Source organism: Podarcis liolepis, assembly GCF_965112155.1.
Source record: "Podarcis liolepis genome assembly, chromosome: 16".
NCBI lineage: Eukaryota > Metazoa > Chordata > Lepidosauria > Squamata > Lacertidae > Podarcis > Podarcis liolepis.
Window position 1 is genome coordinate 36,441,286 of NC_139567.1, and position 285,861 is coordinate 36,727,146.

At 47.5% G+C, this 285,861-nt stretch overlaps 6 protein-coding genes and 2 long non-coding RNA genes across 24 annotated transcripts in view; 3 read left to right on the top strand and 5 right to left on the bottom strand.

Moving 5' to 3' along the window:
- The first annotated feature begins 17,050 nt into the window (after positions 1–17,050).
- MNT (MAX network transcriptional repressor) lies at positions 17,051–82,028 on the top strand. 2 transcript variants are annotated; one of them, XM_083479638.1, is made up of 6 exons: positions 17,051–17,432; positions 39,850–40,432; positions 42,680–42,721; positions 44,064–44,175; positions 76,454–76,646; positions 80,336–82,028. In XM_083479638.1, the coding sequence occupies exons 1-6, from the start codon at positions 17,360–17,362 to the stop codon at positions 81,052–81,054; spliced, it is 1,722 nt and encodes a 573-aa protein (XP_083335764.1). In that variant the 5' UTR covers positions 17,051–17,359; the 3' UTR covers positions 81,055–82,028. The 2 variants fall into 2 exon arrangements, with proteins under 2 accessions (XP_083335764.1, XP_083335765.1); XM_083479639.1 differs by lacking the exon at positions 17,051–17,432 and adding an exon at positions 18,066–18,184.
- Positions 82,029–87,592: 5,564 nt separating this feature from the next.
- SGSM2 (small G protein signaling modulator 2) lies at positions 87,593–168,277 on the bottom strand. 14 transcript variants are annotated; one of them, XM_083479540.1, is made up of 25 exons: positions 167,902–168,277; positions 152,285–152,360; positions 127,836–127,998; positions 126,382–126,453; positions 125,376–125,537; positions 122,971–123,038; positions 121,926–122,071; positions 120,731–120,865; positions 118,497–118,621; positions 117,219–117,286; positions 116,442–116,605; positions 115,108–115,243; positions 113,956–114,090; positions 109,428–109,578; positions 107,645–107,709; positions 105,837–105,982; positions 103,212–103,340; positions 98,989–99,165; positions 97,772–98,176; positions 96,289–96,413; positions 95,865–95,947; positions 94,545–94,654; positions 92,255–92,351; positions 91,552–91,719; positions 87,593–89,516 (listed from the first exon to the last, which is right to left on the bottom strand). In XM_083479540.1, exons 1-25 carry the CDS (start codon positions 167,956–167,958, stop codon positions 89,428–89,430), a joined length of 3,252 nt encoding a protein of 1,083 aa, XP_083335666.1. In that variant the 5' UTR covers positions 167,959–168,277; the 3' UTR covers positions 87,593–89,427. The 14 variants fall into 14 exon arrangements, with proteins under 14 accessions (XP_083335666.1, XP_083335667.1, XP_083335670.1 ...); XM_083479541.1 differs by having other exon boundaries at positions 113,956–114,066; positions 125,376–125,540; XM_083479544.1 differs by having other exon boundaries at positions 91,552–91,626; positions 125,376–125,540.
- Positions 168,278–179,233: 10,956 nt separating this feature from the next.
- Positions 179,234–198,453, bottom strand: TNFAIP1 (TNF alpha induced protein 1). Of its 2 annotated transcripts, none has more exons than XM_083479657.1 (7): positions 198,238–198,453; positions 193,420–193,778; positions 192,329–192,498; positions 191,239–191,328; positions 190,012–190,064; positions 188,686–188,881; positions 179,234–181,521 (listed from the first exon to the last, which is right to left on the bottom strand). In XM_083479657.1, the coding sequence occupies exons 2-7, from the start codon at positions 193,631–193,633 to the stop codon at positions 181,300–181,302; spliced, it is 945 nt and encodes a 314-aa protein (XP_083335783.1). In that variant the 5' UTR covers positions 193,634–193,778; positions 198,238–198,453; the 3' UTR covers positions 179,234–181,299. The 2 variants fall into 2 exon arrangements, with proteins under 2 accessions (XP_083335783.1, XP_083335784.1); XM_083479658.1 differs by lacking the exon at positions 198,238–198,453 and adding an exon at positions 196,633–197,270.
- An 823-nt stretch (positions 198,454–199,276) lies between these two features.
- On the top strand, positions 199,277–208,186 carry IFT20 (intraflagellar transport 20). The gene is made up of 5 exons (XM_083479680.1): positions 199,277–199,405; positions 201,884–202,030; positions 202,289–202,374; positions 204,040–204,143; positions 207,693–208,186. The coding sequence occupies exons 2-5, from the start codon at positions 201,904–201,906 to the stop codon at positions 207,772–207,774; spliced, it is 399 nt and encodes a 132-aa protein (XP_083335806.1). The 5' UTR covers positions 199,277–199,405; positions 201,884–201,903; the 3' UTR covers positions 207,775–208,186.
- Positions 204,150–206,089, top strand: LOC310695397. Its single transcript, XR_014520054.1, has 2 exons — positions 204,150–205,181; positions 205,993–206,089. It is a non-coding gene; the product is annotated as an uncharacterized lncRNA (long non-coding RNA).
- Positions 208,187–210,157: 1,971 nt separating the features above from the next.
- TMEM97 (transmembrane protein 97) lies at positions 210,158–215,200 on the bottom strand. The gene is made up of 3 exons (XM_083479676.1): positions 214,803–215,200; positions 212,062–212,206; positions 210,158–210,506 (listed from the first exon to the last, which is right to left on the bottom strand). The coding sequence occupies exons 1-3, from the start codon at positions 214,926–214,928 to the stop codon at positions 210,256–210,258; spliced, it is 522 nt and encodes a 173-aa protein (XP_083335802.1). The 5' UTR covers positions 214,929–215,200; the 3' UTR covers positions 210,158–210,255.
- Positions 215,201–218,352: 3,152 nt separating this feature from the next.
- NLK (nemo like kinase) overlaps positions 218,353–285,861 on the bottom strand; it is a 100,989-nt gene continuing 33,480 nt past the window's right edge. Inside the window, exons 2-11 of one of the 2 annotated variants that reach the window (XM_083479646.1) lie at positions 265,050–265,179; positions 261,601–261,656; positions 245,624–245,730; positions 244,270–244,355; positions 242,760–242,969; positions 238,446–238,547; positions 225,293–225,379; positions 222,356–222,554; positions 221,410–221,509; positions 218,353–220,330 (exon numbers count right to left, since the gene is read on the bottom strand). In XM_083479646.1, the coding sequence (XP_083335772.1) occupies positions 221,412–221,509; positions 222,356–222,554; positions 225,293–225,379; positions 238,446–238,547; positions 242,760–242,969; positions 244,270–244,355; positions 245,624–245,730; positions 261,601–261,656; positions 265,050–265,179 (1,075 nt within the window). In that variant the 3' untranslated portion in view covers positions 218,353–220,330; positions 221,410–221,411. The remainder of the gene's footprint in view (positions 220,331–221,409; positions 221,510–222,355; positions 222,555–225,292; positions 225,380–238,445; positions 238,548–242,759; positions 242,970–244,269; positions 244,356–245,623; positions 245,731–261,600; positions 261,657–265,049; positions 265,180–285,861) is intronic. The other variant, XM_083479645.1, reaches the window with a different exon arrangement.
- On the bottom strand, positions 259,711–261,547 carry LOC310695400. The gene is made up of 2 exons (XR_014520057.1): positions 260,280–261,547; positions 259,711–260,108 (listed from the first exon to the last, which is right to left on the bottom strand). It is a non-coding gene; the product is annotated as an uncharacterized lncRNA (long non-coding RNA).

Here is a 285,861-nt window from a genome sequence, read left to right on the forward strand (position 1 = left end):
GTGCAAGCCTGGGCAGTGTGTATGGAGGTCCTGGGCTGCTCAGATGACAAGACGCCCATCTCGACCTCACTGATGTGGTCCAAAGGAAAGCAGAGCAATATGTTTGGCACCGGCTTGGCTGCAGGACTTGCCAGAAGGAGGCACCATCCAACCATCTTAGGGATTCCACTCTGGATTTGTGTAGGGTTTATTCTTTAGCCTTTTCTTCTCCTGAAGATGTCCCTCAAGGCAGCGGAGTTTTAGAATCAGTGTTTTCCTTCTCCTGGATGGGCTCCCTTTCCAGGTGGACGAGCCCCATCTGCCTCTGACTTCCCTCTACAGAACATGCAAAAACTGCCTCCTTGTCATGTGTGGAGAGTCCTCTTCTCCCTTCGGTAACTTCACAGATAAGAATTAACGAGCAGCTGATATATTTGTAGTCCTTTTATTACAGCATGATGTTGCAAGCACAAATAGACAGCTTCCGGCAAGGAGGGCAGTTGGCTATTCTAAATCCAACTTCCGCAGCATTTTAGGTGCCAACGGGAAGTTCCTCCCTCCCTCTGACTCTGATATGTTCGGACCTCTGAGTCCATGGTAAGAGGGGGTCCCCCACAATCTCAAGTGTTGTCTCGACTAGCTGCCCCCTCCCTTCTGGTTCTCTTGCCATTATCTCCTAACTGGGTAACTCCTCCCTAAGCTGTTCAGCTCCTGTCTCTCTCTCTCTCTGCTTCTGAACACGCAGTGGACAAGGGGAGCGACTCTTCCCTCTCCAGCTCTCCATCAGAGAGAAATTGGTCTGCCATGCAATGCATCCCCCAGTCCTTCTCTTCAGACCCTTCCATGACACTTCTTGATCATTGGACCCACAATTGGTCTCATCCGCTCAATGTGCCAGATCCTGTTTTCGCACGCAGGGGAAGCCACGTCAATGAATGCAGCTCCCGAAAAGAACACAGGTCAGCATTTTTAAGCAGCAGCTTTAATCAACGTTCACATCAGAAGCAGAACGACGCCGATTCCCCCAGTGCAGAAAGCCACAGCGCATGTTGCCAAACCATGGCGAAAGGATTTCCCGGATATATTAACATTCTGAGCAGCGACACAGGAAAGGTGGGTCTTATTCGGAGGACCTGTTTCCAGAAGCACCTCTCCGCATCATCCGAAAGCGCTGACTCGTTGGCTCTCTCCCAGCCCTTGCATTAAGCTGGATTAGCCGCTGTCAGGCATCAATGTGGAAACATCGCAAAATGCTGAATAATGTATGTTTGCTCCTTGCCTGCAAAGCTCAAGCGTGGCTCTTTGTGTACGCTCTTGAAAAACACCTGGGTGCTTTGTTTTTCCTCAAATAGCCATTAGAAATATAAAAATGAATCTCTCAGGCTGCTTAACCCCTTTTCAGATTTGTTTTTAAAGCCCAGTTTTATCAGAATGCCATGTTTGTATCCGATGCTGATAGAACTCAATATCCCGTCCCCCCTGCACTGAATGAATCTGACAATTATGGTTTCTCGTTTTTCTAATCTTCAATGCATTTTGCCCTGTTCCGGCATTAGTTTGTGGTGTGGTGTTGTTGTCTTTTACAAGTCCACACAAAAACCCTCCATAGTTTCCCCTAATATGCCAATTTTTAATGCAATGCTACCTTATAAAAGAACAATGAAGGTAGAACATAGCCATTGTGGCAAGTAACCACTCATACCCTTATCATAGAATCATAGAATTGTAGAGTTGGAAGGGACCCCAAGCGTCATCTAGTCCCTGGCAGATGGCACATCCAAACTCTGCTTAAAATCCTCCAAGGAAGGAGAGTCCAAGCCCTGGGTTCAAGTCCTACCCTCCAGAGTCCTATCCTCCATGCATTTGTCTGATCCTCTTTTAAAGGATTGTTCGAATCCGTGCAACGGGGTGAGCTCCCGTTGCTTGGTCCCTGCTCCTGCCAACCTAGCAGTTCGAAAGCATGTCAAAGTGAAAGTAGATACAGTGGTACCTCAGGTTAATTTGATCCAGAGGTCCATTCTTAACCTGAAGCACCACTTTAGCTAATGGGACCTCCCGCTGCTGCCGTGCCGCCGGAGCCCGATTTCTGTTCTCATCCTGAAGCAAAGTTCTTAACCTGAAGCACTATTTCTGGGTTAGCGGAGTCTGTAACCTGAAGTGTATGTAACCCGAGGTACCACTGTAAATAGGTACCGCTCCAGCGGGAAGGTAAACAGCGTTTCCGTGCGCTGCTCTGGTTCGCCAGAAGCGGCTTAGTCATGCTGGCCACATGACCTGGAAGCTGTACGCCGGCTCCCTCAGTCAATAAAGCGAGATGAGCGCCGCAACCCCAGAGTTGGCCACGACTGGACCTAATGGTCAGGCGTCCCTTTACCTTTACCGCATATAGGATTGCACTAGCGGAGATTTAAAGCTCCGGTTTCTTTGGAAAGCTGCCCATCACTATTCTCCTTCGCAAAAACTGGATCTGGAGGCTGGCTTAGTATAATAATATTTAGGGAAAGAGTGGAGTTTGATGTTATTGTGTGGTGGGAACAGGGCACCACCTTGTGGCCAGATAAAAGAACGGGCCGCATTTTGGTTAGAAGATACTGCTCGCAACCTCTCTGGTGCAGATACCTGTGTTCATTTCCAAGCAATCTGTTTATTTCAACTCTTGCTTTATTTGCACGAAGTTTGTGGGGCCGTTAGATGACGTTGGCTATTCATGGAGCATTCTGATTTGTTTGCAGGGATGTTGTGCCCAGCAGATGTTAGCTAGTGCATTCCAGAAAGTTGTCTTGCCTCTTTCCATATTGCAAAAGTCTGGTTCATTTCCCATTGCATGTGCCTGAATTTAGCTGAAAAACGGAGGTGTGTGTGTCCAATTGAGAATATATCTGTGTAAAATGCTGATTGGTCCCCCAACAGCAGATCAAGTTCTTTGTTATTGTGCTTCCTCTTGTGCCCAGTAGATGGCAGAGTTGGCATTAGAATCCATGTGCTTTTTAATATTATTGTACAGAAACTTTTGACAGTCTTTTCTTTTACTGTATAATGATCATTTTTTTCTGTTTTGGTTTCGTTTTATTTCCTCTTTGCTCCCTTTCAAGCTTTGGAGCAACACACAATTTTAAGGCTGCAGTCCTCTGCACATTTACCTGGGAGTATGCCCCACTGAATTCCATGGTGCTTACTTTGGAGTAAGCATGTGTAGGGTTGCACTGTAAAGAATAATAGGGAAGAAACAAATTTGGTTTGAATTGCCACATTTGCACACCCTGGGCTAATATGCAAACCGGAATTCGGCTCTCCTCTGAAATTCACACTTCTTAGAATTTTGCGGTTCTGTCCTCAAACCAAAGAGAGTGTGCAAAAATGTGTCTCGCAGTGAGAAGTGCAAGGCATGAACTTGAATCTGCACTTGTTACAGCTGCGGCTGAAGGTCTCAAATGCCAAAACTGACAATATGTTGTGGGATCAGTTTCGGCTGATGCATATTAGGAGCAATGAGCATGCAAATGCATACATGTGTTCATGTGAACAAAACAAAAAATGGAATCACATGCAGAAATTAGGCGGACTGAGTTTGAGATTGGAAAAATGAGAAATCAAAACTGGGAGATTCACACACACACACACTCCATGACATCAACAAGCAAATTGGAAGAGGGGCAGAGGAGAGAGAAGGCACTAGAATATCATATTCAAAAAGTTTAAGCCAAGTCCTTGGCCTAACAGGGATGGGTGAATCTATCAGTTTTGCTTCTTCTCTGATTCTAATTTCTCCCCCAATCTTGAGTCTGATTTTCCACATCAGTTTGTGATTATTATTTTTAGGGTTCCTCATGAAAATTAATAAGCTTTACTGTATTGTGTGATTTTCTTCAAAGCAGTTTTGTCATGGTTTTTTTTATGCTGATATTTGCATTTTTAGGCACACTTTACTCTAGGCACATGCATTTTTGTAGACATTACTTGGCTAGCGAACCACATTGCAAAATTCGGCTCTGTTTTGGAACGTTTTTGGAAAAGCATCTTAGTGCAAACTTCTCTTGATACGTTTCAATTCCTAGTACACTTTTCCACAACAGACATCCTTCTGCAAGTAATTTCCCCAAGCGCGATGCAATTTTGCATATTGCTTGCATGCGATGTTTGCATTTAATTCAGGGAAATTTTCCTTTGGTCTGCAAATTTCGGGAAGTGCGAATTGGGTAGGTTTCTAGAAAACAATGGAGGCTGGTCCCAGAGGGGAAATGGGTCACTGCCCCACCAACCTCAAGTCTGCTGTCAGCGAGGTGCCTCCTGCCTGCTTTTTTCTTTTTTTACTAGCAACCAGTCCAGAGAATGGTCTTGCCTCTCAGTTTCCTCCACCTCCTTCTTCTCAGTGTTGCCCTTGTACAGTGGTACCTTGGGTTAAGTAGTTAATTCGTTTCCGGAGGTCCGTACTTAACCTGAAGCACCACTTTAGCTAATGGGGCCTCCTGCTGCCGCTGCACGATTTCTGTTCTCATCCTGAAGCAAAGTTCTTAACCCGAGGTAATATTTCTGGGTTAGCAGAGTCTGTAACCTGAAGCTTCTGTAACCTGAAGCATCTGTAACCCAAGGTACCGCTGTAGAACTTGGCAGGGAGGAGGCGAACAGGGACAAAACTAGATGGGAGTTTCCCAATCCTAGTCTGCCTCCACTTGCCTGTCTTCTGCATACAGGTGTCATGGAAGCCAAGGGATGATGGGAGGCCCCGGAGGGAACCCCCAGGGGAAGGAGTCATCACTGAGGGGGGTGACATTCGGTGCGCCACCTGCCCGTGACTCCCAAGCCTACCCCAAGCCATTGGGGGAAGGAGCAGAGCTGTGCCGCCTTGCCGGTGGCCTTCCTCCCTTCCCCCTTCGTTTTGACAGCTGGGGGAGGCTTGGGAATCGCAGGTAGGTGGCACACCATTGCCCCCCCACTCCCGGGCTGCTTCCTGGGGGGGAAGTCTCCCCCAAGCTATCAAAAGGAAGAGGGAAGGGAAGGAGGCTGCTGGCAAAGCGGCGCAGCTCCCTCCCCACTCCCTGCCCCGGAAGCAGCCCTCCATGGGCGTCTCACTCCTCCCCCAGGTGGCTCACTCTGTCGTCGTTGTCCCCCGGACACTTGCCCCGCCCCCATTGTCCCACCCCTGGGTGCCGGAGCAGCTAGCTCTGCCTCTGGGCTCAGAGCCCGGGGATTGGGGGTGGGATGATGATGAATGGTCAGAGGGAGAAGAGGGAGCAGGCTGGAAGGAGGAGGCATCGGAAGCTGAAGAGGCAACAGGCTTTAGTGAGCAGGAAGAGACTGTGACAGAGAGCAGTCCAGACTCAGAGGCTGGAGAGGAAGAGGACCAGGGATGAGGCGGGCTGCTGAAGAAGTCAGGGAGTCTTCCCTTCCTGCTGCAACCCGCTCCCTGGTACCCCAGAACCAGAAGAGGTATGAAGAGGACAGAGCAATGACAGGCAAGACAATTGAACCTTTGGCTGCTGGGAAAGGACCTGAGGAAGGAGTCTTAGACAGCTGTTGGAAGGCGGGGACCTTCAGTCCTTGCAACTGCCTCCTTGGGTCTGCAAGAGCTACTGGGAATAATTGCTGGGATCACTAGGCCTCCACTGTTTTGCTTTATTTGAATGAAGAATTCACTAGCACTTGGTGTGTTTTTTACTGGTGACCTGCTCCTGACTCTGGCTCCTGTGACACCAGGGGGCATTTCTGGCGCCACCTACTGCTAGGCTCCCTGCTTTTTGCCCCATCAGTCCCAATGGGCACTAAGCAGCACTGGTATTAAAAGTGTGAACCAAACAGACTCCCTCCCACCCCTGGCTTCAAGCAGTCCTCACGGCCATAAGATCCAGCCTAATTGTTCTACTTCTTAAACTGTTTTTCCTCATACAATATCTTGAAGAATTCTAGACAACCTGAAAGTTTCCCACTTTTCAAAAAACAAACAAACAATAAATTCAGGCCTAATAAAAGTCTTACACTATGATGGGCTTTAGGATTTTATTATCATTATTATTATTTTTACTTTCAGCACGTAATCTAACTGTTCCCAAGGATGGGGTTATCGAAGGACAAGAGATTTGCTGTTGTGTTTTTTTTTTAAAAAAGCTATTTAAAAAAACCTCTGTATTTTTAGAAATTTCTCCTTCATCCAGGGTTCAAAAAAAGCCCAGAGGCTTTTTCTCCTCCTCCTTCCCCCTCCTGGAACCATTGCTGGGTTGAAAGTGCTGCTTGATAAATCATCCCCTTCATGGTTTGTTTTTTTTCAGTGAGGGAAGAAGGAGGAGGGAAAGGACCCTAACTTGGTTAAGTGATTTGCAAAGCCAAACAAACAGGCTATTGTATGGCAGAAGCCAGCGAAGCACACACAACCATTTGCAGAGACCTCTTAGTATGGCAGCTGGGAGTGGGAAACGAGGCCTTTGGAAATCATATTCCCTTTTCTGCTAAATCTCTAGGGGTTTTTTTATTCCCTCCCCACTTTCCCTACCCATTGGAAAAGAACCGGCATTCCTTCCTTGTCGTTATAAGAAGAGCCCTGCTTGATCGGATCAAAAGTCTCTCTCATCCAGCATCCCAAATGAATCACAGAATTGTAGAGTTGAAAAGGGACCCTAAGGGTCATCTAGTCCAGCCCCCTGCAATGCAGGAAACTTGCCCAATGTGGGACTCGAACCCACGACTCTGAGATTAAAAGTCTCATGCTCTACCGACTAAGCTATCCTGGGAAGTAGCCCACAAGAAGCCCTCCTCAGTTGAATGTCCCCTGCAATGGGTGCTATCTGAGGCAGGTTGTTTATGAAGGTTGGAGCTCCCATTCCTAAATCTTCACCATCATGCAGATCTGAGCCTGGGGACTCAGCTAGATTGGTAAAGAAAAAGCATTTATATGCGATATAACACTGTGACACCAGATGGCGCTGTGGAGTTCCATCTTTCCCTACCAGATTTCCCTGTATGAGTGTACGTGTTTAACTGAATCGCTTCTTTGACATGTTTAGATCCAGCCTTGGCGTGCATTTGGCCAGCTTGGTCTGGTTCACCAGCTACAGCTGTTCCTGTAGTCCACGAGTTGGTAACCTGGAAGCTGGATTACTGCAATGCACTCTATGTGGGGCTGCCCTTGGGCCTGGTTCAGAAGCTCCTTGTTGTTGCTGGCACCCGTCTGTCTCGGGAGACAATGGAGGAGTGCACCTTTGGGGGTGAAGTCAAACTGTTGGAAGGTCGCAGCGCCAGCTGTGGCTGTAGATACAGGAGAGACATGTTTTGTTGCAGCTGGGGCAGATGAAGGCCTCTGGTTGCTCTGCTGAAGATGCGCCACTGCATTTCTTCTCCCTTCGCTCCTCCCAGCAATCATTCCAGCTGGTGCAGAACATGGTAGTCAGACTGCTGATGGGGGCATCGGCCCGCCTATCTATCTATCTATCTATCTATCTATCTATCTATCATACTTATTAAGCACCTAGCATTTTAAAAGCACTGTACAGAACAAGATACAAAAGGAAAAAGGTATGGGGAGGGCAGAGGAAAGCAAGCACCGGAAAAACTGCTGCTTTGTTGGCCAATGGATGGGGACAGCTTGGTCTCCCCCTTGCTGCAGCTAGCGATGTGCAGACTTTTGAATTCTCCAGCACTCTTTATATCAGGTTAGATCAGGGGTTGTCAACCCGGTCCCTACCGCCCACTAGTGGGCGTTTCAGGATTCTAGGTGGACGGTAGGGGGTTCTACGGCACAAGCTGAATCCTCCTTCCATCGAGCACTGGTGAGTAGTAAGGAAATTTTACCATCAAGAAAGATGCATTGATTAGTGGGTGGTAGGTACAAAAAGGTTGACTACCCCTGGGTTAGATGGTAAACAGAGCAATGAGTATGAGAGAAAAGGAGTGCTTGGTTGATGTTGAAGTCACCAGGTGCAAACTTCTTCAGGGGTCAGCAAACTTTTTCAGTAGGGGGTCAGTCCACTGTCCCTTGTGGGGTGCCGGACTATATTTTTTTGGGGGGGAATGAACCTATGCCTCACAAATAACCCAGAGATGCATTTTAAATAAAAGGGCACATTCTACTCATGTAAAAACACGCTGATTCCTGGACCGCCTGTGGGCCGGATTTAGAAGGTGATTGGGCCGGATCCGGCCCCTGGGCCTTAGTTTGCCTACCCATGCTCTAGAACAGTGTTTCCCAACCACTGTTCCGCGGCACACTAGTGTGCCGCGAGATGTTGCCTGGTGTGCCGCGGGAAAAATTAAAAAATTCGAAAGATTTTTATTTTTTTTTAAAGTCAAATTTTCGATTGGGGCGCCGTCACTAGATGACCCCTGGGGTTCCCTCCCTCCCTCCCTGCGCCTCCCTCCTCCTCCTCCGGGGAGGCCCTTCCTGGCTCTCGGCCAAGGCTTGGCGGCTGCCACTCACTCACTCGCTCGCCCACCCGTCCCTCCATCCCTGCACCCGGCCTCCCCCCCTCCGTCCCCGGCGTGGGGGCTGCCGGGATCCGTAGTCCCCTCGCCCTTGGGCTCCGCGCCCGCGCGGGGTGCGCGAACTACGTTTCCCAGCGTGGCCTGGCGGGCCGGGCGTTTTGTTTGAAGCGCTCTTCTCCCGGCCATGGAATGAGCGCGGCGGCGGCGGCCGGGCGGGCAGGGGCTCTTCCGCGCAGACCCCGCGCAGCCTGCCTGCGCCCCCGCGGAGATCGGGCGGCAGGATGGAGCCCGGGGATCCCCGCGGAGGCGGAGCGGCGGAGGCGGAGGCTGCCCCCCAGGTAGGGCTGCGTCGGGGGGTTTTTATTTTTGCAATGCTGCATCCGCGCCGGAGGGGACGCATCGGACCGCGGGGAGATCCCTTGGCGGGCGTGCAAGGCAATGCATGCGTGCAGGCGTTGCATGGAGTGCAGTGCAATGCAATGGCAACGCGGCGCCCTGCATGCATGCATGAAACTTCCACCGGCGCTCCGGACTTGGCAGGTGAGGGGGGTCCGCAGTGGGCGGCAGAGAGAGCCGGGAGGGTGAAGAGGAGCCGGGGGGAGCAGCGCTGCTCCCTGAGCCGAGCCCGGGGGGAAACTTCGGTGTCGTTGCGCCGGGTGTTGGAAGCGGAGGCTGGCGGGGGCCCCTCACCTGCAAAACCTGGTCGCCTCTCATATATTTTGTGCATTGCATTCATCGCCCGCTTTCTCCTCCAAGGAGCTCCCGGGGGCGCGCGTGGTTCTTCCCGTGTTATCCTCGCAACAACAGCCCTGCGAGGTGGGTCAGGCGAGTGGCCCAAGGGAGCACCCAGGGATTGTCCTGGCCAGGTGGGGTGATTTGAACCCTGCTCTCTGCCCGGTCTTCGTCCTCATTTAGCCCCCACATGTGCATGACTGTGGTTTTCCCCCCTCGTCTTGGTTATGGTGTGAGTCTGTGCTGTTAATTAATGGGGTTCTGCCTTCAGAGAAGATGAGCCAGCCCTCAAGGAGGTGATTATGTAATTTGCTAGCAATTCATGTCCCTCCCGGCGTGACGCTGCGCACTGACGTCACGGGGCTGTAATGGTGGTGTGCCTCGAGATTTTTTTCATGAAACAAGTGTGCCTTTGCCCAAAAAAGGTTGGGAAACACTGCTCTAGAGCTTCAACATCAGCTATTTTTTTCTCCTCTATCTCCCCCCCCCCCCAAGAATCCTGGCAACTGAGACTTGTTGTTAGTGTCGCTCTGTCTCAGGATACAATGGAGTGCGTCTCCGGGGGTGAAGTCAAACCACTGCATTAGCAGCACTGAAGTGACCTCTCCAGGGTGCAAGCCTAGGCAGTGTGTCTGGAGGTCCTGAGCTGCCCAGATGACAAGACCCCTCTCGTGGTCTCACTGATGTGGTCCAAAGGAAAGCAGAGCAATATTTTTGGCCCTGGCTTGGCTGCAGGAGTTGCCAGAAGGAGGCGTACAAGGCGCCACCCAACCACCTTAGGGATTGCACTTCAGATTTGTGTAAGGTTTACTCCTGAGCCTTTTCTTCTCTGAAGATATCTCACAAGGCAGAGGAGGTTTAGGATCAGATTTTTCCTTCTCCTAGATGGGCTCTCTTCCCAGTTTGATGAGCCCCATCCGCCCCTCACTTCCCTCTACAGCACATGCAGAAACTACCGTCGTGTTTGCTGGACCCACTATTGATCTTGTCTTCGCAGGCAGGAGATGTCCCTAACTCACCAAGGGTTTGAGACCATCGGCTCCTCTCATTTGGTAGTTAGGGAAGCTTTTAATGTTTAATAGGTTATTGTATTTTAGTGTTCTGTTGGAAGCCGCCCAGAGTGGCTGGGGAAACCCAGCCAGATGGGTGGGATATAAATATATTATTATTATTATTATTATTATTATTATTATTATTATTATTATGGTGTAGCCAGTCAGTCAAAGCCATTTCCCAAGGCGTGGCTGCTGTCGCATCCTGACAGCTTCCAGGAGGCACAGAGGAGAGCCGAGTGCAGGGCGGGGGCCAAAGGTGGAAAAACACCCCTAGAATGAGCACAATGTGTCCCCCACCAGAAGCACTGCCCCTTCCCTGGCACACCATACATTGAACCCTAAGAATGCTGAGAATTGATCTGTGAGTGGCAAACAGGACTTCGCAGGACACTCTGGGGGAAGCCGTGTGTTTTAATTATATGGTGTGGATGTGCCATGCGTGAATTACAGGGGAGGCTGGTCCATGAGGGCAAATGGGACAGTGTCCCACCAATTTCAGTCTACCCCCAACCTGCCTGTCTTCTGCTTCCAGCCAGCAGGGGGCAATTCTCCCTATCATTGGCTCTGGCGCCACCTACTGTTCCTCTCCCTACCTTCCACCCTACCAGTGTCATCAGGCCCATCCGCCAAAACAATTTATTTGCTCAATCCTACAATTCTGATTCTGTTATTGTTCTGCTGTTTGCTGACAGGGGCTCCCTTGGGATGAAGGATAGGCTAGAAATGTTGTAACAGCAATAATAATAATAATAATAATAATAATAATAATAATAATCACAATTAATTATGGAATTTACTTTCAAGATCGGACCTTATGCAATCGTTTATGGGGGTGGGGTACATTGTATAGGCATTTTCGTCGGGGGTGGAGGCGGTCAAAAGATTTAATTCCAGAGATGCTTCGCTTTCGCTGTACTTGCCACATTCATTCCATTCTTGCACCTTCACTGCAGGACCCTATTATGAATTTGGCTGGGAGTTTGTTTTTAATTCTGTTGCGTCCCGATCGGGACGTTCGCATTTATTCCTTGTGACTGCTTGCATCTTGTCGGGCAATAATGACTCACGGGGAGCGAAACATTCCTCACGGAGAGGAAAGCCAGAAACTCCAGCCAGCGAGGTCAGCTTCGCTCGGCGCGGGGGCGGGGTGCGATTTCTGCAGCCTGACTTCCGGCTGTCATTCATCCTTGCAAAACACGCGCGCGCTGCTGCCCCCCTCCCTCGCCTCCTCCAGGCTCGCTCCCGCCCGGGGCTGCCTCGCATGCCTGCATGTGATCTCATCTGACACCATCGGAGGGAGGCGCAAACCAGGCGGTGCCTCGCTCCCTCCCTCTGCCCGGCTGCGAAGCGCCTCCCCAGCCGCCTTTCCTGTTTTGCTGCACAAATAATTCCTCCTCCTCCTTATCACGCATCCCGGGTTCACGTGCTTCCTCCCTCCCCCTCCCCCTCCCATTTCGGGGTGGAAATAGGGCGAGGCTCCTTTAAGAATGCAACGCGCCATGCTCCCGACCAGCCATGACTAGACAGATTGTCCCAGATAGGTCCCGGGGTTGGGCGAAGCGCCGCCTCCCGCAGAGTCAGCCACGTGGGTGGGATTGGGGCAAGCCACGCCTCCTGTCTCTCCCCCCCCCCCCCGCCCGGTCCTCCAAGTATTGCAAAAGGAGGAAGGCGGAGGGCTTTCCGTAACTGTGCAGCTTCCCATGCCCGCCCTTGCAACCCTGGCCGTATAGAATCGTGGAGTTAAAGGGATCCCCAGAGGCCATCTAGTCCAACCCCTACAAGGCAGGCCTCTCAACACTCGGTCTCTTGTCCCAATGTGAAACCATAAAAACAAGGATGAAATATAGAGATTGCCGCGAAAGGTCGGAGATCTGCTGCTGGTCGGTGTGGACAATGCTAAACTACATAGACCAATGGTCTGAAGTACCGACCTAGGCTCATCAGGTGCAGCAGAAGGAACAAATTCAGTGTGGAAGATCCTACTCATAAGCAAACGCCGTTAAGTTCGCTTGAGACCTTCTGTACAGGGCTGCAGCCTTAAAGATAAGACCTGGAGGAATCCACTTACCCAATACCAGTGTGGGGAAAATACCTCTCTCACATTAATACATTATTATTTTTGATGATTTTGTTGTTGCATATAAGTAAAGTACACACACAGAGAGAGAGCGCAGCATTGGACTGATCAGGTCCCTGCCCGCAGGAGCTTACAATCTACCTTACACGGCATGCATTCAACGAAAGGCGCAATCCTACACCCGTCTCCAGCTTTCCTGGGAGCAAATTCCCTTGCACTCCGTGGGGTTTACTTACTACACGTGCTCATTATATATATAAAAGCTCATTATATATATAGAAGCTCATGATTTGGCCCCATACGCATCCAATGCGCAAGTCCTGGGTTTCAAGAACAGAAGCGGATTTCTTGCAACAAAACGAAACGTGCGTGGCATATCCTGCAGCGCTGCGATGAGCTGCGGCGCTGGCAAGGAGGGGACGCATCACCTCCACAGCCTCCTATCACTGGGCGCTCCAGCTCCCTCTTGCCGCCTGTAGCAGCGGCAGCGTGGGAAGGAAAAACCCTCTCTCTCTCTCTCTCCCTTTGGCACGCAGATGGAAGCGCAGCCTCCTCCGCCAGAGTTCACCGGGGGTGACCACGTGCCCCTCTCCTCCCCGCGCGCCGGAGGGGTGGGAGGACGCCCGAGAAGGAGCGCCGGGAGAGACTCCGGGCGAAAGGGGCGCCTGTCCCTTTAAAGAGGACGCCGTCGGAGACACACGCAGCAGAGTGCCCATGTGGAGCTGCTCCATGCCTTGTTGTTCTGCGAGCCGATTGGCCGGAGCCCGGGTGACGTCTTCCAGCAGCATGCGAACGCACTGCGGGGGGGAGGATCGCCCGGAAAACCCGGCGGCGGAGTCGGGAAGCAGCGCCGGGGCCAGAGTCTAAACGGGGAGGGGGGAGGCGGAGTCGGGATGGTGGTGGAAGGGAAGGAGGCGGCGAAGAGGAAGAGGAACCGCAGGAGGAGATGTAGGATCACCTCGTTTGCGACAGAGCGGGGAGGAAGTCGAGCTTGCAAAAGTGCTGGCAATTGCACAAGGCCCCCCACTGCAGTCCTGTGCAACTGTACGGGACTCATCCTGAGTCAGAACATAGGTTCCCCTAGCTCAGTAGTGCACATGTCGTTGTTTAGTCGTTTAGGACTCTTCGTGACCCCCTGGACCAGAGCACGCCAGGCACTCCTGTCTTCCACTGACTCCCACAGTTTGGTCAAACTCATGTTAGTAGCTTCAAGAACACTGTCCACCCATCTCGTCCTCTGTCCCCTTCTCCTTGTGCCCTCCATCTTTCCCAACACCAGGGTCTTTTCCAGGGAGTCTTCTCTTCTCATGAGGTGGCCAGAGTATTGGAGCCTCAGCTTCACGATCTGTCCTTCCAGTGAGCACTCAGGGCTGATTATCTTAAGAATGGAGAGGTTTGATCTTCTTGCAGCCCATGGGACTCTCCTCCAGCACCAGAATTCAAAAGCATCAATTCTGCAACGATCAGCCTTCTTTATGGTCCAGGTCTCACTATGTACTCTTCATAGAATCATAGAAATGTAGAGTTGGAAGGGACCCCAAGGGTCAAGGGCAATGTTAGCCGCTTTGAGACTCCTTCAGGTAGTGATAAGGTGGGATATCAAATCCAAACTCTTCTTCATCCTCATCATCTAGTCCAACCCCATGCAATGTAGGAAACTCAAAGCATTCATGACAGATGGCCATCCAACCTCTGCTTAAAAACCTCCAAGGAAGGAGAGTCCACCACCACTTGTGGGAATCTGTTCCACTGCTGAACAGCTCTTACTGTCAGAAAGTTTTTCCAAATGTTTAGTCAGAATCTCCTTCCTTGCAACTTGAAGCCATTGGTTCGAGTCCTACCCTCCAGAGCAGGAGAAAGCAAGCTTGTTCCCTCCTCCATGTGACACCCCTTCAGATATTTGAAGATGGCTATCATATCTCCTCTCAGTCTCCTCTTTCCCAGGCTAAACATAACAATTTCCTGCAACCATTCCTCATAAGGCTTCGTTTCCAAACCCTTGATCATCTTGGTTGCCCTCCTTGGCACACATTACAGCTTGTCAACATCCTTCTTAAATAGTGGTGCCCAGAATTAGACACAGTATTCCAGGTGTGGTCTCACCAAAGCAGAATGGAGTGGTCCTATTTCTTGCCTTGATCTGGACACTATACTTCTATTGATGCAGCCTAGAATAGCATTCGCTTTTTTTGCTGTTGACTCATTAAGCTTGTGGTCCACCAAGACCCCCAGATCATTTTCACATGTACTGCTAGTAAGCCAGGTGTCCCCCCATCTTATATTTGTGCATTTGGTTCTTCCTGCCTAAGTGCAGAACCTTACATTTCCAGGGATCGTGCCAAAAGCCAAAATCAGGTGTTGTCAAACCATGTTGGGGTCAATGGCAGGTAGGATTGCCAAAGTCATTTATCCTAGAATGCGGCCTCCTTTATGACCCCACTTCCTAATTGTTGTAATTTTTTATTTTGCCCCGTGCATAAAGCTGAATATGCACAAAAATGCATGTAAATTGCAGGCTTACTGCATTGTCTACTCTAAACTGACCCAAAGCAGCTCTCTGGAATTTAAGGAGGGGATTGTTATTTGACCTGCCTGGAGATGGCGGGGATTGAAGGTGGCACCTTCCCCAGGAGAAGAATGAGATGAACCCTGATGAATCAGTTCAGATCCACCGCTCCCTATCAGGCCGAGGGAGTCGGTGTTTGTGCACACACAGCTTTCCGGGTCATGTGGCCAGCATGACTAGACCGCTTCTGTCGCATCAGGACACCGTGATGACATACCAGAGCGCACAGAAATGCCGCTTACCTTCCCGCTGCAGCGCTACCTATTTATCTTGGGGAGGAGGTGGCGCTGTGGTCTAAAACACTGAGCCTCTTGGGCTTGCTGATTGGAAGGTCAGTGGTTTGAATCCGCACAATGGGGTGAGTTCCCATTGTTCAGCACCTGCTCCTGCCAATCTAGCAGTTCAAAAGCACACTGGCACAAGTAGATAAATAGGTACCACTATGGCAGGAAGGTAAACAGCATTTCCGTGCACTCTGGTTTCCGTCACGGTGTTCCGTTGTGCCAGAAGCGTTTTAGTCATGCTGGCCACATGACCCGGAAAGCTGTCTGTGCACAAGTGCCGGCTTACTCGGCCTGAAAAGCAAGATGAGGGCCGCACCCCATAGTCGCCTTTGACTGAACTTAACCATCCAGGGGTCCTTTACCTACTTTATCTACTTACCGGTATATACTTACATTGGTATGCATGGCCCACACAAAGTTGTTATCACCAGCTGCAAGGAGTCTGGTTTGGGTAAGATTTCCATGATGAGTTGAGACCGCTGAGCCAGCTCAGTGATCTGGGGCAAAATCTAGCAGAATTTGCGATCAAGGGACATACACAAAAAGATAGTTAGAAGGGTTTATTGATACCTATTAATAGGTCAAATTGCCCAAGCATTATGAAACAGCACCTAACGGATTAATAATTAGCATTGCAATTATGTGGATACAACAAAACCCATCACGGGAACCTGTCTTCCATGTTGACCCATAAATCATTGCTTCCTGCCAAGGCTATTTAGCAGACAAGGAGTAAAAAAAAAAATTATCACGTTGCCTAGCCAGCTTTATACGTGGCTTAATCCAAACAAACACACATCTATCAATATTCATGAGAAAAATGCCAATAAGATCAGCAGTCTTTAAAAATAAGGAGACATAACAGAGTTGTCAAAATATGGATACAGTCAACAGTATTTAAAAGCTATATGCATTAATAAAATAAAGATGTCTACTGGGGAGGTTGCCGGCTTCAAATTTTGGGGAAAGTGGCAAGTTCCATTGTGCCCCCTCTTGCTGACTACTGACTTTCAGGCCCCATTTGAACTATACATTTCAAGTACAGTGGTACCTCAGGTTAAGTACTTAATTCGTTCCGGAGCTCCCTTCTTAACCTGAAACTGTTCTTAATCTGAAGCACCACTTTAGCTAATGGGGCCTCCTGCTGCTGCCACGCCACCAGAGCACGATTTCTGTTCTCATCCTGAAGCAAAGTTCTTAACCCAAAGTACTAATTCTGGGTTAGTGGAGTCTGTAACCTGAAGCGTATGTAACCCGAGGTACCACTGTAGTAACATACCACTTGAAACAACCATGGCTTTCCCCAAGGAATTCTGGGAGGTTTCGTTTGCGAAGGGTGCTGAGAGCTGTTACGAGACCCTCGTTCCCCTCACAGGATGGTTTAACATTCATATCCTCTTCCCAGGGAACTCTGGGAATTGTAGCTCTCTAGGGGGAATTGTGGATCCCCTACAGCCCCCAGCATTCTTGGGCATGTGTTTCAAATGTACTTTCCATATATGGTGTGTATGCACCCCAATAGGCCAAATTTATAAACGCAGCCTGATGGAAGAAATGTGTGTATCTGTGTATTGCAGTTAACGCTTCAGGGTGCAGGCTGCGCCCCTGAAAGAAATAATTGGAGCCCAGCGTTAGGCTGAACCCGACACCCTAGTTTTCTGCGTGCAAAGAACGCCTGCAGGAAAGCACCCGAGCATGCCCGCCTCCACGTGCAGCCTGGAACGGCACCGCCCAGGAAGAGGGCTTTGTGTTTGTTTCTTTTCACAATCGTGCCATGCTGCGCTGAGACGTCTAAGCGGAAACTCCCGTCCTGTCAAAAAAAAAAACAAAAAAAAAAACCCAAAAGGAAAAGCAAGCAGGCGCGCTCCCGTCCGGCGAAGCGCTGCGATCCAGTCCGGGCTTTGCCTGCAATTCTCCCTATAGTAGCTGAGGGCAGTGTCAGTCCCTTTTTTTCTTGTTGTGTTTCTGTTACACATCGCCATCTTGTTACAAAGCCCTTTCCTTGTCTGGAAGGTTCGCAGAGGGGCTCGGGGCGGAGGGGGCGATCGCCTGGCTGGCTCCGGCTTCTTTATTTTTTTTTTCCTCCTCCCCCCTCCCTCTTCCCCCTTTGCAAAAGAACCAAACCCCGACATTAAAATTAAAGAATCCTGCCGCGGGGGTGGCAGCGTGGAGTTTCCCTTCTCCACTTTTTTATTTTATTTTTTTAAATAAGTCTCCCCAAGACTTTGGATCCTCCGCCGAAACGCAGCCCCGAGAAATGAGCATTGAGACATTGTTAGAAGCGGCCAGGTATCTAGAATGGCAAGCTCAGCAACAACAGAAAACACGTGGTAAGCCAGGGGTGGTGGTGGTGGTGGGAATTAAGATCTCGTGTCTCTCCTTTTTGAAAGAAACGCAGAATAATTAAAAAATAATAATGCACGCGGTGGGATTTATTTTATCCCCCCCCCGGTTTTTTGATTGTTGGAAGAGAAACCAACTTTGCAGCGCGAGGCGAGTCGCCTTTTCGTCGGAAGCCCGGGGATTTCACTCCCCCTTGTCACAGGCTTGCAGCGCTTTCGCCTCGGGTTGCAAAACCTGGCGCGTGCATTTGACACGGGAGTAAGTCCCCTCGGATTCGCCGCCGAGCAAACAGCGCCTCGGGTTTGGGGCCCGTCGGTTCCCCCAGCCGAAGCCGTAGTATTTATTTTGGCGGGTTAGGAGGTGAGTTTTTCCTCCCCGCTTTGCTTCCAAAAAAGATTGCACTGCGTTACGATTGCTTTCTCCTCTGTAGCGCAGATTTTGCAATGATGATCAGGTCTTCTGATTTCTCTCGGGTTCCCTCAGTGGGGGTTTCTAGTCGGGTTCTTCCTCCTTTCCCCCCCCCTCCTCCCGTTTTTGTAAAATGTCCCTTTTTTGTTTCGTTTTAATGAACATTTGGGCGGGGTGAGCGGAAATATTTTTGCACCGGGTTAAGAAAAATATGAGATTGCCTAACGAGGCGGCGGTTGTGAGGATAGTAGGTTGCCTCGCTTAACAAGCGCGTTGTGGACCTGCCTACTTAGAAGCAAGCCCCATTGTGTTAGATTGGACTTACTCCCAGGTAAATGCGTCCAGGATTACAGCCGGGGGCGGGAGCAGCCTGTCAACGTGGTCTAAATGCTTCATTCTGCGTTTACTCTGAATTTGCTGACACATGCTAGCCGAGATATGTATGTATGTATGCATGCATGTATATATACTAAAAAAATAATAATTCAGCCCATTCATTTCCTGCGGATGGGCAGATTCTCCCCATTCCCGTGCTCGCGTTTATTGCCACCCCCAAAAAATAAACTACCTGACCCCTTTCCGCCCTGCAGTGTAAGGAGGGCTGGGAAGGAAAAACAAGCCTTTGCAACACGGACGTAGTTAACCGATGCAGCCCACGTAATAGCCATAATTAATTATGCTTGGGTCTCTGCCTGCTCTTGCGGTTCTTCATTCATGCATCCGGCAGCGATCCGTCCTTTTCACACGGTTTTAATTATTTCCTTCTTAAACTTTCTAAGGCGCATAGTGAATGCAAGGAGGCGCGCGCAGGCTTTTTAAGAGGCGGGCTGGATCAGAGGGTGGGTTACGATGTCATGTAGTTATGCGCCAAAAAGGGGGGGGGGAACCGTAATAGAAAAAAGATAGGAACCTTTCCTCCCTGCTGCCTCCCCGTTCTGTTTTTTTTGACGATGCCTCCTGATTTATCATCAGGAGCAGTTATTCATTAGGCAGCAACTGTGGGGGGGGGGGGGTTGAATCTGTTGGGTTTCCTTTTGGGGAGGGGAAGCGTTTCCTTCTCGTTCTCGACGGAGGCTTTTCCAGGGCGGTGGCGGGGCTGTTGGCGCTCCTGATCTTAAGGCGAGAGAGAGAGAGGGAGGGGGGTGTCATATGATGCACTTTTAAAAAAACTATTTCCGCCTCTTTCGTCTGATGATGCGCCGCTCCCCTAATTGGGAAATCTGCTGGGAGAGATCCAGAAAGGGCTGTTGCTGCATGCGGGAGGAACCGACCCCCTCCGCCCCGCATACACACGCTACACACACACACACACACACACACACACACACACACACACATGCACGCATTAAAATTCCGGAGAGATGTTGCGTTAGCGCGTGGTCGAGATCTAAGCGCACAATGGAACGTTGGCGTCGCTTGTATCTTTTTTTTTCCTTTTCATTTTCTTCCCCCTCCCCCAGGTTTGGAACGTTGCGTGTTTGCTCTGCGTTCCAGGCCCGTTCCATTGGTTAGCGGGGAACGGGTGACGTGTCAAGGCCCTGCCCTCGACCACGTGCGCTGGGGACACTCCCTCTCTGCTGCTGCTGCTGCTGCTGCTGTTGCTGCTGTTTGGATGCGCGCTTTCATTCTTGCAACTATGCGCGTGTGCGCGCTCTCTCGTTCGCGCGCTTGTGCGTACACGAGGGTGGTGGGGAGGGCCTGCCCTCACTTGTTTGTGCTGCAGGAACGTTGGTGGTGATGATGACGAGGGTGGTGTGAAATGGCATGCAGGAAAGATCTGAAAACCAGCATGCCGGTTTTTTTATTTTATTTATTTGCTGTAATACAGATTTTAAAACTCCAGACCTCTTTGTTGGTATTCGGGGCTCGTGGTAAAAACCTGCTGTATTGACTATGCAGGCAGCTCGGAGCGTGGGGCTGTGTTCTGTGGAATGACAACATAGAATTTGGGAATATTAACAATGAAAATTAATTTGGTGAAGATCTTTTGCACGCTGCTTTCTACTGCATTCTGAAAGAAGGAGAGCTCCAGATTAAAAATGGTTGTGGTGAAGGATGCTGAGTCTGGGATCTTCCAGACCTACATCCTATTAATCATCATTATTCTTTATAGCACTGCGTACACTCTGAACTGCTTGGATATAGCTTTGTACTGTTAGGGGTCATAAATAGACTTTTAATCCAGATCTCCTTCAACTATCTGTTTATGGCTTGTAGCAAACAACAGCCATGTCCCTGCAATCAGCCCCAGGCGTGTGGACTGTGCTGTAGAATAATTTAAATATTGTTTGATAAATAAAAGTTTGGTGCATTTGGGGGGGAATCTCGCCTTACTTTTTTGAACCCAGATCTCTTACCTGTCTCTGATTGGCTTGAAGTAACAACAGCTTCAGACATGCAGGCAAACAAGAATTTGTACTTTGCTAGAGAGTCATCATACTATATTAGTACTGCTGCTGTGTAAAAAGGTAAAGGACCGCTGGACGGTTAAGTCCAGTCAAAGGTGACTATGGGGTGCAGTGCTCATCTTGCCTTTCAGGTCAAGGGAACCAGCATTTGTCCACAGACAGCTTTCCGGGTCATGTGGCCAGCATGACTAAACCGTGTCTGGCGCAATGGAACACCGTGACGGAAGCCAGAGTGCACGGAAACTGCTGCTATGTATGTAGGGCAGATCTGAGACCTATCGTGTAGCTACTCTCCCATCTCCTTCCTCCTCACCCTGTCCCGTTTTAATCCACAGCTTTCATTTTGAAAATTTACATACGGCTCATAGCTCAGTAAGCAACATTGTGGAGGCAGGTTGGCCTGTGGGTGTGTGACTGCAGTTGTACCTGTTTCCTTATGAAATCGGTTCCTGGCTTGGAACACAGTTTGCCATGCTTTTCTCTTAAGAACTCAATGATATATCTTGCAATTATAAAAACAGCTGCTTGTTGGCATTTGTCTGTCTCGAGAGACAATGGAGTGCGCCTCCGGGGGTGAAGTCAAACTGCTTTGTTAGCAGCACTGAAGTGACCTCCCCGGGGTGCAAGCCTGGTTGGTGTGTATGGAGGTCCTGGGCTGCCCAGATGAAAATACTTCCCTCTTGGCCTTGCTGATGTGGTCCAAAAAAGCCAGAGCAAAGCGTTTGGCACCAGCTTGGCTGCACGAGTTGCTGGAAGGAGGCCTTCAAGGCACCATTAAACCATCTTAGGGACTCCACTCCAGATTTGTGTAGCCTTTTCTCCTCCCGAAGATTTCCTGCAAGGCAACGGAGATTTAAGACCAGTTTTCCTTCTCCTGGATGGGCTACCTTTCCAGGTGGACAAGCCTCACCTGCCTCTTACTTCCCTCTACAGCACATGCAGAAACCGTCTTCTTGGACCCACAATTGGTCTCCTCCGCTCAATCTTCCTGTCTTCACATGCAGGGGAAGTCCTTAACTCACACTGGGTTTGAGACCCATCACCTACCCTGATTAACCAATAGTCGTAATATTGAGGGCAATATCTGAGATTTAGTATGCTATGCTGAAGTCTGGTTTTCAGTCCACATTTCATGGGTGGGCAGGGGAAGTGTGAGAGCTAGGGACAGAGGAACAGTGGCCAGGCAGGAAGGCAGCCATTGTCTTGGAGACAATTCCGTGGATAAGCCTAGGTGAGCTGTGGGGAACCTCCACGTGTTCCTGGACTACAATTCCCATCATCCCTGGCCATGCTGGACGGTCAAAGGTTGCCTGCACCTGGGCATGTGCACCCTCCGTGGTTAGGCGTTGCGCTTCTGGAAACCATAAAGCAGCATCGTTTGAGTCCCTGCCCTGTTTTTGTGGATTACCCAAAGCAGCGAACAACGTTATAGTTAATTGTTGCAGCTTGCCTTCACTTATCCCACCTCACAGGTGTGGAGAACATTCTTTCGTTGTGAATGGTCTGTGTTGCCGTTAAGAAAAAGAAGTCGGAATTGGCCAATATATATGTGGATTGTGTGACGTTTCTCCTCTATGTTCTCTAACTTCTTAAGCCACTCAAGGTTGCCATCTGAGCTGGCCAGACGTTTAACTGAGAATCAGTCACAGGCCAATAAGACTTTTAGAACCGTCTCGCCCCCAAATGGCAACTAGGTGTTCCTTTTTTGGTGACCGCAACCTTGGTTTAAGGAGCCATTTAGTGCCTAGCTGAGTTTCTAACGCTGCTACCTGGCTGCTGCATGTGGCAGGTAAGACTCTGGGTTAGAAGAGGCCCTTAAATCTTTGGGCTGGCTCCAGGTTTGGTGGGAGGGAGCTAGGCAAAATGTTCTCTGGTTGGCCCCACTCCTCTGAGTGGCGCCTGAAGCAGTAGACGGCTGTGTCTAGGTCCCCCCTTGGTTTCCCACAATGCCCTTGAGCAACACTTAACATCAGGGGCATTGTGGGAAATCAAAACGCAGACTGGATCTGGCTGATAAGCACTGCTTGGCATCCTGGACCAGGAAAATAATTAAGGTGGGGCAGAATGGAAGAAAAGGCACCCACCCCTTAGAGTCCCTAGCAGGGTGTTGGGGCCTGAGCAACTGGCAGGATAGGAGATGGGTGTTCTCCAACCTGACCTACAATAATTTCATAAGAGTCCTAGAATTGTAGAGTTTAAAGGGGCCATGAGGGTCATCTAGTCCAACCCCCTGCAATGAAGGAATCTTTCACCCAGTGTGAGACTCGAACCCAGGCCCCTGACTGAGCCAGTTGCCACTTAAGTGCAGTTGTATTTCTGGGGCTTTTTGTGTCTGGCTTAGCATGATTAAAGGGACGCAGGTGGCGCTGTGGGTTAAACCACAGAGCCTAGGACTTGCCGATCAGAAGGTCGGCGGTTCGAATCCCCACCACGGGGTGAGCTCCCATTGCTCGGTCCCTGTTCCTGCCAACCTAGCAGTTTGAAAGCATGTAAAACTGCAAGTAGATAAATAGGTACCACTCCAGCGGGAAGGTAAACGGCGTTTCCGTGTGCTCCTCTGGTTTGTCAGAAGCGGTTCAGTCATGCCGGCCACATGACCGGCTCCCTCAGCCAATAAAGTGAGATGAGCGCCGCAACCCCAGAGTCGGTCACGACTGGACCTAATGGTCAGGGGTACCTTTACCTTTTACCTAGCATGATTAAACCACGTTCTGAATCTGTTTCAGTTCTCTTGACCGTTATTGCTTATATGGTCGAAGCAGCGACACCTGTTCGTAATAGGGAGGACCCCCTTGTCCCCCTCCCAGGCCTACTGGGCTAGGCTCAAGGTGCTGGTTTTGGCGTATAAAGTCCCTAGAGCTTGGGATCCAGATAGAAGTGGTACCTTGGGTTACATACGTTTCAGGTTGCAGACTCCGCTAACCCAGAAATATTACCTCGGGTTAAGAACTTTGCTTTAGGATGAGAACAGAAATCATGCAGCGGCAGCAGGAGGCCCCATTAGCTAAAGTAGTGCTTCAGGTTAAGAACAGTTTCAGGTTAAGAACAGACCTCTGGAACGAATTAAGTTCTTAACCCGAGGTACCACTGTACCTGAAATATGGTCTCACCCGCTGTTGTATCCAGTTGATCCCTGTGCTTTGCAGACGGGGCCTCTGGCAGTTACCATCTTAATCAGGTGCATTCCACACAATATTGCAATCGGGTCTTCGGTGTCCTGGCACCTTCCCCTCTGGAATGCACTCCCATTAAATATTAAACAGGCACCCTGTTAGCTGTCTTTTCGGCACCTGCAGAAGACGTTCCTCTTTCAACAAGCCTTTTGCATGGAGAGCTTTCTCAATCTGCATGTGTACTGGGATTGTTTTTTTACGGTGTGTGCTTTTTTGTTTTTTTAAAAATAGTCGTTGTTTTCACTGCCTTGTGGTTCATGAGGAAGAAGTGTGGGACAGAAGCTTAACTATTACCGTATTTTTCGTCCCATAGGACGCTCCGTCCCATAGGACGCACCTAGTTTTTTTGGGGGGGGGGAATAAAGGGGGGGGAAAATTCCCTTTATTTCCCCCCCCAAAAGCAGGTCGGGGAAACAGAACCAGGTCGAGGAACAACGGAATGGCGGCGCTGCGCCTCCCTGCTGTCCCCCGAGCTTGTGGGGCTGGCCGATGTCTGCCCCGCTCGCCGGGCGGCAGGCTGCTATCCGCAGCGTGGGGAGCCTTGCGGGGAACTCCTGCAAGGCTCCCCACGCTGCGGATGTCTGCCTGGCGCGGGGGGCGCTCTGCTTCAGGGCGCCCCTCGCGCTGGGCGGCAGGCTGCTATCCACAGCGTGGGGAGCCTTGCGGAGAACTCCCTCAAGGCTCCCCACGCTGCGGATGTCTGCCCGGCGCGGGGGGCGCTCTGCTTCAGGGCGCCCCTCGCGCTGGGCAGCAGGCTGCTATCTGCAGCCTAGACATCCCTGCGGGACCTCCCGTGGGGCTGCCTAGGCTGCGGATGTCTTCCTGAAGCCTGGAGAGCGAGAGGGGTCGGTGCGCACCGACCCCTCTCGCTCTCCAAGCTTCAGCAAAAGCCTGCATTCACCCCATAGGACGCACCCAGATTTCCCCTTCATTTTTGGAGGGGAAAAAGTGTGTCCTATAGGGCGAAAAATACGGCAAGTAATGATGATAATAATAAACAATACTGGTCCATGGGCACAGAATGTCTGGGGGTTTTTTGTGTGTGTGGAGGGTGAGGATTAGAAAACTTGGTGGGAGAGCAACTGGAGTATCCTGGAAGTGGACATTTCTGAGTCCAACTAGAATCCTGAGAGGGAGGAATTCCACGCTGCAACATTTTGTCGCAGATCCCACTTATCATTTGCCTAATGAGCAAACAGTTTCTCTTGGGTGGATGAAAGGCTTATCACTGTTTTGATTCAGGGCCCCAAGGTGCCCCTGCTTCCACCGGGTCTACTTCTTCATCCCCTTTAGAAAAAGGTAAAGGGAACCCTGACCATTAGGTCCAGTCAAGGACAACTGTGGGGTAGCGGTTCTCATCTCACTTTACTGGCCGAGGGAGCCGGCGTACAGCTTCCGGGTCATGTGGCCAGCATGACTAAGCCGCTTCTGGCGAACCAGAGCAGCGCACGGAAACGCCGTTTACCTTCCCACCGGAGCAGTACCTATTTATCTACTTGCACTCTGATGTGCTTTCAAACTGCTAGGTTGGCAGGAACAGGGACCGAGCAACAGGAGCTCACCCCGTCGCAGGGATTCGAACCACTGACCTTCTGATCGGCAAGTCCTAGGCTCTGGTTTGACCCACAGCGCCACCCGCATTCCCCCCCCCCCTTTAGATAAGTAGCAGCAAAAAGCTGCTTGGAGGCCCTATGTGCAGTGCCCCGGCACCCCACAATACCATCTACCAATGTCTCTGTCCATGGTTCCCCTCTGTCTGACACACACTTGGGTGATTTCTAGTTTGCAAGCTCCTTGGGGCAGGGAGCTGATATGGCTTCACTGCAGAGTGGCCTGCACATCGATGGGACAGAACGCCAGCACCTTACCTGTGTCGACAGCTCTTGTGTTCGCTTTTCTGAAATTTGGATTGTTTTTTTCTGTGACGTGGGGTTAGGGGCGGTTCAAGGTCTCCTGCTTTTAATCTTTGAGCCATTCCTTTAGGCCTGCTCACCCTGTGAAATCCCTTGCCAAAAGAGTGGGGGGAATTCCCTCTTTTGTGTGTTTTCTTCCCTTGCCTTCCTGTTCCTTGCCATGGGTGGCAAGCCTCTCCAATGCAAGGGGGGGGGCACACCTTTTGCAACCACAGTGGAGGATCAAATGTCTGTGTTTTGTGTGTGTGTGTGATATCTGATGGGAGGTAGCCTGAAACGTATTGTCTCAGCAATGAGTCACTCCAGGAAAGGTGGATGAGAAGGAAATTAAAATTCAACCACAACAGCAAAAAGAAAGAAGCCTTAGAGCTGCAGGATAGATTCCTCTTTTTCCACCCACCTTGTGTTGTCGTCGTCATTGTTTTATTACCTCTCCTGTTGCATCACCATCATTAAAATCCAGCCTTTCCTCCCAGGAGCTGGAGCTGGTGGTCATTGTTTTCCTCCTTTCCTCCTTTTATCTTTACAACACTCCTGTGAGGTAGGCTAGGCTGAGAGACAGCGACTGGCCCAAGTTCACCCAGTGAGCTGATGCAGGTGAGGAATATAGTACGTGGGGTGCTGACACAAATCCCTTTTAAATCTACTACATCACACTGGAAGACGGTCACGCAACAGAAGGCTCTCAGCACATGGGGGAAGGTCGCAGCTGTAAAACCTGCAAATTCTTGGAATAAATCAATGGAATGGAGGGGTAACATTGGGATCAACGATCGTTAGAGACATCCTACCTGGAGCCTGCAAGAAAATGTTGCAATGTGGAGTGCATGCCAGTTCAGGGTGGCACTCAGCCAGCCATGCCCTCTTTCAAGAACTCCATTCCGTTACTCAATCCCTTGGTGTTCTCTTCATCCCCATAAACACGCACTGTGTTTGTTGAGCATGCTTAGTCCTCATTAGGCTGTTTTCGGGTGTTTTCCCTCAAGGGCCAGTGTTCCCCCCAATTTATTTTTCTTTTTTAGTCCTCCTGCATATTTTGCCATTTCTCTGAGTCTGCCAGTAGCTGTGTCTTATGCAGAGGAAGGATGGTGGAGTTATGGATGGTGCTGTTTGGGTTACACAAGGCCTGGGAGAATTGAGATGGCAGTATTCAGGTGGAACCTGCAACAAATTCTTGCAGTATGTGAGTGAAGCTTCTGCTCAGGCTCAGCACTGCACAACTGAGAACACTCAGTCATCATTGTGCTGTGTTTTTTGGGGGGTGGGTTTCCTAAAGCTTTTTTTTGTACAGTGGTACCTTGGGTTACAGACGCTTCAGGTTACAGATGCTTCAGGTTACAGACTCTGCTAACCCAGAAATAGTACCTTGGGTTAAGAACTTTGCTTCAGGATGAGAACAGAAATCATTCAGCGGCAGCGGGAGGCCCCATTAGCTAAAGTGGTACCTCAGGTTAAGAACAGTTTCAGGTTCAGAATGGACCTCCAGAACGAATTAAGTTCTTAACCCGAGGTACCACTGTACTTCTGCAAACCTTGGAGGACGCCTAACTCTGCCATCTTGGAAATAATAATAATAATAATAATAATAATAATATACCGTATTTTTCGCTCTATAAGACGCACCAGACCACAAGACGCACCTAGTTTTTGGAGGAGGAAAACAAGAAAGAAAATATTCTGAATCTCAGAAGCCAGAACAACAAGAGGGATCGCTGCTTAGTGAAAGCAGCAATCCCGCTTGCTGTTCTGGCTTCTGGGATAGCTGTGCAGCCTGCATTCGTTCCATAAGATGCACACACATTTCCCCTTACTTTTTAGGAGGGAAAAAGTGAGTCTTATAGAGCAAAAAATACGGTATTTACTTTCAAGTGCCTTCCCCCACTCCAAAAAAAAAAATCACTTCTGATTCATTCTGCTCACTACTTGAGCAGACTGCCAGGGTCTAGGAACAATGTTCGTAGCCATTGCTCTTCACTGACACTCTGGACCACCTGAATAAATCTTGCAGACCATTCTATTTAGGATGATGCAGTTTTTCCTTTCAGTGCAGCTACAGGTGTTGTTGTCATCCATCTGTCCCAAGAGAGAATGGAATGCGCCTCCAGGGGTGAAGTCAAATATCTGCGTTAGCTGCACCGAAATGATCTCCCCGGGGTGCAAGCCTGGTTGGTGTGTATGGAAGTCCTGGGCTGCCCGGACGACAAGACCCCCCTCTCGTCTTGGCTGATGTGGTCCAAAGGAAAGCAGAGCAATACGTTTGGCACCAGCTTGGCTGCAGAAGTTGCCGGAAAGAGGTGCCATCCTTAGGGACTCCACTCTGGCTTTCCATAGTAATAATATAATAATGTAATAATTATTTATTATTTATACCCTGCCCATCTGGCTGGGTTTCCCCAGCCACTCTGTGCGGCTTCCAACAGAATACAGTGGTACCTCGGGTTACAGACGCTTCAGGTTACAGACTCTGCTAACTCAGAAATAATTACCTCGGGTTAAGAACTTTGCTTCAGGATGAGAACAGAAATCGTGTTACGGCGGCAGCAGGAGGCCCCATTAGCTAAAGTGGTGCTTCAGCTTAAGAACAGTTTCAGGTTAAGAACAGACCTCCAGAACGAATTAAGTTCTTAACCCGAGGTAACACTGTAATAAAATACAATAGTAAGGTAAAGGGGCCCCTGACCAGGTCCAGTCATGACCGACTCTGGGGTTGTGGTGCTCATCTCGCTTTATTGGCCGAGGGAGCCAGCGTACAGCTTCCGGGTCATGTGGCCAGCATGACTAAGCTGCTTCTGGCGAACCAGAGCAGCACACGGAAACACCGTTTACATTCCTGCCGGATCGGTACCTATTTGTCTACTTGCACTTTGACGTGCTTTTGAACTGCTAGGTTGGCAGGAGCAGGGACCGAGCAACGGGAGCTCACCCGTCGCGGGGATTCGAACCGCTGACCTTCTGATCGGCAAGTCCTAGGCTCTGTGGTTTAACCCACAAGCGCCACCCGTGTCCCATAAAATACAATAGTCTGTATTAAAATACAATTTTAATAAACATTAAAACTTCCCTAAACAGGGCTGCCTTCAGATGTCTTCTAAAAGTCTGGTAGTTGTTGTTCTCTTTGACATCTGGTGGGAGGGCGTTCCACAGGGAGGGCGCCACTACCGAGAAGGCCCTCTGCCTGGTTCCCTGTAACTTGGTTTCTCACAGCGAGGGAACCGCCAGAAGGCCCTCAGCGCTGGACCTCAGAACGATGGCAGAACGATGGGGGTGGAAACACTCCTTCAGGTATATTGGACCAAGGCCGTTTAGGGCTTGAAAGGTCAGCACCAACACTAAGAAATGTTTACTCCTTAGCCTTTTCTTCTCCTGAAGATTTCCCACAAGGCAGTGGAGGTTTTAAGGGCAGAGTTTTCCTTCTCCTCGATGGGGTACCTAGAGTCTAGGTAGAAGAACCTGTCTTTGCACGCAGGGGAAGTCCCTAACTCTCCGAGGGTTTGACACCCATCGGCTACCTTCATCTGGTTTAGTCGGCTAGTCTAAGCCGTTTCCCGTGTGGCCGCTGTCACATGCTGACATCTTCTAGGAGCCACAGGTGAGAGCTGAGTGCAGGGTGGGGGACCAAAAGCAGACAAACTACCCCAGAAGGAGTGTGACACGTCCCTTGTTAGAGGCACTGTCCCTCCCTTAACACCCCCCATACCCCCAGCTTCAGATGACCTACAATTAGGTCTTGCCACTCGTGTCCCAGTTACCTGAATTTATCTATCTATATAAATGTTAAAATAAAAAAAATCCTTCCAGTAGCACCTTAAAGACCAACTAAGTTAGTTATTGGTATGAGCTTTCGTGTGCATGCACACTTCTTCAGATACACGCAATACTTCTTCAGATACACTTCAGATACAGATATATGTGTGTATCTGAAGAAGTGTGCATGCACACGAAAGCTCATACCAATAACTAACTTAGTTGGTCTTTAAGGTGCTACTGGAAGGATTTTTTTTATTTTGACTATGGCAGACCAACACGACTACCTACCTGTAACTGGAACTATATAAATGTTGTCTTTGTTGCATCATCAACTTAGGGAATTTTCTGCCACAGTTGCGGCTATTTCCTTAAATGGCATTAGGTTAAGGAGCTGGGCAGATTCGTGGAAGAGGATGGCTGGAGGCAAAAGTCTCAGCTCTGTTGGCTGAGCTGCTTCCGTAGCCGTGGCCATCAAGTGATAATGTAGGCGGCGCATGTGACTCTTCTGCTGCAGTTATCACAATGACTCCCTTGGAAAACAATGGTTTAAATAAGGTCTCAACTGTAGAATGAGCTCTTTTCCTTTGGTAACTACTTCCTTGAGTACTTTGTGTCCTCTCAGCTTGACTTACCTCCTAGGGTGGTTCTGAGGCAACGCCGGCCTACCTTTCAAGGTAGTTGGGAAAGAATACAACAACCTTTCATTGGCAAGGATTACAGGGAAGCAAGTCACCTACTTAGGAAAACCAGTCACACCTGAGGTCACCTTTGTGTGTGGTTGTGTGTGCTTTTCTGTTTCCCTTTTTGATGGTTGGAGGCCAATGTCCCAACTACGCTTCTGGGTTCAAGGGCTTCTCCCTTGAAATCTGTTTCAAAGCAGAGATTGTTCCTCAGTTCTGGGGCACCCGCCTACTGTAGCTGAGGCAAAACCCAGACAAACCGGCTGGCAGAGATGGAGGCCGCTCAATCAGTGGGAAACGAAGCGGGAAAAATGGTGGCGTGAATGCTGTTCAGCCATGGTTTTGCTGTCAGTCTTCCATCTCCCCTATCTGTAAAATGGGAATAATGGTTATCTATGTTGTACACCCCTGATTCGAGGATGAACCTGTGCTCTGAGGTTCCAGAGCAGTGTTTGAAATTTGCATTTTGCACCTGGCGTCCAACCAAGTGGAGATATCTGGGTGCCAGGATGGCACCTGACATTTCCACCATCTGGGGATCATTGGATCTGGACACTGTTTTCACACCCTAATATCCCGTCCTGTAGAATTCTATCAGTTACATTTTATCTGCACAATCGGAATGAATTTCTGGAACCAAATTGCTATTTCTGTGCAGCCTGAGCAGGAGCAGTCACCCTTAAAAAAAAAGAAAAAAGAGGTAGGAATAGGCCGAAATAGATGTGGACTGGATTAAGGGACTTTACTTTTTTAAGTTGTCAAAGTTCTTAATTTAACTCAAGGTTATAATCTGAACTAGTCAGATATTTAACTGAGGATCAATCACAGTCAGTCCATCATTTGAAAAATAAGAGCTGTCTTGCCACCAAAGGGCAACTAGATACAGTGGTAAAAGGTAAAGGTAAAGGACCCCTGGATAGTTAAGTCCAGTCACTAATGACTCAGGGGTTGTGGAGCCGGAGTTTGTCCACAGACAGTTTTTCCGGGTCATGTGGCCAGCATGACTAAGCCGCTTCTGGCGAAACCAGAGCAGCTCATGGAAACGCCGTTTATCTTCCCGCCAGAGCGGTACCTATTTATCTACTTGCACTGGCGTGCTTTCAAACTGCTAGGTTGGCAGGAGCTGGGACTGAGCAACGGGAGCTTACCTTGTCACGGGGATTCGAACTGCCGACCTTCCACAATGCTACCCGCGTCCCAGATACAGTGGTACCTCAGGTTAACAACAGCTCGGGTTACAGACACTTCGGGTTAGACTCCGCTGACCCGGAAGTAGTACCTCTGGTTGAGAACTTTACCTCAGGATGGGAACAGAAATCGCATGGCAGTGGCAGCGGGAGGCCCCATTAGCTAAAGTGGTACCTCAGGTTAAGAACGGTTTCAGGATAAGAACAGACCTCTGGAACGAATTAAGTACGTAACCAGAGGTACCACTGGCGACTGCGACCTTGATTTAAGGAGCCATTTGGTGCTTAACTTATATATCTGAGTTTCTAACACTTTTCCTGAGAAGATATTCATGGGGGTGTGGTGGGAAAGGGCAGTGAGACACTGCAAAGTTCTTTGCCCTGGGGTTATTGAGCAAAATTGCAGTTGTAGTGTGATCAGAGGTGATGGAGATGCTTCAGCAGTCCCTAGGCCCGGGGAGACAGGACGGTGCCCTCCAGGTTGTTGCTGAACTACAACTCCCATCATCCCTGGCCATTGGCCGTGCCAATGGGTGTTGATGGGAGTTGTAGTCTAGCAACACCTGGAGGGCCACAGGCTCCCCATTCCTGCTGCAGGAGGACTGACTTCTGGGAAAATGCAAATTGCACTTTAGGAAATATTTCTCTTTGGCTATGATGACAGGTAGTTTTAGACATCTGGAAGGGACGCCTAGCTTAGGCCTTCAGGGATAGTAAGGGGGTGCCTCACGGCAGTGTTTTATAGCCTCCCTTGGGATTCATCCTTCCATTGTGGATAAGCAATACTGACCAGCATACCCATTTGGCAGAAAGGGGATATGGAAGACTGATGCACAAGGCTGTGAAACCTGTAGCTAAAGAGGGTGCTGAAACCAGCTCCATATCCCAAGCGCTAGCTTCTGGGTTGTCTTGCTTTTCTAATTTTAAGAGCATGTGCATCTGTATACTGGAATTTTTATTTATTTTTCTAGCCTGAGACTAGCAATTGGATTACGTACCTGAGTTTCTAGCACTGCTTTGGCCTCATATGTTCTGACCAGGTGAGAGGGCGATTCTGTCTTTTACAGGTGTGTGTTTCTTCCCTCGCTTCCACATGTGCTAAGGCAGCCTGGCTGCATTGCGGGGCTCCCATGCTCAGTTCTGTCGAGGGGACCCCTAGACTTCTTCCCCATAAGTGGCGCCATTGCCCGTAGGTTGACCCATGGTAGCCACCTGTTGAGCTGGCCACGGAATGTGACTTTGTGACGTCTTTGGGTATGTTTATGTAACAGGAAGTGGGAAGAATGTTTTGGGATAGGAGCTGACTCAGTGGGTACGAGCCTCCATCTAGGTCAGGTGACACTTACCTGAACTCCCCACCCAGCTGGGCAGGCGTGAGTCACTCCTGTGGCTAAGAGAGATAGATCCCTAGAGCCACAGGTAGAAGACGTATTGCGGTGGTCAACCTCCAAAAACTTTCCTTCCTGTCTGTATTTCCTCGAGGAAGGGAACCCTCCACTGTGACCTGAGCTGCGTACACATCATACTTTTAAAGCACCCCCTCAAAAAAATATATCATGGGAATTATAGTTTCTTAAGGGTGCTACGATAAACTACAGTTCCCACAATTGTTTTTTGGCAGGTGGGTGGTGTGCTTTAAATGTATGGTATGCATACAGCCCTTGTTTCATTCTTGGCCAGGTTAAAATTGTCACTCCCTAGCACTATGAAGTGTTAGAAACTTAGATATATACCGTAAGCTAATCGCCAAATAGCACCTTAAACCGAGGTTACCGTCACCACAGTGGAATGTCCAGGTGCCATTCCCCCCACCCCATAAGATTTATTGTTATTATTCTTCATTTAAATTCTGTGCCACTTTATATTTTAAAGAAAAAATCTCAAAGTGCTTTGCAACACTTTAAAACATCAAACAAAACAATCCAGGAGAAAACAAATTTAAGCTTCAAGGGAAGTATTTCAGAGCCTTCTCTAAGTGGCATTTTGCTTTCCCCCATATTTATTAACCTACTTAATTTATAGAGCTGCCCCATGGCAGAAGTACTCTGGGAAGCCAGTGGGGTGTAGTGGTTAAGAGTGTCAGACTAGGACCTGGGAGATCGGGGTTCGATCCCCACTCAGCCATGAAGCTTGGAGTCAGTCCCAGCCTCTTAACCTACCTCACAGGGTTGTTGTAGAAATTAACTGAGGAGGCATGGGGCTCAAGATTTCTGGGAATTTTGCTTAGCTTCAAAGAACCCTTCCACCAGCGCCACCTCCTACCCTGAGGGCTGACGCTCCTAGTCCTTAAGGCGACAGAGGAAGGTCTGGATAATTTTATACAGTGGTACCTCGGGTTACATACGCTTCAGGTTACATACGCTTCAGGTTACAGACTCCGCTAACCCAGAAATAGTGCTTCAGGTTAAGAACTTTGCTTCAGGGTGAGAACAGAAATCGTGCTCCGGCGGCATGGCAGCAGGAGGAGGCCCCATTAACTAAAGTGGTCCTTCAGGTTAAAAATAGTTTCAGGTTAAGTACGGACCTCCGGAACGAATTAAGTACGTAACCCGAGGTACCACTGTATGTCAGAGACGTCTGTTGGAGCAGGATTCGCATCTGTGTATGTGTGTGAAGGGGATGGTGCTTGGCTACAACACAATAGCAGTCAACATTTCCCTTTCTTTAAGGGAAATTACCTTATTCCGAATAGGATTCCTTGCAAGAGAAGGGAAAAGTTGACAGCTATGCACAACACCCAGTTCAGGGCTCCTTGGATCCGTCTCAGATACAGAACAAACCAGGCATCTGTTGAGCCAAAAAGCACCCGAGGCTTGTGTAACGCCCGTGAGCAAAGCGTGCAACATTGCAGAATCCGAGCTTTGGCTCAGTTTTGCTGCGTGCTTCCCGACTCGCCGATGCAGTTGCGTGATCCTGCAAACGGCGCAAGGGACTTAAAGAGTTCGGCCGCTGGAGTCCGCCCCCCTTTTCTCTCTCCCCGCCCCAGAAGCTGGCATCCCGTACTGCAGATGCTGCATGCGACTTCATCATGAGTCTTTTGGCCGTTCCCGGTGGTGACGTGCGTCATGGGCGAGGGAGGTTCTCTCTGCCGCTTGGCTGCCGCCCAGCTGACCTGCCGTGTTGTCTTCTAAAGTGCACAGCAGGCAGACACGTGCTTGGGGGCTGGTCCCCCCCCCTTCCCGGTGTTTTCGAGGGAGAGGGAGCTTTTTCCGCAGCCTCTTGCGGTTGAGTAATTCTCTCGGCTCACCTGCTCCAGAACTCTGGCCCGTTTTCTCCTAGGTGGTGTGTGTGGTTTTAGTTTTTTAGCTGCTGCGTAAATATTCCTGGGGCCAGCGAAGGGAGACGATGGCCGTCCTCTATGCAAAGGCATTGAGAACCTTGAGCTTGGGGTGGGGGCATTAACTGCCCCCCCCATAAGCCTCTCTCTCTGGCTTCCTGGAGGCATCTTGCTTGGAAATGGGGTTGATCCTGCACTGCTTGGTTCTTGTCCACCACAAAATCACCCAGCAATAAGAATTGGCCGCAGAAGGAAGAGCAGGGTGGTTGGGTGGGTCTAGCCATTTTGAATGTTTGTGTTTACATACCATGCCATCTGCGCTTCATCGCGGCTTCATATCAGGGCTCCCCCTCAAAAAACCATAATCCTGGGAACTGTAGTTTACTAAGGGTGCTGAGAGGAGTTAGGAAGACAACCTGTTCTCCTCACAGAGCTGCAATTCCCCAAGTGGTTTTTAACAGCCCCTCTGCCAAGGGATCTCTTGGAATTGTAGCTCTCTTGAGGGATTAGCTGGCTCCCCTAACAACTCTCAGCGCCCTATACAAACTACAGGTCGCAGGCTTCTTCGTTAACCGCTTAAACTGGTATAATACTGCTTCAAATGTATAATGCAGATGGGGCCTAAGACTCTTAAATCAGAGGGTTTTTGGGGACAGCCGATAACCCCCTGCCCTTGTCTTCTGTCTGCTTTTGGTGTGTATTTTTTAACTGCTGTTTGCGTTTTTATGCTTTAGCTGTTAAGTATTTAATTGTACTGCTTTATATTGTTTAAAGCTGTCTCGTGGGTGCGCAGAGATGGGAAAGGTGGGGTTATAAATCTCTTCAAATGTATGCTTTTATTGGGCAAGGTGAGGCCGAGGCCTAGACGATATATTGGCGGGGGACTCGGGGCTGGCTCTGCCGGGGGCAGGAGCCTTTCGCCCCCCCCCCCGGCTGAGCAGCAGGCTGGGGTCAGCTGTTTTGGCCACAGCCCCTGAAGCGCTGGGGTAAAAGTGCCTCCTCTCCCATGATGAGAGCTGTGGCAGTTTGCCCAGGCATCGTGCTGACTGGGCTTTTTTCAGCTTCTGTGGTATATCGCCAAACCGCGATGTTGAAAACCCGACATTGCCCAGCCCTAGCGAGGACACCCATATCTCATTTATCGAGTTCAAGCAGTGCATTGTCAAAACACATGGCAGGCCAGTGGAGGCTGCCGAGAAAGCCACCAGGCTGAACTGGATTCCGCGGCAGCAAGGGGAACTGGTTTCACTGGTCTGTTTTCCCTGTCAGGAGAACAAAAAAGAAAGAAACGAAATGACTGTGAGGCAGAGCCTGGCTGACGTCCACCAGGCTTCGGGTCTAAAGGAGTCACAATGAATACCTCTGAGCTTATGCAGAGTGTTCTTGCTGCTCTAGGATAATTGAGTCAGACTATTGGTCCATGTAGCTCAGTGTTGTCTGCACTGACCAGCAGCAGCTCTCCAGGGCTTCAGGCAGGGGTTAGAGAAAAGGGGAATGATCTCTCTCCTCAGAGGGATAGGGTGGGGGTGGGGAGCCAGGGCGATGTGGGGAGTTATGCAGATGGTGCCTGGGTGGTTTTTCAGCCTGAGGGCCACATTCACTTCTGGGCAGCCTCTTGGAGGCCACATGGCTGAGGGTGGAGCATGAAATGCACATTTTACCTTCCTCAAATAGGCCGTTTTCTTAGCACATGTCATGTATCCCTATCTATACACTCCACCCAAGGGTGCAAAGCAGGCCCGGGAGAGGGTGCGTCTGGAAAGGGTGTGTGGGCTGGGGAGAGCCTCGGGGGCCAGGGAAAGGAGCGTGGAGGGCCACATTTGTTCCTTATACCTGGTATAAGGTATTGCGTATTTCTTATGTAGAGACAGAAATGTGATTGGCTGGATTGGATAGGCGGGGGCGGAGTCGTGTGGAAGAAGGAAGGCCAGAGGGCCAATTGCAGCAGATGTCGGGTTGGTTAGAATGGGCGGAACCAGAAATGGGTGTAAAGGGGGCGGGAATACAGATTTAATAATGAGCACTAGATGCTAGAAGTTAATGCATATTTTACTAAAAAGCCTCCCAGAGTGGCTGGGACAACCCAGTCAGATGGGCATATAAATAATAACATTCTTCTTTTTCTTCTTGCTGTTGTTGTTGTTATTATTATTAGGCTGCCAAAGGTGAGAAATGGTGTGGGGACTATTTCCAAGACCATTGGTTGCTTAATCAGTTTGAATCTTGAGTGTATTTTTTAAAAACGTGGTTAAATGGGGGTGGGGTGGGGTGGATAAGTTTCATTCTTATGGTTTTGCTTCGTCGCCTTACGTTGGAGTTGTTAATTTGTTGTTTATTGGGGCTGTTTTAATCATTTGTGTATATTATAGTATCTTCGCGCCCCCTCCCCTTTAAATCTTTATTGCTTTGGTGGCCACTCTGGGATTTAAAAGAAATTGAAGAGCAGGCTACAAATGCTGTAAATAGGCAAATAAATAAAGTATCGGAGTGTCGTCATAAAGATTTGAGGAGCTGGGTATACCAATAAAGTCGAAATAATGGGCAGGAAAGATGCCTTTAGGAGAGGAAAAGAGCAGCCACTGTCTGCCTCTGGCCGCAACATTTGACTCCTACCCTTAGTCAAGTTTATTGCATTTGTTTTTCTTCAGGGTGAGGCAGCTCTGATTTGTTTTATAAGTGTAAGCTCTTTGCGGTCTGTGACCTATGGGTCCTCCCCTCACTTGTGAGTGTTACTCTGTTAAAAAAACTGCCCCCTCGTGTATGTATAGCACTCCATAAATAATATTCAGCCTTTGAAATCTTCAATCTTTTAAGACCCACTTTTAACCCATTTGGAGACTCATTTCTTAACGTTCCTGGCAGTCACGTTCCTGGGGATGCGGGTGGCGCTGTAGTCTAAACCACTGAGCCTTGGGCTTGCTGGTCGGGAGGTCGGCGGTTCGAATCCCCGCAACGGGGTGAGCTCCTGTTGCTCGGTCCCTGCTCCTGCCAACCTAGCAGTTCGAAAGCACGTCAAAGTGCAAGTAGATAAATAGGTACCGCTCCGGTGAGAAGGTAAACGGCGTTTCCATGCGCTGTTCTGGTTTCGCCAGAAGCGGCTTTTACACATGACCCGGAAAAACTGCGGACAAACGGCAGCTCCCTCGGCCAATAAAGTGAGATGAGCGCCGCAACCCCAGAGTCATTTGTGACTGGACTTAACTGTCAGGGGTCCTTTACCTTTACCACGTTCCTGTCACAACCCACTTTGGATTAGGCCATGACCCACTGGTGCGTACTGACCCACCAGTTGAGGACCAGTGCAGTAAACATTTTTTTCAGCCAGGGGGGGGGCGCAGTTTGGGGTAAGCAAGCTTCCAGGGGCCGGGTGCAGGGGGGCAAACTTGAATAACATATTTGGGGGGGGGCAAGTAAGCCCTGCACTGCATAATTGATCACAATACCCAGCACAGAATATCCTAATGAATGACAGGATAGAGATGATATAAATATGGTAAAGGGCCTAATGGGTATTTTTTCCCCCTCTTTCTCCCCCCCCCCATTTTTATTTTTGGGTTTTTTTAATTGTTCTTATTATTCTTGTTCGGTAGACCAGTTTGATTCTTACTGTATTTTATGTCGAAAATTCACATTATTAAAAATAACAAGGTGCAGCATGCTCACATCATTTGAATTACAATGCCTATCCACTTGGGGGGGGGCTGGCCCCCTCAAATGTTGTGGAAGCCGAAGGGACCTCAGCCCCTAGGAGTTGACTCCTATGCCCGGGCACCAGTAGGCCTAGTGGTGGGAGGAACAAGAGGTGTCGGCCATGTTTTCCTGTGGCACAAAGGTCTGAGGGTTGTTTTTTTTAACGCCCCCCCCCCTTAAAAAAACACACCTCTCTATCCTCATCCAGGCTAGCAAGAGGCACCATCGCAGTTTGGGGACACATTCCCAGACAGGCAGAAGTGCCTGAGGAGAGCGCAGAGCAGGGCCACAGAGTGGTGTGAACTTGGGGAAAGGAAGCAATGAGGGATCTCAGGGCCTGGAGGGGGGGCCATTTTGTGCCCTGGGCCCAAGACCCTCCACCTTCGCGATGAACAAACCTCGGAGAGAAACACTCTAGTTCCTATTAATCGTAAGAGTCGGAAAGGGTCCGCAGGGGTCATCAGCCAGGTCACAAGGTGGTTAGATTGGTCTCAACTAGGGCCAGAGTCTTTTCAGTACTGGCCCCGACTTGGTGAAACGCTCTGTCACAAGAGACTAGGGCCCTGCGGGACTTGACATCTTTCCGCAGGGCCTGCAAGATGGAGCTGTTCCACCTGGCCTTTGGTTTGGACTCAGTCTGACCCTTATGATTCCCTCCCCTTATGGTTTTGATCTATGGGCTACTTTTAAAATGAGGCTGCATTTTAAATTGCATTTTAACTTGTATTTTAAATTGGTCCCGGTCCCCCCCAATTACGTTTTTACTGTAATTTTACTGGTGTCAGCCCCCTGAGCCCGGCTCTGGCCGGGGAGGGCGGGGTATAAATAAAATTTATTATTATTGTTGTCGTTAGAAATTAGCCAGGTGTGTTTTGCAACTGGCGCGGGTCCAATGGCGACCCCATGGAGATCTCTGGGTACCAAGTTGGCGGATTACATCTCCATCTGGCCGTCCTCTCCAGCTTTCTTGAGCCAGTAAGCAGAAGAGATGACTGTGTTTATATACCACTTCCCTTCCCACCCCAGGAGTACGTGGTTCCCTCCTCAGTTATAACCCCTACAACGGTCCTGTGAGGTAGATTACGAGGCTGTGACTGACGGCAAGCATCATGATGGGAGTGGGGATTCGAACCCGGACCTCCCGGGTCCCAGTCTGACACTCTAACCCAGAGCTTTCAAAACATTTGACACCGCTGACACCCTTTTTAGACCTGCGTCATTTCGTGACACAGTCGTTCAGTTTAACTAGCAAACTGGAGGTTAAACTAATGCCTTTCCAGCCCCGGGAGGAGCATTTGCCCAGCCAATACACAGTTTGGAAAGCTCTGCTCTAACCACTGCACCACACTGCCTTCCTAGAGTCCTTCTTCTACGGGGCAGCTATGTAAATTAAGTAGGTAAATAAATAAATAAGTAGGGAAAGCAAAATGTCCATTAGAGAAGGATGTGAAGTATTTTCTTTGAAGCTTGACTTGGTTTGATTCTGGGTTTTTTTAATTAAATGCGCTGTAAACCACTTTGAGATTTTTCTTTTTCTTTTAAAATCTAAAGCGGTATAGAAATGAAACGCAATAACAACAAATCCCAGTGGGAGTGGGGGGAAAGGCGTCTAGACATTTGGTTGTGGTGACCGCAGCCTAGGCTTTAAGGTGCCATTTGGCGATTAGTGCATATACCGTATTTTTCCTTGTATAGGACTAGTGTGTTGTTTTTTGAAAAATTAATCTTAAAAATTGGGGTGGTCCTGGATACAATTTCCCCTCGTTTTCTCTATTTGGAGTCCCAAAAAAGAGGGGGCGTCTTATACATGGAAAAATACAGTATCTTATAACACGGAGACCCTCGCTCTGTAGGAACAAATGTCTGTCGATAATGACCATGGTTCTTTCTCTCTCTTTCCCCCCCTTCCCTTCCCGAACAGAGGAGAACGAGAAGCACGAAAAGCTACGCTTGGAGCGCGAACAGGAGCAGAAGAAGGCCAGCGTGCCTAGGGTTAACCATGTCACTCGCCCCGAGGAGCCCCGCCTCGAAATGGCGGCCGTGCCCTTGTCTCCGCCCGCCCCGCCTCCGCCCCCTCCCCCGCCGCTGGCGGCCCCCATCTCCGTCATCCCCATCCCCGTGGTCACAAGCCCCGCCCCTCCGGTGGCGCACAACGCCTTGTCCCCGCCTCTCATCCACCGCCACCAGCCGCTCGTGAGCGCTCCCGGCCTGGGCAAGGAGCCCCCCCTGGCGGCCCCCGTCATCCAGAAGACCGGCCCCTCGCTTCTTCCGGACATCAAGGCCCCCACGCCCCCTTGCAGCAGCCCGAAGCAGCAGCAGCAGCAGCTGCCTCACTATGCCACGCCGGTGCTGGCTATCTCGCAGCACCACATGGTCCAGCAGCCGATCCAGCCCCAGCCTCCCCCTCTGCAGCCCCACCAGCCCCACCACCAGCCCCTCGGCGTCAAGCTGGCTCCCTCGTCGGAGGATGTAAAGCCCAACGAGCAGAAGAAAAGGCCCGGAGGGTGAGTGCGGGGTCGCTGGGGAGCAGCTCTGGTGGAAAGGGACCCACTCAGGAACCATTAAGTCCAACCATCTGCAATGCCCGGGATCTTGCCTTGTTTTGTGTAGAACATTCCCATCCACCACAAAAATAAAATAAAATAATAAAAAATAAAGATAAAATTAAATTAAATTAAAAATAAAATTAGAAATCCACTGGGCCATTTGCAACGGCTCCAAATCTGAAGTGGGGGGAATGAGGGGCGCTTGGCTCAGAAAGGCTCTCATCTGTGCAGCTTGTTTCAAGTTGCATCTTGCTATCTTTCCAGCATCAGGCAAAGACTTCAAAATACCATATTTTTTGCCCTATAAGATGCACTTCCCCCTCCTAAAAAGTAAGGGGAAATGTGTGTGCATCTTACGGAGCAAATGCAGGCTCCATGGCTTCAGCGAAAGCAACACGAAGCCTCCGGAGTGTAGCAGGAGCTCCCGCTGTGCGCCGGAGGCTTCGCGCAGCTTTCGCTGAAGCCAGGAGAGCAAGAGGGATCGGTGCGCACTGATCCCTCTTGCTCTCCTGGCTTTGCTTCACTGGAGAGGCGCTGCGCAGAGAGGGAGAGAATATTTTTTTTTTCTTGTTCTCCTCTAAAACTAGGTGCGTCTTATGGTCGGGTGCATCTTATAGAGCAAAAAATACGGTAATAATAATAATTCTCCCCTGGTCCTTCTGAGGGCCGTTCTTCTGGTTTTCATGCTGTGAGGTTTTTCTTTCGCTTTGCTAATTATTTAAATAAATAAAAAGGAATGCTATTTGAGACCCTGTAGATCTGCTGCAGGTGGGCATAGATAGCCAGTGAAGCGGGTGGACCAGTGGTTTGGCTTGACCAAAGGCAAGCGTTTGTGTGTGGTAGACCACATGCTTTGCATTCAGTCGCTCCCAGGTTCAAGTTTGCACATCCCCAGTGGAAATCGGGAACTGTGGACCAGTTGCCAAGAAGCGACTACCAACTATGATGGCAACGTTCTGCCTCTGCTGTTGGAAGCAATATACTTCTGAATGCAGGAAACTGCAGGAAGGGACAGCGATGTTGTGCATGTCTGCTTCCCCTAATTGGCCACCGTGAGGACAGGATTCTGGGATACCTGTGATACCTGGGCCATCAGCTTGATGCAACTAGGCTCTTCTTACGTTCCTGGGGAAATACCTCCAGTAGAATGCTTGGAAGAGCCGAATACACTTTTCTGCAGGCCAATGGAAAGAGGGATGGCTTGTTAAACTACTCTGGGAATTGTAGCTCTGTGAAGGGGATAGGAGCCTCCTCACGACCCTCTGCGCCCTTAGCAAACTACATTTCCCAGGATTCCTTGGGGGGAAGCCATGCCTGTTTAAAGTGGCTTCCTTGTGCTTTAAATGTATTGTGAGGGCAGATCCATTGAAATGGAGGATTTAAGTTAGTTGGATCCCAGCAATTTCTTCTCTGAGGAGGAGGAATATTGGGTACATCCAGTATCTGTAAAATAGAAGAAGACCAAGCCATTCAATTGAAGACTGTATCACCTACAGCGCGAGACGATGCTGTTTGCCTCGTTCGTCTGAATGCAAACTGTTGCATTAGGGAACTTCTCTTCATGCCTGCCCCCCCCCCAGTAAAAATGACCCAAAATTGTGCAGCAAGTGGGTCGTGTTGCTACTTTTCTGTGCTGCAGACAAAGCCCAGCCCTTCGGATTCAGTGTGGAGATTTGTTAAGCAGCATGTGTTTCCCTCAGCAGGTTGACTGCAAACAGATGCATTTGTTGCCACGACAACAGGGGATGTGACAATCGGGGTGCCACGCAAGCCTTGTGTGCCTGTGAAAACATGGGCTGTGGGACTGGGAGGGTGTCTTCTGCTCCAAAGGACCCTGGGTTCAAGGATCAGAAGGAATAATTTGAGTGAAGCGCATTAGCTTGTTACACATAGGAATGTGTAAAATTGTTTTTGTGCGAGAGAGATGGCGTGTGAGAGAGAAAGAGAGAGAGAAAGAGAGAGAGTTTTATCCTTATTCCAAAGAATTCCTTCCATGTCTATGTTCTGGCTTTGTTCCAGCCCCTAACAGCAAGTCAGCATGCCTAAATTGATCTGCAAAGCCTTTGCAACAGCTGGCTCTCTTAAACCCCCCCCCCCCAAAAATCTCCATTTGGAAACTTTTAGGTTTAAGTGCAGAGCTCTTCTGAAACCTGGTGCTGATGGTGAATTTTTATATATTTTTCTTCTTCTTCTTTTGGACTTTAGGGTTGGCACCAGGGAAGTCCATAATAAATTGGAGAAAAACAGGTATGTAGCTTTTGAAAAAAAAAAAGAATGCAAAATGATAACCGGTTTTGCACGTAACCAGTGGACTGTTTGGGTCGGCTGGAGGTTAGACCAGGGTGGGGGCATCCCAGCTGTTGTTCCAGGGGACACAGAGGTTTCCCAGGGAGGTCGGTTATGGTAGGCGAGATTCTCTGATTTTTAAAAAGGGGAGGAAATCAATTCAGACACTGTGCCAAACCACTGGTTTCACTAACCATAGTTCAGAACCCAAACAATGGTTTGTTTTTTCCCAGGTGGGCAGCAGGCAAACCAGGGTGCCAAAACTGCCTGGTACTGCTTTTGCTATTCCACCTGCTCAGCATTCCAGGTTGTAGCTGGTTTGTCAGTAGCAGTGCTACACCAAACCGTCATGAGCACACAATATGATTTATTAACAGCGGCTTCCTGCAATTCTAGTTTGCTGTATGATTTCCAGGCATGGTTTAATCATGTCACATCCCAGGACAAACCACGGTTTGCAAACCCACTTTGAACCACGCTTTCTGGTGCTGGTTGCTGGCTTGTCAGTTTGGGCGTCACACCCAACCATAATTATGGGGGGGGCATGTGTTTCTGCAGAATTTAGCGGGGGGGGCAGGCAAAATTAAATACTGAAAGGTGGGAGTAGGCTAGTTTCTCACCAAAATAAACAAAAGTGCCTCATATCTCAGGCTCTACAAATGCTCCTTTAAAAAAACTATTAAAACTGGAGATTATGGTTTGTTCTCAGACGGTGGGAAACTGCCCCTTTCTCCCTCTGCGGATGCCCATTAAACACTGACTTCTTATGTTTTTCAATTTTTCATGGAGAAAGCACTTGCTAATGCACTTTTTTATATATATCTTACCTAGGTAAGACCTGTGGAGACAAAAGTAATTTGTATGGGTGAGGGTATTTTGCAGTGCCATTTTTCTAGAAAAAGAGGTTCCAGAACTCACCATGAACACCTTGTTCTCTTATAATGGTGATGGCGCCCACCTGAGAGGTGCTGGAACTGAGTTCTGGCTGAAAAAAAGCCCTGGTGTTTTATACCTGTTCTGGCACTGCAGTTTCACTGCACCGCACTGCGGGCCACTGGGGAGACCTGCTGCCCAGAGCAGGTACAAAAATCTTAGTTGCTGTACACATGCTATCCCTTGGCCAATCGCTCCCTGGAATTGGTTAAACTTCGGTTTCCAGCATCTGTCTGGTGGGTGCCATGTTGGAAAAGCCTGCCTTAGGCTTGCGTCAGTGGGTTTCCTTGATCCACTGCTCGGTGCACCCTCCCGCCTTGCTCATAGTGTCCTTTGACCGAGGGGGTGACTTTGGGATTTGTTTCTGTAGACGTGCCCATTTGAAAGAATGCTTTGAAACCCTTAAGCGGAACATCCCCAACGTCGACGACAAGAAAACCTCAAACCTCAGCGTCCTAAGGAGTGCCTTGAGATATATCCAGGTAGGGGCCAGAAAAAGATATGTGTATGTATGTGTGCTTATTTCATTCATGGCTAGTTCTTTTCATATATGCCTTCCTGAACCTTCAGATTACCATTGCAGGCTGTTCTCCACATTTCCCCACCCATTGAGGTGAGGCTGGGGATTATTAAGGACGGGGTCTTCTCTGTGGTGGCACCCTGATTGTGCATGGTTTTCACCAGTGAGGCCCACATGGTGCCTTTGTTAGAATCCTTTGGGCATCAGGTGCCCAATTCTCCCAGGCCTTTTAGGGCATTTCAGTTCTTGGAAATATTTTAATTCCTTCCTTCCTCCTCCTCAACCCCCCCCCCCCCAGTCTCTGTGCTGGATTTTGTCCTGAAATTGCTGTTTTCCTTCATCTTATGCTGCTTTGTGATAGTTTGGTGCTGGTTTATGTGTTTTTGATCTGGTTATTTTCCTCAGTTACACTTGTATTACTGTTGGTGTTCCAATCTGGGGGGGGGGGGGTTGCTTTGCTTGTCCCTGCTCTTACATGTGGGGAACAAACCACAATTCCAGTTGTGAACACAATGCTGAGCCAAGGCCTGTGATTTATGTCCTCGGGTGGCGCTGTGGGTTAAACCACAGAGCCTAGGATTTGCCAATCAGAAGGTCGGCGGTTTGAACCCCGCGACGGGGTGAGCTCCCGTTGCTCGGTCCCTGCTCCTGCCAACCTAGCAGTTTGAAAGCACGTCAAAGTGCAAGTAGATAAATAGGTACCACTCTGGCGGGAAGGTAGACAGCGTTTCTGTGCGCTGCTCTGGTTTGTCAGAAGCGGCTTAGTCATGCTGGCCACATGACCTGGAAGCTGTACGCTGGCTCCCTCGGCCAATAAAGCGAGATGAGTGCCGCAACCCTAGAGTCGGTCACAACTGGACCTAATGGTCATGGGTCTTACCCCCCACCCCACTCAATAACGGAGAAGCAAAACAGCCCAGGTTGGCATATTTGCAGCAAGCCATTAACTGTGGTTTACCGTAACGTGGAAACTGAGTCTCTGAGATGCCTCTTAACTATGGTTTATCCATTTAGACACTGCTAAACGGTATATGGTATAAACCATTGGTTTGCAAATCCTGCTTCAAACCATTGCTGCTGATCAAGAAAGATGGTTTAAGCTTTCTTCACCATCGTCTGGGGGTGATGCCTAAATTCTGCCACATCTATGCACATGCAGACATGCATGTTTTTGTTAACGTTGCCAGGTTGCTGTTCTGCTTTCTGATACATTGAGTTGGATTTAACCACGGACAAACCCACCGAGAGATTCCGTGGAGGTGAATCCTCCTAAAAGTTTGAAGTGGTGTTGTTTTCTTGCAGGGGGCAGTGTGTTTGGAGAGGGTAGGTGGCTGGTGGCTGAGTCTGTGCTGTGGTCTAGCTGATGAAGTCCTACGGGAATGAGTCAGAGGGCAGACGAGGGTCCCAGCTCATGCTTGATGGAAAAAGCCGAGCATTGGGATTGTACTATAGTAGGCAGCACTGTTGGTGTTGGGGAACATGCCCATTTCATTCTTGGAGCAAGGATATGCAGTGCTCATCTACTGCAGCGGTTCATTGCAGCTTGTGCATGGTCTTAGAAACTGCTGTCAATGCTACCTGTCCTAGGAGAGCTGCTAGAGGTGACTGCAGGACCAGCAAGGTGTTTCCTGCCTCTCTGGCCAACTTCATGCTGTTGACAGCATCTTCCTGTTTCTTGGGGGGTGGGCAGCTTCCTGTCTGCTTTGGTTTGGACGCTCCATTTTCTAACTGGGAGCACAGGGAGCTGACATGAGAACCTTCAAAAATTGGGGGTTGTTTCCATGCAGTTGCAGATGGTAAGGCTGTGTTTTATTCCACTTTCCGGGGCAGTAATACTTCTGGATTCCAGTTGCTAGAAACTCACAGGTGAGCAGAGTGCTGTTGTTGCTTGCAGGATTTCTCTAGGCATCCGGTTGGCTGCTATCACGACTGGATGGTCCATTGGCCTCATCTGGCAGCTCTCTTCTTATGTTCTTACGTATTAGCAAATGGAGAAACGTCTGTGGTTGGCAAGCAGGCATCCTGCACTGAAGTGTTGGTGTGGGAGTGGACATCCGAAAAGGAAGATATGGGAATGACATCTCTTCCATTGGCCCAGCGTGGCAGCAAACATTTGTGAACCCCAGATGTTGTCGGGAGCCCCAAATCCTATCCATCCTAGCCAGCATGGCTGATGGCCGAGGATTATTGGTGATTAATATCTTTTGAGTTTTTATAGACTTTACCTTTATCACCTTTAATACTTGGGATAAATGCCTTAATCTGCTTTTGTTTTAAATGATTGGACATTTTTTTTCCTGGTCTTTCACCACTCTCCCAGTATTTCTGTCTTACACAGGCGAGCATAAATTCTTATTTGCTGGGACAGTGTATTATTTAGTTCAAATATCCTTTTTGTATTTCCTTATCTATCGTGGTGGTTGGATTCTTGACCATTTGAGCCGCAAGATCTTTAAGTTCTTCTTTCAACAGTTCCCCCCTCCCTTTAATTCTTTATTTTTATACGACGGGTATGCAGTTATTTGACCACAGATATATGCTTTTAGATGCTTCCCATTCAACTATTCAGGCAGAGGTTTATGGGGCTTGTAGTCCAGCCACAGGTTCTGCTCTCACCAAAGGTTGACCTAAAAGAGAAGTTGCTGTGCTAGGTGGTCTTTTTCTTGCTGCGATCCTGCAGGACTCTTCTCCCATTGTGGGGTCAAGCAAGGGGGGCTGCACTGCAGTAGAGGCAGACCATTATCGTTCTGGCTTGATACCCAGCTGCTTCTTATAACCAGGGGAAACTCCAGGTGGGAAGTGGAGGTCCATAAACCCCAATGGAAAGCAGAGGATGCAATCTGTTCCTCTCCCTGTTGCACTAGGGAGCAGAACTCACAGTTTTGACGTCATAGGCCTGGATGCTGCAGGCAATGCAAACCAGCACGTTCCATGAATGTAGATTTCCATCACTGGGCAACTGCCAGTCCCTCATAGGGCTCTTTTAGACTATGTGAATCCCCTTGTGAATGTATATTTTGGTCTCTCTCCCTGCCCCAGCTAGCTGGCTGTTCCAAAATGTTGGTGCCGTCCTTTGCTGTGCTTGCGTCTCATCCTCCTTTCCCAGCTGTGACAATCAGCATCTTACTTTTCCCCCAACGGCGACGGAGCTCTCTCTCTCTGCTGGAGATGAGCAGCAGAGAAAATCGGAGCCGGTGTCCTCAGATGCCTAGCAGACGTAATCCACGTGTTCAGCAAGCCAAAATATAATCCTTGCAGCAGCAAAAGCCATTTTCCATTCCCCCCGCCTCCTCCAACCCCCTTTGCTTTTCCATCATCCAGTTTTGGCTCGTTTCCGCATCGCAGGGGATGAAGCCAAATTCCTTGCGATGTGCAGCCTGGTAATTTTAGGTTGTGAGCCCCAAGTATTCCTCAAGGAACTGGGGGCAGGGGACACACGACAAGAGCTTTGTTTGGGAGTTCATCCCTTGGTCACGGAGATAGCAATCGCTAGTCAAATCTTCTAGACAGCTACCGTTCCCTGTAGCTGAAGGGAGGGGCGGCCCCTTTTAGCACTGGTTTCTTCCTGCTCACTGGGCACTGGGCTTTGGAAAGAGAGGGGGAAAGGCAGCAGTTTCTGCCTGTGCTTTAGAGGGAAGTGAGGGGCAGATGGGGCACATCCACCTGGAAAGGTAGCCCACCTAGGAGAAGGAAAACTCTGATCCTAAACCTCCACTGCCTTACGGCGATACTCATTTGTGAGAAAGCCTTCGGGAGCAAACTCCGAGGAAAAACCCATACCTTCTGTCTTGTGGGGAGAAGAAAAGGCTAAGGAAACCCTACACCAATCTGAAGAGGAGTCCCTAAGACAGTTGGATTCCTTCCAGCAATTCCTGCAGCCAAGCCGGTGCCAAACATACTGCTCTGCTTTCCTTTGGACCACGTCAGCGAGTCTGAGAGGGGTGTCTTGTTGTCTGGACAGCCCAGGACCTATATATGCACTGCCCAGGCTTGCACCCTGGAGAGGTCACTTTGCTGCTGCTAATGCAGCAGAAACAACACGGGAGCAGTTAATGTTTTACCGGTTTCTGCAGCCACAGCAGGCGCTGTGATTCTCCGGCGGTTTGACTTCACCCCCAGAGGCGCACCCCATTGTCTCTTGTGACAGATGGAGGCCAATCACATGTGCACAGGCTGTGGTGCTGCTGGGTGAATTCTGCTTTCTGAGAATCCCGAGCTTTCCATAGAGCTTCAGAAGTTCCTAGCCCTTATGGCTGTGACAGTATTGCGGTGGCTGCTAACTGACCATCCTTCTGTTAAACGGATGACTGTGTTAGATTAATGGTGATTCATCAGCAGGCACTCTTAGCGGGAGATGGTCTCTCATGATAGCAAGGAATATTTTCTCTCTCACTTTTGGAATGTGCTACCCATCAGAGCTTGGGGAAAAGGTGTGTCCTCATTCTCATGATATAGTCAGCATGAGTGAACGCACGTCTTGTACACATTTGCTTGATCATGTGCGCTTTGCTCTTACACATGTTTGTGCAGAGCTCCTTTTAGACTGGGAACTCTTTTTTCCAGGGTTTCCAGTTGCAGTTTATTTATTTTCCAAAATTAATATTAAATTTTCTGTTTTACATTTTAGAATATTCATTTAAACAACCTTAAAATATCAATGGCTTCATTTCTCCTCTTTCCATGGTTCATTTTGCATAACATAAATCCAGGCATATTCTGTATAAAATAAACCATTCAGTATTCCATTACTACATCCATAAAAACTTATTTACACTGTTGAATTTATCTTAATGCTGCCCACGTTTTCAAAAATACACAATTTCCTCCCATATATTCATAAACATTTTCCAATTTTCTTTTAACAAATGTTCTTCTTGTTCTCTTATTCTATATGTTAGGTCCGCAAACTGCACATATCCCATCAGTTTAAGTTGCCATTCTTCCTTAGTTGGGACTTTGCTCGTTTTCCATATTTGGGCTAATGAAACGCCAGTTGCAGTTTAGAGATCCCTAGGCGCTCACAGTTGTAGACTTGGAAACAGCAGCTTGTTTGTGTGTTTGTGTGGTTCACTGGGATCAGGACCCACAGGGAAAGGGTTTACCCCCCACCCCCAATGTGCCCCAGTTCTAACTCATCTCCTCCCAATTCCACGGCTGTTGTTTTCAAGGTTTTAAAAATTGTGTTAGATGCCTATATAACTTCAACACATTGTCTAGTTTGGCCCTCAGAATTCCAAAGAGATCGCTAAAGAAGATTCCCCCAACAATCAAAGGTAGCACTTCACTAACCTGCTACCCTTTATCCCTTTTACAGCTAGCAAAACACCAAAGAACTTACACAAAATAATACAAAATAAAAGATGCAAAAAGAGAGAGCGCTCGTGTGCAAATGTGCAAACTGCTTGGCTTTTCTGGAGAAGCGCTTTGAATGTGCCTGGAATGAGCACAGTAGGCTTAGTTTTATTTTTGTTTAGCCCCGCACCTGCATCATCTCTACCTAATGCCAAAAGCACATCGTTGTTCTTTACGTGGTGTTAGGAGGACACCCCACATCCTGTAAAGAAAAGCTGTCCCCAAAGCACAACTAAGTCAGGGCTTCCAAAACTGTGGCCTGCGACATTCACTCAGGTGGTCCGTGGCGGGTCTGCGAGGAGCAGCAGGAGCTGTGCACAAAAACGGGTGCTGTGGCAGCCCCCCCCCCATAGGCGAGCAGGATGAACCAGGAGTGACCGGAGGAGGCAGAGGCACTGGGAAGGAGTGGAGAGGATCGGCGGCGAAGTTAATGGGAGGCTAGAATTAAGACGTTAAATGTTGATTTAACGCAGCATTTAGCACAGTGCCTTGCGGTTGCCCAAACAGGCAGAAATGTTACTGAGAGGGCCTTCAAAACAGGAATTTTAAAGTAGAAGGTTTGGGAGCCACTGTACTAAGATAATCTCTGGGTGAAGGATAAAATGTTCCCGCTGCCTCTTGTTTTGTTTTGGGTTCTGGCTAAATTGCTGCCCGCCTTGCCGTTTGGAGGTGCCCGTCTGAGATTTCGCTAGCATGTGAGCAGAGACGACCAAGTTCCAAGGCTGTTTGTGAGCTTCCTGGAATCATCTGGGCTGACCACTGCCGGAAACTTGTATACAGGCATAGGCAGACCTTTGGTCTGATAACAGCTGGGCTCCTAACTGTGTGTGTGTGTGTGTGTGTGTGTGTGTGTGTGTGTGTAGAGATGCGTAAATGTGGGGAGAAGTCCGGCCAGCCAGCCAAGTTGAAGATCAGGTACAAAAACCAGATTCTCTGTGGACTGCAGGTGGGGTGTTTGTGTTTGCCTTTGTGCTTGGTCTTGCACATAGAAACCAGCATGGAAGCTCATGCTTCCTGGCCTGCTAGTTTTCTTGTATGCAAAGAGGTGCCCACCACCAGAAGGGATCCGCTCCAGGAACAGACTCCCCCCTCCCGCCCCGACTCAGTCTAAGACTGGTTTGTCAGCAAAATCTTCTGAGTCAGAGTTTAGCAGCTGGAAGCGAGGACTTTGGATCTCTCTTTCTCCCTACGAAGGCGGGGTCCAGAGAGCAGGAGCACGGAATGCAGTTGCATTTTCAAACCACAACCCACTTTTCCTCTCTTGCCCCTGTTATAGTGAGACGGAGCCCCAGGGCTGGGAAATTCAGCCAAATGATACCTCCCCTCTGCCCGTGAAAGATCCAGCAGCATGCAGCCATTGGTTCTCTCATCCCACATCTTTGCATGTGTCAGCCTGATAGAAGAACATATGGAGAGCCCTGCTGGATGAGCCATAGAGCCTAGTCTAGTCTAGCATCCTGTCTCCGCAGTGGTCAGCCAGATGACCAAAGGGGAGACCTGCGAGCAGGACCTGAGCGCAACAGCATTCTCCCTCTGGTATTCAGAAGCGCACTGCCTCCAACGATGGAGGTAAAACAGAGATATCAGGGTTAGCGGCCATGAGCAGCCTCATTCTCTGACCCTCTTTTGAAGCCCACCTGAGTGGGTGCCCTTCAGTGCCTCTGGCGGGAGCAGATTCCATAGTTTCAATATGCACTGAGATGGCGTGCTTTCTCTGTGTGTCTTGAGCCTCTCAGTCTGTGGTTATGAACCGTGTGTGTGTGTGTGTGCGTGTGCGTGTGCCGATTAGACATGTGATGTGGACTCCTTTTGACACTTGGATAGAAGTGGCTGGACCACATTGAGGGCAAGTTGCCCCGTTGTTCTCCCTGTGTCTCGTTCTCGCTGCGTTTTGAGTCGAAATCTCCCCACTGGGCCTCTTTTTTTTTTACAAGCGCTTTAAACCTTTCCGTTTGCCAAGCTTTTTGCGAAAGGCCAGGCTGTCCCTCACTGTGAGCGCGTGTCGTAAATAAATACCACTGACTGCACCTGGTTGGGGAAAATTCCCCCTCCCGGTTGCTTAGGCGTTCACTTTGCAAGCTTTACTCTGGTTCCTAACATTGGAACTGAGAAAACGGGGGCTTCCTTTGCATTCGGTTCTGCTGCCGTTTGTTGTGTACGCTGCGTCTGGGCCCAGGAGCCCCCCCAGGACTGATGTCCGGAGCCCCCCAAGGAGTGGGTCTGCAGCTTTGCACTCTCTCTCCCCTCCACCCTTTCCAGAATTGGCGATTAAGTGGTACCCCTGGCACTTTGCCGTGTGCTTCTTCTCTGCATGCGCTCAGGATTCCTGGTTCTGATCTAAGCTGCATTCTGCTCTTGGAAAGGGATAGGGAGATGCCCAGAGAACGGGAGGTGCGTGTGCATGTCATCATCCCCCCCCTGCCTTGAGGCCAAAGGTCACTGCAACTGTGTGGCTTTCCCCCCCCCCCCCCCGGTCTTCCTCCTCCTCTGCTCCTCCTCTGCTCTGTTCCCGCCAGCTCGTCCACGTGTACAGAGAGCACATGGCCGGCCCCAGCCGAGTGACGTCACCAGGGCTGCCCGCCCAGACAGGAATGCGAGCTGGAACAAGCCAAGCTGGAACAAGCCGCGCGAGGTTACCCGTGCAGCTGCGGCCTGCAGGAAGGAGGGAGGGAGCAATGCCTGCCTGTTCCCCTGGCCGATGGGTGGGGTGCCTAGCCAGGGATTGCAGCTTGTGCAACCAGCTGCTGCTGCTGCTGCTGCCGCTGCTGCTGTGGCTGAATGCTGCCAGCAGCCTCCTGATTTCCACCCCCTCCCTTTTCAATGCGCCTGCCTGGAAAACCGCAAACAGCAGGGAAGGTAGGAAGCGGCCTTCTACTGCCTGCGGAGCTCAGTATGGCCTGCCCTACACTGGCTGGCAGCCGCTCTCCAGGGTAATCAGGCGGGGGTTTTGCCCGGAGGGGAGAAGCAAGAACCGCACCCAGGTTCCCTCAAGGGAGGCTTGCTCTTTTAAAAAATAAAACACAATCCGTCCCAGTTTCCTTGGAATAGAGCAGGGAGTACAATCCAGCTCCCATGTTGACCTCTTAATTCCAGCATAGGGTTTTACAACATGTGTGTCCAAGGGTGCAGTCCAGTGCATGTTTACTTGGGAGTAGGGCATACTGAATGGAAGGGGCTTACTCCCTTCCAAATGGGCATGCGTAGTTAGGAGCAGTTTGCAAAACTCTCTGTGTGGGTTTGGAAAGTTTTGGTTCAGGCCCATAGCCTTTTCTTCCCCTTTGATTTCATCTTTTTATGTACATAGATAAGTCAGAGAACCATTCCTCATCCAATATATTCCCCCTGCAAAACCCTTGGCTTCATTTTTCTCCCCTTCATTTATTCTCTCCTCCCGCCCAAAAAATTTGCAATAAATTTTTTGAGAGCAACAATTACCCTTTATATCCTCCAACTTTTCTCCAAGGTGCTGCAGGTGCTCTCCTAGTTCTCTGACTTGTCTCTGTCAGGTAGGCTAGGCTTGAGAGGCAATGAGTGGACCAAAGATCAGTTAGTGAGGCTCATGGCTGGATTTGAACTCAGGTCTCCCAGGTCCTGGTCTTTCAGACTAACCGCTACTTAAATCTTGTTGAATGAAAGCATCAATATTACAGAGAGAGAGGGGGGGGGGAGAGAGAAAGACGCACACGTCTTTTAATTAAGACTGCTTTTCAGGCAAAATGGTATAAAAAAGCTGGCCTGCTTATTTTCAACCCTAAACCACCACTAAATAGCTGCTGTGGTTTATACATGTCTAGACGCTTTAGTCTGCGATTTGGGGGCTCAGTTCCCGCCCCCTCGCACACTCGGGTTTTGGACTTTGCTTTCTGAGCGGTGAAAAAAGAGCACTCTGCGTGTGTTCAGAAATTTCTCATCCTCCAACACTGAGCCCTGGTGTTTAGTTTTGACTCTGCACCTCTGTTCTGCCTAATGGCCTTTAGTGGTTCTTAAAAGGATTAGTACTGTTTTAATACAACCATTAAAAAAAAAAGTTCCTGGCCGACTTGGGACTGCCAAATACATATTTTTCAAAGTCTGGGTTTTAAAACCAAAACCATCTTCATGTACATACTCTCTCTGGGTTCATTTTGCTGCTCTTTTTATTTTATCCCCGATGTTTTAGTTATTCTGAACCTAAAGTCTTGAGGATTTGGAGAGCAATAGACCAAGGATGGGGAACATCTGTAGCCCTCCAGATGTTGTTGGACTCCAACTCCCATCAGCCCCTGCCAGCCCGGCCAGAGTCCAGGGATGATGGGAGCTGGAGTCCAGGACTGGCCACAGGCCCCTCACCTCTGCAATAGAAGAAGTGAAAGGGGTGAGATGGGAGTTATTTTTGCTGTCACTTATACTTGTTCCTTTTTTGTGAATCAAATCCCACATGCTCTAGTGTCTAGCTTTGCTTTGAAAGCTTATACAGTGGTACCTCAGGTTAAGAACTTAATTTGTTCCAGAGATCCGTTCTTAACCTGAAACGGTTCTTAACCTGAGGCGCGCTTTCGCTAATGGGGCCTCCTGCTGCCGCTGCGCCGCTGGCGCGCAATTTCCGTTCTTATCCTGGGGCAAAGTTCTTAACCTGGAGCAACCACTTCTGGGTTAGCGGAGTTTGTAACCCGAAGCTTCTGTAACCTGAGGTACCACTGTATAAGGGCTTTTATTACTTCCCTTCCTTGCCGCACGTTTTAATTTTGAAAGCCGTTGGATTATTTCTTTTAGCTATAATGGTAAGTGTAGCTCATTATACTAATGACTCCCAACAACTGCAGTTGCGCCATGTGCGTAGGAACGAAAATAAGTAATAAAGCAACAGTAACAATATTGATAGCAATCGAAAAAGCTTTTTCTCTGAAAGGGAAGACTGGTGATTACTACAGTGGAAACCTTTGCAAAATCATGTGGTTGAGCAGAAATCTCTCGATTGTGCAGTTTTAAGTACCCTACCCCCTTCCTCCCACCCCCAAGTGCCTGGGTGCAATCAGCAGTGTGACCTGTACAAGCGTCTGCTGGTAAATGGACTTTATGCAGCCCTTTGGAATGTCTGCTATGAGGAGTATGAGCTTAGCTTGGTTAATTTGCAAGAGGTAGCACACACTGCCCTGGGGGAGGGGGGGTGGGCAGAGGGGCTGTGCAAGGCACTGAAGTCAAATCAAAATAGTTTCTCCCCCCCCTCCCCTGTGTGTTTTCCCCGCTTTCTACACCTGAGTAGACCGATTGCAGCTGGCAGACCGCATATTGCACCCAAAGCTTTAGTTACGCGGCTTGCAGCTTCTTGTTAGAATCCTAGCTTTGAGTTATTTTTTTTAAGCTTCTAGTCCTTATTGCCCAAGAAAGAATTTTGAAAACGTAGTGTCGTATTGTTTCCACTGAGCCATTGAAACTTGAACCACATGGCGCTTTTCTACTATTTTCCTCCCTTTCCCTTTCTTCTAAAAAAAAATCTGTGTCTAACATTGTTGCTTTGTGCATTACATTGCTCCTACATTACTCAGTACCTTAATATCCTAAGGACCGCCTCTCCCCATACAAACTGACCCAGATCCTGCACTTGTCATCTCTGTGTCCCCTCTCCCAGAGAGGTTCGGAGGTGGCAACAAGAGAACAGGCCTTTTCTGTGGTGGCTCCCTGATTGTGGCATGCTCTCCCCAGAGAGGCCCACCTGGCACCATCATGTCTTTAGGCACCAGGCAAAAACATTACTCTTTGCCCAGGCCTATGGCTGTTAAATAGTCTATGGCCTGTAAAAATGTGGGGGAGAGGAGTGTTATTATGAGTATTATGATGATTACAGTGGTTTATTATTAGGCTGCCTGTCTGGAGTATTTTCAGGATTTCCCCATCTATCCCACCTCTGCACTGAAGAATTCTTTTGGCTTTTCAACGTCACAAGGACTAGAAACATGGTGGCCTTTCTGTGAACACACATGAAAGCTGTGGTCATTGGAAGTCTCCAGAACCTTTTTGTTTCCCATGCCCTAGCCTTATGTCGGCACCTTTTTAGCTTACGGTTGGTGACTGGGCAGCAGAATTCTTGTCCCGCGAAAAGCTTTGTTCTAAGAACAGCTCTTTGAGCAAGGAGGGGGAGAGAGCTGATTAAGGTCACAGGCAAAACCAAACGCCTGCTTTCTTTAAATAGCTCGGTTACGGAATAGGGATCCTTCATGAGCTTAATAATGAATGCCTGTATTCTAGGCCTTATCTCCACAGTACAGTCATGCCATGGGTTGAAGTAGCTTCAGGTTGAGCGTTTTCAGGTTGCGCTCCGTGGCGACCCAGAAGTAACGGAGCGCGTTACTTCCGAGTTTCGGCGCATGCGCAGATGCTCAAAATGACATGCGTGGAAGCAGCGAATCGCGACCTGCGCAGACGCGGGTTGCGTTCGCTTCAGGATACGAATAGGGCTCCGGAACGGATCCCGTTCGCATCCTGAGGTACCACTGTACATTTAAAGCACAGTTCTTTCACTTTAAACAGTCATGGCTTCCCCCTAAGAGTTCTGGGAAATGCTGAGATTTGTTAGAAGACCCCTTTCCCCCCTACCAGAGTTCCCTAGGGAGAGTTGAGGAGTTGAGTTTATTTAATTTGCATTCCACTTACCCAACGACAATCATTGCGCTCAAAACGGCTCGCAATAATCCCAAATCATAGTGTTAAAAGACAACAAACATGGCCGTAACTTTAACAATTAATGCAATTCAGTAAAGTCAGTAGTACCCCAGCACTGCCATGAGTGGAAGCCTCATTCACTGTACCTGAATTATCGACACCTACATGAAACTATAAATTTAAAAAGCATTTTAAATGGGTGGGCAAGGCCATTGAGTTAGTGGTGGTTGGAGGAAAAGAATTATCTAGACCCATTTCAGTCTGGCTTCAGACCTAGATTCAAAACCTAAAGAGCCTTGATGCCCTGGCTTGGTGACCTTTGCATCACTTCTGCCCTTCCATGTCTTTGGAATCCAGCATCTTATTGTAGAATTGAAAGGGACACCAGGGGGTCATCTAGTCCAACCCCCTGCAGTGCAGGAATCTCAGCGAAAGCGTCCCAAGACAGTTGGCCATCCAAGCTCTGCTTAAGAAACCTCCAAGGAAGGAGGGGAGTCCACAGCCTCCTAAGGGAGACCGTTAGTCAGAATCCCCTTCCTTGTAACTTGAAACCATTGGCTCAAGTCCTACCCTCCAGAGCAGGAGAAAACAAGCTGCTTCTGAAACTGCAGTCCCCAGGACTCTTCTTTTTGGGGGGTGCTGAAGCCAGTGAGCGGTACCGGTTAGGGCATGGGTAGGCAAACTAAGGCGCGGGGGCCAGATGTGGCCCAATCGCCTTCTAAATCCAGCCCGCGGACGGTCCGGGAATCAGGTCCTATTATTTGAAACGCATCTCTGGGTTATTTGTGGGGCATAGGAATTGTTCATTTCCTCCCCAAAATATAGTCCAGCCTCACAAGGTCTGTGGGACAGTGGACTGTCCCCCTGCTGAAAGAGTTTGCTGACCCCTGGGTCAGGGCGTTGGACTAGGCCCCGGGAGACCAGCGTTCGAATCCTTACTCAACCATGAAGCTCATGGGGTGACCATGAGTCAGTTGAAGTCTCTCAGCCTTAAAACCAACCACACAGGATTGTCATAAGGTGGGGCGGGGACTGTCTTAACCACTTTACGTGACCCCCTTGGAGGAAAGATAGAAAAGAAATCAACAAGTCCAGGGCTGTCTAAAGGGGCATCGCCGTGCTTTAGATGTATGGGGCAGCTGCGGCCATGATCGAAGGAAGATTTGGAGGGTCATAATTAGCGCCCCCCTTCTACCACTGAGCTCTGCAAGGGGAAATGCTGAGACTAAATGTGGGGGGGGAGCTGACAGCATCACCCTCTGGGCTGGCTGCAAGGAAGGAGACAGGCAGGTGGATGATATTGCATGCTGGAAGCAAACGAAGGCTGGTGCAGAGGCTCCCCATTTCTCTCTCTCTCCACTTCTCGTGTTTCAGAAAACTCCGATTCTAGACCATACTCTATGCTTTCCAGCCTTTTAACTGGCCGGCACACTTAATAGCCCGGGAAAGTAGGTCAAGAGGACACTAGCAGTTTAGATTTCCATAAGCCTCTAAAGGGTGCCCTTGTGGACATTTCGTGGCAGGAGGAGGAAGGAAGGAAGAGGAGGAGGTTCCCAAGTACTGTGGTGGTGCTGCTATGTTAGTGGTTTGCTGGGAAAGAGGTTCTGGAAAATGGCCCGCCCCACCAGCATGGCTGAAAGCAAAAGAGGGGATTTTTTAGCCAGTATATAGCTTTGCTGGCCTTTCTCAAAATGCACCCAAGCCACATATTTGGACAGTGGACGCCATGGAAGTCAGTGGGGTGGAGTGGTTAGGGCTTCAGGCTAGAAGCAAGGATGGCCCGGGTTTGAACTGCCACAAAGCTCACTGGCTGACTTGGGGTTAGTCATTTATCCCTTGGCTTGTGGTGAGGTTCACGTGAGAATGGGGGAAGAGAAATGTATTTTTATTTACTGTCTTTTTCAAAAGTAGCTACAAGACGCTGAAATGAATGCAATTGCTTTGGCCCCTCTCTGGTTTTGGCTGTTTGTGAGGAGCCGGTTAAAAACCAGAAAGCAGAAACCATCAACATTCTTGCAACAGTTCCCCTTCTACACTTTCGGAAATGATTGTGGGGGAGCAAACATATCGTCAAACATTTTGTTCATCATTGTGAAAACAAACAAAGTTCTTAATCCAAAAATATTTTAGTTTTTCAGGGGGATTGGAAAGTTTTGGGGGGGGTTTCCTTGGTTTTTTTGGGTGGGGCTTTAAATCTCAACCCAAAAATTTATCTCCATTCCTGACCTTAAAAAACCCCATGAGTGGTATCTAATACACTTGTTCCATTGGCATAAGGATTTGCGCAACAGGACTCCCATTTCCTCTGCATAAGTCCCGCACCCTCCCTGAATCCTCTCTGGGGGTTTGGGGGAATCCCCCATATCAGTTTTAGGGAGGGAGGAGGAGAGGGGAGAATTCTTTCAACTTTTATTCTTTTTAGACTCTTGTTTATTTGTGTGTTGTTTTGTTTCCGCGTTCATCTGTGTGCATGTGGCTTCGCCCAGAGGAGCTTACAATCAGAAGTGTGACCTGGGAAGCAGAGGGAGGAATAAACGGGGGAAAGTAGTGTGTAGTCATTTTAATAGCAAGCACCACAAAAAATGGGCCAGGGGGTTCTTTATCCCTACGTGGGAAAGTGTAATCCTGTCTTGAGGCACAGAGGAGAGTAGACTTGTAGATCCCATGAGCATCACCTCGTCCAAATGCGGGAACCTCTGGGTCTCCAGCTGTTGCTGAACTACAACTCCCATCATACCCAGCAAGCATGGCCAGTGGCCGGGGATTATGGGAGGTGTAGTTCAGTGACATCAGGACGGCCAAAGGCCACACCTGACATAGCAGGGGGACATCTGGTCGGCCACTGTGGAGAAAATGTCAGACTTTGGTCTGACCCAAGCAGGGCCCTTTGTAGCATGGTTTTTTTATATAGAGAGAGCAGTATGACATCATTGCTGAGGCAGCTTCAGAAATGGAATTCCTTTGCAGATTTTCATTTCGTTTTGTTAAATCGTCAAAAGCTTTTGTTGACGGATCAGCCAATCAAAGCTTGTGACCTTTTGCGTGCAAGCATCTTCCATCTCCCTTAAGGTGCTGGTGTTATTTTAAAGCTCTGGCAAAATGCAGCACAATTGAGGTCCGATAATAGAGATATATAAGAGAGAGAGGAACTGGAATAGGCCGTGGCAGGTTGCCATGGAGATCACAGTCCTGACACTTTCTCTGTCACGGAAGCATTTCTAAGTGTGCTCCCCCCCCCCCCCCGGCCCTGGCCAGCCAAATGCATCAGCTACAAATCTCTTCTAACTCTGCTATGTTTATATTCCGTCAGTGTCTAGTGGAGGCGCAGGATTTTTTCACTTGCTTTCGGGGGTCAAGTGTGCAGAGAATATCACCTACCTCCCCTTCTCAAAAGAGAAGAGAAAACTTCTAGCCCGCTGCTGTTTTGTTTACATCCTGCTCTTTGACGGCGGTGATAACCAAATGTGCCGGCAGGCAAAACGAAAAATAAAATGCGATAAGCAACAATTACAGATCGTTAAAGGAGAATAACGAAGGCATTGATTGGAAAAAGCTGCTAGAGGCAGTGGCGCTACTTAACTAAGCCAGTTAAGAAACGCTTGAAAATATGTGGACATTGTTGTGAGAACTCTGAAACTGGGAGTGGCAGAAGGAAATAGGATTTCTGGTTGTTTTGAATCCAAAATGCTCTATGTGTGTGTGTGTCTCAGAGATAGCATTCTTCTTGGAATCTTTGCTGCAGAATAATATTTAATAAATACGTACATCTCTGGTGGTGCGTATGTTCAGCTGCAGCCTAGATCTCTACACACTGACGTTGTGATCCCTGCATTGCAGCGGGTTAAACTAGATGAGCTCTGAGGTCCTTTTCCAGGTGTACGGTTCTGTGATGCGGCAGAATGGGGTGGCTGCAGATGAAGGGGAAGGAAATCGTGTTCCTACCCCACCCCCAGAGCTCTCTGTAAGCGGAAAACCTTTCTCCCTGGTGTGCTGGCTTTCTACTCTTGCACTCCTCATGGGAGCATAAAAAAATAAGTACAGGCAACTCCCCATTTAAGTGCTTTCAGTACATGTGCAACCTCACACACATGCATCACTGTGAACCCGGAAGCCGCGTGAAAAGCCCCCCAGGAGCATGGAAATGATGCAGAAACAGCGCCTAGCAATCCCACAAGCCTTTGCAAGTGTCCTCCCAGGAGCCCTTGTGCAGACCGCCACATAACTTAGGAGTTGCCTGTGAAAAATCCACGGCTCGTAGCTTCACCTCCAGTCGGCCGCGTGAGCAGGTCCCAGTTTGCTCTTTCGTGGGGGTGTCTCAGAAGAGAACACGCGACCTGTGGCTGGAGAGCCCATCCTGCAATCTTAGCTTGGAAGGGCCTGCGCAGTCCCAACCCCCCAGCCATTCAAACCTTCACCAGCCACCCCGGTGTTGTCTAGCCTGGGTTCCCCCATCTCCGGCTTCTTTGCATGCTAATGACATTGTAGTGCAGAGATTCCCCCCCCCACCTACCCACCCCCCCCAATCGTATTTTCCAGTCTGTGGCTGGAGAATCAAGAGAAGGCACCTCTCTGCCATCGGCGCCACTGTCTGAAAGAGCCGCACGAAACGGTTGCTATGGCAACTCTAGCTTTCGTTACCTAGGAGACCGGCAGGGTTCCCCCCCCCCTCTTTATTTTACACATGCAGAATATGGAATGCAGGATATGCGCCTCTTTGCAGGCACTGGGGCTCAATCCTGCGATGTTCTTGCGGCGGTGTTGCATTGTGGGACATGGCAATTCTAACCTGGGCTGCTGTGTTTTATCTGTCTTTATTTACTGTGTTATCATTTTATATCTATAAATAGATAGATAGATGATAGATAGATAGATAGATAGATAGATAGATAGATAGATAGATTATTGTCTGCTTTCCTTTATGTATTGTAGCCCACCTTGGTGTCTGTGTAGATGGAGGGCAGGTCATAAATATTTGAAATAACTAGATCATAATATATGGGGTTGGAGGACTTGACCTTATTGGTGGTGGGCCATCCCCCCCCCCCAAGCAATAGCCCTCTTGTATAATTCCTTTCTCGATTCCAATAGCAGCCTTTATTTATTTCGTTGACTTATAGCTGAGTTTGTGTGCTTCGTGACTGTGATTTTTTGCTTCATAAACAGAAGACTAGTCATGTTGCTAGACCTTATGAGGACTGTGGGATGGTGAAACCTCAGCAAATGATGCAGGTTGTGTGTGTCAGTGTTAGAATCTCAGATATATAAGCCAGGCACCAAATGGCTCCTTAAATCAGGGTTTTTTGTTGTTGTTTAGTCGTGTCTGACTCTTTGTGACCCCATGGACCAGAGCATGCCATGCTTCCACTGCCTCCCATAGCTTGGTCAAACTCATGTTGGTAGCTTCAAGAACACTGTCCAACCATCTCGTCCTCTGTCGTCCCCTTCTCCTTGTGCCCTCCATCTTTCCCAACATCAGGGTCTTTTCCAGGGAGTCTTCTCTTCTCATGCGGTGGCCAAAGTATTGGAGCCTCAGCTTCACGATCTGTCCTTCCAGTGAGCACTCAGGGCTGATTTCCTTCAGAATGGAGAGGTTTGATCTTCTTGCAGCCCATGGGACTCTCAAGAGTCTCCTCCAGCACCATAATTCAAAAGCATCAATTCTTCAGCGATCAGCCTTCTTTATGGTCCAGCTCTCACTTCCATACATCAAAATCAGGAAAATCAGGGTTACAGTCACCAAAATAGAATGCCTAGTTGCCATTTTTGGGCCAGGCGACTCAAAATTCATATTTGTGATGTGATCTTTTGGTTCCTGAAATTCATTCTGATTGTGCAGATTACAATGGATAGAGTTCTACAGGATGTGGTATTATTCAAGATCCCAAGGATCCCCAAACATGCACCTCCAGAGACATCAGGTGCCAAGATGGCACCCAGCATTTTCACTTGGTTGTAAAATGCGCCTGGTGGATTTTGAACATGGGTGTGGGTGGGTGTCAGGGAGAAAGAGAGAGAAATCTGACCAGATGTCTCGTTGCAGTTTACAGAGAGAATAAAACAAGAAAAGCCTCAGCAAAAAACCCCGTTAAAAACAACTACAGTGGTACCTTGGGTTACATATGCTTCAGGTTATATACGCTTCAGGTTATAGACTCCGCTAACCCAGGAATAGTACCTCGGGTTAAGAACTTTGCTTCAGGATGAGAACAGATATCATGCTCCAGCGGCGTGGCGGCAGCAGGAGGCCCCATTAGCTAAAGTGGTGCTTCAGGTTAAGAACCGTTTCAGGTTAAGAGCGGACCTCCGGAACGAATTACCGTATTTTTTGCACCATAACACTCACTTTTTTCCTCCTAAAAAGTAAGGGGAAATGTCTGTGCGTGTTATGGAGGGAATGCCTACGGGTGGCATGCCTACAGATTTTCCTCCTCTAAAAACTACGTGCGTGTTATGGTCGGGTGCGTGTTATAGAGCGAAAAATACGGTAGGTACTTAACCCAAGGTACCACTGTATTTACAACATTTAAAAAGTTAAAAGCAATAAACTAAACACAGATTAAAGCATACATCAGCATTCTACATGTCTGGGTGGGCTTGTCTAATCAAAAATGTTTTTAGCAGGCACCAAGGACTGCAGTGAAAGTGCCCACTTCAATAGGCAGGGAGTTCCACAGTATATAGGTGCTGGAACACTAAAAGATTGAGTTCTTACAAATGTAGAACAGGTATTCTGTGGCATCTGTAATGGTTCCAGTTCTGGCCGAGTGGGCATAATGTGAAATAAGGCGATCTTGCAGGTAAATTGGTCCCAATATGGCTGTGTGATGGGTTTCTCCCTGAGGCGCTGATTTTCTATCTGCAGAGAGGTCTTTATTTTCAAGCGAATGGATTCTTCTCGGTTACCGCCTGCAGCCTGAGATGACCCGGCCCTTTTATTCGGCCACCTTGGTCTCTGCAGCCCATGGAACGATTTGGCGGCTCGCGCCGCATGCTTCTACTCGAACGCTTATGAGCAAATTGCTGCTCCTTTTCTCCTCTTAAATAAGGCCTATTTTTTTAACCTCCCATTTGCAAATTGCACAGCGCAGCACTCTTCCAGAGGCGAGGCGCAGAGAGAAATTGCCCCCGGAGCTTTGTTTTCTTTACTCGGATGCAAGAACGAGCGACTTAATTACAGTCGGCTGTAAAATCTGGGAAATATTTGTACAGCGACAAATGTAGGCTGCTGTGTCCTAAATGCGGGCACGCGGTGGAGTACTGACAGGGCGGGCCTTGCCTCAAATGCGCTGCTTGCAAGGGCGTTTAAACAAAGCGAGTCTTTCCAGGCGTCTGGTACTTTTAAACACACTCCTTGTGCGTCAAGGCCCCGGATTCAAATCCTTACTCGGCCCATAAAACTCACTGGGTCACCCTGGGGATGATAGTCACTGTCTCTGAGCTTCACCCACCTCGCAGAGGTGCTGTGAATATTTATTTATATTTCATAAAGTTTATACAGTGTTTGGTCGTTAAAAAATAAAATAAAATCCTCAAAGCGATTTACAAAAGATAAAACAGTAAAATCAAGAACAGTTCACAACCCATACCTTAAGACACATGAAAGTTTTTTGTTGTTGTTTTTAAATGGATTAAAATTACCATATTTTTTGCTCTATAAGACTCACTGTTTCCCTCCTAAAAAGTAAGGGGAAATGTGTGTGCGTCTTATGGAGCGAATGCAGGCTGCGCAGCTATCCCAGAAGCCAGAACAGCAAGAGGGATCACTGCTTTCGCTGCGCAGCAATCCCTCTTGTTGTTCTGACTTCTGAGATTCAAAATATTTTTTTCCTTGTTTTCCTCCTCCAAAAACTAGGTGCGTCTTATGGTCTGGTGCGTCTTATGGAGCGAAAAATGTGGTGCCTCTGTTTTCTAAGCACTTGGGTAGGTTTGTCTGAACAGGAATGTTTTTAACAGAGTACACTGATCTCAACAGGCAAGGAGTTCCAAAGTTTTGGCCATGCCAAATTAAATAGTCAAATTCTCACAGATTTGGAACAGGTGTTAATGTGGCACCTGCCATAGTGCCAGTTTTGCCGACTGACGTGGCCAAATGGGGACATGAGGGGTAAGGCGATCTCATAGGTCACTTGGTCCCAAGTTGTCAGGGGCTTTCTATCTAGCAACACCTTGAACTTGGCCCAGTAGTAAATCGGCAACCTGCACAGATTTCTGAGCACAGGCGTTGTATGCTGATGAGGCCTCGCTCCTGTCAGCAATCGTGCTGCAGCATTCTGCGCTAACTGCAGCTTCCGGGTCAAGCGTGAGGGAAGCCCCACATAGAGCGCATTGCAGTAATCCAGATTAAAGTGGGGGGGAGGGGAAGAACCATCTAGATCTGCCATTGGCAAGCTGGTCCCCTGCACCTGTTTTTGGACTATGTCCCATCAGCTCCAGCTGTCTGATGCTGATGGGAGTTGTATTCCCCCCCCCAAAAAAAGCTGGTGGGCACCGGGTTGGCGAAGGCTGACTCATGTCACCTTGAGCTCCTTTGGAGGAAAGGTGGGGTGACAATTTAATAAATAACTAGGGAGCCGGTGTGGTGTAGCTATTAGGGAACCATCAGCATATAATCTGAGAGAGCAGGGTTCGAATCCCCACTCAGCCAGGAAGCTCACTCAGTGACCTTCAGCCTAGTCACTGCCTCTCAGTCGAACCTGCCTCGCAGGGTTGTCACAAAGATTAAATGAGTGGTTCAACCATGTACACTGCCTGCTCACCATGCATTTAAAGTACTATAATACAGCTTTAAACAGCCATGGCTTCCCCTGAAGGATTCTGGGAACTGTAGTTTGTTGAGGATGCTGGGAGTTCTTAGGAGTCCCCTATTTCCCACCCAGAGCGAGGGATTGCTAAACCGCTCTGGGAATTGTAGCTCTTGTAGGGACTTGGGGGTCTCCTAAGAAATCTGAGCACCCTTAAAAAGCTACAGCTGTGTTCGAAATTCCTGTTGTTCTAGGCGCATTTTGGGACACGGAATTTCATTAGTGTGAGCCGTTTCTGAGCTCTGGGCGCAGTGCTGCACCTAAGATTTCAGATTAAAACTGCAGAGTGGAAGGAAAGGAGGGCTTTTTTCTGCCTCCCCACTTCCAGCTACTCTCTGTAGACTGGAGAACATACCCTCTTAAGAATATTAGGGGGGTGGGCAGAGGAAGGACTAGACCATGTGAAAAATGAACATAATATTTTAACTGCAGTTCATTCATTTTCAGCTTCCGTGTTCTTGTTATATATATATAAAGTGTGCCTAGACTTGCTGTGCCCATAACCTAGGTCTCAGGTGCCATTGAGCTCCTAGCTTTCATATCTCAGTTTCTCACGCTGGCTCCCAGGATTCATTTGGGTGTGTGGGTAGGGGGAAACCATGACTCACAGATCCAGAGACTTCCCCACCCACAGAGGCTGGCCCAGGCGCAACCATATGCCAGAGAGGAATCCCAACCCCTCTCTCGCTGCTGCTGCTGCCTCCTCCTCCTCCTCCTCCTCCGTCTCCTGACAGATGGTAACTGAGGCATAAATGGTGCCCCTGAATTGATCATTGTTCGGGGAGAGGGTTCATTATTTATCACATTCCGCTCCTGCTTTTCCTCCCAAAGGAGCCTGAGGCGGCAAATGCACAAAAAGAGAAAGCGTTTAAATCGGATAAATGCAATTCCAACATGTAGTATTATTATTGCTGGTGCCAAATGTTTTGCTCTGCTTTCCTTGGGACGACGTCAGTGAGTCTTGGCGTCTGGGCACCGCAGAGAAGAGGCGCACTCCATTGTCTCTTGAGACAGACGGGTGCTTCCGCCACCACCACCAACAGTTAGCTTTTTCTCCTAGGGGCTCAAGGTGCTTAAGCACTCCCCCCCCCCACTCCATTAAAACTCCCACAACAACCCTTTGAGGTAGGTTAGGCTGAGAAGGCAGTGAGTGGCCCCAAGGTCACACAATACGAGCTTCAGTGGCTGAGTGGGGATTCGAACCCAGGTCGAAGTGCAGAACCCAAACCACCACACCACACTAACACTTGGACTTCATCAGTAGCTTACTTGCCATGATGCCTAAACAGAGCTTCCATGATCAGAGGATGAAGACCTGCCACTGGATGGCAGCTAACAGATTGAGGTTGAATCCTGACAAGACAGAAGTACTGTTCTTGGGGGACAGGGGGCTGGTGCGTGTGGGGGACTCGCTGGTCCTGAATGGGGTAACTGTGCCCCTGAAGGACCAGGTGCGTAGCCTGGGAGTCATTCTGGACTCACAACTGTCCATGGAGGTGCAGGTCAATTCTGTGTCTACCAGCTCCATCTGGTACGCAGGCTGAGACCCTGCCTGCCCACAGACTGTCTCGCCAGAGTGGTGCATGTTCTGGTTATCTCCTGCTTGGATTACTGCAATCCGCTCTGTGTGGGGCTACCTTTGAAGGTGACCCGGAAACTACCTTCTTGTAGGGCCAGCTGGTGGGGGAGTGCTGCGGAGGCCACCAGTGGTTCTGGTACTGGCCACACTGGCTGGGGCTAATGGAAACTGGAGACCCCAGCAACCTGAGGGGTTCACATTGGCTACTCCTGATGTTGCTGAGACACACCATTCATTTAAAGCAGGCATAGGCAAACTCGGCCCTCCAGATGTTTTGGGACTACAACTCCCATCATCCCTAGCTAACAGGACCAGTGGTCAGGGACGGTGGGAACTGTAGTCCCAAAACATTTGCCTATGCCTGATTGAAAGCCCATGGCTCCTCCCATGGAATCCTGGGGGCTGTAGTTTGTTTGGCTTCTGGAAACTGGACCTGTGCAAAGGGCACAGGGGGAAGCCATGTGCTTTGGAAGTCTGGTGGCGCAGCTGCTTTGCTTCCCTTGGAGAGGAGCAGTGGATCCCCTCCTCGAGCCACTGGTTGGCTCATTTCAACCTCCTCCTCCTTCCCAGTGTTGGTGCGGGGCCAAGCATTGGGGCCATTGCCAAACTCCAGCCCCCATCATGCATGCCACTCTAGTCAAGGGGCAGAGGGGAATTGGCTGCCCCAATATCTGGAGGGGCCGCAGATATCGCCCACTCTGGCGGGCAAGTGAAATCACACAGAGCTTTGGGGGGGGGGGCGGGGAGGTCAGTATGATACCCAGGGGTTCAGCAGCAACCCCCCCCCCATGAATAAAGTGTGCAAAATATGCTCTAGCTGGACTTCCTTGGCACAATTGAGGCCAGTAGCAGAATTTGGTTGTGGAAACGAAAAGGAAGCATTTCTTCTTCTTTTTTATCCTCGCTGCCCACCTGCTGGAAGAGCAAGCAAAAAATGGTCACGATTTAAGCGGTTCAGCTTTGGAATTCCAGCACAGAATTCCATCAGGATCCTTGTTGATGCTGTGTGTGTGTGTGTGCGCGCGTGTGTGTGTGTGTGTGTGTGTGTGTGTGTGTGTACGCGCGCGCACACACACAAACACAAACACACATATCTCCCTCATTTATTTGGTGAAAGGAGGCTTTCCCCACCCACCTGTCTCCACCTGCAAGCGACACAAAATCGGGGTGCCGGTCATTCGGGCCAGGATCAGCTCTTTGGGGCCCTGTTATCAAAGAGAAAACAAAATGAAAACAGCCCAGGTTCAAAATGCAGTTGAGAGATGTGGCTACCCGAGCAACGGCCAAGTCTCCCAGAACCGGAGCCTGTAGGTGCCTTGTTGCTATAGCAACCCAATCCCATGTGATAGCTTGCCTCGTGGTGTATTCCCCCCCCCCCCGTGTATTTGCTGTTTTGTTTTTTAAAAAAACTAAAAATTGCCACCGTTCTCATGACAAATGCTTGATGGGATTCTTCCCTCCAGGGAAGTGCTGCACTTAGCAAACACCTGATGTGTTTTGTGTGTGTGTGTGTGTGTGTGAACCCCCTGATGAAGAGTTCTGGGGGACTCTAAAGCTTGCTCACGGTTTTGTCACACTTTGGTAGCAGACTTTATAAAGGTGTTTTCGCTGTACTGTGTATTTTGGATTCCCTCCCGTTTGAGCCAGCATAGCAGTTATTGTCTTAAATATTCCTTCAGGGGTTATCCAGGAGAGAGTGCAACTGGCTCAGCGTTTGAAATTCACCAGGCGCATTTTGCACCTGGCTATGGCCACTTGTGACCAGGTGAAGATGCCCGGGCACTAGGATAACTCCTGACATCTCCGCCATCTGGAGGTGCATCCCTGAGGATCCCTGGATCTCGACTGGTTTTCACACACTTAATGCCACATCCTGTCGAATTCTTTCTGTTCTATTTCATCTGCTCAATTGGAACGAATCTCAGAAACCAAAAAGTTGGTATTGAAGAAAGCGATCCCCTTTGTCCACAAGACTATTAAACCCCCTTGAGTCAAAATGCTGGGCCTGTAAAAAGGTAAAGGGACCCCTGACCATTAGGTCCAGTCGTGACCGACTCTGGGGTTGTGGCGCTCATCTTGCTTTATTGGCCGCGGGAGCCGGCTTGCAGCTTCCGGGTCATGTGGCCAGCATGACTAAGCTGCTCCTGGCGAACCAGAGCAGCGCACGGAAACGCTGTCTACCTTTCCGCCGGAGCGGTACCTATTTATCTACTTGCACTTTGACGTGCTTTCGAACTGCTAGGTTGGCAGGAGCAGGGACCGAGCAACTGGAGCTCACCCCGTCGCGGGGATTCGAACTGCCGACCTTCTGATCAGCAAGCCCTAGGCTCTGTGGTTTAACCCACAGCGCCACCTGCGTCCCTGCTGGGCCTGTAATACCCATTAAAAGTGGCATTTGCCGCCGCACTGTGCCAGCCACGATCTGGGAATGTCACCGTGACTGGAGTGCTCCCCTCCAGCCCCCTCTTTCCCTGCCTTTTGACCCACTTTCCCTATTTGTCAGACTAATAGAAATGAGAGGCGGGGGGTTAGGAAGGTTTAGGCTCCGATAAAGAGTTTTGCAAGCCGCTGGTACCAGGATAAAGATTAAGCTGCCGTCTGCAGCCGCCAGGAGGAGGAGGCTCTCCGCAGATAGTCCCCCACATGGTTTCCCCGGGTGAAGGAGGAGGAGGCCACAGCTGACTCGAACCTTTGTCTTTCCTTAGAGAGAGCAGGAGAGGGGGGGGCCATGGGGGGGGAAGCTTCCTTAGTCTGGCTGCTTTGAGGATTCCACCAGTTGCGGACCCAGCCACCCTGTCCTGCTACGGCACGTACGTGTTTGCCGTGTCCGTCGTTTCCTTTAGGGAGCTTTCCGGATCAGCCAAGCCGGAAAGGGAACCTTGGCAGGGAGGCTGGTTCGCTCGGATCCTGGGAACGTCTGCATGCAAAGTGTGTGCTGCCCCAGCTGAGCTGCCACGAGGTCCTGGGTTCAATCTCTGCCACCTCCCAGCATTTTAGTATTTTTATCTCTCTCTCTCTATCCCTGGCATCCTGGGGGACACATAATAAGACCAGGGGTGGGGACTGAAGGCCGTACTCTTCTCTGTGCAAGCATCCAGGGGCCAAGTGGCAATATTGGGGGGAACAGCAAATGCACCTTGTGCCTCAGAAGAGCACAGTGGGTAAAAGTGGCTGTAGGTGGGGATCCAGAGTCTCTGAGTTTGAATCCCCGGTTGTGCTTTCGGAGAGCCACTGTGGTACAGTGGTTAGAGTGTTGGGCTTGGACCTTGGGCCAGCCAGCGTCTCTCAGCCTGGCCTGTCTCGCGGGGTAGTTGTGAGGATAAAGCAAGGTTGGGAAGAGCCACATGCACAGTTGCCAGCCTGCAAAATACAGTGGTACCTCCGTTTATGAACTTGATTTATTCCGGAGGTCTGTTCTTAACCCGAAACTGTTCTTTTAAAAAATAAAAATAAAAATTATTAACAATTTCAACATAACAAATTATCAAAACAAATAATCTTCATTATTTCTCCCCCTTTCCCCCCTCCCCAACAAACCCTTCGTCCCTCTCGCCCAAGACTTCCCTCAGCTCCTCAATCTGATTTCTCAACTCATGTTGTTCTCTGCATATTATAAAATTGTATACATCCTTATATTTTCTATCTACTATGTTATCCCTCACTAAATTTGTGTGTGTTAATTCAAAACCTGCCAAAGAGTCCAGTTCATTTTGTTGTCTTTTTAAGTAATTTGTAAAAAGTTCCCATTTTTCTTTAAAGTCGCAATTGTCCTTATCTCGCAATTTGTATGTCAATTTCGCCAGTTCTGCATAGTTCATCAATTTCTCTTGCCACTGTTCTTTTGTCGGGGTTTAACCCGAAACCGTTCTTAACCTGAGGCGCGCTTTCGCTAATGGGGCCTCCTGCTGCCGCCGCGCGACTTGCGCTCACATCCCGGGGCAAAGTTCGCTAGCCGGAACACCTACTTCCGGGTTAGTGGAGCTTGTTACCCGAAGCGTTCGTTAGGAGGATGGTTCGTAACCCGAGGTTCCATTGTATTGCACTGCTCTGCTAAAGCCAAGTGGAGAATATTCATCCTGCGAGGCCATTTCCCTAGAACCCATATAAGGAGAGGGACATGATTCCCTCCTGCTGGGGTCTGTATCACAGAATCATAGAATTGTAGAGCTGGAAGGGACCTTGGGGATCATCTAGTCTGACCCCCTGCAATGCAGGACTATGCAGCCGTCCCATATGGGGATTGATCCTGCGACCTTGGTGTTCATCTGCACCACACTCTAACCACTTGAGCTATCCAGTATTGCCAGCACAACCCCTGCAAGGAATGCACTGGCAAAGCAGACCCCCGCAGAGAGAGCAGGGTTGAAGTCTCCGCTCATCAGCCGGTGGGTGGAGAGTCCAATCCTGACCGGTGCTGCTTTGCCAGCGTATTTCTCAATTGGTGCTGGTAAAGCAGACCCCTCCACCCCCACTCAGTGGTTCACCTTCCCACCCATTGGTCACATTGATGTCATGCAACGCTTTGCAAGCCCCAACAACCGGCTGCTTGTCTGGGGCCTGCAAAGCACTTTCCCTGCTTCGATTCCAAACCATTCGGGCACAGGCGGCTCCAGCCAATGCTGTATCCTCTTCCCCAAAACGACAACAAATCTATGGTTATGTGAAACATACTTAATAAACACACACGATGTAACCGGCTGTACTTTGAATAAATAAGGTATACTATTCATTGTATCAAATTGTAGATTTCAATGGAAGTCTCATAAAGTTCAATGAAAAAAGCAGAAGACCCAGTGGATCAGTTCATGCGCTAGTCAATTCATGCATAAGGTCTGTTAAGTCGTGGGTGAACATATCAGACGACACAGCGGTTCTTCAATCAGCTCTTGTTTATTCACAGGCCAGAACAGAACTGAACTGAAGGGTTCAGCCAGCCTGCTTATATAGAGCTCCACTACAACACAACTGTAACAACTTTCTGTAACTATCCAATCACTGAACGTCACTTTCAATCCCTTATTTGCATATGTGGACCTGAGTGACAACTATCTACAGTATCCCCCTGCTGGCCCAGGGTGAGAACTTCAGTACATAACAAGGTCCATACATCTATAAGTGTCTGTTTCACCTGTCGGTTCATAGAGTCCAATAATCCACATGAAGGGTTGTTACAGTTCCACAGAATCCTTTCACAGAGTCTAAGATGAGGATTTCCAGAATATTAGTCTTGTTTCGCCATCCTAGGCTTCATCAGTAGAACAGGCTCGTATGTAGTATTACAGGATAGTGGATCTTATAGCATAGTAGCGGTTGCAACGCTTTGCAAGCCCCAACAACCACCTGCTTGTCTGGGGCCCGCAAAGCACTTTCCCTGCTTTGATTCCAAACCGTTTGGGCAGCTCCAGCCAGTTCTGTATCCACTTCCCCGCCACTTACCCACTGAGGATCAGCCCTCGAGAGCGGAGGAGAGTTTCCTGGGCAGAGTGCTCATGCGTTCAGCTCGCTTGTGTTTAGTAAGCACAACCCTCATGGGCAGGCAACCCTCTCTCTGATTTGGCGGCAGAATCAATGTGCCGGTTGGAGTCTGCTGTGTGAGGAAGGCAGCTGTGGGGAAATAGCACGTGGTCAAGTTGTTTTTCCCGGGAGGGAGAGGGGCGAGGCTGAGGCTGGTGACAGAGTTTAGCTGGAGGGAAGGTCAGGGTTTCTGACTCTCTTCCTGCGGGGCGTCTGTCCCGGAGCCTCCTGGGAATGCATGACTCAGCAAAAACCAGGATCGGGTGCCTGTCCATTGGCAGAGTGTAAAGGGGACATTGCTTGTATTTGGGGGTCGTTCAGGATGACGGGCAATTAAAGCTAAAAGTCCACTTTTCCAGCACTTTGCAGACACTGGCAGGAAAGTGTTTTTTTTAGGTGTGTGTTTTGAAAGCATCTTTCTCGCTCTTGCTAATTGTGCACCGCTGCCGTTCCCTCGCGAGGGTTTTCTGCACAATGCCTGTAGGCTTAGATTTCGCGAAGTGTTTTTGTTTTTTGTTTTTTGTTTTTTTTTTTTTTTGAAAAGCATTTTTGCAACCCTGCGAGAGGGCACCTCCCCAGGGTGGAGGGAAAAACCCTCTGCTTCAGCCTGCTGGTGCAAAACCAGTCCATGCATGTGCCCTGATCTGGTGCAGCAAAGCGTATAGCGTTGGGCGATCTCGGTAAACAAGCCAAGTTGTAAGTGCCGCCATCCCTGCCCAATCCGTTACTCCCTCCCTTCAAGGGCCTAGTTCTTACTGAGGCTGCAAGCCACATGTGTCTTGGCTTGTATCGCCTCAGCCTACGGGCAGCATGCTGGAACGCTTCTTCCCCATATGCAAAATAAGAAAATAAAAAGAAGGCAAGCATCCCAGAGAATGTGTGTGCATCCTTTTCCCTGACATGCTGGCTTTCTTTATTCAAGGATATTTGTATAATGTTTGCGTACAGGAGCATTCGGTCAAGCGAGCAGAGTCTGAAAAAAGCACAATCCAAATTTGAAGGCTGGCTAGTTTGAGCAAGGGCTGGGCCAGTATTGAATCTGTTGTTGTTGTTTAGTTGTTTAGTCGTGTCCGACTCTTTGTGACCCCCTGGACCAGAGCACGCCAGGCACTCCTGTCTTCCACTGCCTCCTGCAGTTTGGTCAAACTCATGCTGGTAGCTTCGAGAACACTATCCAACCATCTCGTCCTCTGTCGTCCCCTTCTCCTTGTGCCTTCCATCTTTCCCAACATCAGGGTCTTTTCCAGGGAGTCTTCTCTTCTCATGAGGTGGCCAAAGTATTGGAGCCTCAGCTTCACGATCTGTCCTTCCAGTGAGCACTCAGGGCTGATTTCCTTAAGAATGGAGAGGTTTGATCTTCTTGCAGTCCATGGGACTCTCAAGAGACTCCTCCAGCACCATAATTCAAAAGCATCAATTCTTCAGCGATCAGCCGCCTTTATGGTCCAGCTCTTACTTCCATACATCACTACTGGGAAAACCATAGCTTTAAGTATACGGACCTTTGTTGGCAAGGTGATGTCTCTGCTTTTTAAGATGCTGTCTAGTATTGAATCTACCCTGCACCAATTTGATTCACAAATAAAAGCCTCCTTTAATTCTCTCTCCCTGCCCCCTTGTTTCCCAAGCATATGGACAGTTTCTGTTTTCAAATTGCCTTCGTTTAGAAGCTCAGGAAAATGGGCACAGTGGGGAGGGGGAACTCGCGCACAAACACATTCTGTCTTTTCATTTTGGGGGTGCTTGTCCAGGCAGGGGGCAGAAGGCGCTGAGCTCCCTTTCACTGGAGGTGCCGTAGCAGAATCTGGACTGCACCCTGTATGAAGCAGGGGTTGAGCTAGATGACCTTTGGGTTCCTTCCCAGCTCTGAGAAACCCTGGCAGTACAGCATTAACAATGGGAGGAAGGGAGGAGGGGACACCAGTGGCCTGACTCTGCACCAGGAAGCTTCCCACGGACACCTTCAACACTTTATTTTTTGGAAGCGGTTTTATTATTGTTTTCAAATAACATGAGTTTCCTCTCCCCACCCCAGATGGGGAGCGCGAAGGGTGCTCTTTCTGGTTCCCCTTCCCGCAAACCTCTCCACAGTATAAACGCACCTCCCACTTCATTAGCCGGGCTCCTGGAGTTGCCGCTTAGACCGCAGTGGCGGAGAAGCAGAATCTTCTGGTCACGTGCAACTAGAGGTCTGATCTCATCCTTTTCTGGCTGCTTTGCCCAGCAGCGCCGCCAACCCCCTTCCCTCCGCCACCTTCCAAGGCCGTGGCTGCCAGAGAGAGCCCCACGCAGCCCTTCCGAAGCGAGGCTTTCCTGCTTTTAGGAATTTGCCTCCTTGATCTTTCTGTGCTTTATAGGGTGCAGGTTTGAGCTGGGGGAAATTCTGCATTCTCAGTGTGTGAAGAGCGTTGCAGAAGGGGGAGAATTCAGAGGATTGCCCCAAGATGGAGGGGGAATCTGGGAACAGCCTCCCCAAAGCATCCCTGAGAGCTAGTACTGTATTTATCTTTCTCCCACCCCAATTATCAGCTAATTGTGTGTCATTGGGACGATTAGGCATCCTTTGTTGTGCCTTTGTGCTAAAACACACTGGCTTGTATCCAAAGTTTGTCTCCTGCTCAGCGGGTCTGTTGATTTCAGCGGGTCTTTTCTGTGTATAAATTGTGTCTTTATTTAGTCCCGTTGCTTTCAATGGCTCTCCTGCATCCCTTCTCACTTTGTTCTCACAACAGCCCTGTGAGATAGAGAAGGCTGAGAGGCAGTGACTGGCCCAAGCTCACCCAGTGAGCATCGTGGCTGAGCAGGGATTCGAACCCAGTCCTCACATGTCCTAGCCCAGCGCTCTAACCACGACACCACACTGCCCCTCATGGTAACCACGCTGCCTCTCGGCACCCTTCCTCTACATTTGTGCAATATAGGAAGCTGTGATTTGGCGAGGCTTCCTTGCCGCATGTCCCATCACCCATGTGATGGCGATTAACATACGCGGACCTTCATTTCCACATGTGGCATGTTCTTTCCCAGGCATCCCCAAACTCAGCCCTCCAGCTGTTCTGGGACTACAGTTCCCATCATCCCTGACCATTGCTCCTGTTAGCTAGGGATGATGGGAGTTGTAGTCCCAAAACAGCTGGAGGGCCAAGTTTGGGGATGCCTGTTCTTTCCTATGCAGAAGCGCTGGTGTGTTTGCAGCGTTTAAAACATGGGTAGGCAAACTAAGGCCTGGGGGCTGGATCCAGTCCAATCGCCTTCTCAGTCCCACCGACGGTCTGGGAATCAGCGTGTTTTTACATGAGTAGAATGTGTGCTTTTATTTAAAATGCATCTCTGGGTTATTTGTTGGGCATATTAATTCGTTCATTATTTTTTTCCAAAATATAGTCTGCCCCCCCCCCCAAGGTCTGAGGGACAATGGACCGGCCCGTTCTGAAAATGTTTGCTGACCCCTGATTGATTGATTGATGATTGATTGATTAATTGATTTTAAATATTTTTTATTGGTTTTCTGTGTATACATCCTCTAACAATATTTCTCTAACAGTTTTCCGTATTTTCCTACCCCCTCCCCTGGACTTCCCTCATACTCCCATTTTGTTTTATTTCCATATTGTTCACCCTGTGTATTGTTTCCCCAAAATTTCCCCAATACATATAATCTTATTATTATTATTATTATTATTATTATTATTATTATTATACACAATTGTGATTGTTTACTCAAATCCTGCCAATGAGTCCAGTTCTTTATGTTGTCTCCTCATATATTGCTGACCCCTGATTTAAAAACCTCCTCCCTTTCTTCCCCTCCTGTTGTTTGCGTTTCTGTTACTAGTATTGATCGATTGGCTTTCGTTTCCATACGGTACCGTCAGTGTTTATAGTACTTTTGCAATGCACAAACAGGGCAGATCTCTGCCCCGAGACGCTTTGTAAAACTCAACACAGGAGAAACAACAGGCGAAGCGGGTGGGAAGGGGGTTAAGCAGCGAAGGAATACGCTGCTTATTTTAGTTACGCATGCTTCGGATTGGGTTGCAGGCTTAGTTGCAGCAGAAAATTTTCTGAGCGATTTAAAAAAGATTTCCAGACTCTTCCTCTGCTGCGTCTAGGGTTTTGCAGCCCAAAGATTTCCACTTCCTCCACGGAAAGAGAAGCAGTGCTGAGTGCGAAACCTTTGCTGTTTTCCCAGCGTGCTCAGGCACAAGCTTTGGCGAATCCCCTAGGGGTATAGTGAGTTCCAGAGATGTTGCCCCCAACCCCGGTTTTTTGGGGGGTTTAAATCTGTCATTCTGCCTTTGTGGCCCTCCTTTCCTCCTGCGGGTCTCCTTACTTTATCCGGGTCCTTTTTGCAGACTTTGAAGCGCAAGGAGAAGGAGTACGAGCACGAGATGGAGCGGCTGGCGAGGGAGAAGATCGCCACGCAGCAGCGGCTGGCGGACCTGAAGCACGAGCTCAGCCAGTGGATGGATATCCTGGAGATCGACCGGATTATCCGGCAGACGGTTCAGCCGGAGGACGATCAAGCGTCTACCTCGACTGCGTCAGGTGCGTCCGAAATGCTGCCCAGCGGGGCCCGGTGGTGTGGCGGGTTGATTTTTGTTGTGTTTTTTTTTATAAATTTTTTATTGAATTTTCCAAATTTACACACACAGAGACAATACACAACACAAACATACAAACACAAAAACAAACACATATAATTTCGAATCCCTGATTTCTTAACCACTTTCCTTGACTTCCCCACACCTCCCCCTCCTGCATCCCAACTCCAATAGTTTAGTCAGCAAGTTCTTATCTCCCACCTTTACCTTATTAATATTTTTTTAATTCTTCTTAGTTAACCAAATTTAACTTATAAACCTCAATTTAAACCAAAATACCCCTTCTTTGCATATCTTTCTAAGGACGACCCCAGTTCCCTTCCACAAATTTCCCAATTTTTATATTATTTACAAAACAGAATAACAAAAATCAACATAATAGTTATACACCCTTTGGATTCCCAAATTCTCGCCCCCCCCCCCCCGTTCCCGGTCTCGATCCTCAAAAGATATCCATCAATCCGTCAACTCTCAGCCCGGATCCCTCACGTCCGAGTGGCGGGTTGATTTTTGGGGGTGGCGGGGCACACAGAGATGCGCTCACCGCTGTAGCTCATTGGTAGAGCACCTGCTTTGTAGAATCGTAGAGATGGAAGGGACCAACCTGGGATTCGAACCCACAACCTTGAGATGAAGAGTCTCATGCTCTGCCAGCTTGAGTCCTCCTGGACAACTGAGCTATCTTTCGCGTGCAGAAGGTCCCAGGTTCCAGTCCTTAGGATCTCCAGTTGAAATCCTGTCTGAAATCCTGCAGAGGCACCGCCAGGCAGCATAGCCAGCTCCCAAGCTAGATTGGTCTTTGGTGTGTCTGTAGAAGACGGCTTCCTATGTTCTTCTGCGCAGTTGGCTGCATTCTGAACCATGTACTAAACTCCCATCCAGGGCCAGCCCACTATGGTATGCAAGCAGCTCTGCACATGCCCCAAAAGCAGTTCCAGATCCGCACCATCCAGGAAAACTCCCCTCCTCTGGCCCCCTCCCCAGCTGGCATGTCTGAGGCTATACCGTTTCAGGCTCGCATGATTTAAATGCTCCTCCCTGCAAACAAATTCCCTGGAGGTAGAAAACTAGCTTCTCAGGGTGACAGAATACTTTCCCCTTGTATAATAATAATAACAACAACAACAATAATAATAATAATTTAGAATAATAATTTATTATTTATATCCCACCCATCTGGCTGGGTTTCCCCAGCCACTCTGGGCGGCTTCCAACAAAACACTAAAATACAATAACCTATTAAACATTAAAAGCTTCCCTAAACAGGGCTGCCTTCAGATGTCTTCTAAAAGTTTGGTAGTTATTTTTCTCTTTGACATCTGGTGGGAGGGCGTTCCACAGGGCGGGTGCCACTACCGAGAAGCCCCTCTGCCTGGTTTCCTGTAACTTGGCTTCTCGCAGCGAGGGAACCGCCAGAAGGCCCTTGGCACTGGACCTCAGTGTATATTAGCTTTCTGTGAGCAGGAATGAAATACATTTTTTAGATTTGTTTTTTTATATGGAGTCTGAAGTGGTGCAGCCCAAACACACATTTCCCATCTCATGACGGGGGTGGTGCAGTCTCTGTTGACTACGCCAGGAAGTGACTGTCTGTAACTTTCGGACACGATGAAGTTCATATGTTCATGTTCCATTGTGCCAGAGAAGCAGTGGTACCAGTAGTTGCCAATTAGCTACTGCGCTAAGATCAGGGTGCTGGTTTTAGTGTGGAAACTTGGTGCCAGAATACCTGAAAAATTATCTCACCCCTTGTAATATACCTTACAGATCACTGTGCTTGGCAGGTGAACATCTGCAGATGCCATCATTAGACAGGCACCATCTCTGTTGTCTGTTTCTGATGTCTTCTGAAGACCTTCACCCTCTAACAAGCCTTTTAAGTAGAGGCTGAGGCTGGGATAGAGCATGAGACTTAATCACAGGGTCAAGGGTTCGATTCTGACATTGGGCAAAAGGTTCCTGCATTGCAGGAGGTTGGACTAGATAACCCTCAGGGTCCTTTCCCACCTCTACAATTCTGTGATTCCAGACCTTCCCACCCTGCATCTACAGTGGTGCCCCGCAAGACGAATGCCTCGCAAGACGGAAAACCCGCTAGACGAAAGGGTTTTCCGTTTTTGAGCTGCTTCACAAGACAATTTTCCCTATGGGCTTGCTTTGCAAGACGAAAACGTCTTGCAAGTGTTCCGATTTTTTTCCGCTTTCCCCCCCTTTTTCTAAGCCGCTAAGCCACTAATAGCCTTTTGGCCGCTAATCCACTAAGCCTTTAATAGCCGCTAAACTGCTAATTAGCGCTAAGCCGCTAATAGGGTTGCTTCGCAAGACGAAAAAACTGCTAGACGAAGAGACTCGTAGAACGGATTAATTTCGTCTTGCGAGGCACCACTGTACATTGGAATTCTTTTTTTAAAAAAAAGCAACTTCAGGAATTTTCACTGTGTGCCACATCTGAGCTCCTTTGGCAGAAAGAGTGAGGATACACACCAGTGTTAGAAACTCAGATATATAAGCTAGGTGACCAGAACGGAATGCCTAGTTGCCATTTTTGGTGAATTACCTTTCAAATGATGGGCTGACTGTGATTGATTCTCAGTTAAACATCTGGCTAGTTCAGTGGCCAGCCTAGAGCTAGGTTATGAAAGATGAGAAAAGTCTCTCTATCCACGGACAGTCCATCCACACACACACACACTCACGCTGGCCTATTCCGACCTCTTTTTCTTAATGGTGACACGGACCATTCATAACGTAAAAGTATTCTTTGCAGCTGTCAGCAGGGCAGTGGGGTGGGGTATGTGAAGAGAAGCTGCAACAATGAACTGTAAAGCTTTTCACTGCTCCTGCTCAGGCTGCAGAGAAAAAAAACATGGTGGTTCCTGAAATCCATTCCGATTTTACAGATAAAAAAGAACTGATATAATTCTACAGGATGTGGCATTAGTGTGTGAAAACAGTCGCGATTCAGTGATCCTCAGGCACGCACCTCCAGAGGGTGGAGACGCCAGGCATCTTCGCTTGGTCCCAAGCGGTCGATAGCCTTGCGCAAAATGTGCCTCTTTTCAAACACAGAGCAAGTACTATGGAGATAACGGAGTTATACAAAATACGGACTATTGAAAAAGATGCAGTAGAAAAGGTTTGATAATAGGACCCATGTGAAAGGGAAGGTGGGAAGTCCAGAGATTCGGAGGAATCTTTAAATGTGGGTGGGTGTGGTTGCATTGTTAGAATTTTATATTTGTAAAATCAAAAATTATTTCAAAAAAAAAATAAAAATTTCAAACATGTACAGTGGACGCTCAGGTTGTGAACGTGATCTGTGCGGGATGCACGTTCGCAACCCACAGCGGCACATCTGCACATGCGTAGGTTGCCATTCGGCGCTTCTGCACATGCGGAAAGCGTGATTTAGTGCTTCTGCGCACGCGAGGGTTGCCATTCAGCACTTCTGCGCACGCGCAAAGGATGATTTAGCGCGTCTGCACATGCGCGACCGCCGAAACCCAGAAGTAATCCATTCCGGTACTTCTGGGTTTGGGCAGTCCGTAACCCGAAAAAACACAACCCAAAGCATCTGTAACCCAAGGTATGACTGTAATAAATACATTTGTCCCCGTTTTGTCCTCTCCACAGAGGGTGAAGACAACATGGACGAAGACATGGAAGACGACCGACCGGCGAACTCCTTGCCGAAGCTGTCCCACCGCCAGCACCCCGAGCTCTTGAAGGCAGTGCCCCCCATCGCCGCCTCGCACCACCCGTCCGTCCTGCCTCTGGCCCAGAAGCACGCCCCTCCTCCTCCGCCGCCGCACGCGCAGCCCCCCCTTCCGCCCCAAGCGCTGGTGCCTCCCCAGGCCATCGTCCCCGCACAGACTCACCTGGTGGCGGCCTCCACCGTTCAATCGACTGTTATCGCCCACACGGCCACCACGCATGCCTCCGTCATCCAGACTGTCAACCACGTCCTGCAGGGGCCACCGGGCAAGCACATTGCGCACATTGCCCCTTCCTCCGCCTCCAGCCCAGTCCAGCTCACGGCCGCCGCCCAGCCCATCGGCCACATCACGGTGCACCCGGCCGCCCTCAACCACGTGGCGCACCTGGGCCAGCAGCTCCCCCTCTACCCACAGCCCGTGGCGGTCAGCCAGCCGGTGGTCAGCCACATCGCCCACACCATCTCTCACCAGCAAGTGAACGGGACGGCCGGCCTGGGGCAGCCGGCCGTAATGGCCAAGCCGGCCGTCGGGACTCAGGTGGTGCACCACCCGCAGCTGGTGGGGCAGACGGTCTTGAACCCCGTCACCATGGTCACCATGCCTTCGTTCCCAGTGAGCACCTTGAAGCTGGCTTAGGGACCGCCGGGCGCCCGGCCGAAACTCCATACATTCCAAACTGCGTGCCCCCCCCCCCCGTTGTGAAGTGAGGAGGGAGGAGGAAGAAGAGGAGGGAGGAGGAAGAGGGGAGGGTGCAACAGGTCTGGGGAGGAGGGGGGTGGGGAACAGAAAAAAAAAGATTAAAAGACACACACGACACACGCGCTGTTCTTTTCTTCTTTCTCCTCCCGCTTTCCCCTTTCTTGATTTCTATTCGGCAACCTGGTAATTGAGAAAAACCAGGTCCTGCTACTGCACTTGAATTTCCCCCAATCAGAACATTTAATGAACAGTCCTACTTAGTGATTATTAATCCCCCCTTTTTTCCCATGTAATCAACGAAGTATGACTATAATAATGTTCTTAAGACATTTTTTCCCCTTCCCTCCCCCTACCCTGTTTTATTTTTATTTTTATTTTTTTTAATGTGTTGCTTCTTTGTAGGTTTGTTTTTTTAAAAAAAAAATGGCTGATCTCTTTATGGAGAGACTTTGCATAGATTAAGAAGAGGAAGAAGAGAATCATAGAAATATATATATTATATATTTATATATATATCTACCTGCCTATAGCTACATATATATATAAATATTGTTATCAAATGAAGGCCGTTGAGAAGGCTGATTGCTTTTTTTTCCCCCCTTGCAGGAATATTAGACACGTTAACAGAAAATTTGAAAAAAAACAACAAAACAAACAATAATCTCTTCCTTTTGGAAAGAGAAGACAGAGTTATCCTTTTTAAATGAGCATCTTTCAAAGACAGATGGTTTGGTGGACCAGGGTAAAACCATATTTAAAATTAAAAAAAAACATATGCGACATGTTGCAGTATTTTTTCCTTTCCGTATATTTGCATTTCAGTTCAACCATCAATAATCACTGTGACTTGTTACTGGCATTTTAAGGAAACCCTCTGTCTAATAAAAGGAGAGAGAAAAAATTGCACACAACTGGATTTTTTGTTGTTGTAATTCCTAAAGGGTCTCGTTTTATAAATTACTCGCTGTGTTCGCCTTTGTTCCTTTTCCGCTTTTTATTATTATTTTTAAACATGCACGATTTGCAATAACGTTACTTTCTCTCTGCATGGATTGAGGGTGGGGGGCAGTCGAATTCTGCTGCTGTGTATTCAACCCGGCTGAGGTTGCCATGGCCCCATTCAGATTACTGGAAGAGATAATCAAGTCATGCCCAGCAAGCGGACATTGGGATGTGAGAGACTTCAGTGGGGTTTACGGTGCCTCGATTTCCCCTCTGAGATGACAACCTCATAAGTTGCTGCATTTTTCAATGTGTTTTTCAAAGCCTAGGGCCTAAACAGGTTGAAAGCGAAAATAAAGAGCCGCTGGATAGTAGAAAGGGACACCTGGTTGGACCACATTCCCTCTGAAGATGAGGACCATGCTGTGCCTTACTCTCGGATCTGTGGCTGCAGGGAAAGTTGAGAATTCCCTGCCAAGTACCCAGTGGCCTCGATGTGTGGCTTTTGTTGTTGTTCTTCCAGGGTTTTTTTTTGGGGGGGGGACACGGGATGCTTCCTCGTTCAACTTTGATCTGCCAGGCATATTAACCTTAGAAGAGTGGAGCTTTTTAGGGAAGGAGCACAGCCCAGTGGGGCCCAAGGCTCTTCAACGTTTCTGCGGGGAGAGAGAGAGAGGCTTTGGCTAGTTGCCTCCGAGGCGGAGCCTCAAGAACGCGGAAGGCGGAGCTATGAGCAGCTGATAACAAGCTCCTCCCACTCTTGCTTTTGGCTCCTCCCCTAGATAGGATAGTACAGTGGTGCCTCGCAAGACGAAAAGAATCCGTTCTGTGATTCTCTTCGTCTAGCGGTTTTTTCGTCTTGCGAAGCAAGCCCATTGACGGATTAGCGCTATTAGCGGCTTTTAGCGGCTTATCGGATCAGCTGATAAGCGGCTTAACGGCTTAGAAAAAGGGGGGGAAGGAAAAAAACACCCGCAGGAACTCGCAAGACATTTTCATCTTGCGAAGCAAGCCCATAGGAGATTCGTTTTGCGAAGCACCTCCAAAACGGAAAACTCTTTCGTCTAGCGAGTTTTCTGTCTTGCGGGGCATTCGTCTTGCGGGGCACCACTGTACTAATTTCCTTGGAGATTCTGAGCATTTCCCTTTTCTTGCAAGGGATCCTATTTGGAATAAGGGAATTTCCCTTAAAAAAAGGGAAACGTTGGCAGCTATGATTCTGAGTAGTCAAATTTTCAGGTCAAACCCTAAGACAGAATTTTGAAATGCCAGGCTTGGTTTCCTTCCCAGACACCGCTGAACGGTTCAAATGGCATGTGTAGTCTTTGTTCTTTCAAATTACTTCTTTCTTTTTCTTTTGAGGGGGCTGTAACATTGTTGTTCCAGATTTTGGAGGTGGTGGGGAGGGGAACATGATAGAATTGTATGAAGTTAATGTGCAGCATGTAGAAAACGGATCAGGAAATGTTTTTCTCCAATTATCATAGTGCCGGAATTCGTGGACATTCATGAAACTCAGTGCTGACAGATTCGGGACGGGCCAAAAGGACTACGCACAGTGTGTAGTTGAACTAGTGGTTTGATTCCCACAAGAGGCAGTGATGGCTACCAAAAAAAGGATTCGTGGAGGATAACACTGTCAGTGACTACTAGCTGCGATGGCTGCTTCAGTATGCTTGTGAATACCTGTTTGTGGAAACCATGGGAGGAGAGAGATCTCTGTTGTACTCAGGTTTTGTTTTTCCCAGATACCTGGTTTGCCACTGAACAGGAGGCTGTGCTAGATAGACCAATGGCCTGATCCAACAGGTCTCCTGGGTTCTTACAAAGTAAGAGATGCTTCCTTTCTCCCCCCTCTCAAATGAGAGTAGAGCCTGGGAGTCATGCAGTGAAATTGGCAGTAGATTCAGAAAGCCACACTCAATGAAGAAATCACTTAAAGGGACCCCTGACCATTAGGTCCAGTCGTGGCCGACTCTGGAGTTGCGGTGTTCATCTTGCTTTACTGGCCGAGGGAGCCGGCATTTGTCCGCAGACAGCTTCCGGGTCATGTGGCCAGCATGACTAAGCCGCTTCTGGCAAACCAGAGCAGCACACGGAAACGCCGTTTACCTTCCCGCCAGAGCAGTACCTATTTATCTACTTGCACATTTGACGTGCTTTCGAACTGCTAGGTTGGCAGGAGCAGGGACCGAACAATGGGCGCTCACCCCGTCATGGGGATTCGAACCGCCGACCTTCCAATCAGCAAGTTCTAGGCTCAGTGGTTTAACCCACAGCGCCACCTGCGTCCCTAGAAATCACTTGGGGCACTGGAATGCCATGAGTGTTGGGTTTAAAATGAGATAAGATTAATTTGTGGAGGTTAGATCTAGTGGCCGAAAGCCATGAAAGCGGAGTGGGGGGGGGTGATTCTGATTCAGGACAGAAAGTTTGAATACCAGTTGCTGAGGGGGGACAGGCAACAACAGCCCCTTATAGTCCCCTCTGTGGTTACCTGTTCCGTTGCAGAGGATCTGTCATAATGCGTTCAGAGTGGCTCCGTCGCGAGAGCTCGAGACTCTTGAATCTCAGGGTTGTGGGTTCGAGGCCGACGTTGGGCAAAAGATTCCTGCGTTGCAGACGGTTGGACTACATAGCCCTCGGGGTCCCTTCGAACTCTGCAATTCTATGTGCCCCTTCTCAGTGCCACTGATTACCACCCATTCAAGGATACAGTCCAAGGATACAGTGGTGCCTCGCAAGACGAAAATAATTCGTTCCCTGAGTCTTTTCGTCTTGCGATGTTTTTCGTCTTGCGAAGCACGGTCCGTCGCAACTGCGCCTCTTCAAGCGGCTTTAAGAAAAAAGCGCAAGACGTTTTCGTCTTGCGAAGCAAGCCCATAGGGAAATTCGTCTAGCGAAGCAACGCAAAACCGAAAAACCCTTTCGTCTAGTGAGTTTTTCGTCTTGCGAGGCATTCGTCTTGCGGGGCACTACTGTATAGAAAAGGACCTGAATATGGTAAGTCCAAAGTTCTGTTCTATCTATTTTGGGGAGATGCATCCAGGCATGTGACACACTTATGGGGTACCTACTGGTCATATGTCATTGGCAGCTGGTGGGGCCAAAGGCAAGCAGACGGACAGTAGGTGGCGTTGGAGCCAACCAATTCTAATACTGCCCCCATCCTCCCCTCTGCTGAGTTCTAGGGCGACCCAGAGACTTCAGAAGGAAACTGACGGGCAATGCCAGCCCCTGGACAGGTTGTAAGTAAGGTAGCCAGGTGAGGACAAACCAATTGGTAAAGGTAAAGGGACCCCTGACCATTTAGGTCCAGTCATGGACAGCTCTGGGGTTGCAGCGCTCATCTCGCTTTATTGGCTGAGGGAGCCGGTGTACAGCTTCCGGGTCATGTGGCCAGCATGACTAAGCCGCTTCTGGCGAACCAGAGCAGCGCACGGAAACGCCGTTTACCTTCCCGCCGGACCAGTACCTATTTATCCACTTGCACTTTGATGTGCTTTCAAACTGCTAGATTGGCAGGAGCAGGAACTGAGCAACGGGAGCTCACCCTGTCGCGGGGATTTGAACCGCTGACCTTCTGATCGGCAAGTCCTAGGCTCTGTGGTTTAACCCACAGCGCCACCCGTGTCCCTCCAATTGGTACATTTGCCCAAATAGACCATCCTCCATGGTCAGATGTTGCTTTCTTGCTTTAGTTAGAGCAGAGCCGCATTGAAGGAGGCAAGGATGAGATTCAGGCTGCAAGGTTGTCCACTTTAACCTGGGAATAAACATCTGCTTCACTGCTAGTTTGGGCTGCATGAACAATGGTGCACTGAATGGAGATCCTTCTAACATTTCGCAGGATGCTAGTATGTGAATGTACCATGTTTGGTTGGGGACGGGGACGGGAACCTGGACAGAGAAGAGGTGGGTGTATCCTGGCAGAGAGTGCATGTCTGGCTGGGACCCTGAAACAGAGCGCTGTGCAAACCGTAACATTTTGTTGCAGAGACGCCTGCTCTTTCCTAAGCATCTATTGCAACGGGGATGGTCTGCCACCTAGTGCCAGCGTCTGTGATTGCATGACTGCATTAAGGCTGCACAGAAATAGTAACATGCTCCGAGCCTGTGTTGCAATGAGATGTTGCAATCTATGAGGAGCGCTTCTGGCTAGGCTGCCAGCCATACTTGCCTCCTGACAGTCCATTCTACCCCTCTCCTTATTTTCCTTTCCAAATGACTGCTGTGCATGTTTAGTCCTCGTTAAGCTGTTCAGAAAATTGAAGAGACTTTTTTGTTGCTACTTGGGTGCATTTCAGTACAGTGGTGCCTCGCAAGACGAAAATAATTCGTTCCGCGAGTCTTTTCGCCTTGCGATGTTTTTCGTCTTGCGAAGCACGGTCCGTCGCAACTGCGCTTCTTCAAGCAGCTTTAAGAAAAAAGCGCAAGACGTTTTCGTCTTGCGAAGCAAGCCCATAGGGGAATTCGTCTAGCGAAGCAACGCAAAACCGAAAAACCCTTTCGTCTAGCGAGTTTTTCGTCTTGCAAGTTTTTCATCTTGCGGGGCACCACTGTATTCCCTTGAACATGCTAGCCTCTCCTGTTTGTGGCTCTGCTTTAGGGATGTGATGTCTATTTTGAACAGCATGCTGCATCAGTTGAAGTCGCCTGGCAAAGCTCTTTTTCCTCCTCCTGTACGTCCAGCTCAAGGTTTTCAGACAAGTGGGATGGGGGCTGTTCGGTCACTGCCAAGAACAGTATGCTGGCCTAGATAAGCCAGTTTGCTTTGGTTGGCTCAAGCAAGAGTCTGGTATGATGACCTCAGGGTTGGACTACTGCACTGCGCTCCGCATGGGGCTGCCTTTGAAAGCAGCCTTCGAGGAGCGCAGAACATGGCCATCCTGGCGGCTGACACAATTCGAGTCAAGCAGATCACAGAACCACCAGTGCTGTCAAAACTGATTGACAATTCAGAATGCTGCTATTGAGCAATAAAGCTCATTGCAGCTCAGGACCACGATATATTCTGGAACGCGCCTCAAGATATGAACCTGCCCAGATGTTTAGACCTCCTTATGAGGCACTTTTCTAGGTCTCCCTCTGAGGGAGGCATGGGGGGTGGTGACACAGAAGAAGGGCCTTTTCAGTGGTGGCTCCCTGTCTCTGGAATGCTCGCCTCAGCGAGATGTTGTTTGTGGCTACCAGTGTGGGGGCCAAACCTTCCTGTGGCTGCTTATTACGAGGGTTGTTTTGTTACATTTTTATAGTACGACCCATTTATATTAATATATTTAAATGTGCTGGAGTCTCGCTGGAGACTTTTGGTAACAAGCAACAAACAAGAAGAATAAGAAACTACAATAATTTGAATGGAGTCTCCATTGTTAGAGGTTATGACCCTTGTTACCAAAGGAGGCAGTTGCTTGTTCACTGTAGGAAGATGTAACTTTTGGTCTGAGGTGGCAAAGTCACACTTCCATTCTCACAGGGTCATTGTTGTCGTTTTATGAGCGACAAAGAAATATTTTTACTCATTAGAAAAAGCTTTGACAATATGTATTTTCTTTTAATCCATTGGTTGCACTTAAAAGATAAATAAACTCTTGAGCAATAAAGAAAATATTCTGCTCCTGACAAAAATAAGGCAGTACACAATATTCATAAAATACTATTATGCAGAAACATTATAATAAACAGGTACAACAAAGTTTGCACAGTTAAATTCGTTAATTTTTTTGTTGTTTTTGGTTGTGTTTCCTTTTTCTCTCTCTGTGTGTTTTTTTTACATAGTAAAGTGTCGTATATAATACATTCTCCAAAAATGTAGTGCACTGTGTTTTCATTTTTAAAACATGGATGAACCCATCAGGTTTTAAAGGGGGTTTGGGGGATTTTAAAGACTTCTTCACCTTTCAACTGAATGAAAATGCACACAAAATCGGAAAAGCGGTTTCCTCGCCTGCGACACTGTCTGGCAGAACCATGCATGTTTCGAACACTTAACTTGGCACAAGGAAGAAAGAGAAAAAACCGACAGGACTAAGGGACAAACCGTGTGAGCATGCCAGCATTAGCCAAAAAAAGAGAAAGAGTCAGTTTCCTGATTTAAGACACTCCCCTCTATTGCATTCCAAGGGAAAAGGAACAAAATAAACCCAACTAGCTGGAAGTCAGCGATGCTTTGGGGGCTAGCTGCCCCACCTCCCATGTCTGTTTCTCCAGCAGTTAAGAGTACTGGGTTAAATCCTGCAACGGTCTATATAACAGAAAAAGCTGAAGAACAACGAGGCAGCATAAAAACTGAAAGATCCTCAAACAGGCAACGGAGAAGGAAACCAGGGCAATTATACATAATTATTTCATGCATTTGTAGAATTCAGCACCTCGTTGGGCTCCACAGTTTGGCTGGTTGGTTGGTTGTTCTCTTTTTTAAAATAAAAATAAAAATCAAGATTCTTAGCCCTCATTGTTGTGCAGAAAAAACCAGGACTACTGGCCTGCTGCCCTCCTTTCCCCACTATTTTTCGGTGAGCTTTCTCTGTCCGTGGCTGGTTATCATGGTTTCCCCGTTCAGGGCCAAACACTTCAGGATAAAATGCTTCATAGGGGTGACATAAGTAGAGGGAAGCCTGTTTTTTGGCGCTTAACTTCCACAGAGCTTCTGCCGTGCCGCAAACGCTGGGAGGAGATGGGGCCCTCCAGTTTGCAGACGAGCTTCAGAGAACTACAGGCTCATTTCCCGGCATAAAGTCCTTGGTCTATGCGCAACCTCAGAAGGATGCCCCACCTCGGTCTATGCCCGATCTCATCACAGAATTTGGCGCAGCTGGTCATAGATGCTGCTCGCTTAGAACAGGGAGGTGCTCTTGAAATACTGGCAAGAAGGTGGGGCGTTGGGAAGGGTGTCCTGCAGGTGGGTAGGTGGGTTCGAAGACGGACAAGGCTTTGCACAAATTACAGTGGGGGGCACACACATCAAGTCTTCCTTCTGCCCATGCTCGCCACCCTTTGACCATCCCAGTGCTGGGAAACTCAATTAACACAACAAACTGGAGAAACGAAAGACACACAAATATTTTTTGGCCCTGAAATACAGAGTCTGCAGTGAAGACTCTCGTGTGTGTGCGCACACAACCTCAACTCCTGGTGGGAAGCCACCTTGTTTTTCCTGTGTGCTTTTTCTTCTCCTGGAAAGAACACTCTCAGGTATTTACAAACATTATTACATGGAAGAAGATGCCAGTAAACCATTAATTGAAGTGACAAGTGCAGGCAAATTCTCGTTCCCCCTTCCTCCCCCTAAAAGGGTGCAAGCCAGGTTGCAGTTGCTGCTGCTGCTGCCGTCGCCTCAGGCAAACCCTCTCGGTTCCTCCTCCTCGCTCACTTGTTCTCGATCAGCGTTTGCACTTTGCAGACCAGATCTCTCGCGATCTTCAGGATCTCCTGCGCGTTGTGGTGCTCTGCCATTTCTGCACAAAACACACAACAGAAGTAAGAGGAAGGGGAGGACCAGTAGTGCGAGGAGCCAGAGGGAAAAGTGAGTGGAGGAAGCTGAGATTGCCTGGGAGCATACACTATTGGCCAAAATTGTGGAAACCATTTGGGAAAAGTGCATTTCTGAGGTTTGTTGGCTCATAGCACCATTATTATTATTATTATTATTATTATTATTATTATTATTATTATTATTATTAGAAATACCATAAAATTATATATCAATGGAAAGATAATTTAATGAAGAATGTAATGCAACAAAGTTTGTTCACTTATCTGTATTCTATCAAAAGTTATAGCCATTTAACCCGAAAAAGGAAGCACAACTAAGTGTTTGCTGTGCAGCTTTTTTTGAGTTGATATGCAGTTGTGCTTCCTTTTTCAAACCTCAGAAATACACTTTTTCCAAAAGGTTTCCACAGTTTTGGCCACTAGTGTATATATCAGCTCCTTGTTTTTGTTGTTGTTGTTTCGTCATTTAGTCGTGTCCAACTCTTTGTGACTCCAGAGCACGCCAGGCACTCCTGTCTTCCACTGCCTCCCGCAGTTTGGTCATGTTTGTAGCTTCCAGAACACTGTCCAACCATCTCATCCTCTGTCATCCCCTTCTCCTTGTGCCCTCAATTTTTATGTCAACTCCTAACGAGCTCAATTGACCAGTTAGCTAAGCTTTCACTAGAGAAATATGCAGCAAAACCTTATTTGGGATAAGGCTATTCCAGCCCCATTACTTGCACACTTGCAACTTAGAGGACCAGAGCTGTACATGTAAGATAGATTAATTTCTTCTTGCCGCAGTCAAGTTGCAGTCACCCGGCCCACCTTGCCGAGTCACAATAGTCCATAGCACAGTTTTCTGGACTAAATTTGACAATGGAGTTCTGGATGCTTTAACTGAAGCACTATGTGCTCATGTCATGGCCACGTTAAAGCTGCAGAGCACCCTTGGGTCGAGATGGCCTTCTAAGTGTTTCTTATCAGTTAAAAACGCTGAGCCAAAACAGCTGCTCTTCCAGCTCCTGTTCCCCAATTAAAGATATGGCTGTTAAGCCCACGCAGAAAACAGATAAAACAGATACGCTCCTTGCCTGCATGTACCGATTCACATTAACCGCTGAGCTATCTTCACCTGGAAACTACAAAGAAAAACCCAACAGCCCCATTTTCGGAAAAGTTCCATGTCAAGGAAAATGCTAGACTAGGATGCTGACCCTGCTGAGATGCAGAGTGTGCCTTTTTCTTGTTGCACAGCAACACTCCCATCACAGGAGCCCCTTCTGTACTCTGTTGCACTTCATCTGAGAAACAAGTTCACAGCTTTCAGCTTGAGATGAGAATAATCAGAAAGGAAAGCATCGCTTTATTTCCAAGTGGAAGCCTCGTACCTGCCGTTGCTCGGGCATTTTAAGAAACAAAACAAGTAATTTCGTTGTAAGTAATTTCGTTGTCCCCGAGAGGGGGCAATGACAATAAAGATATTATTATTATTATTATTATTATTATTATTATTATTATTATTATTATTATTATTAAACAACCAAAAAATGATTAGAAGAAGCACAGTTTTGAAAGTTGCAGCCTGCTCTCTTGATCCAAGGTGGCAATGGGTTGTATCCAAAAACAGACAAATGTTTGCTCCTGGATCTCAGAAACCATCACACCAAATTTGGTGACAATCTCGAGTTGTTCTGAAAGGTTTGGTCTGCCACCTTGATTCAAAATGGTGTGTGGTGGTATCTGAACGCAGACAAAAACCTGCTCCTCTGTCTCAGGAACTATCATGCCCAACCACAGAGAACAGGTGGAAAAATAGGCAGCTTTCCAAAATACAGATGATCAGGACTGAATTCTGATCTGCTCCTGTCCTCCCTCTGCCCAAATCCCTTGCTTCCTAAACAAACAAATGAAAAGCTTTTCCTAAACGCCTGCAATCTTAAACTGAACACATCGAAGTCCTTGAAAAAAGAATGGAAAAAGAGAGTGAAATTGAATTGAGCTCGGCTCCCTTACCATTAAAAAACTTGATGATATCAGTAAAGTCCATGTTGTTATCGCGGATAATCTCTCGGTAGGCCTCTACCAGTGCTAAGGCAATGAAAAGGACAAAATGTTCTGAAGAGATGTGCTTTGCTGCCCAAATAACTTCCCACACTGTAAAAACATCCTCGTACAACAATTCTGAAGGGAAGGAACAAACATTGCAGAGAGCATCCAGTTACTCAAGCGCGTCATGGTCACAACAGTTTTCTTGACGACATTAATCCCCCCCCACTGCCCTCCCCCTGGGGGAAAAATTAAGACTACACTGGTACCTCGGGTTACATACGCTTCAGGTTACAGACTCCTCTAACCCAGAAATAGTACCTTGGGTTAAGAACTTTGCTTCAGGATGAGAACAGAAATCGTGCTCCGGGGGGGCGCGGCAGCAGCGGGAGGCCCCATTAGCTAAAGTGGTGCTTCAGGTTAAGAACAGTTTCAGGTTTAGAACAGACCTCCAGAACGAATTAAGTTTTTAACCCGAGGTACCACTATAATAAAAATAATCTCTAATGGCATCTTTAGACTTGGAGGGGTCACCTGCCGGGGATGCTGTTGCTGCATTCTGAAATGGCAGAATCTGCACTAAGCGCATGTTGGGGTCAGACTAGATGACCCCCAAGATGCCACCCAACCCTTTTGGTTCCATGATCAATATGTGGCTCAAGCATCTTACCTCTCTTAAAATCCAGCAGGAACCAGCGGTAGCAAAAGTAGAAGTGAGTGTAATCCCCGTTCTGGTGCATCAGTTCAAAGAGTTCAGAATCCAGAATCTTTGGGGGGAAATTTGAAAACACCAACAACAACACAGAGACAAAAATGAGTTCCAGTTTTAAATATCTGACAACACAGATATCCGAGCGACAATACAGCTGTGCAATCAGGGGCTTGCAAGGTCTCAGGATTTTGAACCGTGAAGATTTGGGAGCAGGCCACACCTACCATGGCCTGACCATCAGGTGAGATTATTGGGCCTCCAACCCAGAGGGGGGAAGAGGTGGGGAGTTCAAGGCAGGAGGAGGTAGGACACTTGATTCCTAAGGTGCCACAAGGTTTTTTTCGGTGAAGGGGCTGCAGCTCAGGGTCTGCGTCAGAACCTGGCGACCTTTGGCAGGTGATGGGCTCCCAGCTGGCCACCACATTGAAACAGAATCCCAGCCAGGTGCTCTGACTGGCACTGGGGACCATCTTAATTTCCCACAATGCCCTTCTTCACACGTTCTTCTCTCTCTCTCTCTCTCTCTCTCTCTCTCTCTCTCTCTCTCCCTCTCTCCCTCCCTCTCTCTCTCTCTCTCTCTCTGTGCCACTCTCCTTTACAATCTCCTCTCTTTCCACCCTTTGGCATCCATTCTTCCCCTCACACGAACCCCAGTCAACCATCGTTCATTATCTCTTCCAGCCAAGCGCATTATCTCTTCCAGATTTAAGTTTGCAGACACCTCCCTGCCCTAACGTTCCCTTCTTCCAGACCTGCCGGCCTGATCTCATGCATGTGTCTACTCAGAAGTAACGTCCCAAGGAGGCGTTTGAGCTGCCTTCACAACCCTGCTGCGGAGCTTTCCCCCTTTTAGGGAGATGCGCTGAGAAGTCAGAAGGATTGCACGGTTCCCATAGGAACTGGCCCCCTGCCCAGAGACAGCAGAGGTGGGGAGCTGCTCCAGCTCTTCCCTCCCCACCGTCCTCAGCTATGGGCTGCCAGGTGTCCAGAGAGGAAACTGAGCAGAGGGTGCGCATCTGCACTCAGACGCCTGACCACGGAGTGTGCCGGCTAGAGCATCTTTCCAAAGGATTCTAGGCCACTCTAGCTGCCGCGCTCCGTGGCTGAACCTCCTCTGTGCAGGGATAATGGGAAGAAATGGGAGACGCTGCACTTGTGAGCTGGGAATCAGATACAGTACAGTGGTGCCCCGCAAGACGAATGCCTCGCAAGACGGAAAACTTGCTAGACGAAAGAGTTTTCCGTTTTGGAGGTGCTTCGCAAAACAAATTTCCTATGGGCTTGCTTCGCAAGACGACAATGTCTTGCGAGTTCCTGCTGGTTTTTTCCCCTCCCCCCCTTTTTCTATGCCGCTAAGCCGCTTATCAGCTGATCCGATCAGCAGATAAGCCGCTAAAAGCCGCTAATAGTGCTAATAGCGCTAATCCCCAAACCGTCAATGAGCTTGCTTCGCAAGACGAAAAAACCGCTAGACGAAGAGAATCACAGAACGGATTCTTTTCGTCTTGCGAGGCACCACTGTATGTCTGAGAGCCACGCAAAGCTTGCGTACCTCTGGATTTTTACCCATGTGCTGATGGGGCCCAGAGGGAGTGCAAATGGGTAGCAGTGATGCCATCCTGCCCAACGGCCCAAAATCTGCAGCCAGCACCACTACAAGATCAACAGCAGGGCCATTGGACAAATGGGATGTCTGTCCCAGCATTCTTCCAGGAGACTGAAGGAGGGATCAAGCCTCGTTTGGCCTTTAAGTGCCAGGCAAATTCTGTGCCATTGACTAAGTCTGCCAACCTGGCGCCCGACAAATGTTTGAGACTACAACTCCCATTAGCCAGAGCTTGCTGGGGGTGATGGGAACACAGGAAACTGTCTTATATCGGTGGCTGGGTATTGATCCATGTAGCTCAGGATTGTCTACAATGATTGGGAGCAGGATTTCAGAGAAGCGTCTCCCGTTTCTACAGAAGATGCTGGGGATCACTCCCGAGGCCTTCTGCACATGCTCTATGGCCCCTGTAGTCAAAAACATCTGGAGAGCACCAGCTGCACTAAAGTTTTGGGGGGTGGGCTTTAATTGTGGGCAGCAAATCATTGGTTTAGCGCTGCTGTTTGGGTGGATTGTATTTAATTTGGTTTCAGTCTTTAGTTTTGTGCCCATTTTAATTTTGCTAAACTGCCTTCAGCTTCAAACGAACGGAACAGGACAGCTAAACATTATTTTTTTTAACATAGGCATGCAAAGCCCCACCTGGATCAGGGACCTCATGTTTGCAAAATGTGTGTCCATGGCGCCTCCGTTAGGGAAATTTTGACTCATTCTCTTCATGAGATGGGTGAAGCAACTGTAAGCCAACTCGTCTGAAATCAAACGCAGACAGATGTTAATTTAAAACAAGAAGAGTGAAGCAATGCTTTTTAAAGAGTAAATCTGCTTTTTAATCAAGAAACAGTGCAATCCTATTATACATGTTTACTCAGACGTAAGCCCTACTGTGTTCAATGGGGATTATTCCCAAGTGTTTAAGGTTGCAATCTAAGGCTGAAATCCTAACCCCACTTGCCTAGAAGGAAGCCCCATTTAATTCAATAGGACTTACTTCCGAGTAGACATGCTTAGGCTTGAACTATGAACCAGCACATCCATCAGTTGTATTCAAAAAAATACTTATTGATACTTGCCCATAGATATACAAAAATTCATACTCCATGCAAAGTATCTATTATATAATACACAGAAAATAAATGCTTGATGTAAAAAGGAATGGAGGCAGAAAGAAGAAGAAATAAATAAATAAAGGAAGACCGAAAAAAGGGAAAGGAGAGAGAAAAGAGTAAAGAAAGATAAAAGACTTTCAGTTCTCTGTCCTGCAGCTAAATATAGTATTCACTCATTAACAACATCCAACCATGCTGCCTTCTGTATACCAATATTTCTTCAAACTTCAATTCCAGATATTACAAGTTCATTTTCTCTCTCACGCAAAAAAAGTCCATCAATCAGTTGTATTTAGAATAAAATTGTGTCAGGGCCAGGGGCCAAGTCCAGCCAACTGGTGTCTCCATAACTGGGCAACTGCAGGGCATGGGCCAAAATCAGCAGAGTAATGGAAGTTCACCTTTGTGTAGAGTACAAAGGAGTAAAACACACAGGCAGAGTTCTTCAGTAAAAGTTTACTGAGGTTTTTAAAAGCATACAGAAACTTGCTGGAATCCCCAACAAGGCAAAAACCTCGCTTTTGCAGAAGCAAAAACACATGGTATATACAGAAACCAAAAGAGAGAGAGAAAAAGAAGACGATGAACAATTCAGGCAGCGCTCAGTGGCAGGTTTATATCTCTGTCTCTAAGTACTGACCTTGAGTTCTTACAGGACTCTATGAATAACAACAGCTGTCCAGAAAGCACGAGAATATTCTAGTAACTTCTAGTAAATCCAGGAAGATTCTGCATCCACCCCTGATAAATTGTAAGCTAAGGTAAACTATGGATTAGCATGAACGTGCAACTGTGATATAAATGAATATATATTTTTATATGGGGCTGCACAGATACCATGAAGACTTCTAACCTTTGTCGAGTATAACCATGAGTGGAGCCAGGAGGTCACACATTCCTTGGACGTAGCCAACGTCTAAATGTTCCCAAACGTAACTGCAACAGAGGGAAGAGAAATGGAGTCATACGCCTGAAACGTCTCTTAAATGAAATGCTTCCGGTTAAAGGGCAAATTTGCAAAATGCAGCTTGGTTCAGCCAAAACAAACTAGGATCTGGAGGAAGGATCTCAAGAAGCTTCTCTGAGCTTGGAACATCCTCCTGAAAATTTGAATTCTTATTCTCCTAACCGGGTTCTCGAACCATATTATCGTTATTCGCTTCTGTAGCTCTCCCAAGCTCCGCCCCTTGCTCCAACAGGCTCCGCCCTCAAACTGTCAGGCTCCACCCCTGCTGAATCCCAGACTCCGCGCCTGGGAGCCTCCCGGATCCACTGACCTGCACATAATGTTCCGTAGTTTCTCCAGGTTCTCAGCGGTGAAATACCAATAATTCCGATCACACCTCTGTACGTCTTTATCGATTCTGTGCAGGTTTAAGGCAACAGTGTCCAACATTTCTATCTAGAAGATACAAGCACACGTCACAGAGGTGTTGCTGAATAAAACACGACTTCTCTGTTGCAATCTGAAATTTTGGAAAGTGGCGTGTGTTTTAAACACACACACACACACACACACACACACACACACACACACACACCACTACTAATTTTTATTTATTCTAATCATCATTGATTTATTAATTGCCTTCTGTAATGGGGGGAAGAGAGCAAAAAAAGGCTTTTAACCGCCACCACCCAAAAAAACCCAAGAGGTTCAAATGCATTTTCCATTGCATTTCATTCTTTCTCTACAGCCAACATGAGGACTAGTATCTTAGAATTCCTTTGGGAATTCTGTGTGGGACCTACTCAATTCTGCAATTCAGTGTGATTGATGCAGATCTGTCAAAACATAGCCTATGGAGGTCCCCCTGGACCAGGTCTAAGGTTCCCCAACTTTGAGCTAATGCAGGGGTTGTCAATCTGGTCCCTATCGCCCACTAGTGGGCGTTTCAGGATTCTAGGTGGGCAGTTGGGGGTTCTACGGCACAAGCTGAATCCTCCTTCCATCAAGCACTGGTGGGCGGTAAGGAAATTTTACCATCAAGAAAGATGCATTACTGGGCGGTAGGTACAAAAAGGTTGACTCATCTAATGTATCCTAGTCCTTCATTTACATCAGGAACATGGCTTATTTCATTCTGTGTTCAAGTGCAAGAGCAACCCTTTGAGGAGGCAGCAAATCAACTGGATCCTTTTCTCCCATAAAAACACCCATTTGCTGAGCTCTTCAGCGGAGGCCCTGCTTCAGGCACCCTCGCTTATTGAGGCCACTGGGCGCAGGGCCTTCTCTGCAACAGCACCCCAGTTATGGGCACATACTCCTCAACCTGCAGAACTTACAGAGTCATTCCTCTAAGCAACACTATATTGCTTTAGATGCCTGCTGAGAATTCCTCCGTTGAGGACTGTCTATCCAGACTCAAGATTGAGATGCTTATATTTCTTTTCGAAAGTTTTGTTGATTTTTAACTTTGTTAAAATATGTTCAGCTTTGTTTAACTTTGCAATATGCCCTGCCAAAAAAGAGGGCATTGTTTTAAGTTCGGGGGGGAAAGAGAGGGCAGGAGATGGCAGGGCCCAATGAAACAGACCTAAAGGGTTCAGACTTTTTGGATCACCAAAATGCAGTATTCGGGGCTGTCCAAGAGAGTAGGATGGAAGAGTGAAGCTGTGGCTCTCTCTAGATGCTGTTGGGACTCCAAACCCCATCAGCCTGAGCCAGCAAGGCCAATGGTCAGGGATGATGGGAGTTGTAGTCCGGCAACATTTGAAGGCCCACCGGTTGCCCATTTCTACGGGGTCCCTCTTACCTACCGTATAAGACGCAGAACACACAGATATGGCCTCCTCTGCAGGTTCCTTACAGTCCATCTGGGAACAGAGCTGTTCTTCAGTTACTAAGTCCTGAGGTTCCGAGCCCTTGGCTTGAGGGTCCTGGTCAGAATCTTGCCTCTGTGGATCGGAGCCAGCTTCCTCCTCAGCGCCGTCCTCAAAGCAGACACTCTGCCCGTCATCAATGCTGGACAGGATGCCCGACGTGACGGAGTAATTCCGGGAGGACGGGAGCCCGGAGTCGGGGGAGTCAAATTCTACCGACTGCTGCTGCTCCACAGCCACAATGACTGTTGGCGCATCGCTGCAGCCCCCGGTCAAAGATGGGTCTTCCTGAACCTTCAGGTCTCGCTCTACCGAGTCCATTTCATCGACGGATATAAACACCTGAAGGGCAAGATGTTTATCATGAAAGGAAGGAAGGATTAAACGAACACAGCAGGAAGGTGAAGGTCTGATGCACCAGCTGATACAGTTGGAAGAACCGGACATGGAGGAAGGGGTGAATTTATTTCATGGGCACAAAACACCCCATGTATGAGATAAGGCCAGAGGTCCAAGGTCAGCCAAGCCAGTCACTATGGCAATGGCCCAGTACCATCTAGATAAGTGATTAAGGCATGTCAGCTCATTTGTCAGTCCATGAGTCAGAGCCTGTCTTACGTTTTGGAACTGCTGGAGCAACAGAAACGCTTTCTACTTGTATATATCTGTATCTGCAAAGGCTACAAGCTTTATGTATAAATCAACGTCCAGAACTGATATTGCTGAAGTCTTATCTTCCGCAGCAGTAAACTATTTTGGACCTTAAAACTGCCATGGTGTGGTGACTAGAACTTGGATGAAAAGCGGCACAGAAATATAATAAATCAAATCAAAATCAAATCAATCTGCTGGGGGAGAGGCTGCAAGCAGGCTGTGGATGGGCCTAGATGAGGCAGAGCCAATGATGGGCAGGGTACCCTGTTCCCTCTCCCTCTCTGTGCCACCTCTTTCTCCCCATTCTCATTCCCTTCTTTTGCACCTGCATGAAACTAGAGCAATGGCCAAATGAAATTAGGCCTCAGGCCAACTGGGGCTCTCAGGCCTCTAGTTGCTGACCCCTGGTCTAGATTTATGGACCTTTGGTCTGACCCAGCAAGGCTCTCTGCATTATGTCACAGCAAAGAGGTATGGTAGAACAAGGCACATCGCCTTACATCGTTGCTGATGGTGGAGTCCCTGTGGATCAACCGCTGGACGTGGCTGTCTATGCTGCTGCCAGAGGAGAATTTGGTGGCTGTTTGAGACTCCTTCTCCCGAAGCTTCACAATCACCTCGCAGGCTTTCCACTCGGCCATCACTTTCTGATACCTGAGCGCAATTTCCTCGTCAACCTTCAGAAAGGAAGGGGGGGAAAGGCTGTCAGGAAGTCATCTCTGGAAAGGCCTTGGGAAACCTCTGCAGGTTTGCATTTAAATATATATATATATTCTTTATTTTAAAAAAAATCAAAAGTACAAGTGCATAGAGTGAGATAAGACACACACAAAAAGAAGGAAACAAGAAATAGTATCCACGTAGAAAACAAGACAGAACAAATTAAAAATATATACTGTGCACATTACAAAAAAAGGGGGGGGTTCTGAAAGGTTTTCACAACAGGGAAAGCTGAGGCTCTTCAGACGATGCTGGACTACAACTCCCATCAGTCCCAGCCTGCCTGGCCAGTATTGAGGGATGATGGGAGTTGTAGTCCAGCAACCTCTGGAGAGCCACAGGTTCTCCACTCCTGCCCTAGACAACAACCTTAAGCCAAGTACCATTGTTAACACCATTGAAATTAACTCACAAGCTTTCTCAGAGGGCTTTAAATGAAGTCTTAACTTCTCCTCAGGTGCCTTTCAAATCTTCTGAAGTCTTCACTCTAGTCCAGGATCCACTGTTTCCATCACCACTGCGGCCTCAGCTCTCCCAAAAGTGACTGGGGGAGGCTTGCACGCCTCTCCTGCAGCAATTCTTAGCTTTTTCTCCCAAGTCAGAGATGGGAAGCCTGTGGCCTTCCAGAGATGGCTGGACTATAACAGGGCAGCCCGTCCCATTTCGCCGCCTGAGGCAAAACAGGAACATGCTGCCTCCTGCTACCTCAGCCCTGAGTCGCACAGTGGCAGCTTCCAGCAGAATCTCATTGAACGCCACTGCCGGCACTTTCCCTCACTTCTGTGGTGGCAGTGGCAGGTCAGGCGCCGACCCACAGGATTTTGCTGCCTCATGGACCAATTGGCCACGCTGATGGGAGTTTTGAGCCCGAAACGCCCCTGAATTATAAACTCGTCTTGTCCATGCGCACCCGAGGTTCTGGTGGGAGAGAAGGGGGCCCAGGGTTGGGCAACATAGCCAAATGAAAGCTTTCAGAACCCTACCTAAGAATCACTCTTTGACTTGCCACTAATCTTATCTTAGCTGCAAGAAAAAGACTTTGAGGAGGGGGCTAGCAGGCTGGGGAAAAGAGGCAAATTGTCCTCCTCCTCCAGACTTTATCTGCACACTTGTTTCTGGCCAAAAACCCCAAGGTCACGCTGACCTTGCAGCCTGCAGCTGTTCCCATTTCTCTCCTGGGACAGAAATGAGAAACTTCAGGACTCGGCAGATGATCATTCATTTGTCATTAGCATCTTAACCTCCGCCAGTGAGCTCTGGGTAGATTCTTCCTGTTGCACATCTATTGTCGATTATAACCATCGTTTGTCACTCCCGCCTAGGGAATAATTACATTTTGGTTCACCGTAGGGAGATGCTGGAGGGTTGCATACACATTGCACTTCCACTTGTATGTTGTTGTTATTGTTGTTGCTGCGAGCATTACCTGACATTTTCAGAAGGTACAATTAACATTATTTGGTTTTCAGGAGCAGTTCACGTGCTTTTTATATTTTAAACAATTCATGTTTTAAATCGCAACCCTGGAGATAAATATAAGCACAAGCTGGGTCTGCACAGCGACCCACACTTTTTGCTATTTTTATGGGTGCTGCTCAGAAGCAAATCCTCTACCTTATCTCTTGGGGGGAGGTAACCAGCAAGAAATCACCAAACCCACCTTAGTAGTCTGGTGTACCCTCAGGAAAAACAATTTCTACGTTACCTCCGGGGGGGGGGGTAAAGGTTTTGATGCCGAAAAATAACACAGTTCTCCTGTTGTTTATGTGGTTTTCTAATCAAACACAGATTTACCAAGCTAAATGTTATCCCATCACAAAAATAATGCCAGGTTTGAATTCCCCACACCCAAAAACCTAATTTTAAGACTCCTCACTGAAGCGGGTGGCACTGTGGGTTAAACCAGAGCCTAGGACTTGCTGATCAGAAGGTTGGCGGTTCAAATCCCCGCAACGGGGTGAGCTCCTGTTGCTCAGTCCCTGCTCCTGCCAACCTAGCAGTTCAAAATCACCTCAAGTGCAAGTAGATAAATAGGTAGCACTCTGTCGGGAAGGTAAACGGCGTTTCCGTGCGCTGCTCTGGTTCGCCAGAAGCGGCTTAGTCATGCTGGCCACATGACCCAGAAGCTGTACGCCGGCTCCCTCGGCCAATAAAGCGAGATGAGTGCTGCAACCCCAGAGTCGGTCATGACTGGACCTAATTGTCAGGAGTCCCTTTACCTTTACCTATAGGTTTTGCTCCCTAAAACGACATACCCTAATACACAACGAGGCGGCTTTGATAGGCCTGGTCTCTTCAGGGTACAGTCTTGTTCCTGGACTGTAACCCTTCAGACTGGAAGCAGAAGGTTTCTCTGCCCAACTTAGAGGTGCTGTGAGATGAACCTGGGGCGTTCTCTGTGCAGGGCTCTGAGACTGAGCCAGCAAGAAGCCACAATGAACTCCACACCCGGCTAGCATTAGCGCCAAAGTGATGTGCCAAGAAAGGCAGGGGCAGGACAAATTAGGAGGAAGGAGACTTGCCAAAAACCGTACAGCCAGGTTACCTGCCTGATGTCAATAGTCAGGGAGTTCCAAAGTGTAGGTGCTGCTTCTCTGAAAGATTGGGGGATAAAAAAAAAGAAAGAAGGGTGGGGCTGAAGGGCTACAGCCTTTGGGGTTGGGCTAGATGACCCTTGGGGTCCCTTCAAACTGTATGATTCTAACCCCTTTTGTATCTCAGTGGTTCCCATCCCTTGGGGGGTATTACCCAAGGGGTTGCCTAAGTGGTAAGGGGGCAGTGGGCGTAAATGACTCTCAGGGCTTTGAAAAGCTGTTATTGCTGGATCGAGGTCATCCATCTTGTTGAATTAATTAATTTAAATAGGTTTCAAATGGATTTTGAATAAATGTCCAGCTAATTGTCAGCGTTTTGTATTTTATTGCATCGTTATCTTCCTTAGTGGGTTGTGAAGAATGGAATTCTGAATAATGCTTTTAATAGGATTGTTGTTGTTGTTTAGTCGTTTAGTCGTGTCCGACTATTCGTGACCCCATGGACCAGAGCACGCCAGGCACTCCTGTCTTCCACTGCCTCCCGCGGTTTGGTCAGACTCATGCTGGCAGCTTCGAGAACACTGTCCAATCATCTTGTCTTCTGTCGCCCCCTTCTCCTTGTGCCCTCAATCTTTCCCAACATCAGGGTCTTTTCCAGGGAGTCTTCTCTTCTCATGAGGTGGCCAAAGTATTGGAGCCTCAGCTTCACGATCTGTCCTTCCAGTGAGCACTCAGGGCTGATTTCCTTAAGAATGGAGAGGTTTGATCTTCTTGCAGTTCATGGGACTCTCAAGAGTCTCCTCCAGCACCATAATTCAAAAGCATCAATTCTTCGGCGATCAGCCTTCTTTATGGTCCAGCTCTCACTTCCATACATCACTACTGGGAAAACCATAGCTTTAACTATACGGACCTTTGTTGGCAAGGTGATGTCTCTGCTTTTTAAGATGCTGTCTAGGTTTGTCATTGCTTTTCTCCCAAGAAGCAGGCGTCTTTTAATTTCCTGACCATGTCACCATCTGAAGTGATCATGGAACCCAAGAAAGTAAAATCTCTCACTGCCTCCATTTCTTCTTCCTTCTATTTGCCAGGAGGTGATGGGACCAGTGGCCATGATCTTAGTTTTTAATAGGATAGGGATGTGTTTATAGAACCAAGGGAATGGGGCACCAATATAGTTTGAGAACCACACTGCCTTATCTGGTGAACCTGCATCTAGGACCAAGCCTCCCCAGGGAAACCAAGGTTTGCCTTTTCTGTTGGTGCACACAGCATGGGATTGCTGGCAAAAGTTCTTCTGCAACCCTTTGTAATTCAAAATGCCCAGGGTGGAACTGAGAGCGCAATGGAGACACTTTGCCGTTGAACCTCCCTGTCTTAACAGCATCTTCAAGGAACACTCCTTTCCCCACACCCCCAAAAAGACCAGGTCAGTTATCAAGCATCTAAATATAACCTGAAGTACTCACCCGACCCATCTCCTTCTTGGTCATGCCAAACTTGTAGTGTCCCAGCAAGAACGGCCACACCTCCTTCCGAATGTCGTGCTGGACCCCACCATAGTAAACTCGCCGGAGGAGCTCCAACTCCTTGTAATTCTGAGCCAAAGAAAGGAGGGAGAGAGATTTGTTTTATTATTATTATTATGAAGACTATTACAATGAGTTAAAGTAGAAAAAGAAAGAAAAAGAATACATAAAACCTTTTAAAACAACATGACAGTAAAATATAATTAAAATTACTCTATAACATATACGTAAATGGATGAACTTACTGTTTCCCTCAAATATACATTGATTCCTGGGTCACAATAAATACTGTACTTTCCAAATATCATTACATTTTCCCACACATAATCTTTTGTCTGAAAGCGATCTGTTAATGGGCTGGCAAAAGTTGTCACATCTTCCATCCATTCACTGAAAGAGGCCACGTTTTCCTCTTTCCAATGTATCAATATCAATCTTTTTGCAGATGTAAGTGCACAGAGAATCCATTTAACTTGCCCGATTGCCAAACCCCATATATTAGGTATATAATTTAAGCTAATGCTAGCTTCTGGAAATTTTTAACTCTTTCCTCATTATCATAACAAAATAAAATAAAAAATCCTTCCAGTAGCACCTTGGAGACCAATGGTCTCTAAGGTGCTACTGGAAGGATTTTTTTTATTTTCTTTCGACTATGGCAGACCAACACAGCTACCTACCTGTAACTCATTATCATACTTATACAACCAAAAATTTTCTTCCAAAAATTTGCCAGCATCTAACACTGTATAAACGTGAGTTTCAAAGAAACATAGCTGCAGAAAAAAAACAATGCAGTGACCCCAAACTGAATGCTGAAATCCTGCACAGAGCAGGAACAAACTCCCTGCGTCATCAGCAAATGTGTGTGCTGAATTCGACTTTAGAATCGTAGAACTGTGGAGCTGGGACACTCAGAGTCATCTAGTTCAACCCCCTGCATTGCAGGGATCACAGCCACCTCCCACCTCTCCACCTGCCGCACACCTGGCTTGATGTGTGAGGCAGGTGGGCATGGTTTAGAGATGGGAAGGCCTAAGAAAAAATGTGAAGAATTTGGGGGGTGGGTCCTAATTTGAGCAGTGGGCCCAGAAAAAAAACCCAGAAGGGTGTGTGTGGCTAGTATTAATAATATTAATTTATTACGGTGATACCTCGGGTTACAGACGCTTCAGGTTACAGAGTCCGCTAACCCAGAAATAGTACCTCGGGTTAAGAACTTTGCTTCAGGATGAGAACAGAAATCGTGCTCCGGCAGCACAGCGGCAGTGGGAGGCCCCATTAGCTAAAGTGGTACCTCAGGTTAAGAACAGTTTCAGGTTAAGAACGGACCTCCAGAACAAATTAAGTTCTTAACCCAAGGTACCACTGTATTTATACCTTGCCCATCTGGCTGGGTTTCCCCAGCTACTCTGGGCAGCTCCGAACAGAATGGTGAGGCCTAGTGTGTCAAGTTTCATCCTTACTCTAAAGCAGTGTTTCCCAAACTTGGGTCTCCAGCTGAACTACAATTCCCATCATTCCTGACCGGCTAGCTAAGGATGATGGGAGTTGTAGTCCAACAAGAGCTGGACTCCCAACTTTGGGAAACACTGCTCTAGAGGATTTCTGGAGGACCTGCTGGGTCAGTGACTAAAAGGCTCTTCGGTGGAGGCTCTCTTCCACTCCTGGCTGTCTGGGGCTATCATTTTCCTGCCTTCCTTGGGAGCATCATGAGGCAACTGATAGAAAACAATATACAAGAGAAGATAGGCCTTAATCTGATTCAGCAACGTAATAAAAAAAAGGGGGGGACCCATCGACACTTAACCTGATTGCATCTCATAATGGTTTCTTAATGGCCTGTTATCATCAAGTGCATCTTCAATGGGCTCACGGCTATTTAAGCAAATTGATTTCAGAGAATCTGCCGCAGGATTTGAGTACCAACTCCATACATCAGGGCGGCCTGTGAGCATTTCTACTCAGGCGACAGACGCCATGGGCCAGAATCTTCCTGCTAAGACCAGGGGAGCCCTGCCAGGCCAGACGGCAACAAAATCCGCCCACTGCCATTTCCTTTGGTGGCCAGCCAGAGCCCGAGAGCAGGGCGCAAAAGCAACAGGCCTCTCATGCCGTCGACATCTTCTTCCCCGGCAACTGGTGCTCAGAGGTACACTGCCATGGCGCATGGAAGTTCGATTTCAGCTGTCAAGGGTGGGACTCGTCATCAGAGCCCTCCTCTGTGGATTTATCTACTTCCTTTTTAAGCTGTCTAAGCCACTTTGAAGCTTTTTGGGTTGTTGTTGTTTACAACTGAGTTTGTATGAATTTTACGAAATAGATCAATAAGCCGGTGGTCGTTGGCCACTTCCAAACTGTCTGCAAGGGAAAGTGGCCCTAGAGTTAAAGTCTCCCCACACCTGATTTTATAGATAGATGGACAGAATGGAAAGAGGGAAAAGCTATTTGTGCGCATGTGCACTACATATGGTGTGTTTCTGTGTGCGCATGCTTGAGATTCTTACTATATCAAGCAGCAGAGCATTTCTATAAAATCGATCAGTGCAGAGGGAAGCCTCCTACCTTCTTGTCCTTCTGATATTTGCTCCAGACCTCTTTCGTCAGGCCCCCCGTGGCACTTGTGGGTTTGTCCGGAGGGATGATGGTGTGGCTTACCAGGGCAGACAGGTGCGTCCGGACGGTGGACAGGTGTCGGCAGTAGGCGAGCCCTGAGTTCGAGGGGGAGGAGAGAGAAAAAGATGGTTAGCAGAGAACTGAACGACATGCCACTTTAAAGTTGAATGAGTGCTTCACACGCTTTTTAGAAAGTTCTTTAAAAGGGCAGGCACTGGTGTATGGGGGTGGTGGTGAGGGTTTTAACCCTTTCCCCCCAGTGTAGGTTAAGGAAAGTAGGGCGCCATACAGGGTTAACCTTTTCGACATGCAGGTATGGACCACAGAGAATGAAGAGGGGGAGAATTGTAACCCTTTCCCCATTCAGGTAAGGACCACAGTGTGCTGTAAGGGGAGGGTTGCAACTCTTTCCCCATGCACGTTAAGGGACACAGGAGGGCACAGAAAAGGGGGAGGGTTTTGATCCTTTCCCCAGATGCCGGTTAAGGACCACAGTGAACCAGGGGGAGGATTGTAACTCCTTCCCCACCCAGTACATGGGGAACAACAGTACATGGGGAAGAGGAAGGGCTTTTAAACCCCCTCTTTGATAATAATTTTATTAGTTTTCAATTACAGTCCAATAATAGCCTCATTTTAACAATACCAATATATAACACAATTATTAATACCAATCGTTCAAATACTGAATTATATAATTTAGATAAAGTGCCCCCCCCGCAAATGCTGGATTAGATGGTTTGATGATTTTCTTTATTTCTGCATTCCAAAATCTTATTAATTTCAATTACAATCCAGTCATCATCATAATCCCTCATACAACAACTGCAATATTAATAAACTTCTATTCGTGTGAACACATTAAATGATTTCTACAAGTACAAGTGAGGAACTCAAAACTAAATCCTTGTTCTTCCTGCGTGTGGCAATTATTCTGTCCGTGGTGTTTCTTCCTGGTCCTGTAAGATGTCTTTCCCCCAGCTGTTGCTGTTATCTGTCATGCCTTGGGCAGAGCTGATATCCCATTGTTGCTGATTTAAGAGGGGAAGGGCTTTTAAGGCCCTTCCCTATGCATTGCAGTACCACTGAATAAAAAGGCAAAGGTAAAAGTAAAGGATGCCTGGATGGTTAAGTCCAGTCAAAGGCAACTATGGGGTGCGGCGCTCATCTTGCTTTCAGGCTGAGGGAGCTGGCGTTTGTCCACAAACAGCTTTCTGGGTCATGTGGCCAGCATGACTAAACCACTTCTGGCCCAACGGGACACCGTGACGGAAACTAGAGCACACGGAAATGTTGTTTACCTTCCCGCCACAGCGGTACCTATTTATCTACTTGCACTGGTATGCTTTCGAACTGCTAGGTTTGTAGAAGCTGAGACAGAGGAATGGGAGCTCACCCCATCATGTGGATTCAAAATGCCGGCCTTCTGATCGGCAAGCCCAGGAGGCTCAGTGGTTTAGACCACAGCGCTATCTGCTCCCCTAAATATCACCCCTGAATATCACCCTATGTTCCAGCATGTTATTCGCTCCAGGAGAGAACTTTCCATTGGTACCCATTTCCCTCACAGGGCTGCAATTCCCAGAGCAGTTTAACCATCGATCCCTGGGGTCCTCTAGGAATCGTAGCTCTGAGAGAGAAAGAGGTCTCTTTCAAACATCGGAAGACTTATTTCCAGGCAAAACACGATACATCTCAATTGGGACAGCGGACTTACACCACCCCCACCCCCACTTGCAAACATGGGCTTTACTTACATCCATAGAAGGCTCTGGAAATAATCTGTTTCTTCATGCTTTGGCATAACATTTTTAGAGGGGTCCTGTTGAAAGGAATATCCAAAGGCTTTAAACTGACAAATGCACATGTTAAAATTTATTTTTAGAAGAAACTTCTCAACAACCTGACGAGAAGAGACGGGCTTGTTGCTGTCTCTTAGCCTGAAGTCCAGCTAGCAAAGTCCAGTGGTAACACCCGGGGCGGCCTGCACCCACCGCACCCCCCTTCCTCCGTCCCTGGGATTGACAACATTTCAATAGACTTGTGTGTCAGGTTTTTTTAGATTGTAAGCCTGAGTGCAGAGATGGTCCTAATAATGGATACAGTGGTACCTCGGGTTACAGACACTTCTGGTTAAATACGCTTCAGGTTACAGTTTCCGCTAACCCAGAAATAGTACCTCGGGTTAAGAACTTTGCTTAAGGATGAGAACGGAAATCGCGCGGCAGCGGGAGGCCCCATTAGCTAAAGTGGTACCTCAGTTTAAGAACAGTTCCAGGTTAAGAACGGACCTCTGGAACGAATTAAGTTCTTAACCCGAGGTACCACTGTATTTTAAACTGCTCTGGGAACTTTTTTTTTTTACTAAAGGGAGAGGGTGTAATCACCATAAGTAAATAAATAACAGAATGGTGCCTTCAGGTTAATTTTGCCTTCAGATTAATTTTCTGGATTGGCAGATTCCATAAAATAATCCTTTTTTGAAAATGAAATGAAATGATAAATGGAAGTGTTCACAGAAATTGCAGATGGCTTTAAATCTTAAAGGTCAGATTGCAGGTGGCTGCTGTAAATGAAATGAATTTATACACAGAGAAATGTACGTTATAAGCAAACGTTTAAATGTTCGATACGGAGATTTTAGAGATGATTCATACATTTATTTAAAGAAAATAGATGGCTATTCAATATATATCTCATCGTATCTTTGAAAATATATAGCTGCACTGTTAAAGGTTTTGTATTAAGGTGTCACAGGAATATCAAAAGGTTTATGTTGCATTATATGATATTCTTGTTAATATTTGTACTATCATTTAGAGTTCGCATGGTGCGTGTGATTTCTGTATTCATTTTTTTTTTGAAAAAAAAATTATTAGAAACAGAAAAAAGAAAAAAAATGCAGATGGCAAACACTGACCTAGAAGAATTTACAGAGGGGAAACCCTGTTGTTTTTTGCTGCAACAGACTTAAGAGTCTTGTGGAACCTTAAAGATGAACCTATTTATTATGGAATAAGCCAGGCACCCCCAAACTCGGCCCTCCAGATGTTTTGGGACTACAACTCCCATCATCCCTAGCTAACAGGACCAGTGGTCAGGGATGATGGGAATTGTAGTCCCAAAACATCTGGAGGGCTGAGTTTGGGGGTGCCTGGCACAAGCTTTTGTAGATTACAGTCTGGTTCATCAGATGCATGGTGCAGCTTCTGAGTTTATCATTGGAGGTGTGTGTGTTGTAAACAGTGAGGTTGAAAAGAAAGCACAGAGACAATGCTGATTATGTTAATTTTGCTTTTCCGTGTTCTCAACAGTTTTGTGATTTAACCCTTGTCAATCATGCGATTGCCGCCAAACCGTGCATGCTGGCAATGAGGGATGGAGGAGAGATTGATTTCAGTAGGCACTTAAAGCACAGATCTGTAAAATCTGCACTTTCCAAAGCAGTATGCAAACTGAAACGCCAACTATTCTTTGATATTTGCACTAACACAGAGAGCCCCCCAAAAGCAAGGTCAACACCTGAGCAATTCATTTCACCTGTCGTGGATGCAGGTGCAGCAGCTGGGAACGTCGTAAGGGGAGCTGCTGGTGGAGCACGAGAGGCAGGAGGACCCCTGGCTGCACGGGTCCAGTTGCCACGACAACAAGCTGGCCCCAAACCCCTGCATCTCTGACATGTCGCCGATATCTAGGCAAAAGAGAGAAATGGAGGGGAGGCGGGGGAGAGGGAGAAATATTTAGCGTGATATGAAGCCGCGGAGCAGATGATGCGTCCTTTGGGCTGAGATTTGACGGGGAGGGAAGAGGAGAAGTACGCTGCAAAGATTTGCAGTGTGCTTCCCCTCCGATACCCCCCCCCCCAAACCAACACCAACAAGTCGCAACACTTTGATTTCTCCCTGCTTCTGTTTTGCTCCATTTGGGGCAAATATAGCTAGAAAAAGAAAAAGAAAACATTGTGACTCTGATTCCGTAAGGCACAGTCAGCATGGTGCCCTTCCAGATGTGTTGGACTACAACTCCCATCACCCGCAGTCAGATGGCTCGTAGTCGGGGACGATGGGAGTTGTAGTCTGTGTCATCTGGAGGGCACCAGGCTGGGGAACCGCCACCCCTTTATTTCCCTCCCTCTTTTTAAACCGGATGATGCCTTTCATAAACGACTGGCTGTCAGCTCATCCATGATGTCCATTAAGGCAAATGGCTTGGGCCCAAACCAGGCGGCCGTACGGAAAACATGCAAGCAAGAGGCAGGTTGGCGAGGTTATCTCCCCACAGCTGCGCTTTCAGATTTTGGCAGGAAAGGGTTAGAAAATAAGAACGGAGGAGGAACTCCAAAACATGCAACTTGGCTAGCCGACACAGTGTGTATTCGCGTTCCCAAAAAGTGGCCTAATTCAGGGTGGGGTTGGAGCAGTTAATGGATTCAGCCATTATTGCAACAGAAAGTGTTAACAGAAAGGTATATGGGTTGGAACGGAGAATGTGGTTAGTGTTATCCAAAAGAGAGAGAGGAGAGAGGTTATGTTCATGCTATAGAAGCCAAACTCCATTAAAGCAAAAGCGAGCAGGGAGGATAAAAAATGCTCTTCACCTTAATTCTTCAGGAAGGAGCTGAACAAGCCAGTATTTATGGCAACTTCCCCCACCCCAAATCCATTTGGCCAACCAATCTTAAAGGGGTGGGGAGTGTGGTTTGGGTTTTTCCTCCCCTTCTCCCCCCACCCCTCCACAAGACAAGGAAAAGACAGCTTTGGAAGGTCTTTATTGATTAAAAGAAACCGTATCCTTTTAAGGTGAACCCCACAGAACCTAAGGATTCAGATGAAAGGTACCAGAACTGGTGAAGAATTAGAGTGAACAGCATCTTCAGAAACGAGAGCTCATTTTTGTTTTGTTTTTGCTTTTTGCTTTTCGTTTTAAATCGGGTTTCCGCAAATCTTCCTGATCAATGGCCAGATTTTCAGCCGCATGCAAGAAATGTCAAAAGGGGGTGGCAAGGAACTCAAAAGCAAAATGGAGAGCGAGGTGGGTGCAAGAGTGCTGTCATTATGCTGTCCAGAGGAATGGTCAAGGCGCCAGGGGTAGGCTGGGTAAGGAGAGACTCTGGACTTCAAGGTCTTATGGCGTCTGCTTAAGTAATGTGCACTGGTTGGCAGAACAACCTGTCAGTTTCCTCATCCTTGGTTCCCTTGTAGCAGGGAAGAGGAGGGAGACAAAACTAGCATGAGTTGGCTCTGCCTGTCATTGGCTCTTGCGCCACCTACTGTTGGGCTCCTTGCCTTCTGTCCCATCATTTCCAATGTGCACTGGGCTCCTCTATAAACATTCCCCGTACACTGAAAACTAGGAAGTCAGGGAGACTTAGTCTTCTTCCTGACATGCTAATTTTATATGTGCATGGATTTTCTTCCGTTTATCCCTAATAAATCATGTTCCTGATACTATAGATTTATTTATTTATGAGAGAGAGAGAGACTGACTTTGGGGAAATTTCTTTAAAAAAATATTTATTTTGCTTGTTTGCAATCAGATTTATTTCCCGCATTTTCCTCTCTCCAAAGAGAGATAAGCAAAGTGGCTATAGAAAGCCTGCAGGACAAAACAAAAAATAACCCAATTTAAAATGAGGTAGAAGTATGGCAGTCCTGGCTGCCAATGTTGCTACTTTTCGGGTGTTTTGGAGTGCCCCACCATCAGCTCTATGGAGGATGTGTGTTCTGGATGCCACGTGGCTCTTGCGCACATGCACGTAGGTGTGTGGAGCTATTGACATGTAGGTGCACATGGGGGTTGGACTAGATGACCCTCAGGGTCCCTTCCAACTCTACAATTCTATGATTCCATGCCCTTGCTCATTCAGACAGCAAATGTTGCTGACCGAGTGCGCTGGAGTGACAAAGCACCAGGCCATAGGAGGACAAAGAAACCTCAGTCCTGGGAGTGGGGCAGGGGGGAGAGAAATGTGGCCCTCCAAGCTTCTCCGTTCGGCCCTGAGAACTCAAACCAGGCCACACCCTTCACTGGCCCTACTTCACATCACCCCTGTGTGTTTTCTGCCTGGCTGGGATGTGTCTTTGAACTCTTGATCATGCCTGTTACTTGCCTGCATGCAGGAGGGTATATCTGTAGAAACTAGCCCACTGTATAACAGGTAGCATGACTGCCTGTCGCTCCACCCCCCTTTACCTCTGGCCACGCCCACCATGCACATTTGGCCCCCAGAGGTGAATGAGGCCCTCAGGCTACAAATGGTCCCCCATCCGTGTTGGAATAGGATGGGAGGACAGAGGCTCGGGCTTTGATCTGGCGCCCCAATTGCCTTCTTCACCGTTTTGCATCCGCCCAGATACCAGTTGTCGGAGCCAGACTGTGGACAGATTCAGACATGCGGTAATGGTTGTTATGGTTCTGGACACTCAAGAGTTAACACTCCAGAAATGTTCTTATTAACTGGGTGCACTGCCCACGCGATCCGGGCATTTCCCTTTGATCTGAGCTCTCTCTGGAGAGCAGTCTGTCTGAGAATGTGAGCAAGGTAGTTTCTTTTTTGTTAGAGACAGAAAGCTGCGAACATGCAGCTGGATTCTGTAGGTTTTCTTTTCTGTTTGTTATGCTCCTAAATAAAGAGTGTTAAAATAGAAGCACTGGTGTCGAGCTGAGTTATTGAAGACACCACGTCGACACAGACAAGCCATTTTACGCGGCGTGTGAACTCTGCTATTATCCGGCAACTGAGAAGAGTGGCAGCGCGCGAGTGGAAGCGTGTGGGCGCCATTGAAGGTTGTCGGAGTGGCAATAAATTCAGATTTATTGCACGGCCGTTGCAGCAGACTCAGTGGGTCAAAGGGTTTACGGCCCACAAACTTTAACAATGGTTTTCCTGGAGTGGAAACTGGAGACCTGCGTGCCACCATCTTTGGCAGGGGTGGGAAACTTGCGACCCTCCAGATCTTGCTGTGATACAACTCCCATCGCCTTTGGTTCGTTTGCTATGGGTGTTGGGAGTCCATCTGGAGGGTTGCAGCTTCACCACCTACAGTATAAGCCTGGGCTTTGATTAATGCTGGAACGAGAAAAGGCATTTGACCCCCAAAAAAGGCTCGACTCCAAGTATTTATATCAGGCCTGACCAATCTGGAGGCTTCACATAGGCTGCCAATCAGGAGGCCCAATGTTATACCCGCAGTTCCCTTGTCCGCCTGAAGAGGCCTTTGCACACACCACCTTAGAGGCATGGGCAGGAATTTGGAGGGGCAGAGGGACAGCAAAGTAAACCCTACAAACATAATAACATAACATAACATAACATAACATAACATAACATAACATAACATAACATAACATAACATAACATAACATAACATAACATAACATAACATAACATAACATAACAACAACATAACATAATGAAAAAGGAAGGAACAGGCAAGTTGCTCTCTAAAGAAATTACAAACACACACATTTTGCCTGTCATCTCAGGTTCGACAAATGCGAGAAACCTTGTTTTAAAAAAGGAAAACTGGGATTGTAGGGATTATGGGTTGCCCAGCAGGATGGGGGCAACTATCCCCTTCTTCACTGCCACCCCACTGTGGACAGCCATGTCTTCAAGCTTTTTTGGTTCAAGGTCCCTGAGTACTGAGCGCAGACTACCATCTAAGCCAGACTTTCTCAACTTGTGGGTCCCCAGATGTTGTTGAACTACAACTCCCATCACCCCTAGCTAGCAAGGCCAGAGCTCAGGGATGATGGGAGTTGTAGTCCAACAACATCTGGGGACCCACAGGTTGAGAACTGCTGATATAAGCAGAGAAGAGAAAGGAGTTAGTGACTGTTTGTAACGGAAACAGGGGACAAAAGAGCCACTGGTCTCTTCGGTTTCCCTTTTTCCAAGATGGCCTCCTTGCAATTCCTCTGACCCGGAAGAATGAGCATCAAGGCTGCAGCAATGCCAGCACCATTGCACGTTGCGTGTGAGTGTGAGAAAGTATGTTTTGCTCTGGAGCTGCCAGGGGGTGGGGATGAAGAGGGAGTGGGGTTGCGGGGGGAGAAGGATAAAAACCTTTCATCCTTTTAGGATCTGTGAGGTTCCGATTGCAGATCATGGATAGCATTGCGTGCAGCTTGTCTTCGTCGTCCTCGTCATCGTCGACGGAGGCAGAGCGGCTGGCAGCTAAGTGGTGGTAGTTAATAGTTACTGCTCAAAGAAAATAGTGAAAGAGGAATAAGAAAAACAAAACGGGCATTGGGATCCACCAGTCAAGCTTTGAAAGGACATGTCTGAAGCAAAGGGAACCGGGTCCTCCCCTCCACAAGGGGGCAAACACAAGATTCTGACATCATGGATTGGTAGGAAGGTCACCTTCCAACCAAAGGCCCATTCATCCATTCCTAAGAGCCAAGCATGAACGGCGCAACAGCTGGGGTTGGTGCTTCCAAAAGCTGTTGAAAGTTGGCTTGCCTACTCAGCCAGTCAAGGAAGACTGCACACAACTGTATGCTTTCCCCCACCCTCAATGTCACAAACAACCTTCCAGAATCACAGATTTGTAGAGTTGGAAGGGACCACAACACCCTCTAGTCCAACCCCCTGCAATTAAGGAATCTCAGCTAACACATCCATGGCATGATGAATCATTGGACTACAACTCCCATCATCCCTAGTCACTAACCATGCTGGCTGGGATTGTTGATTTTGGGAGTCCATCTGCATCTGGAGGGTTCCAGGTTCTCACTCCCTGCGGTAGATCCTTCCATTTTATTTTATTTTTATTTTTAAAAAGAGAGACGCACGCTACCAATGACTGCATTGAATGCTACAACTCACAATTTTCTGTACGTGATAATTTCTCATGGAAAATCAAATGCAATGCCAATTTGCTGGTAAGTCTCTCTATCTCTTTTTTTAGACTAATTGGGTTTTTATTGTATCATATGTTGAAAACTCTTAATAAAATTGATATAAAAATAGAAGGCCACAGGTTCCCCATCCCTGACCCTGATGATAGTTCATTAATTATTATTTTTTAATGGCACTGTATTTTATGGTGTGATCTATTTTTACGTTACCTCGAGGGCAATTTAAGCCAAAAAGGAACGGTGCGAATGTTCTAAATAGGATTAAGAACTTCAAGGAAATCCCCAATGTCGCCGCTACCAAAGAAATTACCGTCCTCTACGGAAAATGAAAAATCAAAACAAAGGAGTTTCTTACTGTTGTCGTGCCTATGGCCTGGGTAAATGATCCTGAAGACGTAATCTGCAGCCGTCTCCATAGCCACTGGCATTTCTTCCAGATCCACAGACCTGTTGTGGGTGTTCCGTTTCCGGAGTTTGGGGAAAACTTTGCCCTACAATGTAAAACAGGGCAATCCGACAGGATGTAACTCACAGAGAGGCTGTAGTAGAGAGTTCTAAATCGCTCTCTAATGACACTAGATCTCAAGGGGTTACCCAACAAAGCAGTAACTCCAGGGCAGGCCAAAGGAGGACTTCCTTGCAAGATGTAGAAGTCAATTGCCGGAAGAGGTGGCTAATGGAGCAGGGCGGTGTCTTTATCAATGGCTAAGATGAAACCTCCATGTTCAGAGGCAGTCTATCAGCGAGTACCAGTTGCTAAGGAGCAGCAACTATCGTAGAGGGCAATATAACCTTCAAGACCTGATTGGGGGCTTCTGAAGAGCATTCGGCTGGCCACTATGAGAATAGGCTTCTAGCTTAGATGGCACTTTTGTGCAATCTAGCAGGGCTCTTTTTGGCCTCTCATGGAGAAGGAGGAATGGTCTATCTTGCTCCGGCAATTTCTGATGTGCAAGAGGGGGCGTGCCATCAGTTATACAGCCATAATGGCACCCCCACACACGAACACACAAAGGTCTGGGAAGGCTTGGAAATCCTGGGGTTTGCCGATTGCATTCTCCAACAGTCCAAAGAGGACCGAGAATGTTCAGAATGCTGACTAACTGCGGGTGGTGGACTGGACTGGATATCCTGGAAAAGGGCACAGCTGGGTGTCTGGCTCCCAGGCAGCAGCACTCCACCCTCCAGTGGAGCCGTTCTCAGCAGCTGCTTGCCAAAATACAACCTCCCCCTTCATGAAATATAACCGAGTACTAGTTGGTTGGGTGAGGTGCATAGCCGTCGAGAGCTGGGAAGCATATGGTTGGTCGAGACTGGAAGAGAGACCCTGATTGGACACAGCAGAGTGAGGGACTGGGCCACCTATCAATTGCCGCTTGAAATTAAACAATGGAGGTATAAGCAAGCTTTGAAGGCCCAACAGGGAGCCGATTGCTGGGCCTGCAAAGCACCTCGCACAGCTCATGGGGACTCTGCATGGATCCCTACAGGTGCCGCTGATAGATGGGGAGCCTGAGACTCTACAGATGCTCCTGGACTACAACTCCCATCATCCCTCTCCATCAGCCATGCTGGCTGCTGTGGCTGATGGGAACTGGAGTCCAGTGACATCACGAGGGCTGGAGGTTACCCATTACTGTCCTGTCAGGTCCATATGGAAGGCGTTATTTGCCAGGCTAGAGGGCTTACCTTTCCCTGCTGGGACCACAGTGGAGGCTCCAACTGTCCACGGGGCAGAAGGCCGTTTTCAAGGCAAGAGAGGAAGGCAAGGAGGTGTCCGCCAGGCGGGAAGTGAAGCGGGGGCCGTTGGATGCCATCTTGGCTCACCAGAACCAGCGTCCCCCCTCGCTCTGCTGCAGGAATGAATATGCCTCAATGTTAGCTCTGTTTACGTAAGTCAAGAGGAATCTAAGTAGAGTGGTTAATGTGGGGGGGAAACCTGGCACATTCCTACCAGGCCTCAGGGAGAATGTGCACATAATCTTTCCATGAAGCACATTTCCTGGTCAGTATTCATAATTCCCAACAGGCTTTGGAGAACGTGCATATTGCGACTGAATTTTGTACATTCTCTTGTCATTGTGCATAATCCCCAACAAGCCTTGGAGAATGTGCATAAGTGTTTGACCTCCCTGGGGTGCAAGCCTGGGCAGTGTGTATGGAGGTCCTGGGCTGCCCAGACGACAAGACCCCACCTCTCACCCTCAATGATGTGCATATTGTGACTGAATTTTGTACATCTCTGGGCAATATGCATTTTCTCCAGTCAATGGGAAGGTGTGTTGTGGGCCATGTAAGACTAGGCAGCGGAACAGCAGCAGCCTGAGGAGTGAAGACTGCACACTGCTGAACAAGAAATTGGAAAAGGTGGCATGTGTCTTGGGGAATCTGCATACTGACCGGAGAAAGTGCATATGGTCCAGAGATTCCCCAGATTCCCCATGAGTAAGAGCGTATGATGCTTACGTTGCTGATGGCAGTGGATGCACACGATTTGGCTAAATGGCACAATCAAGGCATAGTCCCAGTAGATGCTGAACGCATGTAATAAGATAAACAAATAGAAATACAAGAGGTGATCATTTCTTCAAGGCCCTGTCAACCCAACATAAATTTGTTTAATTACTAAAAAAAAAAAAAAGGATTGTCCAGTAGCACCTTAGAGAACAACTAAGCTTGTTCTGGGTATAAGCTTTCGTGTGCATGCACACTTCTTCAGATACTTGTTTAATTACTGTCTGATTGATTGGCTAATAATTGAAGCTTTTGTCAAGGCAACGCACAACACACAAAATTAGTATCAGCACAAAGCACCCACTTTGGGGCTAGAGGGGTTTTGCACATGCCCCTCTCTGCCCTCTGCCCAGGTGAGAAAGAGGCAGTATCAGGGTTCAAAGACACAGCCTAGCCTAGGGAGCAACAAAGCAGAGCCAGGGAGGGGTGTGGCCTGCAAAGAGATCTGAAGGCCAGTGTCAAAGTGCGACCCAGCAGTAAATCACACCATTCAAAGCTGAAGTTAACTCTTTATTAGCAGAAGCAAGATCTTCCCAGATTTGTCAGAAGATCAAGCAGCTCATTCCTAGTAGTCTTACTCCATGAAAATCAGAGACTAAAGGCCTCCACCTCCCACACCTGTTTATGTCTCCTCCTCTCCAGGACCTTCCCCAAGCAATCAGAGACTGTGCCTGCATGTAGCCTGCCACCCATTTCAGCCCTCTTCTGGTTCTGGGAGACTAGGGGGAAGGGGAGCTTGTCGCAACAGGAAGGAGAGACACCAGGGTCTCTTCACCAGCCAGACTCCCCTCTGCCTCTTGACCTCCCTGCTCTCCTGCTTCAGCTTCTGCCTCTGATTCTGGACTTCCCTCTACCACCGATTCTCCCCGCTCACTAAGCCCTGTTACCCCTCATCTTCCGAAACCACCTCCTCTTCCCAGTCTTCTCCCTCTTCTCCCTCACTGTCAGCCTACGACCACTCCCTGGGCTCTGAGTCTTCTTCCCTTGGGAGTTCCCCAGCTGGTTCCTTTCACCATTCCTAGGTGTCCAGCCAGTCTGTGACAGCCGGGCAGAGAGCCCTGGGAGGACCACATCTGCACACTCCCCTCCCAGGCCTGAGGTTCCCCAATGATGCATTGCAGCGAATGGGGCGCTTGCCCCAAACAAGCACAGTCTGCTCTCAGCCAGCCCCCCGCCTGCCAGACTTCTTTCTTACACCCAGCAGTCGCAAGGGCCACTACTGCGTCTTACCTTTTCTCAAGCTCCGAGTCCCCCAGCGCCCCATTCATGAGCTGGTTTGGCGTCCATTTCAGAGTCAGGGAATCGGCCGACTGGTGGAGAGACAGGTAGCCAGGGATGGCTTCCATGTCATCTTTCTGTTTGGGAAGCCGGCCAAATAATAAGGAGAAGAAACGGTTTAGGACAAATGTAGGAGAAAGAGAGCAACACTGTGTACCGCAAAAACGAGAAGAGCGCTGGTCAGCCCAGGCACTGAGGTCCAGCTCCGAGGGTCTTCTGGCGGTTCCCTCACTGTGAGAAGTGAGGTTACAGGGAACCAGGCAGAGGGCCTTCTTGGTAGTGGCGCCCGCCCTGTGAATCGCCCTCCCATCAGATGTCAAGGAAATAAACAACTATCTGACTTTTAGAAGACGTCTGAAGGCAGCCCTGTTTAGGGAAGTTTTTAACATTTGATGTGCTATTGTGCTTTCATATTCTGTTGGGAGCCGACCAGAGTGGCTGGGGAAACTCAGTCAGATAGGCAGGGAATAGATAATAAATTATTATAGTATTATTATTACTGGGGACACTGTTTCTGCACATCCCATCCCCAAAGGGCCTCAAACCTTTCAACAGCACGGCTTTGAACTGGAAAGAAACTGGGAGCAGGCGAGGCCCTGGGCTGCACATCAGAAAGCAGGCAGAGAAAAGTCTTTTGCTCCCTCTCTCATAGCACTAGAACATTTTCCTCCAATAATTGATCTAATCTTCTATTAACGCCATCCAAGCCATTAGTCATTGCTGCCTCCTCTGGGAGAGAGTCCCGCAATTTAACTATGCCCTGACTGTGCAAAGAAGGACTTTATTTCATCAGTCCTGAATCTCCCAACATCCAGCTTCCATAGATGTCCCACCAATTCTATTGTAAGGAGAGAGGGAGGTATAATGTTTCTCTGTTGCTTGTCCTTAACTTCGAATGAACAGCCAGCTTCTAGGCAGCTGTGAAGGATCAGTAAGGCTGCGAGATGTCCTGTTGAGCACAGCAAAGAGACAGAGAGCGAGGGAGAGGAAAGGGGACCAAAAATAGGAGACGTGTGATGTCGAAGCCGGGGTCTCCTTGACCCAGGTACCTAGATGTAAATGAAGCCAACATTCTGGCCTTCCCTTCATTGACTTGCACGAATTGGTGACTCATCGCAATGCTTCCAACCCTCTCTGTCTTGTTTGTGACTCATGTCTTTAAATGAATTCCCTTGTCAGTGTCCACTTCATATCTTTTAATTCTGACGTGAAGCGGCACATGTCCCCAGCTGGCTTGTGATGATGCACTTAACAGCCAAGATTCTGGAGAGATCGTGATATTGGCAAACGAGGTGAATAAATATACACCCCTCGCCAGACTCTTTTCTCTCCTTCAGTACATTATTGGGATTATCAAGGCAACAGGCTAAAAGTGACTTACCTTGGGTTCATCTGCACTGCACATTTAAAGCAGTATCATACCACTCTGAACAGTCATGGCCTGCCCTTGAGAATCCTGGGAACTGTAGTTTGTTGAGGGTGCTGAGAGTTGCAAGGAGGCCCCTATTCCCCTCCCAGAGCTACAATTCCCAGAGATTCCCGTGGAGAGCTATTTGGGTGAAGGCCCAGCTGCTTAAAGGGGTTTGATACTGCTTTAAAGGTACAGCAGGGCTGGGCAACATCTGGTTTCCAGCATTGCGATATATCAGCAGCTAAATACGCGATATGCTGATACGGTGGTTCTTGAATGTCTTAGTTGATGAACAAATTGGCTTCCGAGCGCTGAAAACCCGGAAGTAAGTGTTCCAGTTTTCAAACGTTTATCAGAAGCCAAACGTCCGACGCAGCTTCCGCTTGAGTGTAGGAAGCTCCTGCAGCCAATCGGAAACCGCGCTTTGGTTTTCGAATGGTTTCGGGAGTCAAATGGACTTCTGGAATGGATTAAGTTTAAGAACCAAGGTTCCACTGTATATCACAGTATGGAATGTATCTCAACTGCTTCTTTCACTCTACCTTAGGGGAGGAAGAAGCAGCTGAGATAAATCACCCAGCCCTACTGAACAAGCCCCCATACCTCTCTCTAGCTCACGCAAGTCGGGGGCAGGATCTGTATGGGGGCTTGCTGCATGGGGGCTGGGAACAGAAGCAGGATTCCTGGCACGGTTTCCTCTTTCTAACACCAATATGAAACGTCACCCCAGGCAGATGTGCTCCTCTGCCCCACGCCACACGATCCAAGCACTTACGGGCTGAACCAGGACGTTGTTCTTTCCATACAGCAAGTGCGTCCGGGAATTCTGGTGCAACGACTCGACGTAATCTCTAGCCGAGGCAGCAAAGCGATCCTCCGACATGCTTCCGCTGGAGTGCCGTTTCCGTATCTGGGGTGGGGAAAACACATAAGGATACCGTTGCGTTGGCTGCAATGGGCAACTGTGAATAACCTCCTGCTTTGTTGAGAGAGGCGGCCTCACATTATTTATGTTTTCATTGTTAAGTTGTGGTTATTCCTTGGCTTTACCCTAACCCAGGGTTTCCCAAGCTTGTGTCTCCAGTTGTTGTTTTTTTGGACTATAAGTCCCAACATCCCTTGCTAGCCATCGCCTGATCCTGTCCCCCTGGCCATGCTGGTTCAATGGGCAATGGTGATACAAGACACCAAAGAGAAGTGCCCTTTTCTGGGGTGGGAGAAACAACAAAAGCTTCGCCCCATATTAGATTTCCGAAAAAGGAACAGCGTCACATTTCGCAGCAAGGCCGCCATCTGAATTCCTCAGAAGGAAATCCTATTGATTTTGATGGGCTTCACTGTCCAAGGAAGAGTATTCAGAAGTCCAGATATTTTAGTGTTCAGTTTTATGCTTTTGTAATTAATAATAATAATAATAATAATAATAGCATGCCACCCATCTTCTAAATCTCTGAAAGTCATCAAGAGTGCATATTTTGTGACTTTCAGAGATTTAGAAGATTTCTGTTTATTTGGTTTTGCAGAGAGTGCCTATTTCATATATTTCATATTGTTCAGTGTTCTGTATAGATTATATAAAGTGTTTATATTGACATTACATTGTGGTACTTGGTCATCATGTTGCCTTTGGATATTACTTATCCCTATATGGAACAGATGCACATTTCTTTCCAGCTCTACAATTCAATGATTCTATAGTATTTACAGTCTGAGGGGCGGGGGCCCCTAAGGAGTCCCACTACACTTCCAAGGATTCGTGGGGTAGAGCTGTGCTTCAAAAGTGCCCAAAACATACAGTGTGCATGCGGCCTAAATGGGTTATAACCACGTTTGCCACACCCTTCCAGATATTCTGGACCTCAGCTCCCATCATCTGGCTGGGCCTGATGGAAGCTATAGCCTCAAAACATCTGAAGGGCCATGGAATGGAAAAGGCTGCGCTGCCACATCAGGGAGAAAAAAGGACCCACTCCTAACGCCGGTCGTTTGGACGGAGAATCTTGCCGGCCGTGGGCTCCGTGGATGCGATGCCGTTGGACCAGTTCGTCGGCCGAGGGGTCTGTCCAGAAGTGGTCGGCTGTTTTCAGCTTGGTGTATTCCAGGGCACAGGGTCCAACTGAGAACAGACCAGAGAGAGAGAGAGAATGGAATTGGGAAACTCATTTGGGGTGGAAGAAAGCCAGTAGCTTCTCCTCAGCTAAAGAGATCTAAGCCAGTGATGGGGGCTCCAGATGTTGTGAGACTCCCAACGTCCATCAACCTTGACTACTGGGCCATACTGGCTGGGGCTGGTGGGATCTGGAGTACAATGACGTCTGGAGGACCTCATCCCTGGTCTAAAGGAAGAGGCAAATAAGTTGTTTCCCAGGTTATCTCAAATTTGGGTACTGCTTGATTTCCAGTGGCGGAAGAGCAACATCTTTACTTTTCACTCAGGGAAACTCTTCATCAATCAGGGTGGCAGGAGCTTCTTGGTGGTGGCCCTCAGATTACACAACTAATTGCCTGTGGACGTCTGCCAAATCCAGCATCTTGGCCCTTGGCAAAACAGGATTTAAGTACCTATCAGCCTTTATATCAGGGACAGCTAATAGTGGTGCCCTTCAGCTGCTGTGGACTACAACTCCCAGCATCCCTAACCACTGGCCATGCTACCTGGGGCTGATGGGAGTTGGAGTCCAACGATGTCTAGAGAGTCACAGGTTCCCCTACCCAGACCCAGCTCCATAGAACATATAACCCACTCCTCTTTTACCAGGAAAGGAAAATTGGGATTTTTAAATTGTTGATGCTGATGCCAAAAGCTTAGCCGTGCCTCAGATAGAGCCCATCACTTCACGAAACCTCCTCTCCCTTCCTCTCCCCGAATCCTTGCTCCTTCCTTTGGTGCAATAGCATCACGTTTCTTGACTCATGTTCATTATCTGTGCAAACGCCTTTTCGGCGAACCACATGGGGACTGTCAAAACAGCGCTCTTCCAAAGCACACAGAAATAACATTTGAAAGATGCTCACCCAGCAGGCAAGCCAAGATGGGCCCACAGACCGGATCTGCCAGCAGAGCTTCTCTCTCGTAATATTTGCTGGAAGAGAGAAACCACACAAAACGACCGGCGATAAAATAACATTTACCTTTCAATGAAAAAAAGGAGCACGGGCGTTAATGAAGTTTGCCGTGCGGAGGAGAGAGAGGCGCTCTTCCGGTTATTATTATTTAAACACAGGACACGTTTTGAAAGGAGCGGAGCCTGAAACAAAAAAAAAGCAGGGCTGGCTTTCTCACACAGGGGTCCCTGCCTTATATACCCTGGCAAAGCATTTGCTCCTTGAGCCTAGGGTTGCCTGCTCTGACTGGCAGCCGTTCTCCAGGCCAAAGCGGAGGCTGGTGCCTTACGGCAAATGGGAGGTCTGCCCCACCAACCTCAGTTTGCCCTCATACTTCTTAGCTCAGCTGCTTAGAGCAGGCATAGGCAACCTCGGCCCTCCGGGCATTTTGGGACTACAATTCCCATCATCCCTGACCACTGGTCCTGTTAGCTAAGGATCATGGGAGTTGTAGTGCCAAAACATCTGGAGGGCCGAGGTCGCCTATGCCTGGCTTAGAGCGTGGGTGCTGATAATGCCAAGGCTCTATCCCTGCATATTCCTGTATCGCAGGTGGTTGGACCTGATGATCCTCAGGGTCCCTTCCGTCTAAAAGGTAAAGGTAAAGGGACCCCTGACCATTAGGTCCAGTCGTGGCCGACTCTGGGGTTGCGGCGCTCATCTCTTTATTGGCCGAGGGAGCCAGCGTACAGCTTCCGGGTCATGTGGCCAGCATGACTAAGCCGCTTCTGGCGAACCAGAGCAGCACACCCGGAAACGCCGTTTACCTTTCCGCTGGAGTGGTACCTATTTATCTACTTGCACTCTGGCGTGCTTTCGAACTGCTAGGTTGGCAGGAGCAGGGACCGAGCAATGGAGCTCACCCCGTCGCAGGGATTCGAACCGCCGACCTTCTGACCGGCAAGTCCTAGGCTCTGTGGTTTAACCCACAGCGCCACCCGCGTCCCCCCTTCTGCCTACAATTCTACATCCCTCTGATTCTATGGTGGGAATGGTGGCATTTCACCACTAGAGGGAACAGGAGTCCTCACTCTTTCCCCTAAGAGCGCTGATGTCATTCCCACCGCCCAGGAATATTTTCCTGGTTTTAAAAAAAGAAGCAGTGGGCTGCCTTTGCAACTCGGTGGCCTGCCTTGGCTGCTGCCCATAAGACCATTTTTTTACAAAAATGAAAGAGGCAGCATCAGCATTTGTTCATACAGACTCGGGGGCACAGCACACAGGAGCCTCTCTTGAAGGCATATTGTTAACACAGAGAGGGAACTGGTGCAACGAAAGCCAGCTGCTCTGCATCGACCGGTGAGAAGGAAAGCATCGTCTCTAGTTCCAGGTGTGCTGCTATTGATACACAAAGATTATGCCCAATGCTAGAATAAAAGAAGTGTTTAAAAAAAATCTAATCTAAAAAGAAACAGGAGCAAAGAGAAGAGAAGCAAGATGGAAAAAAGAAACAGAAGAACAGAAAATAAAATAGAAAGAAAGAAAGAAAGAAAGAAAGAAAGATAGATAGATAGATGATAGACAGATGATAGATTAGATAGATGGATAGATGATAGATAGATATAGATAGATAGATAGATAGATAGATGATAGATGATAGATGATAGATGATAGATAGATATAGATATAGATATAGATATAGATATAGATATAGATATAGATATAGATATAGATATAGATATAGATATAGATATAGATATAGATATAGATATAGATAGATAGATAGATAGATACATGATAGATATAGATAGATGGATAGACAGACAGACAGATAGATATATAGATAGATGATAGACAGATAGATATAGATATAGATATAGATATAGATATAGATATAGATATAGATATAGATATAGATATAGATATAGATATAGATATAGATATAGATATAGATATAGATATAGATATAGATACATGATAGTCAGATGATAGATAGATAGACAGACAGACAGATACAGATTAGATAGATGAAAGAAAGAAAGAAAGAAAGAAAGAAAGAAAGAAAGAAAGAAAGAAAGACTCAGAGTTGTGATTTTAATTTGTTTTAACTGTTTTTAACATTGCTTTTTAAATTAATATGGTCCATTCTGGAGTCTTAGGGTAAAAGATGGGCAATAAATCAAAATTATTACTAATGACGAGAGAGCCTCCATTCATTGCTCTGCCCACTAGTGGCACGTGGCCTTCGGAACGTTGCCCAGAAAGGAATGCAACCCTCAGGCTGAAAAAGCCCCTCCCCCCAAGCCATTGAAAGCTTTTTTTATAAGGACAGCATGCGCCACTCGTGGCTCTCTTTCCTTTTGCTCGTCCCTTACCTGCAGTTGTCCACCACGTACTGCACAATCTTGTCCAGCACCCTTTCGATCAGAGCGGTGCGAACCCAGATGTGCTTGACGGCTTGTGGGGTCAGGGCAGGGGCTTTGCTCGTGGTGGACGTCTGCCTCTTGAGGGATTCCTGGCCAGCTGGCTGACTTTTCCTGCTAAAGAGAAATAAAGAAAGCCCAAAAACTCTCAAAACAGAGAGAGTTTAAAAGCTTCATCGCAAACACGGTTTAATTTGTCTGGAGAGGGACTGACAACTCTGTGCCCGCCCCAAATGCAAGGCCTGCATTCCTCAAAGGGGTCACTTCTGGGGGGAGAGCACCTATAAATGGCTGGTAGCCATTGACAGCCTTGTCCCTGGTTTTGTCTAATCATCTTCAGAAGTCCTCCAAGCTGGTGGCCATCCCCGCCTCCTGTGGCAGTGAGTTCCACAGTTTATGCGCCCCATAATCTTCCTTCGATCTGTCCTGAATTGTCCGACATTTGGCTCCATTGGATATCTCCCTGTTCTAGCATTAGGCAGGTGTTTGAACCACACTTGTGATTTTGTTATGTTCACCTAGTGCTCGTGCCTTGACTGGAGCTACCATTTCCAAACCAGAAGGCCTAATTGGTCCATTTTTGAAAGAGTGTTAAAGCAACAGCTGATAGGAGAACATGCTAGCAGTAAAACAAGTCTTACTGTCATTGGTAAACTAGTTTAAACTGGATAGGATGGATGGGGGGGGGGCGGCAAGGAGGAGGAGAAAAAAAAATCCATCAGAAACATTTTTGCTCCCTCCTTCAATCTTCCGGACTATGGGGAAAGAAAATAAAAACCCTTATTTGTCTAGCTCAGCCTTTGGCAATCTGGTTCCTTCTGCATGCTCTGGACTACAACTCCCAGCAGTCCCTGGGAGCTGGGGCTGATGGGAGTTGTAGTCCTAAACATCCAGAAGGCACCAGATTGCTGTAGGCTGGACTACCCCATCTTATTCTCACTTGACATAAACTAATAACCTGAGGAGAGAAAGAGGCGCTGTCTGATAGCTGAAACTCCTCACTATATTCTCCAGCTTTCTTAAAGGTGACCTGAAAAGGGAAAAAAAGATGGATTCTTTTGAGACTTCTTGGGGGGGGTTGTGTATGAGTGTGCACATAGGCACACTTGGACTTTCGGGGGTCATGCCTTTGGGGTTTGGGCCAACACAGACCAAACAGTCGGCACCTAGAACAGTGTGTTCCCAGGGAATTCTGGATTAAACCGGAACAAGCCTCAGAGGAGAAGGGGTGCGAGAGAGACCGGCTGCCCCCCACCCCCATAACACTTTGCCAATTTGAGTAGCTTCCCAGAGCATTCACAAAATCAAAGGATGGCTTGATTTTGACAGAAAGGGATAAATATTGCTAAATAAACTATTGTTGTTCAAAATTAATGGTACTGGAAAAATAATGGTACGGAATATAGCTATAATGGAAAAAATTATGCATAATTTGAGATTTTAGGGAGGACTAGAACACTTTTTAAAACGTTTTGGCGTTCTTTTATGCACAACCATCATTTTCAAGACAACCCTTGTCACCAGTTCAGCAATTCAGGAAGTATACTTGATAATCTGATAATTCCAATAGTCCTTACTTGGATTTTGTTATTTTAACCCCATGTTAAAACTGGAGCGACTGTACTCATTTCGTGTGCCTATTTTATAGTTTTCTTTTTTCACCTTTTGATTTCTGTCTGCTGTTACGAGTTATTCTCTCCGTTATAAAATGTTTGTTTGTTTTTAAAATAAACACTCCCCCTCCCCTTTCAGCACTGATTTAATATCTGCTGCATAGCCATCGTGGAACCTTTTCACATCACCACACAGGCTATTTAAATATAAACTTGTTCAAAATGTGGCAGCACAGCTGAAGCAAATATTTAAACAGGGCAAGGAATAAAAGGACCCGAAAAACCTGTCTGAGATGACCTCTTAAGAGTGCAAGTAAGGTCTCTCTTAGCCTTGCAATGCGTGCCTGGAACCGGTCTGCTAAAATGTGCCCCTGCAAATTGGCATCAAGCCCGGGGGGGGTGGCATGAGAGTGCTGGGATCCTTGGCCGCTGCGCAAAGATACCGTCCCCCAACATAGCTGCCAACCTTGCCTTTTTTTGCGGGAAATTCCCTTATTCCAGCGCCATTTCCCGCTGCTTTCCCGGATTGTTAGATATCCCGTAGACTGTCGCCGGGACAAGTGAGGCTGCTGATCCCTTATTTTCGAGGCTGCTGGTCCCTTATTTTCAAATCTGAAAGTTGACAGCTATGCCCCCCTGATGCCAGCCCTTTGCAGTATGCAGAAATCAACACGCTCCAGTCTTTCAGCTGAAAACAGTGCAGATCTAACTCCGGGACTGGGCTGGTGGGCAAACTCTGCAAAACAAGGTTTCGTCACTGAGCTGCGGACTCCCTTCGGAGGCGGACATTAACCCTCACCTGCCTTCTACCTGCTGCAGCAGCTCCTGGGCTTTCCTGCACACGTCGCTGGCAACGTCGTACGTCTTGCCGACCTTGGTAAAGAGGGCGGCGATCTTGTCGGTCCGCAGGAAGCCGGCTGCCCGTCTCTTGAGCATGTGCAGAAGGCAAGCTTCCACCACCCCTGGGAGGAGATAAGAAGGCAAGAGTGTTAAGGAGCAAACCCCACTCTGCTGGAGAGTTCTGTGGTCTTGGGGCAAACACAGGCTCTTGTTTAACAATAGGAGCAAAAGGACGGTGTGGTTCAGGGGTGGGTCTCCCCGGAAGCTCAGGGTGGATGGACTCAGTGGTCCATCAACCACAGCCAGGTACAGTGGTGCCCCACAAGACGAATGCCTCGCAAGACGGAAAACTCGCTAGACGAAAGGGTTTTCCGTTTTGGACATGCTTCGCAAAACGAATTTCCTATGGGCTTGCTTCGCAAGATGACAATGCATTGCGAGTTCCTGCGGGGTTTTTTTCCTCCCCCCCTCTTTTTCTAAGCCGCTAAGCCGCTTATCAGCTGATCCAATCAGCAGATAAGCCGCTAAAAGCCGCTAATAGCGCTAATCCGCTAATCCGTCAATGGGCTTGCTTTGCAAGACGAAAAAACCGCTAGACGAAGAGAATCACAGAACGGATTCTTTTCGTCTTGCGAGGCACCACTGTATAAAATAAGAGCATGGATGGCGAAGGCTACAAGGCTACAAGATGGCGCTTCAGGGGGAGGAACCAACAGCCTCACTGCATCCCATCCTAAGCTATTACCTGGGATGACCTGGGCGTACAAATGAAGAACTACCTCTGACTACCATCAGGCTCCCGTCGCAAAACACGACGACAGTGGCTGTTGTCCAGTGTTAGAAACTCAGATGTATAAGCTAGGTGCCAAATAGCTCCTTAAAGGTAAAGGGACCCCTGACCATTAGGTCCAGTCGTGACCGACTCTGGGGTTGCGGCGCTCATCTCGCTTTATTGGCCGAGGGAGCTGGTGTACAGCTTCCGGGTCATTTGGCCAGCATGACTAAGCCGCTTCTGGCGAACCAGAGCAGCGCACGGAAACGCCGTTTACCTTCCCGCCGGAGCGGTACCTATTTATCTACTTGCTCTTTGACGTGCTTTCGAACTGCTAGGTTGGCAGGAGCAGGGACCGAGCAATGGAAGCTCACCCTGTCGCGGGGATTCGAACCGCCGACCTTCTGATCGGCAAGTCCTAGGTTCTGTGGTTTAACCCACAGCGATACCCCCTCCCTATTTCCTTGTGGGTCTGCCCAAAATCCCTTCCTGGAGCAACAAACATAAAGGGGTCCCGCGGCAGACCAGGCGATACAGATTGAGATTCCTGAAGCGAGGGAGGTCAGGACCCCAGCACAGCTTTTGATCACCCGGAAGCAAGAAGCGTTTAACAACTCTGAGGCGCCGATAAAGAAGTCCGAAACGTGCTTGCAAAATTACTGGAGGCTGAATTTAGCTCTCCCACCCCCCACCCTTCACGATGAGTTCTCCTGCCGCTTCAGAAGATGCCCACGTATTGAATTCTGTAGTTACCAAGTGGACTGAGCCGTATTGCAATCTTGGCGCTTAACACCCACGGAAAGTTTCATCCATGATCAACCCCAGTTGATTGGTGATTAAATTCGGAAAGGGAAGAAAGAGACAGGGAGCACGGACGTCTCAGAGACAGCATCCTGAGCCCCCCTCCCCAGTCGCTCCTCCAACCCCCACAGCCCTCCCAAAGAAAATGATAGCATAAAGCGGATTGCCTCTTTTCCAGATTGATCTGACCACAAGTGCTTGCCATTGCCTGTGTCAATTACTGTGAGCAACCTCTGGGGAAAGAGACTCGCATTTTGCAGCCTTTAAAAAAAAAAAAAAGTAGGAGGAGGAGGAGGGTGGGGGAGAAAAGCATTATCCATTGGGAAGATAAGCTTCATTTTGCGTTTTTTAAAAGGAGAAAAGGCTGGACATCTCAGACCCAAACTTGGAACATTCGTAGCACAGCAGTGGAAAAATACCAAGCTTTTGAATTCACACACAGGCATGGCTGAAGACAAACCACACACTTCATTCAAACATGTAAGGGGAGTGAGGGAGAGGAAACTCTGCGTCTTCTTTTTTGGGGGGGTATCTTTCTGTGACTTACACAGCTCCATCGATAAGCACCAAAGGCTCTGAGAAAATGAAACATGACTCCACAGGCTCTCTTTTCATTCTGCATTCGTGAAAATTTGTGCTCATGGTTGTATTGTGGTTGGTTATAACGCCACTTTCCCTCCTGTTTGCACTTTAAAAGGTTTTGCACCCTGTGTCGTGTCTAATTGGAACGTGCCCTGCAGCTTCCTGCTGAAATCCGGTAACTTTTCATACTGCAAAACATTCCGGAGTTTTGTGTTCTGTCCAACTTTTGTTGCTGGCTCTCCTTCCTTTGGAGGTTTTTAAGCAGAGGCTGGATGGCCATCTCTCGTGGGTGTTTTAAGCTGAGATTCCCTGCGCTGCAGCGGGTTGGACTAGATGACCCTCGGGTTCCCTTCCAACAATTCTATGATTCTAGGAAGAGCGCCCCTCCAGGTGGCAATAATGGGGAAGACTCACAGGACAAGCGGAATGACATGCGGACAGGGGAGTATAAATCCAGTAGAGATCCACCACTAAGCAAGCATTATAGCATCAATGACATGTTACTGACTACACATGCCAAAAAATAAAAAAGTCTAGAGAGGTCCTTACACCAGTGGGGAGAACTTCCTGCTTTTCTCACCCTGCCAGTCTCAGATCCCTAGTCTTAACCATATGGAGCTAACTGGGTTAGATGGGAGGAGGGTCTTTTCGGTGGTGACCTCCACCCACCCCAAATCATGGAATGCTTCCCCCAGTGAGGCCCGCCTGGTGCCAACATTACTGTCCAAATTTACTCCCAGAGATTCAGGCTGCATAAACACAACACCTTTAAAGCATGTGGCATCCCTGGACACCTTCTGGCACTGTGGTATGCCCGGGGCAGCACTGAAACATACGATCTGGCCATTCCCTAGAGTGGCACCTTTCCGGATGAAAGTCACCGCCTTGGAAAATCCCTAAAGCGGTCAGATACTCATGTGTCAGAAGCCAGAATCAGGCATAGGTCAGCAATAAAACACTGGAGTCAGTGAAGTTATTCAAAGAAAGAAAACAGTGCAGGCCTTGTGATCACAGCAACTCTTCTCAGCAGGGAACTATCCCAATGAGGAAGTTGAGAGGACTGAAATTCCCCGCCTTCCCACTGCTCTTTAAGGCTCCTCCTGCCTGGTTCCTTCCCAAGCAATCTGAGGCTCCGTTGTCTTGTCTCTCTTTGCTCTGCCCTCTTCATACCTCTGCAGGGTCTGGGAGACCAGAGGGGAAGGGAGCTGGTCACAGCAGGAGGAGGAGAGCTCCTCCTCATCTCTGCCTCTTGACCCTTCTGCCTCTGATTCTGGACTGCTCTCTGACATAGCCTCTTCCTGCTCATGAAAGCAAGAGACTCTTAATCTCAGGGTTTGGGGTTCGAGCAAAAAGTTACCTGCATTGCAGGAGGGCGGAATAGATGACCCTCGTGGTCCCTCACAACTCTTAAATTCTATGATTCTAAACCCTGTCACCTCTCCTACTGATGATACTTCCTCCTTGCAGTCTGCTCCCTCTTCTCCCTCTGACCACTGATCGCCGTCCTGCCACCAATCCCCTGGCTCTGAGCCTTCTTCCCTTTGGGGTCCCCCAGCTCGTGTCACTCACCACTTCTCTGCATCTACCCAATCCATGACGCCATGCTATATACGCAGTAACATCCCAATGCTCTGGGCCTTGACGGAGGGGCAAAGTTAAGTGGACTCTACATTGGTGGCCAAAAGGCTAGTATTGCAATACTGGAAGGAACATAAATCTTGCTACAACTCTTATCCACTGTTGCAGCCCATGAAAAAGGTACCTTTAGCAGCCGCCAAAAGAGAACAAACACTCGGAACATTTGTGTTCTGTACTTGGAATTGTTTGCAAGATCTGGCCCACAGGCTCTGCTGGAGCCAATTCCCTCCCCCTTTTTCTTCTCTGCCTCTCTCCTTCTCGTCTGGGTGAGGGGCAGGCAAATACTCAGATGGGCCAAAGAGGTTTGCAGTCACCTGATCAGCAGGTTGTCAGGGGCCTGTACGGTGCTTTGCAAGCCCAGACAACACGTCGTTCTCCCATGTTGGGAAAACGAGACGTCTAACATCATGGCAATTGCTTCAGGAACTGTGTTTTTGGTGGGTTCACTTTTCCAGGTGCACTGAATCAAAACTCTCCCCTGTCCGTACTGCTGACCCGTCTTATGTCGCCGTAAGCTCTCAACTGAGCCCGCCCCTGTCTGACCATCCTTAAAACACCTTCATTTGCTGCCAGGGAACAGCCAATCTGCATGCATGTTAATTCCATTTCAGGAACACACACACGCCCTGCCTGGAGATGGCTTCTGTGTCTGCCAGGCAGGCTCCAGATTGCAGCCAGTGCCTGTGTGGGCGGGAGAGACAGGATATATGGCTTTTTCACCTTCCGGGCATCCCACACACAGGCTAGGCATGATTGCTGTCTTTGGCTTCCATCATGAGCTGGGGGCACAGAAGATTATCAGCTCCAACAAAATTAAAAGTGGGGAGAATGTGGGACGGGCAGATTGTCCGCTCAGTAAATTAGAACTGTTGGAAGGGCTGGATCCACGGAGGGAGGTCCCCAGGACCCTACAGAGGACCTGCTCACTCAGCATCCATCCTGATTTGCTTCAGGGTGTTTGCACATCTTCCCATTGGTCGTTCGTTCACCCCACACTTCTCTGTGCCTTTCACTGTCACTTTCCAAACTGCAAAACGTCTATTTTGATGGGTGGGTGTTTTCAAGGCACATCTGTTGCACTGTAGCCCTTTAATCTCCTTTGAAATAACCAAGCTCCAGAATGGGCTTGGATTCCTCCCGGAAAGCACCTGACAGTCTGGAGGCGCACGCCGTCACCAACGCAAAGCAGGGTCCAATCCCTGGCATCTCCAAGTAGGGTTGGGAGAGACCTGGAGCCCTGGAGACAGGAGAGGGCTGAGCAGGTTGGAATTCACTCTCAATTAGTAAAAACAGGATCTGCGCAGGAGCACAGCAACTCATCTCTGGCAGGTCTTGCCCCCTTGAAATAGTTGCTGCGACTGAAGGTCTCCCACCTCCCCACAGCTGCCTAAGTCCCCTCCTCTCCAGGGTTTCCCCCAAGCAATCTGAGACTGCGCCTGCATGAAGCTGGCTTCTCCTCCGCCCTCTTCATGCCTCTCCTGGGAGACCAGGAGAGTGAGGTGCTTCCCACAGCGGGAGAGGGAGACACCCATGCCTGTTCACCAGCTGGACTCATCTCTTTGGGCCTCCCTCTTCTCCTGTCTCTGAGTCTGGACTGCTCTCTGCCCCAGCCTCTTCCTGCTCACTAAACCCTGTTGCCTCTCCTGCTTCTGTCACCTCCTCCTCCTCCCCCCAGGCTTCTCCCTCTGACCACTGAACACCATCCTACCACCAATCCCCTGGCTCTGCGTCTTCATCCCATGGGACGTTCCCCACCTCCTGCCTCCCACCATTTCTCTGCGTCCAACCAGTCTGTGACACTTGGAGAACTTTGGAGGTAAAAAAAACAACAACAGTTGAGGATGGGCTATGTCCTCCTTGTTCACTCACTGGCCAATACTCCTTATTCACTGTTGATGCCCTTCTGTAGAAGACTCCATTTTTCTGGCACCTCCATCCTGTTCTGGTCATAAGGCTCTTGGTGGCTGCCAGCCCATGGCTATGATCTCCATCCATTGTTGGTGGCACTAATGTTTCTGAATATCACTTGCTGGGAATTGCAGGGAGACAAGAGTGCTGTTGTCCTCATGCTCTGCTTGTGGGCTTCCCATTGAAGCATATTGTTGGCCACTGTAAGAATGCTGGACCAGCTGGGCCACTGGTCTGCCCTGGCAGGGCTCTGCTCTTAAGGAAAAGCTGGTAAATGTAAAGCCGGCAGTTTAACACTGGAGATCAATCCTGGATCCTCAGTCGGCTGACTTGATTAAGGGGCAAGAAAGGGAAGGGTGTCTGGGAGTATATTACATCCCTGGTCTCAACAGGACCATCCTGCTATCCCAGCCTAACTAATGCCTAACATTAAGGAAAGCGAGCGGCCATGGAATCAGCCTAGAGTCAGCACAACACCCGCGGAGACGGAAGAGGGAACTAATGAAATCGTACGTCAGCTGCGAAGCTGCCCGTCGGCTGAGATAGCACCACATGCATCAAAACAGAAAAGTGAAGCAAAGTAATAAAAACCTAGACTCAGTCAGGAGGGTTCTTCCTCTATAATTTAACTCCAGGTGACAATTATGCAGCAAAGAAGACTTAATTGGACTTTTCCTGCCGCAATCGTGCTTGCTTCTCCCTTATTGCTTCAGGATATCATTTCAACTACGACAGCCCAGAGCTGGCCTACGGCATGCTTCTGTTTCCTTGCAAGAATATTTCTGAAAAGCATGTCATCGCCGCCTTCCCAGAGCCCTGAATCCAGGAGTTCCTAGATCTTGACTCTCTGAACAGAGCTTCCCCTGCCTTTGAAACATGCCCCTTTTGGCACCTTCCACCCTGAGATAATAGCTCAGCATGTTCCAACTGGGAGATACCACATTTTAGGGGTGCGCACTGCCTGCAATATTTTATCCAGACCCTGATTCAGAATTTCGGCAAACACCCCACCTTCATCTGAGGAGCTTCACAGGCTCTCCTATCCAGATCTGAGTCCGTCACCCCAAAAGCTCCCACATTTCTTATTGGGAAATAATAACATATTTTTTAATGGCTACAGCTGTTTTCCTCTTTTGGCAGAAGTACATGAAAATTGGAGGAACGCTAGCCCCTCCAAGTGGATAAAGTCTGCCAAATTAGATCTGGGGTCTTTTGTGCTGGAAACATTTAAAGTTGATTTGGGGTGAAGGAGAACTATCAATCAATCAATCAATCAATCAATCACCTTTATTGGCATAGGGACAATACAAAAATATATGGGTCAAAGCATAAAATTGGCATCTGTTCATAAAAGGTAATACTTTAAGATAGAACTATGCAGACCTAATTAAGTTAAAAAGTTTTAAGTGTGTTTTAAGTGCATTATACAAATGTGATACTAGATGGCAATGGTGAGCTTATGGCAAATTCAACTTATTTTTTAAAACGTGTTTTAAAAAAAGCATTTTCACAGCATTTTTTAATATGTGTCTAGATTCCACCCTGGTAAAGATTCCACTTTGTGTCTGACCAGCCTATCAAGCAAAGGACATCAGCCTGGTATTTGGGATCCATCCAGATCCAATACACTTATCCTATACACCCCTCAGAGAAGACTGTGATTAAGTGGTTTACAAATTGCTGGAATAAATAAAAATAAAACTACATTGCGCTGCCCCCTGTTTTGAAATGTTCCTTCCTTCAGGAGGACAGAGATGGCCACACGTTTGTCAGGAGTTCCCTGTTCACATTCTCTATTTCCCCCTCACTTTTGGCGGTTTCTGGTTGGGCCCGTTTGGGAGCCTGGAGTCTGTTTCGTTTTATGGTGCTGATTTATAGCTTTAAAGTACTGTCTTGTTTATTTGCTTTATAGCACTGCTGCTTATATTCCACTGCGCTCTTCACTGTGTTCTCTGATTTGCAATGATGTGACTTATTTATTTTCATGTAAAACCGCACTGGGGTCTCATGTGACCAAAAAAAAAAAAAAAAGCAGCATACAGGAACATCAAATAAATAAAATTATTTACACAGAGCTAGGAAGACGTAGATCCCCACCCCACCCCATTATTCTGTTCAGCAGAGGAGCCTATTTGGGAGGAATTTTCCTCCTCATCACAAATACAAAGGTAAGATAACGGGACTTCTGGCTTGTCCGGCTGTCTCCCAGATTTGCAAAATGCTTATCTTAAGAAAGGGATGCCCACCCCTGCTAAGTTTTCCACCACATTCAAGAAGCTGCCATTTCCAAACCCTCTTGGTACCTTCGCTTAAAAAGGGGAAACCAGCAGAGATGTGTTTTTTTCTACAAGGGTGGTGACTTGGGTGTATGGACAATTCTGTTATGTTCTGAGCCACTCCTGCCAATGCTTGCTCCCAGAGAGAAAACTAGAGAGTGTGGCACTGCTTATGATTTTCAGGATTGCTTTGTGATTCTCTCCTCCCCGCCCGATTTGTTGCTCTTTTCCTGCAATGATTTAAAGGCCATTGTTTGACTTCTCGGACCATAGCTGGACCTCAAGACCCTGAGGATAGCGTGGGGGAGAGTAGTGCAAACACAGAGGTCTCCAGCTTCAGAAATCAGGCAGCCAGAGGCTCCTAATTGCATTTGTAAGACAGAAAGGGGGGGAAATCTAATTATCTCCCCAGCACAATTTCTCTCTGCCTTCAGTAGAAGATTCACAAAAGCAGCCTCGGCAGACATCAGATCAGTAGACATGACAACCTTAATCTTCACAGTTAACTCTTATGTAACTGCATCATATATATATCTTCCTATATACATAGAAATGTAAGGCTGTCGTCGCACTGCCCCCGTTGGAGGATTTGTAGTACCACATCACAATCCAGGATACAGTGGTACCTCGCAAGACGAATGCCTCGCAAGACAAAAAACTCGCTAGACGAAAGGTTTTTCCGTTTTCGATTTGCCTCGCAAGACGAATTTCCCTATGGGCTTGTTTCGCAAGACGAAAACGTCTCGCGACTTTGTTTCCTTTGTCTAAAAACAAAGACATGTTTTGTTTATAAAGTTAATTTATTTTCCCTTCAATTTTTGAACTGCTCTTTACAGTATGTGTGACTTTAAAGAGCAGTTAATAAACTGTTGTTGTACCAAATTTGACTTTGTTTGGACTTTTTTTGACCATAGGAACACATTAATTGATTTTCAATGCATTCCTATGGGATTTCGTGATTCGCAAGACGAAAAATTCGCTAGATGACAAAACTTGCGGAATGAATTAATTTCGTCTTGCGGGGCACCACTGTAAACCCAATGGGCCACTAAAACTGAACTTAGTAGTTCTGCAAGGGATGGGAAGAGGAAGCTCTAGGGGTCAATAGCAAGATCACAGGGGGTTGGTAAGCAGAATGCGCAGGGGCACAGCCGTGTCTGTGTCTGTGTGTTTCTACAGGTACCGGTAATCTTTTTAGGTTTGTCAGGAACAGAATTCTCAGCCACCAAAACAGGAATGTTTTTAGATTCTTCCTAAAAATTACTTATGAGGATTGCCCAGTCTGGGTTGTTACAGAACTACATTGCAATGGCCTATTCTCTACAAAACAAGAAATATCTGATAAATTAAATGCTATATTACATTAAATATTATAATGAACAACAGCCCCAGTGTGGTACAGTGATTAGAGTGCCATACTAGGACCTGAGAGACCAGGATTCAAATCCCCACTAAGCCATGATGCTTAGGCCAGTCACTGCCTCTCAGCATAACCTACCTCACAGGGTAATTGTGGGGAATTAAATGGGGGAGAACCATGTACGCCATCTGTCATGGATGCTTTAGTTCAGATTCCTGCATTGCAGGGGTGGGGGTTCGACTAGACGACCCTCAGGGTCCCTTCCAACTCTACAAACCCATAATTCCTTATAGTTTCTTAGAGAAACAGGTGGGGTGTAAATGCAATAAATGAAATCAAAATAACAGCCGCTGTCTTTTCATTTCAATACCCCATGTCCTGTCCCCAGCTTTAAGCAGGTTGCTTTTCCTCTAGGCTGCTGCCTCCACTTCCCTCCCTCCCTCCCTCCTTACAGATCCCTCCCTCCCTCCCTCCTTACAGATTGTACCCATCTGTAAAATGGGTACAATAAATACCGAGCCACTTTTGCAGAGCTGCTGTAAACAAATTACCGAGATAATGCAGGCTGAAGTGCTTTGAAGGCCCTGGATAGCACCGGATAAATCCCTGCATGAAGAACAATTACCGTAACATAAATAAATAAAATAGTGCTTACCTGGGCCCCTGCTGGCTAGAGAAAGGAGGTACAGACCATTCAGGCAGCACAACATCCCAGAACCCTCCTAACACAGGGAGTTGGTTAGGTGATACTAGTGTGCCAATCCGGTGTTACTGCCTGATATAAAAACTTGGAGACCTGGAATTCGCTGCCCCCCACCCCGGTTCTGAGGAGCATGTGATGGAGTGAAACAATGGCACATCCCTCCTGCAGTATCGCCAGACGATCAGCCTTTCACTTATCAGCTCAAAGTATCAGCATGCTGAAGCAGGCCACACCAGGCATGTCACTGCCCCTTTCATAAATACTTATCTCTCCCTTTCTCTGCAATTTTGCTGTTCTGGCTTCTGGGATACCTGCGCAGCCTGCATTCACTCCATAAGACGCACACACATTTCCCCTTACTTTTTAGGAGGGAAAAAGTGTGTCTTACAGAGCAAAAAATACGGCATTTTTTAATAACAGATTCCTGCAAAATGTGAACAATGACAAATTGAGAGAACCAAAGCTGACAGATCCTTCCATCACTACTAAGAACACACCATTCAAATGGCCTGCGCAGAACTGCTTTTCACCCCAGAAACTGAATAAAGCATGTTGTCAAACTTTGAGAATTAAACCGGCCCCTTTTCACATATTGGGTCTTCTTGGAACACAAGCTCCATTAAAAAAAATTCACCCCCACCCCCCCCATGAAAAAAGGGAAGCTCGTTTAATACCAGAGTGGAGGAGGCGGGTCAGAGAGATGATTGCACTAATTGTCTCATTACCATTAGCGCCACGATCCTATTAGTCAGCTCAGAAAAAAAAACGGTTTGTTGATACACAAAGAACAATTAACCAATAATCTGCTCCTTGGCACAAGAACACAACAGAGAGAAACACCACGTCCTCAGGTGGCGTGAGGTATTTTAAAACATCAGGAGCACCAACAGCCGCTACTATGGCAACAAAACCGCAGGGGGAGGGGAAAGGATTTCCAGATGTGCTCTGCGGGACCTGGCAAAATGTGGTGGATTCAAAGCGACAGGCCGCCACCCCAAGACAAACAGAGCCCCCCCATCCAGCACAATGTGCATAGCACCCCAGGGTGGGGGTCAAGCTTTTTTGCAAACCAAGGCAGAACACCTTACAAGCAACTCTCCCAGTGCTTGTTGATGAGAGAGAGAGAGGGAATACTAATAAATTAAGGAGGTAAAGGCCTTTCGTGATGGCTCAAACCAGCTGCCAAGGGGAGCTGCTTCAGACAACCATCTGATGGCTTTTGAGCAGAGGTTTGGCCCAGAAGTCCATTTCCCTGAAACCAGAACCCCTGGGTCAACAGCTGAGGCATCGGAAGATGGGGAGCAGGTGGGGTTCAATCCTGCACTGCCTGTGCAGGCCAGTTCCCCGGGACTGGTGCAAGCAGCCCATTCTGCAGGAGTTAACCCTCGCTCATCGGCTGGTAAGTGGCGCAGGGTTTAAAATCACACTCTGTTTGGCAAGGTTCCATGTGAACCCCTTCCTCTCAGCTTCCACCTCCTAGCAAAGTTTCCCTCGTAGAAGTTCGCAGGGAAGAGGATGGGGGTGAGAATGAGCAGGATCTGCCTGCCATTGGCTCTGGCTCCAGCCACGGTCTGGGCTCCCTTCTACCCCAGAGTCCCAGTGAGTGTCCACAACCACTGCTGTCATTACCTCTGGCGCCACCTACTGTTGGGCTCCCTGCCTCCCACCCCACCAGGCCCAATTAACTGCATTATGCTACCCCCCAGCAAACGGTTATTTTATTTTAAACTTTTATTTATTCAGTTTCTATACCACCCTTCATCCGAGGACCACAGGGCCGTTTACAAGAGGAAAACACAAAAAAGACATACCATAGGAACAAACAATAACAAACAAAAAGAATAACAATGTCTGTTCTCCAGACTTTTCACAGAGAAGGCACATGAAGAAAGGCCTCGGATTATGATTGCTGGGTGCAGATCAGTTCAAAAAAAATGATGCAAACAAATAAGCAGATTCCCCCCCCCAATAAAACAAATTGTTTGTGTGTGTGAATTCTTACACATTTCAGGAAGTGGGGAAACAAGCCTACACAGCTTTTTTTTAAAGTTCTCTCTCCTCCTCATAGGCACACCAGGAAGGAATTCCTTCCCTTTCCCTTGCAATACATTTCCCTCTGGATTTTATTTTTTTTTAATCGCCAAAGCCAATTCTGGAGATAAGCCTTCTCAACAGAATGTGGGCTTTTCAATTTGTCCACGGTTGTCTTCTGCATTTGAAAATTACATTCGGTTTAATTGCCGGTAATAGGCTTTTGCTTTCAGGCAGGGAGAGAGAGAGAGAGAGAAATGCGTGTACGGTTTAGAAAGGCTGATATCCACTTTGTGAAAAGGGGAATTTGAAACGCAGAGGCTGCCAGAGACCTGGGTGTCAGCCGCGCAGAGCAATTATGGCGGCAGTTCAGAGCCCCCTCTGCCGCCTCTAGATATGTCACAAGCCACGCTGAACTGACAAAACAGGGCCTAGGCAAATATATTTAACACTGGAGACGTAAATGCCCCCTTTTTAACTCCCTGCGGCAAAACAGACGTGGGAAACCTCTGGCCTCCTCAGATGCTAATGAACTACAGTTCCCATCATCCCTGGCCATCAGCCGTACTGGTGGAGAAGGGAAACAATTCCCTTCAGCTCCAGTGAGAATGGCAGCATAACATTGAGTTTGATGGAAACATAGCCACTGGGAAGGGTTGGTGTAGCTCAGAGGTGGGGAGCCTATGGCCCCCCAGATATTGTAGGCCTTCAACACCCCTGGTCATAGGTCATGCTAGCTGCAGCTGATGGGAGCCATGGTTCAAAACATCTGGAGAGAACTAGGTTGAAGAAGACTGGTCCATACACCAAGGATGTGGAACCTGCACCTCTCCAGAACTTGATGGCCACCAATTCCCATCAGTCTCAGCCATCATGACCAATGACCAGGTGTCATGGACTGGCCAGATGCAGAGGAGTGGTGAAAGGCTGGGGAACCCCCAGGGGAAGAAGACTCAGAGCCCGGGGAGTGGTGGTGGGATGACAATGAATGGTCAGAGGAAGAAGGCAATAGGGTTTAGTGAGCAGGAGGAGTCTATGGCAGAGAGAAGTCACAAATCAGAAGGAGAGGCAGAAGCCAGAGAGAAGGGAGGCCAAGAGGCAGAGATGAATCAGGCTGGTGAAGAGGCCAGTGTGTGTCCCTCTCCTGCTAGTCTCCCAGAACCAGAAGAGGCATGAAGAGGGAGGAGCAAAGACAGACATGATGATGTGGTCTCAGATTGCTGAGGAAGGACCTGGGAGAGGAAGAGGCTTAGGCAACTGGGGAAAGGCAGCGACCTTCTGTCCCCACAACTGCCTCCTAGAGGCAAGATCAACCGGGTTGAGTTGCTGTGCTCACTAGGCATGACCTCCTGAGCAGACCTTGTTTGAAGGGTTAACTTCACTTATGCCATGTGATTTATTGTTGACCTGCTCCTCACATCAGGGATGATGGGATTCAGAGGCCCACAATATCTGGAGGGCCACAGGTTCCCTACCTGTGATCTGCACCAACCTTCCCTGTGGCATGGGTTTTCAAGCAACGCCTTTTCTGAGCACATCAGCGAGCCGTTTCCAGACTGGAGATGGTTGCTGGGACATCCACGGCTTACGTCTGCCACTACAGAGAAGGTCTTGTGCAGCTTCTCCACAACCCACACGGAAACACAGAGGTCGTACGCAGTTTCCTGGTCCCTGCTGGTAATAAGCAACGTGCTGCCATTATATTGTACCATCAATGGCTATTAATAGCACTTAATGGACTGTGCAATTAAAAGAATTTACCCTGTGCTGGCAGTAAAGATATTGCCAAAGGCTTGGTCATCTCATGACGACAGCAGTGTTTCTGTTGGCTCTACAAGATGGCACACAGAAGCAGAGCATATCCTGTCCCCATGGCCACGTGGACACATCTCTCCCTTAAAGGGCGTAATGGCTGCAAGTGAAGTAGCATGTGCCTCTTCACGCTGCAATGGACGGATCAGTCCAATCGTTCCATGGCACAGTAGCAGCTGGCAGAGAGCTTGAGAGAAAAAAAAAGGTCACAGAACGGAGGGAGGAAATTCGCCGCCAGATTCTCCAACCTCGCACCAGCAAAGCCTTCCAGTGTTGCACATTGGTGGAACATGCTTGTCAGATGGTGGCATTAGAGTCAGGGAGGGAGGGTGTCATGCTCAGCTCTGACCCAGCGCCAGACACCGAGTCCTCAAAGGACGGATGAGACAGTCCACAGGTGGAGGAACCTGAGGAGCAGGCAAGGGTCTCCTGGAACTGGTGCGAGGGATACCCTCTGGTGGGTGACCTGCTGGGAAACCCTTGGAGCTGTCTGGGGATGGGCAGCCAACCCTTGTTCCTTGAGAATTGAAAGGTCCAAGTCAAGGAAGAACTTCACTGGCGGGGGCATTATGCCTCTGTACACGGTTGTTGGGGGTCGCAAGTGGGAAGAGAGAGCTCTTGTGCTCAGCTCCTGCCTTGGGGCTTCCAGTTTGGAGCATCTGGGTGACCACCTTGAGCACAGGATGGCTAGACTAGATGGGCCATTGGCCTGATCCACCAGGGCTCTTCTTATGTTCATCTATAGGCCCAGAGTTATCTCCCAATTCAGGCGAAATGGTTGTCAGCTCCTGAGTAAAGAATCCCTAGAACTTGATCAATTGCTAGTTACTGAACAGACTTACGTGCTCACACCTTCCTCTAATGGAGCCCAGGGCAGCAACACTATCAGCAGCTAGGGTTAGGGAAGCCACCATATAGGTCTCCCTACTGAGCCTTCCAGAAACCACACAGGCCCCCGGCTCCTTGTACTTTGGGGCTGAGCTCCCATTTCTAATCCCCCTTCCTTGTGATATCGACTCTGGGCTGTTTCCTGACTGCTCCTGGATTATGTTTGGAAGCTAGAATGATTCTCAGTGCTTGAGATGGACTTGGGATAGCTCTGCCGGTAGAGCATGAAGCTCTTAACCTCAGGGTCGTGAGTTTGAGCCCCACGTTGAGCAAATGATCCCTGCATTGAAGAGGGGTTAGACTAGACAACCCTTGTACTCTACAATTCTACAACCCTGACTAGTTCAGACTATGCTGCACCTGGAATTGCTCTTGGATAATGCTTTTGTTGAAAGGCTTTCACCTCTTTGGAGCGAGACCCTGGACCCCGAGAGCACCTCCTAGACAACAATGGAAGGGAAGAGGGCAGTTGTCTCCGAATCCCAGGCCTGCAACTTTGTGTTCAGTAGCCCAGAGTCCTTAGGAGAGGGTTCCAGAGGTGGACCTTTGAGCCAGAGAAGGCAAAGTGTGGATCACAGCAAGGGAAAGGCCCTGCTCTCTGCGTTGACCAAGTGCACAGCTGCCCTGCTCATATCACCAACCTAGGCTTATGCAAAGGACTGAGAAAATAACTCTTGTGTGTTGTTTGGAACAAAGGCCTTGGCAGCTTGTGATGCTTTGAGCCAGCCAACTCTCCTCCTAGTCGGATATTATTTATTTAGGGTTTTTAACCTGACTTTCTATTCAAAGAGCACCCAAGGCTACCAGCAACTACAAAAAGAACAAGATCAGAATATCACACACACGCACAAAGAACAGAACCTATTAGTCATATTCCACTCAAAAGCCCTCACTGGGTAAATATCAAATGAGCCAAAGCTCTGCTAAATGAAAGGAGAGGAAGGGTGTTCTCTAACGCCTGAAGGATCCTGGAGCTTAACTGGAAAAGAACCAGATCAGCACCACGGAGAGCTCCAAAAGACAATGCGGTTGCTTCCCTTCCGAAGGCCTCTGATACCAGTCACTGCTCTCAGGCCTCCAGGGTTATTCTTGACTGCCAAACAAGATTCTCATAGCACAGGGGGAAAGGGCTCAGATTTATTGCGGCACAAGCTTCAGGGGCTTACAGACAGATTGGAGAAAGAGGGCTGGGAATCTGCTAGTCTTTACAATGCTCCCAGACTTCATTCATAAAACTGATGGAGGGAAGCTGTCAAGCTCTCGCCCCAAAACGCAAAGGCAGCAGCTGTTCCTTGAAAAGCTAGGAAGAGGCCTTTATTCAGGCTGATAGTAGCTCAGGCTCAGCTGCAAGGGTAAGGTCCAGAAAACAGAACGCCAAGGAACAGGAGCGAGGCAAGAGCTTCAGAACTGAACGGAAGCAGACTGAAGAAACCCCAACTAAAGAATCATGGCAAGAAAAATTGACGGACTATACAGAACTGGCAAAACTGAAATATAAGCTACAGGACAAGGATAACTGTGACTTTAAGGATGAATGGGAACCCTTTACAAAGTATCTGAAGACGCAACAAAGTGAACTCCTTGGCAGGTTTTGAATAAACATTCACAAACCTTTTATTGATAATAATCAGCTAAATAGTTTGAGGATCTATACAACTTTGTAACATGCAGAAAACAGCAGTCTCAGAGAAACCAAAGACTGGAACTGAGGGAAGTCGGGGGGTGGGGGTGGGTGGGTTTTGTGTGGGTGGGTGGAGGGAGGGAGGAAAATGGGGGGGACACAAGGATGATATGTTTTTGGATAATATGTCTTGTTTTAATATTGAATTAAAAAACTTTTTTAAAAAAAAAAAAAAGAACTGAACGGAAGCTATACAGATGTCCCAACAGAGGACACATCCCTCCCACCGAACTTTAAAAGAAGAGGCAGTGGACTCACTCAAGGCTCCCCCTATGGCTCCACCACGTACCTGCTGGGCAGGTGTGTCTGATCCCACCTACAAAGGTGGCCCCTGGTTCATGGCTACAAGACTGTGCCCTGTCCTTCTGCCACCAGCTCTGCTGCCACCCACCACTCCTTCTGGCAGGCCTAAGTGCTCCTCCCAGACCAATGATGAGGCTCTGTACTCCATAAGAGGGGGGGAGAGAGCCTCCCCCTCTCTGGCATCTCGGTACAGTTCAGTCGGTAGCAGCATGAGACTCTTAACCTCAGGGTCATGGGTTTGAGTCTGAAGCTGGGCAAAAGATTCCTACTTTGACCCTTGCAGTCCTTTCCAATATTTGAGAATTACAAGGGAAGAACCTCCCTCTTCCATCCCTTCCAGGCCCGCTATCTGCTCTTTCTCCCTCCAACTCTTCCTCTTCTGCCTCTGCTTAAACACCTCTGTGAGAGGGAGGGACAGAGATAGGAAGCAGTGGCAAACTCTTGCAGTGAGGCAAACTCTGCCTGCTTCTGGCTCAATCTCCACCTCTGGTTTCCCCCACTGCATCACAGATGAATCTGATACTGCTTTGCTTCTGTTTAGTATCTGCCTCTGGATATGTGTTGATGGATATGATAGTGCAAGTTAATCGCTCGGCAGCTGCCTCGCAGTTGCTAAGGTCTCCTAGTGAGGCTTGGGAAGGAATCCACTTCCCCGTACGGAATGTGAGAGGGTGCCTGTAATTAGTCTTTTTAAGCAACGGAGGTGAGGTTGGCTGTTGTCATCACACCTTGGCTAATTGAAAGGAGAACTGCCAAGGCTTTCCAACAGGTTTGGAAAAATGGCCTTGATTGCGGGGGGGGGGGGGATTATGAATTGCGTGTGTGTACAAAGAGGCAAATTCCATGCTCAGGATCATTGGAATTGAAAATAAAAACTGCCAGTATTGTAATGCTGTTATAGAAACCTACGGTGCGAACTGCACTTGGGAGTACTGTGTAGGGTTCTGGTAGCCCCACCTCAAAAAGGAGTTGGAAAAGGTTTCAGAAAAAGGCAAGCAAACTGAGTGAGGGGATGGGGCGATTCCTCTATAAAGAAAGGTTGCAGCGCCCGGGACTTTTTAGTTTAGAGAAAACACCGGTAAGAGGCGACATAATGGAAGTTTATAAAATTAAGCCTGGCGTGGAAGAGGTGGATAGAGAACTGTTTTTCTCCCTCTCTCATAACACTAGTGGGCATCTGAATGAAGCTGAATGATGGAAGATGCTGGGCAGATAAAATGCAGCACTTCTCCATGCGGTGCATAGTGAAACTACGGAACTCACCGCCACAGGAAGCAGTGAGGGCTACCAGCCTAGAGGATGAGACACATTTATGGCTACAGAAGGCTTCTGGACATGATGGCTCTGCTCTGCTCCCACAGTTGGAGGCAGTCATGCTTCTGAATACCCCTTGCTGGAAACCACGGAATGGGAGAACGCTCTTGCACTTGGGTCTCGCTTGCAGGTTTTGCACCTGCATCTGACCGGCCATGGTGAGAACAGAACGGCGGACGAGATAGGACCAGCAGGCTCCTTCTTACGTTCTCATATTATCTATATCTGCTGATCTCCCCTCTCATCCAGCTTGTTGCGAGGCTCGTCCCCGTTCTATTTTTGAAAGCCGCCCCACACAAGAGGGTGAGTCACTCGCCTGCAAGCACACTTCTCCTTACCCAACAGTTTGGGCTCTCTTGATTGGGTCTGAGGTTTTGCCAGCCTCGCTGCCAGTCAGTGGGGATTCATTCTCCCATTCTTTACTGGGGCTTCCTGGGTGTCAGTATACAGATCTGCCTTTGGAATCCCGGCGAAAGCAAGTTCACGCCTCTCACTTAGTTTGCAAGAGACTCCTTTATCATTATATTGGAGGGGGGGGGTTGTTGAGTCATGTTCTTATGCAGCTGCATTGTTTTACAGTATACTTTCTGGATGCCTCACAATCATTTTATAAAGCAGTCGTGTTCTGTGTTATGAATCAAGCGCTGCTAGGATTTGTTTCTTTGCATTTTCCAACGTATTTCTTAATCAAGAAAGAATCTGGTGTGGCACAAGCAAATTTTTACTCTGAAAGGGTGGCCGAGAGAAAAAAGTTTGAGATGCACAGCTCTACACTGACTGGCAGCAGCCCTAAAGGGTTGCCGGCAGGGGCTGCTCCCAGCCGGACCTGGAGATGCCAGGGATCAAACCTGGGTGTATCTAAATGCAAACCAGTGAGCTAAGGTCCCTTCCCCAAGCGCTTTCTTGCTCTCCTCCACATAAGCATCACAGAAGAGGAAGGGATTCTCAGAGAGGTGGACAGGTGAGCCGGCTTGCCTTCAAAGCATCCAGAAACAGCGTTAGAAATTCCCAGGTGTGCTTTGCGATTGGCGTGAGTCCAATGGCGACCACCAAGTTGGTGACTCTTGTCTCCATCTGGCTGGCCCCTCCAGTTTACTTAAGCAGGTAAGCAGAAGAGCTTATTTATTGTATTTACAGTGGTATCTCAGGTTAAGAACTTAATTCGTTCTGGAGGTCTGTTCTTAACCTGAAACTGTTCTTAACCTGAGGCACCACTTTAGCTAATGGGGCCTCCTTCTGCTACTGCGCCGCCAGAGCACGATTTCTGTTCTCATCCTGAAGCAAAGTTCTTAACCCAAGGTACTATTTCTGGGTTAGCGGAGTCTGTAACCTGAAGCGTCTGTAACCTGAAGTGTCTGTAACCTGAGGTACCACTGTATATCCCACCTTTTTCTCCAAGGAGTACAGTGGTACCTCTAGTTGCGAACGGGATCCATTCCAGAGGCCCGTTCGCAATGTGAAACGCCCGCAACCTGAAGCGCCGTATCTGTGCAGGTGCGCGGCGAAATGTGGTGCTTGTGTACATGTGCAAAGTGTGATTTAGCACTTGTGCACATGTGCGAACAGTGAAACCCAGAAGTAACTCTTTCCGGTACCTCCGGGTCGCCGCAGGACGCAACCTGAAAAAATGTAACATGAAGCAAACTTAACATGAGGTATGACTGTACATGGTTCACCTCCTTCCTCAGTCGGTTCCCTACAACGGCCCTGTGAGGTAGGCTAAGGGGCTATGACTGACTCCAAGGTTACCAAGTGATCTTCAGGACTGAGGGGAGATTTGAACCCTGATCTCCCAGGTCCTAGCCTGACACTCTAACCACTACACCACACTGGCTCCCTAGAGCACTTCTGCTATGGGGCAGCTCTTTAAATTAAGTAGGTAAACAAGCATGGAGAAAGCAAAATGTCGCTTAGAGAAGGATCTGAAATATTTTCCTTGAAGCTTGAATTTGTTTTATTCTGGATTGTTTTATCTGATGTTTTAAAGTCTTGCAAACCATTTTGAGATTTCCCCCCTTTAAAAGACAGAGATATAGAAATGAAATGAATAATAATAATAATAATAAATTGCAATGTATAAAAAAGGGCACCTAGACACTCTGTTGTGGTGACTATAACCTAGGTTTAAGGTCCCATTTGTTGATTAAAGGTAAAGGGACGCCTGACCATTAGGTCCAGTCGTAACCCATTCTGGGGTTGCAGCGCTCATCTCGCTTTATTGGCTGAGGGAGCTGGCGTACAGCTTCCGGGTCATGTGGCCAGCATGACTAAGCCACTTCTGGCGAACCAGAGCAGCGCACGGAAACACCATTTACCTTCCCGCTGGAGTGGTACCTATTTATCTACTTGCACTTTGATATGCTTTCAAACTGCTAGGTTGGCAGGAGCAGGGACCCAGCAACGGGAGCTCACCCCATCGCGGAGGTTCAAACTGCCGACCTTCTGATCGGCAAGTCCTAGGCTCTGTGGTTTAACCCACAGAGCCACCCGCATCCCTTATTTGGTGATTAGCTTTTACTATATCTGAGTTTCTAACACTGTCCAGAAAGCTGCATTAAGTTTGACTGGGGTGGCCTGCCTTTAAGCCTCAAAGACGCACCCCCACTTTCCAGACAGATGCATTAGATGCAGACAGCTCCCAGGCTCAGTGACCACAGGCAATGAATGCCCTGAAGGCTGCTTGACTCCATCTCCTACAAGACAGACAAGAGATCAGGGTGTTGCATCGATTTTCAGGCCTCAGGAAGCACAGCATCGCTCATTACCAGGGCTGTCTATCGACCGCAATACTCTGCAAGTGTGCGGAATGTGGAACTGTGCACAGAATCAATCTGTCTGCAAAGCTCAGGCTTATTTGACTTTTTAAAAAAGTGCTTATCAGGCTTGGTTTTAAATCAAGAGAGACCCGATTGATTTGCAAGTAGACAAAGCCATTTAATTGTTGATTCAGGCTATTCCCCTCGACTGATCCTATCCAGCAGAGAATTGGCTGCCTGGCTACAGAGGCTCCTAACCGGGTTGCGCTGTTCAATGGCAGGTCAGTGCAGGAGTAAGAGCCAGCCTTATCTATGATGTGATCATGGATGAGGGAACTGAACTGGCTTGTGTAACCAAGACCTGAGTGGGTGAATTGCTTTTCTGCAGTGCAGTTGTCCAGCTAAGGAATGTATATACCAGGGTAAAGGTGTTCACAAGAACGCATTAAAATGCATGTATTAGTGAAAATGAGGTACAAAAATGCATCCTATTAGGGGGAATTGGTTGCAAAAATGTCTATATTGAGCAGAGTATATTAGGGAAATCTGCAATGAAATGCTGTGAATTCAAAGACTTAAAGAAAAAAGCTGGTGGGGAGGATTGCAATGGAACACAATAGGCAGGTTCATAATTGATCACTGACACTATTGATATTTACCCTAAGATTATTAAATAGTCGCTGCTGTGATAATTAAGTACATTGGTATGATAATGTTTTCTAGAATAATGTGTCGATGTATGATTATGCTACAGTTCAGTTTTTACTCTTTTAGTGTACATCTAATTGAAAAATGTAAAAAAGGGAAAAAAAGGAGGGCAACATGCTGGAACAGATCAGATCACTTTGTCACAAGTGGCCAATAGTCAGGTGCAAAATGCACCTTGCGCCCGGCTAATTTCGAACACTGACCCCACTCATCTGACTGGGCTGACCCAGCTGATCTGGGCAGCTCCCAACAAAATATAAAAACACAATTAAACATCTTCCTGATAATCTGAATAATGTAATAATTTGAATGACGTTAAGAAGAACCCGGCTGGATCATGAAAGTGGCTCATCTAGTCCACCATCCTGTTCTCACAGTGGCCAGCCAGATGCCTGTGGGACTCCCCCAAGCACAACCTGAATACAAAACCTGCACTTTCCCTTCCTGCAGTTTCCAGCTGCTGGCATTCAGAAGCATTACGATATATACGATACAATATCTTTATTGTCATTGTCCCATGCAGAGCAATGAAATTGAAAAACTACATAAAACTACATAAAAACTACATAAAACTACATGAAAACTACCTAAAACATTCAAAAACCCCTAAAAACTCTGAACCCCATTTTAAAATACATAGAGACCCCTTATGCTGCGTTTAGAACCAGAATTGCATTTGCGTAGAAGCTGTTTCTCAGGCAGCTAGTCCTGGCCTTTATAACCCTATACCTTCTTCCAGAAGGCAGAAGCGGAAAGAAATCATTTCCGGGGTGCGTACTATCCTGCGCTATCTCTGCCGCTTTCTTATGGCACCTGGCAGCATAGATTTGATCTAAGGTGGGAAGAGTGCACCCAATTATTCTCTCTGCAGTCTTTACAACCCTGGATAGCGTTGTTTTTTCCCTGGCCGTGCAGCTCCCAAACCACACACAGACTGCTGCTGGCATTCAAGTTAGAACATAGTCATCGTAGTGAGCAGCCCTTGATAACCTTGCCCTCCATAGATTTGTCCAGTCCTCTGTTAAATCCATCCAAGTAGATGGTCATCCTTGCCTCTTGTGGAAGAGAGTTCCATAGGTTAACCATGCGCTGCACCTCGCCGCCCTTCAGCTCAACTATCTGACCTGCTGGGGATGCTCTGCATAAACTTTGCAAATGCTTCCCATCTCTCCAGAGACTGCAAAAAGACATTCCTGGGGTACTGGGGAGGCAGATTGTAATACAACCCTTTTCCTAGCTGGGATGGGCTGCCAAGCAACTAACGTTTCAGGCGTTGTTAACAAAAAGTGAAATGAAAAAATGTTGCCAATAAAACTGTCACTTGAAGCACAAGGCACAACTCCGCAAAAAAAGCAAACAAAAAGAAACCAGCCTCTGTGCCGGTAAAGAGGCCTAGCCGGGGGATCTTATTTTATTTCCTTAAAGTGGGGAATCAATCAAAAACCACTAGTGTTGAACAGCGGGTGTCAATCAAATGGAACAGCACTCGCCTCCGCACGGCGGCAATGCAAAACATAAAACGATCCACTGAAACACTTGAGTAGGAGGGAATGTACTACATCGAAGGACCATGTGAAAGAGGTTTGTCCCAAAAGGAAACTTTATCCATCTAGTGCCGTGCTATATATCCACGATCCTCTCAACGAAAGAGATCAGAAACTGAACCTAGAGGTCTTTCAGGAAGCAGAAGGGGAAACCAACGAGGTGGAGACATGCAATGACCATCTTCAAATATCTTAAGGGTTAGTAGAGTACCTGTATTTCCTAGGGGAGCTATTGTTATTAATTTGTTACTTAATTAGTCACATCCATTCTGAAGGAAATCAGCCCTGAGTGCTCACTGGAAGGACAGATCCTGAAGCTGAGGCTCCAATACTTTGGCCACCTCATGAGAAGAGAAGAGTCCCTGGAAAAGACCCTGATGTTGGGAAAGATGGAGGGCACAAGGAGAAGGGGACGACAGAGGACGAGATGGTTGGACAGTGTTCTCGAAGCTACCAGCATGAGTTTGACCAAACTGCGGGAGGCAGTAGAAGACAGGAGTGCCTGGTGTGCTCTGTTCCATGGGGTCACAAAGAGTCGGACATGACTAAACGACTAAACAACAATAATTAGCCACTTTGCTCCTAAAAATGACTCAAAAGTGACCTGCTAACACAACAAAAACACTAAAACCTAAAAAACAAAACACACGCCTCCATACAAATAGAAAACAGCGCCAGCAGATCCTGCCCCACCAAAAGAGGTCAGAAATACTTTAAAACCCTTCAAACTAAGGGCCAAGAGTGCCTTAAACTAGACTGAGAGGGCTCCAGGTGAGCTTCCCCAGAGAGGGCATTCCACAAGCAGGGAGCCACCACTGAATAGGCCTTGCGTTGCCTCCCTCCTGAGGGGGGGCACACAGGGTATTCTGTGCCCACTGGTTCAAAAAGGCTGGTGACCAGGGACGGGCCACAGCACAGTGGCAGAACATCTGCCTTGTCTCCTAACAACGGCTCAGAATTAAGTTCCTGGCTCTCTAAACTCTACAATCTGATCAAAGCCGGTGTATTCAACTGTGGCTAATGTAGTCATGAGTTGCAATATGCATTCCAGGCACAGAACTTGCGGTTCTGTTGGGCTGCAAAGCTGTTGCAGCAGTGCGCGCGCGCACACACACGCACGCACACACACACACACACACACACACACACACACACACACAGAGTGCATGGTAGGAAAATTACAAAGGCCATCCTAGTTTACACCAGTTCGGAGCTCCAGCAATTTTGTTATTTACCACATAATACAGCGACGAAGCAACGGTTTGTCACTTGCTGCATGAAGCAATAACACAACGGTTTTGTGCACCGTAACACGACAATTATTCACTTACCGCACAATGCAATGACGTGGCTGCTGTCTTCGTGCACAAACTTCCGGGTGACGGCTTCTTCCATGATCTGCTTCACCTGAACAGGAAGAAATAAAGAAGTTTGTGCATGGAAAGCGACACTCGATGGGTCATAAAGACGCAGAGGGAGAACCTTAGAGAGTCCAGCAACAGGTTGGGTTGTTTGTCTAGGCAAGTTTTGCTCAAGCAGACCGCAGGCTTCCAGGGCCTCAGGCAGAGTGAGTATCTTTCCCCACAACCTGGTACCCGACTCCTTCATGACAGGGGATGCCAAGCACTGAGCACAGAAGTTTCACATGCAAATGTGCTCTGCTTCTCGGCTGCAAGACCCTAGCTCACTCGGTGGTGGAGCATCAGGCAGGCCTGAGAAAGCTCGGTTGGTAGAGCATGAGACTTTTAATTTCAGGGTTGTGGGTTCGAACCCCGCATCAGGCAAAAGACGCCTGCACTGCAGGGTCTTGATCTAAATGACCCTCATGGTCCCTTCCAACTCTATAATTCCACAATTCTACAACGTGCTATTCTATGCAAAAGATAACAATCTAAGGTTCAGTCCTCAACAGTATCTCCTGGTAGGGTGACCTAGACCCTGAAGAGCGGCTGCCGGTCAGTGCAGACAACAGTGAGATAGATGCACCAATGTTCTGACTCAGTAGAAGGCTGAATTCTCTGTCCTGTGTTCCCATTCACTCTATGAGTATCCCGGTATTAACTGGCAAAGATCCTCCAGGGTCTTGGGGACTGATTTTCCCCGGGGCCGATGTCAAAGGGGCCATTGCCAGGCTGCCCTCTGGTGCCCCCCCTCATGCCAATGGGTGTCTCTGCCGATCCTTTATTTCTGCCAGATGAGAGAGTGGTGAGCTCTTGCCACTAAGTCCTCTTAAGGGGGAGCAGTTAATTAGGAAAAGAGAAAAAGTAGCAGGTGGAAAACTGATCATTTTCCTCTGCTCCAAATCACCCTTCCAATCCTCCTAAAACAAGCAGCTGTCTTGAGGGAGCTTTTATACCTGTTTCTGTCCAACATGCAAGCTTGCTGTAATGTTCAGTCTAAGTGACAATCCCATGGCCCTCGCTGGCTTTTGCTGGGCGTTGCTGTGTCAGCCGATTAAAGAAAGCAGTGCGCTAACCCTGTGCTTTTGGCTGTTTTTCGACAGCAGCAGAACAAAAACAAACAAACAAATCTCCACCCTGCGAGGAGGAGCCAAGCATCCCCGAAAGATGTCTCGCAGTGACCTTTCACGCCTGCCTTAGAACAAAGCCAAATGAGTGCAGGATCAGATCAAATTGAACAGGAGGCCACGCAGGAAGGCACTGAGGGTTTCGTTTTTTGTTTGCACTGACATTTTGCAGCAAGCACCACTGGGGGAAAAAGATGCTTGCCGACACAGCTGGACAGAAAGCAAATTGAAAGAAGAATTATTTGCAAGCAATTGGCCTAAGGCAGAGGAGGGAAGGAAAATGAAGGAGCACACTGAAACAGGCAAAAACCGCTGCAGGAAGAAGCATGATGGCAGCGTTGCAAAGCTGCCACCCCCACCCCCTCTTTGCTTGCTTTGGAAAACATTATTGTCTCTGGATCTCTGGGCCAAGCCAAATGTGAGTGGGGAGCCACAGCCAGGTTTGCCTGTTTGATTAGTTATTCCTTCTTTTCCCAGCGTTCTGGCTGCAACCGCCATTCACCAGACAGCCAAAACTACGCCACCCATCCACAAAAGGAATGGATCAGCAGACTTGAGATTGGCTGAAGCAGAACACTTTTTTAGGAAAAAATTCAGAGACACTGACTCTCGCCCCCCACCCCAAAACCCACATCCCATTTATGGGAGGTTGTGGTCTCTCCTTCCTTGGAGGGTTTTAAGCAGAGGCTGGATGGCCATCTGTCATGGATGCTTTAGTGGAGATTCCTGCAGTGCAGGGGGTTGGACTAGATGACCGCCAGGATCCATTCCAACTCTACAATTGTGTGATTCTATGGTCAAATTCACTGGCTGGCTATGGAATGCTGGCTAAAGTCCCATCTGCACTACACATTTAAAACGGCATCATGCCACTTTAAACACAGTGGTACCTCGGGTTACATACGCTTCAGGTTACAGACTCCGCTAACCCAGAAATAGTACCTCAGGTTAAGAACTTTGCTTCAGGATGAGAACAGAAACTGTCCTCTGGCGGTGCGGTGGCAGCAGGAGGCCCCATTAGCTAAAGTTGTCTTCAGGTTAAGAACAGTTTCAGGTTAAGAACGGACCTCCGGAACGAATTAAGTACGTAACCAGAGGTACCACTGTACTTTCAAACATGGCTTTCCCCCCAAAATCCCGGGAACTGAAGGGCACTGAGGGTGGTTTGAGAATCTCTATTCTGTCCACAGAGCTACAGTTCCCAAAACGCTTAAACAATCAATCCCTTTTTCCTGGGGAATTCTGTTTTGGGATGGGAGAATGACAGCTGGAAGCTCCAAAACATCTGGAGGACACCCGGTTGGCCAACTGTGTTTTAGAAGGACACGCAAACACAGCTGGAGTCAACCCCAAGTGCTTAACCAGTTCTGAGCCCAAGCGCTTGCTGCGCAGGGCACGGTCTAGGGTGTCTGTCTGAAAAGGAGGAGGCAGTGAGGAGTAAAAGCACTGCAGGATAAATCCTATGGGTTTCTCAGAAACAAGCCATTTGCCAGATGAATCTCGTTTCTTTGTTATGATAAGAGCTCCAAGTTTGGTGGAACAGGTGGGTGCTGTGGACATGAAATGGCATCTCCCCGAAGCAGAAGGCAAGACTCTTGGATCCTGAAACCACTTGAGAAGCACATTTGTGGTGTGGGAATGTGGGTGGGCTGCCAAAATCTTCCCAGGTTCCTGAAGCAAGCGAACAGCGATGCAACACTTGGCAAGAGGGAACCAGCTGCTAACCTGTTCTCCTCTCCCATTGACCATGACCAGGCAACTTAAGAGGGGTGCAACGACAGGAGGCTGCCCAGCCATAGCTGTCAACTGTCCCTTATTTAGCGGGAAACTCCCTTATCCCAGCTGTATCCCGCTACTGTCCCATATTGATGATGTCCTTTAAATTTCCTGGGTTTCATGCTCGCCCGGCTCGGGAGGATAGCAGCGGCTCGGGGTCCTCCGCCGCGTGAGAGAGCGCGTGCACGAGCTGCCGCGTCTCCGTCTCTCCCTTTTCCCCCTCAGGGGCGCATTGTGAGGAGACGGGTGGCGGCGGGTGGGCAGGCAGCCCCTCTCTTGCAAGACTTCCGCCACGCTGCCAGTGGAAGCCGGAGGCGGCGGCGGCGGCAGCTGAGGAGGCGGCCTGAGGGAGGAGGAAGAGGAGGGGACGGGGAGGGACGCAGAAGGGTGGTGCTTCAGCGGCCGCCACAGCGCCACAACCACCTCATGCCGGGCTTGCAGGCGGCGTGGGCAAGAGTCTCCCTCCCTCCCTCTCTCTTGGGCGGGGAAGGGCCGATGGAACTCCTCCTGCCAGGACGACAGCAGGCCCGACGTGCTGCTTAGCATACCCTCAACCAGTGCAGCATCTTAATGTAGTGATTTCCCCCTCTGCATCCCTTTCATAACTCTATTTTTATAAATCATTTGTCCATCCATAGTTCAAATTTTTACTACAAGTTTTCTGTCAATCCTACCAATGTATGTTTACAATACAATAGCTTTACAATAGCTTTTCAAATAAATGATAAACTTTCCCCATTCTTCCTGGTTTCTAATTCTGCCTGTAAGCTTTGCCATCTCGATGTCGTTCATCAGTTTTGTCTGCCACTCTTCTTTGGTCGGAGTTGTAGACCCTTAGGATCATCTAGTCCAAACCCCTGCAAAACACAGTCAGTCGCAGCAAAAGCAGCATGGCTCCATCAGTGCCGGACTTCTGTATAAGCTAAGCAAAATCCCTTATCTTGGCTGATGATCCCTTATTTTCGAGGTTGCTGGTCCCTTATTTTCTAATCTGTAAATTGACAGCTATGTGCCCAGCACAGCTGACTCACAGCCACAGAATGTGTGGGCAGGCCGGAGAGGCAACAGCGCCGTGTGTTGTGAAGGCCCAGCCAGCCGTGGATCTGATCCAGGAGGACACGAAAGCAGGACAGAAGCTACATCACCGAGGAGAAGGCAGATAGCAGTCGCCAATACACTCCAGGCTTGGAGTTTGGTCCATCAGGGAGAAATCCATCACTGGAAGCCACAGAAGGATGGAAGAAGAAGCAGACGTCGAAGGATCAAGTGCTCTTGGCTAGTGGCTGCAGAGGATTTTGGTTGGACTTACTCTGCCATCGAGGAAGGAGCCAAGAGTCACACAGCCAAAGTGGACAAGATGGCCCAGAACCAGCACGCTTGGAAAGCGAACACGGTTCAACTTGCATAAAGGCGAAAGGCTATTGGGAGATTATTTTATAATGAGTTTTTTTTTAAAAAATGTTTGAAGTAATGATTCCCAAGAAACCTGAGGCCTTTCTGTTAGGTATAACAGGTCCAGAGCTTCCGAAGGAATTGTTTTAATTTGTTTAAGTATGCTACAACAGTGGCAAGAATAGCCTATGTGCAAAAGTGGAAAGAAGAAGTAGTCCCAGCAAAAGAAGAACGGATACGAAAACTTATGGAATATGCAGAAATGGTGAAACTTGCCGGAAAAATAAGAAATCAAGACAAACCTTTTTTTAAAAAAAAAAGAAGAAGAATGGAAATGGTTTATTGAATATTTATAAATAAACTGTAAACAGATAAGAACATTGGCAGGATTGTTGTAATAACCTGCAGTTTTATAAGAGTATATATTTAAAGTAGATGAATAAATGAGTAAATTAAGTTAATTTGGAAAATGCAGAAAATGCAAAAAATAAATAAATTTAAGAAACCGCAGAAAGAGGGGGAAGGCAGTTGAGCTTTGAAATGTTAAAATGATTGTAAAATTACAGAAATGTATAAAATTGAAAATCATAAATAAAATAAAGTAAGTGGAAAAGAAGAAGTCCCAATGAAAGAAGATTGGCTTATGAAGATGATGAAATAAACTGAGATGGCTAAACTGACTGATAGAATCAAAGAAGAAAATTTATTGAAGAATGGAAATATTTCGTGGAATATTTGATTTTAAAAAACCGTGATTATGTTAAAACATATGCAGGATTTAAAGTATAGCAACAGATGAGAATTGGTAGTTTAATAAGTTAGAATTAATGTATAAGATGGGTAAAATATGAGAAATATAGCAGTTTTATATGGTAAGAAAAGAACACCATGGAAGGCTGGGTGGGAAGTGAAGGGATATGAGAGATTTGCTTTGAGTGTTGTCTAAAAGAATTTGTAAAATCTTTTAAAAATTAATAAAAAGATTATGAAGAAGAAGAAGAAAGCAACCACAGTTCAGAGATAGAGAGCCTGCTTTGCAAGAAGACAATCCCAGGTGTGCAATCCCCATTCATCTCCAGTTAAAAGGATCTGCCTGAGACCCCAGAGAGCTACTGCCTGTCAGTCTCAATAATCTATCTATTCTATTTATTCTGTCTCTATCCCACCTTTTCTCGGAGGAGCTCAAGGGTTATACAGATTGAGGTTGAATCCTGACAAGACAGAAGTACTGTTTTGGGGGACAGGGGGCGGATGGGTGTGGAGGACTCCCTGTTCCCAAATGGTGTGGCCTGGGAGTCATTTTGGACTCACAGTTGTCCATGGAGGCACAGGTCAATTCTGTGTATACCAGCTCCATCTGGTACGCAGGCTGAGACCCTACCTGCCCACAAACTATCTCGCCAGAGTGGTGCATGCTCTAGTTATCTCCCGCTTGGACTACTGCAATGCACTCTGCGTGGGGCTACCTTTGAAGGTGACCCGGAAACTGCAATTAATCCAGAATGCGGTAGATAGACTGGTGACTGGGAGTGGCCGCCGGAACCACATAACACCGGTCCTGAGAGATCTGCATTGGCTCCCAGTACGTTTCCGAGCACAATTGAAAGTGTTGGTGTTGACCTTTCAAGCTCTAAACAGCCTCGGCCCAGTATACCTGAAGGAGCATCTCCACCTTCATCATTCAGCCCGGACACTGAGGTCCAGCTCCGAGGGTCTTCTGGAGGTTCCCTCACTGTGAGAAGTGAGGTTACAGGGAACCAGGCAGAGGGCATTCTTGGTAGTGGCGCCCGCCCTGTGGAACGCCCTCCCATCAGATGTCAAAGAGATAAACAACTACCACTTTTAGAAGACATCTGAAGGCAGCCCTGTTTAGGGAAGTTTTTAATGTCTGATGTTTTATTGTATTTTTAATATTTTGTTGGAAGCCACCCAGAGTGGCTGGGGAAACCCAGCCAGATGGGCAGGGTATGTATGTATGTATGTATGTATGTATAAATAAATAAATAAATAAATAAATAATAGTGTTAGCGTTAGAGTTCATGGCCAAGAGGGGATTTGAATCCACGTCTCCCTCTAACCACTACACTTCACCAATAAGGCTGTGATAGATGGACAGAAAGTCTGGCTTGCCATAAGCTAGCTTGCTATGCCTAAATTGCTCCATCCTTGGTCAAATTTGTCTTTGTTCTGATAGCACAGGGCATCTAGAATGGCTCAGGCTGGTGACTCCAGAACAGCAGAGCTCAAATATTGCTTCAGAAATCAGTGGCTCCAAGGGACCAGGAGTCACAAGAGGGTAACGAAACCTCCTTGGACCAGGAGATACTGGCCTCCTCTTCTGCAAGGGCTTTTTGTTCCTTACGTCCATCTGGGGCTGCCCCACGGGCAAGTCCTTCACTACCTCAAATCTCCGGTCTAGTTCCCTGAAGAAGTCTGACTTCCCTGCTTCAACCAAGGGCCATGACAAGCACCAGGAACGCTTGTAGAAAAAGGAACCTGAAGTGAAGTGGGCTTTTAAAGCCTGTGGAAAATCCTGAACTGATGGGGCCCTACAGGAAGAGGCCCCTGAACGACTAGGGCCACACCTGCCCCATACATTTGAAGCAGCGTTATAGCACTTTAAGCAGTCTTGGTTCCTCGAGCCAGAAAAATCCCGGGCTCTGTCGTTTGTTAAAGGTGCTGAGGGGTGCAAGGAGACCCCCCGTCCCCTCACAAACTCCCAGAGTTCCCCCAAAAGAAAGAATGTTTCTTGAACCAGTTTGAGAACTGGTAGCTCCATGTGGTGGAAATGCTCGGCCTGGAACTGTATCGGGTTGTCTTTTGACTTCAGAAAGGCGGGCAGTCCTCCCGGGATGCAAGCCAGTTCTCAGAGAAGTGGCAGGAGGCAAAAAGCTTGGCACGTTGACAAGCAGGAAGCGAGAGGGAGTGGAAATGGGCCTCTAAGTGGCATCGCTAAGGCAACACCTGGGCAGCCTTGTTGAACTACGGGGCGGCCCCCTCCCTGCTCACTCGAACAAGCGGCGTTGTCTTAACCAGCTCCATTCCCTGTTTGCCTTGGCAGAAGACCCAGAAAGCACTGTCCTGAGATAATATAGATTTGTGCGTTGGGGAAGGGCCAGGTTTTGAGGGGAGCGAGCAGAACAGAGGCAAAGGGCCAAGAGACCAAGACACCATGTGGCAAGCCAGGGGACTCCATGTGGCAAGCCAGAAATACCATGTAGCAGGCAGAGACACCACATGGCAACTGGAGACGCCACTTGGCAAGTCAGAGACACCTCATGGCAAGCAAGATACTACAGTGGTACCTCGGGTTAAGTACTTAATTCATTCCGGACGTCCGGACTTAACCTGAAACTGTTCTTAACCTGAAGCATCACTTTAGCTAATGGGGCCTCCTGCTGCTGCCGTGCCGCTGGAGCATGATTTCTGTTCTCATCCTGAAGCAAAGTTCTTAACCCAAGGTACTATTTCTGGGTTAGCAGAGTCTGTAACCTGAAGCATATGTAACCTGAAGTGTCTGTAACCCGAGGTACCACTGTGGCAAGCCAGAGACACCATGTGGCAAGCCAGAGATACCACATGGCAACCAGAGACTCCATGTGGCAAATCAGAGACTCCATCTGGCAAACCAAAGACACCACGTAGCAGGCAGGGACACCACGTGGCAACTGGAGACGCCACATGGCCAGCCAAAGACTCCATGTGGCAAGCCAGAGGCACCACGTGGCAGCCGGAACAGCACATGGCAAGCCAAAGACCCCATGTGGCAAGCCAGAGACTCCTTGTGTTAGGCAGAGACCCCGCATGGCAGCCAGTTCCAAGGGCAGACAAGAGCTCACTGCACCAGGGAAGTCAAGAGAATCCTTATGAAAGAAACGGGAGCAAAAATTGCTGGTGGCTGATTATTCATCCCATGCTCAGAACTGAAAACGATCCAGCACAAGTTTCTCTGTGCTTGGGAGTCTAGAGGATACAGCCATCCATCACTGCAAAGAGGGAAGCAACAGCAACAAGCAAAATGTCTCCCAGATGGGCACAAATCCACCAAGCATATTCTAGTCCAACTGAAACCGCAAATTGCACATTATGTCGGGCAGGACTGTGATAGATCACACTTCCCTGCCCTCTCGTCGAGGATGGGAGAATTACTCAGTGGTGGCAGACAGACACCCTTGGCACGCTGGCAGTATTTCTGATCATGGGAGGGGGGTGCCCCCCATACCTAATTCCAGATCTAGAAACGTACCATGCATTAAAACCGCAAAAGTTTTAAGATGCTACAGGCAGTGAAGCAACACAATCCATTCTCTCTGAATCAGATGAAGGTTGTTGGAGACAGCTGGGCATTTTTGCTTTGCTTTGAACAAAAAACGTGTAAGAGTCTTTCGCCGCCGCCCCCCCCCCAAACTTCCAACCAGCTACAGAATTATGATTCTGCCCTGAAAAGCTGCCTGGAGATGCAGTTTGAAAATGGGCACCATTCCTTTCATGCCCACACAGACCGGAGCACAGATTGGGTCTTACATTGGAGGCCCTGAACCCACTCCAAAACAGGCAGAAATCCATTTAATTTAGCTAATGGCTTCGTAGCTAATAGGATCTTGCTGCCCTGGATATAGGGAAGCCTCTATTAAAATTTCAGCACCTGGCAAACACAATGAAATCAGGGAGGAAGAAACATGGAGGTGTTTCTTTCCTGTGTTGTGAAGAGCAAGCAAGATACTAGGGCAAACTGAGGAATAAAAAAGTGTTTTTTTAAAACAAAAAGCTTACTTGTTTTAATATGACAGATGTATTATAGGCTATGTTTTACTCTTGCTTCATTGATTTTTGTGTGCTGCTTTGATGATGATGAAGATGATTATAATACACCGTCCCTTCATCACAAGATCTTTGACCACTTTATTCAGGGTGCTGGGAACTATAGCACTGTAAGGGTTAAACTACAGTTCCCAGTATTCTTTGAGGGAAGCCATGTGACCTTGCATAGAAGACAGGAGCAAACAGGAATTGGAATTAAAGTCAGGGGAGCCCCGCAACAAAATCTCGCAGTGCAGAATGCCCTTGTTCATGACACTCCAATCCATTCTCCCTCCTGATTTTCCATTCCCTACCCGCTGCAACCATCAGATGACAGGCCAGGACTGGCAACTTGAACCAAGCCTGGATACAAATTGGCATCCAGTGCGAACGGTGACTTGCCAAGTCTCAAAGCTGCAATGGCAACAGAAGCCAAACATGATAAACTTTCCTGTTCAGGGTCCAGACTCTAGGCCAGCCTTTCTCAGCCTTGGGTTCCTAGATGTTGTTGGACTACAACTCCCATCTTTCCTGGCCAGCATGGCCAGTAGTGAGGGATTATGGGAGTTGTAGTTCAAGAGCATCTGGGGAACTAAAGTTGAGAGTGGCTGCTGTGGACCTATAAGCCCACCAAGGATTTGGGGTCTAGACTAGACTAGATATGTGAAGGCCCAGAAGGATGTGGGAGAATACAGACCATTTCTGAGTCATAACTCTCTGTTCAGTGCCTTCACACCTCTAGTCTAGACTAGTTTGACTATCCTCCAGCCTGGAAAGCCCCCGCCCCCCAACTCCCCAATGATTTTGGTGGCAGTGGCAAAGAGAGAAAGATAGAAATGGCGTCGGGATGAGCAAAGATATAAACTACCCAGCGCCACCCTGTAAAGTGAGTGCTGGGGAGCAGTGCTAGAAACTCAGTTATATAAGCTAGGTGCAAAATGGCACCTTAAACCAAGGTTGCAGTCACCAAAACAGAATATCTAGTTGCCATTTTTGGACAAGATGGCTGTAAAGTCCCCAGGTATGCATCTCCAAATGGTGGAGATGTCAGATGCCATCCTGTTGTCCAGGCATCTTCACTTGATCATAAATGGTCAATAAAAAGGTAAAGGGACCCCTGACCATTAGGTCTAGTCACGGACGACTCTGGGGTTGCGGCACTCATCTCGCTTTATTGACCGAGGGAGCCAGTGTACAGCTTCCGGGTCATGTGCCCAGCATGACTAAGCCGCTTCTGGTGAACCAGAGCAGCGCACGGAAACGCCATTTACCTTCCCGCTGGAGCGGTACCTATTTATTTACTTGCACTTTGTGCTTTCGAACTGCTAGGTTGGCAGGAGCAGGGACCGAGCGATGGGAGCTCACCCTGTTGCGGGGATTTGAACCGCCAACCTTCCGATCGGTAAGCCCTAGGCTCAGTGGTTTAACCCACAGCGCCACCTGCGTCCCTTTAAATGGTCAATAGTCAGGTGGAAAAGGCACCTGTCTAATTTTGAACACTGCTGAGGAGGGGGAAAGCTGTGTGGCAAAGTGGTGGGTAAGAGTAGCTCCCTGGCCAAAAGAAGTTTGACTACTCTGGACCCCCTCCCAGCACAGAGACCACCTCTTGCACTCTTCTCAGAGTTGTGGGTCTGCACAGCCCATACTGAGTGGTCGCCCAGGGTCAAAGCTGGATCGCCCATGTTGATCTGGTTCAGATTTGCAGAAACCCATAAATCAGCTGGAGAAAGACCAGCGAGCTTCACAACACTTCTCATCGGGACACTCTTCCCCACAGAGGAGGTAAACGTCGGGAGGCAACTGAGCCAAATTTCTCGAGACATTTTACAGGCCTGCCTTTCTCTTAAAGTCAAGGAAATAAATTGCTTCCCAGTGGGAACAGCAAGCAAGGCCGCCAGAAAATCCAAGCCAGCAAATAAGTTCTTAAATGTTCCCCCAAGGACGTAGATTTACCTGAAACGGATCGGTTTGAGGCAGAGAAACATTGCTCAGGAAAAGGAACTCAATTTTAGCAGTTTCCCAAGCAGGGCGAGGGCAACAATTTGCCGCACGCAAAAGCCTAATTTACTGCTTCGGCGCAAAAAGATGCAGGGAATTAAATGCCACGAGGGAAGGGGGGAAATCAGAGTACACTTTAGCAATCAAAACACATCTGCGTGGCCAGGAAGTGGTTTAAGCAAAGGTGGGCTGGATGTTCCCACAAAGGAAGCTTCCGGACTCTTTTGAGGGGGCAGGTTCGCCATCAACAACAGGCACTCAGAGCACTACTGCTTTTCCAATGCCCACTGCCAGCGTTTGCCCTGAGACCACTTTTTCCTAGCGGTCGGCTGCCATTTAAATTTCCTAAAAATGGCCGCCATGTAGTGTCGCACCAAGGCATTGTGGGAAATCTAAAAGCTCCTCGGGTACTTTTGCATGGCAGGTATAACTTCTATAAAGCTGGTTTCTTGATGGAGGACAAAGAAGAGTGTGAGATAAAATTAGCTTACTCTGCAAAATGGTAAAGCTCAGATTTATTGCTCCACCCACTTTTGCCTCTGGCCACACCCACCAGGGCACATGTCCCCCCAATTGGCCTCCCAGAAGGGAGTGCGGCCCCCAGGATCCCCCAACTTTCCTGTTTGTCTACCTATCAGGAAGCAGGGGTGCGCAGAAAACTGTGTCTCCAAGACACGCCTCGATTGCTGGCTGTGTTATATAAACCTTTATAAAACCCCCCATAAATGTAGGGAGGGGGAGGGAGGCAGAGGTCTCCTGGGAACCTGGGTGCAACTCTGCCAAAAACCTGGACCGCCCTGGGCCTAGGAGGACCCGGAGATTTGCACATATTCGGCAACTGCTTCATGAACTGCTGACAGCTGCCATCAGGCAAGCCATCTCAGCAGCCCGGAGAATCTCATTAATACACACAGCCTTGATTTCATTGGTCTAACTCGCTGCCATGGGCACAGCTGGTTTCAAAAAGGGGATGCGTACAGGCAAATTCATGAAGGAGGAGAGGACTAAGAATGAGCCATAATGGCTGCATAGAACCTCCATGTCCAGAGGCAGTTCTACCTAGAATCACAGAATCGCAAGAGTCAGAAGGGACCCTGAGGGTCATCCAGTCCAACCCCATGCAAGGCAGGAATCCAAGACAGACCTCTGCTTAAAAACCTCCAATGGAGGAAAATCCACCACATCCTGAGAGCGTCTGTTCCACTGTCAAATGGTTCTTGCTGTCAGAAAGTTATTCCTGATGTTTAGTCGGATTCTCCTTTCTTGTAAATCAAAGCCATGGGTTCGAGTCCTACCTCTGAATTCCAGCTTGCTGAGGACACCACCGGTAGAGGGCTGTAGCTTCAGAGCCCTTCTTGGGGTTTTCCCAGAGGCATCTGCAGTAGTTGGCCACTGTGGGGCGGCAGACTTAATAGGTCTTTGATCTGATCCTGCAGGACTCTGCTCTTATTAACAACGATAACTAGAAATAGAGTCTCTGTGTTGAGGAGCAGTCTACCCCTTAACTGCGTGAGTTCGATAGATTTGGCTTTAAATGCAAACCAAATCAAATTTCTTGCCCATCCCTAACTCTTAATATGGGTCGAGGGGGTCAGGACAGGGCTACTGGGTTCTTGCACTGTTTATGTGCTTGCCAGAGGTATCTAGTCAGTCACTCTGAGATGTTGGACTGAATGGATCTTGGCCTCCTCCCAAGCAAACTCTTCTTATGCCTTTAATCTCGATTTTCACATCTTCCTGGAGAGATTTCTGGCTTGCATGAAGCTGCCTGGTGTAGGCCATGAAATTGGTTAGTTGGACAAATCGATCCGAGTTTTGATTGATTGATTGATTGAAAAGCGCCACCTTAATAAAAGCTCCATCGGGAGAGCATGAGACTCTCGATCTCAGGGTTGTGGGTTCGAGTCCCGCTCTGGGCAAAAGATTCCTACATCACAGGGGTTTGGACTAGATGGCCCTCGGTGTCCCATCCGACTACACAATTCTAGGATTCGAAACACAGTGGGCTACTCAGAGTAGACTCACTGAAAATATAGACCTAAGTCAGTCATGGCCATTAATTTCAGTGGGTCTACTCTAAGCACATCTACACACTGGATACAACCAAGTACATCTTTAAGATAATCGTATTGCAATCCCCGATAAATCTGTGAGTGGAAGGGACTTATATGCCTCTCTCACACAAGGAGCTTCTTTTAACTCTGTCTTAGGAAGATTTGTACCTCTCTCTTTTACACACACACACACACAAATGGGTGTGTTTTTTGGGAAACCTTTTTTTTCTTTTGCACCAGCTAAAATAAAATAACCTCTCCAGAAAAGATAATAAATCTTCTCTCTCTCCCATTCCGTTTGTCATTCATATGCAAATTTATGCAGCTCTCAGATCAATTAACTGATGGATTAGAACCCAGGCAGCTAATTCGCAGCGGATCCCTTCAAGCTGTCGCGGCTACTTAACATGCATCAGGGGACACAGGGCTCTTGCAATTTTTGAATGAATTCATGTCTCCGTCCGTCCCCCACCAACACACTTCGATGAACACACACACACACATCAGCAAGACAGAAGCATCTGCGTCACTGAGGACGCGGCAACTGATAAAGGGGGGGGGGGAGGCGGAGAAGAGGAGAGAGAAAGCGTGGAGATGAACCCTCTAGATCCAGCTGCCCCCCACCCCAAAGCCAAAGCATCCATCGCCATCCTAGAAGCCCCCTCCCCACCGAAGAACAGATTGCTACTCTATCTCTGTGCAAGACTCACAGGGTGTGTGTGTGGAAATGAGCTGGTGAAGACTTTTGGTGCTTTTAACCAGTATGCACCCCCCCAAAAAAATGTATTCCAGACCCTTTCTTTTTGCCATTCTCCCTCCCCACACAAATAGGCAACCTTTCCCTCAGAGGACAAGGCTTTCCAAAGGCATTTGGGGAAGTGTGCTCAGAGTCTGCAAAGTGAACCAGCCAGTAAAATGCCTTTATTGCCTCGCCTCCGGCCAGGTCACAATCCCCAACGGTAGGGCTGGGAACGTCCCCTGCCTGCAGCCCTGTTGCTAGTCAGTGTAGGCAATACTGATCTAGATGGAGCAATGGTCTGAGGCGGCTTCCCTGGTTCTGCTCTGCTAGTCAGCCGGTCAAGTGATCTGCTTGGTGTTAAGGCAAATCCCAGGTTTAGTGCAACACTGGAGCAATCTTCCTCCTTGAGAGCAATGTTGTTTTAATCTGTGAGATCTTGAGGGTTAAAAACAGCCCCCAACACCACAACCTCTGAACTGGCAGCACCTGTGCCAGCCCAGACTTAGAGGAGTTCTTCCAGCTATGCGTGTCGCGGTGGTGGGAGAACGGCACTCTGCACACACCCAGAGACACTATATCAGGCTGGCGACTGGTTACACAGCTGGTAGTAGGAAGGGGGAGGACTAACTGAAGATGCACCAGGGAAACTGCTCTCTTCACAGAGCCGAACGCTTGACAGCTGAGCCTGACAAACCCCAGGCTCAAATGAAAAACATCCACAGCAGCTTCCAAACTGGGTGCAGGTTTTCTTGCCAGGTGTTTTGAAAGCAGAACCTAGGAAGAAAAGAGGTTCTAGAGTCCTAGGCCTCCAGGTCAAATCCAAGCTGTGGTTCTGTATGCCCTTTACCAGAGAGTCAGTCCCATTAAATACATAGTAAGTCCCATTAAGAATAAGGTTTAAGTCTCGCCTAAAGAATATATATGAGAGCATGCACATTGGGGGCACACACCCCATTTAAAGCACACACACCCCTCAAGAATCCTGGGAACTGTAGCTCTGTGAGGAGTAAACTACAATTCGCAGGATTCACATGGAGAGGGAGGTGTGCTTTAAATATATGGTGTTCACTGACAGACACAGAAAGTGTGTGTGTGTGTATGTGTGTCCCTTTGAAATGCAAACATCACCTGCACCCAGTACCTTGCAATATAGAAAGTGTGAGCGAAGGGGGAAAGGGAGCCTCTGAGCCTGCACAGAGTGCTTTTCCTTCGCTATTCGAAAACAGCATATATACACACGTTTTTCCACCTGATCCCCAATTCTGGGCTGAGAAAGCGGGGACGGGGTGGGTGCTGACCCCTCCGACCCACCCCAACCCCCAGGGGGCAGGCATGGCTGCCCAGAGACCTTTCTCAAAGCACCTCCTTGGTTATTCAAAAACAAACCAAGCCCCCTTTCCGCACCTGAGCTTCAGCCGAGCCGAGCTCTGGCACCCCTCAAAAGCCCACAAACAAACCCCGGAACTGGGGTGAGAGTTGGATGGGGAATCTATCTGGGGGGTGGGGGGGCGGAGACCCAAAATGCAAAGGAAGACTCCAGAGGGAGAGAGATGGGGAAAATGGAAGATGAGGGGGATCAGTCTCTTGGGAGGGACGACCCCCCCCAAAAAAAAAATTGTGCAAAAAAAGTGTTTAGGACCCACCCACCCCTCTCTCTCTTACCTCCTTCTTCACATTCCAGAGCAATTTTTCCTTCACTGCATCTTCAGGGAGACTCATGGTGCTTCCTGGCTGAGCGAGGGAAGGCGGCCAAAGGAAACTCTTTCCAAAAAAAAAAAAAAAGGAATATAGAGATCGATCGATATAGAGGTTAAAAAATTAAAACCCAGGCGGCGATTGCAGTCCCTGCGGCCGGTGCAAAAGGAGGGCGATGGGCGCTTCCTCGATCCGGCCCCAGCAGCGTCCCCCGCGCGGCCCCGCCAAGCCTGCGCTCCGCTCGGCGCTGCGGTTGCAAGAGGGCATTCCCTCCAGCGCCAGCCATCTTCCGAGCCCGCCCCCACATTGACGTCAGCCGAGCGGGGCCCGCCTCCTTGGCGGGGGGGGGTTCCTCGCTGGGGTGGGGGCGGGGAGCCGGGAGGAAACGGGAGGCGCTGCGGGGGGGGGGGATTATTTGGTAACAATGTGCTTTTATGAGGGCGGGTCGCGGGGGTGGGCACGTTGCGCCTGCCTTACCTGGGAGCTTGGGTTTTGCCGGGGGAGGAAGGAGACGAGAGGGATCCGGAGCATGGGCAGAGTTCTCGGACGCGCGCTCACAAACAAACACCCGCCGCCTTCCGCTCCCATGGGTTTGGGAATCTGCTCCTCCAACACGGTCTTCATGGAGGGAGGGAGGGTTCTTTCTGTGCTTTTGGCTTCACAACAGCCCTGTGAAGTAGGTCAGGGTGAGAGTCGGAGGGGACCCTAAGGGTCATCTAGTCCAACCCCCCTGCAATGCAGGAGGTAAGGTAAAGGGACCCCTGACCGTTAGGTCCAGTCGCAGACGACTCGGGTTGCGGCGCTCATCTCGCTTTACTGGCTGAGGGAGCCGACATTTGTCCGCAGACAGTTTTTCCGGGTCATGTGGCCAGCATGACTAAGCCGCTTCTGGCGAACCAGAGCAGCACACAGAAACGCCGTTTGCCTTCCTGCCTTAGCGGTACCTATTTATCTACTTGCACTTTGATGTGCTTTTGAACTGGTAGGTTGGCAGGAGCCAGTGGCGTAGCGTGGGGGGTGCCAGGGGTGCCGACCGCACCGGGCGCAACATCTGGGGGGGCGCGAGTCCAGAGGGAAGGGACAAGTTCCTTCCTCCGCCGGGCTCCCCGCCGCCACCGCCAGCCTTGCGCCCTAGCGCGCGCGCCCCCCGCCGTCGCTGTGGCTGCGCTCCGCTCACTGCTCGCAGGAGGAGCAGCCGCTGCAGCAGCGCCGACGCCACCACCGACGCCTGGCCGGGCACGGGCAGCCTCTGCACCCTGCCGCCGCCGCCATCCCCTCGGCCCAGCCACAGGCGGCCGCTGCTTCTGCCTCCATCCTCCTTCGGGCAAGCAGCATTGTTTGCGCGGTAACTCGCAGGTTAGGGGTTGGGGGGGCGCAAATTACTTGCCTTGCCCCGGGTTAGGGGGCGCAAATTACTTGCGTTGCCCCGGGTGCTGACAACTCACGCTACGCCGCTGGCAGGAGCTGGGACCGAGCAACGGGAGCTCACCCCGTCGCGGGGATTTGAACCGCCAACCTTCTGATCAGCAAGTCCTAGGCTCTGTGGTTTAACCCACAGAGCCACCCACATCCCCCAATGCAGGAGAGGGAGGGCTTAAATCCGGGGCTCTCTGTGGAGTCACAGGTGCTAACCAGTGCACCACACTTCCCCTCCGATACGCAACCGTACAATGGGCAAAGGAATAATTCAAAAGGCAATATGGTGTAGCGGTTGGAGTGTCAGACGAGGACCAGGAAGACCGGGGTTCAAATTCCCCACACAGCTATGAAGCTTGCTGGGTGACCTTGAGCCAGTGGCATTCTCCCTCCCTCCCTCCCTCCCTCCCTCTCTCTCTCTCTCTCTCTCTCTCTCTCTCTCTCTCTCTTCCTCTTCCTTAGTCTGCCCTGCCTCACAGGGTTGTTGTGCAAGATGAAATGGTGCTGGTAGGTGGGTTGGTGTCTGGCACAACATCCTGAAGTTTCTTGGAAGAAGGCTGGGGTAAAAATATGATCGAGAAATCAGAAATAAATGTTGCCCCTGGGCAAGTGCAGAGTGCAGGAATGCCGAGTGAGGGAGAAATTTGCAGGTCTTGGTGCTGAAAGAACTCAAGGGTGCAAGGCCCAGAACGCAACATTGCATTGAAAAAGGGCTGTAGCTCATATTGTTTTGCATGCAAAACAATCGGGTTCAGTCCCTCAATTCCCCAGGTAGAAATGGGAGAGGCCCTCACCTGCAACCTTGGGGAGCTGCTGACAATCAGTGCATTTAAAAAAGTAAGAAATTATTGAGAACATTAAAACTGAATACTGGCAGGGAGTTCCACAGGACAGGGCCTGCCACACTGAGGGGTCAGTTTTGGGGAAACTCGGGGCCTTCATGGGGAGCCACCAGAAGTGCACCCCACCACCAGCAGAGGAACAGTACCTGGGTCACCTGCAAAGCAGGTAAGCGCCTTCCTTGCCATCTTCCTGCTTTGCTTTGCTGCTGCTCCCCTGGAGGGAGAGGAGAGACTTTTTCTGGACCATCCCTGGAGGACTCTGGACCCACCCACCACCAATTCGTAACAGTGGGCTTGACCCCAGACTTCTGGGTGAGTCGGGGAGGGGGAATATTGGTTTGATGTGAATGGTTGAGGGCTGAGGTTTTGCTTATTTGCAAATTAGTGGGTCAGTGTGTAGCTTTGCTTATTGTTTTGAGTATTGTTAATGCTGCTTGCTGCTATTTATATGGCTAGCATGGTTATTCCCACCACCAGCCCCATGGATGTTATGTTATATGAAATATTAATGTATTATATGATTCTCACCCCTTTCCCCCCTTATGTAATGTAGATCTTTTTCTTTTTTTTTGCTGCAAGTTGCTTGAAGACCTTCAAGCAACAAGTGACCAATCTCTGGGGTGCAAGCCTGGGCAGTCTGCATGGAGGCCCTGGGCTGCCCTGATGATCTGACCCCTCTCTCAGCCTCACTTGATGTGGTCTAAAAGAAAGCAGAGCAATACGTTTGGCACCATCTTGGCTGCAGGAGTTGCTGGAAGGAGGCAGGCGAGACAAGTGACTTTTAAGTTTTAATATGTTATAATACATAATAATAATAATAATAATAATAATAATAATAATAATAATAATGTTATAATAAATAAAAACAACAACAATAACAATAATAATCCCCACCAGAAATCTCAGTGATTGAAATGAGGCATAATAAATAAAGCAAAAATAAATAGAATATTTATTTATCTATCACTCTTCCTCTGTTTCTGGTGTTCAGTGCTCTCGCTTATTGTGCCACACATAAGAAGGAGGTATTAGGAGTCTTTGGGGTTTGCAGAAGCTCAGAAAAACAATTGTAGTAGCAGTAGTAGTAGTAGTAGTAGTAGTCCCAAGAGGAGAGGGCAATATGCCCTAAAACAGCCGATTGTAATGCCTGCTAGTTGTTGGGATGGGGGAAAAAGAAAAGAAAACTTGAGTGGAAAATGGAATGGAGTATCCTAAAAAGGAGCCCTCCACACCCTGCAGCTTTGGGTAGCCAGCCCCAGCTGCCCCATCTGTCTTGTATCTTGTATCATTAGGAACGGTGCTTCCATCCTCAGAGGCAGTCTACCCCAGCTGCTCAGACGTGTTTGGAGAGGGTCTGTTGTTGCTTTCGTGCTCCCCCAGAAGCACCTGGCTGGCTGCTTTCAGAAACACTGGGCAAGATGCTGCAGAGGGGCTACCCTGAAAGAGCTTTCCTCCATTTATGAAAACACAGGCATGAGTGGAAGAAGTGATCTCTCTCTCTCTCTCTCTCTCTCATGACCTCATCATCCGGATGCAGACAGGCGTGAATTTGCTGCTGCAGAATTTTATTTGTTTCTTATTCCAGACTCTGATTGCTGCCCTCTTGAGTTAGATATGGGTTCAGAGGAGGACAGCAAAGATGGCAAGTGGCACGTTAAACAAAGTTATTTGCAGCAAAGTCAAAGGGACCAAAGAGGTTTAGCTTGGGAAAGATGCGAGAGGAGCAACAGATGCATCTAAGCCCTTCCTTCTCCTGGCATTCCTAGCTATTTCTTCACCTATTCAGACTCCCAACCATCAATTTCTCTTTTTCTTAGGACTGACGCATTCACTGAGAACAGCGACGTGGCTCAGAACAGGGGTCAGCAAACTTTTTCAGTAGGTGCCAGTCCACTGTCCCTCAGACCTTGTGGGGGGCAGGACTATATTTTGAAAAAATAATAATGAACGAATTCTTATGCCCCACAAATAACCCAGAGATGCATTTTAAATAAAAGCACACATTCTAATCATGTAAAAACACCAGGCAAGCCCCACAAATAACCCAGAGATGATAACCATTTTTAAATTAAAGGACATGTTCTACTCATGTAAAAACACGCTGATTCCGGGACCATCCGTGAGTCAGATTTAGAAGGCGATTGGGCCGGATCCGGCCCCCGGGCCTTAGTTTACCTACCCATGGCTCAGAACATAAAAGTTGTGGAGTTAATACAGGCAGGAGGGATCCTTCAAGCTCAGCCTCCCGCTCAGCACAGGAATCTTGCAACTTCAGCAGCCCTGAGAGATGGAAAACCTCCAGCGAAGGACAGCCCACCCACCACTTCTGGGGGCAGTCTGGTCCCCCGTGGGAGTCAATAGGGTGGCAGCGTCTGGGAATTGCAGTGTGGCATTCAGGGCCTGGTTGGAGGTTTCCCATGGGTGTCTGGTTGGCACAGAATTGTAGAGCTGGAAGGGGCCACAGCTAGTCTAGCCCCTGCCGCTGTGAGAACAGAAGGCTGGAATATTCTGGCCAGAATTGGGGCACGTGGTGTGTTGGCGTCACATGGCTCTGGGCCCCCTAAATCGCGGGGGGCAAGGCGTCATGCCTGGGAAGAACTTTCTCAATAAACTTACAAGACGTAACTGGCTGTACTTCTAATAAATAAGGAACCACTATTATGCTATAAGATCCACTATCCTGTAATACTACATATGAGCCTGTTCTACTGATGAAGCCTAGGATGGCGAAACAAGGCTAATATTCAGGAAATCCTTGTCTTAGACTCTATGTCAGGATTCTGTGGAACTGTAACAACCCTTCATGTGGATTATTGGACTCTTTGAACAGACAGGTAGAATAGACCTTATGCATGGACTAGAGCATGAACTGATCCACTGGGTCTTCTGCTTTCTTCGCTGAACTTTATGAGGCTTCCATTGAAATCTACAATTTGATACAATGAATAGTATTCCTTATTTATTCAGAAGTACAGCCGGTTACGTCTTGTGTGTTTATTGAGTATGTTTTACGTAACCACAGGTTTGTTGTTGTTGTTTTGGGAAGGACTTTCTGGCAGTAAGAGCTGTTTGACAGTGGAATGGACACCCTCAGAAAGTTGTGGCCTCTCCTTCTGTGGTGGTTGATCATACACCTGTCATGTATGATCTAGTTGAGACTCCCACATTGCAGGGGGTAGGACCAGACACCCCTTGGGATCCCTTCCATAGGACTCCATGGATCTAGGATTCTACACTAACTAAAAGCAAAGGAACTGCGTCCCCCTCTCTCTCCTCCACCCCTCTCGTTGAAAAACCAACCAATTCAAGGAATCAACCCTAATTCCTTTCAATGGGCAAAGGGTCTCGATAATGCCACTTCTCTTTTTAACCGGCAGCTGTTTGCTTTCCTAGGGGGTTGTAACCTGCTTAAAGGACTTCGCAATCCAGAGAAGTTGAACCAGGAAGCTGTAAATAAAACAAATGGGGAGGAAGAGGGGGAAGGAATTAAGTAATGATGATAATAATTTATTATTTATACCCTGCCCATCTGGCCGAGTTTCCCCAGCCACTCTGGGCGGCTCCCAATCGAGTGTTAAAAACAATACAGCATTAAATATTAAAAACTTCCCTAAACAGGGCTGCCTTCAGATGTCTTTTAAAAATAGGATAGCTGCTTATTTCCTTCACATCTGAAGGGAGGGTGTTGTACAGGGCGGGCGCCACTACCGAGAAGGCCCTCTGCCTGGTTCCCTGTAACCTCACTTCTCGCAATGAGGGAACTGCCAGAAGGCCCTCAGCGCTGGACCTCAGTGTCCGGGCTGAACGATGAGGGTGGAGACACTCCTTCAGGTATATAGGACCGAGGCTGTTTAGGGCTTTAAAGGTCAGCACCAACACTTTGAATTGTGCTCGGAAACGTACTGGGAGCCAATGCAGATCTCTCAGGACCGGTGTTATGTGGTCCCGACGGCCACTCCCAGTCATCAGTCTAGCTGCCGCATTCTCGATTAATTGCAGTTTCCGGGTCACCTTCAAAGGTAGCCCCACGTAGAGCGCATTGCAGTAGTCCAAGCGGGAGATAACTAGAGCATGCACCACTCTGGCGAGACAGTCCGCGGGCAGGTAGGGTCTTATCCTGCGTACCAGTGCTTTTCAGGATGCCTAAGGAACATCAGTAGCAAGGAATCCCAAGTGGGAGAGCCTTGAAGGAGCATCTCCACCCCCATCGTTCTGCCCGGACACTGAGGTCCAGCACCGAGGGCCTTCTGGTGGTTCCCTCACTGCGAGAAGCCAAGTTACAGGGAACCAGGCAGAGGGCCTTCTCGGTAGTGGCGCCTTCCCTGTGGAACACCCTCCCACCAGATGTCAAAGAGAACAACAACCACCAGACTTTTAGAAGACATCTGAAGGCAGCCCTGTTTCGGGAAGCTTTTAATGTTTGATGTATTATAGTATTTTAATATTCTTTTGGAAGCCGTCCAGAGTGGCCGGGGAAGCCCAGCCAGACGGGCGGGGTATAAATAATAAATTGTTGTTGTTGTTGTTGTTGTTGTTGTTGTTGTTGTTGTTGTTGTTGTTGTTGTGCTCCTGTCCTGCTTTCCAGGTTCCCAGAACTGCCTGGACAGTCACTGTGACAGCAGAAGCATCTTCCTTATGCTCTTAAAACAAAGTGATTTTTACTTCCGGTTGCATTTAGACTCCCCACATCTAAATGATTTTCACCATCCATTTCTCACCAGGTTATACTGTTCATGTGGGACATAAACAGCCATCTCCCTTGGAGACGAAGGTGGAATAATGTTGCCACCTCCATGGAATGCTCAACAGCTACCCGATCTTTTTCAACTGATCCCTCCAGTTTGGCATCGGTGCAGCCAGGGTATAACATGCATGCGTGTTTTTGATCTCATCCCCTCTTGTTCTTGAGGGACGCAGAGCAGGTAAAGGGATGTGTCGTTGCATCCAAGCAACAACTATCAGTGCAGGAGTGCACAGCTTAAAGCTACACTGGACTCCTCATCGAGCCCATGATCCTATACCTGATCACAGCGTTCAGTGGGGCTTATTCCCAGCAAAATGGGGTGGGGAAATGGGTCACCACCAACAGGGAAAGGACGGTTCGTGAAAATCCAGAAGGTTGCACAACGATGCAACATACAGAATTCATGACAGCGAGAGGTGGTAAGCCGAGAGAAGAAATTCTAAAGATAAATGGAATCCTCTAACTGAATTTGGAAAGAGTAAACGCAGAATAAATGTGGATGAATAAAATAGCTTTTCTGTATGGTGAAATATTAATAGTTCTACATGACAGGTGTTTTATAATGTTTGTATTTAGCTATTTGGTGTGGTTGCCATATGTTTCTTGAGAATTAATAAAGTTTAATGAACAATAATAAAAATGCAGAGGGACTCTGACTTTCGTTAACGTTCCTGAATGGAAATCCGAGTCCTGTTTCTTGTGGAAAGCTCAAACCACTTGTCCTCCTAAGGCTGGCGTTGCCATCTGTTTGCTATAAACTTTCCTTTCAGCTTGAAAACGACAAGGGAGCTTGGATCTTCGAAGAAGCTTTCACTTCTCTCTCTTTTTTTTAACACTTCTCCTCCTGCCAAGGAAATTATTGCTATCTATTTGCTAGCCAAAAGGAGAAGCTTCCAAGTGAGCAAACACACTCTGAACCTCTGCACACTATCTCTGAAAACAGTCAAATATTTACAAGTTAGAAATAGTCACTAAAATATCATCAGCAAAAACAAAAAAGCAGTATTTAAAAATAAATTGCTTTAAGAAAAGTATATTTACTTTAAGAAAAGGATTGTGTCCTTTTTCCCCTCTTCTTTTTTTTGGTGGGTGTGGAAAAAGTACTAACTTTAAAATGCAAGTTTTGAGAGCGACAGCTTGCTGAGATGTTCCAACACCACCACTGGAAGTTTAATAAATAATAATAATAATACCCCACCTATCTGGGGTTTGATTCTTTGTTTAGGATTCGATCAGCACCAGGGCTTTGTATCCTAAATCAGGTGTCAACTTAGCATAACAAAACTAGGAAGATTATTTTATTAATTGAATTTGTTAGTCGCTTATCTTGCCCAGTGCAACCCAGATTGTGTCATCACTGTTATGTCATTGTAAATTCACTGTGCTTCTCTAGTATAGGGTATCGCAGAGCAAACTTGTTGGATTTCACGGCCATTTTGGCCTCTGCAGTTTGCTTCAATTTCCCTACAGTTACTCTCTCTGTGTGTACATATCTTCCAACTGAGGACAAGCATTCATGTGGGCTCAGCAGACCAAAAAAGCTTATGTCACAATGAACCTGCTAGCCTTTAGGGCATGGCCAGTGGCCAAGGGTAATGGGAAGTCCATAATATTTGGCAAGCACCACATTGGCTAGCCCTAATATAAAGGCTAAGCTGAGCAGTCTTTAGATCCAGTTTTCAAAAGGGCCAAGATGCTGAAATTTGGCAGACCTCCTCTGAAAGCAACTGGTTATCTCAGCTGGGGGCCACCACCACAAAAGCCCTGTCATCCTGGTCAATGAAGAAATCATCACGAGGTTCCCAGAGCAAGCCAGACCATCCAAAGGATGACATTCTTCTGATGTCAGAAGCACCTGGATCTGAGATCGCCTGGGAAACCCTTTATTAAATACACATTTCAGTCATAAGATGGGTCCTAAAAAAACAGCACATTCCAAGGATCAAAGAGCAAAGTTGCGCATCATCAGCAAACAACCAAATTTGTTTCTGTTTGGGTTTTTTAGCTCTCGCAATATCTCATGGCTTCTATGCTGTTTGCAGACACTGTTGACAGGGAATGTAATTTAGTTCTTAAAGCTTAAAGCAAACTAGGAAAGAGCACTAAAGCGCCAAGGAGACAACCGTGCAGCCTCGAGCAAATCACATTTTGCTCTTTTAATGGGATTTACTTCTGAGTAAGCTGGCTGAGTAAGCCAGGCGTGAGCCGCTCTGCCAAGTACTTTGTGCAACTGTTAAACATGCCATTTCATCGCCAATCTCTAAACCGGGGCAGGCAACCAGCGGCCCGTCACATGCTGCGGGACTGAATCTCCCATCATTGCCCCATCCCTGCCTCTGGGGATTTTAAAGTGGGTTTTTAAGGATGTGGAATTGAGGACCAAGGGAGCTGAGGCAGGGAAGGAGACGGTGAGCCTTATTTAAGCCAGCTAGCCTGCCAAAGTTTTGGAACACATAAGGAACATAGGATGCTGCCTTAATAGGATTCAGATCATTGGTCCATCAAGCAGAGCATTGTCGACACTTTCTGGTAAAAGCTTTTCAGGCAGATAAAATTCCTAGCCCTAACTGGAGATGCCAGGGATTGAATTTGAGACCAGCATCTAGCTAGCTCAGTTATTTTGCACTGATTGGAAGTGGCCCTCCAGGTTTTCGGAGGGTGAACATTCCTCGCTTTACCAGGAGATGGCAGAGGTGGAACCCGTGACCTTCTGCATGGCCAAGCACATGTGGGAAACCTTTGACCCTCCAGATGTTGCTGGAATAGAGTCCCCATCAGCCCCTAGCAAGCACAGCCAGTGGCCATGGATGATGGGAGTTGTAGTTCGGCAACAACCTGGCTAGACAACAGGTTCTCCACATCTGCCTAATGAGAACAGGGGGGTGCCTGCAAAGACAGAGGACCTCTAGATGCTGCTGGACTACAGCTCCCAACATCCCTGGTTGCTGGCCATTCTGGCTGGGGCTGATGGGAGTTGGAGTCCAAATAAACATCTAGGGGGCTGGTACTGGATTTCCTCTGGAGTTTGAAGGATTACCGTATTTTTCGCCCTATAAGGCGCACCAGACCACAAGACACACCTAGTTTTTGGAGGAGGAAAACAAGAAAAAAAATATTCTGAATCCCAGAAGCCAGAACAGCAAGAGGGATCGCTGCACAGTGAAAGCAGCAATCCCTCTTGCTGTTCCGGCTTCTGGGATAGCTGTGCAGCCTGCATTTGCTCCATAAGATGCACACACATTTCCCCTTACTTTTTAGGAGGGAAAAAGTGAGTCTTATAGAGCAAAAAATACGGTAAATATAGAAAGGACTTGTGCATTGGACACTCAACTAGACAAATCCCAGACCTTGCAAAAGTGAGGACAGAACAGGTATTTCCATCCTGGTCATCAGAATTTCATGCACTTGCAATAAACATACAGGCCACCTGCAGCAGGCAGGCAGGGCCTCGGGCAAATTTCTGTTTAAAATGATTACAGACCCCACCAACGTATAAAACGTTTTCCATTTAAGACCCACGTTTGTCTTAACGGGAAGAAAATTTGTGTTGAGAGGCTTGCATTCTTTCCTCCTGGGAAATGCTTACGAAAATAGCTCAAAAATGGGGAGAGAGGGGGCAGGAGAAAGAATGGCTGAGTTATGAGTAAGCAGTGATTGCACTCGGCTCTGATGTATTTTGAAGCTCCATTCTGGCACTGGGTGATGCAAAAAAAGGAGAACACATGACAGATGTTGAATTTGCCAGAAGACATCTAATTCTACAGCATTTTTGAAAGACATGGGGAGGGGGCGGAATATCCCTATTGGAACATTAAAAATAATCAAGGGGCAATTGCACCCATTTTTTTTGCAAGTGGAAGGTTGGGTATTGCATACAGCAATTCCGTAAGAATCTCCCCTTTTTTTACTTTTAAAGAAAATCATATTGGTAGCCATTGCAGTGAAGTCTTGAGGCCTTCCAAATAGGGGTGTGTATCTAATATGTAAAATAAGTCAATAAATACATGCAAAGGGTCATGCCCAAGCAGAGAAATCTAGCACAGGCTTCAGAATCAAGCGTCAGTTTTAAAACACCATCCCAATCTCATGTTTCTAGCCCTCATGGATACTTAGAAAAACCTTGAATGTCTCCATGCTCTTCCTCTCAATAGTCAGTTCTACAAGCAACAGCTGGGCAAGAGGATATGGGATTTTTGTGCCTTTCTTAGTAGCTTGCTCCTTTCCACAAAAATGCAAAAACATATATATAAATCTTTCCATGATTGTATACAGGTTACAAGAGAAAATTAGGCCTGTGTGATACAGAATATTGTTTATTTGTTCTGTGCCAGGAGCACAAGGTGTCATGATCCGAGTTACCGGATATATAACCCATTGCATGTTCAGCCAAACATGGGTTAAACCAGAAGCAGCGACTTACCTTGGGTGAAAATTAAACCACCATCTAACCACCGAGGGTTAACAACCCGCTAACCGCTGCTACCAGTGACCCCACAAATTCTGGTCCAGCCTATACTTGTGGGGAAGGAGCCCTCCTCACTCCTATGTACCTCAAAGAACCTGCTGGCCTGGACCACACGGGGGGGGGGGGGACGACCTTTTGGCCCTTGGGCTGAACTACAACTCCCATCATCCCAGGCCGCTGGCCACGCTTGCTGAGGCTGATGGAAGTTGCAGTTCCGCCACATCCGGAGGGGCAAAAAGGTCCCTGCACCTGGCTTGGGTAGCCTGCAATGAGGTCTGATTAAACAGGGAGGTATAGAGCATAGCTAGCAGTCACCATGGAGAATTCAACTCACGTGCTCTTTGGTTGGGTGGCCAGGATAGTGGTGTTTGCCAGATGTTCCGGACCACAACTCCCATCATCCACTGCTCCCATACAGTATGAACCAAGGCCTATCCAGGAAGCATGGCCAATGGCCAGGGGCCAGTTGTGGTTCAGAAGCATGGGGCCAAAAGTATCCCCCCCACCTGGCCTAATATCTCTCCCCCCCCACCGCACCATCCTTGCCTCCATCTCCATCTTGCATACAACACTCATTGCGGTGTGGATTCACTGCCGCAAACACAATGCAGTATAAAAATGTGATTGTTTTCCCCAAACTGAACTGATTGGCGATCGAGTAGGGCGTTGCCCCCCTGGCTTTTCACTGTATTTCTATAGTGAATCTGCACCTTGAGCAAACAGTATAATGGATATGTCCCTCCACCACTGCCACCAATGTGCACTTTGTCTCACTCTACAAGGGGTCGTTTCAGTCTCATGGCAAGAGCCATCTCTCTCACTCTCTCAGCAGTCCGCTATGAAGGGAGGAAAAGGGATGGAGGAGCAGGGTGTTGGAGGTAGAGGGGGTGGCCTCACCCACTTTGGGCCATGGCCCGCACCCCCCAACAAATCAACTCAGAGTGAACATAACTCTGGAAAGCAAAAAAAGGAGTTCCTGCCCTCTGATCTAATGATAATGCCCATTGACCAATAGCAGATGTTTAGGACTAGGAACAGCATTTTGATGCAGGCAAACGTGCTGGATGAGCACCCCCTCCCCATGCACAAAACACGTAAGCTCCTCAACCGGTTTGTGGGGCAAAATCGAAAAAGGATGCATTTTGCTACACCCCCGTTTCTCTTCTGCCTCTCCATCATCCCACCTCGCCGGACACGCAATCCTTTCAGGACCGGGGTAGGAGGATGGGCTCACTTTTCACCAGAAACCAGTCCCAGTTGGCTTTCCCATTGTTCCTTGGCATTACGTAACAAAATATTTAAGTCAGGGTTCGGGGCTGAAATTCTTCCAGCTCTGGCAGAGAGCATTCTGTAACGGATGTGTGTAGTGTTTGCCCTACATAAGGAAAACTAGTGTTCGGCTTTTGCTCACCATCCTCAGCACCTAGATTCTAAAAACCTAACAAACAAAAAAGAGGGTTCTCCAAGCAGAGTCTGAGACCACCCAGCCCAAGATGGTTCCCCCCCTGCAAGAACCACTCTCAGAGGGGAAGGAAGGAAACCGCAGCTTCTTCTCGAGCCAGAAATAAGTTGTTCAGAAGCTTCTAGAAGAGAAGTTAAGTCTCAGAAGAACAATTACGGCTGGTAAGGTTTTGGAAGCTGGCATTGTGGATTGCAGGCCTTCGGAGCACCTTAATCTGTACTGCCGGAATCAGAAGTGAAGCGGAGCTCCGGCGCGATGAAGGAACGCCTGCTTGGGTGCAGGGCAGGAACCGTTCCGAGCACAGAATCGTTCTTGGGGAGGCAGGGTTGGAAGTAGTGGAGGTGCAGAGGACAGTTCCCCTGCTTCGAAGCCAGCCGGACCCTTGCGGAAAGGGCGTCATCCCTTGCGAGCTCCCCCCGCCCTGCACTGCATCGGCTTAGTGGCCTATCTGCCGGTCGTCGTACGTGCTGTAGCGCTTGACGTGGATGCGGCGGACGCGGTCGCGCAGCTCAAAGCTGCCGTCATCGTCTTCGATCTGGGAGGCCTGGGGGCGGCTCCGGCTGGTCGCCTCGAGCAGGGAGTTGTCGGGAACCCGGGGTGTCTCGTACAGCAGGACGTTCAGGGTCTCCTCGTAGATGCGGGCCTCAGGGAACTCGACCTGGAGGGAGAAAAGAGTCGAGCGGGTTACCAGGAGGAGCAAACGCACCAAAGATCACCCTTCTTCACTGACGTTTGTGGAACGCTTTCCCCAAGGAGGCTTGCCAGGCACCCCTGTTACGTATCTTCAAGTGTCAAGCAAGAACCTTCCCTTTTATCCAGGCCTTTGGCTTTTTAGCTATGGCCTTTTAGAGTGAGTAGGATGCTTTCATGCATTATTATTATTTATTGAACTGCAATACCTCAAGGACCGAATTTTCCATATGAACCTTACTCAGACCCTGAGATCGTCTTCTAAGGCCCTTCTTCGTGTGTCTCCTCCACAAGAGGTCCGGAGGGTGGCAACACGAGAACGGGCCTTCTCTGCAGTGGCTCCCCATCTGTGGAATGCTCTCACCAGGGAAGTCCGCCTGGCGCCTTCATTGTACACCTTTAGGCGCCAGGCAAAAACTTTCCTTTTTAACCAGGCCTTTGGTTGATCTGATTTACATCCTATACCCTTTTAAATGTGGTGGGTTTGGGGGGGTATTGGGTTGTTGTTTTTATTTTTATTATGTATTTTGTGGTTTTATATCTTGATTTTATTCTGAGAACTGCGCTGAGACCCCCAGGTATAGAGTGGTATATTAATAATAAATAATAACAACAACAATATACCGCCCTTCTGCCGTAGATCTCAGGACAGCCCACAGACTAAAAATACAAGATAAACACACAGAATGCAAACAAGAACAGAAAATAACCACCACCACCTATTTTAATGTATGGATTTTTAAAATATAAGCTGCTTTGACTTGCCATAGCAAAGAAAAAAAGAGACAAGCAAATTTAATAAATACTAATAACGGAGGCCAGAGGGAGCAAGTCCTCTCAGCTACTTCCCCCTGCCCTGCTGCTGAATCTTATTCAAGTAAATATAAGCCTAAGTTAAGGGAACACTGGTGGAACACTCTGTCACAAGAGACCAGGGCCCTGCGGGACTTGACATCTTTCCGCAGGGCCTGCAAGACAGAGCTGTTCCACCAGGCCTTTGGCCAGGGCACAGCCTGACTCCCTCCCTCGGCAATCTTCGCGGAGCTCTGGCCCAATGGTTGCCAGTGGCCTGAATTAATTAATTTTATAATGAATGATTTTAGTGTGTTGTTTATGCTATACTTTTATACTGTTTTATTGTTGTTAGCCGCCCTGAGCCCGGCTTCGGCTGGGGAGGGCGGGATATAAATAAAATTTATTATTATTATTTATTAAGGGCTTAGTTGCTTCCCCATCCCAGAATCCTCAGCTGCCTCCTTCGCTCCACTGTGCCAGACAGCAAGAGAAGAGCAGGGGTGCTGAGAGCAGGGAAAGAGGTTGTAGCTTCTGCCTCTGCCAAAGCGCCTTACACCCTTCGCCATAACTAGGAGCAGCAGAATCTCGCAAAAAGAAAGCCCTCACCGATCACAGTGACGAGATGCTTACATGCACAAAGATGGGAGGACTTATTATTGCCTGCTATAGAAGAACAGCTGTTGGAATTAATGGATTTGGCTGAGATGGCCAAGTTGGCATACTTAATTAAGAGAAAAATCACTGTTGACATTTATTAATGATTGGAAACCCATCAGGGGCTTTCTGCACAATAAGGAAAATGAACTTGTGCAGTATCAGGTTTGAAGAGTAAAAAAATGGTTGGCTATGGAAAGTGGAAGAGTTGAATGTTCTTATGAATTAAGAATTTTGCACAAATTTTTAAAGCTCATAGACAGAGAATTGGAAGTTTTATCCTTTTATTCTTCTCTTCTCTATTTTCTTTTAATTTTCATGTTTAATAATGCTTGATATTTGTTGCTTATTTCAGTATACTGCTTTTTTTTAAAAAAATATTTCTGTATACAGTGGTACCCCGCAAGACGAACGCCTCGCGAGACGAAAAACTCGCAAAACGAAAGGTTTTTTCGTTTTCGAGTTGCCTCGCAAGACGAAGTTCCCTATGGGCTTGCTTCGCAAAACGAAGCTTGCCCCGGGGACAGCGGGTCTTCTCTTTTGAAGCAAGGGGCGGCGGGGAGATCGCTTCTCCCCACCGCCCCTTGCTTCAAAAGAGGTCCGGGGGCAGCGCTTCCCGCTGCCCCCGGACCTCTTTTGAAGCAAGCGGCTGCGGAGAGAAGCGATCTCCCTGCAGCCGCTTGCTTCAAAAGCTGCCCCCGATCTCTTTTGAAGCAAGCGGCTGCGGAGAGAAGCGGGGTGGCTGGGGCAGGTGTTCCCGTCCCCCGCCCGGCTTCGCAGCACCGCTCCGAAGCTCGGCGGTGGGGGCAGGTGTTCCCTCCCCCCCACCCTGCTTCGGGGCAGCGTTCCGAAGCGGGGTGGCTGGGGCAGGTGTTCCTGCCCCCCGCCCGGCTTCGCAGCACCGCTCCGAAGCTCGGCGGTGGGGGCAGGTGTTCCCTCCCCCCCACCCTGCTTCGGGGCAGCGTTCCGAAGCGGGGTGGCTGGGGCAGGTGTTCCTGCCCCCCCGCCCGGCTTCGCAGCACCGCTCCGAAGCTCGGCGGTGGGGGCAGGTGTTCCCTCCCCCCCACCCTGCTTCGGGGCAGCGTTCCGAAGCGGGGTGGCTGGGGCAGGTGTTCCTGCCCCCCGCCCGGCTTCGCAGCACCGCTCCGAAGCTCGGCGGTGGGGGCAGGTGTTCCCTCCCCCCCACCCTGCTTCGGGGCAGCGTTCCGAAGCGGGGTGGCTGGGGCAGGTGTTCCTGCCCCCCGCCCGGCTTCGCAGCACCGCTCCGAAGCTCGGCGGTGGGGGCAGGTGTTCCCTCCCCCCCACCCTGCTTCGGGGCAGCGTTCCGAAGCGGGGTGGCTGGGGCAGGTGTTCCTGCCCCCCGCCCGGCTTCGCAGCACCGCTCCGAAGCTCGGCGGTGGGGGCAGGTGTTCCCTCCCCCCCACCCTGCTTCGGGGCAGCGTTCCGAAGCGGGGTGGCTGGGGCAGGTGTTCCTGCCCCCCGCCCGGCTTCGCAGCACCGCTCCGAAGCTCGGCGGTGGGGGCAGGTGTTCCCTCCCCCCCACCCTGCTTCGGGGCAGCGTTCCGAAGCGGGGTGGCTGGGGCAGGTGTTCCTGCCCCCCGCCCGGCTTCGCAGCACCGCTCCGAAGCTCGGCGGTGGGGGCAGGTGTTCCCTCCCCCCCACCCTGCTTCGGGGCAGCGTTCCGAAGCGGGGTGGCTGGGGCAGGTGTTCCTGCCCCCCGCCCGGCTTCGCAGCACCGCTCCGAAGCTCGGCGGTGGGGGCAGGTGTTCCCTCCCCCCCACCCTGCTTCGGGGCAGCGTTCCGAAGCGGGGTGGCTGGGGCAGGTGTTCCTGCCCCCCCGCCCGGCTTCGCAGCACCGCTCCGAAGCTCGGCGGTGGGGGCAGGTGTTCCCTCCCCCCCACCCTGCTTCGGGGCAGCGTTCCGAAGCGGGGTGGCTGGGGCAGGTGTTCCTGCCCCCCGCCCGGCTTCGCAGCACCGCTCCGAAGCTCGGCGGTGGGGGCAGGTGTTCCCTCCCCCCCACCCTGCTTCGGGGCAGCGTTCCGAAGCGGGGTGGCTGGGGCAGGTGTTCCTGCCCCCCCGCCCGGCTTCGGAGAAGCGATCTCCCGGACATCTTTTGAAGCAAGCGGCTGCAGGGAGATCGCTTCTCCCCGCAGCTGCTTGCTTCAAAAGAGGTCCGGGGGCAGCGGGAAGCGCTTTCCGCTGCCCCGACCTCTTTTGAAGCAAGCTGCTGTGCTTCTCCCCGCAGCCGCTTGCTTCAAAAGAGGTCCCGGACCTCTTTTGAAGCAAGCGGCTGCGGAGAGAAGCGATCTCCTTGCAGCTGCTTGCTTCAAAACAGGTCCGGGACCTCTTTTGAAGCAAGCGGCTGCGGAGAGAAGCGATCTCCCTGCAGCCGCTTGCTTCAAAACAGGTCCGGGACCTCTTTTGAAGCAAGCGGCTGCGGAGAGAAGCGATCTCCTTGCAGCTGCTTGCTTCAAAACAGGTCCGGGACCTCTTTTGAAGCAAGCGGCTGCGGAGAGAAGCGATCTCCCTCCAGCCGCTTGCTTCAAAACAGGTCCGGGACCTCTTTTGAAGCAAGCGGCTGCGGAGAGAAGCGATCTCCTTGCAGCTGCTTGCTTCAAAACAGGTCCGGGACCTCTTTTGAAGCAAGCGGCTGCGGAGAGAAGCGATCTCCCTGCAGCCGCTTGCTTCAAAAGCTTTTGAAGCAAGCGGCTGCAGGGAGATCGCTTCTCTCCGCAGCCGCTTGCTTCAAAAGAGGTCCCGGTTACACCTGCCCCCACCGCCGAGCTTCGGAGCGGTGCTGCGAAGCCGGGCGGGGGGCAGGAACACCTGCCCCAGCCACCCCGCTTCGGAACGCTGCCCCGAAGCAGGGTGGGGGGGAGGGAACACCTGCCCCCACCGCCGAGCTTCGGAGCGGTGCTGCGAAGCCGGGCGGGGGGGCAGGAACACCTGCCCCAGCCACCCCGCTTCGGAACGCTGCCCCGAAGCAGGGTGGGGGGGAGGGAACACCTGCCCCCACCGCCGAGCTTCGGAGCGGTGCTGCGAAGCCGGGCGGGGGGCAGGAACACCTGCCCCAGCCACCCCGCTTCGGAACGCTGCCCCGAAGCAGGGTGGGGGGGAGGGAACACCTGCCCCCACCGCCGAGCTTCGGAGCGGTGCTGCGAAGCCGGGCGGGGGGCAGGAACACCTGCCCCAGCCACCCCGCTTCGGAACGCTGCCCCGAAGCAGGGTGGGGGGGAGGGAACACCTGCCCCCACCGCCGAGCTTCGGAGCGGTGCTGCGAAGCCGGGCGGGGGGCAGGAACACCTGCCCCAGCCACCCCGCTTCGGAACGCTGCCCCGAAGCAGGGTGGGGGGGAGGGAACACCTGCCCCCACCGCCGAGCTTCGGAGCGGTGCTGCGAAGCCGGGCGGGGGGGCAGGAACACCTGCCCCAGCCACCCCGCTTCGGAACGCTGCCCCGAAGCAGGGTGGGGGGGAGGGAACACCTGCCCCCACCGCCGAGCTTCGGAGCGGTGCTGCGAAGCCGGGCGGGGGGCAGGAACACCTGCCCCAGCCACCCCGCTTCGGAACCCTGCCCCGAAGCAGGGTGGGGGGGAGGGAACACCTGCCCCCACCGCCGAGCTTCGGAGCGGTGCTGCGAAGCCGGGCGGGGGGCAGGAACACCTGCCCCAGCCACCCCGCTTCGGAACGCTGCCCCGAAGCAGGGTGGGGGGGAGGGAACACCTGCCCCCACCGCCGAGCTTCGGAGCGGTGCTGCGAAGCCGGGCGGGGGGCAGGAACACCTGCCCCAGCCACCCCGCTTCGGAACGCTGCCCCGAAGCAGGGTGGGGGGGAGGGAACACCTGCCCCCACCGCCGAGCTTCGGAGCGGTGCTGCGAAGCCGGGCGGGGGGCAGGAACACCTGCCCCAGCCACCCCGCTTCGGAACGCTGCCCCGAAGCAGGGTGGGGGGGCGGGAACACCTGCCCCCACCGCCGAGCTTCGGAGCGGTGCTGCGAAGCTGGGCGGGGGGGCAGGAACACCTGCCCCAGCCACCCCGCTTCGGAACGCTGCCCCGAAGCAGGGTGGGGGGGGGGACACCTTCTGAAGGCGGGCGGGGGGGGCGAAAGTCTTTGTCCCCCCTGCCTGCCTTCCCAGGGGCTTTTAAATCGCCCCAGACAGCGGAGGAGTCCTCCGCTGTCCCGGGGCGATTTTAAAATGCCGCCCGCCAGCATTTTAAGATCGCCCGGACAGCGGAGAAGTCCTCCGCTGTCCCGGGGTTTTTTAAAATGCTGGGGGTGGGAAGAAAAGCCCTTGTCCCCCCCCCCCAAGCCTTCAGAAGAGGTCCGGGGACAGACTGTCCCCGGACCTGGTCTGAAGGCGGTTTCCCTAGGAACGCATTAATTGATTTTCAATGCATTCCTATGGGAAACCGTGCATCGCAAGACGAAAAAACCGCAAGACGAAGAGAATTGCGGAACGAATTAATTTCGTCTTGCGAGGCACCACTGTACTGTGTTTTCAAGCTTTAATAAAAATTCAAGGGGAAAAACAAAAAAAGAAAGCACAAACATGTCAAATTGGAGCCCTCGGCTTTCCCTGTCCCCAAGGACTGGTTAGTTCGACACTGGTGTGTGAAGTTTGGCACCCTGCTCTCCGTTTTTGTTTCACATGACACCCTCCCTTCTTCAGACTGTTGCAAGTCAAATGCAGTGGGGACAGTCAAAGCAAGAATGCCCAGAATTCCCTTGACTGCCTTTGGTCTATTGTTATTTTAACTTTTTGAAAGTTTTATATTACTGTTTTGCATGTTTGTTGTTTTAGATTTTTTTATATTTGCTTTTTACAATCAAGATGTGTACAAATCTTCTGAAATAAATTAATCTGGCAGGCCGCCGTGAGAACAGGAGGCGGGACTAGATGGGCCCCTTGGCCTGATCAGCAGCCTTGTCTTATGTTCTTATTGGATTATAAAGTTATATATGGTCCAATACATGTGCTTTGGACCATATATACCGTATTTTTCGCTCTATAACACGCACCCGACCATAACACGCACGTAGTTTTTAGAGGAGGAAAATCCGTAGGCATGCCACCCGTAGGCATTCCCTCCATAACACGCACAGACATTTCCCCTTACTTTCTAGGAGGAAAAAAGTGAGTGTTATGGTGCAAAAAATACGGTAACTTAATAATCCATGTGCTTTGAGAGGGACGCAGGTGGCGCTGTGGGTTAAACCACAGAGCCTAGGGCTTGCTGATCAGAAGGTCGGCGGTTCGAATCCCCATGACGGGGTGAGCTCCCGTTGCTCGGTCCCAGCTCCTGCCAACCTAGCAGTTCAAAAGCACGTCAAAGTGCCAGTAGATAAATAGGTACCACTCCGGTGGGAAGGTAAACGGCATTTCCGTGCGCTGCTCTGGTTCGCCAGAAGCGGCTTAGTCATGCTGGCCACATGACCTGGAAGCTGGACGCCGGCTCCCTCGGCCAATAAAGCGAGATGAGCGCCGCAACCCCAGAGTCACGACCGGACCTAATGTTCAGAGGTCCCTTTAACTTTACTTACATGTGCTTTGATATAGGCTCTTTCTCTGGCCTATGGAGGCACCGTAAAATCCTCCCCTGAAATTTGCTCAGAAGAAGCTACACAGAAAGGGATGTCTTTGTTGATAGTCCCGCCCCCCAACAGAAACCACAAGGTCAACATACCTTGGTTTGCTTCTTCTCTGTAGCGTAAACTATGGATGTGCAACAGACTTCGGCCAGCTTCCTCCCCTGACCGTAGAATGACCAGCAACAGATCTCATCCCCAATCACGTCTTTGATGAAGAGGACTCTCCCGTTGAAGCTGAGGGAGAGCTTATCAAACAATTCTATGTTCTTCAACAAATTGTCGTCGGAAGTGCTGAAAAAATGATTTTTAAAAAAGAGGAATGACGTATGTGGATCATGGGCTTGTGACAGGGCCTTTTTGGTGGCGGCTCCCCTGTTTCTGGAATGCCCTCCCTGGGGAGTTATGTCTCCCACCCTCGTTATTGACTTTCAGGAGGATGTTAAAAACATTCCTGTTTCCCCCAGGTGTTTGATGGCTGAAAGACACAGTTCCTGGCAACCCTGAAAGCACTGGTTGAACGTTTTAACTGTTTTCAGAATGCTTTGTAAAAAGAAGTTGCCATGATGTGTTTTCCGCCCTGGGCTCATTTGCAAGGAAGGACAGGATATAAATTGAGTAAATAACCATTTTTTTCACATCTGGATTCTGCCTCGCCGCCCCAAAAAAAGAGCTCAGAGGTCCCTCTGCCCATTTTAATCCTCACAATAACCCTTTCAGGTAGGTTGGGCTGAGAAGATGGGTGACTGACCCAAGGCTGCCTAGCAAGATTCACAGCTCAGTAGGTATTTGAACCTAGGGCTCCCTAGTTGGAAACTTCAACCCCATTACACGATGCTAGTTTTCACATGCTCAACATCCCAAGCACAAGAACCCCGTCCTCACATTCTTTATCTGAAGGAGACCAAGTGAGCAGTGGAAGATTCGCTTGCCCCAGGTACTCAATAAGAACAGGCTGAGCGTTTCCAGTTAAAATAAAAATTAAAAAGAAATAAAAGAATTAGTAACAGGGCAATGTATGGCCAAGACTGTAGGCAACTGCTGCCAGTCAGAGTGGACAGTGCTAGGATTGATGGGCAAATAAAATAAATAGGAAGCTGTTTATCGCAGATCAGACTATTAACTGCCTATCCTCCCCGGTATTTTAAATTTAAATTGGGAGAGCTGTGCTGTTTCGTACAGCAATTAAATCAAACCTTTCCAAATATTAAAAAGAGAGAGAGGTTTGCTCCAGCTGAAACCAACATGGAATAAATATGAAATAAGCCCGGGTTCATTGTCCTTCACATTTACTACCAGAAACAATAAATTCAACACTGTGGGGAGGATGTCAGATATTTCTCAAACTACCGTGAGATGCTGGACTAGATGGGACACAGGCCTGATCCAGAAGCCTCGCCTTAGGGAGACAGCAGAGACTTTACCTTGTGTAGGAATACTTGTTGTTGCTCCTGTTATACAGCAGCTTCACCACAGGCTGGAAGGAAGAGGGGAAGTGTCAGAAATATAGAGCTGGAAGGGACCACAAGGGACATTCAGTCCAACCCCCTGCAATGCAGGAATCATTCGCCCAACGTGGGGCTCAAACCCACCACCCTGAGATTAAGTCTCGGGCTCTACAGACTGAGGAAGAAGACGACTAGGTCACGCTGCCCAGTCAGGGCCTCTCCTGGGCAAAGGAGTCTCTGGTGAGCCCCCTTCGTGTGGCACTTTCTTGAGCCTATTTGTCAGTAGCAGCAGCAGCAGCGGCGGCAAACACACCCAAGGGCATCCAGGAGGCTCCGTTTCTCCAGAAACAGTAAAAGGGAACCTTTTTTTGTCTTAGGGCCACATTCCCTCCTGGCTAACCTCCTGAGGGCCACATGCCAGTAGTGGGCGGGGCCAGAGGCAAAAACAGGCAGGGCCACACATGCAAATATTGTCTTTGTGTAGTCCAGGGGTAGGCAAACTAAGGCCCGGGAGCCGGATGTGGCCAAATCGCCTTCTCAATCTGGCCTGCGGACGGTCCAGGAATCAGTGTGTTTTTACATGAGTAGAATGTGTCCTTTTATTTAAAATGCACCTCTGGATTATTTGTGGGGCATAGGTATTCATTCACCCCCCCCCCAAAAAAAATAGTCTGGCCCACCACATGGTTTGAGGGACAGTGGACCGGCCCACAGCTGAAAAAAGGTTGCTGACCCCTGGTGTAGTCGGTTAGTTTCAACACACACTGACATGCCCCTCCCTGTAGTCTCCCCCAAGGAGCATTTTTGGACTTCAAAGACACGTTCCAGCCAGGAAAAAACACTCAAGGGTGTGAAGTAGAGGTGGTGAGGGATGTCTGGCTTGGCGGGAGCTCAGAGGGGTCTGGAGGGAGTCGTTTGGCTCCGGGGTCTGGGGTTCCCCACCCCTGGCTCCAGTGCACTGTGGAAAGTTAAAATGGTGGGGATCCTTTTGACCCTCTGGATGCTGCTGAACTACAACTCCCATCATCCTTGGCCACTGGCCACACTTGCTGGGGCTGATGGGAGCTGTGGTTCAGCAGCATATTGTCAGTCAAGGGCTCAAGCCTTCTATCTCCCCTTTCTGGGTCTTCCTGGGGTACCCCAACCCACGAATTCCCCATCTCTGGAAATTCAAGAACAAGACCTGGAAGGAAAAGCACCCACTTTCATTGCAGATTCGATGAGCCTCTCCTCTTCTTTGGGTGATGTGATGACCGGGATGTTGCAGACGGGCTTGTACGAATCTTTCTTGTCCTGCAGAACAGAATTACAGACACACAGGTAGATGAGTGCTGGTTCGGTGTCCCCTTCTTTGGGGGACCACAGAATCATAGAGTTGGAAGGGACCCCCCAAAGGTCATCTAGCAAGGCAGGAATCTCAACTTAAAAGCACCCAGGACAGATGAGCCTGCAAAATGCAGAAGTCTATACCCAGTCTGAAAACCACTCTAAGCACACTTACGAGGGGATGAGAGTTTCAAAGGTTAGAACTCTCTAAGATCCAGTTGAAGGTGGTGGTTAAAAATGCACTTCATCGCTCTCCCCACACGGTTGCCGACTGTGTAAAACAGGTGCAGGGACCTATGCCCCTGCTGAACTACAACTCCCACCGTCCCTGATCATTGGTCATGTTTGCAGGGGCTGATGGGAGCTGTAGTTTGGCAACAACTGGAGGGTCTAAGGTTCCCTGCAGCTGGTGTAAAAGAGGAATGGGGGACTGGGACTGCACCCACAGGTCTCTCACAATGTCGGTGGCCCTCAAAATCAGTGCAGGAGCTGGTCCACAGGGAGACAAAGGAAGTATTTGCAGGATATATTTAGGACCTTAGGAAGCTGGCTTATACGGAGTCAGACTACTGATCCACCTAGTCTAGTACTGTCTACACTGACTGGCAGTGGCCCTCCAGGAGATGCTGGGGATTGACCCTGGGACCCAGGTGCTCTATGGCCCTTTCCCATGGCAGTGGCTGGGCAGCCATCTGTCAGGGCTGCTGCCGTTGGGGGATTCCTGCACTGAATAGATGGCTAGTAAGAGCTGTTCAACAGCTGAATGATCTCCCTCGGGAGGTGATGGACTCTCCTTCCTTGGAGGTTTTTAAGCAGAGGTTGGATGGCCATCTGTCATGGAGGCTTTAGCTGAGATTCCTGCATTTCGGGGGGGTGGACTAGATGACCCCTGGGTGCACCTTCCGACTCTACAGTTCTGTGATTCTATGACCTCCAAGGGCCCCCCTAACGCGCATGCAGCTCTCACCTGCAGGGCAGCCTGGCAGAGGTCTACCAAGCCCTGGATGAGGTAATATTTGGCTTCAGCCATTAGCTCTTTGACCTCCTGCCGGTTCTTCGGGAGGGCAACCGTGTTGTCTCGGAGGTAACTTAAAACGGTCCCAAAATGCTTCCCGCAGCGATCGATGAGGATCCAGCCTGTGAGAGCAGGAGAAGACAAGAGAGCTGCAATCTGAGCTGGCATCAGGTAGGCGTGGAAGCTGATCGACAACAGGCAAGAAAAAGCTTGCACCCATCCCATTCTTCTTCTGTGTTATATTTATTTATACGCCACCTTTTCCCCTAACAGTACTCAAGAACCTCGGTTTACAAACTTAATCCGTTCCGGAAGTCCATTTTTAAACTGAAACCGTTCTTAAACCGAGGTGCACTTTTGCTAATGAGGCCTAATGAGGCCTCCCTCCACCGGTGCTCTTCCATCATTCGAATTTCGTTCTTAGACTGAGTTAAGTTCGCAAACCGGGACACTACTTCCGCTTTTGCGGAGTTCGTAAACTGAAAGAGTTCTTAAACAAGGCTGTTCTAAAACCGAGGTACCACTATATATATAAAATCTGTTTAAAAGCATACCAATAATTACAATAAAAACAACACGGCACCAGCCCTTTCATTAAAAGCAGTTTCCAAAATCCTGTTGGAGCAATAAAGTCTTTACCTGCCGGCAGAAGGGCAGCAAGGAGGGAGCCAGTCTGGCTTCTCTAGGGAGAGACTTCCAGAGTATGGGAGCAGCCACCGAGAAGCCCCTCTCCTGCATCCCCACGAAGCATGCCTGTGAGGGTGGCAAGACTGAGACAAGGGCCTTTGCTGAAGATCTCAAACCCCGGGCAGGTAGAATTTGTTATATTCTGTTTTATTTGATGCTTTAATGTGTTGTAAACCATTTTTTAAATTTAAAATATAAAGCGGTATAGAATTGAAATGAACACTAAGAACACCAGTAAATACTAAATTTCATTGCAAAAAAAAAAAGTTGCTTAAGACATGTGGCAACCACAATCTAGGTTTAGCTTTTGCACCCGAGCGTCTAACACTGGCTGCCAGCACTGGCCCCTGGCTCACCTTCTTTGTCCGAAAGCACCTCCATCCTGCCGCTGAACATGGCCTTCAGCATGGTGTCGTGCCGCGTCAGCACCTGCACCGTGGTGTAGTAGAGGGACCCGCCGACATTGAGCCGCACGTACTTGTTGCCCAGGGTGCCGCCTTTGAAGCCGCAGCCCTTGGGCTTGGCTCCTGGCGAGGGGCAGGCGGCTGCCAGGCAGGTGTCTCCGGACATCTCCTTCTGCAAGTAGATGACAACTCTGCAGAGGGTGGGCTTGACCGACTCCGCCGTGGTTGTGGGGGGAGGTTGGAGAGCCACGAGGTCACTGGCTGGGCAAGGAGAGTATTCCCAGAAGCAGTTTGCCCCTGAAGCCAAGAAACTGAACAGAGAAAGGAAGAGGAAGTGAAAATGAGAGACATAGTGGATGGTCCAGAAAAGAACTTTATTTCTCTTTGCACAGGGAATACAAGCCGGACTCCGATAATTCTAATATGAGCCCACGCAGGTGCCAAGGTTTGGCTGGCTTAGTGACCTAGCTTTCTGGGCTCTATGGATGAGATTGTTATCTGTCCACAATCCTGGGAGCCAATATGAAAAGGTGAGTGGTGGCAGAACCCACCTATCATTATTATGGTGTCTGATGATTGAGGGATGGGTTGCCAAGGCACTACAGAAAATGCTCCCGCCTGGTTGCTACCAGCCATGGCCCACAAGGTTGAGGGAATCTGGGGCTCAGGTGAGGATGACCAGAGCCTGCCAGGAGAAATGTACAGAAGTTGATTTTCCCCAAGGGACCCACATCCCAAACCGTTTGGGACGTTGCCGGTTAACGGCAGTGCCCTGGACGGAAGCTGGAAACCAAATGGCACATCAGCCTCATTCCATGCAGCACTTGCAAAAAGCAAGTGGCCGGCCCTCATTGACTGCAAGAGGACGAGGCTCGGAAAAGTGCAGACAACGCTCGTTGAGTTCTCCAAAGGCAAAGCTTCCTAGCAGGGCATCATTCTCAAGCCTTATCCAACAGCCATCTAGAACATTTGCTAAAGCCAGGTTTCTCATGAAGCCAAGTTGCTAGTACTTGTGATTACAATGAGGGCAATGAGCCCACTAGCTCCAAGTTCCCAGGCTGGCTGTTGAAAGCCCTACTGCCCAAGAAAAGGACAGTGTGGTCTCACCAGCAGAGAGTGTAAGAAGAGGGCAGAGGAATCAGTGCCCCGGCAATCTCCATGTATTTGTTGCCCAGGGACTGCAGAGCTGATGGGCAGCACATTTTGGCTTCTGCCAACAGCCAGGGGTCTAATTGCCACTTGGTGGCTGAAACCCCAGAGGAAGAGCAGTTCAAGCCCATCCAGTGGCCAAGCAGCAGCAGCAAAAGCAGGGATTTAGCTTCCCCTCTTCCCACCGATAAGCACTTTCTGCCTAAGAACCAGCACTTGTGTTTGCTTTCCGCCCCCCTCCTCCAGCCCAATCCCTTTTCCTTTTGTGCTGCGTCTCTGGGATTGGAAGCCTGAGGGGCAGCGGCCCTTTTCAGGAGAGCATAAATATTTTAAACAAATAAAATAAAACAATACTTTGAATAAAAACCTTACAGGGGTGTCGTAAGGACAAATTGAGATGTGTAATACCTAAGCAGCTGCGAAAAGTTCTATAAAAGCTGGCACTAAGCAAAGGGGGAAAGGTACCTGCCTTTTCTAAGCTGCAATAGGGCAGAGCGCCAGCCAGCCGGCAGATCAGTAAACTGCCGTCTGGATGAGACCAAAGTCTGCAACTCAATCCACGCATCTCCAAACAGCGGCAGGAACCTGGGGCCCCTTTCCCAGCCTTCCAGGATGACGTAATGGGCCTGACTCAAGACTGTCCCACACAATAGAAGCATTTCCTCTGCTTCCCCTAGTCCTCCAGTGCATTTTTGCATTTGTGACACACACACAAACTGGAAATGACTGAAGGCTTAACAAGCTTCTATTTCCAGCAGCCCCGTTTCCATATCCAAGCGTGGCATGCAGATGGCATTTGGGAAAGGGCGTGAGAAGCCTGCTGTACCGAGAACGGCCGCGGAAATATTCGATTGCAAGGGAATGCAGAGATAAGTGACCTTTGGGAGAATGCAGAGGTTATAATAAACAGTCTGTGTGCTGTGTCCTACAGCAAACTGAGTCATGAGTGGGTCCATGGGCCGATAATTACACGGCCCAACACCAGACATTTCTCTTATGAGAACAGGAAGTTGCTTTGTACAGAGGTAGACCCCTGGTCCATCTAGCACAGTATTGTCTACACTGACTGGCAGTGGCTCTCCAGAGTTACAATCCCTATTGGGGATTGAACCTGGGGCCTTCTGCATTCAAAGCAGGTGTCCTGTCACTGAGCTGTGGTCCTTTCCCTAAAAATAAAAGAAGAGTCTAGTTCTCATTCTTCTGGATAAAGGACTGAAATAAGTAAGCATTGCATTGAAACGCTTGGAATATCCAAGAGCTGACGTAGTTGGTACCGAACAGGCATAGGCAAACTCGGCCCTCCAGATGTTTTGGGACTACAGTTCCCATAGTCCCTGACCACTGGTCCTGTTAGCCAGGGATCATGGGAGTTGTAGTCCCAAAACATTTGGAGGGCCCAGTTTCCCTATGCCTGGTACAGAACATATTGATATGTAGATTTTAAATATTAGGCTTCAGCCTTCTGACCCAAGATCACGCTCCCCTGAGGAGAAAGAATCTCAGCCAAGGCAGCAAGGAAGGCAAAAATTATATACCAATAGTAGCTTCATTCACCAAGTGCCAACGCTCATGTAGGAAAAACAGAACAAAACCAGGCTTCATCTCACACACCCATGTTGAAAAGGGAAATTGGAACCTTTGAAGCTTACTTTCTACACACCGGATTTTCCCATTCTGCATTGTTGCCTATTTACTTAACTATCACTGACCCATTCATTCATGTGATTTAATGAATGGCTGAAGGGGAGGGGCAGATGTAAGGCTAACTCTGTAAAAAAGGTCAGTCGGTTGAGGGAACGTTGGGAAGAACCAAGGGGGTAATGGTTACAGGCTGCAGGAAAAGAACATGCGAAAACTTTAAAAGGAAATTAATTAAATCAGGGGTGGGGGTGTTTGTGAAGTCAAGGGCCACATCCCCATGTGGGCAATCCTCAGAAGTCCACATGGCAGCGTGGGAGGACCCAGATGCAAAAGTTGGAGGAGCAAGTAATGTAAATTTGTACTGTGTACACCCACCCCTCTCTTTATCCTCCAGTCAGGGAAGCAAGAGGCATTCTTCAAGGACACCCCCCCCAGCCCAGCAAAAACACTTAAAAGAGTTGGGGGTGAAGCAGGCCTGGTGGAGGATGCAGCCCCAACAAAGTTTCAAGGGCCAGAAAGAGAGGCCTGGAGGGTCACAGATAGATCCCAGGGCTGAGGTTTACAAGTTTTAAAAAACAGAGGTCAGGGAGTGGGAATGAACTGCAATAAGGTGCCCAAATGCAAAATCTCTTCATCGTGATGGTTTCAAAAGGGAGGGTGAATGGCAGGTCTTCTTTCTCTCCAGCGCTCCATATTTATTTGGCCCTCTTGCAGGTCGGTAACAGCCAGCAGAAATCCAACAGGTGCGGCATCCCCGACCTCTCTCGGCCACACTGTGGAATTTCTATCAACCCCAGCTCTGCAGCCACCCGGCTCTCCTGCTGATTTAAACAGCCAGCAGGAAAGAAACCAGTGTCGCCTCTCCCTATCAGCGCAGCACCTGTGGAACTTCCTGCTCCCACTTTGTTTGTTGTTGTTGTTTAGTCATTTAGTCGTGTCCAACTCTGCGTGGCCCCATGGACGAGAGCATGTCAGGCACTCCTGTCTTCCACTGCCTCCCGCAGTTTGGTCAAACTCTTGCTGGTAGCTTCGAGAACACTATCCAACCATCTCGTCCTCTGTCGTCCCCTTCTCCTTGTGCCCTCCATCTTTCCCAACATCAGGGTCTTTTCCAGGGAGTCTTCTCTTCTCATGAGGTGGCCAAAGTATTGGAGCCTCAGCTTCAGGATCTGTCCTTCCAGTGAGCACTCAGGGCTGATTTCCTTCAGAATGGATAGGTTTGATCTTCTTGCAGTTCATGGGACTCTCAAGAGTCTCCTCCATCACCATAATTCAAAAGCGTCAATTCTTCGGCAATCAGCCTTCTCTATGGTCCAGCTCTCACTTCCATACATCACTACTGGGAAAACCATAGCTTTTACTATACGGACCTTTGTTGGCAAGGTGATGTCTCTGCTTTTTAAGATGCTGTCTAGGTTTGTCATTGCTTTTCTCCCAAGAAGCAGGCGTCTTTTAATGTCGTGGCTGCTGTCACCATCTGCAGTGTCTTTGTCCATGGAGTTTTCTTGGCAGGGATACTGGAGTGGCTTGCCGGTTCCTCCTCCAGGTGGATCACGTTTGGTCAAAACTCTCCACTATGACCTGTTCATCTTGGGTGCCCTGCACGGCATAGCTCATAGCTTCTCCGAGTTATTCAAGCCCCTTCGCCACAGCAAGGCAGTAATCCGTGAAGGGGTGCTCTCACTTACCCCTGTTTAAAGGAGCAACAACGCAGGAGAAAGCCGGAGCAGCAGCCATTCTTTATTTCCGCCTCCCCAAATATTTACCTCCCTTTTCCTCCATGGCTGACCTACTTCTGACCCCCACCCCCTTCCAACAGCCAATCAGCTCTCTCGCCCAAATTTAGTCACCCACCAGCCAACTTTCCGCCCTCCCGCCCCACTCCCTCGCCCGCTAAACGCAAACACAACGCCACTTTCTCAAGCGGGCCCGCCCGCCCCCCCCCCACTGGCCCCTCCAACCCCCGGCTGTTTACCTTACCCGACTGGCGAGTCAACCGGCGCTGCCGCTCCACGAAGGCCTCCGCCTCGCACCGGGAGGCGACGGGGGCTGAGCAGAACCGGCTGCGAGCGAAACCAGCCAGCCGGCGCGCCCCTCAAGCTTCCCAGACCCGGCCGAAAGGCGGAGCTCAGGAACGAGCAGCTCCAGCAACAAGCCGCCCTTCCCAGTCAGGCGCCTCGGCCTACAAATCCCAGCGTGCAGCACGCGCCGGCAGCCGCCCGCCGACGGGACTACATTTCCCAGCATGCACTGCCCATTTTGGTTTTTTCCCCCATCCTCTCCCTCTCCAGGCAAAAGCTTTGAGTTCAGAGCTATCGATCGCCTTTAATTTATTTTTTTTTAAGACCAAAGTAGTATACCATGAAACACCCCACGCGGCGCTCTCATAAATGTGCAATTATTTGAGGTTTGTTTCTGATGCAAGGGACAAGTATGATTTTCAACAGTTTAAAATCAGGAGTGGGGAGCCTTGTTCATCTCAGGAGCCGCCATGGGAGTAGCCAGGATTTATGTTCTAATTGGGAGGGGGGTAGAATCTTAAGTATTTTAAGTTAAATATTTTAAGTATTTTATTGATTTACTTGGTCGGGAAGGCAATTGCACCCGCTTCCCCCCTTGGCACCTGCCTTCCCCCCTAATAATAATAATAAATGGTGTTTGCCGCCCTGAGCCCGGTCTTTGCTGAGGAGGGCGGGGTATAAATAAAAATTATTATTATTATTATTATTATTATTATTTCAACTCCTGATTTTAAACTGCTTAAAATCATGCTTGTCCCTTGCATCAGAAACAAACCTCAAATAATTGCACATTTATGAGAGCGCCGCGTGTATAAAGTATAAAACAATTGATTAAAATACAATGGTTCCCCGTTTCTCTGCAGACGTCTCTGGCGCCATCCCTCGCGCTCCCCCTCCTTGCTTTTGGATGCTTCCTAGGGAAACTACACTTCCCGTGATGCCTTCTCTCTCCTCCATCCCCCGCCTCGCTAAGTGGTACGTTCCTTGTGGGCGGGGCGGCAGGAGGAGGAGCCAGTGGTGGCGGCTGCTGCTGCTGCTGCTGCTGTCGCCGTGGCAGCGGAAGGCCGCGCTGGAGGAGGGAGGGAGGGGCAGCCGGGAGCCACCTGGCGCGTCCGCAGGGGCTGCAGGTGAGCCGGGCGACGGGGACCCCATAGGGGTGGCATTGGGAGGCGGGGCGAGGAGGGTGGCAGGCAGGTAGTCCATGCCTCTGAGTGCCAGTTGCTGGGGGACAGCAGGCAGCCCGTCCGCCAGGGCTGCTTACCTGCCTTTGTGCCCATCCTCGTGGGCTTCCCAGGGGCACCTGCCTTGCGTGGCCAGCAGGCGATGAGACCTCGGGTGGAGCTTGGGGTGGAATATGAGCCAGCAAAGCCTCGCCTTTAGCAGCTGCAGTAGCTAGAGACAAGCCTCCCTGTTCAGAGGCAGTCTATCTCACGGGACCAGCTGGTTATCTCCCGCTTGGACTACAGTGGTACCTCGGGTTAAGTACTTAATTCGTTCCAGAGGTCTGTACTTAACCTGAAACTGTTCTTAACTTGAAGCACCACTTTAGCTAATGGGGCCTCCTGCTGCTGCCGCGCTGCCGGAGCACGATTTCTGTTCTCATCCTGAAGCAAAGTTCTTAACCTGAAACACTATTTCTGGGTTAGCGGAGTCTGTAACCTGAAGCGTATGTAACCTGATGCTTATGTAACCCGAGGTACCACTGTACTGCAATTCGCTCTATGTGGGGCTACCTTGGAAGGTGACCCGGAAACTACAACTAATCCAGAACGCGGCAGCTAGACTGGTGACTGGGAGCGGCCGCCGAGACCACATAACAACGGTCTTGAAAGACCTATATTGGCTCCCAGTACGTTTCCAAGCACAATTAAAAATGTTGGTGCTGACCTTTCAAGCCCTAAACGGCCTCGGTCCAGTATACCTGAAGGAGCGTCTCCACCTCCATCGTTCTGCCCGGACACTGAGGTCCAGCGCTGAGGGCCTCCTGGCGGTTCCCTCACTGCGAGAAGCCAAGTTACAGGGAACCAGGCAGAGGGCCTTCTTGGTAGTGGCACCTGCCCTGTGGAACGCCCTCCCATCAGATGTCAAAGAGAACAACAACTACCAGACTTTTAGAAGACATCTGAAGGCAGCCCTGTTTCGGGAAGCTTTTAATGTTTGATGTATTACAGTATTTTAATATTTTTCTGGAAGCTGCCCAGAGTGGCTGGGGAAGCCCAGCCAGATGGGCGGGGTATAAATAATAAATAATTATTATTATTATTATTATTATTATTATTATTATTATTATTATTATTATTTGGGGGTGGCTTTTTTTGTGTGTGGGCTTCCGGTTGCCGAAGGGTTGGCTGCTGTGGTGAAACAGGATGCCGGGCTAGGTGGTCCGGGGAAGCTGGCTTTGTAGGAAGGGTTAGGTTGGGTCGCAGCCACAGGTGGGAATAATGGAGCATCCATGTTCAGGGGGAGTGGACCATCGGGTAGAGCCGTGAATCGGCTGTTTGGCAGGGCTGCCCAAGCCCCAGTGTGATGTATCATCAGTAGAAACACAGAGCTGAGCTGTAAAAGGAAGGTTTCATCAGCTGGCAATTTGTGTGTGTGTTTTTAAAGAATTGACTTGATTTTATTCAACCTCTTATGATTTGTTTCGTATTGTAACCTTGAGATGTGGTCCAAGAATACTTTAATAAAGTAAAGACACTCCCTCCCATCCTTCTAAAGACATAAAAGTTTTTACGCTCCCTGCCACAAAGCCGGCTTCTATTTATTTATGTTATTTATTTCCCATAAATATGCATAAATACATAGCCAAAGAGGGGCCCGTCGGTGTGTCCCTTTGGAGGGAGTTCCACAGGTGCCACCAAAAGAAAGCTTCCTCCCCCCCCCCCTGCTAGGCAGCAATATCTACAGAGCTAAAGGTTCCCCATATTTATCTGAATGGCAGGTGAAAGGTAGGCCTTCGTTACAATTGTTAAATCGAGTTTAAAACCACATCCTGACTGGTGAAGTGGGTCTTGGCCCTGGAAAAATGTGGCAAAAATATTCTCAGGCTGGCTGAAAAGTAAATCTCTCTGGGAAGTGTACCTCTGTGAGAGGAATAGGCATCACCAAACAACTCCTTACCAAACTACAGTTCCCATGATCCTTTGGAGAAAGGCACAACTTTTAAAGTGGGGTGATACTGTTTTAACTGTATAGTACAGATGAGGCCTTACTCAGGGCTTTATATGCCAATAGCACGGCCTTATCCTTCACCTGATCATGCATTGGCAGTTCTTTAAGCAGAGTTGTTATGTGCTGTCAATAAGGCACCCCCTTCAACTGTCTTGCTGATCCATTCTGAATTGGCTGTGGCTTCTGAACCAACCTTAAGGGAAGCTCCACACAGAGTACATAAAGATATATTGAAATAAGGAAATGGGCGACAAGCCTATTGGGAACCCAAGCATCAAAGCCTATTAGGAGCCCAAGCATCAAAGCCTATTAGGAGCCCAAGCATCAAAGCCTATTAGGAACCCAAGCATCCCAATATCAAGGGATACAATCTCTCTCTTTTTCCCTTCTCTCCTTTTTTAAAAATGTTTCTTGTGTTTGGTTATTTTTCACAGAAGCCTAAAAAGGATCCATCATGGCCAAAGATATCCTAGGCGAAGCAGGCTTTCACTTTGACGAACTGAACAAACTGAGGGTTTTGGACCCGGAGGTGTCCCAGCAAACGACTGAGCTGAAAGAGGAATGCAAAGTATTTGTAGACAGTAAGTTCCCTCTCTGCCGAGCACAGGCCTGCATCTCTCACTCTTTGGGGCAACATTCATGTTTGGTCAAAGGGCTGGTTCACACACATTGCTTGACTGTTCACTGCTTGGAATGGTTTACTGGTGAATTCTGGTTCGGAAATCAAGAACAGCCATTAGCAATGACAGCATCTTCCTAACTTGCCTATGTTTGCTTAATAACCGTGGTGGGAGAGAGAGAGAACCTTGGTCTTGATTGTTTCTGTTCCTCCTTTCCAGAAATTGCAGAATTTAAGAAAATAGTGGGTGGCCTCATCGAACTTGTAGATCAGCTAGCAAAAGCAACCGAAAATGAGAAGATTAAGGTAACCTGAGGGGGCAAAGTGACGAGTCTGTGTTTCTTCTCTCTACTCCAGACGTCAGAATAAGTAGGCTAGCCCTTTGTTGCATGCGCCTTTTCTCCAGTAATTTTTTTGTTCCCCAACAGGCATATTGCGACTACTGTTAAAACTGGACAGTAGCTGGGTTTCCCGGTTGGGAATTATCCAAGGCCCTTTTGAAGCACAGATTCATAACTGAAGAGGAGGCTTTCCCTCCTGAGAGAGCAAAAAGAGTATACCTCTCTTGAGATGATGCCTTCTGCAAGACATGCATTGTTTAAAAACCAGTTACCCTTTATTATTATTATTTTTATTTGTTTTCTCCTACGCACATTTGACTGAGGGACGCGGGTGGCGCTGTGGGTTAAACCATTGAGCCTAGGACTTGCCGATCAGAAGGTCGGTGGTTCGAATCCCCGTGACGGGGTGAGCTCCTGTTGTTCGGTCCCTGCTCCTGCCAACCTAGCAGTTCGAAAGCACGTCAAAGTGCAAGTAGATAAATAGGTGCCGCTCCAGCGGGAAGGTAAACGGCGTTTCCGTGCACTGCTCTGGTTCGCCAGAAGCGGCTTAGTCATGCCGGCCACATGACCTGGAAGCTGTACACCGGCTCCCTTGGCCAATAAAGCGAGAAGAGAGCCACAACCCCAGAGTCGGCCACAACTGGACCTAAATGGTCAGGGGTCCCTTTACCTTTACATTTGACTGATGAAGTGAGGAACGTACTGTCAGGGAACTGCCATCGGAGCTAGAGGCAGAGGGAAGGCTCCAGAGGGATGCCGGAGAGGGTCCCAGTAGGGAGAGAGGCAGCCCATTTGCTGGGGAAGGAAATCAGCGTAACACCAGTGGAGAAGGGGGGGCAGATGGGGGAATCGGAGAGGAGGCTCCAAGACTCCTCGCCGGAGACCAGCGGAGAGAGTACGGGTACTCCGTTGCCCACACCCTCCCTGCGCAGAAGACTTCCGTGCAGGGAGAGTAGGAGGAGACTTGGCGTCAAACAACTTTTATGCTGGAAAAGGTTCAAGAAATGCCCACTGACGGATTCTGCCAGCGACTGAGACAGTCACGATGCTGGAGGCTGTTCAGTCAGAAAGGGTTTAACCAGGTAACCTCGCCAGCAGTGGCGGCAACTTACGCACGAGCAACCCCTAAATCCACTACACGTACGATTGCGTCAATACAATTTCGGGTGATGGCCCTGCTATTTTCAAATCACAGAATTGTAGAATTGTAGAGTTGGCAGGGACCACAAGGGTCATCTAGTCCAACCCCCTGCAATGCTGGAATCTTTTGCCCAACATGGGGCTTGAACCCGCAACCCTGAGATTAAGAGTCTCTTGCTGTGCTGGCTGAGAGACTTACAAGTCCGTGGCTGGCAAGCATCTTCTAAAAGGGTGCTTGGTTGTGATCACAGGAAGGCGTCATTCAAGTGGGCTATGTGTAAAGACACTTTAAAAAAGTTTTCTCCATCTGCAATATATGTGCAGATTAAAAGCAACCTCTTCTTTAATCCATTGAAGCTCCATTCATTGTAGGTAAGATTTATTTCATTGCGTCGCTTCACTAAGAATCAGTCCCCCCCCTTCCACCCCCAAATTGGACAGCTGCTAAGGTGCTCCGGGATCGCCCAGAATAAAATTCCTCTTTCCGCAGGCAATTGGCGCTCGCAACTTGCTGAAGTCCATAGCGAAGCAAAGAGAAGCCCAACAGCAGCAGCTTCAGGCGCTGATAGCCGAGAAGACAACACAGCTGGAAAGGTGCGAAAAGGAAAAGGATGCAGGAAAGCTTTCCCCCATCTCTCATAACACCAGAACCCATGGACCGCCAAAGATGCTGAATGTCGGAAGAATCAGGACAGACAAAATACTATTTCACACAGTGCAGAGTTAAACTATGGCACATCCTCCCATAAGAGGCAGTGGTGGTCACCAATTTGGATGATGATGATGATGGTTATGATGATGACGATAATAATAATTATTATTATTATTAATTATTTATACCCCGCCCATCTGACTGGGTCTCCCACCACCCTGGGCGGCTTCCAACAAAGTATTAAAATACAATGGTACCTCGGGTTACATACACTTCAGGTTACAGACTCTGCTAACCCAGAAATATTACCTCAGGTTAAGAACTTTGCTTCAGGATAAGAACAGAAATCGTGCTCCGGCGGCACGGCAGCAGCAGGAGGCCCCATTAGCTAAAGTGGTGCTTCAGGTTAAGAACCGTTTCAGGTTAAGAACAGACCTCTGGAATGAATTAAGTACTTAACCCGAGGTACCACTGTACAATGGTCTGTTAAACGTTAAAGCTTCCCTAAAAAGGGCTGCCTTCAGATGTCTTCTAAAAGTCTGGTAGTTGTTTTTCTCTTTGACATCTGGTAGGAGGGCATTCCTCAGAGCGGGTGCCACTACCAAGAAGGCCCTCCGCCTGGTTCTCTGTAACTTGGCTTCTCGCAGCGAGGGAACCGCCAGAAGGCCCTCAGAGCTGGACCTCAGCCAGTCATAGAATCATAGAGTGGATGGGACCCTGTGGATTACCGAGTCCAGCCCCCCTGCAATGCAAGAAAATGCAGCTGTGCCCTAAAAGGATTGAACCTTGGCAATTTCCGCACCACTCTCTAGCCAACTGAGCAGTCATGTCTCTTTGAATGTTTTTACTTTGTGGCCAGCAAAAATGAGAGGATCCTGTGGGACACCTTTGAGTTGAAGATGCACCCTGTAGGAGTCCTGCCACTACCTGCACAATAAATAAGCACAAATCGATACAAATAGTATTTATATTATAGAGCAGTGTTTCCCAACCTTTTTTGGGCAAAGGCACACTTGTTTCATGAAAAAAGTCTCGAGGCACACCACCATGCCAGATGGGGAAAGGTCACTTTTTACTTATGTAAAAAAAAAAAAAAAAAATAGTAACAGCATAGAAGGTAATGGTTAGGCTAGCATCCCTCTTCCAAATATGCTAGGTTTTTATTTGCAGGGACTGTTCTACATGGGAAAGCATTCAGCACTGTCATTCTCCCATCTGCCATCTGAATTGGTACTATTCTGGGTCAACTTACTCTGCTGCATGTGTAGATGAAAATGGCACCAAGTGTGGGGGAGGGGGCAGAACAGGTTTCAGATACAGGATATTAAGCATACACGTACTTCAGATTGAACTGGTTGCTTGCTTTGCAAGTTTTCATTTCCCAAATGACTGCCTTGGCAAGCGCAATACCTACCAGGCTCAACGCCGGTCTCGCACTGCCGCTTCCCGCGCTCTCAAGGACCCGGGAGGAGGAAGGCGTGAAGGGAATCCCGAAGGCGCGAAAGCCCAGTAGGCCGGCCGAAGCGAGCGGCGATGGGATGTGGGAGGGAGCTCGCTCGCCGCCCCGCGTGTGCCTATGTGGGGCACGTTACAGCCCCGTGACGTCAGCACCACGCAGGCAGCCAGGCAGGCAGACGGCGAGAGCCCCGCGCTGGGTGGCCTCTCCTCGCCACCGCCGCCCCGCCTCTCGCCGCCCGACTCGCCCGCCTCCCTCCCACAGCACACCAGGCAACGTCTCGCGGCACACTAGTGTGCCGCGGAACACCGGTTGGGAAACACTGTTATAGAGAGAAAAGATCAAGAGCTTGACAGTTGCAGAAACGCATACAGAATCCCTCAAAACAAGGAATACTGTCCACCACCTGCTGCAGATCACTGGTGTTTTTTTTTTAAAAGTCCCTTTTTCAAGTTCATGCAACTGACTGACAGCTTCTAATTCCTGAGGGGTGGTTTTTTTTGGGGGGGTCAATCAGCAGGGAATTCCAAAGGTGCTGCTACACTATCAATTTCTTGCACTGGTGTAATGAGTTTTATTTGGCATCTGTAGCCGTGCCATTTCTGCAGATCGGAATGGTCAAGTGGGCATACAGGGGATGAAGTAATCTAGCCCCACGTTCACGCAATTGCCTGGTGGTTTCTTAATCTAGCTGAAATCTGAGAAAAACCAAACTTGGGAAGGGAGCTTTTAACCTGTGATCTGTAGCAGGTGGTTCATAGTATTATCTGGGGAGGCTTTTCCATGTGCGTGTAAAACTCCAATGCCAGCCTTTTGTGTTCCTATAGTAAGAGATACTGTTTGTATGTACAGTGGTGCCCCGCAAGACGAATGCCTCGCAAGACGGAAAACTCGCTAGATGAAAGAGTTTTCCGTTTTGGAGGTGCTTCGCAAAATGAATTTCCTATGGGCTTGCTTCGCAAGACGACAATGTCTTGCAAGTTCCTGCTGGGTTTTTTTCCTCCCCCCCCCTTTTTCTAAGCCGCTAAACCGCTTATCAGCTGATCCGATCAGCAGATAAGCCGCTAAAAGCCGCTAATAGCGCTAATCCGAATGGGACGAAAAAACCGCTAGACGAAGAGAATCACAGAACGGATTCTTTTCGTCTTGCGAGGCACCCTGTATTTCAGTCTTGCTTATTACACACTTTCAAAGCTGAAAGCCCTTCATGGCAAAAGCAGAGAGCCCGGGTGCCTAATCTGCAGCCTTCCAGCCATTGCTGTACTACAACTCCCATCATTCCTATGGCCAGGGATGGGAGGGAGGTTGTAGTTCAGTAACATCCTTCCTCACCTGTCCTTGTTCATCAGGAGCTTGGCAAAAAGGGCAAGCTTTTACCTTGTGCCAAGGAAGAGGTTGGTGAAGATGCCAGGTGGACCTCATTGGAGAGAGTGTTCCACAGATGTGGAGCCCCAACTGAAAAGGGATTTCTCCTATAGCACCGTTCTTGAAACCTTTCCCAAAGAAGGGACATAGATCTGGTCACTGAGCACACGGATTCAGACTGACGGAAAGCTGCCAGGTCTGTCCTCGTGGCGTACAGCAAAATCTGGAAGGTCAAAAGTTAGCGAGTCCTGAATAGAGCCCACTTTTTCAGACACGCCAAGTGGGCAATTCCTGTCATCTCTTGACCCTCCAGCCATTTTGGCCAGCCGTAGCTGATTGGACTCGGAAGACGGCCGAGCTAACACATTTTTTAAAAATATATATATATTTTATTCAGGATTTTCTTGTTTTACAGAAGTGTAGTGCCTCGTATTCCCCCCCCCCCCATGTAACATTTTTACAAATCTGTTTCATTTGTTGAGGCATTAGGGGGAGAAGAAAAGAAAAAGGAAAAAAAGAAAGGGGGGGTGGAGAGAGGGAAGATGGATAGGGGTGGGGTCGGGTGGCGGTGTTTCTATTATGTTTAATGTATGTAGAGTTTGGTGTCAGCGTTGCTTGTGTTGTTCACTTGTGTTCCCGAGCTAACACATTTGCTCTGCTTTTTCTCCAGGTACCGCATCGAATATCAAACGCTGTGTAAAATAGAAGCGGACCAGAACGAATTCATCGACCAATTCATTTTCCAGAAGTAGAGAGAGAGAGAATGAGAGAGAGAATTTATGACCAGCACCAAACACACTGGGAAATCTTGAACCATTCCTATAGTCTAATGGGTCTTTTTTAGGGGGAGGAAATGGGAGGGGGCAATTTTGACCTTTTTATTTTTTTAATTGACCAAGATCACCTCTCAAAAACAAAACAAAAAAAGTTTAGATCTTAAATACTCTTTTGGACTTACTTTAGGTCTGGCAATAAGATATTTCTAAAAGGGACAGCTACAGCTATTGTATTTTTGAAGATTTTTTTTAATATGGCCAGTCATTTATATAGTCATCAGACTGTTCTGTGTTTTACACAACTTCCCATTGTTCTTTTTTTTTTTTTATAAAAAAAGCCCTGTAAAATACTTTCAAGGAAATCAGGAAATAAATTATTGTTTTTAAAGACGCCTCATTTCCTTTTTAAGTTGCCCTTAGTACATTTGTGTGTGGGCTGGAAACATGATTGGGTGGGAGAGCATGTAAAATTAGCCTGGCATGGGAAAAGTAGGCATCGCTCGTGGTCCTTGTGACCCGACACTTGAATCTTGTGCGATCTGCCGCAGTTCTGGACACTGCACTCTGAGGAGATTGACTAGGTGACCAAGATGATCAAGGGTCTGGAAACCGAGCCTTACGAGGCACAGCTGAGGGAGTTAGGTGTGTTTTGCCTGAAGGCTTGAGAAGTAATATTTGAATATGGCCATAATATCTACTGTTTCGGAAGGCAGAACCCTAACCAATGGGTTCAAATGACAAGGACCCCAATAAACATCAGAAGAACTTTATGAGGGCAAGAGCTGTTTGACAGTGGAAAGGACTACCTCAGATGGTGGAGGACTCCCCTTCGTTGAGGGGTCTTTAAGCACAGGTTGACCATCTGCCAGGGATTCTGCAGCCGTGGTTCCTGCAATGCAGGGGGGTTGCCCCTTGTGGCACCTTCCAAAACTACAGTTCTCCAATTCCATCCTTCCATAATGTACTCACGTTTTCCTCTTGCCAGTAAAGGTAAAGGGACCCCTGACCATTAGGTCCAGTCGTGACCGACTCTGGGGTTGCGGCGCTCATCTCGCTTTATTGTCCGAGTGAGCCGGCGTACAGCTTCCGGGTCATGTGGCCAGCATGACTAAGCCGCTTCTGGCGAACCAGAGCAGCGCACGGAAACGCAGTTTATCTTCCCGCCGAAGCGGTACCTATTTATCTAATTGCACTTTGAGGTGCTTTCAAACTGCTAGGTTGGCAGGAGCAGGGACTGAGCAACGGGAGCTCACCCCGTCGCGGGGATTTGAACCGCCGACCTTCGGATCGGCAAGTCCTAGGCTCAGTGGTTTAGACCATAGCGCCACCTGCATCCTTACCATTTTGCCAGTGCAAGAAGCATAGTACCAAGTGACTTTGATACAACGCCATGTCTACAGCAGGGATGTCCAACCAGTAGATTGCAATCTACCGGTAGGTCCTTGGCTGATCCTGGTAGTTCACGGGATCCTTATCGTGTACAAAAAGTTAGGGGGGGGACTAAAAAAACTGCAATCCTCCCCCCAAAAAGCTCAACAACTCTGGGCAATCCACCCACTCCATGCACACTCCTCCTCCCTCCAATGACAATGGGTAGATCACTGCCCGTTTTTTAATACTGGGAGTAGATCAGTGTCTCTTGGGAGTTGGAAATGTCTGGTCTACAGTATTTGGTTTGCAGAGCGACAGCTCATTCAGACAAAGCTGCTCTTAATCCCTCACCCTGGGGGAAAGGAGAAGCACACGACCCCTTTCTTCTGGAATATCCTGGGTTAAGAATGAACCAAGAGGGTAATAGATTAGCATCGGTGCTCTTTCGACACACACCCAGAGGAGAAACAACCTCTTTTACCAGATCAACAGGTTGTTTCGAGGGCAGGACGTCGATTTGGAAATGGCCAAATTCTACTTCCTCCTTGGTAAATAACGAGGGGCTTCAGTTATGTCAGGGATGGAGAAGCTGGGGGCCAAAGAGAATTGGAATAACAGAACTGCCCAGTTGAAAGGGACGAGGGTCATCTAGTTAGTGCAATGCAGGAATCATTCTGCGCAACGTGGCGTAACCCTGAGACTGAGTCACATGCTCTCCATCTGGCCCTGGGACTCTTCCCCAGAAAACATCCTTCACTGGCCCTGCTACACACCCTCCTCGAGTGTTGCTGCCGGACTGAACTATGTCTTTCACTCTGAAAAGGCTTCTTGTCTGGATGGATGGATAGGGTTTGGGGTGTGTGTGTGTGACTGCACACTGGCATGTGGCCCTCAGAAGTTTGCCAAGAAGAAAACGTGGCCCTCGTTCCGCTAGTCCCTCCACTCCCCTTGAGCTATACATCGATCCACGTCACGGACACCAAAACAATTAAAAAAAAAACCAAAACATTTTATTGGCTCAGTTTGCAAGCTTTTGAATCCAAGGGCTGACTCCTCCCCCCTCTTTTAGGAAGAATCCTCGCCGGCTTATTTCTTTTTCCTTTTATCCACCTGGTTATACAGGGGGCTGAGGAGCATCGTGAGAAGAATGAGGCCGGGAATCAGGAAGTAAGGGCTGTAAATGGCGCAGAGAGTCAAGCGTTCGTGCAGCGTCTGGGGCGCAGGGTGCTTGGACCGCGAGAAATCGTTGAACAGGACGTGGCTGAAGATGGGGAGCAGCGTGGTCATGACATGCGTCGCGTAAATGATGGCTGGGATTCGGATCCATTTGCAGTTGCCTGGATTTTTTTAAGAGCAGAATTTAAATATTCTTCAGATCACATCGCCCATGCACACACATGCTAATCCTGCTCAACAACTCTCCCTACATTATTATTATTATTATTATTCAAATTTGTATACTGCCCTATACCCATAGGTGTCAGGGCAGTTCACAACACAAAGTTACAAAATAAAGTCACAAAATACGTAATAAAAATAATGAAAACAATACTAATGGATGCAAACTAATAAAAAATGGACACTGCCCAACAAGCCCCTAACCAATCCCCCAACCCACAAATACCCAAATAAACATATAACATTTAAAAACAATTTAAGACAGCCCCGCCTTCCTTTGCATCTCCCCCAAGCCCCCATCCCCTCACAGCTCCTTCCAGCAGTGCCCCCACAGCCTTACGGTTCTTCTGCGTCCCTCCACCCCGGCTTTATTCAAACTTCTGCTGTTGTTTGAAACCACCAGTATAAACCCCGCCTTCTCTTCTGCTCCCTGCCCCCACCGCAGCTGCATGCAATCCAAAATTGTGATGCGGTGCAACAAATCCTCCCACGGGGGCTGCATGATGACAGCCTTCAGTTATTATGTCTATATAAAGATTTAGTTGGTGTTACTGCAATCTAGTCCCACTGAAAAAAACCACTGGCAGTGATCTACCCATTCTATTGACCAAAGTTGTTCAGCTTTTGGGGGGAGGAAGACCCAAAGTTATTGAGCTTTTTGGGGGGGGGGATCAATCAGGATCACACGGTCAACCAGGGTTGACCAGGGATGCCCCACGATCAACTGGTAGATCGCGATCTACTTGTTAGACATCCCTGACATATAGCATAAGAACACATTAAAATTAACTACCGAAGTTAAAAATTATATACAGTCATACCTCGGGTTACAGCTGCTTCAGGTTGCATTTTTTCAGGTTACGCACCCGCCGAAACCCGGAAGTACTGGAACGGGTTACTTCCAGGTTTTGGCGGTTGTGCATGTGCGGAATCGCTAAATCACGCTTTGCGCATGCGCAGAATTACAACCCGGGCGTGCGCAGATGCACTGCTGCGGGTTGTGAATGTGCATCCCGCACAGATCACGTTTGAAACCCGAGCGTCCACTGTATATAAAATTATCTGTTAATATGCAGATCAAAACGCTATTTGGGTGACATTAGCAAAAGCTGCTGAGCTATTGGCCATAATGTTCAAGAGAACCTTAGAAGAGCCCTGTTGAGATCAGGCCAAAGGCCCATCAAGTCATAGAAGCATAGAATTGTAGAGTTGGAAGGGACCCCTATGGTCATCTAGTCCAACCCCCTGCAATGCTGGAATCTCGACTACGGCATCCATGACAGATGGCCTTTCAAGCTCTGCTTAAAAACCTCCAACGAAGGAGAGTCCACAGCTTCCTGAGGGAGACAGTTCCCCTGTTCTAATGCCCCCTGACAGAAACCTTGAACAGCTGCTACCAGTCATTGCAGACAATACTGGGCTAGACTGACCAAGCTTCCTACATTCCTAATCACAAGTGCTTCCCCCGCACCCCACCCCAATTGGCGCACCAACCTTTCCAGAAGGCATAGGCTGCAATAGGGAAGAAAGGCAACTGCAGGAAGGCTTCGCAGACTATGAAGGCCCTGAACCAGGCGGGGGGCTCCTGCATCATGGGGTCCTTAAATGAAACCGTGTACCAAGTTGTCAATTCTTTCAGCTTAGGGAGAGAGAGAGGAAAAAAGGGAATGTTAGCTGCAGCTAAACATAAAAATCTCCCGTCTCTTATTTTGACCACTGTTAATATTCTCTCAGTACAAATGGCTCTTCAGAGATAAATATAAGCAAAAAGAATAGGGGGGAACAGTCACATAGCCGCAGGTCACAGAGATCTAGCAAGCCACGGTTTATTAGACCCCTCTTTTCTTGTCTACGGCTTGCTAAACCACGGTTTCCTGTTACATTTGAACTTAATACTAATATTGGATTACAAAAGAGGATATGAAACCAGGATCAGATCAGCCACCTGCCCAATCTGCAATAGGGAGATATTACCCACATTACTGGAGACTGGGAAACCGTGGTTTAATCTGGGATTACAATTCAATGTCATATCAATATGCATTTAAAGCAGCATCATTCCACTTTGAACAGGTATGGCTTCCCAAAAGAACCATGGGAGTTGCAGTTCGTTTAGGGTGCTGAGAGTTATTAGGAGACCCCCCTGATTCTCCCCACAGAGCTACAATTCTGAGAGAGTGGTTTAACAGTCAAAGCTCTCTTCCCATGAAACTAGGAACTGTACCTCGGTGTGCGGGAATAAGGGGTCTCCCTAACAGCACCCTTAACAAACTACAACTCCCAGGATTCTTTGGGGGAAGGCATCGCTTTTCAAAGCGGCATGATACTGCTTTAAATGTATAGTCCATATGTGTTTTCCTTTCTTGCAGAAGAACGCCCTCAATAATAATCTTAACAGCAAGATATTAACGGCATAATCTCAGGGATCTTTCCGCAAGCACTGGCAAGGACTGCAGTCAAGAATTCAGGCACATTGACCCGAGGGCAAAAAAGCTACAGGCGCAGAGCAAACACTCCACTTGGTTTTATAGGCCCTGGAGTATAGAATCGTAGAGAGGGAAGGGACAATGAGGATCATCTAGCAACACTGGAATATGCAGCGGTCCTGTATAGGGATGAAACCTGCAACCCTGTTCAGGGAAGTTTTTAATGTGTGACATATTAATGTACTGTATAGGGTGCACCGGCCCATAGGGTGCACTTATTTTGGGGGGGGAATAAAGGGGAACCCCCCCCCCGAGCCCCAAAAAGCAAAGAAGCCATGACAGCGAGCGGGATGGATCCCACTAGCTGTCCTGGCTTCGTTTTTAGCCTCGGGGCTGGGGGTCCTGGAGCGAAGGCGAGGTTGCGCCACCTCGCCATCGCTCCCGGAGCTTGGGGCGGGGAAAGCTCAAGCTTCCCCAACCCCAGCCCCCAGAACGGGTCCGAGAGCAATGGCAAGGTTGCGTTCAACCTCGCCATCGCTCCCGGAGCTTGCTGTCCGCAAGCCTTGGGAGCCCGGCGGGAAGTCGCGCCAGGCTCCCAAGGCTTGCGGAGAGCTGCCCAAAGCCCGGGGTGCGCCCCATAGCGCTCCCCGGGTTTCGGGCTGCAGGCTGCTGTCTGCAAGCCTTGGGAGCCCGGCGGGAACTCCCACCGGGCTCCCAAGGCTTGCGGATAGCTTCCTGAAGCCTGGAGAGTGAGAGGGGTTGGTGCACACCGACCCCTCTTGCTCTCCAGGCTTCAGCGAAAGCTTGCATTTGCCCCATAGGACGCACACACATTTCCCCTTCATTTTTGGAGGGGGGAAAAGTGCGTCCTATAGGGCGAAAAATACGGTATTTTTAATCTTTGTTGGACGCCGCCCAGAGTGGCTGCGGAAACCCAGCCAGATCGGCAGGGTACAAATAATAAATTATTATTATTATTAGCTCCACGCTCTAACCAACTGAGCTATCCAGGCTGGAAAGAGGAAAGCCTTCTGCATGCCAACCATATGCTCTGCCGTTGAGGTACAGCTCTTGCCCCTTTGGACTGTGTTGCAAGACGGAAGCTGCATTCTTAAAAGGCACCTTGGAAAGAAAAACGACAACTAATCCAGGATGCGGTAGCTAGACTGGTGACTGGGAGCGGCCACCGAGACCATATAACACTGGTATTGAAAGGCGTACACTGGCTCCCAGTATGTTTCCAAGCACAATTCAAAGTGTTGGTGCTGACCTTTCAAGCCCTAAACGGCCTCAATCCAGTATACCTGAAGGAGCGTCTCCACCCCCATCGTTCAGCCCGGACACTGAGGTCCAGCGCCGAGGGCATTCTGGCGGTTCCCTCACTGCGAGTAGCCAAGTTACAGGGAACCAGGCAGAGGGCCTTCTCGGTAGTGGCACCCGCCCTGTGGAACGCCCTCCCACCAGATGTCAAAGAGGAAAATAACTACCAAATTTTTAGAAGACATCTGAAGGCAGCCCTGTTTAGGGAAGCTTTTAATGTTTAATAGGTTATTGTATTTTAGTGTTTTGTTAGAAGCTGCCCAGAGTGGCTGGGGAAACCCAGCCAGATGGGCGGGGTATAAATAATTTATTATTATTAATAATAATAATAATAATAAAAACAGCACAGCAGACAAGGGCGATCCTTCGCTTTTTCTGCCTAGAAGCAAACCTCACCCCACCCGCCGCCTTGCAGGAATAAAAGCTCCATTCCCCAAGTTTAAGAAAGTACGGATTGCAGCTTGAGCCACCCGTCCTCGGTTGACTTACGCTGCGGGGGTAAAATCCTGCCCCCGGGAGCGATTGCAAATCGACCAGCAGCGTGATGGGGATGTGAGTGAGGAAATAGAAGGCGAAGATCCATTCCAGGAGGCGCGTCGCTGCCCCAGCCGCCATCGCGTCTTTTCTCTCTCGGTGCAAAGCAATGAGCTTCCCTGCAGCAGCAACTTCTCATCCGAGATCGGCCCACTTTCCTCCCTCCTCCATTGGTTTCTCCAAGAGCGGGAGGGGTGTTTCCAGCCCCACTTTGCGCCCGCCCATTTTTAAAAGGGCTGCGGAATGCGAAGGGGCCGGGCCGCTTCTTGCAAATGGAGACGGAGCTCAGAGCAGCTGCCAAGGAAAAGGGCTCGGAAGGCAGCAGACCCGGCGCAGGGAGGGAAGCTGTTGCGCGTGGAATCCCCGAAAAGACGCTGTGCCTTTAAAGCGCAGTCTGTTCCTCCTCGAATTCTAGGAAGGCTGTAGTTCGCCTCTCGCAGAGTTGCAATGCCTAGCAGCCCTTTACAAACTACAGTACCCAGAATTCTTTTGGAAGGAGGGAAGAAAAGTGCTTTAAAGAGATAGCGTGTCTTTTTTTCTTTTCTTTTTAAATGCTCTTAAAACAGTATAACAAAAACAATCAACAGATATTAAAGACAAAATAAAAAATAAACACACATTCATTCCTTGTTTGTCACTTATTCTGTACATCGTCTTGTAATTAAGTTTGACATCACCTCCGATCTTCTCTTTTTTAAAAATAAATTTTTTATTGATTTTCACAAAATTATAAACAAAACAAATAAACATGAATCATAACCTTATTAAAATTACACTTATTAACATTGTTAAGTGACTTCCTCGCTTGGTTGAATTTCCATGCACTTCCTTTTAACGGTTTTCCAAATCAAAGTTCTTCTGAAATTTAACTAAAACATTAACATCCTTATATCCTTTAATTTTAAAATTAAACATATTGATTCATCACTTAACTTATATGAAATCCTAAGCCAATTAAATATCTGCAAGCTATTTCCAATTAATTTGACCTCCGATCTTCTCATTATGTTCCTGAATTAGATTCCTTAAATATGCACTTATTTTCTTGATTCAGTAGCACATATACTAAAACTGGAACGATACAGAGAAGATTAGCATGGCCCCTGCGTGTCTGCAGCCTTCATTGCAGCTAAATAAGAATAGGATATTATTGATAATAATTCATTGCACTCCAGGAGGCACAGAACTGTTGAGCTGGGGAGGGTGGAAGAAAACTTAAAGAGTGGTGGTGTGATTAATAGCTTAATTATGTCCTGGTTAGGCTGAAAGGCAGCAACTGCCCAAAGGTCACCCAGGGATCTGAGCCCTGGTCTTCTAGGTCCTAGTTAAGACACTCTAACCCAGCCTTTCCCAACTTTGGGTCTCCAGATGTTGTTGGACTACAACGGCCATCATTGCTAGCCAGCTTGCCGAGTGGTCAGGGATTATGGGAGTTGTAGTTTAAGAACACCCAAGGTCGAGAAAGGCACTTCTAACCTCTATACCACAATGGCATCCCAGGGTACACACCAGTTTTAAAAGCATCACCAGTCACTTGGGTACCATCAAAACCACTGTGATTTCCTATTAAGTTCCCATCAGTGCAATGGGAAGCTAGCGTAGCATAGCAACTTGGATGAAGCTCATCTAACCTGACATTCAGACAGTTCGTCAATTCCTGCAATTAAGAGAGAGATTGTATTACTCTCTTGCCTGCTGTTAGAACCCGGAGCACACCGAAAAAAAGGAAAACAAGACCCCACACCATTTTCAAGATGTGTTCCATGAAGATGGGTCCATTAGGACAAACAGGGTACTGCCCCACCAACCTAAACTCAGGCAGGCTCCATCTGCCTGCTTCCTAAAAAACAGCCCATGGCGTGGGCTTTCCTCACAGCTTCCTCCTCCGCCTCCTCAGTTACCTTTGACAAACTCAGCAGTGCGGAGGGTGGGGACAAAATGAGAATTGGTTCTGACTTTACCTGCTGTTTGGGCTTCCTGCCTTGTGGCCCACCAAATCCAATGGGCAGTTGTCACTACTGGTTGGAACAGCAAAGTTATGGGACGTACTTACCATGGACAATACAACTACTCAGCCGACAGCAATAACCAACCCCAAATATACTAACAATTTATTGGAAGTGTGTGGCGGGGAAATACAACCCCCCAGATGGGTTTTTCGCCAATACGATGCAACAAATCCTAAACGACCTGTGTTTAACCTCAATTGTTCCTTTATTAACGGCACACAAACCATCCTTTGATGCATTCCTCTTCTTCCTATGTCCTGTGATTTGTATGTTTCTAGTTTTACAACCAGACGGGCAAAGTTGAAGCGTCTTGGAGCATGGATGAGATAGTGATGTTTGGGAAGAGGTTTTTGCATGTGCGAGGCAAAACGGACAAGCTCCACTGTTGGCACTCCAAATCCAAAAGGTTCCAGAGGGGCACTTAAAATAAATGCCAGTTTAGAATAAATCCAGTTCCAAATAAATCATCCCTAAGAGATGAGGGTTAAAATGTTTTGACTGTTCAATGGGGGGGGGGAGAGGAATAAGACAAGGCAATGAAAGTGCCGTAGAATGTGCTCCAAAGTGCTGTAGAAGAAGAAGAAGAAGAGTTTGGATTTGATATCCCGCCTTTCACTCCCCTTCAGGAGTCTCAAAGCGGCTAACATTCTCCTTTCCCTTCCTCCCCCACAACAAACACTCTGTGAGGTGAGTGGGGCTGAGAGACTTCACAGAAGTGTGACTGGCCCAAGGTCACCCAGCAGCTGCATGTGGAGGAGCGGAGACACGAACCCGGTTTCCCAGATTACATGACTACTGCTCTTAACCACTACACCACACTGGCTCTGTAGGGGCAATGCACATGCCAGAGGAATTGTATACAGGTTTTTAGATGAAAACCACATTGAAGGGCTGCAGCTCAGTGGCAGAACATCTGCTTTGTATGCATAAGGTACTTAGTGCAATCCCTGGCGTTGCCAGGTAAGGCCAAGAGCATTCCCAGTATGAAATCCTAGACTGCCACTGCTGCTGCCAGTCAGAGCAGACAATACTGAGGTAGATGGGCCAATGGTCTGACTCTGTGTAAGGAAGCTTCCTTATAGGATGGAAGCAAGCAAGAGCAAAAGCTCCCTGACAAGCAAAATCTGCCCTCCCTATGGTAGCCTGATGGGCAGTGAGGATGGAGAATAGTAGTAGCCTCACCCACTTTCAGCTTCTATGGCTAGATCAGCCCCGACTAACCAGGAGGCCTTTAAGAAATATACTCTACCCCCAAGAGGAATGCAGCCCTCCACAGGAAGGATAAGTCTCTACCCCTGCTCTTGAGGTCCACATCTTATGTAAGTCCAGCAGCTGGCATGCAGCCACTGAATGATCTGTTCATTTGACAACTCCATGTAGCAAGCACAGCCCAAGTCCCACATCCAAGAACGTGGATTCAATATAAAGGAGAAGTCAGCAAGAGAATCCACAACCCGCCTCGGCCAGATGGAGAACAGAAGACTTAGTCACGGTGCTTCTTTTGTTTGTTTCAAATGTCACATTTAATGTTTCCACCACTGTACTTCAAAATCTACATTGTACAAAGTGACCCGCAAGTGTGCCACATTTAACAGACCAACCTCTGAGATTTTACCTTTCATACCAGTGTCTTCTTGGGCTCATATTTAAGTTAAAACACGTTTTCTCATTCATTCAAGTGAATTGAAATGCTTCAGTTGGTTGTTGTTGTTCTTGTTGTTTTTAATTCCTCAGGAGCCACATAAAAAACAAAGATATTTCATCATCTTTGTTCGAGAAATTCAACGTTTGTCTCTTTCACAGCAAAATAATTACTTCATTGAAGTTAAAACTTCCAAAAACATAACTTAACTAATAGTATTCAGTTCCAGCTCAGATCACTCTTCTTGAAAATACTCTGCTAAATACAGATAACTTACAATAACTTTAACAGTTAATTGTCCATGACAAACACCAAGGTTTCTTTTTCTTTCTCTCTCTCTCTCACTCTCTCTAAATATCCCAGACCAATGTTCAAAATTTAAGACCATCCATTCATTATTTCTTTGTACAGGTGAAAAACAGTCTTCAATTTTTCTTGCCTTTTTTTAAATATAAAAGTTGGGAGGGACATTCAAGTTTCAAGTCTCCACACTGAACTTAAAAATAAAAATAAAAATCATGTGGAGGTAAACAAACCAAGTTGTATACTCCAGGAGGTAGAGGCCTTCAGTTTGTGTTCATATATATATATACACATATGCACAGAATAATTCAGTGTTTGAACAGAACACACACAAAAAAAGGAGTTAGCCAAAACGTAATAAAAGTCATTTACTACTGTGACATTTCAAGACTTCCACAGCTTTGCCTATGGACACAAATACAATTAACATAATTCCCTATGTGCTTTTTTTTGCGTTTTTTGCTTTTCTTTTTCGCTGACTGTCCAGTGCAGAATTAAAAAAAACAAAAAAACCCCACAATGTTTCACAGACCTAAAAATGTGCAAGCTACTTCCTCTCTTGCGCTCTCTCTCTCTCTCTCTCTCTCTTTACACAGCAATGGATAGCAAGATTCTTTGACAATATTAGCCCTGGAAATGGAATTATTTACACACATTTGCAGATGCACGCGGGAGGTGGGGTAGAAAGGGATGGTTTATGTAAGAAAAGAGCAGAAAAACTTCTAATAAAAATAGATTAAATATATATATATTTATATATATTTATTTATACCAGAGGAAGGGGGGTTAAAAAGGAAAGGGGAAAGGAGTCTCGTCTCTCCCTAGTCACAAACTCACTCTTTCTACTCGCAACATCTGATTGGAAAACAGCACACAATCACCCCCACTAGTGAGAAGCTATGTATAGGGTTCTTCTAAACTGCCAGATGACACTTGCCCACAGAAGCTGGGCTATTGTCATCAGGTGGGTTTCATGATTGGTCACAGTTTTTAAAACTTCTGTACTCCCTAAACTTTTTATTCTCTTGTTTTAGAAAAAAATGCCTAATCTTCAGGAATGGCTCAATATCAAAAATGACTTATCCACTTGGAAAAAAGAAGAAGAAGAAAAGCCCCATCATTTATTTATTTTTAAAGCAACTTCCCCACCAATTTGGTTCAAACCCTCTGTTTGTTCAGAGCCAAGCAAGATTACAGCTGCGCTACAATTCATACTTTAAAAACAAAACATGTGCAACTCTGGATAAAATAATTTTTTTTCTTCTCCTAAAAGCACAACCCCACCCGTGACAGGAATTTTAAAAGCCTAGTTAACATTTCTAAGTCTTATTCATATATCATACAAGGATAGTGGTTGTTAATTTAAAACTTCATTAGTAAAATTACAGTACAAGCATGATTAAATGTCCAGAATTGCAAATCCCAGAATCCAGTGGAAAGCTACATTATGTCTTCAGTAGTACATCTTCCACGTTTACTCCCAGACCAGTGGAGATGGAGGCATCTCGGACGGCTGAGCGACCGTGGAACTGGAAGGCAGAAAGACACAGAAGATCAGCGTTCACCTGCAAGAGGCCACAGGAACACAGAGAAGGCCACGCCGCATACTAGCATGGCAGTGGCACTTGCCACATGTCTGTGGGGCAGGGCGCGGGGCGGCAGGAGAGCCTTGGCAGCCAGAATGCACAGACTGCGGAAGAAATATCGCGCCCCGATTCGAGAGGTGTGACTGTGGTTGCTCAGAGACAGAGAGAGAGAGATAGTAAGGCCATATGTTGCAAAAGAAGGATCTGCCTTTAAGGCTGTATACATTCCATACACTGAAAGCACATCCATGCCCACCAAGAGATTCATCTTAACTATAGTTTGTGAAGGTTCTTCTGAATTTTAATTTGGTGAGGTGCAAATTATAATTGTCAGGATTATTCAGAAGGGAAATGTGCTTTAAATGTCCCTTTGTCTGAACGCTGTGCTCTTGCCTTACCTATTTCCCATTTTGGCTCTTGCAACCTTCCCCTCACATCCCAGTTCCCCTCACAACTCTCCTGTCAAGAGCAGGCTTACTCAAACTCGCCCCTCCAGATGTTTTTGGCCTACAATTCCCATAATCCCTAGCTAGCAGGACCAGTGGTCTGGGATGATGGGAATTGTAGTCTCATAACATCTGGAGGGCCGAGGTTGAGGAAGCCTGGTCAAGAGGGATTCAACCCCCTTGTTGATCACGGCGTGTAACTTAATTCCTTCCACCGGCTTCCTATCCCCTTCTCTGCTTAACACCAATTCCTTCTCCTGGATGAGTGGCTGATTACCGCTTTATGGAATGCTTCTACCACACCCGATCAAGTCAAAGAGGATTGTAACGCCATGAAAAAACCCCAAGGGAACAACTCGCCAAGTGCTCTCTGTTCCTGTTCTGTGGGGTTTTGCATGGCAGCAGCTTTTGCTGGACAAAATGTAATCATGGTAAACATTAAAGCACTCAAATAATACGTTAGGTGCATGGCTAAAGTTGTTGCAGAGCTCTTAATTCAAAGATTGACTTCATTTTAAAAGTTGCTGCACCACTAAAAAAAAAAAAGGTGAATGAATATCAGATGTGATTACATACAGTTACCTAATAAAGCTCTTAAAAGCAGCAGATTGCGGGTTGATGCACAGAGGCACTCTGTTTCCTTTCTGCTGTTCCAAAATGAACTGATGGATTATTTCTGAAAAACAAGAAGTGATCAGGGATGAAAGGAAGCAAACCCGACTTCACACAAGCTGATAAGAACTGCATAGTACATTAGGGTTGTACAGGGGGGAAGCATGCAAGAAAGTCGAGCAACACCACTTGAGAAACACAAACATTCAGGATATATTGCAGGAGCCCAAAGCTCCTCACCTCCTGTCTCAGTTTGGTTTTTCTCAAAATATTCAGGAGTTCTACTGTGTTCTTTCTTTCTTTTTACTACTGAACAATCACACAAAGTGTGCCGTATTTTTCGCTCTATAACACGCACCAGACCATAACACGCACGTAGTTTTTAGAGGAGGAAAATCCGTAGGCATGCCACCCATAGGCATTCCCTCCATAACACTCACAGACATTTCCCCTTACTTTTTAGGAGGAAAAAACTGAGTGTTATGGTGCAAAAAATACGGTAATTAGAGTGGTCACCTGCTTAAAGGAAACTTAAGTTGATTAACAGCATGAGCCATAGTCAATTAAGTAAGGAAATCTCTACAGTAATTAAAAAAAACCTCTTTGCTCTGAACATGCCTAGGAAAAACAGCAGCAACATCTTGCGGGGCAGAAATCTGCAAAATGCTGAAACATTCCCATTTTGCATGTATTTCAGAACTCACAGATAAAAGAGGGGCACCTCTCATACATAGAGCTGTAGTAAAGGATGCTCTCCAGACACAATGTGTACACATATTGCGTATGCTCTGCTTTATACACAAATATTATACATACCTAGCTCTGTGTGCAGCTTTATCCATCTGACATAACAACAAAGCAGTCAACAATAACCAAGAGGAATGAGACATTCCTAACCTAAAATACTGACCTTTAACCTGCCGAACAGAACTGAGGTTCTTTTCAAAAGTATCATCGAATTTGGGATTCGTGATGGGTTCAAAATCACTGGTGTAAACTCTTCCAGTAGAGGTGGAAAAACAACATTTACACATACAGGTATGATATCGCAAACGCCCTTCGTCAAGATATGGATGAGCTAAGGCATCCTTAGCGGATATTCTTTTGGACTGGAATATGAGGGGAGGGAGAGAAAAACACAATTAATTATTTTAAAGGGGATTTTTATTTGCTTTGCTCACACGTATTCACAACATGCAAATATAAAACTAATCATTTTTTCTAACCTCTGTGTACTACTACAAAAACCACTAGGAGGCAGTGTTTGCTTGAAATAGCCAGCGCTGCGAATAATTGAACTTTTCCCCACCTGGCGACAGGTGGCTCATAAGTTAAACCATATACTCTTCCTCACCCCACCCCACCCCACCAGAAATGCCTTCTGGGACAGTAGTTCTGATACTATTAAATTACTTTGTTGCAAACAGCCTCCAAGACTAAATTGACTCGCTGGACCCAAAGGGCATCTTATTAAGAGTGCTAGCTGTTTACAGATAGGTTGGATTAATATATAAAACATATTAGGTGGGGAGAGAGAGAGAGAGAGAGAGAGAGAGAGAGAGAGAGAGAGATGGGGAGACATAGACATCCGTTTTATAGAGAAAGAAGGCATTTTCTGGGAGTCTGTACCTGTGAGGTTCCACCCGAAAGCCTTAAACTCATTGGGCCTGTCTACTCTCCTTACCTCTTGGAAACTTTGAAAGTTCATGCCTTGCCAGAGGTGTGAGCCATTGGGGCATTGAGTGCAAGAGCTAAAGCACTCTTGTCCTGTGGCTTTTTGCCTGCAGCCCCTGAGAGGAGAGACCCCCCCCCCAAGTGCACTCCTCCAAGAGAGTGTGGAAAAGTATTGCCTTTAATATCCCATATGGGAAAAGACATCCTTGGCAATCTGGATCTTCTGTGGAGCCTGTTGCCCCACCCCTCAGAAAACAACACAGAAAGGATTGATTTCTCTGAGGCTGAAAAAGAAGTCGAGGCTACGAAAGATCTTGCTGCCTGGGACTGCGGTGCTGCAGCTGCTGCTCTGGGCAAAGAAGCCCCTTCCCAAAGAGAGTATGCCAGCTAGCAGGGGGATGGAGCTCAGCAGCCATTTCTGATGCAGTGGTACCTCGGGTTACAGACGCTTCGGGTTACAGACTCTGCTAATCCAAAAATAGTACCTCGGCTTAAGAACTTTGCTTCAGGATGAGAACAGAAATCATGGTGCGGTGGTGGAGGGAGGCCCCATTAGCTAAAGTGGTACTTCAGGTTAAGAACAGTTTCAGGTTAAGAACAGACCTCCAGAACGAATTAGGTTCTTAACCTGAGGTACTACTGTATTGTGATTGTAAGTTTGTATTGAACTGCATCAACTGTTTTGATGAATATGGTTGTTGTTGTTTTGCCTTATATGCTATTGTCTTTTTGGTACAATTATAGCAATTTTAAGAATTGCTACTTTTTAATGCTATTATTTTCATATTGTGAGCTGCTTTGTGCTAAATGTTGTTGTTGCAAAACCATTGTAAAAGTATTAAACTAAAATCAAGGCAAGCCTCTGATGAGTTTGGTATGCCTTCTTGCCCCCGAGCTTCCCATACTGTTTGGTTTTGAGGGAGGGGAGGTCTGCTTCCTAAGGGCCTGTTAACTCTGGAGCGTTGTAAACCAAAACAGTGACAGAATTCCTCTTTAAGGAGCCTCTGCCATACCTCTCACCACAGGCAAAAAAAACCCCCAGGCATGCCAAATATGCTCTTCCTTCCAGGAAGGTCTGAGCAAAGAGATAGGGCTTTTTGGATGAAGGAGTAACTCATCTGCTGTCAGCATTCCACAGCCACCCTCAAGAGTCCTCTAGCCACAGGCTGCCTCTCAGTATTGCTAAAATGAAGGAAAGTCAAGGATGCTTCATGGAAAGTGAAAAGTTGAAGCCAAGAACAAAGGGCTCGAGACCAAAGAGGAAGACACAGAGCCCCCCACACAAGTGGCAAAAGGGAAGGGGAAAAAACCACTTGCTACAGAAAGGCAAGCGCCCACATGGTGCCAATCAAGTGTTCTGCCACCAACACTTAAGCTGAAGAAGGGAGCCCAGGATGAGTCACCAAACACCTTTGCATGATAGAATCCCACTTCCCTTCTGAGGGTGGCCGGTTGTAAAGATAGAAAATCCACAGCCGGGTAGATGAGTTGAAAGGAGCTCAGATGAGCTCAGGCAACAGAACTGTTTTAAAAGCAGTGTTTGCTTGCAGAATGAAGAAGACGAAATGGAGACCCATGAAGATTCACAAGCGGCTATGGAAATCTGCAAATTTGACGTGCACCTGTGTTCCAGTATGAAATGGGGAACTATGTCCACACAGCTTCGTTGGAACGGTTTTTCATAGAGTGAGGACTGGGACTCATGGATGTGCTCTGTTTAAGCCCAGTGTCTCCTACTCTCCTTTCAGTGATATTGGAGCAGTTTCCCCCTTCACCTTCCCTCAAATGGGGATACTTGTGACCAAACAGTAGTTGTCACAAACCAATGGGTACAGGGTGGGCCTTTTGCAGTTGTTTGTGTGCCTCTTTCAAGATGGCTGGGCTCACGCCTTCGCACAAGGATGTGCTGATCATGCCCTGGAGTCATCCGGGCAAACCTCCTCGGGCAAGCTTTAATCATCCAAGAGGGGCAAGGGCTGAGAGAACACATGGCTGGCCGCATCATCACAAGCACCTTGTCCACGTGACCAGGCTGCATCAGTGAATGTGGACATGGTGTCAAGATTGCTATGGAGCCAAGCGACCTTAACCATCTGTGCACACACAAATATATTTTTTGATTTCCCTCCATTCCCCACCCTTTCAAAATGCAGAACACAAAGCACCAACTCACTGGATCAAAGACCAACATCCTACAAAGGAGATGAACGGCTTCATGTGTAGCTTGGCTGGATAATGTATACAGGACAGGAAGGGATGGCTGTGAAAAGAAAGAGAAAACGGGCTGAGCCTCATCTGATACATGCAATTCACCTTTAACATAAAAACCCAGTGCAATTGTGCTACTTGTGTGAAGCCCAAATCTGAGCACAGGGGGACAGAAATGGGACAATGTGCTAAGCTCCTGTCCCCAGTCACCATTCAAAATGTGGAGGGGAGAAGTCTGCAGCAGAAAACATCCATGTAGGGTTCTCAAGCAACTCAGATCCCCAGTCATGCAGATTGTAATTCATGTGGGAAACTTTGCACGGGTAGTAGGGGCTCAGACCTTGCCCTTTCACAAGTGAGGGCAAGGCGGGAGGAGAGCTTAGCATGCCAGTTTTGTCTCTCTGTGCTCACAGGAAAGTTTCACATATGAACACAACACCTACAGACACCTAGAGCAGGGGTGGCTAACTTGCGGCCATCCAGATATACTACAACTCCCATCATCCATGGATATGCTGTCTGGGGCTGATGGGAGCTAGACTCCATCTGGAGGGCTACAGGTTCCACATCCCTCTGCTAGAATCCACACAGGTATATAAGAAGAGCTCTGCGGGATAAAAGCAAATGTCTCATTTCAAAAACTCATCAAGCCAATCCCACCTTCATTTTCTCATAGTAATATGCATTTGCTTTTTTGCAGAGCTGCTAGAAGTCTCGTTTTAACTTTCTTAAATGAAGGCAGGCAGGGGAAGAAATGCAGGAGACGACCCTGCTAAAACTGAAAAAAGAAAAGGAAAAGAGCTCAGAAAAGCTCATCTTGTATCTTTTAAAGTTATTGTTAAAATAGGCCTATTATCTGGAGCAGAATGTGGGTTCAAAACTCCTCAGTATTTTGTTTCATTCAATGAAGCAAGTTTCTAGGTTTTCTAGGTTATGGAAATGTGTGCATAAAAGGAGATAAAGAGGACAGCATTTCTAAGATTTAATCACTGCAGTTCTCTTAGAATTGTGAGGGTAAACTGGAATTAACACAAAAGTGAGAAATTGGGAAATTGAGGTTGGCTGTTGAACAAAACTGAAATCATTATAACAAAAATGACCTTATTTCTATAACGAGTTAGATGGAGTGGAGAAGCCAGTTAGGTGTTTTTGTTTGTTGTTTTTGTTTTTTTGAGTGGCGGCCCTGCTAGCTGAAAATCCAAGGTCAGTTGATTCCTGCATTCCAGAAATCTGTCAGGTCTCCAGCATCCCCTCCTCCCATTTTTGTTCAGTAAGCATTCCTGAAGCTTAGAATCTATGTAAGTATTCATATATATCCTCATTTTGGTCACTGATATTGTGCAGTAATGCTGTACATAATTGGTAAATTCTATATGCTTAAAGGTATGTAAACTCATCAACTTGCTGAGTGAACTTTTTACAGTCTCTTTCTTCCCCACCCTCAGACACGCATCTTCAGTGGGAAGATAACCTGAGCCAAACCTACAGGGGTGTTAAAAGGTCATTGAAATAATGTTCTAAGGGCTTCACACAAGTTATCTATCTATTACCTACCCACCCACCTACCTACCTACCTACCTGCTAAGTATTATTATTGTTCATTTGGAGGACATTCCTCCAACCATTCACAATACTACTCTTCATTGTCAGCATAGTCTCTCCATGCATGCACATGCGCACTCAAGCGTACACACACATAGCATCCAATGAACACAGACATTCTTACTTAGAATCTCCCTAAGAAACATAAGAACAAGGATTATGCTATGTGGTATTTTTAGACCACAAAACCCAGGTTTTCATTTATTTTAATTTTAAGCTTGCTATCTTAGTCATAAGTTTCTTCAGAATGGGTTTTGGTTACTTCCCCCCCTTTTTACATACCCATGCTTGAGCTCAGGAAATGAAGTACTGTACAGTGGTGCCTTGGTTCTCGAACCTAATCCATTCTGGGAGTCTGTTTGACTCCGAAACCGTTTGAAAACCAAGGCACGGCTTCCGATTGGCTGCAGGAGCTTCCTGCACTGAAGCGGAAGCTGCGTCGGACGTTAGGCTTCCGAAAAACGTTCATAAACTGGAACAGTTACTTCCAGGTTTGCGGCGTTTGGGAGCCTAGCCATTTGTGAGCGAAGGTACCACTGTACCTCTCCAAAGCTACTGTTGCTATTCTCAGAACCATGTTTTGGGTGAAAACGCGCATTATGGGTCAAGTTACTTTTGCTTCTTTCTTAATGTATATTAAATTCCGTTCACAGAACAAGCAAGTAATGCTGCCCTCTTTTTGTATAAAGACACTAGTATTTATTACATTGACAAACTGATTTTCAACCAAGGTGGACACACATCAACTTATTAGTTAAAGCCCATCACAATTTAAGGTACAACATAAGCCCATGGTTTGAGAGAGAGGTATATGAGGAGAGGAAGGCAGTGGCTGGCTTACTAGACAGCCATTAGTTGTAGTCACCAACACAGGGCGCACCACACCATCCTCTGGCAGATAATGGGCTTGGGAGAGAGGCATGGTGTGATATCACAAGTGTACAAGGAACAGCAGGCGCCTCTTTTCCAAGCAGTGTAAAGACTCCTGCTACTTACTACCTTCTCTTCAACTTTGCCAATATTTTTGGGAACAGGGATCTGCAGAAAGCCACACAACCTGTTTGCTGGGGGGCCAGAGCCGCTTGCTCCTAGCAAAATTATTTGTGGAGACTTGTGTGCATGTGGCGGAAAGAGAATGTAGCCCCCAGGGCAGAGTTTGCAGCTCCCTGTTCTAGCTTCATGTTTGGTTCTTGCATTTTGATCTGCTCTTGCCAGAGCCACTTGGCTACTTTATTCCTTCTGCTGAACCTTCAAACTCTCACACACACACACCCAAGTCAGTGACCTCCCTAGAAACAGAAGACTCTTCTGCACAATGAAAGATGTTTCGCTAAATATTGCTGTCAGGGGTTCAGGAGCAGAGACGCAGAGAAGGGAGGAGACAGAGAGCGAGGGGGAGGAATACGAAGGAAGGATGAGTGGGGATGACGACCCGAGATCACCGAGCCTGTCTAGCAAGTCCGAGGATTCCCAGAAGGGAGCGCCAGCAGCCAGAGCAAGGGGGGAGAGCAGGGGGACACCCCAGGAAGAAGGGTCCAGAGAGGGATCAGAAAGCAGCAGTTGGAGATCGGGACCCACGTTCCCAGCCGGGAGCAGCGGGGAGAAAGGGGACCAGATATCGGGCTCCGGAGACTTTCAGAAGGAGGGAGGGCATGAGTCAGGAGTAGTCACGCCCACCTCGGGGAGCGAGGAAACGATCAAGAGGAAAGTGGAGAGTTGGGCGCGCGCGCCAAGTTCAAATGTAACGGAAGCTGGCGCAGTCAGCAGCCCAGAGAGTGAACCGGGTCCCAAAGCCCGCCGCAAGGAGGCGGAAGGGTCAGGGGGGTCCGCGTCAGAAGAGAGTAGGAAGGGAGAGACCCAGGGGGGCAGGAGGACCCAGAGACGGAAGGAAAGGCGCAGGAGGTGGAGCAAGGCTAGGGTATTAAGCTGGTGCGCTAGAGGCGGAGACTCAGACGGGTCTTCGTCGTTCTGACCTAGAAGAAGTAGGGCTGCACGTTGCAGTTTGGAAATGGAACCTGTAATCCAATAAAGACTCTTTGAAACTGAACGCTGGCTGACTTGGTCCTATGTGAGCTGGGACTGGGCGGCAGCCCTGACAGTAAGACCCGTCTCTCAAGCTTCTGACACCTGATACCTCGCAGCGGAGACAGAAGCAGCTGGAGGAGGGGATCGGTGTGTGGGAGCAAGCTCACGACGGTTGGCAAAGATGACGGAAGCAGAGAAAGTTTCAGCGCTGCAACAGGCAGTTACCCAATTGAATGCGGAGGTACTGGCATCCAAGAAAAGGGAGGAGGATGCGGCAGCCGCCTACCGAGATCTCCACGCCAGGTTTGAAGCATGGGTTAAGCATGGGCAGCCAGGACCCAGACCGGAGGGGGTTGGGTTGGCACGGAGAGCAGGAGGGCTGGTGGCTCACTTCGATGGGAATTTACAACAGTACCCCAACTTTCGAGCAGATGTGATGTGCGCACTGCAACTGCTGGCAAAAGACTTTAGAGATGAGGAAGAGAAAGTGGGGTTTATACTGTCCCATTTGCATGGGGATGCGAAAGCGTGGCTGCGCAATTTGTGGAGGGATAAAGATCCGGCGCTTCAGAGTGCAGATGCCTTTATCAAAGCGATGGATGCATGTTTTTTGTCTACCATTGATGTGGATCTTGCCCGACGGGAGATTCATGGACTGAAACAAGGGAGGGCGAGCGTCCGGCAGTACCACGCCCGCTTTTTTGCGCTGGTCAGTGCATTGGAATGGGACCGGGACTCGCCCCCAGTCAGGGACCTGTTCTGGGAGGGTCTCAGCTCTGCTGTGAAGGATGAAATTGCGAGGGGGGAGAGGCCCCGAAGCACGCAGGAGGTGGTCCAAAGGGCGCTGACTGTGGGGGTGAGGCTGGAAGAACGTCCATGGTGCAGAGATGAAGGACGTGGAGGGCGCAAAGCAGCGAGAAGTTTCTCTTTCGTTCCAAGGGAAGCAGCGCGTGCGCAATCCACACCTCCGCCAGGAGGGGGAGTGGAACCTATGGAAGTGGGAGGCGCCAGGGCTCAGTCAGCTAGCAGAGCCTCTGCACCGACAGCAGTCAAGACTAAACCTCCTAGAGGGACCAGGAAATGTTACATATGCGAGAGCCCTCAACACTTGGCGAAAGAGTGTCCCCAGAGGAGCTCCAAGCACACTGCAGCCTCCGCAACGGTGAAAGTGGCCACGCAATGCAGCGAAGCCCAGCAGGGAAACGACGATGTCTGGCTGGAGACAGAGGCACTGGGGCCCAGCCAGACGCATCAGTGAAGCAGTCCCCAGCGATATTGCAACCCACGGACCCCCTCCCACCCAAACCAGTAGTGCAACTCACAGCGTCTCTCCAGCTACCCAATGGAGTCACCATCGAAGTGCCGCTTTCTGTGGATTCTGGAAGCAACGCAGACTTTATAGCACAGGATTTTGTGGAGCAGCACGCTATAAAGCTGCTGCCTGCCACTCTGCCCCTGCAAGTCGTCACAGTGGATGGCAGAGAGTTGCTAGGGGGGCAGGTGGTGAAGCAGACGCCACCAATGGTGATGCAACTTGGTAACCACAGGGAAGTCATCAGTTTTAATGTCACCCGACTGTCGGACACGCCCATTGTGTTGGGCATGAGTTGGCTGGACAGGCACAGTCCAACGCTGGCTTGGTACCAGAGACAGCTGATCTTCGGCTCCTCTTACTGCGCAGAACACTGCATCCTGCCCAGGCAGGAGGGGGAGGAGGAGGACTCACAACTGCAGTTGGGAACGTTGCAAGCAGTTCCCCACAAATACGCGGACTTTCTGGAGGTCTTCTGCGAGAAAGAGGCAGACAAGCTACCACCGCACAGGCAATATGACTGCAAGATTGACCTCCTGCCAGGGGCGACGCTGCCGAAGGGGAAGCTATATTCCATGTCTGAGGACGAACTACAGGAACTCAAACAGTTCATCGATCACAATTTGCAGCGCGGTTTCATCCGGGAGTCCAGCGCAGTAGGGGGCAGTCCTGTTTTCTTCGTGAAGAAAAAGGACACGCCCCAAAAAAGATTGGTCGTGGATTACCGCCTCTTAAACAGAATGACCAAGCCCTCCGATTTCCCTATGCCCAGGATTGACGACCTGCTGGCGACGGTGCGCAAGGGACGCGTGTTCACCAAGTTGGACCTGCGAGGAGCGTACAATCTCATCCGCATGAGGGAGGGCGATGAGTGGAAGACAGCCATGTTCACGCCTCTGGGCACCTACGAATACAGAGTGATGCCGTTTGGTTTGCAAAACGGTTCTCACTGTTTTCAAGCTTTTATGCATCACGTGTTGGCGGGACTCCTCTACAAGAAGTGCGTCTGCTTTCTGGATGACATCCTGATATTCTCTGACTCGCAGCAAGCACACGACCAGGACGTTCGGGAGGTGCTGAAGAGGCTGCAGCAGCATAGACTGTACGCCAAACTGGAGAAGTGCCAGTTCGACACGACGGAGGTGGATTTCTTGGGTTACAAGCTGTCGGACAAGGGGCTAGCCATGGACAGCGCCAAGGTTCGTGCGGTGTTGGATTGGAAGAGCCCGCGCAACCGGAAAGAGGTCCAGAGGTTTGTCGGATTCGCCAATTTCTATCGCAAGTTTATCAAGGGGTTCGCGATGCAGACGGCAGCTATTACGGACACGCTAAGCTCCAAGAAAAAGAAATTCATCTGGACGGAGCAGGCGGAGCGGTCCTTTCAGACACTCAAGCGTCTCTTCGCGTCGGAAGAGCAACTGCTGCATATCGACCCCAGCAGACCGCTGAGGGTGGAGACAGACGCGTCCGATAGAGCAGTGGGAGCGGTACTGCTGCAGAAGGACCCGCAGGGGGTCTGGAGGCCGGGGGCGTTCTACTCCAGAAAGCTCAGCAAGTCGGAGCAGAACTACACCATCTGGGATAGGGAGCTGCTTGCCATTCATGCAGCTTTCAAGGCGTGGAGGCACTTCCTGATCGGCGCCAAGCACACGGTGCAGGTCTGCACGGACCACAAGAATCTGGAGCACTGGCGCACGGCTCGGTTCCTGAACCAGAGGCAGATCCGTTGGGCGGAGTTCTTTGCTGACTTCAATTTCCGAATTGAGTACGTCCCGGGCGACACCAACATCATGGCGGATGCCCTGTCCCGAAAACCGCAGTACCTCGAAGAGGCGACGCCAGCGGCGGCCATGCACATCTTCGCGCCAACAGCGTGGGCGTGCGCTTCAGCCACAGTAGACCTGGATGCGGTGCGACGGGCGTTGACGGACGACTCATTCGCGCAGGCGAAGATGGCAGAGGTGCACAAGGGCACGGCGAAGGGCGACGAGTTCCAGATACGAGACGGCTTGCTCTTACGTAAAGGGGCCGTCTACGTGCCGGGAGACGAACTTCGCGCCCGGGTACTGCAGCAGCTGCACGACGCACCCACGGCCGGGCACTTTGGCACAGAAAAAACGGTGGAATTGGTCGCAAGAGACTTTTGGTGGCCCAGACTGAGGGGGGAAGTCGCGGACTACGTCGCGAGGTGCGACACCTGCCAGAGGGCCAAGCCGGTGCACAAACCACCGGCGGGACTGCTGGAACCGCTGCAAACGCCGTTTGAACCATGGGAGAGAGTGGCCCTGGACTTTGTCACGGATCTACCCAGCTCGAGAGGCAAGACAGCTGTACTAGTGGTGGTGGACTTGTTCACCAAGATGGCACATTTCATACCGTGTGCGAAGGTGGCCACGGCAGAACAAACAGCCAAATTGTTCATAGATCACGTGTTCAAAGTGCACGGGCTGCCGCGGTCTATACTGTCCGACCGCGGACGCCAGTTCATCTCGAATTTCTGGCAAAAGCTGATGGGCTTCCTGAACGTCAAGATCAATCTGACATCGGCAAGGCACCCGCAGACCAACGGGCAAGCGGAGAGGGTCAATGCCATCATGCAGCAGTACCTGAGATGCTATGCCAATCAACAGCCTGCGACGTGGGTGGATTACCTGCCGCTCGCCGAATTCGCCTACAACAACACGAAACACGTATCCACAGGGGTGACGCCGTTCTTCGCCAACAATGGGAGGAATCCCAGAACCTTCCCGGGACTGGACAGAGTGGGGGAAGGGGAACCACAGACGGCGGACGCTTTCGCATCTGAGTTGCAAGAGGTCCACGATCAACTCAGACGGCAGCTGGAGCTGGCGAAGCACGCATACAAGGTCCAAGCTGACAAGCACAGGCGAGTTGGCGAGGAGATCCGAGTGGGAGACTGGGTCTGGTTGGCAGCCCACGCGGTGCCGACCCGATCGTTAGCCAAGAGGAAGCTAGGGCACAAGCAACTCGGTCCATACCGAGTCGAAGCGCAGATCAACCCGGTGGCTTTCCGGCTGGTGCTACCAGAGGGTTCCAGGATGCATCCGGTGTTCCACAGGTCGGTGCTCACTCCCTACAGGGCACCGCACAGGTTCCAGGAACCAGGAACGGCACCGAGTCAGTCTCCGGAGCGGACGGAGGTGGGAAGATTGCCACAGCAGGACCCCATCAACGAAGTCACGGAGATTTTGGACTCCAGATGGGGGGAAGACGGAGTAGAATATCTACTAGCAAGGGAGGGCACCCGGGCCAGTACTAATAGCTGGGTGCCGGACTACGCCTTGGAGGAACCCCTGCTCAAGGATGAGTTTCATGCCCTTTTCCCACACAGACCTATGCCAGCGGGCTTCTTCGACGACTGGTTGTTCACGCCCACGCTTTCCTCCAGCACGTTCCATGGCTTCGACTCGGAAGGGGAACCCGCACCGCGCACACGTTCCCCAGAGGGGTCACCGGAGGGTTCGGCGTCCGACAACTCGTATTGGTGGGACGATCGGCCAGAGGAGCAGTGGCGCCGGAAGTGGCAGGAGACACCAGGTCCAGCGACAGACGCAGAGACGGACATGGACGTTTGCGGGGAGGACCTTGGTTTCGAGCACGGCGGCACCGAAATGGAGGCGGAGGAGACCACCGTTGATGAACGCGGGGAGGAAGACTCGGAGGTCTTCAGTTGGCGGCCAGCAACGGGGAGCGAACTGTATCCGACATTCACTCCCGTGATGACGGAGCACCCACCAACCACCCTTGAAAGCGGGGAGGGGGGAAGGGGGGGCTTCGAGGGGGGGATGGATGTCAGGGGTTCAGGAGCAGAGACGCAGAGAAGGGAGGAGACAGAGAGCGAGGGGGAGGAATACGAAGGAAGGATGAGTGGGGATGACGACCCGAGATCACCGAGCCTGTCTAGCGAGTCCGAGGATTCCCAGAAGGGAGCGCCAGCAGCCAGAGCAAGGGGGGAGAGCAGGGGGACACCCCAGGAAGAAGGGTCCAGAGAGGGATCAGAAAGCAGCAGTTGGAGATCGGGACCCACGTTCCCAGCCGGGAGCAGCGGGGAGAAAGGGGACCAGATATCGGGCTCCGGAGACTTTCAGAAGGAGGGAGGGCATGAGTCAGGAGTAGTCACGCCCACCTCGGGGAGCGAGGAAACGATCAAGAGGAAAGTGGAGAGTTGGGCGCGCGCGCCAAGTTCAAATGTAACGGAAGCTGGCGCAGTCAGCAGCCCAGAGAGTGAACCGGGTCCCAAAGCCCGCCGCAAGGAGGCGGAAGGGTCAGGGGGGTCCGCGTCAGAAGAGAGTAGGAAGGGAGAGACCCAGGGGGGCAGGAGGACCCAGAGACGGAAGGAAAGGCGCAGGAGGTGGAGCAAGGCTAGGGTATTAAGCTGGTGCGCTAGAGGCGGAGACTCAGACGGGTCTTCGTCGTTCTGACCTAGAAGAAGTAGGGCTGCACGTTGCAGTTTGGAAATGGAACCTGTAATCCAATAAAGACTCTTTGAAACTGAACGCTGGCTGACTTGGTCCTATGTGAGCTGGGACTGGGCGGCAGCCCTGACAATTGCCAACATCTATTAGGGCCATATGAACTACAGGAGATCAGGGACTACCCGTTGGAGATTATGGTGCGGAAGCATTTTGGACATTGGCCCTCCGTTCTCACCCTTACTTTCCAGTGGCTCATCCTAACAGTATCTACTGTCCAGCAAAAAGACTAGTAGAAGCTGTGCTCTTCTGAGTCACTATGCATTGGATCAAGGATGCTGAGAGATTTCAGCCTGAGGGTGCCTGATCTTAAAATTAGAATGAGAGCACAAGGGGGGAGTGGGGGAAACAGCTCCAAAATTAAAAGTAATTTTCACAGGCAAAAATAGCCCTGACCTCTTTATGCAAATCTAAAAGCCTTGCCATTTTCTTTTTTAAAAAGAACATTGCCTAAAATTCTGGGCTTTGAAGCTGTTTGTTCTCCAGCACTTCCTACACTATCATTTCCTTAGCATGGTGCTTTTTCTTTTTTTAAAGAAATCATCTGCTTTCCTATGCAAATATAAAAAGCAAAGCTTATTACAAGAGGTCTAGAGTGTGCAGGTGCTGGGAAAAAACCATTAGGAGCAAAGAAAGGCAGGGGGGGAGGAGATTATATAAGAGTTTTCCTATTAATGGAAGATGATTAATTGTTATTGGTATGTGGGAGGAATATGCTGTATGCCAACCAAGGACTAAAACATACTCTGCCTGAAATATGATGAAGCAATCAAGCCTTTGCCTTATCTATTTATGGGAGAACATTAATAGAAAAGGTTAGGTGCTACAATAGCTTTACAGAAGCTGGCAAACTGTATTAAATGTTTCATGAAAGCTGTAGGGGAAGCTCCTTGGGCAAGACATCTTACACCTGCCACAGTTTATCCCCACCCCAAGCCAAAAAAGGCAAAAAAAGCCAAGTGAGAATGAATGCTCTGCAGGGATGCAGAGGATGACTATTGATTTATATCACATATTCAAACTGCTATAAAATCAAGCATGTCTTATATAAAGCTGCATTGTGTAAGTAACAGGGAGAGGTTACAGCTCATTGGTACAGAATCTGCTTTGCATGTTGAGAGTCCCAGGTTTAATCCCTGGCATCTCATCTTAAAGTTGGGTAGGGACCCTGCCTAAAACTCTGACCGAGAAGGACGAATGGGTCTGACCAAGTACAAGGCAACTTCCTATGTTCCTATGTCAAGCCACTAGTCCACTTAGTCTGGTACTGCCTTCTCCGACAGGCAGGGTCTTAGGCAGGGCTTTTTGCCCAGTTGTCCTTTCAGGGAATTATTTAACAAGTGTGTTCAAAAAGTGGGATTTACCACTCAGGTAGCAGGCCTCATATCTCAGGAACTGTAAAATTGACCTTCTGATCCCATTCATTGCTCCTCCATTGTATTTACATACACAATGATTGATCCGTTCAATTATGGTAGCCTAAGAAAACAAAGTCTTCATCTACAGAGAGGTTTCCTGCCCTATTTTTCTTCAAAAGCTCTAATAAACTTATAATTCCTTAGCTGTATTATTTATGGCCCTGCATGCACAAAATCGTAGCCCTCTATACCCAATTCTACCAGAATTTCAGTGAACTGAAGTTTTCCTTTTTCTTTTTAAAGGACACAGAGCTTGTTTGTGAGCTGGGACTGTTCCATTTGAGCTTCACATTTATCAGAATTACTTGTGCAAGTTAACATCCTCTGTTGAAGCGATACATTTTCTTGAATGAGGCAGCTGCTCCTCTACAGATTTACAAGTCACTTTATAGTCTCCAAGCATTATATTTAATTTTCTTATATCTTCTGCGGATATGCCCAAGACACAGATGGTGAAAGAAATTGAGGTTAAGTGGCTTGTTTAAGTAATTGGATTGTATTCGTTCTAATTTAGCCTAAGTGTTATTGTTCATATGCTACCATCAATGCACATGAACTCAGAACTTTCTTGTGGTTTGCTATGCATGGTTCACTAGAACCACACACCGCCAGCTGCACCTATACCCCAGGTCAAGCAGACCTGCCTGCTTTCTCCAACAGAAACCTATTGTAACAGGCAACTATGTCTTCAATCCAGGATAAAGAGTTACACATAAGTTCTCATGCCATATATTTTAGGTAATTCACTTTGTGGCTGCTGCCTGGATCCATTTCCTGCTCCTCAAGTGCCCTTGGTTTAAAAGGCACCATGCATTCAGGAAAAAAACTACCGTATTTTTTGCACCATAGGACGCACTTTTTCCCCTCCAAAAATGAAGGGGAAATGTGTGTGCGTCCTATGGTGCGAATGCAGGCTTTCACTGAAGCCTGGAGAGTGAGAGGGGTCAGTGTGCACCGACCCCTCACGCTCTCCAGGCTTCGCGCACCTCTCCGCAAGCAGCGGGAGCGCTCCCGCTGCTTGCGGAGAGCTGCCAGGATGCCGAAGCCTGCGCGCGCTGAGAGCAGCGCGCCCAGGCTTCGCGCACCTCTCTGCAAGCAGCGGGAGCGCTCCCGCGGCTTGCAGAGAGCTGCCTGTTTGGGGGCTGGGGTCGGGGGAAGCTCGAGCTTCCCCCGCCCCAGCCCCGCGCCTGGGGGGGGGGGATAATTTTTTCCCTTTATTTCCCCCCCAAAAAAACTGGGTGCGCCCTATGGTCCGGTGCGCCCTATGGTGTGAGAAATACGGTAAATACTGCAGAAACACAGAAGTGAAAGAACCTGTGAGGTCACCTAGTTCTCCAGGTCAGAAACTACTTTTACTGGCCAAGAGATGGGCTGTGAAGCACAAAGCCCCATGTGATGCGAGATACACAGGGTATGGTTGGAAGGCATATGCTTCAGCAAAACTACAGCTCTAAAAACGTCTGGTCAGTGGTTGGGCTGGGAAACCACACAGAAGCGCTAGGGGAAACACTCTGAAGATAAAGCAGCATGTAACTTAACTGAACTACACTCAAACTCTATTTTAGGATACTTTCTTATTTTATAATCTTTATTAAAAATATGTTGAATATTGACAGAGAATGGAAATACCACGAGCTAAGAGAATGAATGGTATACCAAAATACGGGAGTCAGCAATTCTGAATAAAATGTTTGTGCATTTTTGTGGTGAAATAGGGTAGGTATAAAGTCAATGCACTGAACAGGAATTCGACCACTCAAAGTACTCTGAAATAATAAACATGGCTAAACATGAGGAAACCTGCTCCTTTTATTATAATGAAACTACCACAAAGTACACTAAAATTGTAATGGTTTGGATTAAAAATACTCAACTTGTTATCTTGACCTAGAGTTTTGTATCTTAAATTGTCTAATGTTTTGTAGAAGGATAAAGTGTTTTTGAAGAATGTATGTTTGATAGATAATTTATATGATTAATATGTCTGAACTTCAATGTCCCACTTTTCTAAAATGTATTGCCTTTTGTCCAATTTCACTAAATATATTAGTGATACAGCATAGTGTTTCACTGAAAAAATATTTAATGAAATGATTCCAAAAAGAGGATTCCTGGCTGGCCTTCAATTATTTATCATTCAATCTTGTGCCCACTTATTGCAACGAGTATTAAAATCTTACATTAGAATAGGCCCAGATTAGCACCTCCATAATGTGCTTGCAGAATGGGGCTTGTTGGGAAATTCAGAGTCATAGTTTTTCACCCTACCTGTTTATGAGGACCCCTGAGTATGTGTGCCTTGGCGCCTTCACAAGCCGTCCTCATTGCTTCCAGTGACGGTGTTCCCAAGAGATCTGTGATCAAATCCAACTGTAAAGATGGAAGAAATTGTCCACAATTTTAATCTGGATAGAAGCGTATTCTTTTCAAACAATGAGCGCATACGCACATTCAAATTCTCAGTATCTCCAGGTAAGGTTGGGAGAGAGTCACTGCCAGTTAGGTCAGACAATAGTGAGCTAGATGAACTCAATGGTACGATTCTGTATAAGGCAGCTTCCTATTTTCCTAAATGAATACACAACTTTGCACAACCAGCCTCTTCCCTTCTATTCCCCACTTTCTGGTACTATTTGAAACTGTGGCAAGTGTACATGTTTACACATGTATGGGATTTATATCTTGCCTTAGAACCACAAATAAACCCACAAAGATAAAAGACAGTAAAACCAGCAGATTAAAAGCCAACAAGAGGACATAAATTTCCATTAAAAGCATGAGAGAACAGGGGAGACTTCACCTGGCTCCTAAAATATGACAAGAGATGGTGCCAGGAAAACACATCCAAGCAGACAGTTCTAGAGTTTGGGCATTGCCACAGAGAAGTTCTCTTTATGTTAGACATCCACCTAGTCTCAGAAGGCTTTGTAACAAAGAAAGGCCCCTTAAGATTATCTTAAGTGGCAGGCATATTCACCTGGAGATGTATTGCAGCCATCGCTGTTTATTTTAGGTGCCCAATGAGCATCCTGGAAATAGTAACCTTTAGTGGGGACTGAACAATCTGTTAGGGCAGGCACCCCCAAACTTGGCCCTCCAGCTGTTTTGGGACTGCAACTCCCATCATCCCTGACCACTGGTCCTGTTAGCTAGGGATGCTGGGAGTTGTAGTCCCCAAACAGCTGGAAGGCTGAGTTTGGGGGTGCCTGTGTTAGGGATTCCTCAGGCCCCTTCAAAGAACTTCCAAGGACTCCATTGCCTGGAAGTTAGAAGAATCTGAAACTCTCCGAAAACAGTAGGGCTGACATGTCCATAGTCCCACAGGGTTGCGTCCACCTAAGTTCTACTCAGACAAGACCATTTGCAATTAATAGACCTAAGTTAGTCATTTCCATTAATTTCAATGGGTCTCTCTGAGTGGAACAAGCATGTGATACAACCCACAGTGACGCAAACCCCAAAAGAACAAAATAAAAAAATTCCTTCCAATAGCACCTGAGAGACCAAATAAGTTTGTTATTGGTATGAGCTTTCTGAAGAAGTGTGCATGCACACGAAAGCTCGTACCAATAACAAACTTAGTTGGTCTCTAAGGTGCTACTGGAAGGATTTTTTTGTTTGTTTTGTTTTGACTACGGTAGACCAACACGGCTAACTACCTGTACCCAAAAGAACAGAAAGAGAAAAGCTGTATAGCGAAAGTACCAGATGCACCTCTGTGGGGAGGAAACTACAAACATAGGGGCTGCCAAAGAAAACCCCCTTTTCTGGGTCACCACCACCCAAACATCTGAGGACAGCAGAACCACCAGGAGGGGCCCCTCTGCTGACCTTAACACTTGAGAGCATCTGTAGGGAAGGAGGCAGAGTTTCAGGTATTTGGGGCCTAAGTTGCTCACCATTTTGTAGATACTAAACCAATGCAAAGAGCGGTAATTTTGCAAAGGTTTTGCAGAAAGTGATTGTATTTGGCAGTTCTCCTTTACTGCCGTTGCCCCAACAACGTATTGAACTGATTCCGGTTTTTGGCGAATGATGAAGATGCATCTCTTCACCCTGGCCTTTGACCTGTGTTTACAGGACTCACCCTATTCCTGTGACTGCAATTTGTTTTAACTGATTATAATTTTAAATGGCTGCAAACTGCTCTGGGACTTCTTGGTGAAGGATAAAAATAATAATGAAAATAATAATGGGCATAGCAACCAACCTCACAAAGTGTTCCTGTGAAGGTAACAGACCTCAAAACGTTTTGCACATTAAGCGTGCTACACCTGAGCTTGATTGGTTAACAGCTATGATGAGTGCAAGTAAAGTCAGGATGTAGCCTGAAAAACTGATTTAGGTCAAGTTTATGTAGCCCAGTCCTGCTACTTTGACTGGCAACAGCTCAGGAACAGGTCTTTCCCAGTCTTGCTACTCAATATCCTTCAACTGGGGATGATGAGGATTGAGTCTGGACCTCTTGCATACAGAGTGTGCATTCCACTGAGCTATGGCAGCAATCTTCCTACCACAGTGTTAGGATACTCGCCTGAATATACCATTGGCAGAATGCAAATGGCAGCAACCAAGTCACCATTTGGGGGGTAGGGTTAGCTTCTCAAACTGTGTAGTGGGATTCAGTGCTGGATCTACAAGTTTTGATATAGAGGGCAAAGGTCTGCTCTGCTGCCCTCCAATCCTGCAGGTGGATTGATGGGGCAGGGGATGACACAAAGTGGATGAAGTCTTTCACTCCTTCATGTCACATGCAATTTTCTTTCTCTCAGTTGCTGAGGCGGGACAAACTGGACTCTATTATCTGAAGAACTGCACTTCCTTATCCCATGCAGGTTGTCTGAAGCTATGGGAATACTTTGTAGATATTGTAGACTTCATATGAATGAAATCCAGTTATATGCCTTGCGAGTCGAACGTTTTGGCTCCCGAATGCCGCAAACCTCGAAGTGAGTGTTCCGGTTTGTGAACGTTCTTTGGAAGCTGAACATCGGACGCAGCTTCCGCGGCTTCCAATTGGAAGCTCCTGCAGCCAATCGGAAGCCGCGCCTTTGTTTCCGAACGTTTTGGAAGTTGGATGGACTTCCAGAACAGATTCCGTTCGACTTCTGAGGTACCACTATATTGCTAAACCTCAAACTCCATTTAGCCACAGCATGGTCTTCTTTACCCGAATCTGGCAGAAACAATTTCTTGATAACACTGTGTTTACTTTGTTACATACGATCCCCAGCAAATTGTCGCAAAATCCCTTCAACCCTGGAGATGACAGATTACAGTGGAAACTAACATCCTTAATATAGTAACCACTGGAAGACTGTGACACTGTCAGTATATTTACCCAAGCATTTTTATATTCTATGAAAAACTTTGGAATAGCATTTCACTTTTCCTCTACCAACTTTTTTATTTTTTATTTTTTAAAAGCACTTCTAGTTTGCAAATTATCAGCCACCCACACCTGTCCTCGCAACTCCTGGACAAGATGGGCGGCCTTGGGCAAGCTTCTCTCTCAACCTCCGTTCCCCATCTGTCATATAGGAAGGATGACAATCTACCTCAGAAGGTTGCTATGAGCATGAATCAGATCAGCAAGCTGCAAACTTGTTATCTGCAGGCAGGAGCTAAAGGACCCAGGAAAAATAAGAACCAAGGCTGTCGGCTCAGTGTTCTACAAGGCAGAAGAACCATTGCACAAACGTTCAGTAACCACTGTTTATTTAAAACATTTATATTCTGCCTTTCCACCAGTTTAGATCCCTCTAATAATTAAACAGAATTCCTTACTATAATAAAAATGCAAAGCCAAAGGGGCAGCCACCATTAAAACTATGTATACATTTAAAAAAACATCCTATCACAATTAAATGCTGCCAAGCGCTTAACCCAACAAAGACATTTTTAGTTAGGAACATGGGAAGTTGCCTTATATGTACAGAGTCAGACCAACAGTCCATATAGCCCAGTATTGTTTACACTGATTGGCAGTGGCTCTCCAGGATTTCAGGCAGGGGTCTCTCCCCAGTCTTAGCTGGAGATGCTCACTGGGGACTGAACCTGGGACATTCTGAAAGCAAAGAATGCCATCTACTGCCGAACAATGGTCCCTGTCACAGAAAAGAGGAAGAAACCTGAGAAATATACCTGGGGAGGAAATTTTTCAAGTCTTGGTGTGACCACACAAAAGGACCATCACTGGAAGCCGCCCCCCTCACCTCTGAAGGTGAAGAAACTTGGAGCAGGGCAAGCTCACATGGGAGGAGGTGATACCTTCAGATCTGCTAGTTTGAGATTTTGAACTGTGAAGATTAAAACTAGTACCTGAACTGCATCAGGAAGCCATCCATTGTAAAGTCCAGAGAGAAAGATGGGACACTCTCCCTTATTTTGGACAGGCTAAGCTGCTTCAAAGCATTACTTAAGACATTACAACTTCATTTATCTAACTGTCTACCCCAATGGAGATTTCAGGATGTTAAGAATAACCAGAATTTGACACGCACTGAATTCCATCCACTAGAAGAGTCAGAGAGCCGGGCATCACTTTCTAATCGACAGGGTTAGGCTGAAATGCCTTCATACCTGCTGAATGGGACTTTGCGCTTGAAACAATATTCTCCGTCCTAGCAGTTCTGCAAATATACAGCCTACGGACCAGATGTCGATAGCATTGCTGTAGTGACGGCTGCCCATCAGGATTTCCGGAGCTCGATAATACTGAGTGACAACTTCCTGAGTCATGTGACGAGATTCATCTAATTCTTCCACCCTGGCCAAGCCAAAATCACAGATCTGGAAAAAAAGAAAGAAAGAGGTGAGTAAATACTTGGTATATTTATACAGATTTAAGAATGGTGGCTGATATGTGATATCTGAATCTGCCTTCTTCCAAATAGTCCACATAAAACCTGGTTTGGGCCACACACATATGAAAACCAGGCATATGTACCTATGGGATGCACATTTGTTTAGCTAAATTTTTAACAGTTCAGGATTACCAGGATCTGAAATATTTCAGCAAATGCCTGAAACTTCAGCTAGTGGCAAGTTTTCAAATTTCACAGTTGCGTTCATGCTAAATCTAGCTCTTCCAATATAGGGATGAAATGTTCACTAACTGTTAAGTTTTCTTTGTGTTCAGACTTCTCAGGTTTCTTGTGTTTTTGAGATTTTTGTGTGTGCAATTAAGAGTTTGTCCTACCAAAGTATTAGCTGTGTTTATGTTTCTATATACAATCCCCCTGCCCCACCAACTTCTACAAAGTAAACTAGACTGTTTGGGAGCAGGATTCTATCCTAGCCTTTACTTTGACAAGATTTTTCTCTGCATATGATTTTTAATTTTTTGTATGGAGGAGCATTCAGTCGTGGAAGCCCCCATCTGCAGAATAAATTGCTACAACCAAGACACAGGTATTTTGCCCCATAAGAATGAGGATGAGGAAACCCATAAGTGAGACCTTTGTGTGCATAATGGATCTTAGAAGCAGAAGGGTGTGCAGATCAAGTCAAATCATTGTATGATTGATAAATATCGGGATCAATTTAGCTTTTATGTTGGTTCAGATGAAAGGACCAGGCTCCTGCCGGATTCCTGGGCTGCATTCCTACACCCACTCACTTAGGAGAAACAGGATGAGTAGACGTGGACAAGACTGTGCTGTTAATCTGCAGAGAAATGCTCCTGGCTTCTGAGCAGGAGGTGGGGAGAAATTATAGTCCTCCCTCTCCTTCAACCAAGTCAAAGCAAGGCACTGCTATTCCCCAATATTGTACAAATGTGAGAGGGGATGACAGAAACTCTTGTGTTCAATGCCATATTCATAATGGTAACAATGTACCGGAATGAAAGGAAACACACTTTTCAAATGAAGAGGCACCTACTTGAAGAGAATCAACTCATACTTATCACTAGGGCTTTTTCCTAGGAAGTTCAGGGTTCCTGGGTTTTGCTTTAAGCATCTCAGAGCTACAGACAACAAGCGGATTATAGAAGCGACCCTCTAGTTCTATTTTTGAAAGAAATAGCAAAACCCTTTTGGACCTGGGCATGCTATGTGCAGTATTTTTTATATAGGTGTGAAAAAACCACCTTAAGAACACAGTTGCTGTTCACAAGTAGGTTCCCTGGTTTAATGTCTCGATGCAAAATACCAGCCGAATGTAGGTATTTCAGACCTGCAAACAAAAACAAAAAAAGAGGAGCTGTAAAAAAAAAAGGCACACTATGCATAGACTAAAGGAAATAACAGATCCTGGAAAGATATGCAAGGTGTGTGAGTGACTGCATGACATAAGGCATGCGCTACATCTACATACGAAATACGACATCATATTTACAATGTTTTGTCATTGTACATTCTTCAGACTTCCATTAGGATGCAAAACTAACCCAGCCAGGCAACAGATATCTGTTGCAAAGCTCTCAATGCAGAATTACAGTTCTCAGTAATAGTAGCATTTGATAAGGAATTTCCAGCTTACTAGCACACTCTATATCTCCAAGTTAACAAATGTTTGGAAGGCTCTCTTTTGGCCAGGAGACTATTTGGAGGAGAATGTTAAGTTATCAAGGAACAGAGTCAACACTCCAGTATTTTCCCCACATTAAAAGTTAACGCAAACTTTTGTTTCTTGGGAAAAAAATCTGCTCCTTACTTTTTTTAATGAAGGCCTAAAATTTGTACATACAAAGTTAGGAGTTTAAGACGTATATCAAGGTGCTACTATTAAGACTGACCATGGCCAAAAGGTCCCTTACTAGACTAACTCCAGCTGGTTAAATATTTTGGAAGCTTTGGGAGATATGCAAGTCGAAATCAAAACCATATATTTTCTAAGCATGCCCAGTTGTGGTGGTTTTCATCAGAGTATGCATAGCTGAAGATTAAGAAGGTTTAGTTTTATTTTTCCTCTGAACACCAAAGACTGGGTTTGTTCAACTTAATAAATTCTTCCAAGCTGAACTGAACTTCAAATTAAAAGATATGGAGTTGTATTCAACAAAGTTCTGCTCAAAGTAGACCCAGTGACGATAATAAACCTAAGTTAGGCATGCCCATTCATTTCAATAGGTCTAACTCTGAGCAGCACTAACATCAGATATAACACATTATTTTCACCAAGTTTAAATGCTGGGATATTTTAAGTTTGGGAGGATAATTCATAGGGAATGAATTAACATATCAAAAATGGAGCAGGACCGATCCATAAAGTATACCACCGTTGCTAAAGGCTTATAAATCTCCCGACTTCCCCCCCATCACCCTTCGCCACATTTTAACCAATACACCATCCTTGCCCCCCCCCCCACTTTATGGATGGTCCCACAGCTGGATTCCACTGTCAGAGGTAATGGAGAAGGTGAGTTTACAGGTTGCAATGGGGATAAGGTGGGATAAGGACCCAACACATTCATTCTGCATTAAAAACCAAAAACATGTTACCTCTTAAAATCTGGTAAAGAAAAACCTTGACATGATCCGAGCTGAGTGGCTGAGGAGAGACAATAATCTTATGGAGGTCGCTCTGCATCAATTCTGTAACAACATATCTTCAATTGCACTCATTAAGGAAAGTACAGACAAAGGATTTCAGCTCCTGCAAGAGATGTCTGAAAAGCTGTCTCTTCTCATTCTCTTTAGCACATGATACAGAGAGGTAGCAAAGGCCAGAGTAGCAGCTAGTGGCACTTTATTCTACAGTAATTGTTATTTTGATTTACTTACTTAACTCCCTGGGTATGGGGAAAACCAAACTTGACTTAGGGAAAGTTAGTCTTACTATACCACGCATAGCCAAACTTGGCCCTCCAGATGTTTCGGGACTACAACTCCCATCATCCCTAGCTAACAGGACCAGTGGTCAGGGACAATGGGAATTGTAGTCCCAAAACATCTGGAGGGCCGAGTTTGGCCATGCCTGTACTATACAGACTCAAATGATCCCCAAGAGCTGACAAACCAAATTGCTTCCTTGTTTTGAAACCATAAACACATTTTTGCCTCATGTACACATGGACCATAAAGAAAAATCTAAGAAAGATGCAGTCTTTTAAAAAAAACCCCACACATTGCTTTCAAATTGCTCACAATCAGAAATGTTATTCCAATGAACAATAAACATGAAGCCTATTTTTCAAGTAAAGTAACTTCAACGTTGAGCTCATTTCTTTACATTTCTGCTATTTTCAGAACCATCAGCAGTGGAACCTGTGCAATTCTTTTTGCCGATAAATAACTCTACCGACTCCTTTCGTGTGTGTGAAGAGGCACCCTGAAACTAGGCAAACAATACAATCTGGGTGCACATCTTTAAAGTTCCAGTTTTGTTTCTTTCAAATTGGCAGGCTCACATAGAGAAAGCAAGATAAAAGGAACCATTTAATAGACTGGCACAGTTGCAGAAAACGCAACTGCTTGCTGGCGATATACAGCAGTAGTTCAGCATGACAAAAATCAGCACCCCCTTCCTGCTGACATTTAAAGGTGGAGATGCAAATGAGCATGGGAAGCACCACAGACATTTACAGAGGGATGGCAAAAAACCAATGTACTAAATCGAAATTGTTATCAGGGAGCCCGCCTGCATCTCTCATGCATCATCAGGGTGGGAACACAGCTGAAAAAAGCACCTGAGAACAGCCGATAGCTGCTGCCTGTTTGCCTGAGTCATACCTGCTTAAGCGGTCTGATTTTCCCCACTGTCAGCAATAAAGTGCTTAGATGTAACTACAAAAAAGAGCAAGATGGTATCCCAGTTTCACCTCCCATACCAATGCAATTGTCAGGCGAATTCTCTGATCCACAAGTTTGGCTGTTGACAAGAGTCTGGGAGGACACACAGCCTGCAGCAAAACCAGTGTGTCAGGATTTTCAGGTAACAGGTTATGCCTGCAGTGACAGAACTAGAAGAGTTCTGGGGAGGGAAGCAAGGTGGAAGAAATCTGTTCTGGGTTTAAAAGGTCTTAACCTTTGTGGCTTAAAACGATGTGGCTTAGAACCCAAATACCTGCTCGACTATCAATCTGCCAGCCCACTGAGATCACCATCTTCCTTCAGGGTCCCCCACCATCTGAAATGTTACAGGTCATGACCACAGAGAGCCTTATCAGCAATGTCTCCTCATCTTTAGAATGCTCACCCCAGGAAGCACCTTGGCTACCAATCATTTCTGAATGTTAGGCAAAAAACGCTTGTTTTCCCAGGCTTTTAAGAACAGCTTGTGTTAGCATATATATAAAATCAAAGTTTTTATTTGAATGGATTGTTGCTATTTTAGTTGGCTGCATCTGTATGCTTTTACTTATTTTCTATTTTTAATCACTGTACTTTTATTGTCTCTTACTACTTTTCTGTAGCTGCCCTGGGACCACGTATTCAGGATGATTCAGGATATCTATCTATAGATATATAGATATGCAACATAAAAAAGAAGCACTTCTTTTGTCATTGTACTGCACACTTCAGAAAAAGCAGAGCGAACCTCCACAAATGAAATTTAGGGTACATGACAGTCTCATAGAGTTTTCTAGATGAAGAAGCCCGGCATGTTACCTGACATACCACACCCACGCTATTTTATGCAACCCTTGAAGTGAGCCAAGTTGTCTATGCTTGTTTTAGGAGTTTTGTGTAAAGTGTCGCTTCTTAACATGTAGTCCAATTAGTGCCCAAATGACAGATCCCACTACATGTTGGCTTTTATATTTTCAAAGGGAGAGCAGTGACTGCATCCACATATACCACCCACGTGGCTTTTGCTGCAAATGGAAATCCCGTTTTGCCTGCAGCACTGTCCCATCAAATTAAGCTTGCAAAGCTGTCCCCCCCCCCGTCCCCCCCGGTTTCCAACTCACAAACCGCAGGACTATGATTCATTTCATCATGCCCAGGAAAGTAGGTTTTCTATCTCCCTCTTTTTTGTTCCTTGCTCACTACTCTGGACATTTCCAATGGCCGTAATAAAAATATTACTCAGCTGTTACTTCTGCCAATGATGGCTGCTAGTTTTGACGACTGCATGCTATCTGCAGAATGGGAAGCAGCATGCCCCTGCACACCAATTGCTGGGAAACCACCGTAGGAGAGAGCTACTGCCTTATTTCTTTCCTGCTTGTGGGTTTCTCATAAGTTGGCGACTGTGGGGAACAGGAGCCTTTGGTCTGATCTAGCAGGGCTCTTCTTATGTTCTTAACCATCTTTGCAAAGCCTGGTCTTATGGAGAAATTTAAGAAGGGCTTACAGAATCTGCTCAGGAAACATGATCCTATTGTAAAATCCCCACCCATATTAGCATCCATTGCATTTTTCCTCTTTCCATACAGATTTTCCCCACCCAGCCCCGTCCCCCCTGCCTGCCAATACACGCACAATTCTAGAAAACCAGTTACAATACTCTGTGCTTTATTATGGTATGACATCCTTGTTTGGTTCTCCCACCTAAATCCTCCTCAACCTCAATCCCGAGCATTAATGTCTCCCAGATGTCTCAACTAGTTGCCATGCCAACTAAAGCAGCTTAAATTAAACGAGGGCCTGGAATGGCACCTGCACAGCTCCAGGTCTGCTGTGCATTAAAAGAAAAACAACCCCTCCAAAAAACAGCTTTTGATAAGGGCTCAGAGGTGCTATTAGCTTCAACAATAACTATCTCATAATTGTCTCTGGATAATTTAACAAGGGCCTCTAAGCAAGAGCAAAAGCAGGCCTCGCTTGATTTTCCGGTTTCACAAGTACAGCAAAGTCTTAAGCAGCTGGTGTCTGGATAGGTCAATGTCATTTGCCTTCTCCAGTGCTTATAATTGTTAGTAAGGCTTGGGGGGGGGGGGCTCCATAAAGCTAAAGTCAGGGCATTTAATGGAAGCAAGTTTCAGTGCATGTCTGTCTTTCTAAATTTAATGTTGAGCCATAAATATCATGGCCAGAGGACTTGCGAGGTTGCTCTAGTTTTTATACCCCCAAACAGAACAGCACTCCTGGATGGCAAATGCTGCTGACAGTAATAATTAGTGAAGGAGCTGCATAAAATTAGAAGTACGAAACACACCAATTTGCTTCAAAACAATTATCAAAGGCACAAAGCAGAGGACAGGAGAAGGGCCTTAATTTGTGCTGGCTGAGAGACTTGTTGAAGCTAACAGACTATGCCATACTGACAAGCAACCCTAATGTACAAGCCTGACACATCACAACAGTATTGTTTGCAGTCCCCTTCCCTGAAATCCGCAAAGCTCAAAGAAATTCTTCCCTAAGCAGGTTCCCTTTTTGCAAAATGTGGCGTTTTATCACAGGGGTGTGGACACAAGCACACTGCCTGCACCAGATTCATAGCAGTGTCAGACTAGCCTTTAGAAATCCTAAATCAGCTCTCCTGCCATATCCAACTGTTGCTTGCAGCCTTCTGACATATTGTGGCAGATTCCGCCTAAGGAAAACTGCTCCATCTTTCTTTGGATGGGGCAATTCTCATTCCAGCAGCCAACTACCCAGAAAGACCCAATGCACCCTGCAAAAGAGTGGACTATGCAAAACCCTGAAGAATATTACTTGCCTTACAGAGTGCAATGGCACCCACTTCATGCGTCTCAAATTTCAGCTTTGATTAGAAAATACATCTCTACCGTGTTCTTAAAAGTCTAATTTTATGGATCATAAATTTTGTATATATGTGAAATATAACAGAAAAAGTTCATGAGGAAAACTTTTTTTTTCTAATATAGTCATCATGTATCAGACTGCAGACCACAAAGACGAACAGTTCCTGTCAGTTCTCTTTAGTACAACAGTAAAAATCAGCATTGTGTGGCTCTTGGGACTGATTCTCATGTTGTATTTGTTTTCAGCTTGGTATGGGGAAGTGTTTCTATTTGGTAATGTAGAAGAAATCTAGGCAGCACATTTGTTTTGTCACATTTTTGACACCGCTTAAGAAGATCCACGCGTACAAAAATTATACATGGGATCTGACTCCTGTTGACCCACTTCAGCTTGTATAGCAGTTCAGCCCACTAAATTTTCCCCATGCTCCAGATTTACGTCTTCAAACATTACAGAAATTACAGGAAAGCCACCCGAAACAACTTGTATTAATACGAAGAGCTTCGGTACAGATCTGACTCCTGTGCTTAGTAAGTAGAAGGCTCAGGGGTTGATTGTGGTTTAGCCTGATGATATCGTTGCTGCCGGGCTACTGAGCCATACATACTGCTGATGAAATGTGCACTTTGTGTGAAGCCCAGCACTCACGCAGTTCAGGCAATTTTTAACCACTCTCAAATGGCATGGCCACAGGAAGAGCCATACCACTTCAGTACCACTGCACCAAGTAATTCTGCGGTTAGACATCCTGTGCTTCTAGATGTGAAACATCACGTAGCTGGAATAAGACATAGGCCTGAAGCAATATCCAATGCTCAAGACACTGTGAGTGAAAACCACCACCGGCAGAACGATTGTATCACCCTAGGTCTCTTCATACAATATTTTTCAAGGAGGCAATCATTAATCAGGGTAGAGCCATTTCAATAATTAAGAAAGAGGGTAGATAAATTAAGCTTCCAACTTTCTAATCCATGTACAACCGCACATACCAACTGAGCACTATAAAAATTAAAATGGACTTTTGAAACGGAATGTGGCTGCACTACCTGGGGCATAATCTAAAAATTCTAATCAAGTAGCCCACGTGCCTTTCACACTACAGAATTTATATCTGCTTGTGGGATTGTGAGATTAAGGATTTCTGTTTGGCTGTCTCTATGTTTGTTAACGGACTCTCTATGACACTTTGTAACTGTAGTTCTCTGTACATACTCACGCAAGGGGACTGAGCAAGTTCATTTACTTGAAGACTAAGGTCCCTAAAACTTTCCAGGAGCAAAGGCCAATAGATGCAAGTTAGTACAGTGTTTCTACATGACATAGATAGTATCTAGCTGAAAGTCTAAATTGTCATGATACAATTATAAATAGTATTTTATATTATAGTGTTTAACGACAAGAATTGCATATTTCTGTTCCTGGTTGATTCTTTTACAAAGAAAAACTGGTTTGACAGAAGATCATGGCTTCAATTTGTATATGCTTTTATTACATCCAAATATCTGAAGATCAAAGTAATGTTTTGTAAAGAATAAATAAATTTATTTTTTAAAAGATCATTGATTTTTACCGACTCAGTAGAACACAATCCCTTTATTATTTGTGTGCGTGCGTGAGCACACACACACACACACACACACACACTAATACGCTAGCATCTTTTCTCAACAATAATAATAGTATCAGCCCATCCATCTTGCAAGAGGATGGTTTTTTAGTATCTCTCTCTACGGAAATAAAAGCCTTGTCAGGAAAGGCTATTTTATGATAGCACCATAGAGCCCTCAATATAGCTTCCTCTTTCCACACAGATGGACAGAAAAAGGAATAAAATAAAGGGATTCACTTTATCACAAGAGCTCAGTTCCCCTTTGGGCCTTTGATAAATGCACTGGGACCATCAATAGGTGATGTTGGGAGCTCTTGGCCTCCATCAGGCACAAGCAGAAATACTCATTGCTAAAAAAACAAAACAAAACAAAAAACCACCACATACATCTTCAGGTAGTCCTAATCACGTAAACAAGTGACAACAGTGACAAACTGAAAGCGCCACGCTTTCTAAATGGGTAGCAGGCCACCCTGACAGTTGGCTACAAGTTTAAGCGTATCACAGAACCAGAGTGTACATCAAAAGCTCAAATATTAGGGAGCAGGGATCTGTAGCCAGCTGGAATCCTGCCCAGAAGCTCTTTGTATTGCTTGGCTATGCCTATGGTAATGGGGAATGTGCCATCAATGCCAGCTCAGAGATGGATTAACTGGAGGTGGGGGCAGGAGAAGAGATGAAAAAATCCAAAAATAGCTTCTCCAACTGTGCAGGACAAATTGCTAGAACCAATGTATTACGATTAGGGTTAACACCATGGGGAATAGAATGTGAATGAGTGAAATATAACTGGAATTGTGCTGCCAAACAGATTCTCTTGCAAATAAATAATAATAATAAATCACATACACAACCCAAAAACAATCCCCCCCCCATTTCAAAAGTAAAGACAAACAATGAGCAATATGCAGCTCAGATTTTTAAAAGCTGGATGTAGAGCCCTGTTGTGAAGCTTGACCAAGTGATTAATGAACATGTCAGTGGTGAACACCCCTTGTACTTGTGCAAGCACACAGGCTGACTAAGATCTTCTGCCAACAGCCAGATCATGCAAGCCACAGCTTTGTCCATTTCTCTTTCAAATGCTTGCTGTATTATGGGATGGCATTAAGCTGAACACCTCAAAGTTCTAGCCATTAAGTTTTAAACCTTGCATTTCATAATGCCTGACCTAAAGCTTCTCTTCTTGTGACACACTTCTCAATCTCTCCCTCCAGTTCAAATAATTTTATCTCGGACTCTCATCTTTAAGCTGTTCCCTATGCCATCTAACATTATGTGCTTAGAAGAGCAGCCCCTCCTGCATTTTGCCACATGTAATGATCCTCAGCCCACCAAGAAGAACAGTAAAATGCAACTACATACCCTCCTGTCATCTAGCAACAAACTTGATGCTTTCTGACTATGTCTAATTTCGACTGGTAGTGGGACTTCAACACCTCAAGTAGAGTTTCCTTAGCTGGAGATGTTGGGCACAAAACCAGGGACCATTTGCATCCAAATCATGTGCTAAACCAATGAGCCATGCCCCACCATCTTAGTTTTCTTTCCACCACCATTTGTCACCTACCAATCCACCCTCATCCTCACTTATCAACCCACATCCATTTTACTTCCAATATAAATTAAACCCCCTGGCCTGGCCCTTTAACACCTTTATAGCCCCAAGCAGAACACTGCAAACCTGTGTGCATGGAAGGAGACTAGAAGCAAGCCACCTTGCAAGTTTTATTACTGAGGGTTGCACAAAAATGTGAAGAATTGTTAACACAGAAGTGGCTAAGGTTAGACAACAGTCCACAGAAATGAATGCCCTTGGCCTAGTTTATATTTCAACGTTGATTTGCAAGTGTCTTCATTCCATTATCAAGTTTTTAGGGTGGTTGTTTTTTAAGTTTACTCAAGCTCTGTGACAATTAGAAATGCCTCTCTGTGAATCAAAGTGTTCCTGCTAGAACTAATTACTATCAAACATGCTAAGCAATGACAGCCCTTTGAAGAAGTAGCTGGAAGTCACCTTACAAAGACCTCAGACTCAAACACCTCATTGTTGTTAGGGAAACCAAGTCTTAGACAAAGGGTGAAACTGCAACTGATAACATCCAAAAAACAACATGATGGTAAAAGAGTCCATTTGGGATCAATACCACCACATTTTTTTCAAAAGCACTTACATATTTAAAGCTTATTGAAAATTGTTAGTATTAGAAAACAAAACAACTTAAACGATTAAAAAATCCATTAACTGAAGCTGCATTACAAGGAAAGGAAGGCACACATATTTAGTATGTTACAGGGTAGGGGAAGGGTGCAGTTTCTTCTGTCTCTCCATTACAATTTCTTCTAGTGGAATGGAAAGAACGATGAACAACTGAAGCAAAGAAACTGATATATAGATCAACACCAGCTGTTGCAACAGGGGTGGGGAACATGTGGCTCTCCAGAGGTTATTGAACTACAACACATATCATCCCTAGCCACTGCCAATGCTGCCTGGAGCTGATGGAAGTTGGAGTCCCAACAGTATCTAGAGGCCTGCAGGTTCGATGGCACTGTGTTACAAGAAGCACTAACCAGCAGTTGCCCTACCACCTCTTCAACTATATGAAAGAAGGGAACTATATGAAAGAAGGGAAACTTGGGAGGAGGGCAAGGGGAAAAGGCAATGCTCCAGAGACACATTCAGCTGGCATATCTGCCCTCAGCATCTTTCCTGCTGGAGTTCAGCTTGACAAAAAGCAGGGGCATGAAAGAACAAAGGCAGAAGGACAAAGCACTCAACTCATACCCTTGCAGGTGCCTCACAGAATATTTGCAGCTCTCTACAATTGCCTCATTTCAAGTTTTATCACGTGGGAGATGCTAAAAAGGGACAAGCCTGCCAATATTTTATTGTATCATATTCATGCCAGAGCTTCAAAACCTAGAAGAGACACACTCACTAAGAAGAGACACTGAAGCTGTGTATAGATTGACTTGAAAGGTAATAAAACAGAGATAGCATTGCCTACAGTACATATGTTCATTTGTTTATTTTTTTTGTCCTGCTATGATCTCTGGGCAAACAGTTCTTATTTTTGTATTTTTAGCAACAGAGCAAACGGCATGCATCATAATACCAACACATATAAATAGCATGATCACTAAGGAGAAAGAATTATGAAGACTTACAGTACGCACAATGGAGGGATGAAAGAAGTATGGGGGAACCTCAAAGATCAGTGTTGGAAACTGTGCTTTTTAACTTGTGCATATATATGACTTAAGAGTTGAGAGTGAGAAGTGAGGTACCCAAATTCACTGATGACACCAATTTGTTTGGAGTGTTAAGAAAGTCCCAGGGTATAGCCTGAAGGCACCTGAGGCCACCAACTTGCTGAAACTAAGGAGGTGACCACCTGGGAACAACACATACACTGCCTTTGGTTCCATGGTGAAAGGAAGGTGGGATATAAACAAAAATAAAAAGGGACTGTGAGGAGTTCCAAAAGGGTATCTCCAAACTGGATGACTGGGCTGTAGTAAAATGGAAAATGTGATTCAGTGTAAGTAAGTGTAAAATGATGCACAGTGGGGGGAAAAAAACCCTCCCTTACTTCGCTTAAGCGGTCTGAACTGGCAGTGACTGACCAAGGAAGGAGATCTTAGGATTTGTGGTGGATAACTCAATGCATATGTTAACCCAGTGTTTGGCAGCTGTGAAAAAGGCTAATTCCATGTTGAGGATTGTTAAGAAAGGATTGAAACTGTCAATGTCATAATGCTGTTATACAAAACTATGGTGTGACTGCATTTTGAATACTGTGCTCATTTCTGGAATACAGTGTTCAGTTCTGGTCGCCGCAGCTGAAAAAGGAAATTGTAGAGTTGGAAAAGGACAACCAAAATTATTGTGAACTTCTGGATTGACTGAAAATTAGCCACTGATTTACAAAGGGGGGGTTAGTTCCTCCTAGACTTGTTTGTAGTATAATGCCACAGTGGGCTGTATCAGTCTTCTCTACTGTGGGTAAATGCTTCTCAAAAGTTTCTGAAGTACAACAAAAACCTGTTGGACCTGACATAAGCAAACCATGAAGGAAATAATGAACTTGTTTATTATTGTGCGGGGAGTTGTGCTGTTTTGCCACCTGCAAGCCCAGGGATGTATTACACTAGCATATGGCCATTAACTTACTACTGGGCCTATGGTTGCCACTGACCCTTTTGCTTGGGAGTCCACACTTTGCTACATTTGATGCATCACATTTTGCTGCCTCTGCTTTTTAAGCTCCCACAGCAGCTCTGAGCAAGTTGGGTGGAATGGAGTTGGGACAAAAGCATAAAAAACACACACAATGGCATTACTTCCAGAATTCAGAGTGTCTAGTTGCCCAAACAGACAAAGCTGGAATAGAAGTAGATTCACTTTTTAAAGCAAATAATTTCCTCTACTCCCTTATGCATTCCAACGATCAGAACAGCCACCTCATGAAGCTCTTGACAACCAAAAAAGAATTAGTGACCTTATCTGGCTGTTTATTTAAATTTATGAAGGCTGCTTTCACTCTGGTCAAGAGTCTGAAACCCACATAGAACCACCTTCTAAGCTGTAAGATCCTAGCACTATTCCTTTGTACCAGGTTGTGAGTTAATTTCAGTTTACAGTTCCATGTAGTTGGTTTAATCAGCAGGGAAAATGCTTACATTGTCTAATATATACACTTTATTGCAGTTCTTGTTCTCATTGGACTGTGTTGATGATAACACATGTAGCAACACAGAACTAGCAGTGTTTCAATGTGAACTGTTAAAAGTGAATCCTAATAGTTTCACTTTAGCTACATCACTTGAAGCGTCTTTTAAATACGATGGAAATGCCTGAACAGATTAAGGTTTTGATCTCTTACGCAAACTAAGATTTAAATAATTAAAACTTGAAAGGGTTTTCCCACCCAACTTGTAAATTGAGGAAACTGGCATTTCCAATTTTGTACACTGACATGCTTACAACATATCATTGCTCAACTTCCTTGCTCAAGCTCTTAGTGCATGTGGTTAATAAAAGAAAGCCAAGCTTCATTACACCATAGACACTGCTTTTTTCGTACTATGCCGAAACTAGTTGACAAAGCCAGCTCAATGAAGTGAAAAACAAAAAGGAAGTAAGATGTCAGGGACTCTGGGAAATGCATTACTTCCATCTGATTGCCTATTTTCCTACACTAAAAAAATATATTAAAAAATTCTTGCCCAACACCCTATAGGCAAGCATTCGTGACAATACAGGCAATATTTTATTCATCTGCCTCAGGCAAACATTTGCCTAGAGTGCAGATGGCCAACTGGCAGCTGCTCATGGACTGCGTTCCCCCTGCAAGATGACTTTATAAAGCCCTGAGACCTACCTGCAACCACACAGAGAGGGCCGGGGTAGAAAAGCAACTGGATCCTATGAGGGAGGACAGATCCCATCTTTTCTGTGATGTACAGGATTGTAGGATGCTGCCTTATATTGAATGAAAGGTGATGACTGGAAGCATCTCTCCAAGGTTGTAGAGAGCAGCCCTACCTGCAGTTGCAGGGATCTAATCAGGGTCCTTTTTGCATGTAAAATGCATGATGTCTGGTGCTCATCCCCTACTAAAACAAAGTCGGTTTACCCTCATCTCTACCCGATCCCTCTGTGGCCTCCCTTTCCTGAATTTTGGGCTTAGCTCCTTTAGTCAGAGATCTGTCTTCTGTTGCTCTGTAAGGCATCATGCACACAGGGCTTTATCAATATAGGTCACCAGCCATAGGCCCCAGAAACCTTCCCTGGCACCCACCAGATCCTGCCCACCTTTTCTTTCCCTGCTGGAATTAAGCTTGCCCGATTACAGCACATGGGGCATTTTCAGAGAGAGGGAGTGCAGCTGAAGGAAGAAGCTACTCTCTCCCCTCCCCAGCTATTCCACCCCCACCTAAAAACACCTCTCTCACACCATAATTAGGCTTCAAAGAAGCCTTTTTACTAACTACAATAGCCTTTCTTGAAGCTGAATTACAACAGAGTAGAGCAATTTCAAGGGGTTTCCAGCTGTGACCTCCCCACCCCCCAAATCCCCCTTCCCTTGTTGCAATTAGGCTTGAGGGGGGAGCCTCCCATATATATAATTAATCAAATGGGTATTTTATAGTACCCGTGACATTTTATTAAAATTCCAAATCTTTCCCCAGGCTCAAAGGGTGGGGGCTGGGCTGGAGGCTGATCTAAAGCAAATCATGCTCCATTGAGTTGAAGCTGGTTGTTCATCATATTTGTTTCCTCCTCCCAGGCCCCATAGATTAGAAACCCGCCCCAAAACCTTTGATTTTCATCATGAGTTAAGTGCAACAGAACAACACTTCCATCACCTCAAACCATCATCTCAAATGGGAGTCAAGCTAGGATGTGATTATAAGCAATGATTCATAGTGGAGGAGGGTAAAACACCCCTAAGAACGCCATCTTTTCAGAAATATTTTCCACTGTCCATTGTGGGAAAGAACATATCTCTGTACAACAGAGTTTGCATTTTCTACTCAGAGGTCCTTATCTAAAGCTGCACTGGGTAGATCACAGAGGATTCAGGGAAGGCTATCCTTTCTAACATTCTGTAGGGCCCCAGCCATCTGCCTCTATCTAGTAGTGGTAAAAGCAGCCAACCAACAGCAAAATGAGCAGACCTTGCCTTTCTCCAACAAGGGATACCTCAAGCATGCAATGCTGAATCACACTGAGGAACAGGATAACTTTTGTATGTGCCAAAAGCATTAAGTATAGCAATGGGTGGGTTTGCCTATATTATCTAGGACTTGTGCCTTTTCAACTTTCTTCTCTAATGCAGTGTATGTTGCTCGCAAGCACAGATTATCTCTCTTTCAGTACACCATAAGGTCACGGCTGGAAAAATCCCTGACACCTAGTCTCCAAGCACCAGCACTGCATCTCTATTTTACCCAGTTTTTATAGGGTTGGTTCCTATTTCTTTTGGTGCCAAAGTATTCAAATATCTGATTTTGGCTCCTAGGAATTTGAATATATTTTTAGTCCTTTATAAGGGTTACCCACTCCCACTTAGAGGGATTTAGCAATTCGTTTTCAAGGAAATATTAAAAGAGTTATGGCTTTCCACCACTACAATCGGTATGCCTCAGTAGTAAGTTTTAGGTCTAAATGAAAAGAAAAGTTTCACAAGAGCCTGCTTTGTAGTATAAGTTTGACCTGCAGCAAATCATTTGATCAGCCCCATTCAAACACATTCTGGCCATTTAACGCAGCCCGCCTGCCTTCTTCACACTTGATCTTAGCCAAAAGGCCAAGAAGCCTCGCACTGCATACTCTCAATAGTGATGTGAACAGTTCCAATATTCAGGAACATCTGGATGTTTCTTCGCTATCTTGTTTACTGCCACAGTTGTCAACTTATACAAGCTTTTCATCTCCTTCCAAGAAGGGCTTATACAAGCAACATGTGTGTTATTATTCTGTATTTTAAGAAGCAATTTGAGCAATGAGGTTTGCTTCCCCAACCATGCCTTTCCCAGTGTTAAGTCTTAAGAGTAAGAGATAAAAGATGACAGAACCAGTAAAGATAAAACTAGTAAATTACTATCAGCTATAAATCACCCAAGCCATTTCTGAGCTCTCCTTTATTACTCTAATAAGGAAAAAACCCTTGCTCTGAATAGGTATTGACTTTAGAAGAGTGTGAATGTCAACAAGTCTGGTCAGAATTGGAGCTGTGGCACTTGTATTGTGTGCAAGATTCACTTGTGGTACCGTATTTTTCTGTGTATAAGGTGCTCCCATGTATGACGACCCCTATTTTTTGGGGACTGCAACAAAAAAAATTGGGGGGGGGGGAGTTGTTGAGCTTCTTTTGGGGGGGGGTGTCAATCGCTCTACAGCATGCTGATACACGCATCGCCCACCTGCCCACTTGACAAATCCACAGGCGATTGCACGCATGCCTCGCCACTGCTGTAAATCAATCGCCCAATTGCCGCAGCAAATCGTCGGCAGGCCTTGCAGCAGCAACCAATCACACGCCCAATCACTGCTGCCAATCTTCTGCTGGCTGTTGCCACCAATCACCCGTTCCCCCTCTGCTATCCATGTATAAGAAGACCCACAATTTTTGCCTATTATTTCTAAGGAAAAAATATTGTCTTAAACATGGAAAAATACGGTTATTGATTATTCTTACAGTCTCAAGCCACCATTAAACCCTCCAAACTATGTGGCACTTTGTCATCAACCTGGCATTCTTAACAGTTCAAAGATTTGTAAAATCTACCCAGAAATGAATGCTGGGTGGGGTGGGGGGGGGGGGAGCACAAATTATATCCAACACTGCTCTGTCTGTCTACTTTGTGTCTTTTACTCACCCAAATAAGACCTGGCAAAGCCTTTTCCAAACGTTTTGCAGCAATTATCTTTTCATCTGCTCTAATGTTTTAAGTTAACTCTAAATATAGTAATAGATTAGCCGGATGAGTCTAGGCAGACTGTTGCCATTAAGATCTTTAGCACTGTAAGCTGGTAAACTTCCTAAGAGGAACAAAAACAATTCTTATTTAAATCACTGTCCTTGGCTAGGTGGATACCATCTCCATCCTCTTTGAACTGACAAAAGGAATATTAGCAAATTCATTTTCTGAACAATGCAAGTATATAAGAAACAGGGGGTGAGGTCCTTAGAAATACCGTATTTTTCGCTCTATAACAAGCACCCGACCATAACACACATGTAGTTTTTAGAGGAGGAAAATCCGTAGGCATGCCACCCGTAGGCATTTCCTCCATAACACGCACAGACATTTCCCCTTACTTTCTAGGAGGAAAAAAGTGAGTTTTATGGTGCAAAAAATACAGTATATCATTTCTACATGCACAGCATATCCACAAATGCAAATACAGAAAAAGTTATTGAAGCCAACAAGAAGCAAGGATCATAATTTGTTAATTACATGTCCTCTCGGCCCATATACATTATCTGTTATAAGGCCAAGTTCTTAGACACCTGGGAGATTTTAATTTGAGGAGCTGAGGATCAAGTCTGAGCATTTAGCCCCTCTACACTGGAAGATCCACAAGCCTGTTTTTATTGTACCATTTTGAACCTAAAACTTCATATATAAGGCTTAGCGCCAAACTAAATGTGATTACTAAACGAGACCTAATCAAGAATCTCCTGTAGGTTAAAAACCCACACTGATTAGCAGGGGTAGGTGACAGCTGTGTTAGCATGTAAGCATGTGTGAGTGACAGAATATGAATCTGATCAGTATCTTGACATCAAATGTGATGCCACCAAGCAATTTTGTTGCTTAACCACACACACACACCCCAACACCACCAAAGGTGGAAGGATAAACGGTTTATCTTCAGCTGCTATTGAGTTTTTAGAAGACAGCAAGAGATCCTGATCACAGACTTCTTGTGTCATACGTAGTTGAGCCTTTAAAGGTCAGCAGTGAACAAAAGCCAATTCTTGGCAATGATCTTAACCAGAAGCATCTTATGAACCCAAGATAACCTGCTGCCGAAAACATCTAAAATATAGCCAGAGTACCAACAGTACTGGGTCACTGCCCAAGTAACGTATCATAGACTGCAAAGCCAGGTAACTACAGACTTATGCTCTGTTATACAATATGAACTAAATACCACCCCTTTATTCCATACACTATTGAAAATCAGAATACTCTTTGGTCATAAGCAAGCATTAAAAGGGTAAAGAAAAAGGAATCTACACTTTGACCGTAACACTTTAAAACCAATGATGATGTAACTAACTCCACTCTGCATGTGCTTCAAGGCACAGTCACATGTTTCAAAACTATTATGTCAGCAACAATGCATTACAAAATCATTTATCTGCAGCCGTTTTGGGGGAACTCTCCCATACATTTTCAGTAGATAAGGGGGGAGTGGTGCACTCTAAACCCTTACCGATGGGACTAGAATTTATTCATTCATGTTATCTAAAGATGACCACAAATACTTACACTCACACCCGCTTCCCTAACTCCCCCTCTGATCAGCAACCACTTGCCATATGGGCTATGACAGCTGGCTTACCTACCACCTTTCCAGAGGCCAGAAAGCTCAAAGATTAAGAAATTCAAAAGCAGCAGGCATTTTTATAGGCTGGAGTCAAATCAACACCTACCTCATTTAAGACTGTTTATTTAGTGTTTAGGATACATTTCTTCAAAGTAGTCAATGTGTGGTGGCTGGAGTATGTCGAGAGCAGAGAGCACCTACAAAACAAGAGGGAAGCTGATTTGGTTATGTGAAATACACCAGAAATCCTCACTTTAGAGAAGCAACTGTGAAATCAAAGACAAGGCTTTCTTTTCAACTCACAACTACGCTGCCTCTACCTTTATTTGAGGGGAGAAATGCAAAGTTGAGAGGTCTTCACAAAGAAAAAGGGCACTACTGATGTCTGATCAAAGAAAAAATTGCAGAACTGACGTTTCCAGAAAATGATGGTCCTTGTACTGCTATGTATGTCATAATCCTTTATGTCAGCTTTATTCAGATTTTCTGAACCCACAGACTATATGCACAATATCTTTGCTCATAACTTCTTAGGCAAGGTCTTCTCCAAAGTCTGCAACTTTATTACACTTAAGTATTTGCAACTTAACTTCCTCCTCTTTGCAACAAATTTACTTCATTTTATTTCAGAGTTTTCATATCCCACCTTTCCTCCAAATGAGAACAAGGTACAGTGGTGCCTCGCAAGACGAAATTAATTCGTTCCGTGAGTTTTTTCGTCTAGCGAATTTTTCGTCTTGCGAAGCACGGTGTTGGAAGTTTTGGAAAAGCTTCGAAAATCACCAAAAACCTCAAAAAAGGCTACCACACCGCGTTCTATGAGTTGCTCCTCGAAGTCAAGTCACAACTGTATTAACGGTGTTAAGAAAAAGGAAACAAACTTGCAAGACATTTTCGTCTTGCGAAGCAAGCCCATAGGGAAATTCGTCTTGCGAAGCAGCTCAAAAACCACAAAACCCTTTCGTCTAGCGAGTTTTTCGTCTTGCGAGGCATTCGTCTTGCGGGGCACCACTGTAGCTTCATGGGGACACGGGAAAGGGCCTTCTTGGAGTCTCCTCCAAAATTCTCCCTGCCTAGAAAAACTAGACGGGCTCCCTCCTGGTCCTTCTGCTGGCAGGTATATTGTTCCCAACAGGATTTTGGGAACTGACTGCTTTTAATAAACACCATGCTGGTTTTATTGTAATTATTTGTATGTTTTAACATATTATATATATGTATATAGTTTTAATTCTAGTAATGTTTGATTTTTTATGATTGGTTTTTCTATGTTTTTAGCAATTGTTGGTTTTATCTGTTTTTATCTGTAAGCTGCCTTGAGTCCCATCAGAGGAAAAAAGGGTATAAACAAGAACAACAACAACAACAAGCAATGTACATGGTAATGAAAAATATATAATATATAATAAAACCATAAATCCATTACAACTCCAATCAGCATCAAAATCATCAGGTTTCAAAGACCTGGATAAATATTTTGACCTGTCATCTAAATGCCTCTAATGTGGAGGATTGTCATCTCTCAATCAGGAGGAAGTGCCTTAAATTGGGTGCCACCACCAAAAATGCCCCATCTTTTACGACTGTCCTGCCCACCACACTAGCTGGCGGGACACAAGCAGGGACTTTCAGACAGATCTTAGGGCTTGGAATACCAGGTACGAGAGAAGGTGTCCTGCCAAGTATTTCGGTCCCAGGCCATCTAGGATTTTACAGACTGACGTCAACCCCTTGTGTTGGGCCTGGTAGCTTACCAGCTGCCAGTGCAGTGCCTTCAGAGATATGACTCTGTCGGGCTGCACCCACTAACTAGCAGGCAGCAGAATCTTGCAGCAGCTGGTTTCGTGGGAAGTGCCACATGGAATGCACTGTATTATGTGCATTCTATGGAAAGTTATCAGAGCATAGATGGCTGATACTGGTCTGGGAATGGCGGCAGCTGGCGAACAAACTGTAGATGGGCACAGGTGCTCCTCACCATTGTGGTAGCTTGGCCTCCAGTGGCAGCTTGGACTACAAACCTGCTCTTTCCAGAGAGTGCTATTCCACCTGAACTGAATACAGCAGGTATTCTGGTGAGTTTTGTTGGTCCTTATAGTAAGGCATTTGAATACCGTTTGGGGTTACCAGATTATTTCTGGTTATGCTCCCTCCATTTAAAAAGACTAATGTGGTGATGCCTACTTTTGGGAATGACTGAATGCAAGCATTCTTTGCACAGATTAAAATATCACAAAGCCAGGAGATTTCAGGAAGAATGCAAAGCCCTTGGAGTAAGGAATAATGGCCTGCCAGACCTTCACTCCCTATTTCTTCTCCACCATGATTAACCAGTTTGTCAACAAAAAAAATGTTTTCCGTTTAGGTGGTAATCCTAGTCAGTCTCGGTCATGATTGATGTGGTGACAGCAAGCTCTTGATCTCAGCTAGTGTGTGTTGAGGGTGCATGTTGCCAAGGAGTGGCTCCACATGTGTCAACTGTGATTCATAGAGCACCAGAACTGCATCTGCACCAGCTCTTACATCTGGCAATCTCACTCGACACAAATGAAGTGTACAAGTTCTCCATGGCAATTGCACAGATATAAGAGGCTGCTTTTCACTAATGGGTAGTGCATTTTGTGAAAGCTTGTAGGAGAGAAAACTTCTGTTTGGTTATGCTCTGCATTATTAATGTAAACAATCACACTATACCAATCTCCTCCCATCCCTGCCTATAAGTGGCGGTTGATGATACAATAAAATTGGAATATGTGCAGAGCTTTACAAGCTAAGGTTTGCAGGAAATGCAGCTCGCCCCTCCCCACCCCCAAAATAAGGCATCTCCATGTTAATGGTGTTTTTATTTCTATAGGTTCCTATGATTTCTATTACACCAAAAGTCTGGAATGTATTGCTGAAGTCTCTGGTCCCCCTTTTTGTCTCTTGATTTAATGTATCTAACCTGCTTTCTGTAGTGACTTTGTTCATGCTTGATTTTGCATTTAACAAATAAACAAGAAGGTAAAAAGTTGTACACACAGTCCCTACTGGTTAAAAAGTTAACAAAAATATCTCCACTGGTAACATAATTAGGCACCTTGCTCAGAAAAAGCTTAAATTAATGATTTCAGAGTCATTACCGAGACACTAATATTGGCTTTACTCCTCTCCTAAAGGTGGGAGAGAAGAGACTGGGTGTAATATGCCATTTGCACACTTCGCTGGGGGCATTTGCTACTTGCCATAAATGAGGAAGCCAGTCAAGTCTAATTCAACTGCTTTTAGCCTGATAGCGAAGGCGTGACCATAGTCCATAAAAAAAACCTGCCTCACTGGGGCGGAGGAAGGAGGGTGCGGTGGGTGCGGGTCGCCCTGGGTGTCACCACTGAGGGGGGTGACGAAATGCCGGGTGACACTCACCGCGGGGCCTGCAGCACGCCTGAGCCACGTGTCTCCCCTGGGAGAGATGCAGTGGCTTGGGCGCACACAAGCTCCACAGTGCCCAAACAGTCCACCCAGGCACCTGAGCCGCTTCCTCTGCCGCTGTGCCTCATTGGTATTTGAATTTTGTATTGAAGTTCATGCAAAGCAAGCTGCAGGCCACTTACATTGTCATGCTTAAAAAAACACAACATCTTCAATTCACGGAAGACCCTTTTGCAAGAGACCAGATTTTGGAAGACGTTGGGCATCTTTTTGAGTGCAACTCTCTTTCCATCTCGCGGATCTGTTACTGACCTGAAGAAGAGGAGAAGAAGATTAAGCATATAATCTGACTTTAAACAAACAAGTTCTTTCATTCCACCCCAAGAATACCTATGCTAAAAAAAAAATCAAGATGAATCTGGATGCTCAAAGCAGAAAATCAAGAGAGGCATGTAGAATTCTTAAACAAGTCTCGCTGCATTTTATTCTGTATACAAAGTAAATTCAATCCACGCTTCAGGCAACTCTGCATGTTATTCAGCAATGAGATTACTATGCATTCAAGTCCTCATGTCTTCCATCAGTAAAACTATTCACCTCAACTGTACACTACTATTTAATGTCTGGTCAATAAATGGCAGTATCTGATTACTTACATTTTCTTCTCTTTAATTACTCTATTAGTTCTAGGACACCTTTCCCATTACAAGACTTTTCAATATTAAATTGCCACAGTACATTGCTTTTCAACATTGCCTGCTAACAAGATTAATTTTGTATGGAACTATTGAAAAAAGTTGCTCCCTTGGCATCAAATTAGACCATAGTGCATATCTTCTGGTGGGGTGTTCTACATGCAGTTTCTGGTCTACATTGTGAGGGAGGGCCAGGGGAAGACACTGAATCCCTTGTCTTCCTTGCTACTTCATGGCAGCTAATGTCCCCCCATGCAAAACATAGTAAAATCCTACCTATCTGCAATGATTACAAAATATTTCAGGAAGAGGATAGACACTAATATATGGCTTGCTGCTTCCAAGAACTATATGAAATGGCCCAAGACAAGAAAGCCACTCAATTCCTAATTCAGGCTAACTGTGCTGGAACAGAGGAAGCTGCTTTACACCAAGTCTATCTAGCTCAGTCCAGTGTGATACTTTTCTGCAGGAAAAAAGATCTATTTTGTAAGTTCATTATTAACAATGAACAACATCAACTTCAAATACAGTTACAGATAGGTAGCCATGTTGGTCTGCCATAGTCAAAATAAAAAAATTCCTTCCAGTAGCACCTTAAAGACCAACTAAGTTAGTTCTTGGTATGAGCTTTCGTGTGCATGCACACTTCTTCAGATACAGTGTTAGACAAGATCCTAAATTACACCACTCTCTAGGGCAGGTTCCCAAACTTGGGCCTTCAGCTGTTTTTGGACTATAACTCACATCATCGCTACCTAGGAGGACCAGTGGGAATTGTAGTCCAAATATAGCTGGAGACCCCAGTTTTTTGTAAAACCTGCTCTAGGGCATCAGAAAATTTTCCAACAAAGGCTGAAAATTTTCCAAAATGACTACCTTAATTTGCACAGGAAAATTTCCCAGAAAACCCACACCCCTAAGCCTAGGTACTGTCCACAGTGATTGGCAGCAGTTCTCCAGGGTTTCTGGTAAGAGCAGGGGTCAGCAAACTTTTTCAGCAGGAGGCCGCTCCACTGTCCCTCAGACCTTGTGGGGGGCTGGACTATATTTTGAACAAATTCCTATGCCCCACAAATAACCCAGAGATGCATTTTAAATAAAAGCACACATTCTACTCATGTAAAAACACCAGGCAGGTCCTACAAACAACCCAGAGATGCATTTTAAATAAAAGGACACATTCTACTCATGTAAAAACACTCTTGATTCCCGGACTGTCCGCAGGCCGGATTGAGAAGGCGATTGGGCCAGATACGGCCTCCGTGCCTTAGTTTGCCTACCCATGGGTAAGAGTCTGGAGAGGCAGAGGATAGAACCTGGGATTTCCTGCCAGCAAAGCATGCGCTTTATAAATATTGAGAAAAACAGCAGTTTGCTCATATGTGTACCAAAGATGAGACACACACAAATGTCAGCAAGTGCCACATTTTATACTCAGGTTCCCCCTTGATAACCAAATCCGCATGTGAATATATTTGCATATGAAAACTGATTCAGAAGCATGCCTTTTCATCCAGGTATCTAGAAGCTAATGCTTAACACATTTGAAATATTTTTCTCTCCAAAAATTTGAGGACTAGCTTCCCCAAAAGTTTTTTGTAATACTTCTCCACCAACGTACAGATGTAGATTAGCAATTTGTGTGCAGCAAGTGCCATACTCAAAGTTATGAAAAACTCCAAGCTCTACAAAAAATAGTTATGTACTGAGGAAAGAAGACATCTGACTACTTAAACTGGGATAATTTCAACATGTGAGAATTAGTGTCTGTACTTTCTAAATAGCAGTTCCATGTTTAAACAGTAACTTAACACACTTTCCCCCCAAAATGCTTTAATGTTGGGGTTATCTTACATAAATGAAGTTATTTCTTTAAAACAAACAAGCACAAAATCACTCTTCTTTTAAATTTTGAACAGACACAAAACCTGGTCCCCAAATATAGGGCTGTAGTTTGTTAATATTGTAAAGTTAACACAAAATCACAAAGCAACATTTCTCTTAATTATTCATTCTAAGACCAACCATGCTTGTAGCTGGAGCAATATAACCTAATGAATGTGAATGGCAGTGCAGTAATTTCATGCCATGTTGAGCTTGTTCTCTCTTAACTCGGGGAAGCAGCTGCTTTGGTTCAGCACAAATAGTACCAGAAAACAGATAAGTGCTGAAGCCTGTTACACAGGAATGCTTTTATTTTCTTTGTTGCTGAAAAGGCTTGCTGTGCTGAGCTCTTCGGCCAGTTATCTCCATCTGTATGAGCTAATGAGTTACAGGCGGTAAAGATAACAGCCAGTTCTGACAGCACCTTTCACTGCCTCATTTTTGAAAGAGGTCATTCTAACAAGTCTAAACAGGGCAGTTTCTTTAAAAGTTAAAGAGTTCTACAACATAAATGTGACTATTAGACTGCTAATAATACCAGACTGTGCGTCTTATGGGGGAGGGGGGACAGAGAGAAGAAAATGACTGACTTTTTAGAGCACAGAAAATTAATTTGAGCAGCACTCAAGGGGCAAAAAAGTAACATGACTCCTGAAAGGCTAATTGGTTTGCAGTGGCATGAGCTTTTGTAGGCAACAGGCTGAATCATCAGATGCTCATATATCTGCCATGACACACTGAAGCCTACGGAAGCTCAGGCTACATGACTATACAGCATCATCAATTGGCCTTTACAGAATAACATAAGCAAAAGGTCAGACTCAGGCCCCTGTACAGAAGACTCTACAATATGAATTTCGACAGAGAAGAGGAAAGATAACAGAAGTAGTGGGACAAAGGCACTGGGGAAGTATACGTGCCAATTTCAAACCAAAACATTCCTGGGGAAAAGTGGTTTTGAGGTTTTTAACTATACATTTCAGAATACTAGTCATGATGTTCTGTAGCAGCAAGAAAGCCAAGGGCTGCAACACATTAAGTTAAATCCTGATCACAATCCCACCTTCCACCTGTTTCAGGCTTCTGAGACGGGTAAAACTGTGGGGAAAATAGGGATGATGAGATGGGAATAACCTATTTATTTATGAAAAATATTATGAAGAGCAATTTTTGCAATCATATCACACCTTTCAGGAAATAGCATTCCCTTTGTTCTCTTCAGAGTTCCCTCTGCTCTCCCTCCTACATTTCAACACCATATGTATTAAACATTTTAACTACAGTGTTTAACCATACACAGTAAAATTAGGACATAGTATCAAAAGATTAATCTTCTTAGTATAAGCTCTTCATCATGATGTGAATATAAAAATGTTACAAAAGAAACCTGCTGCGCCATAAACATGCAGGTGTGAAGAGGAATACAACAAAAAGGAATAAGGAACAGCGTCCACAAAGAGATCACACTCACATTGACCTACATAAGAAAGGCTAAAGCAGTGAGAGAGACAGGGAGAATGTTCATCTAGTTGCTGCAAAACACATTAGTTGAAAACTAAAGAAGGAGGAGTTCACAACAGACCATAAGGCATGCAGATTCTTAGACTTAAGCAATGTGCCTGAGCACCGGCTTCCTATTTAGAGTTCTAGGATGTTTCAAAGCTTGCTTTACGCAGATGCAGACACATACCATATTTACGCAAATCTAATGCGCTATTGAATCTAATGCACACCTTGATTTTCAAAAGGTTGAAACCAAAAAAGTATTTGCTGGCGAATATAAATGCGCCATAAAATCTAATGCACACCCTAATTTTTGTAATGTAATTTGGCTAAAAAAGTTTGCATTACATTCAAGTAAATACGGTATGTGTGACTACATGGAAGCCATAAATAACTATTTGTTCATTGTATGCCAAACTGGTTACTGAGCCTATATTTAACTGAACAGAAAGCATGAGAGAGAAAAATGCAGTGTTTTGATTCCATAGCCCCACAAAAGGAGTGGTGGGACCTTTTTCTCTGCCCATAATTTAGAAACATGAAGTCTAAAAATACTTTTGGAGCTCCAAATTTTATAAAGTCAGAAAAAGAACCTTATATTAAGGCAAAAGTATGGAAAAGAGTTCTTATAAACCATCTTGGCAAAGTTTCTCAAGTATTCTCAAAAAGGGGGAAAGAGAGGACCCAAATAATTATCGCCCAGTCAGTCTGACATCAATACCAGGGAAGATTCTGGAGCAGATCATTAAGCAAACAGTCTGTGAGCACCTAGAAGGAATGCTGTGATCACCAATAGTCAGCATGGATTTCTGAAAAATAAGTCATGTCAGACTAACCTGATCTCGTTTTTTGACAGAATTACAAGCCTGGTAGATGAAGGGAATGCAGTGGATGTAGCCTACCTTGATTTCAGCAAGGCATTCAACAAGGTGCCCCATGATATTCTTGTAAAGAAGCTGGTAAAATGCGGTCTTGACTATGCTACCACTCAGTGGATTTGTAACTGGCTGACTGACCGAACCCAAAGGGTGCTCATCAATGGTTCCTCTTCATCCTGGAGAAGAGTGACTAGTGGGGTGCCACAGGGTTCTGTCTTGGGCCCGGTCTTATTCAACATCTTTATCAACGACTTGGATGATGGACTCAAGGGCATCCTGATCAAATTTGCAGATGACACCAAACTGGGAGGGGTGGCTAACACCCCAGAGGACAGGATCACACTTCAAAACGACCTTGACAGATTAGAGAACTGGGCCAAAACAAACAAGATGAATTTTAACTGGGAGAAATGTAAAGTATTGCACTTGGGCAAAAAAAATGAGAGGCACAAATACAAGATGGGTGACACCTGGCTTGAGAGCAGTACATGTGAAAAGGATCTAGGAGTCTTGGTTGACCACAAACTTGACATGAGCCAACAGTGTGAAGCGGAAGCTAAAAAAGCCAATGCAATTCTGGGCTGCATCAATAGGAGTATAGCATCTAGATCAAGGGAAGTAATAGTGCCACTGTATTCTGCTCTGGTCAGACCTCACCTGGAGTACTGTGTCCAGTTCTGGGCACCACAGTTCAAGGAGGACACTGACAAACTGGAACGTGTCCAGAGGAGGACAACCAAAATGGTCAAAGGCCTGGAAACGATGCCTTATGAGGAACGGCTAAGGGAGCTGGGCATGTTTAGCCTGGAGAAGAGGAGGTTAGGGGGTGATATGATAGCCATGTTCAAATATATAAAAGGATGTCATATAGAGGAGAGAGAAAGGTTGTTTTCTGCTGCTCCAGAGAAGTGGACACGGAGCAATGGATCCAAACTACAAGAAAGAAGATTCCACCTAAACATTAGGAAGAACTTCCTGACAGTAAGAGCTGTTCGACAGTGGAATTTGCTGCCAAGGAGTATGGTGGAGTCTCCTTCTTTGGAGGTCTTTAAGCAGAGGCTTGACAACCATATGTCAGGAGTGCTCTGATGGTGTTTCCTGCTTGGCAGGGGGTTGGACTCGATGGCCCTTGTGGTCTATTCCAACTCTATGATTCTATGATTCTATGATTCTGGGTTTTACTCTTTTCCAAACAGTAAAATTATAATTCTGTAAAAATAATAAGCATTTGGAAAGCTCCAAAATCCATACTCAGAAAACAAGTTTTTAAATTTTTGTTTTTAAAGTTTACTTGGTAGCTACAGTGTCTTGCATATTGATAAGAATTCCAATACTTAGTAAAGTGAGAGAGTTTTTGGCTCCAGGGGTCTGCAGGCCAACTATGACAGGTGGTGGGCAGGGCAACCCACCTCCAATTCTTTCATCCTGCAACATTGGGGGTTGAAAGGGGAAGCGTGTGAAAGGGCTTTGCAATCCTCCCTGCGTGGCTCTTTCCACTATAGAAACTGCTTCCCTTTAACCAAGCCACATTCCCAACACCCATCAACTGAATAACTGGGAACCTACTTTAAGCTCCCCAATGTTCCATTGAAGCCCCCCACTTACCCACCCCACACCTGGGGTATTATGTAGGATGTTAGGTAAGGCAGATGGGCATGGCTCCCCCCACCCAAAAGTGCAAAGGTCTGGTGGGCCATGCTTGTCCTGAAGGCCAGAAGTTTCCCATCCTTAAATTAGATCTACCAAAGTGGATAAGCCATTCCACCAATGCAGACCAGTCAGTATGCCCATTTATGCAGTATTCAGGCTACTTATCAGCCACTTCTGAGCTGTTGGGAACCAGGGCCACTTTCCTGTGTTCAGTGTTGATAATTCTTGCAGCTAACAAACTTTTCAGTAACTTCACATAACATCCCAAGTCTTCTTCCACGACATAAGAGCAAGGTTCATTTAACCGTTACTTGAAAGGTTACTTCTGTAATTTATCAATCTCTGAGTACAAGAGCACCACATATAAAGAAAACCTCACATTATCATTGTCACATTTCCTTCGTCTGAAAGTTCAATGAGAGCACAGAAAGGAAACCAAATATGCCTCCTCTAGAGGACATACAGTACATGATAATATCCTTGTTTATTCTGGCTTCATCTCCTCATTTACATACATACATCACATGCAACCAGTAAGCATGGACTGGAGGAACGAGGAGAAATATTTACCTAATATCATATCTGTTGGGAAACTGCCAGGGAGATAGTGTCCATCATGAGCCCCCAAGCCGGAGTTCTGGACGATCCATCGGCCTCCCGTAGACAGGCAGATCCAGCAGTTAGCGACACGAAGCCTCTGGAAATTCCTAGCCACATTCCAGGGCTGGGTGTACACTGTTTATCAGCAGAAACACAGCCAAAAGCTTGCACCGCAGAAGAGCATAATTTACAGACTTTATTAGCGTTTAACAGAACAAAAGAAAACGTGACCGTTCTGTGTCAGCATCTTCGGCCAACTGAAAACGAAAGGAAAAAAACAGCAGACATAAACATCCTGTGACTAGGACATGCGCAGACTCTGTGACTCCCCAAAGCCTGCTTCCTTTTAAGGTGGAACGGGAATATCCTAACATCCTCCCCCTTTCCGTGTAACCTGTTGTACCTGTGGTTCACCCAATTGCAACCTTTGTACATAAACCTTAAGTTGTTCTTTGTTAACAACCTTAGACAACAGATCAGCAGGAATTTCATTTCCTGGCATGTAGGACACCTGAATCAGTCCTTTCTGAATACACTCTCTTGCACGATGTAGCTTAATCTGCAAGTACTTGGTTCTCTGCTTGCAACTCTCGGAGTTCAGCAAAGCCAAACACGATCTATTGTCTTGATACACTTGTACAGGACATTTCACAGACACCCTGATGTCCTTAAACAGTTGCATCAGCCATTCACAATCCATGAGTGAAAATGACAGAGCATTGAGTTCTGCTTCACAGGAACTTAGGCTCACTGTTGTCTGCTTCTTGCACAACCAGTCAAACAGGCAGTGGTTGTACATGTAGCATACTCCAGAAGTGCTTGTACCATCTGTGGTGTCACTTCCAAAACTTGCATCAGCAAAGATTTCAAGACCTCCAGTCTTCTGACTGGTGAACCTCAGCCTGTAGTGCATAGTCCCTTTCAAATAGCGGGCTATGCGCTTCAGAGCTTTCCAATCCTGAACCGTAGGATTGTTGGCATGTCTGCTAAGCAGATTACAGCTTACAGCTATGTCAGGTCTTGAACATCTGGCAATGAAATTCAGCTTGCCTAGAATGCATCTGTATAGCGTTGTGTCAGAAAACGCTTCAGCAGTACTGTCTACCTGGTAACCTGTCACCATCGGTGTGTCTGCTGGGTTTGCATCAACCAAATTCAACCTGGTTAACACATCAGCAATTTTCTGTGTTTGGTGTACCAGAAAATTACCTGCTTGGTCTCTCTCCACCTGCAGAGAAAGATAGTTGGATACCTCACCAAGATCCTTCATGTCAAAGTGCTCCTTCAGTTGAGCTAGGGTGCTTTGGTAAAAAGCCTGATTCTTCCAAAACATCAGAAGATCATCAACAAAACATAAACAATACAGTTTGTTTTGCCCCTCCTCCTTGACAAACACACATGGATCAGCTTTGCCCTGGTGAAAACCTAGAGAAAGCAATGTCTCAGTGAGTTTTGTGTTCCAACACCTGGCACTCTGCTTGAGACCATATAAGGATTTCCGCAGTTTACAGACCATACCCTTCTGTATCTCCATCCCATCAGGTGGAAGCATGAACAGCTGTTCATTCAAAATCCCGTACAAAAAAGCTGTATTAATGTCGTGGTGGGAAACATGCAGTTTCTCCTCCGCAGCGACCTTGAGCATCAGCCGAATGCTCTCATATTTGACTGTGGGGGAGTAGGTCTCGTGGTAATCCTGTCCTGGTACCTGTGAAAAACCTCTGGCAACCAATCTGGCTTTGTGTCTGACTACCTTGCCATTCTGGTCTGTCTTGGCCTTGAAGACCCATTTGCTGCCAACCAGTCTCATTCCTGGGACTACCGGTACCAATTCCCAAGTTTGGTTCCTGTTCAAGGAATCAACTTCAGCCTTCATGGCATTAAGCCAAGGCTCAGCATCTTTAGAGGTTAACTCCTGAACCTCTTTGAAGCTTGAAGGTTCCCATACCTTCTCTGAGCTACCAAGAACAGCAGTTGCTGTCTTAGCAAACTCATCAGCATACCTCTTTGGAGGTCTGCCTTTGGTCGCCCTTTCAGATCTGCGTACTAGACGCAAGTCTTCTGGACTCATCTCCTCTTTCTTAGGAGAAAAATGACCAATGGTGAACAGTGGTTCTTCCAGTTCATTGTCAGACGCATCAGATGGTCTGACTGAGGCCTTTGCGCTCTGGTAGTCTGCTGTGTCATCACTTTCACTGACATCAGCAGCCGCGCCGCCCACTGAACTGGAATCCGAACTCTGATCATCATCATCATCATCATCATCATCATCATCCTCATCATCAGCAGCAGCAGCTTTCTCACCTTTAGCTGCTTGCTTGACATCACCTTCATCCTCCTCTGGGTAACTCTGGAAAATTCCCACATTTTCCCCCCATTTAGGATTGTACTCAACACTCCTTGTGAACTTAATGGACTTAGAGTCAGTCATCCATACCCTGTATGCACCTTTTTCGTACCCCATGAACAAACCATGTGCCCCACGCTTCCCAAGCTTGTTGGTTTGTTGTGTGCGTACCCACATGTCCGAACCAAAGATTTTCATGTGTTTGGTGTTGGGTTTCTTACCAAACATCTTCTCATAGGGGGTACAACCAATGGGTGATGACAATCTGCGATTAACGGTATAAACCAAATTCCCCAGAGCCTCCCCCCAAAACTTATCAGGGAGATTGGCATCATGCAACAAGGTTTTGATTCCTTGCAGCAATGTTTGATTTGCTCTCTCCGCAAGCCCATTCATCCATGGCGATCTGGGCGTTGACATGTCATGCTGGATTCCCTTCTCAGTCAGGAAAGCTTCAAACTGCTGAGAAGTAAACTCCCCGCCCCGATCAGTAAACAAACAAGAAATACGTTTACTGTGCACATTCTCCAACCAAGCACAGAATTCCTTAAACTTTGGAAACGCTTGCGATTTCTGTTCGAGCAAATACACATGAATGTACCTAGAAAAAGAATCAATCAGAATCATGAAGTACCTTGCTCCTCCTATAGAGGGCGCTAGTGGACCAACCAGGTCCGCATGCACTAGCTGGTAGGGCTTGGAAGCCTGCCTGCTAGACTCCTTGCCTTTTGGAGCAACCTTCACCTTGTTCTCTGCACAAGATACACATTTCATGTGAAATTTACAAGGTTTGATGTTCAAACCTTCAACCACCTCTGGCATCTTGGCCAGTGCCTTCCAAGAGAGGTGACCAAACCTTCGATGCGCATCGTGAATGCAACCTGCATGAAGAACTTTGTTAGTTTGTGCAACACAACAAGAATCAGCATTATTCACAGCAACAGTGTCATCATAAGTTATATGGAACAAACCATCCATAAACTTTGCATGCAAATAGTCCTCTTTGCCTTTACTGATGACACAGACGCTCCTCTTGAAGGAAATCTGAAAACCACGCCCAGTAAGCTGTGGGACGCTCAACAAGTTGCTCGCCGCTCCTGGAACATAAAGTACACCGCTGATGGTTGTGTGCAGACTTGCAAGTTTCACAGTCCCTTCTCCTGCAATCTGCAACGTCCTTCCATCAGCCAGGTGGATCTCACCTTCCTGGGGCTTGAAGGAGATAAAGAGATGCCTGTCCTTGGAAACATGGCGATTCGCACCTGAATCCACAATAAATCTGCCTTTGGCTGTTGGAGCAGTCCTTACAGCAAGCAAACCCTTGTTCTCCAGCGGTTTGGGCTTTTGCAGCTTGCCCCCCTGCTGCTCCTGGCCAGCAGACGTGCCTTTAGCCTTTGGTGAAGCTGTGCCAGCAAACATCGCTTTGTTTTTCCCTGGCGCCGCAGGCTTTCCACCCCCCTTCTGCTTCGGGCCACCTGCAGGCTTTTTCCTCTGTTTATTTCCAGTCTTTGGACAAAACCTCTGAGTATGACCTTGGTTCCCACAGTTCCAGCACTTCACAGCTGCCAACGCTTTGGCCCCCCCTGGAGGCTGGAATGCTGTCCCACTTTGCTCCCCCTGAAGTGCACAAGCCGACTCAGCTGCATTCCTTCTATCATATTCATTTTGCAAAGTTGCCAAGACCTTTGTAGCAGTGAGGTCTTGCGCAGGGAGGGTCGCCAGCTGACTTGCCACGGCATGATAGCTTTCATCCAGGGAGTCCAGGATGAGAATAGCAAACAGTGACTCAGGCATATTGAAACCTCTCTGAGCCAACTCCTGTCTGAGATGCTGCAACTGCAAAACGTGGGCTCTAAGATCTTCCCCTGGCTCCAAACGCTTCCTGTGCAGCTTCCTGAAATAAAGCAACACAGACCCAGCCTCTCGTCGGAGATGACAGGCTATAAGCCCATCCCACATCTCACGGGCAGTTGCCTTGCCAGCCAAGGTGATTAACTCTTCAGGAGCTACTGAGAGCAAAATTATCCCCATGGCTTTTGAATCCTGTGCTTTCCACTCATCTGTCACAGGGGCTGGGGGGTTCTCAGAAACAGTATTCCACACTCCAAGCCTTCTCATCTGGCCCTCACAGTACCTTGCCCAGGTCTGATAGTTGTGGCCATTCAGCTTTAGTGGACACGGAGCAGTTTCTGAGGTCTGTAAGAGATCCATCTCAGCTTTTTACTTGAGCCGTGAGCCCTATGCCTTCAAAGACCCCTTATCTTGGCAGCTCATTAATCACGAAGCCTTTCTGGCTCGGCTCCCAGGCCAATTAATCTGCCGGAGATCAAAGAGGTAAAACAGAAAAGCCAAACGCCTCCCTCATTTCTTTCGCTTTTCCCACCTTCATACCTCTCAAACGCAGTCTGTTGCAGCTTTACTCTCCTGTAGGTGCCGTGAATCTGGGCCCGAAACCTTGTTGTTGGGAAACTGCCAGGGAGATAGTGTCCATCATGAGCCCCCAAGCCGGAGTTCTGGACGATCCATCGGCCTCCCGTAGACAGGCAGATCCAGCAGTTAGCGACACGAAGCCTCTGGAAATTCCTAGCCACATTCCAGGGCTGGGTGTACACTGTTTATCAGCAGAAACACAGCCAAAAGCTTGCACCGCAGAAGAGCATAATTTACAGACTTTATTAGCGTTTAACAGAACAAAAGAAAACGTGACCGTTCTGTGTCAGCATCTTCGGCCAACTGAAAACGAAAGGAAAAAAACAGCAGACATAAACATCCTGTGACTAGGACATGCGCAGACTCTGTGACTCCCCAAAGCCTGCTTCCTTTTAAGGTGGAACGGGAATATCCTAACAATATCAACCTTATTTGACCAACAGTAATAACAGTGATTAGTTAGCTGTTAAATAATCTATCAGTGCTAAGCTATCTTGAGGAGGGGTTGCCCATCTAGTATCATTCAAGAAAAAAATACTACCTCCAACATAAGCAGTAGGCATAAACTATTAATGCATTTCAATATGCACGTAACTACAGCTTTCACTAAGGCATGCAAGGCTGAAGAGTATCAGTATGGTCTAATTACTGCACAAAGTTCAATTTGTCTCCAGCAGATAAGCAATCACATTTGGGGGTAGCAATTTCTCTTTTCTCTTGGTAGTTTAATAGTCAGTGAGTAACGTAAGTAGTGCACTCCCAGGAATAACTACTATGTGCTAAATTCCGCAGTATATGCATACTGAACAGTCACAACAATTTTTCTATTATTTCAGCCAGAACCAAGCCTTTAATATGACAGGGAACCTAGTCCTTAAAAGAAAGAAAAAAGTGCACGTAAAACCTATTTCCTGGAAATGTAAAGTTAGGACCAGTGTGCAATTTAGATGTACCACTGAGACCCCAAATACAATGAGATTCTCAAAGTGTGTTTAGGATCTTGCTCTTAATCAGGTTTAAAAGCAGTAGCACAGATTATCACAAGTGTGTCTGCATGCACAGTGCATGTGTGTGTGTGTATGCAAGAGAGGCCTAGAAGAATAAACTAGGCCTAGGAGAAACGCTGTTAATAAAGCCTGATAAAACTACCAATCCCAACAACAATTCCATATGTTCTGTTCTGCTTGAAGCATTCAGATTTTATCTGTAGTTTTGCAAGCATTAATGTATTTGAGGAAAGTATTTACATACTGTCCCCATGCTGCCACACTTGGGAGACAGTTCAAAAGAGTTCCTATTGAGATATTTAATAGCTAATGCATTGCAACAGTACTGTAACAGCTTCAGTTGTGGATTTCTAATCCTGAGCACTGAACTGACAGCTTGCCACATGAACACAGCATACAGTGCAAAAAAATAAAAATCCAGCAAAGTATCATACTTAGGTGAGAGAGAGAAATGGAGAAAAGGCATTTCTCAACAAAGTCACAAAATGCATACAGAGTTGGTTACTGAACCATTTTAAAAGGCTTGGTCAACTGACAAACTAAACAGTGAATCTTTGACCAGTATTTTTAAACCATTAACTTTATTAGAACAAAAGATGTACTTTAATAATCAGCCAGCTTGATGCTTGCGCTGTTATAAAAACAAATATATGCAAACATAGCCAATGAAGTGTACCCCTGGCTATCTTAAAAAATGACACCAACTAGTGCACCTAGAATTATTCATCAATTTCCACACTCCACAGTGGATCAGTCAATCAAGTTTCAAAAAACAATCATGGGCAGAGTTGACACAAACTCCAGTACAGTATTATGTTTCTTTCATATTAAATAGAAGTGGTTTCTCAAAGTAAGTGAGATCTAGTCTCCCTCCACTGCTGTATCCAGGCTAAGTTCTTCTCACAGTTACACAGGAATCTTTCATATACATTCTAGAACTCCAAAAATGAAGAACATAAGAACCTGCCGGATCAGGTAAATGGTTCACCTGGTCAAGCATTCTGTTCTCACAGTGACCAAACAGATACAACAAAACTGGGGTGTAAGATGCCCAGCCCTCTAGGCCAGCTCCCCAAAACATACCCCTCCCCATAGAAGAATGAAGAGGTTCCTCTTTTACACAAAAATATGGGGTGAGGGCTTTTCTCTATAGCAGGAATAAAGAACATCCTTGGCCTTCTAGATGCTGCAGACTCCAAATCCCATCAATTCCAGTCTGCATAGCCAATGGAAAACATTGAAGTCATCCTGCAGAATCAGACCAAAGGTCCACAGACTCCTGCTCTCAACAGTAGCCAGAGAGATGCTTCCAGCATGTCCAAAAACAGGGCAGGAGAGCAGCAGCCCTCTGCAGTTTGACCCCACCAACTGGTATTCAGAGGTAACCTGTCTCTAGACCAGTGTTTCCCAACCTTTTTTGGGCAAAGGCACACTTGTTTGATGAAAAAAATCTCGAGGCACACCACCATTACAGCCCCGTGACGTCAGTGCCCCGTGACCGAGACCTCCCCGCCCCCGCCCGGCTCGGCCCTACCTGGGCGCCTCCAAGCCCGGCCGGCTCCGCGTCGCGCTCCACGCCGGGCAGCTGCAGCAGGGGCTGCGCGGGGGCGCGCGGCGGCCCGGCTGAGCGCGCCCCGGAGCTGCCGCGCCGTCGCTCACGAGTCCCTCCGAGAGCCCTCGGGACTGACTCCGGAGTCGCGAGGCGGCGCGTCGCCCAGGGAAGGGGCGGCTTCCCACAAGTCCTCCGGGAAGCAAACGCCCTCGCCCGCCTCCCTCCAGGCAACATCTCGCGGCACACCAGGCAACATCTCACGGCACACTAGTGTGCCGCGGAACACTGGTTGGGAAACACTGCTCTAGACATGGAGTTTCAATTTGGTTAATAGCTGCTGTGAATTGCCCTGAGATCTATGGGTATAGGACAGCATACAAATCTGAATCTGAATAAGAATAAGAAAGCCTTATCTTGTTCTATGACTTTGTCTAATCACCTTCTAAAACTATCTGGAAGATCAAAAATAGTCCCTCAGTCCTAGAAAGATGTATTTAAATATGCACATATTACATTAGTATCCTTGGGCAGCTGAAGCAGCTGACAAGTCACAGAAATTCTAGGATACATACCAGCAGCAAAGGAGTGATAGAGGGGAATGGGTATGTGGCGCTGGCAAGAGTCACTGCCAAGTACATACCATTTTTATGTGGTGAAACAATCAAATGTTAGGCCATAAATTCTGGGCTACAGAACTACGCATCCTTACAGACAATGAAGACAGGGAGTCTTCATTGCTAGCTACAAACATCATGTACCATTATTTTGGATAAGGATGGTAATTTAGAAGCAGAGCAGCACCATTTAATTAAAAAAAACAAAAACCATTTGGAAAACATTTGTAAGATGAAACATTAAAAAATTGGGTATGGGTATGCTAAAAGCATGTACACAAACACACAAATGATTACTGCATGGATAAGGTCTGTGTAACATGCAGTCACAAGAAGCCTACCAGTGCTGAAAATGACCCAGGCGTATGCCTGACTGTATGCACGCACAGTGTAAAAGTGTGGATGTGTGCATTTGCATCTTCTGGTGCAAAAAATCCCCTTCCCAAGGGTGCTTTGCAAGGCAGAAGAGTCCATTAAGGCTACATGCAGCTATGTGTACCCCTCCCTCACATGTGCTCCTGCTGCACATTTTACAAGCATGCCCCCAGACTCTGTAGTGCCAAGCCATGCATGGTGTTGGCTGACCTATGGTCCATGGACAAGGCATACAACCCACTATGGCAAGAGCTAGAAAGGAATGAGCAGAAAGACACATGGAGAGCAGTTCCAAACAAAGCCCCCTACTCTGACACAGAGCAGTAGCACTTGTGCTGTGCCTCTGTAAAACTGAAGTATTCACATGCAATGAACCGTGCTATGAACAGGTGAGCAGCCTTTGTCATATTAGAATTAACAGCCTGTGTCCAATAGGATAACAAGACTTTCCAGAATGACAAAATAATTTAGGGAGGGGGAATCTCAGGCTTGAATTTCAGTGCACCACCTCCTCCATCTGGCCTTCTGCAATCTCCTTATGGCTCTGATATATCAGCCTATCCAAAAGCCATGGGAAGCTTCAGCCAAGTTGAAGGTTCAAAAGGTAAGATGAAGCTGATGGACAGAAGGCCAACTTGTAAGCAAGGATATGTGTGTGCCCAGATATGAGAATGAAACCTCTTTTGTGGATAATAGATGCATTTGTATTCATGGGAGAGAGTGACAACTGGCCAATTAAAACCTTGAAAGAGTGAGTCCTAGTTAGAAGGTATTTATTCTATTTCTCATTTAATAAATTACATGTACATTTATACTACTAAATTTAAGGTGAAAACACGTATGTTGTAACAGATACAAAAGCAGCTTTAAAATGTACTTCCTGCTCTAAAGCCCAATGGAAAAATCAATAATGTTTCTATATTTGTGTGTTAGACAAAAAAAACCACCCAACAAACCACGCTCATAGCAACTTTCTGCTGATATGAGGGAAGGCCAGGTGACATAAAGGTTTTGAAGATTTGATGTCCAAAATACATTTCATACTGGGTAGCTTTTTTAAATCACAGCACAGACGAAGAAGAAGAAGAAGAAGAAGAAGAAGAAGAAGAAGAAGAAGAAGAAGAAGAAGAAGAAGATCCAGTAACTACAGCACAACAATAGTAATGTATCTGTGCAAGTGGTGACTTGATATTTTAATAATCCATAATAAAGGAAGTTAGTAATAATAATTTGACTTCTCTTTTAAAAGAGAAAGTCCCTTAGTCAGTTTTTCAGAGATCTGCCTTCCTGTTAACAGGAAGTTATAAGGTGACAGTTTTATTGGTAAGCAAATATTTTTTAAGGCTCACACAGTAGAGTGTCACGGTGATACAAATTTCTGTTCATTGTCATTTGAATTTTAAAGTGGTGCTTTAAACATTTGATGTCTGACAACAGGCTCTATGTAATTTGATTGCTGTTAATTCTTAACAATTTTATAATGTTTCAACCTGTGGTCTTAAAACAAGATTACTATCAGCCCCCCATGGGTGTAGCCAGGATTTATGTTAGGGGGGCAGGATTATTGGGGAGAGGCAGAACCGATCTCTCTGTGACATGGTTTGCCAATTTTTAAAGTATTTTTATTTATTTACTTGATTTAGAGAGGACAGCTGCCCCCACCTCCCTTGGCTACACCCATGCTATCACTAGCAATGTGGGAGAATGTGGGATGAAACAAGCTGTAAGATGCTCAATGGAAGAGAAGAGTATTTGCCATTTGCTTAAAGACAGAAAGAGATGCTTATTATTATTATTATTATTATTATTATTAATACCCCATCCTCCTGGCCGGGCTTCCCCAGCCACTCTGGGCGGCTTCCAACAAAATATTAAAAGACCGTAATGCATCAAACATTAAAAGCTTCCCTAAGCTAAGTGCATCTATTGTGGAAGAGAAATTCAGAAACCAGTTGCTGCTGTAGAGAAAAGCTCACATTCACCAACTTAACCCCAGACAGAGGTGGGACACAGTTCAGGGCCTCCCATCCCCAAAGATCTTAGTGGTCAGGCACTCTCAAAAGGCAGCAAGTGGTCACAGATGCACAGAAGTGGTCATCACACGAACATGGTAAGTGAAAGAAAGTGGAGTTAGAATCAACTTTGGAAGTCCAAATAAACAGAGATGCCCTTATAAGTAACAGGGTAGTTTTTTTTTAAAAAAAAAAGTTCTCTGGCTGAAGGAAAATGTTTGCCTTTTTATATAATACATATATGGATACCATCAAAAATCAGGTCACAAATACCCAAAAGAAAGCTGTGAAAGCATGAAGTCTCCTAGGAGCTAATTGAGAGAGAGTAAGTTTACTTACTGTTGTTCTCAGAAGAGAACATTTCAATTCCCTACCCAGCTTTGTTAGGATGTTGCATGACTCTAGCGACAAAGTGAGCAGCAGGCTGGGAACCCATCCATCACTTAGTTCAGACTCAACAAGGGTGCTCTTTGAAGCAACTACAGAAGCCTGCAAAAGGTTTTCACATATGAAGTATAGCTGTAGATGAGTGATAAAAGACTAAAATCATTTAACTTAAAATATTTTTAAAATATTTGAGATCAAGGTATTTGAGGTAAGAATTAAAGGAGCTTCTATAGTCACAGAAAGAATTCATGCAGGACCCCACATACAAAGCTCAAGGAAGGTGAGGAATCCAACAAACGGAAGCCCACAAATTACAGAATGCATGTATCAGACTTTCAATGTCCTTCTCAGAAGCTTTTCTACCAAACACATTCACTGTATAAAACTAGGTACAATTGACACATGAGTCTCTGGATCAACACCTAAGGCTTTGCAGGGGGTTTATTTGAGAAATGTGAATGTTTTCTGATATTCATGATCTTTAGATTTCTTCTAATATGTCAGAGTGACTACTATTTAAAGAATCATATAATTGCAGAGCTGGAAGGAACTCAAGGGTCATCTAGTCCACCCCCCTGCAATGCAGAAATCTCAACTAAAGCATCAGGTAGGCTACAGCTCCCTCCTTACATCATTTATCATGTCATCAGGTTGGACCCTCCTTTCCTTTTGGGTGATGGCAGGCAAAGTAGGTGTTCAGCAGTTTCATGTTCTCTCTGTTACCCAATAGCATTCCTCTTTTTTCTCCACACAAGGACCTACTTGCTTGTTCTTTCTCTTGCTTTGAACATAGCCGAATAAACCTTTTTGATTTTTATTATCTATTATTAAATGTGATTTATTACAATAGAGTGCTAAGTATTACACAATATAGTGATCACAGGCTTTTTCCAGAGTTCTTTTGCAGGTTAAGACAGGATAAGGAAGGGAAAGAACAGCTGTAAGACAAAATTTCAAAACTCTAACCAACACCATTTACATAGGAATGCAAATGAACCTAGCTGCTTATGGTAAGTAAAAATTGTGCCCAGCAGACCATGCAGCCTTCCTTCTAGAAAAGCAGGATCAAGGAAAGCATAAAAAGGAGGCTAGGAAAAGAGAATAGACTGCCTCAGAGCAGATCCTTGAGTACCTACAGGTTTGATGGAGTTGGTCAGTCACAAGCTGGCCAAGAGCAGCATTAGTTCCCAGTAAAATAATCATATCTAATAATCAGAAGCAGTGTTTGAAAGTCCAATTGTTCTAGGTGCATTTTGTGACAGGGAATTTCATTAGCACAAGCAGTTTCTGAGCTCTGGGCACAATATTGCGCCTAAGATTTCAGATTAAAACTGCAGAGTGGAAGGTAAGGAGGACCTTTTTCTGCTTCGCCACTTCCAACTACTCTCTGAAGATTGGAGAAGAGACCCTCTTAAGAATATTAGGGAGGTGGTCCAGGGAAGGACTAGACCAAGGGGAAAATGAACATAATATTTTAACTGCAGTTCATTCATTTTCAGCTTTGTATCCTTGTTATAAAGAAGTGTGCCTAGACATCCCGTTGTTACGCCCATAACCTAGGTTTAAGGTGCTATTTAGCTCCAAGCTTTCATATCTCAGTTTCTAACACTGACCAGAAGAGGGGAGAATCCTTTTCACTTTTGCAATTGCCACTTTGCTTTTGACATACACACACACACACATAGAAATGCAAGACAACTGCAGAAAATAGCACATATTCTTTCCTGGGCACGTTCAAAATTTACATGGTTTAGACTTAACAACAAGCTATGCTTTATTTTTATTTTATTTTTTGTAGGAACGAGTCTGCAAAGCCTCAGGCTCACATACACACATCTTCCGGCACATGTGAGACAGTCAAAAGGTTTCATTCTTTTTGTAAATTGTTTTGAGTTATTTTTTCTTACAATCAAGTGGTATATAAATTTTATAAAATAAAATAAACGAAAAACCAAGCACCATTCCCTGTTTCATCCAAGCTTAAAGAACACAAGGATCAGACACTGGCCCTGCTCTTTTGCTGTTATAGCTAAAGTGTAAACATAAGTATTACCATGTCAACTCTTAAGGGTGGCTACCACACTAAGACAGAACGAATACGAGAGCCATGTGCTTAGTCTAATATAGCAGCAGCAAGACAACTGCCACTGCTTCCCTGCAGCTGTAGGAATCAATTGCATGGAGCCTGCCCCTGTGCTCAGCATCCCAGCAGCAGCAACAAATTTACTACATCAGCCCTTGGCCTTGACAACTTTAAAATACACTTTAAAAAATCCAATACAAAATAAAATTAAAAACAAAACAAAAATTAAAAATAAAACAAAAATTAAAAATAAAACCCAATTTAAGCTATAACTGAATTGAGCACACTCTTAAAACTCTCAGGCATAACTTGCTACACTACACTGATTATTTTTGTGCAGAGTTTCCTTGCAGCTAAAGCACATAGTGCTGTTCTGTATGTTACGTATTGGTAAGCATCTTCTAAGAGAAAACAGGTAATTTCTTGGTCAGGGTAGGTTTCTGCACCAGACAAAGTATTTCTCAGAAATGTTTCCCTTGGGCCAGCATATAATGGACATTTCAATACATAGATTACATTCTCCACCTTTAAATTACAGGTTCAAATCCCTGGCGAAGCTGGTATCTGTCTGAATATGTAATCCAACATGACATAATCTGTAGGCAGAGAAAGCATCCCATTGTGGGATAGGGTGAACTATACAAAAAATGACGGTGGCCTCCCAAAGCTATCCAAACATACCACAAATTAAATGGCACAATCCTATGAGTCTGCCATATTTTACAATCCATCTACAGAAAAGCGTGGAAGGGTGAAACACGAGCCAGGGCAACACAGTCTCGGGACCACTGTTTCTAGCAAATGTTCAGATTACATGAACTGGAGGATGTAAACAAAGATGGCAGGATGATTAATATAGGGAGGCAATCTCAGTCTGAAGTTTGTTGGTCCCAGGCTGTGAAGAGGTTTTATAAGTTAAAAACAATACTTTGAATTGGGTCCAAAAGCACACTGTAGCCAGTTGCAGTTGACAA

Excerpts from the sequence above, each read along its gene's own strand:
- MNT (XM_083479638.1), top strand. The coding sequence starts at position 17,360 with ATGAGCATTGAGACATTGTTAGAAGCGGCCAGGTATCTAGAATGGCAA. Across the intron at positions 17,433-39,849 it reads GCAACAACAGAAAACACGTG|AGGAGAACGAGAAGCACGAA; the intron begins GTAAGCCAGGGG and ends CTTCCCGAACAG. Across the intron at positions 44,176-76,453 it reads GTGCCTTGAGATATATCCAG|ACTTTGAAGCGCAAGGAGAA; the intron begins GTAGGGGCCAGA and ends TCCTTTTTGCAG.
- SGSM2 (XM_083479534.1), bottom strand. The coding sequence starts at position 167,958 with ATGAGTCTCCCTGAAGATGCAGTGAAGGAAAAATTGCTCTGGAATGTG. Across the intron at positions 114,091-115,107 it reads AGGCCATAGGCACGACAACA|TAACTATTAACTACCACCAC; the intron begins GTAAGAAACTCC and ends TTCTTTGAGCAG. Across the intron at positions 99,166-103,211 it reads CCAAGAAGGAGATGGGTCGG|GTTGACGAGGAAATTGCGCT; the intron begins GTGAGTACTTCA and ends TCCTTTCTGAAG.
- TNFAIP1 (XM_083479657.1), bottom strand. The coding sequence starts at position 193,633 with ATGTCCGGAGACACCTGCCTGGCAGCCGCCTGCCCCTCGCCAGGAGCC. Across the intron at positions 192,499-193,419 it reads GGTGCTTTCGGACAAAGAAG|GCTGGATCCTCATCGATCGC; the intron begins GTGAGCCAGGGG and ends CTGCTCTCACAG. Across the intron at positions 181,522-188,685 it reads CAGAGAAGAAGCAAACCAAG|GTCGAGTTCCCTGAGGCCCG; the intron begins GTATGTTGACCT and ends TTCTCCCTCCAG.
- IFT20 (XM_083479680.1), top strand. The coding sequence starts at position 201,904 with ATGGCCAAAGATATCCTAGGCGAAGCAGGCTTTCACTTTGACGAACTG. Across the intron at positions 202,375-204,039 it reads CCGAAAATGAGAAGATTAAG|GCAATTGGCGCTCGCAACTT; the intron begins GTAACCTGAGGG and ends CTCTTTCCGCAG. Across the intron at positions 204,144-207,692 it reads AAGACAACACAGCTGGAAAG|GTACCGCATCGAATATCAAA; the intron begins GTGCGAAAAGGA and ends CTTTTTCTCCAG.
- TMEM97 (XM_083479676.1), bottom strand. The coding sequence starts at position 214,928 with ATGGCGGCTGGGGCAGCGACGCGCCTCCTGGAATGGATCTTCGCCTTC. Across the intron at positions 212,207-214,802 it reads CAGGATTTTACCCCCGCAGC|CTGAAAGAATTGACAACTTG; the intron begins GTAAGTCAACCG and ends TCTCTCCCTAAG. Across the intron at positions 210,507-212,061 it reads AGCCTATGCCTTCTGGAAAG|GCAACTGCAAATGGATCCGA; the intron begins GTTGGTGCGCCA and ends AAAAAAATCCAG.